General features: G+C 36.5%; 5 protein-coding genes across 5 annotated transcripts; 2 read left to right on the forward strand and 3 right to left on the reverse strand.

The window, feature by feature from the left end:
• Positions 1 to 55,665: 55,665 nt before the first annotated feature.
• LOC145668974 (uncharacterized protein KIAA1143 homolog) lies at positions 55,666 to 60,669 on the reverse strand. The gene has a single exon (XM_081737280.1). The coding sequence runs from the start codon at positions 60,199 to 60,201 to the stop codon at positions 59,734 to 59,736; it is 468 nt and encodes a 155-aa protein (XP_081593406.1). The 5' UTR covers positions 60,202 to 60,669; the 3' UTR covers positions 55,666 to 59,733.
• An 8,210-nt stretch (positions 60,670 to 68,879) lies between these two features.
• Positions 68,880 to 157,390, forward strand: LOC145667468 (sodium channel protein Nach-like). Its single transcript, XM_081734944.1, has 10 exons — positions 68,880 to 69,011; positions 71,486 to 71,692; positions 74,080 to 74,239; positions 78,558 to 78,703; positions 128,952 to 129,081; positions 131,303 to 131,582; positions 135,182 to 135,235; positions 140,121 to 140,280; positions 143,722 to 143,828; positions 155,059 to 157,390. The coding sequence occupies exons 1-10, from the start codon at positions 68,899 to 68,901 to the stop codon at positions 155,283 to 155,285; spliced, it is 1,584 nt and encodes a 527-aa protein (XP_081591070.1). The 5' UTR covers positions 68,880 to 68,898; the 3' UTR covers positions 155,286 to 157,390.
• Positions 157,391 to 162,165: 4,775 nt separating this feature from the next.
• Positions 162,166 to 180,897, reverse strand: LOC145667469 (uncharacterized). Its single transcript, XM_081734946.1, has 3 exons — positions 180,816 to 180,897; positions 177,067 to 177,254; positions 162,166 to 163,714 (listed from the first exon to the last, which is right to left on the reverse strand). Exons 1-3 carry the CDS (start codon positions 180,843 to 180,845, stop codon positions 163,522 to 163,524), a joined length of 411 nt encoding a protein of 136 aa, XP_081591072.1. The 5' UTR covers positions 180,846 to 180,897; the 3' UTR covers positions 162,166 to 163,521.
• A 2,835-nt stretch (positions 180,898 to 183,732) lies between these two features.
• On the reverse strand, positions 183,733 to 192,811 carry LOC145667951 (uncharacterized). The gene is made up of 3 exons (XM_081735376.1): positions 192,723 to 192,811; positions 187,810 to 187,999; positions 183,733 to 183,940 (listed from the first exon to the last, which is right to left on the reverse strand). Exons 1-3 carry the CDS (start codon positions 192,799 to 192,801, stop codon positions 183,733 to 183,735), a joined length of 477 nt encoding a protein of 158 aa, XP_081591502.1. The 5' UTR covers positions 192,802 to 192,811.
• Positions 192,812 to 202,343: 9,532 nt separating this feature from the next.
• Scox (Synthesis of cytochrome c oxidase) lies at positions 202,344 to 243,056 on the forward strand. The gene is made up of 5 exons (XM_081737281.1): positions 202,344 to 202,662; positions 217,955 to 218,144; positions 230,899 to 231,096; positions 236,783 to 236,991; positions 242,660 to 243,056. Exons 1-5 carry the CDS (start codon positions 202,525 to 202,527, stop codon positions 242,807 to 242,809), a joined length of 885 nt encoding a protein of 294 aa, XP_081593407.1. The 5' UTR covers positions 202,344 to 202,524; the 3' UTR covers positions 242,810 to 243,056.
• Positions 243,057 to 243,793: the final 737 nt, after the last annotated feature.

Here is a 243,793-nt window from a genome sequence, read left to right on the forward strand (position 1 = left end):
AATCATTTACGAACCCTTTATTGGACAATCATGAAACTTCTGCAGGCTTTCAATGTAATCAGCTGCAGCATGTTGCACCCGTTGCCAGATGTGGGGAAGTCGCAGGATAACAGCAGCGTACCCTCTTTGTTAATGTCTGCAAGAGAGCGCCCTATAGCTCGAAGTATGGCATCTCTGCTGCGGAAACGCATCCCTCGCAGTAGTTCTTTCATCAAAGGGAACAGATGAAAGTCACATTGACTCAAGTCCGGTGAATAGGGTGGGTGCTCTAGAACCTCTCACCCCCATCGTGCAAACAGGTCCCTCACAACACCTGCGTTGTGACAACGGTTGTCGACCGCATGGCGTCCTCCACCTGGTTCCTGTTGCACACTGCCACGTCCTGCACGAAACGCTGCTACCTAACGTGCCACAGTCCCATACGGCAATGCGTCATTCCCGCATGCTTCACGGAGTCCGGAGTGACATTCCGTGGCGTTTTTACCACGCGTCACTTAGACCTTTATCCATGAACGTTGTTCTAACTTGGAAAACATCACCTTTAGAGCGGTGTGTTTTGCCAACCTGCATTCAACACAGTTCACTACGATCACTGCCGTGCCTACACTAGCGCCACCACCCGCGTTGTATAGCTCCACCCACCCGCCACAAGTGTTGCCAACTGGAACTCGCTCAAAATTCCCTGTGCGGGGATGGGACAGTGTTGCCACTTTTTTCTTTCCAGTCCTCGTAATAGAAGGTACGATCGTGTTTTACTGTATAATTTTTTTAGTTTACATCCCGAATCCGTTTTGCTTTCGTTTAAATAAAATTAATTAGAAACTTCAGAATAATTTAAGTATGTATTTGGTCTAGGAATTAATTTGTGCGGTTGGTACGCACACATTGAAGCTGTAGTACAAACACAAAATACATAAATACCTTAAGAAAAATATTGTCCATCGCTAGCCACCACTTTCGCCCATCTGTCAGGCAATGTACGGATTCCGTGGCGAAAGAAGTCCTCATCCTTGGAAGCGATCCAGTCAGAGACCCATGTTTCGATATCTTCTGAAGAAGTAAACCGCTGTCCAATCAAATCGTTGTTCATGCAATCGAACAAGTAGTAGTCCGAAGGAGCAACGTCTGGTGAATACGGCGGGTGGGGTAAAACTTCCCATCCGACATTTTCTAAATAGGTTTTGACCGGTTTTGCGACATGTGGGCGAGCGTTATCATGTTGAACAATAAGTTTATCATGTCTGTTCTCCCATTCTGGTCGTGTTCTGGCCAGAGCTTGCATCAAACGCATTAATTGTCGTCGATAACGTTCTCCATTCATAGTTTCACCCGGTTGCAGCAGCTCATAGTACACCACACCTTTCATATCCCACCATATGCACAGCATAACCTTTGCACAGTGAATATCTCGTTTTGGTTGTGATGGACCTCGTTCACCTGGTTTCACCCAGCCTTTTTTTCTTTTAGGGTTCTCGTAATGGATCCACTTCTCATCACCCGTAATAATTCGATGCAGAAAGCCCTTTCTGCTCTGTCGTTGAAGCAGCAATTCGCAAATGGTTTTTTGTCTTTCAACGTCTCTGTCTTTCAATTCATGTGGAACCCAATGTGACATCTTTTGAATCATTCCCATGGCTTTCAAGCGTTTGGAGACTGTTGTTTGATCAACGCCTAATGCTGCTGCAAGTTGTTCCTGTGTTTGACACGAATCCTGCTCGAGCAATGCTGTCAATTCTTCGTCTTGAAATTTTTTTGGCTGTCCAGCTCGCTCTTGGTCTGCCAAGCCGAAATCACCACTTCTAAACCGTGCAAACCACTTCTGACACGTTCGCTCAGCTAGAGCATGGTCACCATACACTTCCACCAAAATACGATGACTTTCAGTCGCACTTTTCTGCATGTTAAAGTAATGCAGCAGGACACCGCGCAAAAACACTTTATCAGGCACAAATTGCGCCATGTTCACTTAACTACAAACTGGTGTTGTTGACGCTTTAATCCACTGCCCTATACTACGAACGATACGCGATGACAGGGGTTTGCAACACATGTGTGGATACACGGAACTGTGGGACGCTCCGTTCGTTGCGCCATCTCTTGTCCACCCGCACGAATTAATTCCTAGACCAAATAGGTTTTCTGGACATAATTTCTTTTGTTTTTATATTTTTCTCCGTATATTATTGTTTCGTATATGATCTCATTTCGATAATTATAAAATCTATATTATTATTTCAATGTAATTCATATGTTAGTGCTTGGATAGAATTTTCTGAATTTTCCACCAATCCGAAATCTAGCAGGACACTCAGGCCCTCCTTCGTACCGATTAGATACCCATATCCTGCCAAAATCTTGTTTTATCCAGTTTTTACAATTTTTTATTCGTTTTGTAATCCCGCTGCACGAAATTTCTGCGTTATGATTGGAAACTAGATGCAACCTTAGTGGTTTGGCGCGTTTCTTTTCCAGATCCGTAGTGGAGTAAACACCTTTTCACACTGAGACTAAAAAACTTTTAAATTGGATTCTTTTCAGTGCCAAAAACAATTTATACGCACAGGATTATTATCTGTGAAATCTACTTCGTGTAATCTTACTTTTTATACAGTATATTTCGAAAAGAACCATCTGATTTAAGTGTAAATTATATTCATAGTATAGAACATAGATACCTGAGGTTAATTTTATATTAAAAAGAAGCTAATCATGAAGTTCTTTTTACGTACAAATCATAAGTGCTTCATGAGCCCCCGTGGCGCAGTTTGACTACTACCTAGTTATAACATAAATACTGTCACAAAGTTTGGAGTGGCGCTGTATGCATCCGGAGTGACAGCGCTGCCCTCTGTGTATAAAGCGGAAGATGCATGCAGTGTGTGTTTGACTGTCCATGACATACGTTGATATTGTACTGAGTTCTGATGGAGTGGAGAGATTACGAAAATCGTGTAGCAGTAATTGCACTACACAAGGTCGGGAAGACAGCAGGTGAGAGTTGCAACCTCCTGAAACCCCTACAAATCAGTAAGAGATTCGTGTATCGCGCCATACAGCGATACATCGAGACTGGAACGGCAGCCTGACCGCACAAGGAGTGGCAGACCACGAACGGTACGAACCCCGCAGGTCCAGAAAGCAGTCGCAGCAAGAATTAGAAGAAATCCTGTTCGAACACAAAGTGTGATGGCTGCTGAGGTGAACGTCAGCAGAAATTCCATGTCTCGTGTGCTCAGGAGTGACCTACATATATGGACGTATAGGAGGCGGGCTAGTCACTTTCTGACCCAAACATTAATGCCGCAGAGGGTCCTTAAATCAAAGAGACTGTTGCGGCAGTTACGCCAACAATCTGCACAGAAAGATTGTTCACTGACGAAAAGGTGTCCACAATTGAGCAGGCCTACAACGCCCAAAATGACTATGTGTATGCCACGTCATCTACTGCAGGTGCTGAGGCAGCTCCAAGGGTTCAGAGGGCACATCATCCTGCCTCAGTGATGGTTTGATGGGGAGTGAGCTAGTCAGGCACAACCCGGCTGCATTTTTGCGAACAAGGTTTTAAACATCTGTCAAGGTGTATCAGGACACAGTGCTAACACCTATAGTGAAACCACTGTCCGCTACCATGTTCCCTGGAGAAAGGTGAACCTTCCAGCAGGATTCCGCTCCAGGCCAAAAAGCGAAAACAACCCAGGACTGGCTGGCACGGAACGTCCCCAACTTCATTTCTACCGCTGATTGGCCTTCTAGCAGCCCGGACCTTAACCCGTTGGACTACAAACTTTGGACAGTCCTTCAGGCAAAGGTCTGCCATAAACAGCATTCATCTGTCGACAGTCGGAAACAATCCTTGACCCTAGCAGTGAACAATTTTCCCATGGACGTGGTGCGTAATGCCATTGACCAGTGGCCGGACAGACTTCGTGCCTGCATCAAGGCCAAGGAAGGACATTTCGAAAAATGATTCGTGCGTCAGGTGTACAACATATCAATGTAAAACATGACCAAAATAAATTGCCTTGGTGTTAACACTCTCTGTGTTATTCACATTCAAACTTGTGACAGTATTTATGATATAACTAGGTATATTAGGAAGGAGAGGCACATAAACGGAGTCTATTATTGTCGACAAAATTCACGCTGAAAAATTGTTACAGGCTCACACTTCGCGAAGCTTAGAACGCGAAATTTTTTCTACTGTGCAGTCAACATTCTGACAAACACTCAAGTGACCGATGAAGGAAACACTACTGCAACCTACGGGTAACCGCGTGAAACTTGAGAATTCCTTCTTCCCGATGGTTCATTGTTGGTTCTAAACAGATAAAAAGCTGCATAGAGCCGATTGCTTGAAATCAGATGATACTGTTAAAACACCCCTCGCAGCTTCGTGGTTTATCCAAAGATTTCTTTCCGTTAGGTATCCTACCCGGACTTTCTTCCAGAAAACTTTGTCCCTCGGGACGGGGAGGAGAGACAAATCAGGATGAGAGATGGCTTCACTGGAACAATATTTTGGTAAGAGAATATTTAAAATTTCGCGAATGTGGACAACAATGTTGGTCGAAGGAAGGACATAGACAATTTGTACTTTTGGCATTTCATGCTAAAGGACATGTCTTGTACAAGAATTTTCTAGCGTTTCCACTCATCCTGGAAATGTCCTTGAATTGGTTTTGTCCTGGAAACATCCTTGAAAATGCATTTCTGTCCTTGAAATTTTACAGAAACACGGAATGTCAGATTTTTTATAATTATAATGAAGATTTTAATTGATTGCTATTTTTGCTTGTTATTCCTGTTTTTGTGCTGAATAATAATTTGTCATGATCCTGCATGTGTGGGTGGTTGGTGGACTTTCTTTCTCCCAATAGGGTGGTTGGCTGGAAGAACTTCTCTCTTCTTCTTTCACCCACTAGTCTGTCAACCCATTCTTGGATGTTGCCTTTACTAGCACTATCCTCCAGAAACTGTGCTTTGTACCCGTATCAATCCTCTATAATCAGTCTTATTTTCGCAACAGTACTTACTCTTCAGTAACATTTCATAAGAATGATATTTATGACAAGGTCATATCTAGGTGAAACTCAGTTCATAATTGTAAATTTGTTCGGTTGAAAATACATGTGCTGGATCTGGGTGGATTGGGAGGCTATAAGGGGAGTTGGGAGGCCACAAAAAATAAAAAGCACATTACGCTTTGCTTTGTGTATTTAATTATTGTGAATTAATACTGAATTTGCATTAATATTCACTACATAAGTTACTGTACTTTTCATTTCACTGTTGAGAGTTTTGAACCTACAGTTGCAATCTTGTTATACTTTCCTGTGTCGAAGTCCTGGAAAATTGGTGATTTGTCCTGGAAACGACCTGGAAATTTTTTGAGAATAGAGATTGGGAACCCTGATTTTCTTAGTTTTAGACTATTAATAAAATAAATTACAATTTTAATATGTCCATGAAGCTTTTCAGCGTTACAGCTGCGTAAACGTATGTGCCATGTTGAAACAGACCATTAAAAAAAATAAAATAAGTAAACCAGAGATATACGAGAAGGAAAAGTATTCATGGCCCACATCAAATCGAAGCTGTTAATCCATATTCGCTGTATCCATTGCTCCTCCCGCTTAAGATCAAGAGTTAGTCCTTTCAAAGTCAGTAACGTCACAGTTTATTTCTCCGTAAACTAATCCAACAGACATACGGAGCAGACCAAGGAACTCTTCACACAACGATACAGGATTGGTAGTCAAAAAATAACGCCGATGGCAGAGACGGAGGTTCTGCACTCACACATTTTGTAGAGCAATGATTACTTGTACACTGACAACGCCTTTCTTTATTTCGCTTCTCACACGTCACAAATCACAGGCTTTCCAATCCTCCTATTTTTCCTATATATTTGCGTCTCTTCCTATAAACTATATTTCCTACGTTTTAACGAAACCCTATATTTTTGGCATTGCTACTTCCACTTGTGAACAGAACATAAGGAAATAATATGTGGGTGGTTGGAGGGCCAAAAGAGGGAATTCAGGGAGGATGTGAAGCGATTCTACATTTGTGTGGTTTCAACTGCTTAAGAAACTACCAATATCGAAACCATTGTTGAAGTAGCTGCAGTGTCTACATCCACTATTCAGAAAGGAGATTGCTTGTTTATCCCTTGCACGGAACTTGGCAAAAGAAATGAAGTATGTATTTGCAGATTGTAAGAACATCGATGTCTTCATTGACGAGTGGAAACTCTTTTGTGGAGCCATATCCTTTTTACACTTTCCTTATGGTCGTTGCTTAGTACTGGCGAGCTACATACGAAAACATTTTGCAAAGAGATAATTACCCGTTTAGTTATATTTAGAGTAGAATGTATGTTCATATAACAATTGGTGTAATTTCTATGTGATTTTTTTTTAAATTTCTATCCATTGGATAATTGAAATGTTCCTTCCAATAGGTAGAAATATTGTTATATGAGTTTCTTTGTTCTGTGTTCTTTCAAAATTTTCCAAATGCACAAATATTCTAGGAAATCATTAAAATGTTCCTTTTTCACAGCTTCACAAAACCTATATTTTTTGGTCGTGATTTCCTATATTTTTTTCATTAGCATTGGAAAGCCTAAAATCAGCCTGCTGGAAATGGATTGTATTTTTGAGTTTAGTGTCCACTTTTAGCAACGAAGCTGTATGTGACGTGGACCTGCAGCTTAACGCGGGATCCAAATCACATGAGCGCCTTCCAGGAATCGAATCCGGGTCCCTCACGCCAGAGGCGCGTATGCTAACCTCTTAGCCATGGGGAAACTTCTGTTGGAAATGATAAAGCTAGATAATAATGTCTTATTAAGGATATTTATCCTGAAGGTCGTTCCAGATGGTAACTAATTTGACAGCCTTACTAGCTTAAGAAATAACTTCAGGCACCAGCAATTGAGGAGTTTGATGTAATAAGGGCGTAAGCGAGTTTACGCCGTTTTTGCATCAAACGCATTTGTGGCTTTTGCCATGCTTGTTTAGCCTCCTGGTAACATTTCAATTCAATATCGGAATAAACTGCTGCATATTACATTGTTTTATCTAAGAAAAAACACTACTTAAATTTTCAATATCGTTTTTCTTGAACTGCATGTTTCAGACTTACGCCCATATTGCATCAAACTGCTCAATTGTGCTAAATGCATTGGCGTCTCTGGCATGTAAAATTTGGGGGGGACATCAAAGGAAATGATCTAACTGCTAGTATCTCAGTGGAATTTTAGATTGTGTCACTTCAAAATATTGGGGGGGACGCGTTCCCCCCCCGCCAGTGACGCCCATGGCTAAATGTATCAGACTTATCTGTTAGCTGCCGCCCTGTACCTTAATTTCCGTTCAGGAAGACTGCGTTGAACTTAGTTTAATCAAATATTCCATTTCTCTTGAATAGATCCACAACGGCGGCTGTTTGAGACTTGTTTGAACAACGGAAACCCACAGAAATCCATGGGGGGAACAAAATTTTTCAGGAATATCTTTAATAGGGATTGTTATGACTCCGTTTCATGTACTATCCACTCACCATCTTTGGCTTTGCCGTATGATTGGGTACCTTCTTCTGATGAATGAAAACGTGAGATGTGTCGCTGCAATATATGGATGGAATATCGTGGCAAGTACGGTGGCTACGAAATGTTCGTCTGCTTTGCGTGTCGACATTGAATTTAGTATTTTTGTCTACTTTGCGTGTCGCAAGTGTGTCATTATTTCAGTAACTACTAACAATTACGAAGCCGCGTGGAAAACGGCACAATCAAGTACCCAGTCAAAACAACCTCTGGATTTGGTATTACAGAGACGATAGAAGATAGTTTTTTTTTTTTTTTTTTTTATCACATTCTGATGCATACACACACCTATGACTCGTCCAGAGTCATTGCAAACTTCCACTTGTCTCCTGCAAGATCGTGTTCGTACAGTTTTTGGCTGTTAGTCTTCTCTTATGATATGAGGGTCGGAGCATATGAATAGAGCCTTATGTTTCTTTACCAGATGTAAATCTTTCCCAATTATGTGATTGACCGTCGCGGCGGAATGTTGGACTGCTCTTGGTGTTGTTTGAGACGGGTTCTCGTGTCGCATCAAGGAATGTACGTTTTACATGACATCTACGATGGCCATATTGGAGGGCCTTTCTTTGATACAGAGAAGCCTTTCGTTATACACCGTGTACTTATTTTTCTATAAGCAAGGTTGGAAGTGGCATAAATGTGATCCTTCCAATTCCGTAATTTTCGAAGACTACTTATACCAAGGATCTTACAAAATAGAGGATCTGCCCTTACAACAAAATCTTGAAGCCATACGTCACAGTTTCGCCACCCCTACTCTGCCCACTCCGCCCAATAGGATCGCAATGTTTTGAGCCAACAATCATGGCGGAAACGAAAGTAGCCAATCAGACGATGGCAGAAACGAGAGTAGCCAATCAGACGTGCCGATGTACGGTTGTTTTTTGGCTTCATCGATTTAATAGGATGAAGATAAATATGGGCAGATTCTCTATTTATAACATCCTTGACTTATACACACAACACGTATCCTCCCTGCAAGTCAATACAGAACACTCTTGATATGCTACTACCTAGCAATCGAACTCGTTGTCATAAACCTGAAGCGCATTTGATTAAATTGATTGATTAATGCAAAACTTGCGTAACAGTCATTGTACACTCATGTCCAAAATTATTGTCGCATGTTTATAAATATGTTGTAGGAATATAATTTGATAACGAATTTGCCCAGTATTTCTTATAATGTTAGTATGTGTATAATCGGCAAAGACATGTATGTGACAAATTTCATGCAAAAAAAAAAAAAAAAAAAAAAAAAGCAGTAAATAAGAACAATAAAACGAAAATAAAACTTTCTTGTCCATTTAGCAACATTTTGTTTTACTCATTCTAATTTTCGTATTTATAATTCTTTTCCTATGAAATTTACCATAAATATACATTTCCCGATTATACACATAGTATCAGTATTAAAAGTGCCCTGCAAAATCATGATCAAATTATATTCTTACAAGAAGACAGTTATAGATATGCGAAAATAATTTTGGACATGCGTGTACATAATGTAGATGAAAGGAATTTATGCAGTTTTAATGGAGGAGCAAATGGGGAGAACCATCGGACTTCAATTTTGTCCTCCACGAACTCACGTGTATCGAACTAGGGTCCTGTCGTACCAGAGGTTAGTGTTCTACCACCATACTCTATTCTTCAATTGGGGGCCGCGGTGGCTCAGTGGTAGAGTGTTCACCTCTGGTGTCTGGAATCCTTGGTTCGATAGATCGCATCAAGTGACCTTTGTGGTAGACAAACGCCGTGTGCGTGGGTTTCCTCGGGGTTTTCCCGTTTCCTTCCACTTTCTTCATTCCACCATTTTTCATTCATTTCTCATTGTCACCGTCCCCTTTAGCCTAGCCGACATAATCATGGGACGTAAAACATAAAAGATTTCATTTTTTTTCATTCTTCAATTGTAGTTAATATTACAAGCAATACTCGACTCAACATATAGCTTCCTCATGGCTAAAGAGTTAGTCTTTGGTGCGAGAGATCCAGGTTCGATTACCGACGGAAGCTCATGTGGTTCGGAACTGATTACTACCTGTAGATCCATATCTCATATAGCCTCGTACTAAAAGTGACAGTAAACTCCAATCGACTCGACTTATTCAAGATTTCCATCGACACGAAAACTACGCATCAGAATGTTGTTCAGGACGATGAGATCTATCAAGTGATATATGTTTTCTATTTTGATAATATTTTAGTAAAATAGAAATTAAAGTTTGAACAGTTAATGATAATTGTAGGGTCTCATCTCATTAACCATCATGCTTATTTATTTATTGTCAACACAACAGGTTATAGCCCAATTACAGTGTCGAAATTACATAATTACATGTTCATAACTGTTGACATTAACTCTATGGCCTATGGAACCCGGAGGTTCAATGCCGCGTTCACAAAAGCTCTCCACTGACTTCTATCCTTAGCCAATTGGATCCAGTTTCTACTTTGTATTCTTATTTCTGCGAGATCCATCTAAATGTTGTCCTCCCGTCTACGCCTAGGTCTTCCTAATGGTCGTTTTCCGGTTGGTCTTCAGTTAAGATTTTGAAAACGTTCCTACTTTCTTCCATCTTGGCTACATGACCTGCCCACCTGAGCCTCTTAGATTTGATTATGTTAATAATGTCTGGTAAATCGTATAAATTATGTAGTTCCTCGTTATGAAGTTTCCGCCATTCCCCATTCGCGTTTCTCTTGGGTCCGAATGTTCGTCTCAGGATCTTGCTCTCAAATACTTTCAGTCTATGTTCTTCCCTCAGACTAAGCGATCATGTTTCGCAACCATACAGAACAACAGGCATGATTATCGTTTTGTATATTTTAAGCTTCAAATTCCTCGACAGAATTCGCGACGACAAGAGATTTTGAACCGAATAATAACACGAATTCCCTGCTTTTAGTCGACATTTAATTTCTTCGTGAATATGGTTTTCTTCTGTTAATATTGATCCCAGATATTTGAAAGTATCCACTTTATCAAAAGTATTATTTAATATTTTAACGCATGCATAATTTGCCGTGTTACGGTCCCGACGAACTTCCATGTATTTAGTTTTCTCTGCATTTACTTCTAAACCCATGTCCTTGCAAGCGTTTAATAAGATATCTGCATTTCTTTCTGTTGTTCTCCTATCATTCCCTATTAAATTTACATCATCAGCATACGCCATAACCTGGTGAATCCTATTCAACTGTAGGCCCTGGTTGCTATCTTTGATTTGCCTTAGAGCGTATTCCAGGACAAAGTTGAATAATAATGGCGACAACGCATCTCCTTATTTCAGACCATTCTCGACGTGAAAGCTCGTGGCCAAAAATTTTCCTACCCGGACTTTACTTTGGGGTTCATTTAAACATATCTTAATTAATCTAATTCTTTTTTCGATATTCCAAATTGTGTAAAAATGTTGGACAATGCTTCTCTCCTAACCGAGTCGTAAGTCTTTCTAAAATCAATAAAGAGTTGATGTACCGGGGTATTGTTTCATAACTCTTGATAACGGCATTTCTAAAGTTCTTAGGCGACATATCAAATTCACTGTTATTTACACACATCCTATTATACAAAGCTGTTCTTCTCCAGATTGGTGATTCCATCATTCTATTAGTTCTTGAGTTTTTACGGTAATGGAGGCCAGTAAGGAAGAGCTTAATATAAAAGTATATTTTGCAGCATCAGCTTCAGCTCAATAGGCGTGATTCTTGCCTACCAACGAAGTTTAGAAATTACTGAATTGCCTACTGTATGTCTCTCTGTGTGCTATTTGCGAATTTCTCAATTTTGAGCCTTCCTCTCGATAGAGCATTAAAAACTAAGTAAGTAAAGGGCATTTTTCGCGTGACTCTTACCGTTCCCCAGATATTGGCCAAAAAAAGGAGTTCCGATTTCGGGAGATTTAAGGAGCCATATCTCGGGAACCGTAAGTCACAGAGTCATTTATGATACTTTGCGAATTTGTCAATTTTGAGCTTGTCTTCGTTAAAACAACAAATCGTACAACGTTTTAACAGAACTCTTAAAAACAAAACATGTGGAAAAAAATTTAGTACTCAAGGAAATTATAAATGACTAGCTGAACCTGCGCTCTGTACACAGCGCATAATTACATATGAGCACGAATTTTCTTGCCCACAACATCTGTACATGTTCTTTTACATGGCACAAGTGAAAGACATCTTGATAAAATTCGGGAAGGGGTACCATAAAGGAGACGTTTTTTTTTTCATTCTCTTTTTAAATATCTTGCACCGTTTGCAAGATTGAGCCTGCTTCCGGTTGGAGTTCTAATTCATGTATGATCAGTGTTTTCTTTCTTCTTGCATGCAGTATATAATAAGCAAATACATTAACAAACAATTAATTATAATGTTAGTGATAAATGGTGCTTAATGGGCAAAACAGTTGAGTGTGAACCACTGTGTTAGTGACCTCCTGTTGTGATGCCTCGTCGTCAGTTGCGATGGAACGAAATTTGGAGCAGCGGTACGCCATCAAGTTTTGCGTCAAACTGGGAAAATCAGCGACCGAAACCAAGGACACGTTTACGCAGGCCTACAAGGAGGATACCATGAGCCGCACAATCGCCAAGTAAAAAGAAGGCCAGAATGTCGAATCGAAAGTGAAATCGATGTTGATTGCATTTTTTGACTGTAAGGAGTTTGTACCTCCTGGACAGAGTGTAAATACAAGATCTTACGTGGAAGTGCTCACACGGCTGCGAAATCGGATCACACGCGTGCGATCAGACCTGGTGGGGAAATGGGAGCTCCACCATGACAACGCGCCCTGCCACGGCGCGTGGATTGTGAGGAATCTCCTGACCAAATTCAGCGTTTCCACGTTGCCTCACCCTCCAACAGCCCTGATGTGGCACCGCCGGACTTCTTCCTGTTCCCCCGTATAAAGAGGCAGCTCAAGGGGCATCGTTTCGACTCGGTGGAAGCTGTCCAAGCAGATACGACGAGGGCGCTGAACGGCATCCCGGAAGACGACTTCTAGAAGGCCTTCGCGACCTGGAAGGCTCGCTACCAGAAGTGTGTGAATGCCCAAGGGGCCTATTTTGAAGAGCATTAAGTCGATGTATTATCTGTCAGGAAAGTAAATGTACATCTATTTTTCGAGTCTGGCATTTCTGCGCTCCATCCGTGGAGAGTATGAGAATTAAATCAATCAAATGTTTACTGAGGGGCAAAAAGAAAAGTTTAATCTGAATAAGACATTGCAGAGTGGCACAAGCTGTGAATACGAATAGTGCATAGTGTAAATAAAGGGCGACACCGAAAGAGAAAGCCAGATACAGATGTTAAACGAAGATAAAAGAGCAAGAATTGTCGAAGTGGGAACATAAAACACAAATACAACAAATACGCCGACAACTAATCGTTCGCCACGCCCTGACCCTGGTGTAGTGGTTAAGGTGCTGGCTTACAAATGCAAAGAACGCCAGTTCGAATCCCCGGCAAGGACGTTTTTAAAAATTTTTGTTAATTATACATACAGGTCATGAGAGATGGTAAAAGAGGTCGTATTTAGTGTTTTGTAGCAATTATTATTGGTAATGTTTAGTACTGATAATACTTTTTGTCTTTGTGTATTGCTTTTATTCTTTTCTTCATTTCGAAAGAGAAGAATATCCGAACAAATGCCACCAAAATTCCTCTTATTTTGAATGTAAACGCCATTTGCAATTAGTAAAGAATAAAAATTGAACGTTTCGACGTAGCTGCAAAAAGTAAAAAGAAAAACATGGAAGTTGAGGGGTTCGAATCCATACTCATAGTTATTAAAATACAATTTCTACATGTCTTACACTTCTCGACCACATTTCTACGTTAGCAAGTAAGAGGCTTGTGTTTAGGTTAGGCTGGTTAATACATTTCGCAAAGAGGCCCGGTTTAGTTCTGACGCAGCACAGGTGCGAGAAGGGAGCAAAACACTTTTTCTCTCTCCCTCTGTGTGTCTATTTATCTATCTATCTCTATAACGCTATTTGTGAATATCATAACCACCCTAATTTTCAGCGGATTGAGACGAAACTTGGCACAAACATTAATTGTTGAAATATCTTGATGAGTTCGTTAACCAGAATAATCAGACGAAAATGTTCAAAATGGCGGCCCTTCAAACTCTTAAATCCAAGGGAACCAATTTTCGCCCCTTAAATAGGTATTCAGAAAGTTTGAGTAACTTTTCCTCTTTTACTGAAATATTTGTGTGCAGGGACTTATCCTCTTTTATTAAAATATTGGACCCGATTAATCGCTTAAAAAAGGTTCTCGCCCTTTCGCTACGGTCAGGCTTTTTTTTTTTTTTTTTGCAGGAGGAGGGTTATTTTTGTATCGGAACAAGATGATTGTTAGGCCCGCTATACATTATAGGATAGTTCCTAGGAAATCTCTTACGATTTGTCCTAGAGCCAAAATCTCAACGTGTATGGCAACATATCGCATGTCATTTCCTGTGTTCTGAACGATCCTATGAGATTTCTCTTGTTTAGAGCACGCTCTATTTCGGAAAGAAAATTCGTAAGATTTCGATTTAAGCGACATCAGGTGAGAGAAAGTGAAAACAAAACAAGTGAAAACACAACTGATGAGGTATCTTATGATCGTGCAGGTTTACTTTAGATGTATTACTCGAAATAATTGTTGAAAAATTATAATTTGTCACTGTTTCCTAAATGATTTGCGTTGACCGACATGAAAATATCTTACATAGCATAGATAAAATCCCTCAAGGGGACCATGAAAAGCAATTGTTGATAAACTGCAATTCTTTTACGATTTGCGTACAAATACGGGGGCCGGATATATAGTATAAAAACTATAGTGCAAGAAACGCAAACCAAGTTGTTAGGTGGTTTCTGGAAAGTACGAATGCTATCTAACCGAGTCATAGCAGGGCGTAGCGGGAGCCGGAGCGTCAGCGAGGGGGTGCGAGCGAAGGAAGCAGGCGCTTCAGTGAATGTAGTGAAAACGAGTGGGTTTTGGCAATTATACGAGTTTGAATAGCACTTGTCATGGTATCGTAGTAGTAGCGCTCCACTTGTAAACATAAATTATAGCTTCTGTAAACTATGCAAAAATACCTCGGTGATGGATGGAAATTAGTATCACCGGTCATCTTTCATATGCACTCACTTAGGTAAATGTTTCGCAGAAGGGGTCCAGAAGTAGGCAAAACATACAAAAATTTACAGGAGAAGTGGAAGATGCAAATACTTAGACCTAACACAACCTAACCAAATCTAACCTAATGAAATTAACTTACTTAAACTAACCTAATATTAATAGAAGTAAGCCAAATTTTATAGCTTTTTGAAAATTGTGCTGGACCCATATACCAATATAATCTAACGCAACATAAGTGTAACTAACCTGAACCAACCTAAACTAAACTAATGTGAATAGAAACTACCGAAATTGTAACATTTCTTAGAAAAATTAGCTGGACTCTTTCTGCTAAACATTGTCTCTCACCTATTTTATCCGTCGTTAAAACATTTATAATGATTTTACACTAGTAACCCTAAGTAAACATAAAATACAGGTGTATTATTTTGTATTTAGTTATGTTGCTTGCAAAAAATTTGTTCCTTATAAATATGTCTTCATGCAAAGTATTAAATTTTACTTGTAAATCTTCTAAAATGTGGTGCGCCAAAAGTTTACCAGCACCCTTCTGTCTTTTATGCTTTTTCCTTTTTTTTTTAGAGGTATCCAATTTAACAATAGCGCCTGAAATTAATGTCAGTAGGATGTGCAGTCTGGTTAGCATAATAATTCTTCAACTTTGTAGAAAAACTCTTCACGTGTATGGCACAAAAGGGTAGGATTTCCTACAAGATATGTCATAACATTTTTCCGAAGATAAATCCTAAGATATTTCCTAGGATTGATCTCGTTGTGTATAGCCCGCCTTAGTGATGATATGAAATTACACATTGAAAGTGAAGTAACTTGTGAAACGTGTTATTTGAAAGAATAATATAATAAATGTGCTTTTCGCTAACACAGAGAACTGTAAATCATGTATTTCGAGTTCGGGAGCGTGAATGGCGAGGAGTGTTATTTGATTTGTTTCTTAGTAATACATTGCATTGCAAATAAAAGTAGGCAACATTAGTGGTAAGTAAAATAATAATAATAATAATAGGTGTTGTTTGTGGCAAGGCAATATCTTCCTCAATTCTTCTTCAGGGGGGCGCGGTGGCTCAGTGGTAGAGCGTTCACCTCTGGTGCTTGGGGTCCCGGGTTCGATCCCAGCCCCCGCCAAGTGAACTTTGTGGTGGACAAACACCGTGCTCGTGGGTTTTCTCGGGGTTCTCCCGTTTCCTCCCACTTTCTTCATTCCACCATTTCACTCATCTCTCAGCACGTCTCCTTTAGCCTAACCGGCATAACCGTGGGACGTAAAACTTAAAGATTTCATTTCATTTTCAATTCTTCTTCAAACGTAATGATTGTAACGCCATATCTCCCTTACAAACAAAATATTAGCAATTTATATCGAGAGAACGGGAAATTGTAGAGTGATGGGAGCAACGTTGGACAGTATGCACTCATAGTACTCAGAAAAATAAGCGATTTCAATGCAAAATGAACGAAGAGTCATTGTCACGGGGAGTCATGTGGCCACGGCAGAGCCCACTTTAGGCAAAATGTCGATAACTTATATCGAGAGAACAGGAGGTGATAGTGGTATGGGACCAAGGTTGGACACCGTGCACCCATAAGGCGCATCGAGAAAAATAGAGGGGGGCGCCAGCTATCCTTACTTATTTTTACATAATAATATAAAATTATATTGTCGAAATACACACGCGAGTTAGCTAGTAATATTTCATATTATTATTATTATTATTATTATTATTATTATTATTATCAAGAGCGTCTTTTCATTACGCGTTCATGTTTGATATGAAACCAAAGAGAAGATACATCATTTGTAAAAAGAATAAGAATAGCCAGTTACTTTAACTTAGAAGACTGTGAAAAATACGAAAAGAGTGAATACCTGTAGCGAAAAGAAATACTTTCTATACTTTCTCCCAATTGGATAAAAAATCAAGCCTAGATAGTTTCGAACTAGCATGGACGGCGCGAATAGCCGGTGCTTTGTCCACTTTTTTTAACTGACTCACCGAATGTGTTTCAGTAACTTACTTATTGTTAATTTTACTTGCTTTTTCTAATAACTTATAACGACAGGGACACGAACACAGAAGCATCGAGGACAGTTAAAAATCATAAATGCTCTCCCGCCGGGAATCGAACCCGAGAAACCATACACCAAAGACGCACGTGCTAGCCACTAGACCAGTGGGGAGGGCACTGCTCACTACCTGTGTCGTTGGGGATTACTACAACTGTATTGCCAGCTATCACTTCTGTGGGTTGTATTCTATGATCACATGTTCCTTCTTTGCTGGAAGAGTTAAACCTACATTCTATGTAATACATGAGGTATGTAGACCTACATGCTCTTCATATAATGTAATAAAAGGGTCATGCTGGGAATAAGAAAAAGAACATTCCTTGGACAAAACGGAAACTATTGGCATCAAAAATATTTATCTACGAGGCATGCGCGGTAGTATATTTCAGAATAGTTACTTTTAATTCAGTAAACGAAGAAAGGGGTATAAAAAGCAAATATGTCGCGTCAACGAGATCGACCAGAGTTGACAGAGGCGGGAGCAGATGTGTAGTAATACAACAACTTGGTTAAATTGATAATTGGTTCTGTATCCTGTAGTAGATCGTATCACAACTTTACGGGAGAGCAGAGAAAGACTTACTAACGCTATCATACAGTAAGCTTTAGTAACACGATCATATAGACACAAATGGATGTAACTGTGAGTACTACAACTTCAATTTAACGAAAGCCTTTAGATATTCAGTGGTTTGCAGGGTTGTATAAGACACGAAAAGATAAGACACAATACAATTCTTCATACCTTAGCTTCCAGTAGCTAGATACATGCAATTTCTGGTAAGATACTGAAACTCCTGTCGGATTTTAATACATGACGTATTGCAGGATACAAATTGCTTTGCATTACTTGTTTGTTTGTAGACAGCTACTAGCTTAGTGTTCTGAAAGCTTGTCTATATACTAGGGATAGCCAATTCCGGAAGTAAAACCGGACAAATTCCGGAATTCGTAAAATTCCGATTTTGGAATAATTCCGGAATTCGGAAAAATCCGGAATTTAGAAATTCCCGATTTCGTTAACATTTCGGAATTCGGAAAAATCCGGATTTTTCGAAATCCGAAGTTTTTCTCAATTCCGGAGTTTTCTAAATTCCGGATTGTTTCCGACTTCTGGAATTCTTCTGAATTCAGAAGTTTTACTGAATTCCGTGGCGGAAATAAGTCTTTGACCAGGTAATGGCGACTGCTTTGAAAGAAATGAAGAGTATGAGAATTCAGTCTGTCATATTTGTAGTTTCGTGTGGAGAAAAAACAAACTTGTGAACTAACGGTTTAAGAACAACTTAAGTTATTGATGTAAACTTTGCCAACATCATAAAAGAAATATGAAAGACATTTTGAATCGAAGAAATATAATATACAAGTTTGCAAGCGGAGACAAAGAAACCTAACGTAACCAGACTAAAGACGAATCGTTTGCCGCGTAGCGATCACGGTTCAGAGGTGAAGGTGCTTGTGCGAATGGACGTCGCATTTTTTTTGTTACTTTAGGATTTTTGGTGGCGATTGATCGGTGATGACATACTATATTATATTCAGATTATATTCAGATATTTGAATACTCGGATGTTTCAATACTTGAACTATCAAATCTTCAGGAATAATAATAGTAATAATAATAAACTAATAAAAATTATTATTATCTCGTAGAAGATTAAAAGCTAGGAGCTAATTATTGCTCAGGTCATACCATCACAAGCAGAGACATTTGGAAAGAATATTTCAGTTTGGTTTAATGTTGCCCACGAGAAGAGGGATTTCACATCTCGTTTCTAAAACAAACAAAATAACATGAGAATTAACATTTTACATTCGAGACGGGACAAGGCTAACTCAAAATTTTCGTCTCGCTTTGGGGATGAGAATCGAGACGATACGAAAAGTATCGTAAACATTTCCCGTCTTGTCTCGATTCTCGAAATAGTGTATGTCCATTCTTTAAGTAACAATTGCTCTGTAGACTGTTTCTCAGGCTATTTCGTTACATTGTATTTCAGAGATCATTGAATTATGCTCTGTGTAGGTATTTTTGTAGCAAAGCTTTTATATTTACCTCTGCATATCCTAAAAATTGGTTTATTATATGCCTTACTGTTGCGTGATATTCAGTTATATTTATTACAGTTATTTTCCTTAAAACATACAGTAGAATACTGTCGACATGAAACTTTAATGGAAAGCTCGAGTTTAAAATTCGGGTAGTTGCAGTGGTGTGTCTTGAAGGTACGAAACCCTTTCCACGAAATCTCTACTTTTAAGTAAGTTTTGCCAAATTTTAGGGCGTTTAAAACTTTTAATGCCATTATTATTATTATTATTATTATTATTATTATTATTATTATTATTATTATTATTATTATTATTATTATTATTATATCAACACCGTATATAATCTTTAAAAGATATGCGGTTTGTATCTGGATAGTAAAAGCTAATTGACTGCCGATCCCGGTCATCGAGAAGTCTGCAGGAGGAAAGGACATCGGTCACGTTCTGGGTTTGAGTTCCGAAAGGGCAAGTATTCGGGCTCGAGCCAAAAATTGTTCAACCGAGCCAATTTCAGCCATCGGCTTAGTTGAGCTGAGTCGAACCGTGCCGATGGACTAGTTTCAACTTAGCTGGCTCGAACCGGTTCACATGAGCCGAGTAGGTGACCCATCCCAACCGAGAAAGCTCGAGCCATCGGCTCAATTAAGCTGAGTCGATGACTCGTTCCAACATAGCCGGCTCAGGTCATCGGCTCAGTTGGGCCGAGCCGACTGGAGCTGTTCGCTCAGTTGATACGAGCCGAGCTGGTTGATATCACTACCCGGGTAGGTCTTCTGCTTGGGCTCAAGAATACGACCGTGTAGGTCTCAGCCTTGATTTTAAGAACTACAGTATATACTTATATTGGTGATTACGACATTTGAGTCTGTCTCGTAATAATAGCCAAAAAACCTCTTGTCTTCTCGTTATCTAGACGACATGAGATACACTAAAATTGCCTCACGAGATGCACTAAAATTACGAGACGAGATGCACCCCTGTCGTGAGCAACACTAAAAGCATTCCACATTACTGCTTACATTTCTTATGGCGTTTGCTTTCCATTCTAATCAGGCCATTATTTCAAAACGAGTTAAAACGAGCTGAACGAGCGAGTGAGCCATTATCAAACTCGACTCAACTCGAAACTCGACTCTGAAAACAGCGACTTGGCTCGGAACTCAAGAAAATTACCTTTGACTCGACTCGAATTGAACTCGAGTCGACTCGAATTTTGGCATGACTCGCGCTCATCCCTATTCGTATTTGTATTTTATGTTTCCACTTCAACAATTTCTACTCTTTTTTCTCCGTTTACCTGCTGTTTCTGGATTTCTCTTTCGGTCGAATTTTTCCGAATTCCGAAATGTTAACGAAATCTGAAATTTCTAATTCCGAATTCCGGATTGGACGAATTCCGGAATTATTCCAAAATCGGAATTTTCCAAATTCCGGAATTTTTCCCGTTTTACTGTCGGGAGTATGGAAAGTAATAATTCGGGAATTGGCTATCCCTAGTTTATACACAACCTTTTAGAATACTAAGCTAGTAGTTGTCTACAAACAAACAAGTAATGCAAAGCATTTTATATCCTGCAATACGTCATGTATTAAAATCCGACAGGAGTTTCAGTATAAAACCAGAAATTGCATGTATCTAGCTACTGGAAGCTAAGGTATGAAGAATTGTATTGTGTCTTATCTTTTCGTGTCTTATACAACCCTGCAAACCACAGAATATCTAAACGGCTTTCGTTAAATCCAAGTTGTAGTACTCACAGTTACATCCATTTGTGTCTATATGATCGTGTTACTAAACCTTACTGTATGATAGCATTAGTAAGTCTTTCTCTGCTCTCCCGTAAGGTTGTGATACGATCTTCTACAGAATACAGAACCAATTATCAACTGCTTCCGCCTCTGTCAACTTTGGTCGATCTCGTTGAAATGACATGTTTGCTTTTTATACCCCTTTCTTCGTTTAATGAACTAAACAGTAACTATTCTGAAGTATACTACTGCGCATGCCTCGTAGATAAATATTTTTGATGCCAATAGTTTCCGTTTTGTCCAAGGAATGTTCTTTTTCTTATTCCCAGCATGACCCTTTTATTACATTATATGAAGAGCATGTAGGTCTACATACCTCATGTATTACATAGAATGTAGGTTTAACTCTTCCAGCAAAGAAGGAACATGTGATCATAGAATACAACCCACAGAAGTGATAGCTGGCAATACAGTTGTGGTAATCCCCAACGACACAGGTAGTGAGCAGTGCCCTCCCCACTGGTCTAGTGGCTAGCACGTGCCCCTTTGGTGTATGGTGTCCCGGGTTCGATTCCCGGCGGGAGAGCATTTATGATTTTTAACTGTCCTCGATGCTTCTGTGTTCGTGTCCCTGTCGTTATAAGTTATTAGAAAAAGCAAGTTAAACGAATGAAGCAAGTAAAATTAGCAATAAGTAAGTTACTGAAACATTCGGTGAATCAGTTAAAAAAAGTGGACAAAGCACTGGCTATTCGCGCCGTCCATGCGAGTTCGAATTTATCTCGGCTTGATTTTTTATCCATTTGAAAGGAAGTATTATTTCTTTTCGCTACAGGTATTCACTCTTTTCGTATTTTTCGCCGTCCTTAACAGCTAAAGTAACTGGCTATTCTTATTCTTTTTACGAATGATGTATCTTCTCTTTGGTTTCATATCAAACATGAACGCGTAATGAAAAGACGCTCTTGATAATAATAATAATAATAATAATAATAATATGAAATATTACTAGCTAACTCGCGTGTGTATTTCGACAATATGTTATATTATTATGTAAAAATAAGTAAGGATAGCTGGCGCCCCCTCTAATTTTTTCGATGCGCCTTATGGGTGCACGGTGTCCAACGTTGGTCCCATACCACTATCACCACCTGTCCTCTCGATATAAGTTATCGATATTTTGCCTAAAGAGCGCTCTGCCGTGGCCCCATGACTTCCCATGACAATGACTCTTCGTTCATTTTGCATTCAAAGTGCGTAGTGTCCAACGTTGCTCCCATCACTCTACAATTTCCCGTTCTTTTGATATAAATTGCTAATATTTTATTTGTAAGGGAGATATGGCGTTACAATCATTACGTTTGAAGAAGAATTGAGGAAGATATTGCGTTACCACAAACAACACCTATTATTATTATTATTACTATTATTATTATTATTATTATTATTATTGTTGTTGTTGTTGTTGTTGTTGTTGTTGTTGTTTTACTTACCACTAATGTTGCCTACCTTTATTTGCAATGCAATGTGTTACTAAAAAGCAAATCAAATAACACTCTTCGCCATTCACGCTCCCTAACTCGAAATACATGATTTACAGTTCTCTGTGTTAGGGAAAAGCACATTTATTATATTATTCTTTCAAATAACACGTTTCACAAGTTACTTAACTTTCAATGTGTAATTTCGTATAATCACTAACAATCATCTTGTTCCGATACAAAAATAACCCCTTTGGCGTGGGAGGCCCGGGTTCGAGTCCCGGCGGGAGCTCATGTGGTTCCGATTCCACGTTAATCAGTAGGTCCACGTCTGATATAGCCTCGCTGCTGAATCGGACGATAAACACAAAATCAACTCAACTCAACTCAAAAATAACCCTCCTCCTGCAGAAACAAAAAAGCCTGACCGTAGCGAAAGGGCGTGAACCTTCTTTAGGCGATTAATCGGGTCCAATATTTCAATAAAAGAGGATAAGTCCCTGCACACAAATATTTCAGTAAAAGAGGAAAAGTTACTCAAACTTTCTGAATACCTATTTAAGGGGCGAAAATTGGTTCCCTTGGATTTAAGAGTTTGAAGGGCCGCCATTTTGAACATTTTCGTCTGATTATTCTGGTTAACGAACTCATCAAGATATTTCAACAATTAATGTTTGTGCCAAGTTTCGTCTCAATCCGCTGAAAATTAGGGTGGTTATGATATTCACAAATAGCGTTATAGAGATAGATAGATAAATAGACACACAGAGGGAGAGAGAAAAAGTGTTTTGCTCCCTTCTCGCACCTGTGCTGCGTCAGAACTAAACCGGGCCTCTTTGCAAAATGTATTAACCAGCCTAACCTAAACACAAGCCTCTTACTTGCTAACGTAGAAATGTGGTCGAGAAGTGTAAGACATGTAGAAATTGTATTTTAATAACTATGAGTATGGATTCGAACCCCTCAACTTCCATGTTTTTCTTTTTACTTTTTGCAGCTACGTCGAAACGTTCAATTTTTATTCTTTACTAATTGCAAATGGCGTTTACATTCAAAATAAGAGGAATTTTGGTGGCATTTGTTCGGATATTCTTCTCTTTCGAAATGAAGAAAAGAATAAAAGCAATACACAAAGACAAAACGTATTATCAGACTAAACATTACCAATAATAATTGCTACGAAACACTAAATACGACCTCTTTTACCATCTCTCATGAACTGTATGTATAATTAACAAAAATTTTTAAAAACGTCCTTGCCGGAGATTCGAACTAGCGTCCTTTGCATTTGTAAGCCAGCACCTTAACCACTACACCAAGGTCAGGGCGTGGCGAACGTTTAGTTGTCGGCGTATTTGTTGTATTTGTGTTTTATGTTCCCACTTCGACAATTCTTGCTCTTTTATCTCCGTTTAACATCTGTATCTGGCTTTCTCTTTCGGTGTCGCCCTTTATTTACACTATGCACTATTCGTATTCACAGCTTGTGCCACTCTGCAATGTCTTATTCAGATTAAACTTTTCTTTTTGCCCCTCAGTAAACATTTGATTGATTTAATTCTCATACTCTCCACGGATGGAGCGCAGAAATGCCAGAATCGAAAAATAGGTGTACATTTACTTTCCTGACAGATAATACCAAAATGTCCAATTAAAAAATAATCAGTCCTACTACCTCTGGATACGACCCTGTATACACCTACTCAGGAGAATGAGCATAGCCCCCCTCGAAACAAAATCCTAAATACGCCACTGTGCAAGATATTCGTATAATTATTATTTTCCGTGCGTTCTGTTGTGTTTGATAGTGTATCGAATCTTTACTAATCTAGTATTATTCAATTTGCGAAATTTTCATTGATGGAATAATGAGCATGTTCCTATCAAGGTTAAGAAAAATCTGAATGCAGGGTAACCAATTAAAAAAAAAAAAAAACAAAAGAAAAAAAAAACAGGAAACTTGGCAACGACATAATTTGATAGTTTATCTAAGTATAGTTGTTCGTATCAGTGAGGAAGAAGTGTCCAGCTGTTGAAAATAGCCACTTCTTATTAAGTTATTCCATTTTTTACATTATCTTTTAACATTTAACATGAACTAGCAGAATACCCGTTTCTCGCACGGGAAAATACGTTTCATTTTCGGCATAAACGGCAATGGGGGCTAAATTTGGATTTAAACGCCATCAGAAATGTTACTGTTCGGCTCAGTGACCCCGAAAACTATGGATTCGGTACTAACATCGGTCATTTTCATATATATCTCCCCCTCACTCTCTCCAAGTTGCGGGGCTGAGTTTGGACTTAAATGGGATCGGAAGTGTCACGATTCATCTTCAACGTCGAAAACTATTGATTTGACACTGATATATCGGTCATTTTCGATTATTTTTAAATATGTCCCCCTTTCCCCTTTCTTAAGTTGCACTGTCAAAGTGAAATGATAACTACCCGAGAACTGAACCTTATCTATATTGAAAATTTGATCGAGATCGGTTGGGTGGTTCAAGAGTAAGTAAATCACAAATATAGTCACTTTCAATTTTGTATAATAGACCAGAATTAGGGGCATCAATTCTTGATTGATTTTATTTTTAGTTTAGCGCCCCTTTCAGCAGCGAGGCTATAGGAGACGCCTCTTGAATTTTTTTTTTTCATGGCTGAATTCCTTGTCTTTCCATTCAAAACACACTGAAGTCCATACAAATCAGTACGAGCCATTTCTCGGGACACTGGGCGACTTTCTTAAAAAAAGAAATGAACAATCCGTTACAAGTAGGACATCTGGTTGCCCTTATTTAGTGCAGATATTACTAGGGATGGCCAGAACCGGTTCCTGGTGGAATTGGTTTTCGGTTCTGAACGGACCGGTTTTTCGGATCCAGGACTGGATCCGGTTCCGGAAACGGGTTTCCGGATTTAGGTCTGGAACCGGTTCTGAAAACCGGATCTCCAAGAACCGGTTCCGCCGGAACCGGAACTGTGTGGCCATCCCTAGATATTACAAGAAATCCGTATGGACAACTAAACAATCCCTCATGTCCATTATGATTGGTAATGTTTATTCTTTTATTACATAACATTCATAACAATGTATAAAAAAAAATAGTGCATATGGCGACAGAGACTAAGGATTACAGCAGAATTAGAGCTTTTCAGGAAAGGATTTGGGTTAGAAACTTGTGCCTAATGGATCACTTTAAAAGCATACTGCGTTTTTCTCTCTCAAAGAAATATAGTTTGGTATAAGTGATTACCTATTCTTGGATAGTCATCATGTTGTTAAGAGTATGCTATTGATCCCCCCGTTTTTGTTTTCTTAAAACAAAAAGTATTTACATGTAATTACTGGGTAAATATTGATGGACAGCTTCTAGATCGCATTAGTGATATAAACAGTTGCGTGTACCATCTATATATAATAACTATTGATTCACCCTACCATTATCTCACATATTTACTTTCCTGAAAGAATATTTTTCTTAATCTCAAAACGAATGCGGCATTTGAATGTCATAAACAAACCGTTTTACATAACTACGTTAGTTATATAACTGTTTCGTGTTGTGGATATTGCAGACATGCTAAATTTTGGTAAATATGTTTATTTTCCCACGTGAAAACGGGACGAGAATGACAGAATATTCGTTTATCCACAGCAATATTTATCTTGTGTCCGCACTAAATGAGAATGTCTTAACAATACAAATTGCGTACTGTCTGAACGTTGATTATATTAAATTGCTATATGCATTTGAAGAGACAACACTTCTGGGTACAATGGGCATATTGTGTGAGGTTAAAATGTAACATAATTATTGTGATAATTCTAGGAAGCTTGTCTTTGCGTATGTTGCAACTGATAATATCACAAACAAATTATTTCGACATCTGACAATATTTATTCGTTAGGAAGTTTCTGATTTCTCACAGACTTACCAATCCTTTTATTTTTCGGTTCTGTAGATGTTATGATCGCAGTTCTTTTTTGACGTATCTTTGGACATGGGTAATATTTTGACACCTTAGACTACATACATCCAATGAAAGAAATGGATGTGAAGGTAAGTTAGATGGTTTCTTTTTATCACTTATGTGTATTTATTTATTTATTTTTTCGAAGAGAGGTTTAACCCAATGGTAACTTCAGGAACAAAACAAAGATCAATGCACTGTCCTTGTCTTCCAACAGACGAAAACTCACGTCATTGCATGGCCTAGTATTTCATAACCCTTTTAGAATTCATGGTAACTTTTGTTACCATAGCGAAGTGTTGTCTTTGACTGCTTATTTGGGTCCTTTAACAGACATTTAAGCTGTTTTTTTTTATTATTTCTTTTTATTATTTTTGATCAAGTCAAGAACAGTCCAGTTGCGTTTTGGGACCGGATGGTCAACTTGGCGGCGCCAAGTGAGGGCGGAGGGCTTGACTTTTTCCTTCAAAGAATTTTCACGCCCTTCATTTTCAAGATATCAAATTGGAATTTTGCATACGGATTTTGTGAGTATTTCTCAATTTTTTTTGAGATCCCTACGTGAACCCATTCCCACGGGGATGAATTTTTCAGAAAAATTCCGGTTTTCCCGAATTTCCCGGTTCAGGTGTATGACAAGCACATGTGAGTGTCACTGTTGGAAAGGGCTTGTTATACTGAAGAAAATGGCGTTTGAACCATGACCCTAGGCCAAATAGTAATGATGCACTAAACTCAGGTCTGGGCCAGAGGGGCGCAAATATTTTGAATTTTTTTCCGAAAAAACTCCAGGTTTTCCCCGATTTTCCCCTTTTCGGTATATAATGCGGACAAGAGAGTGAAAGCGTTGGAAAGGATGCTCTATTCTTTAAAAAAAAAAAAAAAAAAAAAAAAAAAAATGGTATGAACCATGATCCTACAATAAATAGTAAGTAAGCAGTAGCTGTTTGACTGAAAATTTAAAATTTACTTCAAAAAGTGGAAATCCTAAAAAAAAGGATAAACAGCTTTTCTGCCAATTTTCCCATTATGAAAGTTTCCAAGGAAATATGGTAGCTCTTATATAAAACTACTAGTAAAAGTAAAATTTTAATATTAAGTATTTTGACTGTCGGCAGGTTCTGGGATTAATAGGAGCTTTTCCTCTTCGGAATAAGGCCTAAAAACATTTCTTTCGCGTTTCTTAATCTTCATCTTCCACCTTTATCTCTCAATATTTTCTTCTGTTACAAATCAACAGTTAGTCATGTTCTTCCCACTACTTGCTTTCCTTCCATCTTGCCGTCTATGCATTGTAAAAAATCGTTGTGTTATTTCAACGACATACCTATGTGTTAACACGATTGTGTTAAAATATAACACAAACAAGTGGTTAGAACAACTCACTCTCCATTTGGAGTTGTGTGTCAAATGCCGGTAGTTGAAATGACACAGCCTATCTGTTAAATTAACACAAGTGTAGAATCTTCGGTGTTGTTTTCTGCGTGATTGCCAAATATGTTGGGCATCTAATTATAAAGGCTTATGAATTGAAGTTACAGACAGACACAGTAGAAAGAAATACTTAATCAAATCCAGGTAGTCTATACGCAAAATTTCAAAATGCAAACCGCGCGATGTGTTTTCAATTGTTTTACATAATGTTTCTGAAGAAACTTTAACAGCACAAGATGTGCTAGGCATGTGCCATTTATCTAGGTGTTCTAAATTCATCTCCCACATTTGATGCATTTATTGCTTCTTTTTCTAAGCGATTTTGTACTAGAAGCAACAAACGCATCAACTTTATTAGATGGCGACTGTCGCCGATCATTTGAAAGTGAATATGGAAGAACTATAAAATAAAGTAAATAGACAGTCGTCATTTTGTTATAAAATTAGGTCTACATGGCGAGCTGATTTTATCTGATCCCAAACGGTTATCGTCGGATATACGCGGCTTAAAGGAGCACTCTGATTAGCCAAATTCAAGACCTCAACAATTTATCCCTCTACAAGCGACGTTTTCTATTGTCTCCGTGGCCAAGTCGGAAGAGCACGCGGCTAGTAATTGAGTGGTTGGTGGTTCGTGCCCCCCCCCACCACCACTGGAGTACATTTTTCTACTTGTTTAAAGTGTTTTTTTTTTTTTTTAGACTCAGCATAATGTAAACACATTACGCATATAGGCGATTTAACATATTTTGGGGGAGTAATTTTGTGGTTCATTAACGCTTACAGCATGGCTCAACACCAGTTGTGTGTTAAAGACATAACACACCCCCTGTGTTAAACGTCAACACCGCGAGGTATGTGTTGAACTAACACCGCATAGTGGTAGTCACGCTGGAACCAGTACCCTGTGTTAAAATTAAGTTGAATTAACACAACCATTTTTTACTATGTGCCGTTATTAAGAAAACAATTTCTTCGCAAGACGTGCCGATTCAATTGCCTTCCTACGAAGGCTTGTGGTTAAAACCATACTTTCCTACGTGTTTTAAAAATTATTCGTTTATTAACTCTTTCTGTTCGTTTTATCTTCTCCATATTCCCGTAACATCACCTTTCGAAGCTCCCTAATATCTAGGTATTTCTTTTTTTAACTTCCGATACGTCCAACTTTCCACACCACACAATCCCATGCTCCATATATACCACTCAACCAGCTTCATCCTTATTCTAACGTTAAGAACCTGACTTACTAAAAATAATACAAAATTTACCATTTTTCTTTTGCTTGTTTATTCATAAGTGAAAGGAGATAATGAAATGCTACTTACCACAATCATAGATAATGTTATTCTACAACAGAAAATATGAACCTGAAGAATGTTCAGTGTTGTCATCCATAGAAATGACAGTGTTGCCAGAATAACAGTGCCCTTAAAATCTTAAGTTAAGGCAGCGACTAGAGGAACGAACTCAACTGCATTTGGTTACGTATCATGTTGTTTTGGTTTCCTGTGAACTACTTTTTAAATAACGTTATTATTTAGTTTTAATAACTGTATGTTAAAACTATTTTGTTTATTACAAGCTAAATACAACTATTATTTGAAAAGTAGTTTTTAAGTATTAATTGGCCTACTTTCTCAAGTTTCCTTATTTGATATTTTTTATTTTAAAAAAGCAAATAAATAAATATATAAAAATAGCGTAGAACAGGCTGCAAAGACTTTTAATTTGCTAACTTCCAAAGTTAATTTGCCCCCGTTCAACCACTATTCACAATATATTTACAATTTTATTTATGGATGTCAGTCTTAATAATTGACATCTTAAAAGTTCGAATTTGCCATTTAATCCATTAGCATTTTGTGTCACAAAGGTTACATTACAACTTTGTGTGACATTGTGAACGTATACTTTTACAAAGAAATATTCTGTTTGACAACTGTGACAGAACTAAAGAAAGAAAACGGAAAGTTTTATAAAGTCTTCTTCATACCATGTTATCCTTGATTTGCTGTAGCATTAATGTTGTAAAAGAAAAAAATCTATATGTTTACCAAAGTGTTTCCACGTGTAAGATTACTATCTATATTGACTTCATTGGTAATTTGTTGCTTCCGTGACGAGCAAAATGGACTTCATAGTATACACTTCAAAATAGTGCTATTCTCTGAAGATTTATCAATGAAAGTTGAGAGTAATGTAACTGAAATGGTTTCGTTAATGTTTGACACCTTTTATACGACTGAACAAAAGGTAATACTCAATGCAACAGCAACTAATGAACCGAAACAAGTATCTTTCTGTCTTTTCCTAGTTAGAGTGCAATGTTAAGACTACAATTTGAGGGACGCCGTATTGAAATGGTAATTCTTCTACTCATACGTGGCTATTCAACTTAAATATGAAAATATCACATATTACATTATGTAACACACATATATAATTTAATATTATGGTCCCAGTTCGATAAAAAAATACTTTAATAATGACCAAAAGTTATCTCAATAATTATTTCAATAAATTAAACTATTTTTGTTACTTTTAAACTCTGTATTTCCTTAATACTTATCATTCATTTCTCAGAAATTAAAACTACATTTCAATCAACTATGGCTTCCCCACTTATTATATCTTTAACAGCATAAATAAAGCAAGTTTAAACGAGTCTGGCCACAAGATTTGTTATCATAAAGTACCGGACTATTGTCTTTGTTGTCCTGTAACTAAATATACATAAACGTAATCATTGCAATTAGAAGATGCCAATATTTTTTACAAACATAACGCACTTGTTACAAATGTTACAAACAACAGACAATATAATGTACAGTGTGTCAATCCGTACACCAGCGATTAGTAATTTTAAAATGTTATAATATCTTAAGGTGGATCACCACCCGGAAGTCAGTACATATTTTAGCTCATTCCCTTAACTACTGAGCAATGAAACGTTACATATTATAAATATTGTACTAGAAGATAAGAGTATTGTTTCAGCTACAGCACAAGACACTGTTTCATTTGATTGTGTCTCCTGATATCGAAAAATGTAACAAATAAAAGAAAATACCTACAATGAGCACACAAGATGGCACTTACTGTTAGATCTTACTAGAAGTGCTCCGTTTTATGAAATGTTTATTTGTATGTGTAAAGTATTTTAAAGTAACAATCTTATTACGAAATAGCTATATTGATTGACCATTTTTCGCGTTATGTTTCATATTTAATTTAAATATTAATTTACATTTAAGTAAATAGATTTTGAGACGAAACTTACGCAGAACGCCATAATGCGTTGTTGCCAAATTTGTACGTTTACTGTAGTAGTCACAATAAGAAAATTCCTTGATTCTAGCGTTGCAGTTCGAGAAGAGGAATCGCGGTAAGGGTCGAAAAATAATTTCTCCAGTAAGTATCTAAGCAGAAATACATGATTACTCCTTTTATTATCGGGCATCAGTAAACACTTGACACTATCTAGCAATGCCGCACTATTCAAGCAGCATTTAGGATAGCACCGAGAACACCTAGTGATCCGCCTTAAAATAAATAAATAATAAAACGCAATTACATTAGCTGAATTTGTACCTGTCTCCTTGTAATGTGTAAACATTATAGTGATGGTATTCAATGTACCGATAGTATAACTGACGATTTAAGTTAATTTGCTGAAAATTGAGATCAAAAAAGTTTCCATACACGGCACAAATATACAAAAGAAGGAAGCAAAACACACACCAAACAGCATTTTCAGTGGTTTCAGATGACAGTAGCATGCTCTACTAGTGATAAGGTACTACTGCAGTTAAATTTGAGCAAAGGAGATCTACAAAGGCAGTAAAACGACTCATCAAAATAGAAGTGAAATTCCAATACGTGAACTAATAGTAAAATTAAGACAAGAAGGTAAATCTCTTAGAAACATAGCAGAGACAGTAAAGAAATCACACTCTATAGTACAATACATTCTAAATAGGTATATTGCAACAAATAGTTGCAAAGATCGACGGCGCAGTGGCCCTCCAACAAAGCTAAAGGATAATCATAAACGTGTTTTCTTTTTAAAGAACTATCGGAAATGAACCCAAAACAGGTGCTCCAAAACTAGCTAATATGCTTGAAACTGACTATGGTGTACAAATAGTTCCTAAAACAGTTCGTACTGCCATAAGAAAAACGCCTACAACTGTCGTGTAGCCAGAGAGAAACCATATGTTAGTAGAGCAAACGCCAAGAAATATGTAAAGTTCCCAAAAGCTCATATGGACAAGCCAATTAGCTTCTGAAACTCTGTTTTATTTAGTGATGAGAGCGAACTCAACATTCATGGATCCGACGTAAGAGTTATTGTGTGGAGGAATCCTACTCCAACTGCACATGGAACCGAAGCATCTGTGTCCTATTATGAAGCTTAGAGGTGGTGGTGGGCTTTTCTGGGGCTATATGAGTGCGGTTGGAGTAGGAAATTTGGATTTTATCGAAGGTACAATGGACCAACGTGTTTACTTAAGCATTTTGAAACAGAATCTCCACGACAGTGCAAAGAAACTGAATATGAGAGTCTCTTTTATATCCCAGCAAGATAACGACCCTAAACACACTATACGAAAAGTGAAAGAGTGGTTGTCGTATAATGAGCTGAAACAACTTCATACTCCTCCAAAATCTCCTGACTATAATCTTATTGAGCATCTGTGCGATGAATAAGGCATATGCATTAGGAAACAAAATATTAGAAACAAGGACTAGTTGAAAAATGCATTACGTGAAGAATGGGGGGACATCTCCCCTATAACTACATCAAAATTGGTCACTGCAATGCAGAAACGAATGCGAGAAGTACCAAAGGAGGCCAAACTCATCACTAGCTGCGGCAAAACGCAAAGTGATGCCCTTATTTATGGGCATTTCTTTATGTGTACGGAAACTTTTTTGACTTGTAATATGGTTAGTATTTTGTGTGTATTTGATTTTCTTCTGAATTATATATTCCAAATGTTTTATTTTCTTATATATATGCTTATTATGGAGTTCCTTATAGAGAACTCATAGAAATTGTCATTTTCTTTCGGTACTTTTAAAGATATATTACAATACATAAGCGAAAACATCTGTACGGAAACTTTTTTGACCCACTGTAGCATAAAAGTTTCGAAACTTTGCAATGCAACCCCTGTACTGCTATACAACCAGATTCACGCCAAAGAATTAACGGTTGCCTAAGCATGCTACTTTGACGCAATCAACCCAGCATCCACAGGGGTTTCACAGTTTAACTTCAAAGATTACCATAAGATCCTACAGAAATTTATATGGGGCCAACGGGAATATATACTGTTTCAAACCAATAAAGAATAATCAAAATCGGTAGACCTATATCGAAATTATGCTTGAACATATTAAGTAGACATAAGTTACTGTATATAAACGGGTTGGACTTCTCTCTTTCTTTTCTTTTTTAAGTCTTAAAAAGTATTTCATTACTGTTTCCAAAGAGAAAGAGAAAAAAATCATGTCAAAAAAAAAAAACGGTCATTCTATAGGAAACAAAAAGGCAGTTTGGTGGACGCTGGGATTTTTCTAATCTCAACAAAATGATTGTAAGAGCTAATAGAGAAATCAGTGCCGCGTCGTGAAAAATCAGTGCCCGGGGCAAGAGTATACGACGGCGCTCTCCCCTTCCTCTCGTATATATGAGTAGGGTTGACAGACGAAGCGTCACCATGGTTGCCGCGAAGCGTAAGAAAATTTTCAAAAATAAACTCTGCTTTTACTTGATTTTGAGCACTTTGTATTACCTTTCCTTTCAGTTTTCGCCCCACTTACTACGGCGCCCGGGGGCGTCGCCCCGCTCGCCCTTCCCCCATGGCACGGCACTGAGAGTAATGTTCAACGAAAAAAAAGTTTTATTATACAGTTTAATATTGTTATCAATAACTGTTGTGAAGGTGTTAGATTTCATGGGACAAATTATCATTTGCCATTTATTTATGGATTAAACTTTGTTAATAACGTTTTAGGAGTTAAAGATAATTTTATGTAGGCGCATAGGTTAGAGGTCTGCACAGGCCGGAATTTTTAGCCTGGGCTCGGCCCCGGCCTGTGAATTTATATGAAGCCCGACCCAAGTCCGAAATATATTTTAGCCTTTAGGCCCAAGCCTGTGTGATAGTCGGAAATAAGCCCGAATTACATAAATTTAATAATTAATGCAAAATTGTATTTTTATTTACAACAATTACAGTTTTAATTTTTCAGTTTACGTTTGCAGCATACATATTCTCCTTCTTGTAATTTTGTAATATTTTCGACATCCATTGTGTTGTGATTCAGTTTCAGTAAAGTTTGATTTCTGTTTTTATAAGTGAAGATGGGATTGCTATATTTTTGTGTAGAGAATTTGTGAAAGAAATTCTTCCGATATCACCAAAAGGAAGAAATAATAATAATAATAATAATAATAATAATAATAATAATAATAATAATAATAATAATAATAATAATAATAATAATAATAATAATAACTAAAATATAAAGTAACATTCTCTTGAAGAGAAAAAAATTAAAAGAACTTGTTCTGAATGCTTTTGTTCCTTTAATTCAGTGTAAGAAACAGTATTTTCACTCATGGATAAGGAAGCATGTTTATTTATGTTACTTTTAGTTTTTTCTCTCCACTACACAGTTAGCTTTGCTCTCAAATGCACAATGATAATCAGAATTTTAGTATGGGGATCTTAAGTTACAAACTTAGATGTGGTTTAAAAATTCTCCAGAAATATGATCCGATAAATGTCGTTGTTCAGTATGTTTACAAAGTTAGGTCCAAGAAATATGGTTCTATATTTAAAAATTCACGGCCCGGCATGAAGTGATCTATGCTTTGTACGCCCGAGCCCATGCAGACCTCTAGCATACGTGGAACAAGTATGTGTGTGTATATAAGATTATCATACGTATTCTGGTCTGTCATTATTGGCAGGTTACTTGCCGCAACTAAGAAGCTTCCTTTGACCATAGTCTTCAATTAATATCATTCTCTTCACGTACGATTTTTCTGTTTCTATACTGTCCATCAGCTGCAACCTCTTTCGTCCCCTCCCTCTTTAGCACGTCTCTCGTGACAATTCCTTCTCAGCTAATGTCCGAACCAGTTTTTCTACTCAATAATATCTATTTTTTGTCCCCACTATTTATAATATGTACATACAACCTTCTAATTGGTTTTCTGTTCGACACAGACGGATCTCTCCATTCTTCGCCACACCTACCTTCGAAGGCTTCCAGTTGTTTTTGATCACCTTTGCATAATGTCTACGTTTCTGCCCCATATAGTACTGTGAATAGGACATGATAGACACGTACAGAAGACGTAAACGTGTTAATAATATATATATATATATTATCAGACTCGGTTTATCCTTTAATTTCTTTTAAAATAATTATTTCTTTTTTACTTCCAGACAGAATTTCTTTGCTATGTTATAGGTAATTCAACCTTTTTCTTCTGGTATTTTATAATAAGAATAAACCCAGGGGCGGATTAAGGCTTTTGGGGCCCTGGAGCCTTCTATTTCAAGGGGGTCCTATGTTACAGCCCCCCGGAATAAATAATTCCAGCGCAGAAATTTTCTTTGCTGCCTTCCACAGCCTCATAGGCTTATCAGAACACCGAGAACTGTGCTATAATATTTTAATGTGCTCCAAGTTTACAATAATTAGTTTAATTACATTCATTATTAAGAGTTAAATGCTCACATACTGCAATGTAACACACAAATGCCAAATAATCAACAGTCCCTTTAAAAACACTAATAGAGTAAAAGGAGAAAAATCATATACAAATAGGTGAAGCTGTACAAAGCTACATTGTTAGAAATCAATTTTATCCTAGAGGAAATTTTCACAACTATTAGTTTCAAACACCTATGTATGGAATCAATTATCAACAATTTCCGAATCACAATACATCCCATTTGCTCTGTTTGTGGTCATGGTTTTAACACAAAAGATGCGTGTTGTTGCGTAAACAGTCTGTAATGTCTGTAAATGTGGAAAGTTCATTCACAGATAATACTGTACCAGTGGCGTAGCACACTTTTGCGCCCCCCCTGCAAAGTATAGAGAAGGGGCCCTAGTTGTAAAGCCGACAGAAGTAAGGTTGAAGTTCTACTTCTTTAAATCTTTATTCATCGCAAGACTTCGGGGCCCCCCGCACTGAGGAGGTTGCGGGGGCAGCTGCTACGCCACTGTACTGTACTAGGAAATAAAGGTTGTTGTAAAATCGTTTATTACTACACGAAATAATATGATCTTAATGCCATTATTGATTGAAGATAAGAATGCTGACGTTGTTAAATTCTGCTTTGCAGATATAATTAGAGAGGATTTAGTTTCACCTAAGACTAAGAAATTGAATATCGACACATGAATAAAAAGAATTACTCAAAATTCTCTTTGGATAAACAAGATAGCAATTGTACGTTTCAAAATTAATGGGAGAACATTTTATCATGCTTTTCGCGTGTTAAGTAATTTTTCCCGAGACATGTTGTTATGGAATGACTTTTCAGTATCTCAGAGAGCCCAAATTGATTTGAATAAGAACGCGTTTTGTTAAGGAGATTTGGAAAACCTACTAGATTTACTCTAGGTAATGATAGAGATACTTCAAAGGAATTGTCACCACAAGCTAATAATTTGGTTTGTAATAGAGGCCCAAAATAGCTCACTGCGTCACAAAATAAGTATCATGAAGACGCTGGTGGAAGAAGACTTAACACTAGCGTAGCGAGTGGGTAAAAAAATAGCATGGGTCTGAAGTCTATAATATAATAAGTTGATTGCTATATTTTAGTATTAAAGAGAGATTTTGGGGGGCCCCTAAGGCTGGGCTCCATTGGCTTCGCCCTTAATCCGCTCCTGAATGAACCAACAGATTGTTTACTTCTTTTTTCCACGTTCCCAATATCACTTGCCATTACGTATCTACACACTGTCATTTCATCAGCATATGATCGAATCAATAAACTGGGAATTTATTGACCGGTGTCGATTGACAAAAGTGAGGGATACGTATAGAAGGATAGGATTATGTCCCATTTCTTCAATATACAAGGAAGTTTCCGTATTTCAGTATTATTATTACTATTATTGGATCAAAAGATCTAATATATTTCAGGCGAAAGTTTCTTGTACGCCTTATACCAGGAGAACTACATGTAGCCAAACCCAAACTATCACTTAACTCAGTATGATGTTCTTATTCTGTAAAAAATACGAAAACTCGATTTAGGGACCGTTCAAAAATTTTGTGGACCTGATCTATAAACTAATCATTGGCCAAAATTGCAATCTTTTGATCAATTTTTTGAGATCATTCCTAAAATTCTTGTTAATTATGATTTTACGGGAGAATTTTACGTAAGTTAAGAAGCATGCATCTAAAGTTCCAAGTTACATATGTTTGGAGATAACTGTTTTCGTTGTTCAAAAAATTACCTTATTTTGTGCATCGCAAAGATTTTCTGATTATTTTGGCCTCCAGCATTTAAGCCATCATTGTGACATTTCCGGCTACACATAGCCCTCATTGCGAGCTCCTTCGTGGCTAAGCAGTTAGCGTACACGCCTTTGGCGTGGCAGATCCGGGTTCGATTTCCAGTGGGAGCTCATGTGGTTCGGATTCCACGTTAAGCTGTAAGTTCACGTCTCATATAGCCTTGCTGCTGAAAGGGACGCTAAACTCAAAATCAAATCAAATAAAAAATCTTTAACGTCCCATGATTACGCCGGCTAGGCCATGGGAGACAATGATGATGAGAAATGAATGAAATGGTGGAATGAAGAAAGCGAGAGAACCCCTAGAAAACCCACGTACATGATGTTTGTCCATCACAAAGCTAATTTATCGCGAGCTGAGATCGAACGCACAACTCCATGCACCAGAGGTGAACGCTCTACCACTGAGCCACAGCGGCCCTAAAAAATCAAATTAAATCAAATCAAACAAAGGGGGTACGGTGGCTCTGGTGCGTTTGGTCCTTGGTTCAATCTGCAGCCAAGTGTTTGTGGTGGACAACATCGTGTCCGTGGGTTTCCTCTCACATTATCATTCCACCAATTCTTCCATTATCATTGACTTGCTTTACTTATCCGTCTCCCTTAGCCTTAAGAGGCTTCATCCCGGCGAAATTAAAATACCGCTAATTTTACAGTAATTAACTGATATCTTCAAATAGATAAAATATAATTGAAATGTGGAACAAGAGCGACCTAGACAATATTATTTTACATGAGAAACCGTTATCACGACTCACTTATCTGCTTTCGATTTCGAGCCATTTTGAAAATCGGCATTTATTTTCGCGTTTCTAAACAGCTGAAAACGGAAAGCCACTAGGTGACTTGTGATAACGGTACCTCACGCAAAATAATATTGTCTAGGGCGCTCTTGTTCCATATTTCAATTATCTTTTATCTATTTGAAGATGTAACCTAATTACTGTAAAATTAGCGGTATTTTAATTTCGCCGGGATGAGGCCTCTTAAGAACATATTCGTGGGTCGTTAAACCGAGTTTCATTTTTAAAAATTTCAAATCAAACAAGCAACTCAGGCGCTGATTTGAGTATCTCAGTTGTAAATGTTTGTTGTTCAAAATCCTCGGATTGGTTTGTTGATTCAAATCCACAAATTCAGTGTTTCCTACCTCAGTTACAGAGCTAACATCTCCATGCTGCACATGCTGGAGCTACTGGTTTCAATCCTCAACCCTTGGCCCTTGTATTAATGCATATCCTATAGATATTATTATTAGTTTTTTAGTATTTATTTTCAACCTTTAACCCTTGTGCTAGTCTACCTAGTGTCGATATTAGTTTTCAATTACTTTTTCCCCGAAAATTTAGTAATTTTACTTTTTCAGCTTTTTGACTCCCTCCTAAACCCATCCGTTTGTATAAGTTTGTGTGTGTGTTTTAGTCTAAATTTCGAGTCGGTATACACTTTATCACGAAGGTTCTTTGTTCCACCTCCTTTAACCCCCCCCCCCAAAAAAAAAATAGAAAATCACATCATTCTGGTTTGTTTTCTTTGAACGAAGTAGGCCTACTTATGCATAGACACTTATTTTTCTGTTCTAGTTTAGAGTTATTTTTCTATCTTCGATTTTTCTTCGTCAGCTTGGAAATTTAAAAAAAATTTTTTTCCCTCTTGTGTGGTATTTTTCATAGGTTTTAAAACATTGAGAAAAATCAGAAAATCATACATATTTTCTTCGTCTCCCCGGAGCAGACTTTTTATTGCTTATAATTTAATTTATTGCGTATTTATTTCCCATTTGGTGACTGATATCTCCTCATATTTTCATATTGTTGAGTGGTGCTTAAACAGGTTGATATAGATAAGTCAAACTCTTTGTAGTCCCGGAATATATATTTGATAAGATCCTCATGCCATTCGATTCAGTTGTTCGTCCTGTATTTTCCATGTGACAATAGGGGAAGATACATATACAGAATGTTTCAAAACAACACCGACAAAGTTTGGAAGGTGATTAATGATACCAAGATAAGACAAAAAGTATAGACGAACGTAGGAGCACAACTGCTTCCTTTCGGAGTTATAGGCTACCGAAAACATGAAAAAATGAACGTTAAAGGTCCATAGCTCCAACACTATGAGACCTACCATAGTCGGGTCAAGACTTCACTTAGGACCTAATATGTGCGCTATCCAAAAATACAAGTTTCAGAATCCTGCGATACTCATGCAACAAATTTTATGTAGGGAGTTTGGGTACGGGCATATCATTTGAAGTGCTCACCAATTACATCTATAAAAAAATGTTGCGGAAATACCGGAGGATTCCGAAACTTGAATATTTGGATAGGGCACATATTAGTTTCTAAGTGAAGTCGACCCGACTGCGGTAAGTTCCGTAGTATTAGAGCTATGGACCTTTAAAGTTCACTTTTTCATGTTTTCGGCAGCCTATAACTCCGAAAGGAAGCATTTGTACACCCAGGTTGGTCTATACTTTTTGTCTTATCTTGGTGTCAGGAATCACTTTCCAAACGTTGTCGGTATTGTTTTGAAACAACTTGTATATCAATTTTTTGACTGGTTCGATAAAATCTACTGTCACTTATGATTTTAATGACTTCATTGTCGTCATTTTCTTCCTATGTTTTGAGGGATATTGCTTTAACGTGGTTTTTATATCTCACGGGGAACAACGAATTTCAGTTTCACATACTATCAAATAAAACGACGCATGATTGAACGTTTAGTGGATTTTTAGCCAGTCAAGTTGTGGGGAGTTTAATGAAGGCACGCGACCAGCAGGGTGGTGAACCCATTTCGTCATATATATTTAAGAGCCTAGATTTGATTTAGTTATGACAAACAGATGCCCGTGAGACAACAAATTAGTCATTTGATTGAAGGACTTTGCTTGCTTTTTTTGTTTGTTTGTTTTGTTTGTCGCTGTCAACAAACAATTCATCTCCGTTGAAGAGCTTTTTTAAAGTTTTTGTTAGAGGAGCAAAAAGCTAACAATTATTTTGTACAAAAGTAATATATGTAACAAAAGATGCTCTGTGACTGTTCACGTATGTAGCTATGTATCTTTATCCTAGATTGAAACATTATTTATGCGTGATGACTCGTTTCCTACTCACACACCTTCCCAAGGGCGCCGGTCCTGGGGGAACGAGGGGGCCCGGGCCCCTCCAAAGCTCATATGGGCCCCCTATTATATATATGAGTATACAATATTTGGCATAATTTGAGTGCAATTTGTCTTAAAATCTTCATATATATATGCCTTCTACATCTGAATGGACCCCCCCCCCAATTTACAGAGAAATGGACGCCCTTGCAAGGAGAAAAATGTGACACGTTTGCTGTCAATAAAATCTGTCCCGACTAGAGTAGCAAATAGAAAAAGGGGTATGTTTTCTTTCGAAAAAAGTTTCTTTTTATAAAAACTTCACGAGTCGCCATTTTTCTAAAACATTTTTTTCTACAGAATTGTGAAAAATGCCTCTAAAACAAAGTGGGGCTTAGAATGTGCTGAGATGTAAATTGTTTTACCGTTCTGGGAGGTAGCAAGAAATAAACAACAAAGAACAATCGGATTCATGTTGCAAAGTGTTGAAAAGAATGATAACTGGATAACAGGGTACTTCTTTTTCGTTGCACTGCTTGCTGTTCAATATATGTTAACAGCTGTTTCCAAATGGACAACAGGCCACTTGTGAAGAAAGAATTGAATTTTTCCTGGAGACATGATCTTAGTAAGTGTTCTCGGGCTGTCAGCCACGTGAAGGTATTGACATCCGACGTTTCGAATGCAGATATTGCATTCATCTTCAGGGATTATAATGAAGAGACTATACATTGTTCAGCGTAAGCTCTAAACTCCGATAAACAAAATATTTTTATCTTTCCGCTTGTCACAAATACCATTGGCTAGTGATGTATCACTCCCACTCCTCACGAGGAGGAGCAAATTATACACGTGCATTTTGACAGTACTGTCTCGTGTTGTCCAGATACTTACACCAGCAGCAGAAAAGAAAGAAAAGAAACTCGAAAGATTAAAAAAAAGTATTTGAATTTCGCTGGTAAACAATTGTTGCTTAGTTGCCTTGTTGCTGTTTCACCACAACACTCGCGGAACCGGGATTCATGCCAGCCATCTTTCAGACTTTAAAAGCAGAACACCCGCCCACAGTTGGGTTGGCGCCATAATTACTGCGCATGCTTAATGTTTATTTCTATTGTTTCATTAGCCACACTCGATTGCAGTATTATTAGATAATCCGTATTATATTTTTGTCATTTATAGTAATGCAGCAGTTTTATATGGAACTTCATAGCAAAAGTAATAATCCAATCACATGAACTATTTTGCGGAGGAGTACAAGCGTCAGTAGGACAACAGCAAATCAGCAAGATTTAGTTTCACGTGGCTTTGTTTATCGCAGTTTAGAGCTTACGCCGAACAATGTTTAGACACTGATCACCCTGATGCGCCACTTCCTATGTAACTAATGGAAATTTAATTTTTCCCACAATGCAACAAAATTAATACCGGTGACACTGCCGGTAACTAATTGCATCGTCTGCTACTGGCAGTAGCTAATTGTATCATTGGCTAATTCCATCAGATTCACGTGCTCTGAATGATTTGATTCGTTCTTGCTTTTAGTAGTTCGTAGTACCCAACTCCTTTGAGTGGTGGCGCCACGGTCACCACTCGCGTAACTTAAGTTTCCGCGGGAAGAGCAGCTGAAACCTCTATTCTATAAGACTAGAAATGTTGGCATGTATGATGACTATTTAGGAGCGGAGGTATGAACGGGGGCTTGTGATTGGCTGAAGAAAATGCTGGCTCCTGGTTTATACCACCGAAATGAACGCTCTCCCAACTACGCCACCGAGTTAGTTAGTACCAACATGCACAATATTTCAAACCCGCAATCTGAAATATGATGCACTGCTTTAATCAGTTTCCTTCATTCTAGGGGCGGATTCAGGGGGAAGGCGATTGGCCTCCTGGAAAAGGAAACTTTCTTATTTTATATATAAATAAAACCCATCCAAGAGTTTGGAACTCTTAAAAGTGGCTCTAAGTAGCAGTACTACAACCCCCCCCCCAGAAGTCCGTCCTGGATCCGCCCCTGCTTCATTCAATGAAACAGATTATAATGAACCATCAGTATGAAGGAATCTGGTTGCTTCCCTAGCTCCAAGATCTAAAGATATTAGCGAGAAAGAAGATATAGAACAGCAACATATGAACAGGATGCGGCATTCTATTTACGACTTCTGTTCCTATAGTGAAGGTATGAAAATGTCAACATTAAAACAGGATCTGCACATCATGAAACTTCGTTACCTCCACGGTGTACTCGAAACAAATTATTATTATTATTTTACGATACTTTGAATTGAAAATTCTAACCGTCCCTTTTTCTTTTCTTTCATTTCACTCAGAACTGCTAAATAAAGAAATCCAGTGATGGCCATGCGGGCACAATCTCCAATCTCCAGAACAGTTTTTATGCCCTCCTCTAAAAGTTGAATTCCCGTTACAAATATCTTTTACACATCTTCACTGAAAAAATCTTGCTTTATAAAATTTTTGAACATTTCGTATTGGCACTGAAAAAAACATACAAAAATCTGGCTCAAAGAATGAGTAGAGAGAGAGAGAGAGAGAGAGAGAGAATTGAAACTTTATTTGAATTCGTGTATCATCAATTTTGTTTGCAAATTGTGGCATCATTTGTAATGTTAGAAACTTTAAAATTAGAATAAACCAGTTGAAAATGCCCCAAGAGCATTGCCAGAAAGAATTAATTTTCTTATTAACTTCTACAAGCTTTATATCAATTGCTCTATGTACTTTATTATTATACTCATTCAACAATTCTTGTAATATACTGTATCTTCCATTTATAATTTCCTTGAGTACTAAATTTTTCCCACGTTTTGTTGAAGAGTTCTGTTAAAACGATATGTTGTTTTACGAAGACACATACTCAAAATTGAAAAATTCGCAAAATATCATCTCTCTATGACTTACGGTTCCCGAGATATGGCTCCTTAAATCTCCCAAAATCGGAACATTTTTGGTCAATATCTCGGGAACAGTAAGAGTGACGCGAAAAATTCCATCACTTCTTTCAGATAGTTTTCGATACCCTATCGAATGCAGGGCTCAAAATTGAAAAATTCGCAAATAACAGACAGATAGAAACACAGACATAGAGAATTCCATAACGAACTTTTTAAGTTCGTTGAAAATAATTTTTAAACTTATGGGACGAATCACCATAATTAAGTCATTACAAATGTATAATTATTCATGAAAATTATTAAGTATGTTCCTGTACAATAATAAATATTGCATTATATGCACAAAGTAGAAAGTACACTTTGGTATCTATAGACGTATTTTATATTTAAAGACCAAGACTTCGATGAAATTAGTCCAGGTATTCACTGAATATTGAACCAATGGATACGCTGTTGTGTAACGTTATCAGCTATTTTCGCAAACTCATACGCACTTCCGAAATAAACTTTTTTGCGAATTAAAATACATTTCAATGAAAACACAGAAGTTTAAAAGTAACAATGTTCCAAAATCATTTTATCTGTGTGATTAGCTACCGTCACTTAATGCACGACAGGCAACTCCAATAAAATCGAAACTAGCGGGAATGAAAATAAATAAATAAATAAAATAAAAAATACGCGTGCGTCGAAAATGAATTCCTCATAGGATTGTTGATCCAACTGCTAGTTTTGTGGATGATTCACCAATATGATATTTCACTGCACAAACATAAACAAAATATAATGTGTACAACTACAGAACATAAGTTTGTTACACATCATTAGTGGAAAATACAGATGCGTTTCTAAGTTTAAGGTTGTCAATTAAAAAACAAGCACCTCCAACCGTCTGAGAAGGACGTAGCCAGATCCTTACCTACGTTTCCATGTGTTTCTAGAAAGGTAACGAACATTACTGATGTATAATTAAAATATAGTGACCAGAAAACAATTTATGTCAATATTGAATGCTTCTAGCAACATAGACGATTAAAGACCTGGTTCAAGGTATTATCTGTTCGGGGCCTTCACTATTAACAAAACATACCCTACGTAGTTCGGAACAGAATGTTTCAGGTTTATGACATATGCAAATAAATCTTTTAATAAGTATTGAAATATGAAGAGGAAAAACATAAATTCTCCCCATGGATTAATCCATGTACGTGCATGTATAGGGTGGCCAGAAATGCACATTTGCCCGCAGACCGTCGTTGTCCACGTACCACTCCTTCCTGACGTAATTTGATGATACTCCACACGGAATTATCTAGTGTCCTAAGGATCGGACTTTGAGGCAGCCAAGGATAAGACGTTGGTGAACTTAGGGGCCCATATCCTATCAATCAGTCAGGGAACAGTGCGTTCAGGCGTTCACGAACGACAAGTGCAAAGTGGACGAAAGATCCATCATGTTGGCAAGCGACCATGTTGATGATGTCCAGATCCTGCAGCTGTGGAAGACGTCAGACTTTCAACGTCTCCAGATAAGTAAACTGAGTCACGGAACCTTCAAAGAAGTATGGACCAACGATTGTTGTACTTCTGTTCATGGACCCACACACTTGCCATTAAGCACTCCTCCAAAGTGAAGTCACTGGTATTTGCCATTTTTGTTCACCAAACACGGAAAGGCGAGACAATGAACTGCCAGTCGCGTGCTAGTTACGCGGTAATCACATGAGGAGCACTGTCGCCATATAAATGATCAGGATAGAAGGTTCAAATCTTAAATATCTTTCATTGTTACACGCATTTAGTTCGGGTGTAAAGGGACTTTCTGGCCACCCTATACGTAAGAAACATCGAGCATCAACATTCATATAAAAGAAACCAAAACATTAGCAGTTCACGCTGTATGTGCAGGGCCCATTTAAGTGGGGGGCTGTAGCTCCCGGACTCTTGAGTTTCAGGGAGCTCCTGTGTTAATTGGAAATTTTACATTATGTTTCCTACAGACTCCGTTCTAATCGACTTTCAAAGATTTAGTACGTTATATGCATATTAATAAAAGTATTTACAGGAAATGTTAGTTCAATTCTTCCTCACTTAATTTGCTTTCTTTGAATTTTGTTTTGTTTTCAGATTAAGATTCAGTTATTATTATTATTTTGATAATCATTATCATTATTCTTCGTGTTATGCTGTGATATAGCTTTTTGGAGGTAAGGTCGATGAAACAATAGTGGAATTTAATGTGTTCGGGACTTAAACCAAATCAAATACTTCTTAAACTGAATGCAAATGTTCCTACCTAATTTAGTATATGTTGTTCCAGATATTTTTTTCTCAAAAAGACATTTATTCATGATAATGGAAGTGAAATGCGAGCAACTATGTTAGAGTTACTTTTAATGTGTATATAATTAAAATGAACAAATCAAGGAAGATGAGTTATTCTCAACAGAAACAATAATGTGACCTGTCTCCTGTTCATGGAAACTAAGATAACGTAAGTTTACTGTATATTGTTATTATAGTTACAATATACGGCTATCCTTTCTATTATTTGCATTTTTAAATGCGACCTAATATACAAACTAGGTACTAGAGATAAGTGTTATACATGTTTGTGTGCCTGTTTAAATGATCGTGTTTTCCACATGACTACTCACATAGGGCCCCCTAGCAGACTTCAGCCCCTCGGCCCTTGCTGCTCTTAAATGGACCCTGCATATGTGTAACAGTATAAACATAGGAAAAAGTAGAGGGTAATATCTCCTTGTAGAAATGGCTCCAAAGTGGATGATGATAACTCCATATACAAAATAGTGGTAGCAGCTCCTGTTATATCGACGTCAGATGCATCATGCAACGATTATGACGCAGTATAAATCATCGCACATAATATTATAGGGAGCTAGCTTTAATGCAAGGCTGAGGAATTCAGAGTTGATTGGCAGGTTCCCCACCCTGTCGCCAAGAAACGGTTACTTGATGGTCCTGGGTAGGGTTGGCAGTGCGTTGTCAAAAAATTCAGGTAATACTCACTTAATTCAAAGAGTTTATGCAATTATGCAATCCCTATCGAAGGTCCCTGTATACGTAGAAACACGCAAAATTAGGCTGTGATAACAAATGCTTCAGTTTTTTCTCCCTCGCTTCTTTGTCGCACTGCTCTATGGCCTTTCTTATTACTTCTCTAGCTTCGCTGTGTATAGTTTGCCCTCTCTTACGCTGTGAAGCCATTGTCAAATGAATAATAAGCAACAAAACCGCAACCACAACAGCACACAACAAATAACCAACTCACACTAACTCTTCAGAATGACATTCATGTGACAAATTTTTAACCCTGGCAACGTTGACATATAGAAGGAGGGTAAGGGAGTATTGCAAGAGTCAGGCAGAAAAATTGTTGAAATTTTTCCTCCTTTACCTCAGCCCCCGCTGGTAAACAAGCTAGCTCCCTATAATACTTGATGTGTAACTTTACTAAGTACGTCGCACTAAGTCAATGTCTATGAAAATGACATAGACACTCTTTAATCTATTCTAGTAGCGCTTTTCGTATAATATAAAAAAAATATTTAATGCAAACTACACTATTCCAATATAAAAGACTTTGCATATAGGAGCGCAAGTAGCGTTCAGTTAGTATTTCCAAGTACTAATCAGCACTGTCTGAAGAAATGAAAAATGTTCTCAGCGTTTGTTGTATCTGGATGGTGAAAAAAGGGTACAATACCTTACAGTACACATGCCTTGTTCAAAGAAGAAAACCCTTATGTAGACGTTGATTATTCAAAATTTTGCAGTTTTAGGTCACAAAATCTTCTTCTCAAAGACACCCCTAGTGAGCAGTACAGAGGCGTAACTATTATGGCGCGAAACCCCGTAGTGCGGGGGGGGGGGGGCAGCTTCATTATAGCCTCTAACCAGTAAGACTTCAAATGAAAGTGAAGCTAACTGTTTGATAGAATCAAAAGATGATTTTGAATTTGTATTTCTTATAGTGATATCGGCAGTATTATCGGAAATAAATATACTACTTCCGATTATCTCTAAATTACTTCAGGGAAAACTTTGTGATCTTGCAAGAGGAATGTGTAAGCAGAATGACTAGAATAATCTGAAGGAAGAAGCAAATAAACTGGGTGAAAAGTGGAATGTTCAGCCATCAATTAGATGCAAACGATTCAAAAAGGTCAAACGTTATTTTGATGAATTGAGTGAAGAGTGGTCTTAGTGACAGTGAATCAAACTTTAATATAGATATTAATTCTAAACTATTTCACATATTAAATTCACAGTTACATTGTCATTTTACATCTTTGCGTGATACAGTATCCAATTTTTTTCTTTTTCTTTCCTGCCAATATAATTCATCTCACTGATTATGAAACTCTAACAAGGACACAAATAATTCAAACAAATTACAATTGTAATACTGATTCTTAGTTTCCAATGGAAGTAATTTGCTTTAGCTAACTGCTGAAATCTGGAATAAATGTTCAGAGTTCTGTGTTTGACCTAACAAGGATTTTAATTGTCCGCCATTGACATCTAGTTTGTTCAGAACTTATTACCACGTATTTGTTGTTTTTGACGCTTCCTGGCTCTGTCAGTTTTGCAGAGAGGTTGTTCTCAAAATTGAAATTCTCGCTGCTGAAAAGGACGTTAAACTCAATCAATCAATCAAAATTGAAATTAATAGAAAACTGTGAGAAGCACAATGTGCCAACATAGATTAAGTAATCTAGCACTGCTCTCAATAAATGCGAAGCTGAAAAAATGAATGTATGGGAATTACTAAACAAGTTTGCTGACAGGAAAGCAAGACGGAAACTACTCAATGAATTCCCGCTACTCTTCATGAACACTGACGTCACTGACTGCGAAGAGTTAAGTCCATCTTCCATTCTAAAGCTTATTGAATAAATTAAATGTACGAGGGTCATTCGGAAAGTAAAGAACGTTTTTGTATAAACACTTTAATAACTGATATACAAAGGCGAAATTTGTGTTACATACTATGTGGTTCTTAAGTTACTTTTCGACATAGTCGCCGTGTAAATTTAAACACTTGTCATACCGTGATACAAGTTTTTCTATGCCTTCGGCATACACAGTTGCCGCCAAACTGTTGAACCAATCACTAACAGCTTCTTTAAGTTCATCATCACTGCCGTAGTGGCTTCCACCCAAAAAGTCTTTCAACTTTGGGAATAGGTGGAAGTCACTGGGGGCTAAGTCTGGACTATAGGGTGGATGCTCCCAAACTTCCCACTTAAACTGCTGAAGCAAGTCCCTCGTCAATGCCGCGGATTGAGGACGGGCATTGTCGTGGAGGATGATGACGCCGCTGGTCAGCAATCCGCGCCTTTTGTTTTGAATCGCGCGGCGAAGTCGACGTAACGTCTGACAGTAGGCAGCTGCATTTATGGTCTCACCTCTCTGCATGTTGTCAACGAGCAAAACACCCTTACGATCCCAAAAGACCGTAGCCATAACCTTTCTGGTGCTCAAAATTTGTTTGGCTTTCTTCGGAGAATTTGAATGGTGCCATTCCATGGATTGGCGCTTTGTTTCTGGAGTGATGAGCGAAATCCACGTCTCATCTTCAGTAACAATACGATTTAAAAGTTCATCGCCATCCTTATGGTAACGGCTGAGAAAAGTCAATGCGGCTCCCATTCGCTTGGTTTTGTGTTCCTCCGATAACAGTCGAGGCACCCACCTTGCACTAATTTTTTTGTAACCAAGTTCACCACTGACAATTTCGTACAACACAGTTCTTGAAATTTCAGGAAAGAATTCGTGCAGCCCATCAATAGTGAATCGCCCATCCTCTTGAATTTTCCGCTCAATTCTTCCTTTGAGTTCGTCAGTCACAACAGAAGGCCGGCCCGAGCGTTCCTCATCGTGCACATTCGTCCGTCCGTCATTAAACATAATGCATCACTTACGAACTGATGCTTCATTCATTATATTTCCATACACCTCAGTGATTTGTCTATAAATTTCTATCGGACGCACTTTTCTTGCATTCAAAAATCTTATCACACCACGAACCTCACACTTGGCGGGACCAGTAATTGTATCGCACATTTTACAGTCGCAAGCGAAGCAATAACGGACCGTAGCGGATCGCAGCTGGTGCCAGACTGAGGCTAAAGCATGCCCAGGTCAATAATCCAGCGGCAGCGGGGGTGGGGGAACACGCGCACGCGCTAGCGCAAAACGTTCTTTACTTTCCGAATGACCCTCGTATAACAAAGTGGTTTTTATTTATGAATGTTTAGGCCTAGTAGTTACATGGATTTAATTCATTACTCACAGATACAGGGAAGTATGGTTGTTTATTATGTTATGTATCATTTCACGAAAAGATATTCTTGTCGGGGATGGGGGGAAGGGCATAAAACGTAGTTACGCTACTGGAGAAGTACAAATTTAAAATTCATGAAAAATTTCATATTATTGTTAAAAGTATTAGGAATTTTGTATAACAGTGATTTCTGGAAGAGTGTATTGTGTAATGTTGACCATAATTCAGATTCCTGAAAAACGAAATGTTCTTAGTGCAATAATGAACAGCTATTGAAAGAATTCATAGCTGCAAAAGGGTTAAATAATGCAGTAAATGTGCAGTAGCATGAGTGGGTCACGTCAGAGAGCAAACAGCTGTACAAGGCAACTCAGAAGGGATGGATAGCAGAATTAACCGAGAAGGTTTTGTCCTACTTTAAAGGTTTCCAGCACCATGTACACCCTAAGCGAATTCAAGAGGCTGCATTCCAGTGTGACATACAACCATGAGTGGAGTTAGGAATTGTCTGCTGGGGGGCACAGCTTTTGGTCGGTGTCGGACCTGTGGAATACTTCCTAGACGTGTGTGGAGTTAATATGAATAGCTCATTTTTTGTCAAAAAGTTGGGGGCAATGCCCTCTATAGCTCCGCCCATGAGTACAATAGAGCAATATCGTTTTATTACAGGTTAATTTTACCATGAATTATTACTGTGAGCAATCCCAGGTATTTTTTTTCGAATATAATATAAATTTAGATATAGCATGTATAGATATAGCGTTATATTTAGCTATATAGAAAACAATAAAGACTGGTTTGTGCTTTGAATCGAAATTTGAAAGTGAAGGATCAATGTGAAGTTGGCCACCAACTTTACTTGTAAGTATCTAGTTTGTCTTTCGAACCGAACGATTTTTTCTTCAAAACAATCAATAACAAACGATTGAATTCAGTTTTGAATCGAAATTTGAAAGAGGGGGGGGGGGGTACTTGACAAACGCATCAAATGTCGGTGTGTGGTTGTTGATGTATGTATGTTTATAGCGTCGTCCAAGAGCTTTTATCGTTCTGTGCATACATATCGTCAACGAAAGGTCTTATCTCAAAATCTCACTTTTTCAGACATAAAGAAAGAAATATAATTCCACAGAGGAAGAAAAGGTTAAATATGCAATAAATGATCAATAATTCCACATAATTATTATCTGGAATAGGTGACGAGTTATTACATATTCAACTGATTTCCTGTCTACGTATTTATGATTTATTTCTTTATGTCTGAAAAAGTGAGCTTTTGAGATACGACCTTTGGTCAAAATGTTGATGATATATTCTCCCTGGTAGTCAAACACTAGCATGAAAAGTTATTCCATTTTACACAAGTAGGTGAATCGAATGATGAATAGCGATGCTTCACTCTTCAGTTGATTTACTTCTGTATAAGTTATTGTCTTGGTTGTTTGGAGTTTAGAAGAAGACGTGGATTTTCGGCTTAACGCGGAATCCGAACTAGATGAGCATCCACCTGGAAGAAAATCCGGGTCTTCCGCGCCGAGACGCTTCCGCTCACTATATAGCCATGAGGAAACCTATAGGTTATTTTGTGTAGACATGGCTTAGGCTATTAACACCTAAATTGTTACTTTAAAAAAAAAAAAAAAAAAAAAAAAAAAAAAACACTGCAACAGCTTTTTCACACATAAACACAACACTGAAGTCCCCGCACGGGTCATCTGTATGCTACACGCTTGGTTGAAAGTGTAGAAAGTATTACATGCTTTAACATGAAATCAAATTAGCATTGCAAAATCTTCGTATCATTCCTTTCGCACCCATAATTGATTAATCTTCTGCTTAACTATGTCTAATTATAACCAAACCTTTCTTTTTCTACATCTCATATATATATATATATATATATATATAGACTGCGTTTCAGCGAGTGAAGGAAAGAGACAAAAGCGACTGATTTTGTGTAACTTTAAAGAACTGTACATTCATTTCAAAATATATGCCCAACGATACAAATAGTCTTCTCCAAATTCTGTTGTGAGACCTAATGGTGTGTCCTTGAAGGTTCGCAAGTACCCCCATTAATTTGCTTGCATATTTACTATCAAAATGTCACGCTTATGTTAGAAGGACCACAAGCAAATGCTGACTTCAAGACTTGTTACAACTGATGACATGGGATATACGTAAATACAAGTATATGATGGGTGTGTGTTTTAACCGCTCTGCTAGAAATTATGTACGATATGCTTATTGTGGGCTTCTTATGGCGGTAGCATGCTTAATACTGAAATGGGTAAAATTTTTAATGTTAAACTGTGGGTGACTTCAGACAGGTCCACCTTAACAAGCACTGTTTTGAGTTTCAATGAATTTACTGACAGTTTTGTACAAAAATTTTTATTTCTCAAACAGCATTATTAAATATCAAATGCTCAGTATGCTTATTTAAAAGGACATAAAGCCAACCTCGGTGATACTGACTGCATAGTACATGCTGATTTTGAAGAAAATCACACGTTCGTTATTCAAGATGAAAATGAAAGGAAATTTTTGAGTTTTACGTCCCACGATTATGCCGGCTAGGCTAAAGGAGACAGTGATGATGAGAAATGAAGGAAATGGTGGAATGAAGAAAGTGGGAGGAAACGGGAGAACCCCGAGGAAACCCACGTACACGGTGTTTGTCCATCACAAAGTTCACTTGGCGGGAGCGGGGTCATCCAAGATGAGATACAAAGTTACAATTGGGTAAATACTCAAGCCACTTTACATCTTTTTGTGTATTATATGTTACACAGTACATTATTCAGTCATAGTAAATGTACTATAAGTGATCATTTACATGACACTACTGCTTTGTATACATTTCAGATGCAAATCTTAAACAGAAGAAGGTTTTACCATCGGTTAAAAAAATTGATTTATTTCAGTGACGGGGCAGCTGTCGAAAACAAAAAATAAAAAAATCTAATAAACCTCTGTCATCAGGAATCTGACTTTGATCTCTCTGCTAAATGGACCTTTTCTGCTCACGCTAATGGCCTGTCCGACGGTGCAAGCGGTACAACCTAACGAGAAGTGTCAAGAGCTAGTCTTTAAAGAGCCTACACAAATCAGATCAGGATAGCTCAACATTTGTAGAACTTAAAAAGTGTCCACCGAAGCTGTATAAGTGAATGCTTCTATCCTTGATAGAATGTTTGCCAAATGTAAACTAGTACTCACATTAGGTCAAAACACAGATCTCCACCACTTAGTACAAATACACTGCGATGTTACAGGACATCAAATCATCCAATTAAAGTGAATATGAAGATGTGCAGATAACACCAACGTCTATGGAATTCCACTGTTGTGATTTTCACATCCAGGATTTCGTTCCGTGTGTTTATGGTCATCAGTGTAACTGACTGTGGTTGAAGACGTTAATCTCGAACATAATGATTTGTACGTTCGGTTTCTTAAACCAGTGATACCAAGAGCAACATTTAGGATGTCAACTGATGCATTCTGGGTATCTCTGTCTAATGACGTGTGAATACTTACACTTTTGGAACTAACAGCAGCCACATGGAGGAACTATCGTATTACAGAAAAACAGTGCAACGGAAACTTATCCGTTACAAATGCACCGTTACTGGACTATGACACGTGCTTTTTAGGCCTGTCTTGTGTTCATATTTTGGTATTTTACTGTTCTAGCGATATTTAGTTTCATTTTCACTTATTGTACAGGTTATAGCTGAAAAAAAAATATAACATTGTCCTGTATCTTGACCACATTTTATACGTAATTTTCTGACGTTACAAATTGATACTTGCCACCTTTATAACTCCGTTTTTTTTTCTTTTTCTATTAACTATAAGTGTGTTATGAACCAAAGGTCATTTAATGTAAGTATCAGAATTCTCGCACTTTCCCCATCACAGATAATAAGTAAAAACTTTGGCAACATTCCGTTTGTGGCCATATTTGATACCTTATAAAATTATCACTATATATTTCTACAATTTTCCATTAAGTCCACTGTACATTGTGTGGAGACAAATACAAAGTCCATACAGGAGAGATTTGGCCCAACTCCTTTCGAGAATTTTCAGGCCTTCAAAATGGTAATTTGGCTGATGCTTACTTATTGCATTATTTGAGTTATTGGAAATTGGGATGGTAAAAAGTTTTTAGGACTGCATAAAGGTCACTTCCGAACCTTCCCACTGGTATTTATCTCATATCTATACTCCTTTTCATTTCTGAGATATTGTATTTCGCGTGTATTGTGATTTTTTCATGATTTGCCACACGCCAGATTAGAAATACGGTCACCTTAGGTACATGGAATGGAATCCGATATTACTAATCATACCACTGTGTTTGAAAAAACCTGTACCAATATGTGTACAAATTATCAGAATTTTCAAAAGCGGTCAAGCAAGCACAATCATATAATATTCGGTGCAACAATCCCTCCTTCGAAGAAAAAAGAAAAGAAAATTAAACTTCTAACCCAAAGATCTTGCCCCATCTTCCAACTTGGGTACAGTAACACTGACACGTGTTTTCGTAAGTTTCTTAAAACTGAAAACTATGCTCCCTGCAAGTGAAAAATTGTATTTCTTTCTGACATTTCTTCACAACTTTAGATTGACCTTAAAGTGGGATCCGAACCACATAAGCTCTCATCGGAAATTCTAATACACTTTCTTGTGTTGCAATTATTTTTGATGAAATAGTTTTTACCTTAACTATGTGAAACTATACACGTATCTGTTATATGTAAATTTTGAATATTACCTTCCTTTTCTCCATAAAATTGTAAAATCTTGCATTTTTTCTCATAAAAATTGTAAAATATTACTTTCTCTCATAGAATTGTAAAACTCTCCTTTTTCTCAAAAAATCGTAAAATCCTCCTTTTTCTCATAAAAATCACAAAATCTTACCTTTTTTCTCATTAATAAATCGTACAACCTTATTCTTCTTTTTAAAAATCGTAAAATCCTGCTTTCTTCTCATAAAAATTGTAAGACCCTTACTTTTTTTCTCATAGAAATCGTAAAATCTTACTGTTGTCTCATAAAAATCGTAAAATCTTACTTTTTCTCTTAAAAAAAAAAACTGTTAATCATACTTGCGGTTATCAGTGTAATGGATCTTTTTAAACAATTATTTACATAAAGTATTAAAAATACAAATAGACTATTATTACTTAACTTACAAACTGCAAGGATGTGTTCAACACTACAAACACTCACTATTTCTTTCGGGAAAAAAATTCTCCACCAAAAAGACAAAAATACCAGAACAACCATCGAAATAAAGTCACATTGGCTAGCAATATAAAAAATTCACTACCATAAATTCATGTCCTTATATTTGATTTATCACTTCCTACAAAATTATTGATCAAGAATGGTATGATTTACAAAACATAGTATACATACATAATGTGGTAATTTCCGAGTAATGCATTATTTCTTAGATTTTCATTAAGACATACTTTTCGGTGACGAAGACAAAATCTTACCTATAACTGAAAAAATAATAATAATAATATTAAATAAATAAACGCACTAAGTAGTTTCATATAAATTTCATAGGAAAGTAATTATAAATACGAAAATTAGAGTGAATAAAACAAAATGTAACTAAGTAGTCATTACAAGTTACCTTTATTATCCAGTTCAGATCAAAGCAGGAGGTACAGCACAGTGGCTGTAGGATGTGTCAATATACTCATAAAGGCGATTGTATGTAATTTATGGGATGCTTTACGCATAACAATAGATCCCATATTCTTGTGCGACGTGTATTATTCATCCATTGTTGTACAAAGAAAGGGTGAAAAGGATACAACTTTGGAATTACCACGTTATTACCACTCCAATATACGGTATTAACGTAATAATGCGTGCAGGCCAAGTGTAGGCACACCACTTGAAATCACTGTTAAAAAAATTTATAGCCGAATTCTTTCACTGATTCTATTTTTATTGACCCCCAAAAGATTTACACTGTGCGACATGATATTAGCCCACTTTGCATAGATGAAATCCAAGGAGGCCAACATAAGTAATTGTTGGTAAATTACAATTCTTTCACGATTTGCGTGTAAATCGTAAGCTGGTGGGCCCGCGCGTCCAAAAAGACTACATAAGTCAGCGATGCTGGGTGTATGCATAAGAGAAGGTATTGAAAACACATGGGTTCTCACAATTAAACGAATTCCGCAGCACTTGTAATGGTTTTACACTATTAACGCTACACTTATAAAATAATTATAGTTTCTGTACGTTGTGCAGAAATATTCCGCGGGTGGAAAATAGTATCTAATAGAATTTTCCTCACACCTACTCACTTATTTTAACCGCTGTAAAGCACACACGACTAATCCTCCACTAAAATACAGCTGTATTACTTAGTATTTAATTCGGGATTACTCGAGCAGACGATCTACCAATTTTGACACATTTCTTACATGTTCAGGTTAGGTTAGAGCTTTGTATTTCTTTTAGCATAGCAAAGTACTAACTGAGGAGGTACACTCATGTCCGAAATGATTGTCGCATATCTATAACTGTCTTCTTGTAAAAATATAATTTGATAATGATTTTGCAGGGTACTCTTAATACTGATACTATGTGTATAATCGGGAAATGTATATTTGTGGTAAATTTCATAGGAAAGTAATTATAAATACGAAAATTAGAGTGAATAAAACAAAATGTTGCTAAATGGACAAGAAAGTTTTATTTTCGCTTTATTGTTCTTATTTACTGCTTTTTACCACATACATGTCTTTGCCGATTACACACATACTAACATTATAAGAAATACCGGGCGAATTCGTTATCAAATTATATTCCTACAACATACTTATAGACATGCGACAATAATTTTGGACATGAGTGTACATTACTACTTGCAGCTTGATTTCAGGAGAACTCAGTACAAATAGAATGTGGACGTATGGTATAAAAACTAGTGCAAAAACACAAACCAACTTGTGCTAGGTGGCTTCTAAAGAGAACGAATGCTATCTAATAGAGTCAGAGCAGGAGCGTAGCAGAAAGGTCTGAGTGGTAGTGAGGGGGTGCGTCTGTAGGGAGCAGGCGCCTCAGCGACGGCGGGTATACACATATACGAGGGAAGTGGAAGAGCACAATACTTCCACTATCATGCCACGGTGGTTCAGTGGTAGAGCGTTCAGCCCTGGTGCATGGGATCCCGGGTTCAAAACCTGCTCCTACCAAGTGAACTTTGTGATGGACAAACATCGTGTGCATAGGTTTCCTCGGGGTATTCCCGTTTCCTCCCACTTTCTTCATTGCTCATGATCACCGTCTCCTTTAGCCTAGCCGGCATAATTGTGGGACTTAAAACTCAAAAAATTTCACTTCATCTTACTTTTACTATCACTGAAGATTAATCGTAATATGCCGTACTCTGACCGTAATGTCTTATATTCACTCTCTCTCATTCCTTCATGAAAAAATGTTTCACATCGTACCTTACCTATAAATCTTCTATTTGATACAGCTGTCTGCTCGAGTAAACCCAAAGTTATAATTTTTTCACTAATTTTCTTCTTATTGACCAGACGATTTACGCTGATCAACATGACATTCTCACAGATGAAATCCAAGGGTGAAAACGTAAGTTGTCGAAAAATTACAATTCTTTTGCGATTTGCGTATAAATACAGCGTCCAGACGGATGACATAAAACTACAGTGCAAAAAGCAAACCAACCAGTATTAGGTGACCAGCGTGAATGCTATCTAACAGAGCCAGTCCAGGGGGATGTTGGTGGGCACGCGCGTCCGAAAGAAGGAGGTACATCAGTGATGGTAGGTATATGCATAATCGAGGGTAGTGAAAACACGTAAGTGTTCGCAATGATACGAGTTGCAATAGCACCTGCAATGGTTTCACAGTAGTATCACTACACTTGTAAACAATATACATCTTTTGTGCACTGTGCAGAAATATTCCGCCGGCGTATTATATCTTCTTACTTATTTCAACCGTCGTAAAGCATTTGTAATGATTTTACGGCTTAAGTTTAGAGTTGCCCCTCCAGTTTCCAACCTACAAAAATGCAGTTAAACATTAAAAATTGTTAGATTAGGCTAGGTTATTTTAGGCTAGGTTAGTTTAAGTTAGATTTAGGTTCAGTTAGGTTACCTGTTAAGACTATAGTTAGACTAGAACAGTTCTCAATTAAGATTCAACTAACACTTAAATACAGTAAACCATGATTCTCATGAAAATTTAATAGATTTTTTTCATTATTCTTATATAAGTCTGTAAAACTCAATGCGGAAATTCATATTCAACGCACCGATTCCCCATCCTATGCGATTACCATGCTGTTCAATCATCGAAAACTTCCGCGTGTTGCAAATAGCACCCACTTCTACATATCTTTTCTCGTATTAAACATAACTTTACTGCCAAACTTTGACACTTACACATCACATAAGAACTCCAAATCATCATTTCTTACCCTATTTCTCCTGTAAATTTTCCTAATTTTTATAAAAAACAGAGGGGCAACTCTAAACTTAACCCAATTTTACACTTGTAAACCGAAAATACAGCTATACTATTTTGGTTAATAGTATACGTGAATGCTCGTCAGTTACCGAGGACGCACGAAGTGCAGTCTTGTACAGATTATTCATTGAACATCTAGGAACTTAAAAATGGGGTAACGAAGCGAGTGTCGTTCACTTTCCTGGTGATACGAATATAAAAAAAACAACATTGGTGTAGTCACCTTTGTGATCGCAATCCTTGTTTGTTTTGTTTGACGGCGAACGTTCTTCAACTGTTTGAGAGTTGTATGCAGTAGTAGCAGGTCTTACCGGTTTTTGTGAAGAAAACGGAAGGTCTGAGGGGTCATTCCGTAGAAGTTTTTGTGAGCTGAACCCAACCCGTTTTTTTTTTTTTTTTTTTTTAAATACTTTCATTTACTGGCAATTTGTATTGTCGGGAATTTTCTTGCGGGCCGTATAACGTCCTGCAGTTCTAGCCAGAGGTTCCGCCTACGGGGAGTTGCCATTTTTTTTTTTAGGGTTCTGCGTCCATTGATGTTACTTGTGCTTTGTGTTCTCCAGGTAGGTGGCAGCACGCTGGAGTAGTATGAGGAAGGATGGTGGTGGTATAAGCACCTGTAAGTAAAGTGCGTGGATCGTGAACCAGGTGTACGATTTTTATCTGTTTTTATATTGGTGCTTTGAAATCTTCTATTCTACTTAATGAGTGTTTCTTTTGTGTGGATTGAATGTTTAGTATTCTATTAAAATTTCATCACATGGGCGTAAGCACTTGTATGTTGCTCAGTAGGTCATTCTAGGCATTAACTTTTACAGTGCTTTATATTTTTTAAATAAAAATACTATGCCCCTTGTACTTATTCAGTGCGCGTTTTCGCTTGGTACTCCCTTATTTTTACTGCATTCTTGAAATGTGCCCTTGTAAGATGTTTTTCTAGGAATTTGTTTTTTTTTTTTTTTCATATGGTATGCGAAGAATAATAATGTGCCCTTGTACGTTATGTATGAGTATGTGTGGGGCATTTGAAACACATATCGCATGTCACGTGCACGTGGATGCTTCCTACTGCTGCACTACGTATGAAAATGATTTTATTTGATGTAGAAGTGGTAATGGAACACATAAGAAACGCAGATCACGGTGTTTTCACACTTCATGTTGGTGTGTGAATACGACATGATCTGGGTTCCTTGCGTGTTCTATTACCACTTGTAAATTTCATAAAATCATTTTTATACATAGTGCAACAGTAGGAAGTACCCACGCGCACGGAAGATGAGGACCCGTTGTATACTATTACCCTGTAAATTTTGCAAAATGTGGTATGCCTAAACTTGACCAGCACCCAATCATATATGTAAAACAAGATATGGGATCTCTACTTATGTCGAAAAGGCGTATGTTTAGCAGGAGTCAAGCAGTTTTTTTCTAAAACGAATGTTACAATTTCGGTAATTTCGGTTTAGATTACGTTAGTTTATGTTAGATTCCACAAAATGATATTATTTCGCTTATTTATTCTAATATTAGGTTACATAATGTTAGGACTAAGTACTGGCACCATTTATTTCTCCTGTATTTTTTTTTTCCTATTCTTTACTTGTTTCTGGATTCATTCTGCTAAACATGCCCTGCCGAAAATATCACAGTAACCTGTAAACAATTACCTTCGACATAGTACTAATCCACACAACACACTAATTCACGTCGATGAGCATACATGTTACTTCCATCAGCTATCCTCGTCGTCGTTTTCTTCTTCATCAAATGACAACAAACATGGATTTCTCACAGACTTCAATGCCTTCTGCTTCTTTCGCTTCTCCTCGTTATCCTGCTTTTGCTGTCTTTTCTTTCCACTTGTTTTATTATTTTCAGTCTCAACTGGATCATCTCTGTTTGAAGGTTTCCGAAACATAATGCGTCCATCTGCTGGCGGAGTATCTAACTCACTTTCTTCTTCCTTATTTTGGAGGCTTCTCAATCGAGCTGCTTCTTCAGCCGTAATGTCCCCTGGTTGCAACACAACAACAACAGGCTGTTCATCATCCCTATCTTCTGTGTCCTCTTGGCTGGTGGCAGGTAGAGTTTCTCTCTTTGTATCGACTGTTGGGCCTTCTTTATACCCAGCTCTTTCTTTGAATTCCCTCAAGAAGGATGGATCTTGTGGTTTAACGTAACTTACATTTCTTTTGGCCATGTCAATATCTCAAGCACTTTACCTTTCTTCCTAGCAAATGTCAAAACATCGCTGGCGATACCCACACGTAATGTATTTTATTACTTCCGTTATTAAAAGAACACAATAGTAAACAAACAAACACTATGCCACATACGCAAATAAATCTTCTGCTCTTTTCATAACCTCTAATAAGGTGAAGATAAAGTATGAAGCGCAGACTACTATTATAGTTAAAACTTCGCCTAGATCCAACAGTTGTTTTCACACTGGTAAAAATTTTGGCATAATTAAAACTTTTATGCTCACACAGTTCACTTTACTTCCGTTCAGTTCACTGCCGGGGAAAAGAGATCCCTTTCCCAGTTATGTTTTCGGTTGCACAGCCAATGAACATAGCTAATATTAAAAAAAATCTTTGAGTTTGAACTTGAAGGAAATGCTCATGCAATTCTTTTTAATTTATCAACAAGAAACAAGCGAGCAGCAATATTCATTCAGTGGTGTCAGGTCTTGTCTGGAGACAATTATCGGTCAAATAGATAGGTGTACAAGCATTAAAGTCATGTGTGCTACAACATTATCTTAAATGTACCTCACACGAAGGATTTGTGATTCAGAACAAAATTGAATAAAATACAGGACACAATCGGGAAAAAGGTCAAAATCGGGAAAGAAGTTCAGACAGTGAAAGAGGGCTGAAAGCCAAATGTTAAAGGAAAGTGGAAAGTAAAATGAAAAAAAAGAAAGAAAGAGTAGAAAAAAAGAAGGGGATGTATGTACGGGTAAATGTAAAATAAAATGTAAGTGTAGGTTTCAGGTCGTATTGTGACAGTATTCTGATCTGATATGCACATGAGATTGTTCTTCAAGGGTGCAGTTTAAGTATACGGTTCCATAGATTGTACAATGTACAGAAAAATTTGGGAAGTCTTTAATTTGCCCATTTTATGTCGAGAACAGAAACCAACTAACCCCTGCGGGGCTTCTAACCCGTTCCTCCCTCTCCTGTATAGGAAAACTGTACACAATTACTTTGTCAATGATGTTTTCTAAGAATAAATTTCTGAATTAAACAGTAATATTTGCATTATCAAAAATTAAATATAAAAACAAGAATGGTGTGTATTACAGTATTTTAAAATTTGTTTTACACATCTGCTTGGTGACTACAATCTATCATGGGGGAGCGGTGCTCAGTGGTAGAGCTTTCACCTCTGGTGAGTAGGGCTCTGGTTCGATTTCAGCTTCCGCCAAGTTGGTTGTTTGGTGGACAAATACCGTGTGCATGAACTTTCTCGGGGTTGTCCCGTTTCCTTCCACTTTATTCATTCCACTATTTTCATTAATTTCTCATCAACATCGTGTCCTTTAACCATTATTGTAGGACGTAGAACCCAAGGGGATGCAAGCTGGTGCGTGCAAGTACTGTTCTCTTGTGGTGTAATGTTAGGAAACTATGGCTACGAATATTCCAATGTTATGTGCTTATCTGTAAAGTTTTTCGGACAGAATTCCTTAATAAAGTGGGCAACACTATGTGTCTTATGCAGATTCGTTCTAACGCGTGATTAGTACCATAGTAAAGAATTTGGCTAACATATGTTTCCTGCAGTAGTCAGTCCTTTAGTATGACGCTAATCATCCGAAAAACGACTCTGCATATGGCCTTATAAATGTTGCTCCAAAATAATCACCTTGGTGATATCTAACAGATTAATGGCTCAGAATTGTAGGTTAGTTCTAGCCAAATTCAAAAATCAAAAAATGTTCATATCTCGGAAAGGATTTGAGTTACGAGGGCGAAACAAAATATGAATATAATTTGCTTGAAGGGCCTTACCGCAAACAAGAAACAACCTATTTCGCCCTTCAAATTTGTAACGAAAAGCGCGTCGAAAATATTCGAATTACAATGCTTTTACTTTATGAGTGAGTGACCACCTTCTAATTTTATATATAGAAGCAGCATCAACTCGTGTATAATATATTTTGATCATGGTTTTATAACCGTGATACAAGTTGATTGTAAAATGAGAAAATCAAAGTCGATACGCCTGGAAGATATGTAATCCGCGTTACACCATACATGTCGGCCGTCATGAAAATCATCAGAAGTCAAAGATGGTTGAGTTTGAGTTTTCGATTCGTTATGAATGGCTCTATATTACAGTATAATCCTCATAATCGTACCTTTCCGAGAAAGTGCACTAGTGTTGCTGATAATCGAACTGTGATTTAACTACTGTTACGTTTTTGTTTAAACCGCGCATTGGAAATCATGTTAATGCTGCAATTCTAGGGCTGGGAAGGGAACAGCAAGTTGCCGTTATGTGTACATCTATCATGACGTCCTCCAAAATATAATGTTACCCTATAAGTTCGGAGTTGAGGCTTATTCGCTAGAAGACCTCAGAACACGTTGGTGCTAGTGGTCTACTACTGCCACGCTTAATTGCATGCATGGAGAGCATGCCCGCGACCTTTCGGTTTATTTGGTGGACGTGTCCCCGAAAATGTGCCGCACCCCGCCCGTAGTTCCTCGGTACATTATTGTATCCACGTACAGGTGGTGCACCGTCAGAATTTGTCCCCTAATTCTGACTCGCCGAAGCGATGCAACCCTTTCTCTGAGGGAGTGGGATACGCCCACTGCACGGCCAGACCGAAGTCCTGAGTGCCTACCAGTTAACCTACGGTGGAGGCGGTCCTGCTAGCGAGTCAGGCCCTACCATACTCTGCAGGCATCGTGCTCGAGCGTTATAAGGCAAGCTCACCTCCCGCACATGTTCTTCTTTGCCCAGATTCCTGGGATTAGTTCCCATATGCTACCGAATCCCACGATATGACCACAGCTCGGCAGAGTCCAACCCAATCCGGGACTCCAGGCAATGCCCGAGGGGGCTTGCGTCCCGGTCCTGCTTACCTCTATCGTTCAACTGGCAATCGCCGGGTGTAGAGATACTACACACACGTCGAGGTGCTTCGTACCTCATCCCGGATCCAATGGTGTGTGTAAAGTTACCATTTGAGTTTGGTGCCGGCCCAATTCAAGAAAAGCTATTTTGGCAACGAAACATCACAATACTGTTGACCATTTGGTACCGACCTTTGATAGAAGATATATTCGACACACCAAGAAGTCGAATAATGAGTATGAACGAAAATCGTATCCTGGACAAAAAAAAAAAAAAAAAAAAACTCCTCTGTGTAAGCCATTTACTATTTATACTACGACTGGTTATATTGTAGGTACGCTGGGGCCATATACTGCCATCACGCAGTAATCATAAATGTGTGTTTAAAAATTCAAACAGGCTAGCGGGTCTATTGACACAAGGTGATATAAATTTTATTGTGTGAATCTCGGTTTTCGAGATACAACTGAATATTTGGAAGAAAGAGGATTTACAGTTTTAACGCTTATACTGAAAGGTAAGCACAGGCAATTGATTACGGTTGAGGCGAACTTTTCCCGCTATGTTACAAAAATTCGCTGGGTTGTTGAAGCCGTTCATGGTATTCTTGAGCAAGTATTGCCTTCCACGTCACCAACTGGACAACAAGTTGCTCCCTCAAGTTGGATTGTTATGGCAGATAGCTTCTCTTTTACACAATATTTTTGATAATCGTCTTAATTCTGACGATGGCTTCGATGAGGAACTTAAACAAATGGAACGACAGCACATCGCAAAGAACACATTAGGATTAGAAGTAGAAGAACATGATTGGGAATGATGTACACTCTCTTTCGGAAAGTTACATCTGTGCGCATCCAGGAATCCTGGGATTGACAGAAAGAGACCTAAATATTCTTTTTACAGGTTCCTATCAGCTGTCTCAGGCAGTTTCCTACTCGGCTGATATGAACAACGAGAGGCCTCTTCGTGGCTAAGCGGTTAGCGTACGTGCCTTTGGCGTGGGACACCCGGGTTCCATTTCTGACAGGTGCTCATGTAGTCCTGATTCCACGTCAATCTGTAGGTCCACATCTGATATAGCCTCCCTGCTGAAACGAACGTTGAACACAAAATCAACTCAACTCATGCAATGATGAATGAAGATAACAGTATCAATCTTCATTTCCTGAAAGAAAATACCCACACCATTATATTCGAGTGTAACTTACTCTCTTACGTTCTATAAGTTATGTTTGACTTGGATAACCTTTTAAGGCTCTTGCATTCTGGTGCAACCAAATGAAATTACTAACTTATAATAAACAATATCATAAGAAATGTAATCAATCTTACCTTACTACATAATTCCCCGATAGTCTGTTGGCAGTCTATCTATTCTATCGGTATTTTTGGAAACATATATATATATATATATATATATATATATATATATATATATATATATATATATATATATATATATATATATATATATATATATATCAATTGGAATATGTTTATTATTCACAAATCTTCGATAATACAAGGTTATGTCTTTGGAGAAACAGGAAAATAAAGCGAAGGAAAGGAATAAAGTGTCAATTTACACCATTAAAAATAAAAAAAACTCCATGAACATCAACTCAGTTTCCAGACTTCGAGTTTCCTTTAATCTTCTTCCACGTAATTGCACCTGATAAGTCTGTTATATCCAAGGTGATGAATGACTAAATTTGACACCTGGGGAATAATATGCAGCTCTAGCCAACTTCAGAAAGACGACGCACTAACCCACTCTCAGGGACACAAGACAAGGACGACGTACATAATAGCACCGGTCAAGTATACTGCTTTACATCATTCAATTATCAAATTTGGACATATTAATGATTTTCCTTACACACCTTTGTTTTCTCTGATGAGAGCGTGAAACAATACACCTACAAATTTGTTCTAATTACACAATTAGCAGTAAGAGTGATAACATTTACTTCTTTGCTTTACTATTAATGTATCAGCGCAGCCGTCGTGACTTACAATAAATAGTAATACTATCAAAAATTAGTTCCGAACCACTACGAACGGGATTACACTTTTAAAATACAAAACAAGTCAGTATTACTCTGACAGCGGGACGTGCGATTTATTCAGCAACCGTCGCCCAAATATATTCACTGGTGATACGTGCAATTTACTCAGCAACTGTCACTCACCTTTCATACATCTGAAATGTAACCTGTGTAGACGGAACTCCACTGTATTAACGTCTATTTATGCCCATAGCCTTGACGGACTCCACTGTACTATGATGGTGCACTTTAACAAACTATCAGGTGTGATAGAAATATTTCGTAACTACTTTTCAGATTGAAGTAGGTAGATTCGCCGAAACTGATGGTAAACGCTTACTTTCGTATTTTTGACTAGAGAGTATCGAGGAGATACACGTTCTTTTATCAGAAGCCAATTCTGATTAAAATGCACTGAAATACGTAGAATGAACCTGACAAATTATCTGAGAGGAACTGCTCTTTGGTATCATCTCCACTGACATAACCCAATCTGTTTATGGAATAATAACGATAAACATCAAATCAAAAGAACGTTGTTAGCATAAAAGCGTGAATATTTCAAAGCAAATTATATACTGTATTAAATACTAATAATAGCAATAAGTAGCAATAAACATATAGAAATTCTTACAATGCACAACCAAGAAACATACATAAATTTCTTCCAAATACTTTTTGTTGTTAAATATTTAATGGTTGAGGACGACGTTTAAGCTAATAGGAATGAAGATTATCGAAGTTGTGGGAGCTCACTGCGGGAAAACACGTTTATAATTAAGCACTCATTGTAATATTTTGCCATGAGACTGCTCACATGTAAATAGATCCCTTGTTAAATTACAGTAATTCATGTAATAGATTACCTCAATACACCAATAAGAAGTCGTTGGATTAATATAAAAAAAAAAAAAACAGCAGTACCCGGACCTTACAATTTTTTTTTTTTTTTTAATCACAAGCCCCCTGAGAGCTGGCTTTTGGTTCAAGAATTTCCAGGTGATGATATGCACTATAAACTATCACTTTCTGAATATTCGATGATGAATTTCCTTGTTTATACTTCTATGAAGACCACTGTATTTCAAATATAATTAGAAATGTGTTTCCATGCAGTTCGTCCCACTGGTCATGCGGATAAAACGAGTTTCTTCCAAAACATCTTGGTTATATATGAATACACTTAGTAACTAAACTTTACCTGCATATGAAGCAGAAGCAGAGAATGTAAAAGAAGCCACCAAGAACTCAAACTCCCACTTATACGTTACTTCAGCAATTATAAACACGTGTATCTGCAAGTTGATGTTACACGGCTTTCTATATTTTAAGATATTGTTGTGATTATATAAATAACGAAGTTCCTTTAACACACACTAAACACTGTATGGCTTGTAAATTTTTGTTGCATTATTGTTTCTTCACATTAATCTATTTAACACTGCTTCAGCGTAATTTTGTGCGTAATATATTGTACAAAAACTCATATTGTTACGTCCTCCTTGATCAGCTGGCCTCGCGCTGGGTGCGCTTTCGCAAGTTCTGACTAACGCAAGCTAGCCTCGCGCCGGGTGCTTTCGCACATTCTGAATAACGCAAATCGCAATATTTGCAACGGAATTTACAAACTTTGGAAATTCCGGTGCAAAAGTTACTGAAATATTTATGCATTCTTCCGTACAGAGAACAATAATATATAATTAACTGAGGCGGAAAATGAGTCCGTCTCACGAGATACGATCTATAAGTGTTCTGTTGATTTTATTCCAAATACGATAAGGTATTCGTATCTAAAGCCGTATTATTATGAATGTGCACATGGGAATCGAACAGTTTGATGTTCATATGTCGCAACACACATTTATTACCTTTCACGTGCTCGATACTTTGCTAAAACTATTCGACCTCAGACATTTTTAGCAAACTGTGTGTTGCTGATCTTGTTATTCCAGTAATAAACGCACATAGGGATGAAGATTATAGGTTCCACAAACCGTGTTCTTCATTTTCCTTGTAATGTTTTCTAATACAGTTTCTAATACAGAATATTTTTTCTTTCCTTGTAATGTGTCTACAATGGTAAAGAAATACATAACTGAGTTCGGTATTTACGAGGGAAAAAATATAGTTTATGGAATAAAAAAAACTCTGTTATTCTGCTTAAGTATTTAGTTGTTGTGTGGTGTCAAGCTTCTTAAATTGTTGGAGCTTATATACTTTCATTAGAGCGTATTTTTGAGTCCTTCTAATAATGGGGTTACAACCTTTCGGGAGCCTGGAATACCTCTGTCGAGTGAAGTTCGGGAGTCCACCGGCAGGAAATTGTTTAAAAATTGTTGATATTAAATAAAAATCGGATTTTTTCTTTAATTATTCGCAGAAAATTGGGGGCAATGCAAAGCCTCTTCATGCCCCATCCGTAACTACGAAAAGTTTTTCCGTGGCTTTGAGTCATTATGCAAATAGAAATGCAATCTTGTAGGTAAGAAACAATCACTGTATTTCATCATTTAGATAGCCGGTATATCGAGTAAAAATCGTAATGAAACATACCGCCTCTGCTTTTTTCCCACTTTGAACACTGTACAAAACGATCGGTTTCATTGGTTAAATTAGCATTTCGAATTTTTCTTGGAATATTTCTCGATTACTAAATTAGAAAAAAAAAATATTATGTTTGACTTAAAATCTAAAGTATTGTTTTTGAATATAAATTTCACCTACATTCATTTTAATTTCAGTGTTTCAAAGCGAAGATGAACAAGAATTTTAGGAAACCTAAAAATGGATCAAAAGATTGCGATCTTGACAAATAATTAGTTTTTGGATCAGGGGCTACAAAATTTTTGAACGACTCCTAAATCGATCTTTCGTATTTTATACGGAATAAGCACATCACATTGAGTTAAGTGATAGTTTGGGTTTGGTTACACTATATGTAGTTCTCCAGATATAAGGCGTACAAGAAAATTTTTTCATTGTAATATATTGGATCTTTTGATCCAAAAATAATTCATAATAGACAAATTCGTAAATCGTTATTCCGTGACAAGTTGATTCATATGAATATTGCTGCGCGTGTCGAAGACTTCGAAATGCCCAAATTTAATCATTAGTAACAAAATAAACGCTTAAAACACAAAATAAATACATTTATATTAAAGACCTTCAGAAATTGTTTGAAGGTAGACTATTTACAGGGAAACAATTTATTTATGTTATTTTTTTAAATACTAACAAATGTTAAAATTCTTTGTAAGGCTGGACAGAAACAAAATATGTTCGGCAAGAAACTGGTTTGCACCAGTAATGTGACCAGGGCCATGACGAAGTAAAATCTTTCAATTTAACGTCCCATGATTGTGCCTGTTAGGCTGAGGGAGATGGATGATTTAAGGCAAGTGAATGATGATGGAAGAAATTATGGAATGACAATGTGGGAGAAAGTGGGAGTACCCAGAGAAAACCCAAGGACACGATATTGTCTACCATACTTACTTAGCCGGGAATCGAACTAGGGACCCCGCGTACCAGAGATAAGCGAGCTACGACTGAGCTACTTCGCCCTGGGAGTGATGATGAATTGTTCAGTTCTACTTTTCTACACAAGAGTATATTCATTATTGTCTATCTTCCTTTAAACTACAGGAAATTGACCTTAAATTATAACCTAAGCATAATATTTACTACCATTTAATTTTCTTTTCTTCACATAGCAGTTTGCTGAACCAGATTAACGAAGAGTTGAAATGCTACCTGCCTTACTTCAATATCTTCGAAAGTTGGGCAAACATTATTGCGACAACACATCTCTACATGGATTTAAATATATCTCAAAAGATGGCGGGTTTATTATAGAAAGGTAAGCTAAAATATTAAATTAGGTAATAATATAGGCTTTATTTGATCGAAATTCAATTTTATTAGTAGTTTCTCTAATTCATACAACAAAATATTCATTTCTTAATGATGTTCTAAACTGATTTTTAAAATTTTACAACACTTTATTGATTTCTACATAAAGAAACGGGGTTAACTTTAAAATGTAGTAAGCTGTATCTGCTGTTATACACAATCTAATAATCATTCCATTTATTCCTGTCGACAGTGCATGTATACATGGGCGCCCGCAAGGGGGCAGTGTGGGGTCGGGCCTACCTGGCTCATAAAAATGTATTCGTAATATAGCAAACCATGTATATTAAATACTAGACGTAATATAGGAACCATGGAATGCCTCCCCTAGAAAGTTTTCTTCGGGCGTTCGTGCATGTATATCCTATTCTGATGCAGTGTTCGTAGGTTTCCTTAAAGAAATTTCAGTCGACTGACACAAAATTTTCCCTTTTCTTATCAAATCTTCCCCAGTTTGTTGATGTCCAATTCCTGTGACAGAAGTTATGTAATAACTTTTATATCACATAACTTCTATATCAAATATCACTATATCAAAGAAAGTGTTAGTCACATTTGTTTTATTCATTTACTTTTTCCTTCACTTTTTTTTTTTTTTTTTTACAAAGATATACACAAATTCACCCAGCCAACAAAAGGTACAAATTATGCTACTTTGAACACACACACACGCACAAACTCTTGCTATTGTATTGATTTATTTCTGAAGAACAAAGACAAATTTAAGCATTTATATTAGTCAATCAGTCAGAGCGAGAATTTTCATGGATTTTTACGTTTTATCGAAAAACTCCTTTTTTTCCTTTTCTTGCTAAATTTACCTAAGAAAATTCCCTAGATTAGGGAAATTTCCCTCAAACTATAATCACTGTCCTGACGCAATGGCGCTACAAACGGCAGCACATACTCGCCATCTATACGTCTATATAATAACTACTTACAAAACAACAGGAACAGGAAGGTTGTTCAGAGCAGAATTGTGCCTCGTGGTCGATTGGCAACACATGAAAGATTATTTATCAGATTCTGTAATTATTATCATTGTTCCAATTTAATATGAATACAACTTTGTAATAGTATTTAAATAACCAGGTAAGTTAAAAGAAAAATATGAACATCAACAAATTAGTCTCAAACACATTCCAGTCAGAAATTTCCTTTAATAATTAATTTAGAACTGAGAGCATATTTGAACAGCGATATTAGCAATTTTGCATTCGTTGAAGTACTGGATTCTGTAGAAAATAGGGAGCTGATAAAGTTGAATGCATATTTGAACTGCGGAATTTTGCAGCTTTGGATACAAGGATTGGATCCTTTAGGGGATGGGTAGTTATTTATAGAAGACAGTCACGTCAGGTGCCAGGTACGTAGTTAGTGACGCAAATCGCCGACACTAACATAAGGGTTGGGCGCCGTAAAGCTTCAGGAGTTTGACGCTGGTGCAAAACCAACTGAAGTGCCAGTCGCTATTCAAGGTTGATATTATATTTTTACACAAAGATAAAAAACAAAATCTTTCACATTATTTTGTTGCTAAGACTTTTTCTTCATCCCGAACCTCTAAAGTAATATTTGTGTTTTACGATTTCTTAGAGATCGAAGTGTTTGAACCAAAGTAACTGTAAGGTGGTATTTTTGGTCTGCTTGGTCTGTATCAACATGGAGGTAATGGTACAGGCACGAAAGAAAGTATTCTTCAGTTGACAAAATTTCTTTTCCTAATAATTCAATTACAAATTAACCTATTAGAGTACCGACTTTAACAAGTTGTTAAGTTATAAATATTCTAAGGATAACAACAAAAAGATCCAAATTAATTAATTTGTTCCCGAATTATTGGCAAAAGAATTTTTTTTAACTATCAAATACTGTCTTTTCCGTGTGTACCATTAGTTTTCCAGTGTGACATCTACTTACTCGCTTCCACATGTACGAGATACATCCGCTCGAACTGTTCGGAATAAAGGTTGGCATTGATGGTACAACAATTAGGAGCAAACTCGCAGTGAATTACTCCCCCCCTAGTTCCACCATGCATATACAGACATAACTTAATGTTCGAAAAGACCGGCTCTTGCTCAACCACTATTTTTGGACATTCAAATTTCGGAAATACACCCACTTTTTATTGTCAGACGTGACAATGCGTTTCTAATACTAACACACACACACACACACACACAATTGTTCAATTGTTTTCGTTATTCATGCTAAAACACCTTCTTTTTATTTGTAATTGAAGTTTTTTACACTTTTTTAATAGAAGAAGAAGAAAGGAAAGGGAGATCGCGGACGATCTGCAAAATGGATAATTCGCGCATAGATAATCGAGAGTTTACTGTATTTCGAAAAATGTAAATGATTTTGCATCTTCTTCACTATCAGCTTAATCATGTATTTATTTTTGTTTTTCTACAGGATAGTTTGGATTGTTGTAACCGTTTTTTGTGTAATATTCTGCTTTGTGTTATGTGATGTCATTTATCAACGGTACACGGATACCCCAACGATAACAACGGTGGAATCAACTCATTATCCCATATCAAATGTGGATTTTCCTGCAATCACTATTTGCAACATCAACAAGATACAACGATCCAGGGCTTATGCATTTGTCGATAAATTGTAAGTCTGTTATTTCTTTCTTCTATTTGAATTTGTTCGGAATTTCTGTAAATATAGTTTCTAGTAATACAGTATTTCATTAGCTATACTAATGCCCAGTGGCGTATTTAGGGAGGCTTCCGGGCTTAAGCACCCCCCGAAATCTTACTTACTATAGTAAAGTATATGAAATATCTTGGAGAATTTTCACATTTTTAGGCAAAGCCGCCGAAAGTTAGCACAGCCTCCCCGAAACAAAATCGTAAATATGGCACTGCCAATGCCTAACTACATCTCCATTATTTTACTACATTAAAATCATATATTTCAATAAATAATATATTATGCATTGAGAAATGATTAAAATCCATAAAATTTAGTGTTTTTTTTTTTTGTTTGAGATGTGTTACACAAGATAATCATGGATTATATAGTTGATTTGTTGTCCGTTGAGCTCTTTCGTGGCTAAGCGGTTAGCGTACGCGACTTCGGCGTGAGAGACCCGGGTTCAATTCCTGGCAGGAGTTCACGTGGTTCGGATTCCACGTTAATCAGTAGGTCCACGTCTCATATAGCCTCGCTGCTGAACGGGACGTTAAACTAAAAATCAATTCAATTGTTGTAAGTTGTTAAGCATCCAATAGCTCGTTCTATATATGAATGACCAGTGACATGCGATGGTTGTCAAACCTATTGAAGCAGTCGGATATTTAGTATAATTAATAAACATATAGTCCATATTTGTTTCAGAAATACAAATATATAATAACATTATTACTAATATAATAATAATATATAATATTACATATTTGGATGAGTAAGCTGCATATTATGTTGCGTAGTTCTTTGTTAGATTACAAAATTGCTGAAAACAGTTTATTGGAAATTTGACATCTGTATAGAACGGTGTATCTGTAGATCACACCATAAGTTCTTATTTTCCGAATCGCCATGAAAAATCTACATCTACAGATAAATTTGTAGATCTGGCTACGCTGCTCAATCAACTGCAACGTGACGAACTGGCGAAATGAAGCGCGATTCGCTTGCTTTTTGAGTGTCAAAGTGTATAGTTAAATTTAAGGTATTTGTTACTAGTTATTTCTTCGCCGCCGTCAAATTTCGAAACGGAAACTTCCGAAACTTAAAACTTCATATTTAAAATTTTCCTCCAAGTGTATTTTTTTAAACTGTATTTTACCTTTTTCATTTTACAAGGAACTTCTATTATCAAGCGTGAGGGGCTCTCTGTAGCAAGGATGTTATAAAATCCTTGCTCAACACACATACCAACAAATACGAAATTACGTTTGCCAAATACCAAATTTCATAAAATGTTTATAAACTAAGACATGAGTTCTCGTGGCTTACACCAGAGTTACCAGGCAATCTTTTCTTAAGTTTTCACAGGTGTTTTCTCTCCTACGAGAGTGAGCGCCAATCGTTAATCAGTTGAACGTCATTTCAAGACAACTTAATAATCGGGTTTAATTTACACTATAAACAGGGTAATATGTTTAACATTATGATAAGATCAAATACAACCTATTAGAAAAAAGTAGAATTTTTAAGTATTAAAATGTGCCTTCATAACCACACAGAATTTGCTTTGTGGTTAGGGAACATTTTAGAATACCGATACTAGTTAATTACCTGTATTATTATTATTATTATTATTATTATTATTATTATTATTATTATTATTATTATTATTATTATTATTATTATTATTATTATTATTAAGCTTAAAAATTCTACTCCGAAGTGTCAAGTCTTGAATTTTATTACATCATAAGTTTCATTTGATCCATTTGATATAAAATCACGTAATTTGATATATAAAAATCTACTTAACATCATAGTACAATAATGCTATTGATTTGTACGAATTTTATATGGATGTCGCAGAGGAAGCGAGAGGGCCTGGGCATTGATCAATCAGTCATTCTGGACTTCTTCTTTTATACAGTGATGTCATTTAGGGGGACAGGAGGAGGCAATTACCCTTCCCCACTAGTTTGAGGAATACATATACTTTAATAGATTGCCTGCTAATATACTAGTTTTATGTCGGTGGTGCTCTTGCCCCCTCAAACGAAGTCTGAAATGACGCCCCTGTTTTTATATATATAGATATATATATACTCTTATACATACATACATTTTCGTATACAACTATATAGATTACGAATTTATGACGTTGAACGGACTGGTGAGTTTAAGTTAAATTCATACTTTTTGTTCAAATGAATTGGAACTAGAGATCGATTTGAATTTATTTTAGAATTATTTTGAAAGTTCAAATGAAATATCCTTTTGCTTCCTAAATAATCATTTAGCTCGGTTAGCTTGAAAATGAGATTATATTTGATATTAATCGTAATTGCATGCTTTCTTGGCTTTTTTAGGCAGTACCCAGAAGGTGTTAACAGTACGTCTATCCTACAATTACTCCAAGAACTCACGGATCTAATTTATCCCGAAGATATTTCTAGTTTTGCAAGGCAGTCAGAAGCTCAGAAAGTAATCAAAATGAATAACTATGGAATTGGAGATCTTATGAGACTTGTGAGTAAACAATTTTTTTTAAAAAAATTTCATTTTCATTTCTCATTCTATTTACTTTTGAACATTATTTGTGGTTTGCTTAATATTATCACAGAGAAAATTAATCTCACCTTGTTATTAAATGGTGCTACTTACAGTTTACTTAGAGAAATAAGATATATCCCTTTTAAATTATACATACCCTATATACTGTTTTTAGTATATTGGGTAGTGTCTTCTCTGGTGGACAAACACGTGCTCGCAGGTTTTCTCGGGGTTCTCCCATTTCTTCCCACTTTCTTCATCCCACCACTTACTCATTTCTCATTATCACCGTCTCCTTTAGCCTAACCTGCATAACCGTGGGACATTAAACTTAAAGATTTCATTTCATTTTGGGTAGTGTCTTCATTGTTCGATTAAAAAAAGAACCAATAAAGCTTTTAACTTAGTTTTTTTTTTCAAGCATGGAGGCATTGTAGAAATTACGTATTGTTTCACGCCTTTCTGCGACGAGACATAGGATGCTATGACGTCATAACTTTAAAAAAGTATTTTTGTGCTTATTTTTATTTTTTGGCGGGCTTACTTTTGCACCTAGAATATTGAAATTTTGCACACACATTCAGTGAACCTCTTAGTATTTTTCAGATTTTTTTCAGATCTCTGTGTTAAAACAGGGGGGTTCAAAGGGGCCTAGATTTTTGACAAAAACTCCATTTTTTCACGATATTCCCGCCTCAGGTACATGATGGTGACATGTGAATGGTACCGCTTGAAAGGCTATTCTATTCTAAAGATAATGATGAACGAACCATGATCCTAGGATAAATAGGGATGTCTCAGGTAGGGGCGGATCCAGGACCGACTTCTGGGGAGGCGGTGTGTTATCATACTGCTACTTAGAGCTACTTTTAAGAGCTTCAAACTCTGGAAGGGGTTTTATATTATATATATATATATATATATATATATATATATATATATATATATATATATATATATATATATATATATATATATATATATATATATATATAATAAGAAAGTTTCCTCTTCTGGAGACGGGAATCGCCCCGATCGCCCCCCTTTATCCGCCACTGGTCTCAGAAAATTTTTATATTACATTCAGGGTCTTTTGGAATAATCTGGGACATTGTGGGGCTCATTGATAAATATTTTTTCCCCATCCTTATTATTCAAGATATAAACTTGAAATTTTGTACACATATTTAGTATACCCCTTAGAATGTTTCAGTTGATTTTTAGATCTGTACGTTAACCCAAGAGTTTCCAGAGAGGCTCAAAAAAAATTTTTTTTTTAAAAATCCCGATTTCTCTCAAAATTTCCCACCCCAGGAACGTGATAGGAAAATGTGAATGGTACCGCTTGAAAGATTGTTCTATTCTGAAAAGAATGAGATACAAACCATGATCCTAGGATAAATACAGATGATGCAGTAGCTGCTTGAGTTAGAGTCTCTAATTTACCTGAAAATAACCATAATTTAAAAGGGATAATCTAAATGATCAACAAACTTGTGATATAAAACATTGACTTTAATTGACTTGACATTTCTGGCGATTTTTTAAAGTTCGTAACTCCAGAGCATAATAAAGCTGTCAAAATATCAATACTTTTTTTCCTCAATAATTATGGTATCAATATGTTTATTTGAGTACAGTTTAATGTAATTAAGTAATGATTATGAATTACTGAGTATCTCGTTTCATCTTAGTGAGCAACCTTATTCTATAGCCTAAAGGGAGAAAGGATGAGACGAAAAATTCAAGAAAAATAAAGTAAAATGAATGCTGAAGTTAGAAATATTTATTTATTATAAAATACTCTAATTGTTTCAGTTTTCTCGAAGTTAGTTGCGTGAGTGACATTGACCTCTGTTGCCAACTGTACACAATAAAGATACGTGCGTAGTTTTCTCCATACTCGCTACACGTGTGTTTGCCATTTTGCGATATCATCTATGTTTACTGTCTATTTACAGTTTATATTGTATACTGCAATTGTGCTACAGAGTATAATAAAATTCCGGTTTTATTTATTTATTTATTGAAAAAATGTGTATGTATATGCAGGGTGTTACTGAATTATACCTATAAACTAAAGGTGGTTCTTTACATCACAGTAAAAAAAGAAAAGAAAAGAAAAATGTTCATATGAACCTATGGAGAAAAGTGCATATTTCCAGGGCTAGTGCCGTCCAAAAGCGTGGAAATTAAAAATGGCAACACTCTTTATTTCAAACTCCAGGAACCGTGGAATGATGATCCATACCGGGGTAAAGAAATTTACATATACGTCACCCAAATATGATATATCAGCAAGGTGCAGCAGGCTCGTAAAGAATTCCCTACAGGATATAATTTCCAATCATGCACCAAACATAACTCCCAGATATGCTCGGACTTACGATAACTCCGAAGTTGGTAAAAAGTAAGACTAGGGAACTATGAACACTGAATACGTCAACAGGAACTTTAAAAAAAAAAAAAAAAATTGTTACGCCGCGGTTTCTTGTGTTCGAAATAATGCGTGTTCCGATGAATTTTTCACACTCAGGCAGGAGTAAAAGTGAAGGGGAGCGCAGGGGGACGTCGTCCCCCACTTCCAGAAAATATCTGTGGCGTCCAGCCGCTTTCTAAAAAATTACAATGGGCAAAGATAGGCACGGGGGACGGTTTGACGTCATGCGTTCCCCTATCTTTTCAGATCCACTTTTACCCACGCATTTAGGACAGCCCTAGCTCCAAAACTATGCACTTTAATAATGACATGGAATTGAGGGCTTAGTTGGGCGAATTCTTTGATTGAATACCGGGAGATTTCTATCGCCAAGGCATCGAAAAACTTATTGAACGATGAAACTCGTAAGCAACAACGGATAGTACATTTTTCATTAATTTGTTGTAGTTCATTTGTTTAATTTTTTTAAAATCGCTCATGAATTATTCCTCAAACCCAACAAAAGGTAGATTATAAGTTGCTGTTTCTACAAGATTCCTGCTTCTACAATATAATCTACTCTGTTATAATTAAATATCTGTGCTGTTTCAATCACAGGCATATGAAAATGTTTAGTATGAAGGACTAGAATCCTGTAGCTTTTAAAACATATGTTTCTATGTTAAATTTATTAAATCTCCTAAATTAAAATTCGCTGGACGAATTACGTAATTTAATAGGTTATTTCACTTAATGGGTAATGTATGGTATGAGATACGTTAATAAATGTATTTCTTATGCACGATGCTGCTCTGGAGTAGGATATTATGGAAGGCTAGTTTTAGACGGAAGCATTTATCGTAGAAAAAAATCGTATCATCGAAATTCTCCTAGCGTGTAGAGTAGCAAATGCTATAGCATTTCCTATGCCATCCTATGCCATTTCTTGTCCGATAGAATCTGCTCTATTTCGTAAAATTTTCCCCGGCATTGCTGGTTTGATTGCAGCGCCGTGGTGTGGTAAAAGGAAGCGAAAGATTTTGTGCCAAACATCCATGCTCTTTGTTTTGTGTAAATAGTAAAGAACAGTAGTAACATTGAATTGTAGTAAAGAAAAATGAGCTGGAGTTGGGATGCTCTCTGCCCGCATACTTCTTCGTGATTTTCGTTTTATTTATTTATTTTTTAAAAATATAATCGGCGAGAACTGTTGTTACTACCACTATAGCTTTAGCTACACCACGCTTTAGTTTCGGAGCCATAATCGCGCTTTTCTCCAGTGATTTGTTTGCTACGTCACGACAAGATGCTTATCAAAATGCTACCGTGTAAGAGCACGATGTACTTTTGATGCCATAGAATATTATACGAGATTTTTGGCAACACATCTGATAAATGCTTCCATCTAAAACTAGCCTAATACAAGTGTGAACTAGGATTTACTGTAATAGAATACATAGATACGTAAACACACAGAATAAACTAGTATCACAATAACTAGCTGGTTTATATTAGCTTTGATATCTTAAATAACAAACTCGAAATGAAATAATTAAACAAACCAACGTTTATTTTAAAAATAATAATTGTATGATAAAGCCAATATGTTCAGTTAAGTGGCGAAATTGTTAGACAGTTATTATTTTAAAATAAATAAACTTTGCTTTATACAGTAATTTCATTTCGAGTTTAAGGTAGTATCACAAATTAACTGGAGGTCAGAAAATAAATTTCAAGTATTATATTTCCCAAAAGGATAGAAATCAAAATTAGGCATGTAACAACAAATTATTACACTACCTTAATTGTTAGTATTATAAAATGAACTACAAAAAGTGTCAATATCTTTCCTAATAAGTTATTTTTTTCCTGTAGTTGGTTCAGCCATGTGATCAAATGTTTGTGAAATGCAAATGGAAGTCCAAGGAGTTTAACTGCACTGAAAGGATCAAAGTTACAAAAACAAGTGAAGGTTTCTGCTGTTCGTTTAATTATTTTGCACAAATAGGAGAAGCCACCAGGTAAATGTTATGTTGAGATGCATACTTACACATCATATGCTACTGCTTATTGAGATTGTTCTCTTATTCCAATCAGTGTTTCTTCCAGACATGTTTTTTGGGGGACATTGCCCCCCCCGGAGCTCTCATAGTACCCTCCCGGAGGAGACAAAAAATAGACTAATACGTCTATAATATAATAATAAATAGAATAGTACCAGCAGTGCCTCCCTGGAATACTAAGTGTGCCGCTCGGAACATTTTTTCTGAAAGAACGACTGATTCCAATGCAGCCTTTAAAATCTACAGTTATCAACTCGTTATCAAAAGCAGGTTTATTTATTTTCCTTTAAATGGTGGGGTTTCGTAAGTGAATAAAATACATGTAGACTAATTCTTTACTCAATTCTCTTACTTTAAAATCTGTGCTTCATAGTGACGATGTAAACCCTAACTGTACTATATTATTACCTTCCTGTATTTGCTAAACTCACTGCAAGTAAGGCCTGATATACACTATGGGATAGATCCTAGGAAATTTCTTACGTTTTTTTCTAGAATCAAAATCTTAACGTATATGGTATCAAATCTCATGCCATTTCCTATGTTCTGATCGATCCTATGAGATTAAAGAAAATTCGTAAGATTTCGATTTAAGCGACATCAGGGGAGAGAAAATAAAACAAATTTGCTTTCTCCCCGCCAGCAAAGATGCTATTTCCACACATATTAGTGCATACGAGAAGCATACATTTTTTTTAAATATATAATACAAAGTCAACGCACTATCACGACAGACATGGAAGGCTGAAGGCACTGGAAAACATTGCTGGTCGAGTATGCGTTGTGAAACCTGGCACCTCTTCGGAGGATGTGAAGCAGGAGTTTAATCATCTTCGGCGATCGTATCTGGGTGAAAGAGCAAAAATAGTCGGTAAAATGAAGAGTAGTGATGCAGGGACTGATGAGATATGTTTTGCTAATTTATCTTCTGGTTCTTATGCTTATATATATAGATGTGCAATTTAACTATATAGGGCCTGGCGCAACGTCATTTGGTCAGACAAGAAAACTCTTCACGTGTATAACACAAAACGATAGATGTGTCGCAATATTTTTCCTCACAAGGGAACATTCCGATTTGGTGAATTCAATTGCTGAAAATGATTGCTAGCACTGGATTCAGCAACAAAAGAAACAGAGAAAAAGGGTGTTTAGTGGCAGACCGTACAGGGTGGGAGATAAGTGAGGGGAAAGTGTGAAGATAGAACGTAGGAAATGTCTAGAAATGCTATGTTAATTTTAAAACAAGTACAGGGATTGAGGTCAAATGTTGATATGAGGAATGCATGTAGAGCTCCAGTGAATAGACGTAATGTGAGTCATGGGGGGCATCTGAAAAACCGCCATGTTGGTATTAGCTCAAGAGAAATATACGGGAATGGGGTCATATGACATATGGCTCTTGACGCACACCGTCTATTGAAATCAATAGTGGCCAATACAGCTTGAGAGCTCTGTTCAATTGCAGCTATTATGGAACTTAAGAATGATTGTGTGGTTGATGCAGAAATGGAGAAAACAGTGGGCACACTTAAAAAACGATAAAGATGGACAATCGGGCTCGTCACAGTTGTCTCTGGCATTGAAATTAAAGCAGTAGTCAACAGGTGTCATGAATGGGCTTTTTTTTTTTTTTTTTTCAAATCTCCAGTTTTATAGAAAGCATATCTAATCGTAGTTTGGAACCTTGAGCTGTTAACTGAAATTGAGTGTGTGATTGCAAGTTAATGAAGTTGTCCCGTTGTTATATTTTGAAGTTAGATGAGAGAAAAACGGCGTCTGTTATATATTTTATGAAATTCTTATATGAACGGAAGAACGCATCCAATGGTTGTATGAGCGACATGCAACCATCAGGGATAAGTAGTCGGATAAGCTCAACATTGCCTGGTTTCTGCACGAACTCTTCGTCTTTATTGGTTCTCCATGAATCAACAAGGAGCAGCAGTTTTATCTGCTCTATAGAAGGCCAGAAAACGTTAGTCATGAACTGTTTCAGGTTGTCCTTGGTCATATTTGCACTTTTATCAGCATATGAACAAATAATGGGTGAGTCGGGACAGTAGCGTGCGCAGGAATTTCTTTCGGGAGGGGTGCAAACTCAATATGAGGGTATTTTATATTACAATTTCTAAAATTGCCCTTAAATTTAGGCAACATTTACACAAAAGTCGAAATTTCGGAGGGGGGGGTCCGGACTCCTAGGACCCACCCCCTGCGTACGTCCCTGGGTCGGGACGTTTGTTGGCTGGAAAGTGGCCTCATTCACGTTTGTGGTTGTTCCTTATTTACGTCACCTTTACAACAGTATTGCTTCATTGCCATAGGGGGCGCGGTGGCTCAGTGGTAGAGGGTTCACCTCCGATGCTTGGGCTCCCGGGTTCGATCCCGGCTCGCGCCGTGTGGACTTTGTGGTGGACAAACACCATGCTCGTGGGTTTTCTCGGGGTTCTCCCGTTTCCTCCCACTTTCTTCATTCCACCATTTCACTCATCTCTCATCATCACCGTCTCCTTTAGCCTGACCGGCATAAGCGTGAGACGTAAAACTTAAAGATTTCATTTTTTTCATTGCCATAGCGTGGGACACCTCCTGTTACAGAAGTCTAAAACTGTATTGGCCACTATTTCAATAGATTGTGTGCGTCAAGAGCTATATGTCACATGACCCCTTTCCCGTATATTCTTCTTGCACTAATTCCAACATGGCCACTTTTCAGATGCCTCATGATTCACATTACACAATCTCTGTACTCGTTTCAATGGCATTTCTAAACATTTTCTACGTTCTATCTTCACACTTTGCCCTCACTTATCTCCTACTGTGGATACGATCTGCCACTAAACACTCTTTTTTTTTCTCTATTTCTTTTGGTTCCGAATCCAGTGCTAGCAATCATTTTCAGCAATTGAATTCACCAAATTGGAATGTTCCCTTGTCAGATAAATCCTAAGATACTTCCTAGGAGTTACCTCATAGTGTATAGCAGGCCAAACAAGTCGAGACGATTTGCTGCATTTCAGTGCTGCAAACAGGATCATAACATACTTTGGTACATAATTTATATAATTGAATAGTAAACTGAATTATAGAAGAACATTACTAATATATACGAACTGTCATGCCGTGAATAATATCTTGTTACTTTTGATATCACAAATACAATGGATGATTTACAAAATAAAAACAAGTAACTTTCGTTTCACAGTGTGAAATTACGGTAAACTTCCAAACTATGGGAATTCAATACTCAAACTTGAAGTGGTGCTCTATTATTTCTGGTTGGAATAAAGAAATAAGACCAAAGATAGAACTTGATCCTCGGACGCTCAATCTGTATTAAAAAGTCATTATTCATTATCCCTTGCTGTTTATTTTTAATCTATGATGATTGGAAGCAAAAAGTCAGTAATTTAAACCACTTCCAGTATGAACTGGGGATGGGCAAAACCGTTTTTATAAAAAATAGAAACCAGTTTCTAGAAAAACCGAAATCCGAAAAAAACGACATTTCGGTTTTCTCCAAAAAAGGTTCGGCTTTTCACCGAAACTAGTTTCGGTGAAAACTTTTGGAAACACAAAACTATTTTTGTAGAAACGGAATTGGTTTCCTCAGAACAACGAAACATTATTCTGGTCAGAAATAGAGCCAATTTTGAAAAAAAAAGGAGCCGATTTTGAAGAAAACCGAAACTGGGTCTGGTGAAAAACCGAACCGGTCTAGAAGAAAACCGAAACCGGTTTCGGTGAGAAACAGGTTTTTTGAAAACCGAAAAACCAGTTTTTGTGCCCACTACTACACTGAGAAAAATCCATTATCCGGACAGCGGTATATTGTATCCTCGTCGCCAAAAGTGCCTTTACATCGCCGTGACGGGTATGTGACCGCGCAGTACTCCAAGGAAGGGATGGTTGCATAAGAAATTGTGAATAATTTTGAAGAGTTTTTATTTTGACTAGGGAAATAACGTATGTATAAGGAGTAAAGGAACAGATTTAAAGCATCAGTACACTGTCATCTCTGAAAAGATTCGTATTTTCAGTTTTTCAGTTTATTATCTTCTATGTTCAGTTAATAACTGCTAACAATTGCTACTAGCGAATGTCACTCTTCAGGAATTTACTACGACATGTTCGCAGGACACTTTTCTAAGTCCTAAATGTATGCGTTAATAATTTCGTCTCACTGTCCTTATTTCAGAATGGAAACTGGTTACGCTGAACGTGAATATGTTTCGCTGTCGTAAAGCAAGGTCCGTAATAAATGTAAATAAGGTTATTCTTATTTAAAAAAAACACAGATGTATTTATTGTTTGTATAGCACAATATAATACAGTAACTAAGCAACATGATAATCCTTAACACCAGCAAGATTTTTTCCAACAGGGGGGGGGGGCAGCAAAAGGCCGATATAGAGTTTTTCGATTTATTGCGCTATATATATTAAAAAGGTTCTTAGTCCAAAGGGCTCGAAAAAAAACGGCCCTGTGTCAAAAAAGTACGGGTCAAAAGGACCCCACCTCAAAAGGCCCAGGTCAAAACAGTCCGGCGTGAAAAAGGCCCGAGACAAAATTATCCCGCGTCAAGAGAGCTAGGAATAAAGCGACCCATCGTGAAAAAGGTCTGCGTCAAACGGGTCCAAGAAAAGACAGCCCCACGTCAAGAGAGCCCAGGTCATAATGTCTCAGTGTCAAAAGGGCCAGGGTAAATGACCACCGCGACAAAAGGCCCCAAGTTAAAATGGCCCCGAGTCATGAGATCTCAGCGACAAAAGGGAACTGAGCCAAAAGGGCTCGAGTCATTACGAGCCCTGGTCAAAATGGCCCGCAACAAATTGGCCCTGGGTCAGAAAAGGCTGGGTCATAGGAGCGGCCTCTAAAGGGCGGAAGTCAAAAGGACCCCGCAACAAAAGGGCCCGAGTCAAAAGGACCGGTTTCTAAACAGCAAGGGTCAAAAGAGCGACGCAACGAAAAGGCCTGAGTCAAAACAGCCCAGCGTCAAAATTCTACGGGTCAAAAGGGATAAAGTTAAAAGGCCCTGTGTCAAAAGAGCCTGGGTCGAAAGGAACCCTCCTCAAAAGGACCCGAATCAAAACGGCCCAGCGTGAAAAAGGTCTGGGTAGAAGGGTATCCGCGACAAAAGGAAACGACTAAAAACGACCCCGCGTCAAAAGGGCTCGAGTTAAAAGGGGCCCCGGTCAAAAGTATCCCGCCTCAAAAGGGCACGGGTCAAATCGGAACAGCGTGAAAAAGTTCAGGTCAAAATCGTCCTGCGACAAAGAGACCGGAGTAAAAAAGAACCCTGTGTTAAGAGAGCTCGAGTCAAAAGGGCTCTATGCCGAACGGACTGTGCCAAAAGAGGCCCCGCTACAAAAATACCCGAGTCGAAAAGGCCCGGATCTAAAGCTCTTTGCAACAAACGTTCCCGGGATCAAAACGGCCCAGCGTCAAAAGAGCTCGTGTCAAAAGTGTCCTGCGACAAAAATATCCGAGTCAAAATGGACCTGCGTCAAACAGGCCCAAGTAAAAAGGACTCCGCGTGAAAAGAGCCCAGGTCAATAGGGCTCGGATAAAAGAACCTCCCGACAAAAGGCTCGGGTTCAAAATATCTCTGCAACAAAAGGACCCGAGTCAAAAGGACCTGTGTGAAAGAGTTTCCGCGACAGAAGGCCCCGTGTCAAAATGGTCCCAAGTCTAAAGGGCCCAGGTTAAATGGGCTTGAGTTAAAAGGGCCCTGCGTCCAGAGCACGGCTCAAAAGGATCCCGCGAAAAAAACCCGAGTCAAAAGGTTACTACGTCATACGGACCCGAGAAGAAACGGCCCCGCGTTAAAAGAGCGCAAGTCAAAAAGTCTGCAGGTCAAAAGGGCCTAGCGACAAAAGGCCCCGAGTAGAAACGGCCCCGCGTGAAAAGGAGCCAAGTCTAAAGACCCCGCGACAAATGGTCCTGGGTCCCGGTCCGAAAGAGGCCAGGTCAAAGGGATGCAACTCAAAAGGGCACGGTTCAAACCAGCCCCGCTAGAAAAGAGCCCGCGTCAAAAAGGCCTGCGTCAAAAGGTCTCCGCGACAAAAGTGCCCGAGTCAAAACGATCCCTCGTCAAAAGGGCCCGGGTCAAAACAGCCCAGAGTGAAATGTCCAGGTCAAAAGTCTCCGCCAAAAAAGAGTCCAAGTCAAAATGGCCGGGTCGAAAAGACTTGAGTTAAAAGTTTCCGGGATAAAACGACCGAGCGTGAAAAAGACCTGGGTCAAAATGGTCCCGCGACAAAAAGAACCGAGTCAAAAGGGCCCTACGTCAAACGAGCCCGAGTATAAACAGTCCCGCGTCAAGAGAGCCTAGAAAAAATAAAGAAACATTCGCAATAATGTTACATCGCAGGTTTTAAATGCTTAAGGCACCGGCTGAGAGTTACGCGGCTGAGCGAATGTAAAAAAAGAGCACAGGTTAAAAGGTCTCCGGGTCAAAAGGCCCCGCGAGAAAAGTCTCCGAGTCAAAAGATCTCCGCAACTAAAGGGCCAGAGTCACAACGGCCCCGCTACAAATGGATACGAGTCAAAACAGCCCGCGCCAAAAGAGCTTGGTGAAAGGGCCCCGCGACAAACTGGCCCTACATTAAAAGAGCCCGGGTCAAAAGGACCCGCCTCTAAAGGTCACGGGTGAAAATAGCACCGCTACTAAAAGGCCAGAGTCAAAACGGCCCCGCGTCAAAATTGCCCGGGTCAAAAGGAATCGAGTTAAAAGAGTCCTGCGTCAAAGCAGACTGGGTCGAAAGAACCCTGCCTCAAAAGGGCCCGAGTCTTATGGCCCAGCATGAAAAAGGTCTGGGCGTAAGTGCTCCGCGACAAAAATGCACGAGTCAAAATGGCCCCGCGTCAAAAATTGCTCGGGTCAAAAGGAATCGAGTTAAAAGAGTCCTGCGTCAAAGGAGACTGGGTCGAAAGAGCCCTGCCTCAAAAGGGCCCGAGTCTTACGGTCCAGCATGGAAAAGGTCTGGACGTAAGTGCTCCGCGACAAAAATGCACGAGTCAAAATGGCACCGCGTCAAAGTTACCCGGTAAATACGGTTTCACGTGCAAAAAGCCTGAGATAAAAGCAAGAGTGAAAATGAGGTATGCACGAGGGGATAATATCCCCTTCGTAAGTTGAAGTGATTGTGCAAAGGAAGGAGAAACATCTGTAGTTATTATTAACAAATAGTAAATTTGAATGGTGATATTAATTTTGTTTTTTTGTTAATTGTTCTGCAACAATCTCTATCGCTTCTCCATCAAAGTTCGCTTGCTCTTCCGACTTTCTGAATCAAACCTGATCTATTATTGACTTTCCCCTTAAGTCTAAAATTCCATTTCAACCCCTGGATCAAAGTATAGAATGAAAAATATTCTGTGGAAAAGATTAGTTTAATGTTGCTCTGAGAAGACATATGTGGATCTCTATACAGGGCATTGGAACAGAACAATAATATAGAGTTTTTCGATTTATTGCCCTATATATATTAAAAGTCATAGTTTATCATTGATAGCGTATATCCTCTTACATTTTAAAATTGCCACAGTAGCCTATTAGTCAGAACATACATCTCCAGATATAATGTAAAGAGAAGAGAAGGAAGGAGATATGCCCACTGGCCTAACTAGTTTTACTGTGCCCTGGATCGATTCATTCCATAGGTGATCGATTTGCTCATACCCTCCTGCCCCACGCATTTCAGCTGCTGCGTTATATATATATATATATATATATATATATATATATATATATATATATATATATATATATATATATATATATAAGGTTTGTCCGGAAAGTAATAGGACTGAGTCGATTTTTAATAAAATATTGAGCCAATCGTTACAATTCTTTGAAAACTTTCAAAATAGTCTCCTTCTGCGTCGATGCTGCCAGCACGATTTCCAAGCATTGAAGGCGTCACGGAAGTCATTCTCCGGAATAGCCTTGAGAGCCGCGGTGCAAGCTGCTTGGATCCCCTCTGTCGTCTCAAAATGCTTGCCTTTCATCGGGCGTTTCAGGCGAGAAATCAAAAAGAAGTCCGGGGGGCCACATCTGGGCTGTAGGGCGGCTGCGGAAGCGTTGGGTTGCCGGCCTTGGTCAGGAAGCTATTCACAAGAAAGGCGGTGTGAGCCGGAGCGTTGTCGTGGTGCAGCTTCCAGTCAGCTCCGATGTCTTGTCGGACCCGATTGACCCTTTGTTTGAGTCTCTTGAGCATTTCCACGTAAAACTTGGCGTTGACGGTTTGTCCAGGAGGAACAAATTCATATGGGACGAAGCCTTTGATGTCAAAAAAGACAATGAGCATCGTTTTCATTTTGGATTTGCTCATTCTTCTCTTTTTGGGCGAGGAGACGCCGGCGTGTGCCACTCGGAAGATTGCCTCTTTGTCTCGGGATCATACTCAAAGATCCCTGATTCGTCACCTGTGATTACTTTTTTCAAAAATTGGGGGCCACTTTCACATATGTTCAAATTTTCTTGGCACAATTCCACTCGACGCAATTGCTGGTCGTCAGTGGGACAATCTTCGCGCACACCTTGCGCATGTTCAAAGGCTCCGTCACAATTTCATGAACCACAGTTTTTGGTAAATTTAACATCTGGGCAATTGAACGAATACTTAGTCGACGGTCTGAGTTCAAAACTTCGCGCACACGAGTCACATTGTCGGTGTTTGTCGAAGTCGATGGTTTTCCAGCACGGTCTTCATCGGCGATCTCTTCCCGGCCCTCCGAAAAGGCCTTGTGCCATCGAAACACACCACTTCTTGCGAAAGCATCATCTGGGTAAGCCTGCTTGATCATATCAAACGTCTCTGTCGCAGATTTACAGAGTTTAACACAGAATTTAATCGCGTACCTCTGCTCTAACGAACGCTGCATTTTCGGCTTGCACCACTCACAGAAACACGTCGCGCGAAAAAGCCTGTGATGACTCTCCGTGTGCTCGGAGACAACTGACCAGCTGATCGTTCGTTAGCTAGGAACGCTCTCTACTGGATTCAGTCGGTGCGCGCACGCTCCGAAGTACAATCATGGCGGAATAAAATCAGTCCTATTACTTCCCGGACAAACCCTGTATATATATATATATATATATATATATATATATATATATATATATATATATATATATATATAATAACAATATACAAAGTTATTTTTATTAAGAAATCTAAGTTTTCACATATCTTTTTCCTAAGTTATCACTACATACTTAACTCGTAACTACTATCGTGGGGGATCAAGTTTGACCTCCGCAAACACATTTCTAGCTGTGGACAATATATATATATATATATATATATATATATATATATATATATATATATATATATATTGTTTCACTGAGGCTTCAGTCGTCTATTCTCAGTTGACCTTGCTAGGGGGCCGGGGTGGCTCAGTGATAGAGTATTCACCTCTGGTGCATGGGGTCCTGGGTTTGATCCCAGCCCGCGCAAAGTGAACCTTGTGCTGGATAAACACTGTGTGCGTGGGTTTTCTCGGGGTTCTCAAGTTTCGTCCCACTTTCTTCATTCCACCATTTCATTCATTTCTCATTATCGCCGCCTCCTTTACCCTAGCCGGCATAATCGTGGGTCGTAAAACTTAACGGTTGCATTTTTTAGTTCATCTTGAGATTTCGGTGCGACTTGTTGTTCGTGTCCATGCACTTTGTTGTTTCGATAGTTTCGGACCTCTGGGGTCGAAATTTTCCCCAGGATAGTACTTGCACTATACGTTTCCTGCATTACATTTTTTCTGTGGTTTTCTTGGGGAGTGTTACGGAGATGTGTGCAGAACTCGGAACAGGCAGATTTTGCAGAAGGTGGTTTCTTGCAATTTTCTATAGAATACTGGACGTTGCATGCTCAAATAGCCTTGTTTTTTTTTTTACCATCTTTCCAACGAACCAAGAAGACTTCAGAGACGAGACTTCATGAGGAGTATTACGATGACTCTCGCTCAAGATCACCTAAAAGTAAGGGGCGAATGCGGGACAGTTTCTCGTAGGCTTCGGCAGTCATTGTTACGACTAACTGATAGGAACATCAATGAAGACTGTCCGCAAACAGATTCTCCAGCTAAAAGGAGGAGATGTGCTATTTGTCCTCGAATTGATGACATAAAATGTTCTTGGATTTGTTCTATGTGCAACCGAAATGTGCATAAGGGTCAATCAAGAAAAATCACTATATGTACTGACTGTCAGTAGAAGAACTAAAGTGTCTATATTTGTTCTGTGTCTAATGGATATGTGATTAAGACACATTTAGGGGTCGTCCACATATTACGTAACGCGGCAAGGAGGGAAGGGGGTTCGGCCTTGCGTTATGAAGAGTGATAAGGGGGAGGAGGGGCTTTAGGTCTTCGCTACGTAACAGTTTTTTCTGCTGTATTTTTTATTTTTATTCTCAGATTTATATGCAATCTTTTAAACAAATAATTTTATTGTTTTTTTTCTTTTTTATAAATTAGCTAGAATACCCGTTTTTCATACGGGGAGAATACGTTTCATTTTGGATATATAGGGCACCAAAACTGTCACCATCAACTTACGGACTCCAAAAACTATGGATTCGACACAAATATCGGTCATATTCGATCACTTTTATATATCTCCCTTTCCCCAAGTTGCATGGCCAAATTTTAATTTAAACGGCATCGAAAGTGTTACTGTTCATCTCAGCGACCCCTAACACCATGGTCTCGACTCTAATATCAGTCATTTTCGAACTTTTTATATATGTCATCCTCCACTTTACCTAAGTTGCGGGGTGAATTTGGATTTAAACTGCATCGAAAGAATCACTGTTTATCTCAGCGACCCCGAAATTTATGCATTTGACACTAACATCGTTCATTTTCAATCATTTTTTATATATTGACCCTCCCCCAAGTTGCACCTTCAAAGTAATATGATAAAAAACATCCCAGGTCAGAACTTCATCTATGTTGAAAATTTGAACGAGATCGGTCGGATGGTTAAGAGTTATTAAGTTACAAACATAGTCACTTTCATTATATATATATATATATATATATATATATATATATATATATATATATATATATATATATATATATATATATATATATATATACGAGGGTTGGAACTTAAATAGTGGCAACACTGCTGTGGAGACACTATGCAATGAAATGTACTAGTGGCGCTGATAGCGCACGTTGTTGACATATCTACCTAACCTCCGAGCAAATAGACTCGCCCGTCCCACGTCACTGGCAGGCGCACAAGCGAGGGAAGCACAAATCACTTGTGAGCAAGCGGTCTAACGTAAAGGTGTCAAATTCGCTAGTGGACAGTGGACAGTGGACAGTGATCCACGCCTGACGATTAGCGAGCTCGCCCACGAAACCGGATTAGCGCGTAAGACTGTGCTTCGCATTCTGAAGGAAGCCTGGGCATGCGCAAAACTGCATCACAATGGGTTCCGCATGAGTTGATGGAAATGCAAAAATGGATGCGTTACGACGCTGCTCAGACGCACTTGGAGCGGTATGAGCGCGAAGGCGAGACTTTTTTACGCCGTATCGTAACACTGGATGAGACATGGGCCAGATCTTACGAGCCAACACTGAAACGCCAATCCAACGAATGGCGTCATTATGGGTCGCCGCGAAAGTCGAAAGTGCGTCAGAGCCCCAGTATGGTGAAAGTTATGGTGTGTTATCCTAACGCATTACGTTCCTCCAGGGCTGACCGTCAATGCCCTAATCCGGTTTCGTGGGCGAGCTCACGAATCGTCAGGCGTCGATCACTGTCCACTAACGCGGCAACAGCTTGCACTTCTTCTTCAGAGACGCTAGGACGACCTGCCCGATGCATGTCCGCCACAGTTTGCCGACCTTCGTTAAAGGTTTTTACCCACCGTGCCACTGTTCTGTACGGCAATGCCGATTCCCCACACGCCTCTTGAAGCCCTTGATGACACTGTCGTGCTGTACGACCTCTGACACATTCAATCTTGATCCAACTCCGTTGTTCCTGTTTCGAAAACATAGTGACACCTTTACGTTAGACCGCTCGCTCACAAGTGATTTGTGCTTCCCTCGCTTGTGAGCCTGCCGGTGACGTGGGATGGGCAAGTCTACTTGCTCCGAGGTTAGGTAGGTATGTTAACAACGTGCGCTATCAGCGCCACTAGTACATTTCATTGCATAGTGTCTCCACAGCAGTGTTGCCACTATTTAAGTTCCAACCCTCGTATATATATATATATATATATATATATCGATATAGATAAATAAATATTCCTATTGTTTTGGAAAATAGCGAACTATAGCCTATATAAATTGAATCATACAGAAAAGAATCGAAGACGGACTAGACACCAGCGTAAATGGTGGCGAATCCTGCATGTATTACAATACAATAAAACTCCGTTTTGTGGCTATCGCAGCATTGGATTTAGGGAACACGCTTTTCCGGAGTTAGTTGTTAGTGATCGTAACCACCGCCTGAAAATGCCCTCATGTTCCCACTAGTATTGCTATTTCTGAGAATGTTATCTGAAACCTTTGATTTGAATCATTACTCACTCTATTCTTCTAAGGGGTTTTGCATGGGAAACAGAAGAAATTCTTTTTCGTGAAATTATATTTTCCGCGATGGAACGATCCAGGATTTGTAGATCAAAATAAGATATTAAAAAACCTAATTCGTCGGATATTATCTCGTACTAAATTTTTGATTTTTGAATTTGAATATTTCTGAAGAAATTGCATTCTCGCACTGATTTAGGACAAGAAGAATATGAAAAGAGGTAAACTGAAATCCGAAGTCCAAAAAAGATGCTCGAGAGCTTCTTCACAAACGAGATGTCCCTGCTTCTTCACATGTGCAGCTACTTTGAATCTGTGGTCGATGAGGAAGGCAACTTTGCATCGTCGAAACTGGCAAATTTCAAATGCATGAAGCATCCTGGATCCCTGAAAAAGAGATCGATGTTAGTTCTTCAGATCCTGTTCCACCTTCATCTTCCTTGTCAGGAGGGTCACTACGAAAGTTTTCAGATGTGAAATAACTTACTTAAAATCAATTTAACACTTACATTTTCTCAAAGTATTCACCATTACACTGTACACACTTTTCCATCCTCGAAAGCCACTTTTGGAAGCAGTGTTGCCAGCCTTTTTCTTCAAGTGTTGAAAGTTCGTTCTCGTAAGCCACTACAGCTTCTTCAAGGCTGCAAAATCTCTTCCCACGCATGCGATCTTTGATCCCGGGGAACAGAAAAAAATCACACGGGGCCTGGTCAGGGCTATACGGCGAATGAAACATAAGTTTGACCTCCCTAGATTCTAAAAACTGAATTGTGATATTGACCATGTGTGCGGACGCGTTGTCATGATGAAGCAGGATCCCATGCAATCCAGTTCTTGGACGCCGTTCCCGAAGGTTCTGGAACAGTTTTGTTAGGCGAACAGTAGTGTACCATTGAGCAGTAACAGTCCTTTGTTCTTCAAGTGGAACAGTAGCAACATGGCCAGATTTGGAGAAGAATTTGGACCATATTCTTCCCCACACTTCGCGGTCGCTTCACTTTCGTGGGTGGATTTTCGTCCAGAAAGATCCAAACTGTAGACTGGCGTTTATTTTCAGAGTCAGATAGATCCAAGTCTCATCACCACTAACAATGTCAGAGACGCGTCGAGAATTGCCTCCATCAAATCTTGCAAGCATTTCTTCACACCATTACACACGCATGCGCTTCTGCTGTTCAGTCCAAGTGTGAGGCACCCATCGAGATGAAACCTTCATGAACCGAAGATGAACATGAAGAATTTTTGTTACTGCTGGCGATCCAATGTTCACTGTAGATTCAATGTCCTTGAAAGTTGTTCGAGGATTTTCTCGAATCATTTGTTCCACAGCGGCAATGTTTTCATCTGACACAGCTTTTGCAGGACGTCCAGCTCTCTCTCCATCTTTAAGCGATGTCCGGCCTCTTCTGAATTTACCAAACCACCGAAAAATTGTAGCACGGGAATTAGCAAGGTCCCCAAATGCCCCCTGCAAACGGTCAAGGCTTTGTGTCTCGTTCAATTTTGAAATCGTAAAGGATCATTCCCCGAAAAGGTTCCCTTTCGAGCTCCATTCTAGACAGCCGAATACTGATCACATCAACAAACAAGTGAAGGCGATACGCCGTTGAAACCTGCTTCGCTTCTTTGCTCTGGATACCACTACCGAACGCAATTGTTGGAATTCAAATACTGTGCCACAACAATGCGTATCTCAAAACTTTCGTAGTGACCCTCGTTGTCATCATCTGACCGAAAAGGATAGGTGTGATCTCCTTGGGAAACGACAGTATGCAGTTTTGAAGAATTAGGACTGTTAATTAAGCAATCTTATGGGGTTAAAATATTATTACCATCCTACCATTTTCTAATACGTACCGGTACTTTGATTTATTAGTGAAAAATACTACAAATATATTCAGAAAAAGAGCATTTTGTAATAAAATTTCTACTATTAAAAATAGTTTTTATTATAATAACTCCCAAAATAAGGAAAATTGGTGAGAAAACAAAAATCCAAAAGTGTTACGTAACGAACGGGGGAGGGGTTCAGCCTTGCATTACGAAGTGTGACAAGGGGGAGGGAGAAGATAAAAATTGGTCAAAAGTAGCGTTACGTAATATGTGGACGGCCCCTTAAGACTAATCATTGTGTGTATTGGTAGGTAGCCAAGCAGGTAGCTGTAGCCAGCCCAAAAATATGAGGGGGCGGTAGAAGTTAGGAGGCCGATCCAACCATATTATAGTTCATCATTATAGTGTAGCAGTTCATTTGCAAGCCTACCGTGAATATTTTAGGGGGCATACGCAGGTTGGGTCCTGGGGGTCCGCCCTCCGAAATCCCGACTTTAAAAAAATGTAATCTACTTTTAGGGGCAATTTTAGAAATTTTCATATAATTTAGCCTCAAATTGTATTTGGACCCTCCAAAACGCTTTACGCCCCTCCCGAAATAAATTTCTGGGTACGTCCCTGTTAGGGGGAACAGTAAAACTTTAGGGGGGCCCGGCACCCTAGTTCCCCTGTGGATACGGGCCTGCAGCCAAGCAACTAATCAAACCAAAAGCATCAATTGTCAGCTTTTTGAATGACAAGTTACATTTTCTCAGTACTAATATAATTGAATGCTTTTTTACATAAAAATAAGTTTATTTTCATACTTTATTTTCGGATAACAAAAAACTTTATTTCATTTAAGTATGTTCTTTCGCTTCGTAATAATCTATTACCAAAAGACCATTAGTCAAAAAATATTTTGAAAATATCTTTTGTCCCCAAAACTAGTTAAGTCCATTAAAGTATAGCACTAGTAAACGGTCCACAATCAACTGCCAATGGTAACACGTATTAACATATTTTAATTTCAAAACAAATAATGGTGTTAAATCTGACCCCACGATAGTACTTATGCAGTATCAAAATAAGGATATTAGTAAAGAGTTAATATGAATTATGTTAATAGGAAATTAAATTAAAAATAGTTTACTCTACATAATCTAAGAAAAATAATGATAATAATAAAATAAAAATCCTCGAGCTGGGTTTGAACTCACGCCGAAAGGGACTTTCATTAATAGCATATAGCGCTAGCCCACTCGGCCACGAAGACCGACAACAACAATTATTTGACTTCTGCTATTTAAATGCAACGTGGCAAGAAATTGATAACACCAACCAATCAGAACTGTGTTTCTCGTTCCTACTTTCGAGAGCATTACTCTTCTAAGCTAGTCCTTTTGGCACAAGCTATGTGCGAGCAGCTCTGAAGTTGAATGTTTTCAAGGCCAAGGCCACCAACACATTTTGATAAGTACACTGTCGCGGGATTCACCCTTAGGGAGTGAGTATGCTACAGCAGTTGCATTGTGTGTTTCCGTATGATACTGAGATATTTCTTTGGCAGGAAAATAGTTTTGTATGGAACCAAAGACGACTGAATATAAAAACATTTAAAAGGTATACTCGGCCTGCAAGACTTACATGGCGGGCTTTACTTTGATTAATAAGGACAACCACTACCACAGTGCATGTTGTGGCACGAAAGTTGTAGTCTACGTGTCTGCATGAGTTGGTCAGCTGTGTTTGCACACATCAGGCTTGACTTTCGTTTGTTGAGTACAGCACCTGAAATCCATTCATAATTCGATATGAAGGTTTCAACAAGTGACAGTTCTTGTGGATTGTTAATATGTTTTAGCTACTAAATGAGTGTCCTCATTATTCGATTTAAAAAGAACAAATAAAGCTTTTTACTTTGGGTTTTCTGTTTTCCAAGCCTAGAGGCATTGTAGATCACGTTATGTATGGTTTCACGCCTTTCTGCGTCGAGACATAGGAGGTGATGACGTCAAAACTTTAAAAAATATTTTGTTATTAGGCCGATATTTATTTTTTTTATTTATTTTTTTGGCGGATTTACTTTTGCAACTAGAAGATTGAAATTTTGCACAAACATGCAGTCCACCGGACAAAATTTATCAGATTTTTCAGGTGATCTCTGCGTTAACACTGGGGGTCCATAGGGGCAAAAAGGTAAAAAAATATTTTTAACCAAAAAAATCTCTTTTTTTCGCGATTTTCACGCCTTAGATACACGATGGAGAAATGTGAATGGTATCGTTTGAAAGCCAGTTCTGAAGAGAATTATGTACGACCCACGATTCTAGGATAAATAGGGGTGTCTCAAGGAAACTTCTACACAAGATCCTGTTTTATACGGGAATCTGGGGTAAACACGTTACCACTACACCACCGATTGTTTTAGCCAAACTTTGTTTAACAAATGGTGCAGTGCTTCTTTCTGAGAACGACAACACGAAAAGTTCATACTGCAGATCAATGATGTCTTTGGAATGTCCTGGTAATTCCCTTGCCCTTTCCCAACCAACATTCGTAAATCGTCTCTATCATGATACAGGTGTTTGCTTTCATATTCTTACGTAATGCTTGTCCAGTATGATAAGTCGATTCTTCACAATCACATTGTAAAAATATTAACTTTGACGTGAATAAGATTTGAACCTATGTTAGATAGCTGTATTATGCATAAAGCCACTGCGTTACCCGAACACTTTCATGTCACCTGAAATTAGAAGCCAAATATTACTTACTTTAGGTGTGATCTTTGGAACGAATCAAAGTGCACAACGAAATTGATTTATTCGATGGCCTAGAGAGAAATTAGTGCCCACTAATAAATGAAGGAAATGCATACAATCCAGGAAAAATTACAGAAATAAAACATATTTTCAGTAATTTCGTCGTGCAAGTTCAAAAGTACGGCAATAATAATAATAATAATAATAATAATAATAATAATAATAATAATAATAATAATAATAATAAATGTGTACATTCACACTATAGTAGTCTATTATTATTATTAGCATCAATTACCCGCTTCATTGGGTTAAATTGAGAAAAAATATTAATATGATCCGTTACTCAGTCACTGTTTCGTGTTACTAAAGCCCTCTTTGATATCGGTCATTTTCGTTGTGTTTTTTATATCCTCTCCCATCCCTATGTTGTGGGGCACGGCATCTGCAGTGTCATTGTTGATCTCAGCGAGCCGGAAAACTGTGATTTCGACACTCCCACTAGAGGGACTGAATTTGGATTTGAACAGCATCAGATGTGTCACTATTAATCTCAACGAATCCAAAAATTACAGATACACCAAATATACCAGTAATTTTTCGTTCTTTGTTAAATGTCGCTCCTCCTCTTTATCTCTTTAGTTCCAACGTCCAAGTGATATGACAGAAACCATCTCAGGTTCGAACTTCATCTAGGTTGAAAATTTGATCGTGATGGATCATTTGTTTAGCGAGTTATCAACTTTTATTTACACTTTTTAACTTCTCCCTCTCCTCAACCCTAAGCTATATCGTCAAAGTAAATAGATAAATGCTATCTTAGGCCCGAACCTGATTTGTGTTGAAAATTTAATTGAGATCGGTCGGGTGGTTCAAGAGTGATGAAGTCACAAAGACAGCCACTTTCATTTTCAGTTTTTTTTTTCATGTTCCTCCCTGTTCTACGTTGCACCGTCAAACTGAAATGACAAAAGTAGTCCCAGATCCGAACCTTATCTATGTTGAAAGCTTTATAGAGATCAGTTGGGTGGTTCAAGAGATTAGGAGCCACACACATAGTTACTTTCAATTTTATAATATAGGTTGTTATTATTATTATTATTATTATTATTATTATTATTATTATTATTATTATTATTATTATTATTATTATTATTTGCTTACTTTTGAACTTGCACGGATAAATTACTGCAAAATATGTTTTAATTTCACATTCTTTCCTCGATTGTAAGTTTTTTTTTTTTTTATCAGTGGGCACTTATTTCTCTCTAGGCCGTCGAACAAATCAATTTTGTTGTGCACTTTGTTGCAAATAACGTTACAGGAAGAAGCCGATTCGTTCCAAAGATCAGGGCTAAAGAAAGTAATATTCAGCTTGAAATTTTAGATGGCATGATAGTGTAGGGGTAACGCAATGGCCTTATGAATAATATTGCTATCTACGAGAGCCATCCAGAAAGTGGCTCAGTGGTAGAGCGTTCACCTCTGGTGCTGGGGTCCCGGGTTCGATCCCAGCCTCCGCCAAGTGAACTTTGTGGTGGACAAACATCGTGTGCGTGGGTTTTCTCGGGGTTCTCCCGTTTCCTCCCACTTTCTTCATTCCGCCATTTCATTCATTACTCATCATCACCGTCTCCTTTAGCCTAACCGGCATAATCGTGGGACGTAAAACTTAAAGAATATTGCAGAAAAGTGACACGAGAGCGCGTAAGATTGCTTGTTTCCAGACATGCGCAGTACGTGCATTATTTGCTTCCCTGTTGTGCAGTGTCGGTCTATTCTTTACTACTGTTTTTGTCCCATCCATATCCATCCGACTCCATTCATATCAATCCACTCGTCTGTTGTTTTGTTCCGCCATCTGGTTCCACCAACCGAATCCACTGATTCAATCCGTTAACTTCCTAAGTGAATCCACCCCATGAGTGAATCCGCCCAAATGAATCCGATTCCTTTCAGGGATTCAATCCTTTCATTCCTCTGAAGGATTCGTTCTTTCGGAACGAATCCTTCCGGAACTACCCATCACTAGTGGCTTGTCTGCCTGCTCTCTGCGAGGTTGCGTGATGCTAGCAGTGCCTGTGTTGTGTCTGTGCTCATTTATAATGATTAAACGAATTGAGAACCCCGCCAGTTGTGAAGTGAGGGCCGTAATTAAATTTCTTAATGAACGAAACGTTCGACCTTGTGAAATTCATCCCCAATTAAAGGAGGTGCATGGAAACAATGCGATGGACGAGTCGTTTGTTCGGCGCTGGTGTCGCAACTTCAACCTGGGGAGGGGGAGTACACACGACGAGGAGCGTTCAGGGAGACCATCTGTCATTACAGACGAACTATTGAGGTCAGTAGACGAATGAGTAAGGAACGATCGGCGCGTCACAATTGATGAACTCTGTGAACATTTTCCTAATGTGTCTCGATTTTCTGGCGGGAAAAAGATTTGACAGTGATGACGAACTTAACGAGGCGTGACTACGTATCTCAATACACTGGTGGCGGAGGACTATGACCCTGGAATACAAAAACTCGTCACACGATATGACAAATGCCTAAATTTGCTTGCTGATTATGTGGAGAAGTAGTGTAAAGTATGCTCTTTCCAATAAAAATGTGTATATTTGTTAATATGTACTGCTGTGTCTTTATTGCACAAACGGGTACCAATTTCCGGATGACCCTCGTAGCATAGTGATTGTGAAGAATCGACTTATCATACTGGACAAGCAATACATAACAATGTGAAAGCAAACACCTGTATCATGATAGAGACGATTTACGAATGTTGGATGGGAAAGAGGACAGGAATTACCAGGACATTCCAAAGACATCGTTGATCTACAGTATGCAATTTTCGTGTTATCGTTCTCAGAAAGAAACACTACACCATTTGTTAAACGAAGTTTGGCTAAAGCAATCGGTGATGTAGTGGTAACGTGTCAGACTTCCAAATGAAAAATCTTGGTTCGATACTCCATCAGGTAGTATGATTTTTTCGCATAAAATAATGGCTGCAAAAAGAGACTCATCTTCTGATGGAGAACTTACAAGGCATCACTAGCGACAGTTCGAGTAAATAGTGTGTGCGTTCTATATCATACACTGCAATAGTAAGTATGCTTCATATTTATATTCGTCCCGTCCCTCTCTCTTTCTTTCTTGACGTTTCCCTATCTTTCTTTGCATCTTTCACTTCTCTAGTTCTCTCCCTCTCACACATACATGCAGTTCATATTCCAAAGTTAAAACGGAGCAGAAGCCTGGTCCGGGGAATCTAATTAACTGTTAACTTCGGCGACGTGTTTTTCGTGCTCTGGGGATAACATCAACGGCCCTAGTTATCTCTGACAGAAATACTGTTTAAACGCAAGGAAATAAGTAAAATATCTTTTTTATCCTCTGGGTTACCGAATCTCAGTCGAATTACCGGTTCACTACGGATTTAAATTCCTCGATCCAGTGGTGGTCTATAACCTAACCAACATCATACGACTGACACGATGATGCGTATGAGCTCTTAGCGTGTTCTTTCTCTCTGTGCAAATTACGTTATATTCGGTAGAGATGAAATCAATGCTGGATGTTCGGAACAGATAACTCTTCGGAAAAGACTAGAAAATGGCACCTCTCTGGTTATTTGAAAACAAAATTTCATTTTACTAGTTCGACACAATATTTGTTCCCGTCCTATAATTCAATGTGTTTTATTCACGTTGAAATTTGAAAGATGCTACATCTATGAGAAACATGAACTTTTCCTTTCCAACATTTGTAGCTTTCCATTACGATACAGTTTGGACTTTTAATATAGGTTATATCTGATAGATATTTAGCAATAAAATAGCACTCTTCAATTTTCTCTTTTTTCTTTCTTTCTCTTTTCTTTTCGTTTCGTTTTTTTCGTTCAGTTCGCATTAGTAGTTTGAAATGGAAGATATGACCAACGCTGTCTACTGGGTATATTAGAATGTATTTTGGATCATTACGTCCAACGAACACTACCGAATTTGCAATCGAACCACGCGGAAACAAAGCATGTGTGTTAAACCTTTGACATTGTCCTAGATGTGTCTCGGAGATCTACAGTTCTACTTGAAATTGAGTATGCTATCCATTATGAAAGTAACATAATAAATATTTAAAGGATCGTCTGTATATTCGAATAGTTCTGAAAAACTATGTAAAAACAAACATTATTTCTATATTACTGTTGGATTTCTGGAAACGGAACTTTATAATGTTAGGTTATTTTCTTACTACGTTTGAATTCCACAGTTTTATCTGTTCTCCCGTTACTTTTTCTTCTTCTCCTCTCCTTTCCTCTTCTCTCTCTCTCTCTCTCTGCTCATTTCTGAATCTCTGTGTAATAGACATTCATTGGTTTCAATTTTTCATTGTGGGTGTTTCAGTTTCTCCCTACATCAACCTATGAATCTTGTTTCGTCTCTTTTTTGTTATTTCTTTTTATCTATACTAATACATGTATAGTTTGAAATAAAAATTGCGCTCATGTTGTTAGCTAATTTTAGTATGGAAGAGAAGAAAGGAGGTGAGAGAGGGGTCTCTTTACCTGACACGACTATGTGATAAGAAGATGTATATTTGGTGGCCTAACTGCACGGCGTTAGCTGTCGCAATTTTTTGATGCGGAGTTTACCATTTAAAAGGCTGCTGTATTGTGATAAAACGAGACCTGAAGTATGATCATACGATAAATAGGGATGATGCTGATGTCGCTTTACTGAATGTCTGTAATTTACTTTTAAACATCGGACACCCTGTAAAACAGAGCATACTCTGTCCCAAACAGATGATGTGTCACAAACGAGTTCACATTCTCATTTGTAGGAATATTAAGGTATAAGTTAGTGTAAAAACATAACCTTTTATATTTAATAATATTGTGTGATATGCAATATGGCGGAATTCAAGATCGGTGTGATATGCAATATGGCGAATTACATGACATGAACTTACGGGGTCTTGTTGCACGGGCCAAACAGCTCATCAGGGACCATAACGCTTTCGCACGCCGCAAATGATGCCGCGACCATGCCACTTGGACCGTTAAGGACTGGAAACGTATGATATGGTCGGATGAGTCATCCTTCACCCTATTCCCAACCACGGGCCATGTTTATGTGTGGAGAACGCCCAAAGAAGCTTATAATCTGCAGTGTCTCCGCAGAACTGTGAAACATGGCGGCGACTCGGTGATGGTGTGGGCCGCCATATCATGGTTTTCATTGGGTCCTGTGGTCATACTTAGTGGATGAATCACTGCCAACGATTATGTCGCAATTTTAGGAGACCACTTGCATCCTATGGTCCGGATGTTGTTCCCGGACAATGACGCCATCTTCCAGGATGATAATGCACCCATTCACACAGCTAGCGTTGTTGCAGCGTGGTTTGAGGAACATCGGGATGAAGTTCAACACCTCCCTGGCCCGCCCAATCCCCAGATCTCAACACAATTGAACATTTGTGGTCCGTCTTGGAAACACGACTCCGGCAACGATTTCCACCTCCATCCTCTCTCACAGAACTGGCCGATGCCCTGCACGAGGAATGGTGTAAAATTCCATTTGCTACCATTCACGACCTCTGTGCCTCCATCCCACGTCGCATCAAGGCTGTTATGAAGGTGAAAGGTGGCCCGACACCATATTAATCTGGTAAGTTGCAATTTCGTTCAGGTGTTTCCATTTTTCTGATCACCATCTGTATATATATATACATCAACTCTGTGTGGGGCAGGGCAGGGGCAGGTATGATTAAATACATGATCAATGACCAGGGCGCAGTAAAATTTGTTACACCACTGATCGTATCTCTTTGTTTCTCCTGATTTCCAGTCCTGATCTCAGGCTTTTTCCCCGTGAAATTATATTTGCCGGGCCCTTTTGACGCGGAGCCTTTTGAGTCGGTCCTTTTTGACGCAGGGGTCTTTTGACTCGTCCCGTTTTAACGGAGGCCTTTTTGACTCGGGCTTCCCTTCGCGGTGCCCTTTCGCCTGTAACGCTTTTGACCCGGGACCGTTTTGACCAGTGTCCTTTTTGAGGTGAGGTCCCTTTTGACTCGGACATTTTTGATAGAGATTTTTGTCGCGACGTCCTTTTGATTCCGGCCCTTTTGACAGCGGGGCTGTTTTGATTCGGATCCTTTTGTCGCAGGGCCCTTTCGACCCTTTTTATTCGGGCATTTCTATTCTTGTCCTTTGTCCGTGCCCTTCTGACATAGAAATATATATATATATATATATATATATATATATATATATATATATATATATATATATATCTATACCAGCTGAAATGCGGGCGGCAGGGGGAAGTTATGAGTTGGATGAACGATCAAGGCACAATAAAATTAGTTACGCCACTGGTCATATGTATCTTTCTCCTGATTTTCACTCCTGATCTCAGGTTTTTTAGCCGTGGAATTGTATTTGTCGACCCCTTTGACGCGGGGCTCTTTTGACTTGGCTCCTTTTCGCGCGGGGCCTTTTTGACTCGGGGCCTTTTGCCGCGGGGTCGTTTTGAGGCGGGACCGTCTAGACCTGTGCCATTTTGAAACGGGGTCCTTTTTGACCCAGCTTTTTTGACATAAGGCCCTTTTGACTCTGCCTCTTTACTCGCAAGAATCTTTTGACCCGTGTCCTTTTGAGGCGGTGTCCACTTTGTCCTTTTTTTACGTAGGGCCCTTTTGTCTCGGACTCTCTTCTCGCGATGATCTTTGACCCGGGCCCCTTTGACGAGGGGAACATTTTCACGCTGTGCATTTTCGACTCGGGCATTTTTGTCGCGGGGCCACTTTTGAACTTGCCCTTTTGACGCGGGGCCTTTTAAAACCGAGCCCCATTTTGACTCGGGCCTTTCTATCCTAGCCCTTTTTCGGGCTCTTCTGACATGGAACCATATATATATATATATATATATATATATATATATATATATATATATATAACGCAGCAGTTGAAATGCGTGGGACAGAGGGCGGGTATGAGTAATGGATTATCCAGGGTGCAGTAAAATTAGTTACGTCACTCTTCATATCTCTTTCCTTCTTTTCTCTCTACATTATATCTGAAGATGTATGTTCTGACTAATAGGTTACACTGGCGATTTTAAAAAGTGAGAGGATATACGCTATCAATGATAAACTATGACTTTTGATATATATATAGGGCAATAAATCAAGAAACTCTATATCGGTTTTTTGCCCCTCCCCCGTTCGAAAAAATCCTGCGGGCGTTAGTGATTATCGTGTTGGTTAATTACTGTATTATATTGTGCTATACATGGAATAGATACTTCTGTGTTTTATTTAATAATAAGAACCTTATTTACATTTATTACAACCCTTGCTTGACGACAGCGAAACATACTCTCGTTCAGCATATTCAGTTTCCATTCTGAAATAAGGACAGTGAGACGAATGAAATAATTTACGCATACATTTAGGACTTAGAACATGTCGTCTTAAATTCCTGAAGATTAAAAAGCGCTAGTAGCAGTTGTCAGCAGTTATTAACTTAACATATAAGAGAATAAACTGAAAAACTGAAAATACGAATCTTTTCAGAGATGATAATGTACTGATGCTTCAAATCTTTTCCTTTGCTCCCTATATCTATGTTATTTCCCTAGTCAAAATAAAAACTGTTCAAAATTAATCACAATTTCTTATGCAACCATCCCTTCCTTGGAGTACTGCGCGGTCACATACCCGTCACGGCGATGTAAAGGCACTTTTGGCGACGAGGATACAAGTACAAGGATTCGTTATGTTTACTAAGGAAATCTGTACGGAGCGTACTTTATCCATATACTACACAGGTACTGCCTTTTACACGCTTAGATATTACATCATGTCTCTGCAGGATGTCTGACATTTACCAATCTTCTGTATTTTACATACGTATACGTATGTTAAATACTTCAGCTATATGTTATATACGTCCATCTGTGTGTGAGATCCAGACCGCCTATAGACACTCTTTCTTTCGCCATGGCTGACGTCATTGAACTACCGTCTTTTGCTTGCGAAACGAGGTTATTACAATCGTAAAAGAAGAGAGGAAGGAAACAAAAGCCTGGGTAAGTACACTAGTTAAATATTACTTTAGTTAAATATTCCATTAATTATATATTATTTTAGTGTAACTTGCTTTAATATAGTATTAACTAAGTAAGGTAGTTTATGACTACAATTCTTACTATTGTAACTCGTTAATGATTGAGGAGAATGGAATGGGTGAATCTGAATTTTGAGAAATCTTTGAATATTAATGTTTTGAAACATTTTACGTTTCAAGGTAGCAAAATGAATGTTATGTGTTTATTCATTCCGTTTTATGTGTGACGATTTATTACTTGGTGCAGAGTTACTACAGGACTGCTTAACATAATTGTTAAGAAACCGTTTTCAGCGCGAAAATTTCCTTGTGTAGTGAAGATTTAGGATTTAGATTTCTGGGCTTTCGGCATCAATGCTCTTGTTAGCCCGTCACATATGAGGGATGACTTCCCTCGGTGAGCACACTATCCGGGGAAAGGAAGGGAAGAAAGGATTGGGGAAGGAAGAAAACGGCCTGGGATCTATATATTAGGTACCGTTCCGGCATTTGCCTGCTGTGAATGAGGAAAACCCAAAGAAACCTTATTCAGGATGGCTGGACTTAAAATCTTTTGATACTTTTTCGACCGAGTTCCCCCACCGGGATCGAACCCGGGACCGTTCGCACCGAAGGCGAGAGCGTTAGCGACTACGCTACGCGGGGCCACTTGTGTAGTCTAGAAAACTCATTTTTACTAGGATATTTGCAAGATTTCTTTTTTTTTCTTTTAGTTTAACGCCCCATGATTGTACATCAATGTAAGAGAGAAGGTGACGATGAGATACATGATAAGAGTGGAATCAAGAAAATGTAAGGAAACTGGAAAGTCTTAAGAATAACCACACCTACAGTGTTCACCAAAAGCTTATTTGTCGGGAACAGGAATCGAACCAGGGACCTAACGCGTCAGAGGTAAGCGCTCTACTACAGACCTTTCTTTTGTTTAAAGAACTTGTTTACAATGAAATATATATATTTTCCGAAGATATTGACATATTTTACAGCCTCACTGAAATTTAAAAAAAAAAGTAGTCAGGGAGAGCTTACTTGTCAGGTTTTTATTTTTTAATTTATTTTTATTTTTATTTATTTATTTTTGCTTTGTTATGTTCCCTAATTAATTAATGTTTGGGTTACTGAAAATTAAAACCTTTTTAGTATTATTGTTATGTCATCACTTTGGAACCAAAAAGTTAGATTTTTTTCTTTGTGTTTTCATATAAGAAGTTGGTGAGTTTGTGCCTTAGCATTGGTTTGGTTTCTAGAACGTAATTGAAGGTCATGTTGAGTTGAGTCTTGGTGGGTTTGAGTTCGTGAAGTGTCAGGCACTGCTTGTGCCCCTGTCTTCTGTCTGTGATGTTTCTTGGCTTTGGGCTGTGACGTATTTATGTTGAGGAGTACCAACGCAGGCCGCGTGATATACAGGTAGCTACAACACAGCTTCAACAGTTACAAGTGCCAGGTGTTTGAATTGCAGCTTTCGTTACGGCGTGACTAATGCAGTATAGGTTCAAATTCTATGGGTGGTAAAAACGGTATATTACTTTCGTGGTGTGGTAAGAAATACAACGTAATTGTTATTAGTTTAATTAGTGTTTCTTCATAGTATTGTTTCACTATTTCTAGAAGGAATTAAGGGATTAAGTATTAACGAAGTAATGAATAAGCAAAAGCACACTTTGATTGACGTTAACTATTTCTCATACTCCATTGAAAATGTTTTGATCCTCAGTTGCGCAAACATCCAGTGTGCGTTTTTTTCTTTCTTTTTTTGGTTACACTGCCTCACAGATGAGCTCTCTCGTGGCTAAGTGGTTAGTGAACACGCCTTTGGCGCGGGGCACCCGGGTTCGATTCCCGGCCGTCAGTGGTAGAGCGTTCACCTCTGGTGCTTGTGGTCCCGGGTTCGATCCCAGCCCCCGCCAAGTGAACTTTGTGGTGGACAAACACCGCACTCGTGGGTTTTCTCGGGGTTCTCCCGTTTCCTCCCACTTTCTTCATTCCACCATTTCACTCATCTCTCATCATCACCGTCTCCTTTAGCCTAACCGGCATAACCGTGGGACGTAAAACTTAGAGATTTCATTTTTCGATTCCCGGCCGGGGGGCGCGGTGGCTCAGTGATAGATCGTTCACCTCTGGTGCTTGGGATCCCGGGTTCGATCCCAGCCTCGCCAAGTGAACCTTGTGGTGGACAAACACCGTGTGCGTGGGTTTTCTCGGGGTTCTCCCGTTTCCTCCCACTTTCTTCATTCCACCATTTAATTCGTTGCTTATCATCAGCGTCTCCCTTAGCCTAACCGGCATAACTGTGGGACGTAAAACTCAAAGGTTTCATTTCATTTTTTCTTAATCTCTTGCACCGACCGACCGATCTCGATCAAATTTCCAACGTAGATGCGGTTCTGGCCTGGGAGTGTTTTTAGCTATTTAATTTGACAGTAGAACTTAGGGGAGGGGGAGGACAGAAAAAATTAATAAGACTTAATTTACTTTGAAGTGTAAAAGTGCGAGCGTTTTCTTCTCTCTCTCTCTCTCTCTCTCTCTCTCTTCACTCCTCCAGTCTCCTCTCACTTTGATTTCATGATTTCGCACTCTGATGAAAAGTATTAAATACCGCCAGGAAAAGTACTAATATATAACCTCTCTTTTAGGCGCCCCTCCAACCACGCGCCCGGAACACGTGCTTTGCTTGCTCGCCCATAGCTGCGGCTCTGTGAGCTACATAAGTAACATACAATGCTTACGTAATACTTTGGGTAATAAATACTATTAAGAAAGGAAGAACTGCATTTTTTTTAACTTTCGGAAAGGAGCTACTATGGGATTAAAGATAAGGTAGAAAAGGCAACACACAGCGGAAGCGACGAAATAACTTGACTCATCCATTGTAGCTCTCCCCGCAACCAGTTTCTAAAATGTTGGCAATAAGTTTGCGAAACGAGAGGTGACGATTCCAATTTTGGGTGAAAAGTCGCTATAAGAAATAATCGAGAAATTCATTGTCTATAAGCATTGTTTTAAAGTTGTAGCTGTAAACTAAACAATATGTTCTACTCAGTGGCGCAAATCCAGGGGGAGATGACGGATACACGTCCCCTCCAATTTTGGAACTGAGGGGGACTTCTCCGCAATAATCCGATTTGAAATGTGTTTTTTGGGAGAAATTTGATGATTTTTGTCCGATTACTACAAAGGAACGTGAGATAAAATAGATGTTCCTCAGAATAAGCCTCAAATCTGCAGCCTCCCAACGCTGAAGACAACTGATCCTCCACAACATTGTTTTTCAACTTCATAAGTATTTTGGACATCGCCAAAAAAAAGTATGGTAACGGTCTTACCCCCACCCCCCCAATGTTGAAGACAGATTTGCGCCGCTGGTTAGTAGTTGCAGACAAAGTATTCTACGGGTACCGTTATGTACTATAATTAATATAGAAAGTCATGGGCTGTGTTGGCAGCCTGTTGGGTTAGGTCATTAGGGTTTGATGACATGGTTACGTGTGTTTGGAAAGTTGTTATATTTCTTTTTTTAGTTGTGCTGACATGGAAAGGTGATGTGGTCCTTTTCGAGTTTGTATGCGTGTCTGTAGAGACTTTATACTGTCTATTTTTAAAAATAATAATGGAAATTTGAATTGGTTTGATTTGAATTAAATCTGTTGATACGTCATTTTGTATCACGTACTTTCGCAGTAGTGATTAAATTAATATTGAATATATTACACGAACAATATGTGAGAGAATAAAAAAGATATTCTCCTAATAAATTTAACGGTTCGGTTTTTATTAATTTAACCTCTCGTAATAAATTTACTCGAGCAATATGTGATAGAATAAAAAAGATATTATACAAATGGATTTGACTAATAGAAACTTACATTGAGAAATATATATAACTTGGAAAAATGAAATATTTGAATCCTACCTGTTAGGCTAAAGGAGATGGTGATTATTTTATTTGTTAAAAAAAAATAAGATGTTCGAACAATATGTGAAGAGAATAAAAAAAGATATTCTCCTAATAAATTAGTCGGAGCAAATTGTATTTGCGAACATATTATAAATGGGGACCTACAAATAATTTCGAAAATATTTTAAAAATAAGAAGGTGAGAACACTTATAATGTGTGTGATACGTACTGGGATCGAACCCGGGACCCTTAACACTATTGGTGAACACTGTATGATGGGAGGGAAATATTTATTCATGCGGGACACATTGTGGATTCTCCATGTGAAAGACGTCGTGTATAAAATATGTATACTTTGGTATGATATGTAATGCCGGTACATATACAGAGCGTGGTTTTTGTACGTCTGTTGCTGATGAACTTAAGACATGAACTGAACTTTTCGCGCGCTTTTGGAAAACCGGTTGGGTAGGAGTGATGCTGTGTGCTTGCAGGGCGTTGCTAAAACTTGAATTTAAATACAAAGGAAGACCATTGACACGTTTGGTAAACATTACAGAATTCCGCCAGACTAATAGAAATAACTTTGGCGCCGCGGTAGGTGAACAAAAGGAAGATTGCGGTCGTGGGAGATAAGCATCACAAATTGGGGACAAACGAATAAAAATAACTTTAATGTTGGGAATGCCGAACACGTGATTACCTTGCGGTTATGAAAATACTTTAAATACAGGTTATAAGAGACAAAATATATAAAGATACATCATGCAGTCGTATGAGAAGAAGGATCTTTGCAATAGCAATATTGAAGCAATATCTGATGCTGAAACAGAAATATACGAATCATCGTCAGATGAAGAATTTGATTTTGATGCAATAGATTCACCAGTGCTAACAGTTTCACCAACACCGCCATCATCTCCAATTGTATTATCAAGAACATCACGATTTTGGGCTTTAGATTGTTGTTGTAATAGTGAAAAAGTGGATCGCGAATGTATAAAGAAGGCTATTGAAAAATGGAATTTTAATGAAACACTAATATGTGAGGGTTGTACGACAGGATCTAATCATGATTTTGATCATGATTGTATGACGACGCGTCCAGAATTATTGGAAACCCGCGCTTGGAGTATTATAGCAAGTCCTAGTGTTGAAGATGATGTGTTTTATTTGTACGCAAACACGCATATTATCGGACTATTAACAAGAGAAAAATTTTATGACGCCTATGTGGAATTATTAAGTGATACAGACTATTTACCGGAATTACTAGAGATCTTCATAAGAAAAGACAAACGGAAAGCGAATATTTCAGATTGAAAAAATGTATTCGAATAGTGCTAGTGTTTCATGTGTGTTATGTAATGGTGAAAACATTAATGTGAACTGTGTATTAAAAACTATAAAAGTATACTTACACAACAATAATCCAATGGAATGCGTGGAATGCAAGTTACATCTTCCTCATGAATGTAGACATTTTCATAATACTGGATCATTTGCAGTGAAGTATTTATCTCTTGACAAAACTCTTAGTGAACTCTTTGAAGTGTTTAAACAAGAACATAGTGAAATCTCATTTCGATGCTTTATGCATAAAACTTGTGATCTTTTACAAAATACAGAATTTGTTGGACAGATAATTCCGTTTTTTATTTTTCATACAAATGAAATTTCACCATGTGTAAATCAGTATATTATTGATATTCAAGGTTTTAAAATGTCTGATAACGAATTTATTATTCGTGAGTTTTGTTTAACTGCATGCGATGATACAGTAAATTTCCATTGCTTGGTAAAATCACCAGTTGAATATAATTTATTATCACTAGGATGTCAAAAACAAATTGACTGGTTAACATTAAATTTGCATGGATTGAAATGGAATAGCAAAACTGGATATACTGTATCATGCATACAAAACCTTGTATATCAATTATGCGCAAAGAATTCAACCTTTTATTGTAAAGGTTTAGAGAAATCTCTTTGGATTAAAAGAATATTTGCATTAGATAATGTCATTGATTTAGAAACAAAACATTGTCCTTCATTAAATGAATTATGTGGAAATACATTTAATGAATATTGTTCTTTTCACACAAGTATTGTAAAGAAATCAGGATGTGCATATCGTAATGCACAACAGTTGAATTATTGGTGGAAATATGAAAGATCAACAGCATTAACTAATGCATTATCAAGATTGTAATGAGGAATTGTAAATAAAATGGATGGATGTAAGTTTAAAAAAAATTATTGTAAATTAAAAATGTAAATTTAAAAAAAAATTTAAAAAAAATTAAAAAAAATATTTGTGTTTTCTTTTTAAAAATTTGTTTACATGTTTATAAAAAATGACATCATTCTTTTTCAAAATTTTCTTGTTAAACAATTTTAAACACTTTTCAAATGATTGAGTGCGAATAATATGATGCAGAAAATATAGGACAAAATAACCACATAACACAGAATTATCATGTTGATATTGTTGAATATTTGTAAAGTACATTTTGACAAAAAGTTTTTTATTTCCTTGGGAATGTCCATAGCAAGACTATCAAAGTAGTACCCATGTTTTTTCTTATTGATGTACACTGCAACCCAGTGGGAACCAGCAGAATCAGATGTATCAAGATTAATCACAAGTGCTGCAGGAGGTTTTACCGTTACAGGAAGTTTGTCAATAGGGTAAATTCCAGTAACACTTGCACCAGTCACTTTATCAGTTACTAACACTTAATAATTCATCACTATACATGATGAAGATTATTTTTTTTAATTGTAGTAGGTATGTAATTATCACAGTTATCACATGTAACACATAATCATACACTCACATATTCACTATACAGTAATGCTTCATGAACAGTACATCTATATTGTCCGAAACGATGCTTATTATGTGCACAACGATGAACGTGAAAACTTAATGCAGTATACTTTGGACAGTTTATTTCTTCCAAATTTGTAACTTCTCTTTGAAGAATTTCTTGAAGAAAACACTTTCTATTTATTCCGTATGTGTATATGGTTGTAGTATTTGAACAATATGTTTGAAGTATTTCCTTAAGATGTGAATATTCTACATCCCCTTCGTGCCAGGTAATGCCATACACATTCTCACCTAGATATTTGTTTGTGCTTATGATTGGCTCAGATAAGTTATTTAAAGGAAATGGTGGTTTAAAAACCCAATTTTGAAAAAAGGGAACGTCAGGATTTACAATGGCTAGCTCTTTTATAATAAACTCGTCTTCGTTATCATGATACGCCGAGAAGTGAACAACAACCCGCATTGTACTCAACTAAATAAATTAGAAGGTGTTATCAGTATAAATATTTCTGTCTTTGTCTATTTGTGCTAAAGAATCTAATTGTGCGTACACAATACATGTAACAGGTTCAGTTAAAGTTTCTGAAAATGATACTTTTAAATTTACAGGGGAATCGCGTACTACATCCCACGTGTTATCATCTAAAGTTCCTGTTGGAGATAGAATAAATGCATACAGAGCATATCCGTTTGGATACTCATCAAGAGTAACAGTATGTGAATAATTTTGATAATATATACCAGTACCTGAAATCAAAGTATAGTAACTTAGAAGGTATAAATTATTATTAAAATCAGGTGTGAGGGGGTTGGGAGGAAATGATTTTGAACCGACTTGTAATTGCAGTTTGTTAACCTTAAAGTTTCGAAATTCAAAGGGATTAAGATGTGATTTCCCATTGAAGGCTGTGTTGGAGATGAAACCAATAATCAGGCCTTTAGGAACATTACCCAGGAAAAGATTATCAAGGCTGTAAGACTTTACTTGTGCAGGTATATTTAATAGTATAAGATCTTGTTTCCACTCTCGTCAGAGGTAACTTGGCTGTTTCCGAACCCATTCGTGTATTTAATTGCATAGCTAAATCTGCAGCTACATCAATACGGCGTACATGAAGAATAATTTCCTCAAGTGCAACTTTATAACTTGTATTTTCAGCAGACATTAAGCAAAAATTATCTTTACTGCGATGTAGTTTTACACGCAAACTTACTTTGTTAGGAAGCATACGATCTAAACTTACAATATCTGTATGAAGACGGCCATACATTTCAAAAGATTTACTATTTTTCACCATATTAGCACGTTTTTGGAAACCAGCATTTGTATTATCTAATTTATTAAAATTTTTTGCAGTATCTTTATGCCACATGGCACATGCTAAATGTGTTTGAGAAGCATCATGAGAATAATTTAATAATGTTTCAATGTATGCACGATAAGGATAAGATCCTGATGAAGAACTAATTAATTTATCATTTAACGAAATATCAATTTGACTAAATAAAGAATGTAAGAAATTATTTACGGGTGCTACAACATCATCGTCAGCTAAAGTTGTACCATCAGCTTTAGTAATTTTACAACGTACATAAAGATATAGATATGCAGGATGAATAAATTCACCTGTTTCTCCTGGAATAACAAATTCAATAGGTCCTTCTGAGGTTAATGTGGAAATAGGACGATATTCAGCATTTGTAGTTGCTTCAATAGCTGTTTGTGTCATTGGTATAGAAAAGAAATCAAATTCATTGGTACAACATTCAAAACTTTGAATTTAGGAACGCCATTATGAAAAGATGTCCTGTATATGTTTACGTTTTGTTGGTGGTCCAAACTTTACAATTGCAGGAGCTTTCCTCTTGCGTGACCGTCTCTTGCCGTTACCAGTTAGCAACTGTCCAACTTTATTAATTGCTTTTGTCTTTATTACCAGCTTCTTTTACACGTGCACGAACCGATTCTTTAAATGGTCGATTTTCTAATACATCACCCGCAACTTGCATACCGGTTTGTAATGCTTGACGTCCTACAGTTTTTACACCTTGTTTAAGAAATGGTAAAGCAAAACGAAATAATCCTTTAAAGAAACTACCTATACCATGTCCCCTTTGATATACAGGTCCTGAAAAATATGGAATTCCGCGCCCACGATGATAAGTAACACGTCTTGCTCTCATTTTTTATTATTATTATTATTATTTAGAAGATGCCGGAGAGCGTTTAAAATGTAGTGTTACGGTCAGTGTCCCAGAACGAAATGGCAAATTTCGCCCTGCATGATCTTTTAATAGTATTTCAATTGTATTAAAACAAAATTTTGCAAGTGGCATATAATGAATATCTTCAAATGTAATTGTTTGAACTTTTCCATATTTAATATCAGAGATTGTTGCTATACGTAATAATGGTGCTTTTGTATCACCTAAAAATTGATATTGTATAATATCTGTATAAATAAAAATTTGATGTGGATATCCGATATCTATGTATGGTTGTTTGAATCCATGAGATTCTTTTACAAGATCTGATTTTTCAGAAAAACCTAATTGTAAAGCTAATATAGGCGACAATGTAACTGATTCTACATGTTCATCACATTCAACATGTACAACATTTGAAAAACTAAATCTTATAAAACTCGATATTGCGTTTAATTCTTCTAGTAAATGATGAATGGATGGATAATATCCAACAAGAATTTTACTTTTCATAGGTTCTGCATTTTTAAATTTGTACCATATAACGTTTTCACCCGCGGTAACATTATAACATGTTAATGGAATATGTACTTCACTTAATCCTACATACCAATCGGATTCTGATAAACGAATATTATTTTTTAATTGATTAATAAAATGTGTTGGACTATTTGTAGGATATACATCAGCACTAGCATTTGAAACTAATGTAATGTAAAAACTATCATCAATACTTTCAGAAATCATTTTCGTTTAAAGTGAAGTGTTAGGTTTGAAGTTCCAAAACGAAATGGTAATTTTAACCCGTGTTCATCTTTTAAGTTTACTTCTATTGTATCAAAATATTTCTTTTCAACTTTAACATAATGTGGTGTGTGAAATACAAAAGATTTTACATGACCGTGTTGTACATTATATACACAAAGTTTTCGAACTAATGGACCTATATTTTGTTGTTGTTTTACAATATCAATGCAAACATTAATTGTATTGGGAATATTATAATCTAAATCACATGGAAATTTTCCACGTGCTAATATTAAATCAACATTTTTAACTTTTGTGTATATAACATTTTTAACATCAAGCGTATTTTCATTAATAAATCCAAAAATCTGTTGTAAACCTGGTGTAACACCAATCATACATTGATCTTCTAATTTTAAAGAATGTTTAATAACAACTTGATTTTTATTTTGTAAATAGTGTAACATACGAACATTTTTAGGAATTAATTGTAGAATTGATTCAATTGATGAATAATATCCAGGTGTTATTGGAACATGGTAGCGTTCAACTTTATCATCGATAACACTAGTAATTATAATTTCTTCATTTTCACCAGCATTGTAAAAACTCCACGGAATATTAATTTGTGTTAATGCAACACCCCATTCCCCATCACTTAAATCAATAGGTTGTGCCAATTTAACTCGAAATGATGATGCGGTATTATTATCAAAAAGATTGCTACTTGCATTTGAAGGAAGAGTAACGTAAAAGTCGTGTGTAAAGTTCGAATTCATTTTGCAGACTGAATAGAATCTGATCTAATCCACGAATTCATACTTGATGGATATCCTAACCATTTTACATACATCCACCCTTTTTTACGTTTTAATACTTTTTCAATGAGATATGTTTTCTTTGAATTTATAATTACTTTTTGTAATTCTTGTGCATAAACTATTCCTTTAATTTCTTCACCGTTCCAATCTTTTAATTTGTAAGTGACAGGATCTGACTTAATACATTTGTCAACAATAAATATTTCTTGTGACCATTTAGGTAAATATCCTTTTTCTAATACATGTTTATACTTACTAACACGTACATAATCACCCTCATTAAATTTACATGTTATATTCTTTTTATTATTTTTATTTCCGTATAATGTTTCCCACACTTGATTTACATTGGAATCATTTACTTGTGCAGGTGCCATTTTAATACTTGAATGGTATGAATGATTATAATTTTTTACAATTTGATCTAATACATTAATATAACGATAAGTATTCTTTGCAGTAAAATAACGATACAATCTTTCTTTTAATGTACGTATAAAACGTTCTGCTAACGCGCATTTAATTTCAGAATGTACACTATAATGATTAATTTCATATTCTTTAAACAATTGTTTTACATGACGATTATAAAATTCACCGCCTAAATCTGTTTGTACGTTAAACACGGGTAACTTGAAATTTTTAAAAATTTTTGTTATTGCTTTTACCATTTCAGGACCTTTCTTTGTTTTTAACGGAACACAATATGCGTAACGTGAAAAAATATCAATACAACATAATATATATTTATAATTATTATTATACTTTGCAATATTTTGCATATCTGTTAAATCCATTTGTAATGTTTCATTTGGTGCACTAACATAATACTTTTTACGTTCAAAAACTTTACGAGCTGGTGCATGTAATGTATAAGCATCTTGAGAAGCTAACCAATTTTTAATTTTCTTTTTAGATAAGTTTGTTTTGCGTTGTAATGTTTGTATACTTGATAGAGAATCAGGATTTGAATAATCATAATATATTTTTGATAATTTTGTCATTTTTGTACATACTATATTCTTTCCACTGTATAAATAAATTAGCAACTACTGCGGGACTAGTAGATTTTCTTACTTTACGAATACGATGTCTACTACTACTACTACTACTACTACTACTATTCACTTTTGATGCTGGTGTGCTAATAGGTGTACCAATAAATTCTTTAGGAACATTAAGATCTTCTAATAAATTTTTAAATTCATGAATACCTAAAGGATTTCTTGAATATTTTCTTTTACGAACAACATCATTTACTAAATCTATAATATTTGAACCTGGTATTGTTTTTCCTTGAATACGTACAATGCCAGACTTATCCCACTGAATTTTATCAGAACTTGTCAACTGTTTTAATAATAGATCTGTTTTCCTACGAAGTGTTTTCGGTACTGATTGTAAAATGTCTGATACAAATGGTAAAATAGAAGTATTGCTATCTTGTTTGGAACTTGATGATAATTTTTCTTCTTTTTCTTCTTCTTGAATGATAGGTAAAGTAATAGGCTTATGTGAAGAAGAAGATGTATACTGTAAATAACGATGCAAAGCTTGTTGATATAATTTCCACTTTTGTTGTACACTAAGATCACGGCGTTTTAAGATATTATTCATTTCTTCATCTAAACGTGACTGATGTGAATCTATGGATTTAAGATTTGATTGAATTTCATGTACAGCATTTTCAGGAACTAAAATCATTTTACGTAACTCTGACATATTTAACGACTGAAAATACTACTTCCTACTGCTGCAAGAAGTGGTCCCAAGATGAACGGTAAAAGCGCACCACCTTTTTGTAGTAACAACTTCTTCTTTTTATTCAATGCAGTACGCTGCTGAGATAGATCTTTTTATGTCTACGTAAACGTTGCTTCTGACGAGAATTTAAAGGAATGTTTCCTTTTATTGTGTTTTTAGCTTCTTGAGATATTGTTCTTATTAAATCCCCTGAAGCATTTTGTAAAATTTGTTTTCGTTTTGCATTTTTGCATTTGCACAGAGCACGGAGCGTGCTGTAGTGTTGTTTCACCTTCAACATCTTGATGCTGACTAAACAAAAATTTCTGTATGCATGTCTTTTACGTTAGCGTACACATGCATGATTTCATTCGGAAAAATATTTGTACGTATTCGCAATGCATCGTTTGTTTTTTGTGTCAAGTCAAATAATAAATAAGTGTGAGGCTCCCGTGTTACTTCTTCGAACACACTCACGACTTCTTTACTATACCGAGGCATAATTTGCCTTGCTAAATATTGTATTTGTAATTTATCACGTGGATTTTTAAATACTATAATATAATGTGCATTTAAACTAATATCACGTGCATGTTTTCCTTTTGGAAATAAATTTTGAATAATAAATATTACAGTTAACTTTTTATGATGTGCATACTTTGTAAATAAATTAGCAACATCGCCATTAGTTTCCGACATTAAATCATCAAGTATTAATAATGAATTTTCTTTAATTTCAAAATTATTCATGTCAGGTATTCCCTCTACAAAACGTATTTTTGCATTTGCATCTAATTTTGGTATTACTGCACCATAACACCAAACAATATCATTAAATTTTATACTAAACATTTGATCACATTCATTAAGTAAACGATTTACAAAACAAGTTTTACCAGCCCTTGAAGGACCAGCAATTAAAATAGTAGAGGGATGTTGAAACTTTAACATCTTGTAATCAAATGAATGCATACAATAGAGACTCTGCTTTATATACACACTCACACTCATACATTCACATATTTTCGAACATGTGAGGAAATAAAAAAGATAAAATAATCACCATCTCCTTTAGCCTAACAGGTAGGATTCAAATATTTCATTTTTCCAAGTTATATATATTTCTCAATGTAAGTTTCTATTAGTCAAATCCATTTGTATAATATCTTTTTTATTCTATCACATATTGCTCGAGTAAATTTATTACGAGAGGTTAAATTAATAAAAACCGAACCGTTAAATTTATTAGGAGAATATCTTTTTTATTCTCTCACATATTGTTCGTGTAATATATTCAATATTAATTTAATCACTACTGCGAAAGTACGTGATACAAAATGACGTATCAACAGATTTAATTCAAATCAAACCAATTCAAATTTCCATTATTATTTTTAAAAATAGACAGTATAAAGTCTCTACAGACACGCATACAAACTCGAAAAAGACCACATCACCTTTCCATGTCAGCACAACTAAAAAAAGAAATATAACAACTTTCCAAACACACGTAACCATGTCATCAAACCCTAATGACCTAACCCAACAGGCTGCCAACACAGCCCATGACTTTCTATATTAATTATAGTACATAACGGTACCCGTAGAATACTTTGTCTGCAACTACTCTGGTTCTATTCACATCTTTGTAAACAGGGCGCAACCAATCATTTAATTCAGGGATCATTTCAGGTTGTTTCGGGTACTTTTGTTCATGTTGTGGTCAAAATAGTTCCGAAATAATTAACACTACAGTACTTACCTTAAGCAATTTTTTGTAAAAGAAAAAGTGCAGAATAATTAAAAGACTCCAAAGGACAAATATAACAAACACCTTCTTCGCCTTTATTCACGCATCTATAGCTAATCTTGTTGCTATCGGTAATGATGTATTACGTGTGTCTCTCAACGGAAACTCTGCGAACTAAAGGACATCAAGTTTGTAGTTGTTCTTCGTTAGAGGGCAAGGGTAACATAACAATGCAGGATTATGAGGTAGTGAGTACGCTGTATTTCCAAACTCTTCATCACTTGCGCTGATTAAAACGAACAAACAGAAAAAAAGAACGTAAAAACTGTTTTGAACTAATAATGCTTCTCTACAGATGAACATTTTGTTTGCAGCAAAAAGTCGCTAAACGTGTAAGTAGGTAAATCGTCATTTAAAAATCACCCAAAAAAGTCTCCAATCGGAAAAAAATTTTTTGTCGCTATCGTAGGGCGACCATACGTCCCGTTTTGACCGGGACAGCCCCGTTTTAGGGGCGTGTCCCGGCCGTCCCGTCAGTAGATGGAGAAAAGTAGTATTCGTCCCGTTTTATGTAAATGAAAAAGTAAATAACAAACCCAGTACCTTTACTCCTTTTAAAAGTATTAATAATTAATAATAACAAAGAGGCAAAAATTGAACTGAAATTCCCTATATTAAACATACTCTATAGTTCGCAGTACTGCTCGAAAGGCAGCAGAGGTTTTAGCAGTTGGTTGTGTGTTAAACAAACTTCAACGTGTCTTTCCTTTTTCATAAGTACCCGCTCTGTAACGAAGAGAGAGAGGGGGAACTCGGATATCAAGGCACTGATAAGAACAAAGGTAAATCTAAAAGTCTAGGGTTGCAAGAACCTGTCCCGTTTTTAACTGAAAATTTTATGGTCACCCTACGCTATCGTTGAGGTCGAATTCCCCTTATTTAGCGACTTTACCCAAAATTGGCAACATTGACCCCCACCGAACAACAGCCCGTCATCTTTAGCCTAGCCAGCACAATAGTGGGACGTAAAACTTAAAGATTTCATTTCGAACAACACTCCCAGAAACCTACTCTTATACCATTCCCAAAACACCCTTTCGTACAGTTCTCCCTATTCGAAAAAAATTGTAAATAGCAGTGTTCATACATAAATATGAAACCCAATTTCCAGGAATTTTCCAGGTTTTCCAGGTATTAATTTTGCAATTTCCAGGTCTAGTGGAAGAAACTAATAACACGAGAACACACAAATTTTAAGAATACTATATTTATATATTTGAGAATGGCCACCCTTCTCCCTAATGAACGATTGCAATTAAATATTGAGTCACAAGAAAATAAATAATTAAAATAAATAAAATTTAAGTTGAAAAATATTAAGTTGAGAAGCCTACTAAGGGAATTATACAATACTTTTGTTCTATACTTGAATACATTCAAAATATACAAAAATATTGGGTTGGGGAAGAAAAAAGGGCCCGCGAGATTTTAACTGATTCTTGAGTATTCGACGACAGAAATAGATTACTGAAAGAATTTTCAAAATCTACGCGGGTAAACATGCAGATAATCATATTTTCATGTACCGATTCAAAATGGGGAAGAAAAAACGACCGCGAGATTTTAACTAGTTCTTGTAGTACTCAACGAGAGAAATCGACTAGTGAAGGAATTTTCAAAATCGGCGCAGGCAAACATGAAGAAAATCGCATTTTCATGTACCAGTTCAAAATGGGGAAGAAAAAAGGGCCCGCGAGATTTTAACTGATTCTTGTAGTACTCGACGAGAGAAATCGATTAGTGAAGGAATTTTCAAAATCGGCGCAGGCAAACATGGAGAAAATGGCATTTTCATGTACCCGTTCAAAATGGGGAAGGAACAACGTCCCGCGAGTTTGAACCGCTACGATGTATGTTCACGAATGTGCCCGTCTTCTCAAATTTAGTTAATTACTGTGACACTGAAACATGTGACATAGTCACATTGTGGATGACTCTGCAATCGGTAACCACTGCACATATACTCCTCCCGCCCCATAGTTTGATTATTTCGATCCATTCCTCACGTGCTAACGGCATGGTTCAACATCTGCAAGAAAGAGGTAAATGTAACGTTCAATTGGCAATAGCTTTTCACCAAATTAAGCTGCATGAAATCTGATTGTATATTTGACATACTGAGAAAATTCTAGCCCGTGGCCATATGTATCACATATCCCACCAGTTCATAAAAATTTTGAACACAAAATTACGGTCGTCCGTGTGACGTACTCCCAAAAGGCCTAATGTGTATCACCCACCTCACATTCAATGAAACCACATCCGTGTAGAATTTAGAAAGGATCTTCTTATGATGTATACAGGATGTCTCAAACGTTCCCTGACATAGGGTAACTCTGTTATTATCAGAGTTACAACAAAATGTAAGAGGAAAAACATCTCGAAATATGACGTTTTCAATCTAAAGTGAACACTTTTTTAAAAAATCGGACGAGATGTTTGTGCTGTATACTCTTTATGCACCCAATTTTAAATGAAAATGCAACGTTGTCATTTACCTGGACCCACAACATAAGTGAATGAAGTTACTGTTTGAAACGGGACCTGGCCATCGACATGTTAGCGTAAAAGACAGTAACTTCACTCACTTATGTTGTGAGTCCAGGTAAATGGCAACGTTGCATTTTCATTTCACATTGGGCGCATAGAGAGTGTACAGCGCAAACGGGTCATCCGATTTTAAAAATTCCTTCACTTTAGAATGAAAACATTATTTTGGAGATACTTTCCAAAGTAGTATAATTTAGTTTGTTTAAATTTACAATTTAATACAAGTAGATTCGGATTTACATGCGTAGGATTTTGTATGCATCTAATTAATGAATTCTTTTATATTCATGCTTAACTTAGTGACTTGGCTTTGGACTGCAACTGATTATTGTAACCCATTATTGCTTGAGAAGAAACAAGATATCCGAATCTTCATTTGGAGAAATCAAAGGTCTATTGGAAAGCTGGGGATTACAATCATTAATTTCTACATTTCAAGGTGCGTAAATTATATATTCTGTGTTTATTGTTAAATTACTATTATTGGGTTTAGAATCAATCAAGCACTTCATGATATTTCATGGGGATCAAGATGGGTGCCGGATAGATAAGTATTTGAGCGTCAGGCTCTTATTTCTTTTCAATTTAATATTAAATCAATGATTATTTTTCCCCCTCATTATTCCACCAAATCGTATTCCAAGATCATATATCCATTGTTGATCGATATATCCATATTTTTTTATCTCTTTCATATTTCTATATTTTCGATTTTTGATATTGTTTATATTTCGATATTCCTGTATTTTTCGATATTTCGAACAAGTTTCGATAGTTTGTCGATATCGATTATCTATATCTGAATTCGGATATCCCAAAGCCCTATCGAACCTCCTCCGAAATGAAGTTTTTGCTATGGACCTCATTAGGGATGCGCACGAGACAAGACGAGACAACGAGATAGAGCTCTTCCAATAGAAACGGATCCAGTTTTCGAGACGAGACATAACTTTCGCGGCACCTTTTCGAGAGGAGACAATCTCAAATCTTTTCTCTTGCGCATCCCTAGACTTGATCATGAGTTATAAAAAAAAATTAATGAGAAATAACATGTAAATACAATATAAGTAGCTAAAACATTTTTGTTTTCATTCTTCATTAATGCATTGTTATTAATCTCAGAGGGGCGCGGTGGCTCAGTGGTAGAGCGTTCACCTCCGGTGCTCGGGGTCCCTGGTTCGATCCCAACTCGCGCCGTGTGGACTTTGTGGTGGACAAACACCGTGCTTGTGGGTTTTCTCGGGGTTCTCCCGTTTTCTCCCACTTTCTTCATTCCACCATTTCACTCATTTCTCATTATCACAGTCTCCTTTAGCCTAACCGGCATAACCGTGAGACGTTAAACTTAAAGATTTCATTTTTTATTAATCTCAGCATTTTATAGTGTATTCTTAAGCTTAAGGTGATGTATAATTAAATTTTGAATTCAGTTAACTTATTTTGTTTCTCAGATTGTTTTTAAAATGTATGTACAAACGTTTATTTTCATTCTTGAGAGTTTAAAGTGACGTATAGTTATTAAACATAGTATTTAATATTGTACTCTTAACGTGGAAGTGATATACAGTTAACTTTTGAATTCAGTTAACATTTTTCTTTCTGAAATATCTTTAAAAAGTATGTAAAAGCGTTTTTATTTTCTTTCTTGAGTGTTAAAAGTGATGCAAAGTTATTAAGCTTACTACTTTATATTGTATTCTTACCCTAAACTGATACAGAGTGCGTTTTTGAATAAATTATGTCAAGTTATTTGAGTGACGAACTCTGGTAGAAAATCCTGACTACTACTGGAACATTTTGATTTTAAGGTGACGACTACTGGTGCAAGGATTTTAAAATATTGTTTTTCCTTCTACTCTTTTTTGAATTCTGACTACATGGTCATTATAGGAAGGATCAGTGAGTCTTTCCAACTATGGTACAGCTCCGACAGATTCACGATGCTCAGGGAAGAGACAAAATAGTATGTTTTCAACCTTAAAGTGAGAACCACTGGCGTTTTTACCTTGCTATGCAAAAGTAAGTGAGTACTCCAATGGGGTTCCAATGCGGTACCTAATTTCTGCATTTTAGATATATGGAAATACATGTCTCTAAAATGTAAAGACCTGATTTTTTTGGGAGGGGGGAAATAAACTATAGGTATGTGGGACTTGCATACTTGACGCTACAATTCGGAAATTGAATTAAAATATGACTAATGGCTATCAAGATGTTGTCAAATAAAGGGAGGACCAACACAGTTAAGGGGTTTTCGTGTTAGATGCTAAAATTTCCGAAATCGGTCATGGAAAGTTAATAAACACCAGTAGCAATTTCATCTTAAAGTAATTAGATATCTTCATGGGGTGTTAGAACATCATGGAGTCTACCAAAATTAAATTTTAAAAACTTTTGAAAATATAATCTGACATTTGTAAACAGTATTTGAAATATGTGTTTACCCAAAACTTCCAGCTAGTACATCTAACATCTGGAGAAACACTGTGAAATAAAAGCTTATGAGATCTTGAAATTTCGGAAACAATTATTGGTCGCAACAAAATTAAATAAGATGGTACTTCTATGGGTTAAATCAGTACCTCAGTACAATTTCGATCGAAAGATTAGTTCAGTCCTAGGTTTTCTTCAGGCAATTCCAAGGGTTCATCGAGCTGTGCAAAAGAATGAAAATTCGCTGTCAATATCTAAGATAGTAACTAAGATATAAGGAATTATATATTTTATGACGTAAAAATAGAGATCTTTATGGATTTGTACTTTTGGGTCTTTCCTATAAGAAAAACATTCAGAAAACTACTGTATATACCTTAATAGACAATTCAGTGGGCGGGGACACAGTAGCTTAGTGGTAGGGTATTTAACTAATCTTTTTTTGCAGAAACTATTCGAGTATTCACTTAACCCATAGAAATACGATCATACTTAACTCCCTATTTAATTTTAAAATTAAATAAAAGGAAATATTTCAGTGTAGCGACCCACGATTATACATTTTAGTCTCAGGGAGATTATGATTAAAACAAGTGAATGTTGTTGACAGAATTGATGAAATGCAAAGGTGGGAGGAAAGAGAGTACCCCGAGAAAACCCACGAATACGATGTCCACTACAAATTGACTTGGCCGTGGATCGAACCAAGAACCCAATACACCAGAGGTAAGCACTCTACCACTAAGCCACCGTGCCCTCGCCCATTTAATTGTCTATTAAGTTATATACGGCTGTTTTCTGAAATTTCTTCTTCTTACAGCAAATACTCAAAAGTACAAATCCATGTGGGTCTCTATTTTTACGACGTCATAAAATACATAATTCCTTATATCTCGCTTGCTATATTAGATATTGACAAAAAATGTTCACTTTATTTCAGAGCCCGATGAACGCTTGGAATTGTCCAAAGAAAATTTAGAGCTGAATTAATCTTTCGATCGAAATTGTACTGACGAGTCTGAGGTACTCACTTAACCCATATAAGTACCATCTTATTTAACTTTTGTTAGGATCAATAATTGTTTTCTGAAATTTCAAGATCTAATACGCTTTTATTGTATGGTGTCTCTCTAGCTGCTAGATGTACTAGCTGGAAGTTTTAGGTAAATACGTATTTCTAATACTCTTTACAAATGTCAAAATATATTTTCCAAAGCTTTTAAAATTTAATCTTGGTAGACCCCATGATGTTCTTAAACTCCATGGAAATACCTAATTATTTTAAGATGAAATTGCTACTGATGCTTATTAACTTTCCATGACCGGTTTCGGAAATTTTACCATCTAACACGAAAACCCCATAACTGTATGGATCCTCTCTTTATTTGACAATATCTTGATAGTCATATTTTAATTAATTTTCTAAATTGTACTGTCTAATATGCAAGCTCCACGTACCTATGGTGTCGCTTTTTATTTCACCATATTTCAGTAACTGTTAGGCGTACCTACTTGCGGTTTCGGTAAACACACACCTCTAACGTTCTTTAAAACGTTATTAAGACATATTTTAGAATATTTAGAAACGAGAGTTCTGCGAATATCATGGTACCCGAAAACCCCCATCAGGGCGTGTGTGTAGTGTATTTCATTGAAACTACTTTTGAGGTTGTTGTAAGCCCTCGTAATTACGTTTCCGAAACTGCACCACCTAGTACGCAAACCCCACACTTCTATGGTGTCGCTCTTTATTTTCCCATATCTCAATATCCCTAAGGCTTACCGAGTTCAGGTTTTCGGTAAACAAATGTCAGTTCCCTACATTTTAGAGACATACATTTCCACATATCTAAAAAATACAGACATTAGGTACCCTATGGTACCCCGAACACCATTGGGGTACCCACTTACTTTTGAATAGTAATACATTTTGAGTTGTTGTTCAGCATCAATAAACACTTCATAGTTTTTCTACGTGCAACCCAAAAGTCCATACCTGACCGAACAGATTTTGTCCATTTAATCTAAAAAATGTTAAGATACTTTGTATTGTTAAGTACAACCAAGTTAAGCACACTGAATTTAATATTTTAAATATTTTCTGATTTTTGTTTCAGGTATATCGTGCATCAAAACAAAACCAGGATTCTGCTTGGAAGACAGTGAAAAGAAGCAGTGTAGGTTTTGGCTAAACGTACATCCTTTCTGAAGACAGACCCAATTGTATTTACATTCTTTTGTACGAATATATAACCCTAATAAAGATCTGTACTACAAATTATTTCTTTTTTCCATAAATTAGAATAAAATATTATCTCTGTTTAAAGAAAATGTTTGTTAGTGTTAAGTCATTTCAACTCTTTTTCTCTGTAATAAGAACATTATCCCTCGCAATATTTTTTATCTTTGTACTATTACGATTGGATGAAGTAAAATTCTATACGAAGCACTATTATTTCAGACATGCATTAAAAACTAATGTATTGTTCTGTATGTAAGGCAATGTGTATACTGAACATGTCTAGAGAAGGTGTTGTTTTAATATAGAATCTATAACTCAGCTTTTCAGCAGTCAACTTTATTGGGAATCCGAAGAAAGAAGTAAAAAAAAATGGACTTACCAACGTATGTGTTCGAATTCTGGACTAATCCAAATTATCCAGAGAAATCATTATATATTTCTTTGTTGATATTTCAGATGTATCCTTTATCCAAGTCATATGAAACGGAGACTTCATACATCGCTATATTTTGTATGAACTATGTTCCGTATTTACTTAATCACTTTGTCACTTTCTCTAGGGTTGACAAAGCCGCAGGTGTCAATCGAATAGTTTAGTGTTTTACTCATGTCACCTTGTGACTAAGGTACGTTCTGTCGTTATATATATGGTACTGGGTTCAATTAGCGATAAAATACATTTTTAGCATTAAAAAAATACAAAAATCTACACGAAATAAGATACCATGATCTCTGACTTACGGATAACACCAAGCAACTAATGGTACTGAGTGTGATTGAGTTTACTAGTTACTATCTGGCTAAAATCAGTGTTCCTTTAGCTATACTTCTTTTCGTGCTCTGAATTGCAAAGGTTGAAATAACCGTTTTAAATTATTGTATATATATATATATCTTCTGAGTAATTCTCAGAATCATTGCCCTTTCTTTAAGCAAAGTATGAAACTGTTAAACTGCTCGTTGCTTAAAATGTTGCACTAAGAAGGATGCATCCCGGAAAGTCCAAATTTGCAGAATGTCTAGAGCAGGGAAAGATAAATATGTTTAGTCGATGGCTGCACAACGCCTCCGCTGTCACCACGTTGTCACAGCGAATACAGCGGACGTTTAAAAATATTCTGCACTTACTATTAGGTATCTGCCTGGGAACTTTGGTGCAGCTACCCAGTCTCCTTCTTGGTGTTGCATTTTTAATGGCGAGTACTGAGTAGGAATCATCTTGTGAGCGAATACGTTTTCGGTTGACACCATACTTTTAATTATTGCGACATTAAAAAAAAAGACAACTTACCTGTTAATTAAAATGTACAGAGATGTTATTTCTGGAAAATTCTATTCAGGCCCCTTGTGGTAACAACTGCACTTTAGAAGAAGATACTATTAAGGAAAAGAATGAGGTAAAATAATCTTTATATCGCGCAAACAATGAATGATAACAGCTTAATAAATGATTGTACGTAAATCTTGTTTGAGTTTGAATATAGGATTGTATATGGCTGTGCATTTTGCATTATTATTGAAGTGCTGCAACTAACTGCAAACCATATGATAAATTCTTACAGTAATATATCACATATTGATTTACTCTGTATGAAAACGAAAATAGTTTAACATATGGCTAACCTCCTTTGTGCCCATTATTTTAAAATTAACGCTTGTGTCACTTTTCAACACTTGGCTTTGCAGTAGCTTTCCAACGAATTAGCAGGAAGCCCAAACTTATAGGACACCCTGCAGGTAAATACATTTCTTTGGACAGTTTCACTGCTCCAAACTAAGATTTGAAAAGTGTAGAATTGTTTTTTTATTATTATTGGTACAAAGGAGATCAACCATATTTTAAGCTATTTTTGTTTCCATACAGAGAAAAAACAATATTTGATAACATTACAGTAAGAATGTATCATGCATTTTGCAGTATTGTGCAGCACTTTAATAATGGTGCACTATACGTACAATCTAGATCCTGCATATGTCCAATCCATATATTACAAGAAAGCAATATGTATGCGATACAGGTAAAATCCGTATATTTCATATGGACAACCTATTAGCTACATACATCCACTCCATACATTACATATGACCAACCTGTACGCGACATACGTACAATCTATATGCTGCATGCAGACAGTGTGTAAACTACAAATGTGCACTCTGTATGGTGCATACGGATATTCTGTATGCTGTATCGGGACAAGCTGTGTGCGACATAAGGAAAATCTGTATAATACATACGTACAATACGTATACTGTATCTAGTCGTATGTACGGGGCACAAGTATAATATAGATGCTGTCTTGAGGTTGAACGAAAGAAACATACGTACAGAACGTATATTGCATACTTCTTGAAATTATGCTCTGTCCTGATAGTCAGTGGGTGTCGTCATTATTAACCCACATGCTACATACGATCCTGACGTCACAAAGCTGGATATTACTTCCGTATATACTTGTTACTACAGATGACGTCACACGACTGACGTCATTGCACTTATGCAGACAGTACGTATAATACATACTTTTTCAGCTATACGTTTGCAGCAGGAGGTTATATACGGTTGTACGTTAAGTCCAGAAACTACAGGAATTACGAATGTAACCTACGTTTTTAAGTATGCCACCTACATTTTTTTTCTCAGTGTAGTATGAACAGAGGATTAAGGGAGGATATAGAATTTAATCTTGGAACGCTAAATCGATTGCAAAAATCGGCTTGTCGATATCTCTTACAACTTTTTGCTGTATGAGAATTAGTATTAAAACCAGAAGTACCAGTAAATTCAACCACTTCCGGTTTTGATAGAATGTGATGATATACATAATCTTGAGACGCTGTATCGATTGCAAATCATTTGTCGCTATCTATTACCGTTTGTGTTCTATAGCGATAAATATTGAAACAGAAATGGTTAAATTGAACAACTTCTGGTTTGAAAAGAGGGTCAATGGAGGAGACGGAATTTATTCCTGGCAGGCAGAATCAATTACAATAAATTTTGTTTCAATATCTCTTAGCGTTTTTGCTTTGTGGAGATCTGTATTGAAACCGAAAGTAATAGTAAATTTGAACGATTTCAATGATGAACTATTAATTATACAACCCTTCATCAAACATACAGGAAACAACCAGAAAAACTATTATTATTATACAAATATTCGGATCAACGTCCAATCGCCGCCACTGCCCACAAGCATCCAGAAATGTTCCAAATACATGGTGCCCTCAAGTTGCACGACAACGCACGCGCAAACATCACTCAAAGGACGCTACAGGGTCTTCGTACGTTTCAATTTGAAACTTTTCCTCATCCATTGTATTCTCCTGACGTCTATCCCACCAACTTCCAGCATCTCAATAACATTTTGGAAGGGGAGACCTTGCTTGGGGATCGGATGGTGCAACGTTCCGTTCAGGATTTCTTCGCATCGCAGGGTCTGGACTTCTTTTGCCACGGAATCCATTGTTGGCCGAGCGTTGGCAAAATGTGATTTAGACGACGGCTATTTTGATTAACCAGTTATTGTAGTTTTCGTTGTATTAGCCTTTGGAAATGACTCATTTGAAGCGTACATTTCATCCGCATCAACCTAATAACATATGACCTTTCTTTTGTTATTTCAGCAATTACAATGATGGTAATCAAAAGCCTTACCGTCTCAGTGGATCAGGCATTCACATCGGATTTACAGCCCTTTTGGATCCTCAAGTAGAGGAATACTTTGCAACATTGTTTTCGTTTGACGGATTTAAGGTAAGTTTATGACCGACAATTATCAGTCTTCTTTTTTAAATTTGTTTTCATCTATAATTGAGCTATTACAAAGGTTTTCAATGATAATATGCAATTAACTCAACTGTGAAGTTCAAACTGAATATAAGATGTTTGAGACCGAGCACAAATAGGTCTGAGAATATTAATATTTATCTTATTGATTTGAATAGCTGAGAAACTCTTAATAGCTATTAGAAATAGTAATGGATCAATATTTGATCCTTGGAGTATACCAAATACAGTGGAGTATTTATGATTTTGTTTCGGGAGGTGCTATATTAACTTTATTCTTGGAAATGTGAAAATTCTGCAAGATATTTCATTTACTTTAAAATAGTTAAATTAATTAATTAAAATAGTTTAATTAAATTTCAGGGAGGCTTAAGCCCGGAAGCCCCCTAAATACGCCACTGGCCAAATACCTCTTAAACTTACCTTAGTATCATGTGACCTCTTAAACTTACCAAAATAATTACAACTTTTGAAGTGGGAAACAATTAGTAATATCAAAGGCTCCATTTTCATTTTGTCTCCTGTGCCATTCTTCACCGCAGTGTCTTATGATTTCAGTTGGGAAGAATTGAGTCACACTATTATATATCTATATATCTATATCTATATATCTATATATCTATATCTATCTATCTATCTATCTATCTATCTATATATATATATATATATATATATATATATATATATATATATATATATATATATATATATATATATATATATACAGTGAAACCTCTAAACAACGGTCATCGATGGGGAAGGAATATTTGTCCTTCAATGGAAAGAAGGGAGTTTACACAATATTAAGTTACTTATAGCTCATGTGGTAATAATATGCAATATGTAATAAATGCATTAGCTGTAAATATAGGTTAATATCGAAACACCGTACTCAGTGTTCTAAATACTGGGAAAACATCTCTCTTTGCAAAGAAACAAAAGTATCATCGAGTAACGTGTTTATACGGGTGTGTACTGCGAAATGCTTGTGTAATAATTTTTCTTCAGTCATGCTTTTATAAATGTCCGTTAATTCACTTACAGATTGCATTTAAAGCGACCCAATGAGAATAAGTAACATTGTTACTAAAAACTGAGATTGTACACACAACTAGAACTAACCAATCATAATACAGTTTCTCGAATGCCGAAACTCTTGGCAGTGATGCTAGTTTATGCTACGAACTGGGGCATTATGACGAAAGACGGTGGTAAAGTTTAAGTCCCACACACAAAGTTTTATATATATATATATTACACAAGCCTTCCGCGACCTGGTTTGATGGTATCATTGTATAAGATAACATTAAAGTAATAACAGAAGATCTAAAGCACAAACATATTGTGGAGATAAAAGCACATTATAATAATCCACAGACACGCAATAATGCTCTCTTAAACAATGATTATAGTAGTATATATATAGTAAACCAAAATTAGATAAATTTTATTTTAAAAAGGGAATTTTTGAGCATTCCTGAGGGAAATTTTAACTTGAGGTCCAGCTAGCATCACTGACTCATGGCGCTTAATGCATTTGTTAACTAAAAGTCTGCAACAGTTGTCTGTCATATGTAAGTCTGTGGAAGTTTATGATACGAATTTGCTTCTGTTGCTGGATCAATTGAAGATTTTGCATTTTCAGATTGTAGAAAGTGCTTCTATGCTAAGTACTTATGAGCTGGGAATAATTCCTGTCCGTTATGAAGAGGTTACTGAAACGTTGTGGATAAATGAAGACTGTCCATGTCCATATCTGAGAGTATCTGTACAAGGGAGGGTTCCCTCCCATAATATAACTTCTCCGGTACAGAAAAGTTTGTCCATAGGTATATTATGGAGGTGTCTGCTATTGAGAGGTCCGTTAAGGATGGTTTCGCTGTATATATTTTTTTTAAACTTATACTTCAAACTAGCGCTACAAACTTACGCTAGTTAAAAGCGATAAGGTAATCGGACTTTCATCTTCTTCGCTGTAATACATGGCCTAGTTTATTGGATGTTACCGATAACAGAGTGCGAATCTTATGCTGTGGCACAGAGGCATGAGACAGTCAATAATAAAACATATTACCCAATAGATCAAAATAAATTGTACGTATTTGCCTATAATGTTATATAAATATACAGATATGTTTAGTTCTTTTTAGTGAAAGATACGTCATTAAGAAGTTATGCTTTCTTACAGGTGATGATTCATGATCCTTTTGACTTTCCGGATACATTAGCAGTAGAGAAAATAATTCCATCTAAGAAAGAAGTGTTTTTGGCGGTTATCCCTTGTACAACCTACAGTTCTGAAAACGTTCGAGGATTAAATCTACGCCAAAGGAAATGTTGGTTTGAGGACGAAATGAAACTTAGAAACACTGCAAAATATAGCTATGCAATCTGTATTACTGAATGCAAAATCAATGAATTCAAGAAGTTATGCAATTGTACGCCATTTTATTATGCAAGTGATAATGGTGAGTTATGTCTTTCAGTGAACTTAAGGTTTGTAATGTCGTATCGTCTCTAGCCGAAATTTTTCAAAGAAAATCATCATATTCAATTATAACAGTTGATTTTTTAAGAAATTAATTGAACAGTAGCACTAGATATTTATTACATACCGTACTTTGCAAATATTTCGGGGTTTAACGTAAAGCAGAACGTGTACAAATCAATTATAACTGCTATTCGTATTGTCGCAAATTAACACGCAAATTTTGCGTTGTTTTGACGCAATCCGTTACGGAATGATCTCCCTAGTCTGTTACTACACTGAAAATGCTTTGTTTCAGTGCACTAAACTTTCACTTTTGTCTAAGATCGTACAGTTTCACCAAGAATTGCCTCAATATAAAACGAAATGGCCATATTTATCTCTGTAGTGATATCGAAGTAAAGCCCTACAATTTGATGCATAGATATTACATTTGTACGCCTTCCGCCATCTTGGTCTGCTGAAATAATTTTACTCTGTGTTAGAATCAATGGTGCTATAAAATATAGATGTTACATTTCTACAGCAAACTCATATAGCCTTATCTTCCAGTATCGCTATGCCCACTCCGCCATCTTTCTAGGCTAGTCTTATAAACAATATCTCATAATTTAAAGCATTTGCGTCTCTGGCATGTAAAAATTGGGGGAGATATCGAAGAAAATGATTTAAATAGCGCTCCTAGCCCAACCCATTTATTATCTTCGATTCCATTTGTTACCTTTGTGCTTATCTTCACGGACCTGCTGAGGTATATCAAGAACTCGGATATAATCGTTTCACAGCTTGAGTAATATATTCCAAATAAATAATAATTATTATTTATATGTTATTCTGTCGTTAGTAAATAAATTAAATATTGAATATTATGTACTTCAAAATATTGAGGGGATGCGTCCCTCTTGTCCCCGTCGTCAGAGACGCCCATGATTTAAAGTTAAAAATTGCAATATATTGCATACTGTTTCTTGGAAGTTAAGCAAATATGACGCATTAGAAGAAGGATGTTGGCGCTTACACATAATGTAACTTTGTGTGAGCAAAGCAGTTTTGTTTTTGCAAACATTTAAGCAAATTGAAATCAAGGGACACACAAAAAAGGGTAACGCTTCTTAAATATACCAATTTGAAATAGTTCTACTTTATTTTGGTTAGTATCAATTATATTCCGAATTGATTTTTGTGTGTACCATACGAAAATATTTGGGGAAAGACAACGCGATCTCTATTTCCGGAAACATACATTATTTTTTGTTTCCCTGTACGAAGGGTCACCACGTGCCTGAAGTGAACGATCTACCACATCCTCCACTAGATAAATAAATAGTTGATACTACAATTCGTATCATGCAATATAGGCTTAGACATGCATGTTAATGAATGTTTTTGAAACATATTTTATGCTATTGTTTCAACTGAGATTGGAAGATAGAGGAAATCTTGTCAATACATTGTATTATATGGTGCAAGTTAATGTCAGTGGAAGAAGAAGTAGTATAATGGTGTGCTCTTACATTCTCACCTTCACAATTTGCATACTTGAAACCAAGGATGTTCTAAAATAGAGGATCTGCCCATACAACAAAATCGTGAAGCCATACGTCACAGCTTGGCCACACTTACTCTGCCCACTCCGAGCCACTAAGATCACAATGTTTCGAGCCAACAATCATGGCGGAAACGTGAGTAGCCAATCAGACGTTCCGGCTCAGACGATGCTCGGTTGTTTTTTTGGCTTCATTGAGCTCATATGATGAAGATACGTATGGGCAGATCCTCTATTTTATAACATCCTTGCTTTGAACTCTATTTTTGTCACGATTATGTTTACAATATATATCTATATCTATATATATAAATAAATAGAAGATGAGAAGTGATTTTTAAGATGATGAACCATGAAATATTCTGCTACCATGTGTGATGAACATCCCTTGAACCAGTATTTGGAGTTGTCTTCAGTACCTCTGTAAGCACCTATGAAGAGCCACTTATAATTAAAATTATAATTCCATTTTTTAAAAAATCATTACTAACAAAACCCTTGAACAATAATACAGTATAAGAAAGGGCAGCTAATATGGAAGTAATGTTAATACTACTACAGCGTGTGTGAGAGGTTATTCCTGGTAATTTCTTCTTTCTTTTATTTATACACATGTAAACTAAACACATATCCGTTTTGAACATTAAAGCAAGATTTTAGATAACATTCAAATACAAGAAACACCACATGTTCATATACAATGAAAGTAATGTTTTATGCCAATATTAATGGCAGAAAAGAGTAGAGCCAATCAGGTATAGCGATGTTTGTTTGTTTCTCGGCTTCGGTGAAAAACTGCAGTAAATATAGCTATGGGCACAACCTCTATATTGTAAAATCCTTGGTTATAATGCTTCGATATTCTTCATACACGAGGACCAATATGGCTTCTCAAGAATCATTCACTGTAAAATGTAAAGGTGTTCCGAGAATAAACCTTCCCGGAATAAATCTTGGTATACATGTTCAGAACCTCAACACAGGAGAAATTTAACTGTGACTTTCGTCGAAAACGCCCAATGACTGAGGTGGGTCAAATTTAAGGTAATTAAAGGAATTGGTTGTGAGATGGCTATAATGAATACAAGAAACAACTTTCACATACATGCTCAGGATATCAATATAAAAGAAAAATTTAATATAAAAATATACAATGATATTTTAGTATACTACAATAAAGATAGGATCAATGGCGCTAATTAAGGGTCTTCACTACAGCAAAATTAAACTACCGGTAATTTTAGAGTTTTTCTTTAATATCTTTAAAATAAATAAAAATATTCGAAAAGTAGAAACGTAGTGAACTAGACAATACGATTTTGAATGTGATACAGTTATCACAACTCATCTGTCTGCTTTCGATTTGCAACTGTAGATAGATTTAGCATATTTTGCGGGTTCTGTAAATAACGGCACACCAAAAGCAGATAGGTGAATTGTGGTAAAAGTATTTGAAGATATTACAGAAAAACTTTAAAATTAGATGTAGTTTAATTTCGCTGTAGTGAAGCCCCTTAATGTATAACATTTTTTAGAACCTATTCATGTTTGTCAGGTATAATCTAACACAACATTAATGAGGATTTTTAATACAGATACGTAGGCCCAAGTAAGCTTGAGAAGGGACTCGGATCCCTTCGACGCCTATGGATAGGGCACACATAAAAGGGGAAGATTATCAAGACTCAAAATAGGGATAAAATGTAAACACCGAGATACCAGAACAAGTCTTCAAACCGGGAGTGTCCCGGTCAAAATGCGACGTACGGTAACTGTGCCTCAGGATCGAATTAGTAATGATTGGTGTTAACACGCTTGTACTTCACTAATCAGATATTTTCGGAAAGAAATTTTCAGTCAGTGAAACCATGTGATAGAAATAAAGAGCCGAAAGATATAATAGTAGACAATACCTAGGTAGTTTGTTACATACCACATAATTTTTAACCTTGTTAAAAGTCGATCTTTGTAATCTGTAGACCCTTATAAGATTATAATTAACATGTTTTCTATTTTATACTTTTTTTTTATAGCTAGAGATGGTGTTTGTACTTTGGATGATGTTCCCTGTCTTGTCAAACATGATTGTAAGTATTGCCAATTTTCTTTTAATATATTGCCAGTGGTGCTATTCTAATTTTTTAACAACCGGTAATTTATATATATATATATATATATACAGGGTGTCCAATATACAACGCAACCCGGAGATTGGAATAGTAGAACTTTTGAACCTGAAGTGATACACAAATAATGGTTATACCAAAATGAAGCCTTGTTCATGCATATATTTCTAAACTAGGAAGCAACGATTGAAGTACACTAGGAATCATATAGTGTTGTCAGATGTAACCAAAGGTGTAAATTTTTTTTTTTTTTTTGCAAAACATGTAAATTGACTCATAACTCATACGTATGGATGTTCTGTCTCCAGTTTGTTTAATTGGAGTAGCATGGAAACTATGGGGCAGAAAAAAGATTTTTTGATTTCCACCGATAACTAATCGGATGAGGACTCTGTAAGGAAGAACTAGGGAAATCATAGGTTTCATAAATTAACACTCTGAATTCGCAACCCTGCTGATGTTTTAGTGCATCAAAAGGTGGTTAAGGATCTGTCTACATTATGCAATTCCTGAAAACAATGAAAAACAAACTTTGAAATTATCATGATAAAATTTTTACTTACATCACCCGGCACCATGTATCCCACCAGAAAAGGGCCTTATTTTGAAGAATGATTCGTTCGAGATATCGATGAAAAGATCACTCTATTTCGTACACATTCTTTGAAGGGGTATAGTCTATCTCCGGAACTAATGATGATATCGGAGTAATTCAAAAAACAGCTAGGTAGCACACGTAGATACGTATCACATTCATTACACTTACAAATCTTAATATTCCGGGCACAATCCCGAAATTCATATTCAAATTTCAATCTGCCCATTAAATTGAAACAATTCAAAGTTGCTTGCTTTCACAATACAAGCGAGCGGGAAAAGTACAGAGGTATTTTCACAAATTTGTTAGGTTCTTTCTTTTACTCTCGGTTAGCTCTCTCTCTCTCTCTCTCTCTCTCTCTCTCTCTCTCTCTCTCTCTCACACACACACACACACACATATATATATATATATATATATATATATATATATATATATGTGTGTGTGTGTGTGTGTGTGGGTGGGTGGGTGGGTGTGGGTGTGATTGGATATAACAAATGGTTTTACGAACTCAAAATATTTTAACAACCGTTTCTACCGAACCGGCTGAATAGCACCACTGTGTATTGCTCTTTTAACCACTAAAAACATTTCTGCTAGTAGTAACTAATCTTATATATTAGTATATCTCGTGAATAATTATGAGCTGTTCCACAGGTTTAAATTTTAACCAGTATAATCTTTTTAAACAGTCAGACAGATCTTGAAGTATGAACCAAAGTGTCTAGATACCTTACTTTTAATAGCTATCCCGAGAACAAATCTACATGAGCATCTTCAAGTGATAATGAAGAAACTTCACCATCATGATCAAGACCTCAACCTGTTTCCCAGTATCAATTGTGCATAAAAGCAATTTAACACTTCCGACATTGTAGAGTCCAAACAATTTTAATAATGTGGCATTATTCATTATTCGCATTCTTTCTTGTATAAATTTTTGGTGATATTATTTCGAAATAATTTATTGTGTTTACTACTGTATTTTAGATTATTACAGGGCGGATCCAAGACGGACTTCTGGAGAGCGGTGGGTTGTAATACTGCTACTTAGAGCTACTTTTAAGAGTTCCAAACTCTGTTTTATTTATATATAAAATAAGAAAGTTTTCTCTTCTGGGGGGCGATTGTACTCTTTTATTCAAGATATTAGTCAAGAACGGTCCTCTAAAACCTTCCAAAAGTCATGTACAACCTCCACCTCATATCTTGTACGATGGAAGTGTATAAATAAGTTTTCACTAGGCTACGTAGATATGGATGCAATAGAATACTTGTACTAATACCTTAAGCCTTAAACGACCCGTTCGGGAGAGTAATGCTCCCTCAAGTAATGCTTTATTCGCGCGCTATTCTAACCAGCTGTTTTACGCGCTATCCTAGCCAGCTGTTTGAAGTTGTCACAAAATTTATATAATGGAATACAAGGAGAACAAAACGAGCCTGCGGGGTTTCTAACCAGTTCGTGCTACTACTATTACTTATCTGCACAAAAGTAAGTAAATAACTTTTTTAAGTATTATTTTCATCTTATTTTAATTTAAAAAGTGTTATAAAAATGTAAAAAAAAATCCTTGGGCCGGGTTTGAACTCACGCCAAAAGAGATTTACGTTGCTTGCACATAGCGCTAGCTCACTTGGCCACGAAGACCGACAGCATCAACTGTTTGATTTCTGCTATTTGAATCCAATGTAGCAAGAAATGGATAACGCCAACCAATCAGAACTGTGTTTTTCGTTCCTACTTTCAGGAGCATTACTCTCCTGAGCTAGTCCTAGCCTTAAAAATTACATTGGCCTAGAATTAATAAATCTGTTCCTAGATTAATTGCTTTTATTGACTTTTAATTATATTTGTTGCCACTATGCTATTGCTATACAAGAACATCATTATAAAGGTTTACTTCACCACACCAAGGCGATACAGGATCAAACATACTGTAAATTAACTACTACTCTGTCACAGTTCATCCTCTACGCTAAGACGATACAGGATAATTATATTTAAATGTCATTTCTGTGTGTATACATTCTCTAATCACATGATATACTTAAACCTATCTCCAGTCTACATCGCAACCATTTTGTATTGTAAAGGTCTGCTTAGGTAGAAGAAATTATACACTGGAATCATTTTCTCCCATTATCAAGTTTTATTACAAAATTCTCTTTTCTATAAAAAGTATGTTACAAAAATCACTATGATGTACAATCCTCTAACACTTGGGTAAAATATGGTACATCAAGGCCCGAGCAGCCTAGAGAAGGATCTTCACTGAGATCTGAATGAACTAAGTGGAGTGGATTTACGATCTTCAAAGCTCCGAGCAAACAGACACAGCTTAGAAAGCCACAAAGCTCAAGGTAAACTGGGTGGCTGACCACAGAGTTCCGAGAAAACTAAGTGGGCAGGATGGGTGGCCTATAGCTTCGAGGCTTTTGGTTAGGTTCCTCTCAGAGCTCCAGGCAAGCTAAAGGCTTTTGGTAAAGTTCCCCTCAAAGCTCCAGATAAGCTAAGGGCAAGTTAAGAGACTGGATTTAACCAGTCAGAAACTGATGCAAGTTATGGAGGTGCTCCTGGTTTTATAGCTCCTCGAGTGTGGCGGTGGCGCCTATGGTCCTTCTTCGTTACATGACTAGTGGTGTTGCTGATTCCTGTCGTCTGCCACTGTAGTAGTTTGTAGTAGGACGTGGTGTAGTTTATAAATACAAACATGTGTTGGTTGGTTGTAAACAGAGCCATGTGCGGGACATTACACTATAAGCAAACACCCTAATAACTATCCATAACCTTTGCCTCTTCGACTACACTTTCGGACCTATTAAAAACTTCTTTTATCGCCATTGACATTATACAAGTTCCATTCACAACACTGTCTTGTTTGAGTGGCCTGTCCGAAGGCATGTTCGGGTCTATTTACTCGATGTACCTAGAGAGTTCTCCTTTCTGATAAAGAATAATCTATAGTAAACTAGAACAGAAATAGATGGAGAATTAGGATTAGATTTAGGGGTACCATCTGTACAAGACATGAGTATAGTTTCATTACAAGCACATTCATTTGCGTAAGTTAAGAGTCTGACATACTAAAAAATACAAAATTTATCATTTTTCTTTTGCTTTCTTTTCATAAGTGAAAGGATATAATGAAATACAACTCACCACAATTATAGGTTATTCTGCAATAAAAATTATGAACCTGAAGAATTTTCAGTGTTGCCATCCACAGAAATTACAGTGTTGCCAAAATGACATTTCCCTAAAAATCTAAGTTAAGGCAGCGATTAAAGGAACGAACTCAACTGCATATGATTTTTTTTAGTATACTGTGAACTACTTTTTATATAATATTAGTATTTAATTTTAATAACTGTATGTTAAAACTATTTTGTTTATTACAAACTAAATACAACTATTATTTTAATAGTAGTTACAGAATTTCAAGATAATATGGTACGTAATCAAATGCAGTTGAGTTCATTTCTCTAGTCGCTTAACTTAACTTAAATTTTGGGGGCAAAGTTATTCTGGCAACACTGAAAATTCTTCAGGTTCATATTTTCTATTGTAGGATAACATTACAGTAGAGCGTCGATTATCCGAACGTCGGTCAATCGAACGACCGCTTAACCGAACTATGTACTCGCTCGCACCTGTTACTCTCCCACCCTACCGTCCATCATCCCCCTCACTCCCAAACCAAGTTTCCCACAGTAGTCGCCGCACTGAGCCACCGCTGGCGGAACATTGCTTCTAATGGGGCCTTCATAAGGTGCTGCTGACCGGCCAAGCCGCCAGTCGCTGTGTTTCAACAATCAGCACACTTCTTTTTATGAATAAATTTACTGTACAGTACTTCTTTTTGGCAAATAAACATGTACAGTTCGATTATCCCAACAAACAAGTTTTTCGAAAGAAAAATGGTAAATTTTGTATTATTTTTAGTATGTCAGGCTCTTAAGTATTATTTTTCCGCTTTAAAACACTGACTTCTTATAGAGTAAAGAATCTGATGTATAGTATTGCTACTTAAATTTTACTTTAAGTTAGCATTAGGAGCGTCAATTATAAATAATTAGTTATATTTAGTGTCATTTAAGTGCCTATCAATCAGTCTAGATCTACTAATAATATTCTGCGTGTATATACGTGGAATATCAGTGTTCTGTAATAGAAAACGAAAATTAATATATGCGTCATAGTGTTCAGAGTTTTAGCTATCCTTACATTGTTCATATACATTTTAGTTGATTTCCGCCATTTCTCGAGTTTGCAAGACGAAGGAAATCAGGATGATAACGGAGGAATGGAGTGCAATTGCTACCCCCAATGCTCAATGCAGTCCTATTCTGTGGACATCGATGTAAATGATCTTAAACTTAGTCCTTTTGATAGGGCAAAGATTCTGTAAGTAATTATCTATTTAGTTGTTAAGGGTCTTCACTACAGCGAAATTAAACTACTACCAATTTTAGAGTTTTTCTGTAATATCTTCAGAACAAATAAAAATATTCGAAAACCAGAAACGTAGTGCACTAGACAATGCGATTTTGCATGTGATACCGTTATCACAACTCATCTATCTGCTTTCGATTTGCAACTGTAGATAGATTTAGCACTTTTTTGCGAGTTCTGTAAATAGCGGCATACCAAAAGCAGATAAGTGAATTGTGGTAAAGGTATCACATGCAAAATCATATTGTCTAGTTCACTACGTTTGTGCTTCTCGAATATATTTATTTGTTTTGAAGATATTTTAGAAAAACTCTAAAATTAGCGGTAGTTTAATTTCGCTGTAGTGAAGACCCTTAAATTTTATTATTTACATTTGTTGTAGAGCTTAAATACGAGAAAGCTAACATTTGAAATAATACACAACTAATAATCCACTAAAAACGTTAATTAATTTCTCGTTAATTTAGATCAATAGTCAGCCTTTAGTCCGAAAAGGAAAGAAATGTAAAATTATCCTTTGGGTTTATACAAGAACCAGAGAACTTAAGCATTTATTTTTCAAACTTTCAAATGTAGAAACTTCCTACAACATCTTGGCTTCTTTTTTATTTGCTCATATATAAGTTGGCTACAGGCACTTAGTCCAATGTCACCTGTGCAAGATTAAGATATTTGTAAGTTAAGAATTTGTCACAAATTGTTTGTAAGCATGCAGGAAAATTTGCTCATAGGTATGTAATATCTAAAATATTATTTATGTGTTATAATATATAAGATTGGTTCAATTACAGAGTGATTCTCAAATCACCAAAGATTACTGTGAAATATTGATGGAATATTTTTGTTGTTGCAGGTAATATGACAGAATGCTACGCAAAGAAGAACGATTCTTATTTTTTGTCTGTTTGGGTGGAATGACTTTGTCCAGAAATTTCGAAAACCCAGCTCCATCAGATTAGCTATGAAGAATATTGTCAATAAATTTTAGCATATTGGTAGTATTGCAAACGAAGGCTACGCCGGCCATTTGGTGTTTTCCTTATGTCTATTCACACGCTCAGAGCTGCGAAATGTTGGCTCATCACTGAACAAGATGTGCTGCATCGAATTGTCATATTCCATAGTCTATAGAAGATCATAAGACATGGTTTATCCAACTACATAATCCTCTGCTTCAAACTTGAGCACAACTGAACATGATTTGCACGTTTGTGCAATTTGTAATGGAGGGATTCTCACACAGTGCTTTCGGAAATACTAAGCTCCCTGCTAAGTCTTCTGGTAGATGCGGTTGGTTAACGTGTGATAGCTTTCTCTAAATTTTGCAAAGTATTTGGTGTTATGAGCATTCTTCCAAGATGTTCCTTGCCTGAAACACTACCAATACGCTGAAATTTATTGACAAGGTTCTTGAGAGCCAACCTGTTGGGCCCAGATCTTCGGAATCTACGGCTGAAGTCGCGTCTTTGTATATACGTCATTCAACGCAGACGAGCAGAAACAATGGCGATTCGTTCTACTTTGGTTAGCATTCTGTTACATTATATATATATATATCAGCCATACGTTTATATCCATAAAAAGTAAATGATTGAAAGTATTTGTAAATAAATTGTTCTATTACTTTTAATGAAGTATTCCTAAATAATAAAGTTATAGTATCCCTAATTGTATTCAATAGTTCGTTAAAAGGAAATAAATAATTATTGTAACTGTTGATTAATAGTAATTGTTGATTATAAAAGTAACGAAGTAACATTGATTTAAAAAATAATTTAAAAATTCTACGTGGAGATGATACGGCAGGAGATCGAGCAGAGTCCTAAAGTGTCGACACGTCGTCTCAGTCAAGAACACGGCATTCCAGAGTCCACTGTGTGGCAACTTTACACTTCGTACTGAAATAATAATAATAATAATAATAATAATAATAATAATAATAATAATAATAATAATAATAATAATAATAATAATAATAATAATAATAATAATAATAATAATAATAAGCCTATAACATCAAGGCACCGTCATCTTTAATATGAGAACTATATGGCACGCATGGAACCTGAGAACTATGTACACCGATCTTCTTGAGGTAGTGAGCAATGAACATTTGTTGGGACACGTACTGTTTAGTGATGAGGCCACATTCCACACTGTGGTCTCGCAAATCGCCACAATAGCAGGTTGTGGGCTGATGAGCAGCCGCACACAGTCATGAAATGGGGACAATACACTCCCAAGGCAATATTTGTGGTTGGGGTTAACGCAACAGTGTATTTGCGTACCATTCATGTTTGCTGAAGAAATAGTCACCTCCACAAAGGATCTTGATATGCTTCAACAATATCTGTAGTTACAATTGTTTTCTGACAACATTCTGGATGTAATGATATTCTGACATGACGGTACCCCTCCCCACTTTTTCCGAATTGTGCGTGATTACCTGAACTAGGTCTTCCCCAGATGTTGGATAGGGAGGAGATGGTCACGATTCTGATAAGCACGCTCGCCTTATCTCACACTCTAGGACTTTCTATATGGAGTTACATCAAGAATAAGGTACAAGGTCAGGATTCGGGATTTGCAGCATCTGTGTGAACACATTATTGCACGGTGAAAATTCTAACCCGTGTAATGTTACAGAGAGTGTTCCGATCTACTGTAGAGAGATGCCAACACTGCTTCGACATGCAGGAGGTAATGACGATGACTAGCTGAATTAACATGACTTAACTTATGGTGTATTCAATTGTACTCTGTACTTTTCATATCCATTTAAGTGAGTTAACTCAAAAATGAATCGTTACATTTTTGGTCACCCTATATTGTCTTGCATCAATTACGCTTTAGCTTATGCAACTAGCTTAACAATTGTTTCGTTTCACATTTAGGGTCTCCAAACATACTAGCTTATATTTCTGTAGGGTTGGTACCTGACGGTTCCGTAACCAAGGAATCCTAGCTAAGCATGGTCGTGACTGAACATGAACTCTTAAAAAAAAATCTTAAAGATATATGTTAAGCAATACCGTAATTATTGCTAAATTATGTATTTTTTCCATATAAATTAACGAAAAGTATGTAATTTTTTTTTTTTTTTTACTTTTTCTTGGTAGATAAGATGTAACATTAAGAGGGAAATAGCGGGCATTAACTTTCCATATGCCCTACTAATCGCTGCCGCTACCTAATAAATATAAAATTAAAATTTTAAGAAGTTCAATTAAAACACTTATATTTGATCTGGTAACATTTCACATAAGCATTCGTCATAGTTGCTTTGCAAAATCTTTGTCGATTTTGCAGAAAAAAATAAATAAAAATAATGCTTATGGCTACTTCATGTACAGCTGTAACTTAAATATTTATTTTACTGTACTTTGTTTATAGAGAAGGTGTCAGCTTGACAAACCACACAATGTTACATGTGTTCTTCAGGGATATCTCTGTGATCCGATATAGAAGAGATGTTATAATGTCATGGGATAACTTAATGGGTTTGTATGATTTCTCATCTTTCTATTTATTGCAGCAATAATTACTCTTATCAAAAGTTCCTACCCGTTGACATTAGGAGGTCAAGATAATGAAGAAATATTAATTTATCTGTGCGTGCTGTTATATGTATAATGATCCAATAATTACATTAAAGTACCGATAATTTGAGTGTCAACAACCCGATTTTTTAAATAATCCGAGTCGCCCAAAAAGACCCGAGCGCTAACGAACGAGAATTTCCTTCCCAGCACACCCTTAAAGTCATTTATGTTATTGTACCTACTAACAACAAAGATGGTTACGTATGTAGTTCAGCAACTTAAACAAACTTTCTTCCTGACCGCTCCAGTTGAGCTCTGATTGTTTCTAAAACATTTACTCTATATTTAAAGAATTTGGTTTTGTCCAAAACTCCTTTATATGTTGTAATGTTCTGCTTGTGCAGGTGTAGGTATAGCATACGTAGAGCAAATTACAGTCCGGAATCGTTTTCCCACTACCGGCTTTTATTACAAAATCCACTATAAACAGTGTATTATAAAATGTTACTATAAGATAAATTCTTTATATTAGATAAAGAGAAGTGACCCAAGGCCCGAGCAGCCTAAGGAAGGGTCTCCACAGAGCTCCGAAGCAAGCTAGGTGGATTGGATTTAGGCTCCCCAATGCTCCAAGCAAGCAAAGAGGAGGTTAGGAGTCACAGAGCTTCGAAGCAAGCTAGGTAGAGTGAATTTAGGATCCCCAATGCTCCAAGCAAGTAAAGAGGAGGTTAGGAGTCACAGAGGTCCAAAGCAAGCTACCTAGACTGAATTTAGGATCCCCAATGCTCCAAGCAAGCAAAGAGGAGGTTAGGAGTCACAGAGCTTCGAAGCAAGCTAGCTAGACTGAATTTAGAATCCCCAATGCTCCATGCAAGCAAAGAGGAGGTTAGGAGTCACAGAGCTTCGAAGCAAGCTAGCTAGACTGAATTTAGAATCCCCAATGCTCCATGCAAGCAAAGAGGAGGTTAGTAGTTACATAGCTCCGATGCAAGCTAGCTAGACTGAATTTAGAATCCCCAATGCTCCAAGCAAGCAGAGAGAAGGTTAGGAGTCATAGAGCTCCGAAGCAAGCTAGAGGCTTTAGGGTAGGTATCTCCTAGAGCTCCAGAGCAAGCTAAAGAAGGGATGACCAATCGCAGATTGATGCCTCTCGGTTATATAGGTGCTCCAGATGAGGCGGTGGCACTGTTAATCTTTACTCATCACATGACCAGTATCGTTGTTGTCTCTGTCGTCTGCATTCATAGTAATCCATAGTAAGACAGACATGGTTGAAGTTTGTAAATAGAAGACACGTTGGGTGTTTGTAAACACAACATAAAGGATATTACAATATTGACTCTATCCATGTATCCAGGAAACAAAAAACAAAAAACAAAAAAAATCTCAAGAACAACTTGAATCACCATTAATTTTGACCAGGCCATAGAGGGCCAAAAGTTAGGAACTGAGTACGGTAATGGAGGTGATATTCAAACTAGAAGTGATAGAAATAAATCGATCCCGGTTTTTACCTTGATCACTGTAGAGTTAAAACGGTAATAGATGGCGAGAAGTAGTTTTCTGCAATCGATTAAGTGTTTCAAGAATACATTTAATCTCCATTCTTAACTCTGTACTAAAACAGAAAGTGACAAAAAGCCACCATAACTTCCAGTTTCAATATTGATGTATATAGATCAAAAAGATAAGAAATAGCGGTCGCGTAAATGAACACAATTATGTTTATTAGAGTGATATAAATCCACACGAAATCGTAACAGAAGAGTAATCGTCCTTGGTGTCACTATTTAGAGTGGTATTTGGAGTGCTGGTGTCATAAAACCATTCTTTTTAAAAAGAACTGTTGCCAGTGACATATATCTTTAGATGTCTCAGGAAGTTATCATTCCAGAACTTGAAAATAACTCTCATTACGAAAACATACAGTTCACGTAGCATGATGTAGCATTACCTCACTTAATGCTGTTGTGATGGATTTCTGGGATCAATATTTCGACCAATGGAGTTAACGTTGTAGTACGACAGATTGGCCAACCCGTTTATACGACCTCATTCCATGCGACTTGTCCATATGGGGTATTGTCAAAGACTAAGTGTTTTCGAGCAACCGCAGGATTTGGATTACCTGAAACTGCTAATCGAACAATCATTCCGGAGATTGGATGCCAATCGTCGGTTGTGTCATGATATTTGCAAATCAGTGCTGAAGAGAAGTATCTTGTGCATTTAACATGGTGCGAGACAGTTTAAAGTATTTATAAGTATAATAAAGATTGTCAAGTCAGCTAGCTTCTTTTATTTCTTCATATATTAGGGGAAGCGACTTTGTACCCACCCTGTATATATGAGGATCTTCTGCAGAAAAGCCTCATTAAGTAGGAAGGAGAGAAGTAGTAGAAAAAAGTTAAAGTAGAGTAGTTTACAGGTCAGAAAAGACCTATGAAGCGTGCGGAATTATTTTCTTTCTACGTTTTGCTACCCTTATCTGATGAAATATTCAACGAAAGAGCTTATACGTGTAGAGAGAGAGAGAGAGAGAGAGAGAGAGAGAATTCTTCGAACTCTTTATAGTTTCCTATCCTGTTGTAAAATATAAATTTATTTTATTTTAAAATAGAAATAAATAAATATATAGGTAAAGCAGAGCGCGGAATACATTTAAAGAAAAAGCTAAGTACTTACTCGGTATATTCCTAAGTAAAAGAAAGAATTAAAAAAGGAGCTTCAGTCCTTATTTTTCAAACAAATTTTGCGGATTCTGTTTCTCAACATATATGTTTAACAAAAGAGACACTGACCAAAGCTTAAAACTTTACTTTATTTTAAATTATAATTTGTAAACATATATGTTTAGTACTTATTTAATGTAAATATTGTTCATACTAAGTAATTTTGTTAAAAAATTGTTTTTAATGTATTAACAGCGTTTGTCATAAGGAACTTCCATAGAAACAAAATTAGCATTTGTGTTTCCAAAGCATCCTGATAGCTACTCTTACTACCAATATATTTTTACGAACTACGAAAGTAAAGTTCACATAAAGTGATTACCAATTATTGTTTTTTTCACTTTTACAATTAGTGTTGTAAATAGAAAAAAAACGTTCGTATTTTTTCAGAAATGTACGTTTTTTTTAGAAAAAAAAATTGCCTCTCGTTTTTTTTTCTAAATTTCGTTTTTTTTCAAACAGTCATTTCTAATGCATCTTACGTCTATTTAAGTATTAAAAATTTTCATATAGGTATATGCACCGTAAAATGCAACATAAATTAAACGCTAGATACTGATACGCTACAAATATTGTACAATTTACATGAATGCCATACCTATTAACAATTCGGGTTTCAGCAGTTTTCATCAATATCAACTAAGAAATAAAAGTAGAAATGAAATGTTGTTTTTTCGTGAAAGCAGGCCTTTAATAAGTACGAAAATAATGTCACGAAGAGTATAAAATTCAAATAACTTGTCTAAAGGTAAAAACTGATACTAATTTGCCTAATAGTATTTTTCTAAATGTCATATATAAATAATTTCTCGACTAGATATATATGATATGCAGAGCCGGATCTACCATATATGCAACACGTGCATTTGCGTGGAGCGGCAAGTTTGGATGGTCCGGTAAAATCTGTCATAAGTATATTATTTAAATTAAATATTTCTTGTTTGAAACAGACATCATGATTATGGTACTTACATTTATTAAGCTGACCTTCTATTTGAATACTACATTCATAAATTATGTTTAGGTTGCATTAGTTTAAGGCCACATGCACAATGCTAAAGCAAATGGTCGAATAAATCCGAGCACAAATTGCTTGATTGTTGTCAAATGCAAGAATTCAGTTCTCGAATAGTTGTGAATATCTGTTCCATTTAGTAAGTTATCACAGTTTTGATATGACAACTAGTCTTGTTTTGTCAGAAACAAGTTCCTTATCACTGAAGATAGAAACAAGTTTTTTAAAAAATGTTAACAGATGTAGAAGAAAAATCAAGAAATAAAGATAAAAGAGCTAGTTGCACTGGAATTGCAAACTGATACATTGAGATTGAAGCTCGATAGTAAATTCTATAAAAAGGATTATCATTTTTCCTTTGCAGCTGTGTTTGCTTTATCTTTCACTAATGTAATAGATTAATATATATATATATATATATATATATATATATATATATATATATATATATATATATATATATATATATTAAAAAAAGACTTTTTAGTAAGTATTTAAGCCTTTCTGAGTGCAACTGCACTCACCCTTACCTTTGTTGTTTATGCTGGAGTAGCATACTTAAAACCATGACTTTTAAGATTTGTTCTTTCTGGAGAAATGGGGAGGCGGCAAATTATGCCATTGAATGGGGCACAAATTGACTAGGACCGGCCCTGATGACATGTATATAAAAGACACGAATATAGGATGAAACAATTTGAAGTATGCAGGGTGTTTCAAAATTAATATTTGGGTTTTGAAACTTTGTAGTATCTATTACAATTAACTTACAATTATAAATATTATATCAAATGAAAGAGCAACTCAAACAGTTTTGTACGCACGCATGTAGATGCATTGTTTCTTCTGTTTGCCGTTAGAAAGAGCAAGCAGCAAAGATGTAGACTAGAGAGCCGAAAGTTTTTTGTGTTTTAATAAAGACTGAATCTGTACAGTGCAACGGTCTGTGTGAAGAATATTAAGGAGACGCTTGCAACTACGTCCTTATCGTTTGCAGTTGCTACAGGTCTAAAGCCTACAGACTACGGTTTACGTGCCAATTTCGCAAGTGAAATATTGCTGCATAACAATGAAGATTTTCTGGATCGTGTCGTCTTCAGTGATAAATCGACATTTCACCTAAGAGCTAATGTGAACACTCATAATGTTTGTATCTGGCCGTCAGCAAATTCTCAGGAGATGGTACACTTGAAACGAGACTCCCCTACATTGAATGTGCTTTGTGCCATATGGCGGAAAGTTTATGGGCCTTTCTCGCCTATCGACTAGATGTGTGCCGTGTGACAAATGAATCTCACATTGAACACTTGTAGCAAAGACTGTTTGAGGTGCTCTTTTACTTGATGCATTGCTTATAGCTGTACGTAAAATGTAATAAGTACTACGAAGACTTAAAACCCCAAAATTCATTTTGAAACACCCTGCATTTCTCACCAACAGTGTTGGAACTAAGATGTAAAAAGGAGAGAAAATTTTCCTTATAAAGTTATTGTTTACAACAACTATAATATTATTAGTCGAGACTATAACTACAACAACAACACGAGTTAGTAGTCAAAAAATGTAATCAAATGTATACTCGGTGGCCCAGGTAGCCAAAGTGGCACACACGGGTGTAATTTGTTTAATCCGCTCCTGTGTGGACACTAATTAAGATATCGGGATATTATTCTTGCAAAATATGGTTGGACTATAGTTTATCATATTATTTTTTTCTTCTGGTGTCGAATTTCCTTCTCAAATTTCACCCCAGTCAAAAATTCGAGAATTTTCTAATTTCGAATTTTCTTTACTTCTTTTTTCCCTGTAGCTTCCTTCGTTGTAGAAAGACCTCCTAATTAAGATATCGGAATATTATTCTTGCAAAATATGGTTGGACTATAGTTTATCATATTTTTTTTCTTCTGGTGTCGATTTTCCTTCTCAAATTTCACCCGTCAAAAATTCGAGAAATTTCTAATTTCGAATTTCCTTTACTTCTTTTTTCCCTGTAGCTTCCTTCGTTGTAGAAAGACATTCTTATACTTGCCAGGTAGATACCTCGGATGGATACCTAACTGTTGACATCAATTGGACGGGCCTGCGCGCAGTGTTGCCAATTAGGGAAATTAAAATTTTCCTAAATTTTGGGAAAAAATTAGAATTTTTTGTTTATAAATCCGTACCCATACGTCTGAGTGCAAGTCAACTTACGCCAATCGAACATTTGTCCTTACTTAACAAACGCAAGTACAGATCGTTACAATGGGGTAATTAGGGGGCGCACGAAAAATTCATATTTAGGTTCTAACCCTTGATTTTTCTAGTTTTTCCCTACTTTTCTGTTTAGAGTAATATATTTTTGGTAATTAAGATTCTGTTCCTTAAACATCGTCGTATACCAATGTTTAATTTAAGATAGTTTGCGTCTGTCTGGTAGCAGTGTTACCAGCTACAGAAAATTTTAATTCCAGATTTTAGGGGGAAATTTTGGAAAAATTATCTGTTTTGTCTCTATTATTTCCCTCTTGTTGGCTATATCGGACCAAACGTACCAGTATCTGGAAGTCTCGTCTTTGCTCTACACAACGCATTGTAGAAAGTTTCAATAGGATAATTAGGGGGAGTACACTAGACCTTGTTCTCTAATTGGGAAGATAACTGTGATTTTTTTAAAGGTAGAATGAGATATTTTTTATTGACATGCTTACTTTATTAGATATCGTTACAATACTTGTAGGATATATTAGAGGGATACCAAAGCTTATTTTAAGATAGTTTGTGTGTGTCTGATAGTAGTGTTGCCAGCTACAGAAAATTTTAATTCCAGATTTTAGGGCAAATTTTGGAAAAAATCCCTTTTTTATTTCTATTATTTCCTTCTTGTTGGCTACATTCGAACAAACGTACCAGTGTCTAACAGCCTCGTCCTTAGCCTACACAGCGCATCATAAACAGTTTCACTAGAATAATTAGAGAAAGTACAGTTGAGGTTTATAATAAACCATGTTCTGTAAGTGGTAAGAAAATGGTGAATTTCTGAGGTAGAATGAGATTTTTTTTTTAAAATTCATGCTTACTTTGTTATATATTGCCATGATACTTGTAGGATATATTCTTGGAGTATTAAGGGCTATTTTCAGATAGTTTTCGTCTGTCTGATGGCAGTGTGTCCAGCTAAAACAATTAACTCCCGCTTTTAGGTGAAAAATTCGGAAAATTTCCCTTTTCCCCTCTATTATTATCCTCTTACTTGCTACATTGAAACAAACGTACCACTACCTGAAAGCTTCCTCTTTGCCCTACAGAACGCACCATAAAAAGTTTCAATAGGATAATTAGAGAAGCTGTAGCCCCGGCATATTTGATTTTTGCTTGTGATGCGTAAAAAGTGTCAAAATTTCATGTGTATGACAGAATATTTTCTTTCCCTCTTTGGATGGAAGCAAGCGACTTCAGGATTTCACTGTACCTTGTCAACACACCAAAGATTTTTTTCTAGGTAGCTTGAACCCATATAACAGCAGTGGTACTAGATACAAAAAATTTTGAAATTTGGTTAGGAATTTTTTTGTAAATTTTCACCCCTATATTTCCCTCAATAATTTCCCGCCCATTGGCAACACTGCAATGCAACTTACACCCAAAGATAGCCACATCCATTTTCTAAAAAACAAGGCCTTAACCATATCAATCGAATGAATGGTTTTTGAGCAATAAGTCACTAACTGGAAATGTAGGAAAACGTCAAAAATGACCTGGGGCCGAAAGGAATAATCACACAATTTTGCTAGTATATAGGTGCAAAGAAACAAAAGATTTGTAAGTTACGAGGGCTTCGACTCAAGTTCTGTTGATTGTTTTAATAATCTGCGACGTAAATCAATAAATAATAGTTGCCAGAAAAAAAACAGACATTTGAAAAAAAACATGAAAAAGAACGATGTTTTTTATTGAAAAAAACTTCACAGAAAAAAAACCGTTTTTTTTACAACACTATTTACAATGCAGGGTGTTTCAAAAAGATTGACCTGATTTTAAAAATCCATATGTTTTAAAAAAAATATATACTACAAAAATGGGATACATTGCAAAATAGTCACAAAATCTTCACGTTCTAGCTGTGCAATTACAAACGCTCTATGTATTCACCAGCAGCAGCACGAACGACATCTAGATGATAGCTAAATTCGTTATAAACTTAGGTCAGCGAGGCCGACCTGGACTCTTACCTTTGCACAAGCATTCTGTCTCTTCAAATTGGCGACACCAACGAGGAATGTTTATGGATGCAGGCAAATCACTGCCAAAACGCCGACGCAAAGCACTCTGCACCAAAATCATTGACTTAGTCTGCAAACTACAGCACAAAACTCCTTCTGTTCAGCGGACGCAATCTTACTCCTGACTGATTGTAAACTGAGAAGACGTATTGACTGACATCTAACGGCGATTATCTCAAACTCTAGGCCACGCACATTCAAACAACACTCATTTTCTTGCCGGCATGTCCCATGTTCCGTAATTATTACCGTTCAAAATCAGGTCATTCTTTTTGAAACACGGTGTACTAGCAATATTCTAATAATGATCAAGAGCTTTGTTCTTCGAGAATGAAAGAGAAATTCAGATATAAGTCTCGTATTCTCAGTGGCACAGATGATCGAATTGAAAAGATTTCGAAATATAGGCAGTGAAGAAACATAATTTTTGCCATTTGGGAGCATACTTAGAAATTACTTAGCAGTTTTATTTAAATATGGTGTTTAAATATTGTTTGAAACACCGTGTAAATTTTGACTCATTGAAGTAATTTATGAATTTAACATAACAGTTAAACCAGTGGCGGATCCAGGGGGGGGGGGGGGCGATCTTGCAATCACTCCCTCCCCAGAATAGGAAAACTTTCTTATTTTATATATATAAATAAAACCCATCCCAGACTTTGGAGGTCTTAAAAGTAGCTCTAAGTAGCAGTATTACAGCCCACCGCCCTCTCCCAGAAGTCCGTCCTGGATCCGCCCCTGAGTTAAACTAACACAAGTAAACTAGAAAGTATTTATACTTCTCGTCAATTATGTTGATATTTTATTCCGAACACAAAGCAGGTTGATATTTCGAATTTTTTCTTTACTCTGAAGGACATTATTTTTTTTCTAGAATAAACTCTCCAATAAATTTCTTTTATTTTTTTTATTTATACATTGTGTTATCTAATTGAAGAAGATTTAAATAACAAGCTCATTACAAAAAGGACTGAATGGAATTTTTAGACATAGGACCGTCCTGCCTATTTGCAGGGCCTGGGACGAAAGTAAACTGCGGAGCCAATTATAGGATAGCATACCCAGGATGAAATGAAATCTCTCAGTTTAACGTCCAACGATTGTACCCTTTTGCGTGAAGGAGACGATGATTAAAGCAAGTGAATGATGATGGAATGAGAAAATGGGAGGAAACGGGAGTACCCCGAAAACCCAGGGTCACGATGTTGTCCACCACAAACTTACTTAGCTGGGGAGCGCACTAGGGCCCCACGCACCAGAGGTATGCGCTCTACCAGTGAGCCACCGTGCCACCCATATCAAGCATGAGAAAATTATTTTACACCAACTTCCGTCTTTTCATATCAATGAGAGTGGTATTGAAAACAAAGAAAAAGTAATAATAATAATAATAATAATAATAATAATAATAATAATAATAATAATAATAATAATAATAATAATAATAATAATAATAATAATAATAATAAAGTAAACATGATTGACTTTATAATACACAGACTGTATAACACAACACAATAATACTTACCAATTATGATCGGCGAATTCACTTGTAGAAACCCTTTGACGCCCAGCATTTTACTTTATTGAATATAAGACATGCGACTTTAGAGTTTAGTAAAGTCCTATTTGTTGCACATTAATTTTATAAGTAAATTCCGCTGTGTTAAAGTTTAAACTGTGTTTAGTTGTATATCTAACATAAAGTTGTCTTTAATATAGCCATTGTTTATATTACGAGTGCATTTACATCAGTAGTACAGAGTCGTAAAAATATCTTGCAAAATTCATCATTATTTCTGCACATTTTGAATCCCAAGGATGAATTAGAAATGGTAAATTCATTACTATCTGAGTGGCCTAACTATTTTCTCTCATGGCGCAGGACTTATTCTCAGGACTGTGCTGTCTTGACATTTTAGTAAACGGTTATGTCAATTTACGTTCAAGAGATATAAAGCAAATAAACAACAGTTGGCCAATTGCAGGTTTCATTGTTTCTATCATGTTGGATGCTGTTGTGTAGTTACAGGGGAATGGGATTTGATCTTTGTGTTTCTGAAGTACAGGAGGAAAACGTCTCTTGTATTGATGAACAGGGGGCCCTAGGCAATTTCCAGCTTCGTGCAATGGCATCGTTTGCGCCCCTTCCTTTCTCTAGAAAGAACAAATCTTTAAAAGCTACGAATTTAAGTATGCTACCCCATCATAAATAACGAAGGGGAGAATGCACTCGAACTCAGTAAAAGGCCTAAACATTACAAATACATCCTCGTTGGGTTTGTTTTTTAAAATAATAATCAATTATGTTAGTGAAAGATAAAGCAAACACACTTGCAGAAGAAAGATGCTAATCCTTTTTATAGAATTCAATATCGAACTTCAATCTCAATATATCAGTTTACAATTCCATTGCAACTATCTATTTTTAGCTTTATTTCTTGATTTTTCCTTCTACATCTGTTAAAAAATTAAAAAAGAAAATTTGTTTCCGCCTTTAATGATAAGGCACTTGTCTGTTACATAGATAACAGTAGTTTTCATATCCAAACTGTGATAGCTAACTAAATGTAACTGGTGTTCGCTATTGTTCGAGAATTGAGTTCTTGCATTTCACAACAATCAAGCAATTCGTGCTGGGATTTTTTTTCATCATTTGCCCTAGCACTGGCCATGTGACCTTAAACTAACGCTACTTAAACATGATTTGTGAATGTAGTATTCAAATAGAAGGTCAGCTTGGTAAATTTAACTACCGTGATCATGAAGTCTGTTTCCAACAAGGAATTTCTTTTAAATAAAATAATTATGACAGATTTTGTCGCCCCTCGAAATTTGCCACCCAGTGCAAATGCACGTGTTGCAGATATGGTAGAGCAGCCTTTCCCACTAGTCTAATGGCTAGCATGTGCGCCTTTGGTGCACATGGTTTCGGGTTCTATTCCCGACGGGAGAGCGTTTAAGATTTGAACTGATTACGGGGTACGAATTCCACCTTAAATGTACGTTCACGTTTCACATAGCCTCGCTGCTGAAAAGGGATGCTAAACGTGAACAAACAAAAATTTATACTTATAAGTGGCAACTCTTATTACTATCTCTTAATTTTCGAAAATTTTGTAACAAATTGTCTTTTCAAGTTACTAATGGAGTTTTGTTTCTTTTTATTACCTCAGCATCTTTCGGTGGTATTTTTGGACTGTGCCTAGGTGGAAGTATTCTCAGTCTATTTGAATTGGTCTACTTCCTACCACTGAGAATGTTCAGCTTTATTAGGAAACGAGGAAGAACAAAAATCGATTTGAAACCAATAACAAGAGATACAAATAGGGCTATGCTATTTCACCGAAACAACAAGCTTCATGTAATACCTAACACCATAATTACAACGGAACTTCATTAGTCTGAAGTGGTTTATGGACTTCTATACTTTCTCAACATATCAGAGACCGAAATGAAGCATACCTTACTACCTGAAATGTATGGAAATTTTAAAAACAAGAATCTACACATTTGGGCCTATAAGGTTGTAGAAAATAAATAATTAATACCTTTGCACTTTATCTGTGTGTACAAATGCAAGGTTGATTACAAAATAAAAATGATTTTATATGTTGAAAATTTTTGGTATCTGCGTTTATGACCATGAGTACATTTTTTCAAAGAAGGGAAATGAAGAAAACATTTAGTTTTTTTATGTAATTTAAATTTGTCAGCTACTTTCTTCAATTGCCTATTCTTCTCTAGTCTTAAACTGTCTATTCTTCTGTAGTCTTGAACTGCCTATTCTTCTCTAGCTTTAAATTGTCTATTCTTCTGTAGTCTTAAACTGTCCATTCTTCTTCAGTCTTAAGTTGTCTATTTTTCTGTAATTTTAAACTCTATTTTTCTCTAGTCTAAACTGTCTATTCTTTTCTAGTCTTAAACGGTCTACTCTTTTCTAGTCCAGGGAGGTCGCGGTGGCTCAGTGGTAGAGCATTCACCTTTGGTGCTAGGGGTCCCGGGTTCAATCCCAGTCCCCGCCAAGTGAACTTTGTGGTGGACAAACACCGTGTGCGTGGGTTTTCTCTGGGTTTCTCCTTTAGCCTAACCGGCATAAACGTGGGACGTAGAACTCAAAGATTTCATTTCATTTTTTTCATTTCTTTTCTAGTCTTAAACTGTCTATTCTTTTCTAGTCTTAAACTGTATATTCTTCCTTCAGGTGGTACTTATCTTAAGTTATTCAGTAATTAACTTTCAAATACATTCGAAATTTGTTTTACAGGAACCATTAACAAGCTAAAATGGGGGAAAATTTAGAAGTCGATCATGAGCTATAAATTTAAAGGTATCATTTCAGCATTCCCTAGTGGATAGTAATAACACCAATTTTACTTTTTCGGGGAGGAAGCGAAGGGCAGAGACATTTTTGGGGGCAACAATTTTTTTTTGTGTGTGTATATATAAAGAAGGATATTTGACTTACATTAAAATAAATATTGTCTAAGTGGGTGGGAAGGCAATTGGGGAATCAAGAATAATTTCTCGTAAGGCTCCCACTCCCTTGCTCCCTGACTGGCGTCACCACTGCTTGTAGAGCTATGGGAAAACCTTGGATAAAACCTATCGGCATGTCATATGATTGGATTCCAATCCAGGGTTACGACGCGAGAATACTGTTTTTAAACGCTTTGTCAGCTCCTTTAATTTACTATGTACACATTTTCGGAATTGAAATGACATTTCACTTGTTCCTATCATAGTGTAATGTAACAGAAGTTATTTGATAAGGGTAAAAGATATTTTATTAACAAATGTTCCTACTATTTTGTAAATTTTTCATATTGTAAATGGAAATAAAAGTCAATTTCCACTCTTGTACTGTTAGGTCGTTCATATTTTTAGAGCAATCAGAGAAGTCTCCTAACAATTCAAAACTATGTCTAGATAAAAAAAAAAAACTTTTAATAGGAAATATAACTTATGCAATGTAGCAATGTGTAACTCAATAACAAACACTTCCTACTTCGAGACATGAGGACATTCTTGCAAATGTAAAGATAAGGGGAAGAGAATGACGCCACCAAAAACGAGGAAGAGAAGCTGGGTGTACAAAAAGAGTAGTGAACTCGAGAGAGTATTCGACTGACCAACACCACAGTGGAAAGTTCGACCTCATCATCCTCTCCGATCAAATTTTCTAATAATAGATCTCCTGGTTGCGGTGGTACAACAGAAATTCGACTCATCGAGTCTACAGGATTATTTTCACTGCGGACATGAACTAGAGTAAAATCGTACTCCGACAACATTAAACTCGAACGAAGCAACTTTGGCGGCAAATTTGCTGCTATTTTGAGGTTAACCAGTGCTCTGCTGTCTATTTACAAATAAAAATTGGTTCCTATTAAATAATATTTGGATATAAGAATCACGTGGGACAATCGTTTGATACTCTTTGACAATAAATATATTCCTTACTTTTCTGAAGACAAATTCACTCATTCTCCTTACTTTTTTTAAGCGATAGATCGTATATATATTACTGGAAAATTAAAATGACTATATTCACAACATGTAGTAAAGCATTTTTTTTTTTTTTTTTTGATAAGTGCACTAATAAATTTATCTATCGCTAGGAGAATAAAGTAACAAACTAAATAATCAATATCAAAATACGAAAATTTTTAAATATTATTAGAAATAGAAGTAAGCGTTAGTTTATATTTTATTAGCCTCCGCATTTGTACCATATGTGATTACGAAATGTTACATTATTTACACTACATAATAATAAGTAGGAGATTATGGGTTGTAGCAGAATAGGAAATACTTGCTAGTAAGTCTGTTATACGTAATTTTCAAGATAATGTGCTTAACTAATAGACGACCAAACTACGTAACATTTTTGTATTGTATATATGTACTTAAAGCAGGAATTTACTTAAAATTTATTTACTTATACACTTTTGTCAGAACAGATCAAAAAATACAACCTGCTAATAAACTTTACAGTTTAATTTGATAAAAAAACACGTGTGAAATATTTGATTTAATGAGACAATGGGGTGAATGCAATGTGAAAAACAATGTATTTCATCTTTTACAGACGTTTCAGAACTGAAAATGTGATGTGTAAAGTTATGTAACAATTTTATGCTCAGTCATTACAATAATTTTATTTGCATTGTAATTGATTTTTTTGTATAACATAGATAGAAGCGTAATATAATTAATAAATATTGACTTTAATGAAAATGGTTTTATTTTCTATTCCAACTATAAATTTATCCATTTCAAAAAAAGTAGTATGTCTTATAATTTGCTAAATAAACTCCATGGCAATTTATCTCTAAAACATGAAATATTTGTCTATATTGAAGTAATGTCAAACATATTTATTGGATAAAACTACGAGAATAAGTCAGAAATTATCCTGAATGAAGCTATAACTTTTTTTATATTGGTCAGACTGACCTTTGTCCTAGTTTATTTTATTGTTATGCTGTTGTGGTCATACAATGAAAGTTTGATCCTAATTCCTCCATTTGTCTTCCTTTTGTTGCAGATAAATCATGGCGACTCTATTAGAAGTTTGCACCAAAGGGGAACAACGAGCAATGATTCGGTTTTTGTGGTCAGAAGGTGTATCAGAGGCCGCAATCCATCAAAGACCTTCGGCACAATACGGCAACAGTGTCTTGCCGTAACGCAGTGTCTCCGAATGGATTGAAACATTCAAAAATGGTCACACAAGTGTTACGCACAAGAAAGGATGATCGTCCGGCTCCACATTTGTGAGCGACCATTTTTGAATTTTTCAATCCATTCGTAGACAAGCGGCAAGACATTGTTCCCGTATTGTGCCTAAAGTCTTTGATGGATTGTGGCCCCTGATATACCTTCGGGACTGCAAAAACCGAATCACTCCTCTTTGGTGCAAACTTCTAATGGAACGGCCATGATCTATCTGCAACAAAAGGAAGACACCCTCGTACAAGTGTAGTTAAAGAAGATACAATATAAATACAATAAATATAAAAAAAAAGAAATTAAAGAATGGTTTCATTTTATTCCGTCCTCATAAAATTTAAATGAAAATAACGGTTTCATAGCATTATATATAACAAATAATTAAGTATACAGTACTTGTGGCGCTATATTGTTTTATTAAATAAAATATAGCTTTACTTTTTCTGAACTCTTTGTTCAGCAAAACCTCAGTTAAATCCATACTTATCATTTATACTTAGGCACATTATACATAAACATATTTTTACTTTACTACAAGCAAGCATGATTATAAACACAAATAATTTAAAATAATGACAAAAACTCATAATTAACGACGAAAATTTTTATAACAAACGAATTTCCTTCAATGGAATTACAGTACAATCACGTGTATCTGGCCCTCGTTGATCCAGATCTCCGGATAATCCGTATCAAATTTGTAGACATTTCAGAAAATACCTGTCGATACATGCAGACGCTGCGTACCAGCTGACAAACATCAGATCGTATTTGGAGCGTCCGCCCAATACCATTCCAGCTGAACTATTAACGATGAAGCGTTTGCATGACCGTGCTTCATTCAAGCGCCACACATGTTTGAAACAGGAGACAGTGGACCAATTCTTTGTTAAGAAATGATGTGAAAATTTATCGTAATAAACGGTGTCTGCTTATTTAAGGATTTGTTTTGCTTATTATCCATATTACCCGGATTTTCGATTTTCCGGATTGCCTTTGATCCCAGTTAGTCCGGATAAACGAGGTTGTACTGTATTTACTTTTATCACATATTCTCTCCCTAGCAGATGTATAAAGCAAAATTTGAATGTTGTTATTTCCAATAACTGTTTGTTTATTATCCATCTGGGATATTCATGATGAAGGAACGCTTAATGCAGATTAGACAGAGATCATACTTTTTCTATTAAGGGTGATTCAAAACAACGGGAAATTTTGAAAAATGAAAACAATTTTAAAAAATATTTATCTCTTTAATAGTAAAAAATACCATTTTAGGATACATACAGTACAATTTATTTTTTTTTTAAATGACATCTGGCAGGTGAGCTCTTTCTCTACGCAAACATTCTTGCAGTCTCTTCGTTACATTGCTCGGTTCGCATACGGCCTGGAGGTTTGTTTTCCATTGCCGAACCAGTTTGCTGGAAATTACGTATCCATGTTTTAATTGCATGGGCTGATGGAACACGATCGTGGCGTCCTAAATTAAAATGACGGCGGAATTCTGTATGTACTCGCTCCGCACTGTCATTATTCTTGTGAAACGCTTTGATCGCGGAAACACGTTGCGCACCACTCCAATCATTTATGATAACTAAATGGCAGGGTGACATTGACAGGCTGGTGTACGTTATTCAGTGTTACCAAAATACCATTGTTGCCAATATAACTTTCAAAATTTTCCGTCTCTTTGAATCACCCTGTATATTAAATCAAATTTTTCTTGTTTGAAAGTTTGACATGATTATATTATGTAAATTGGATGAAACCTACATAGACATTACGCAAAACTGAAATTCAACTGATATTTCAAACTAAAAGTGACACTAATGATTTTAGCACTACTACACAGTGCTTCTCACTTTTTCTCTTTGAAACAAATGTAGGATGAAAATTGTATATCTTTTTAGAACAATGACACCAAACGTTGTTGTTGAACCTAATAATCACATCCAATTCGTCATCTTATAATTGAAACTTTAGTTTAATAGCACCTTGTTACAATATTTAATGGAAAATCGATAATATCTTAAGTGGTTGAGAGTAAGTGCGGACACTGTTAATACCATTTATAGTAATACAGACACAATAGAACAACATCATACTCTTTAATTTTCTAGATATTAGAACTTACAATAATTCTAATATCAATATTCTTTATTTTCATTCTTTAAGAATGTTTGTTATCTAGGAATTTGTGACGTCATAAATGAAGCGTTTAGAAAATAGAAGAATTTCGAATATAATTGCCAGTTTGTTTCAGATTACCATACGCGCAGTTAAGTTGACACTGGGTACTATTTTGGTTTTAAGTTACTTTAAAAAATAATATGGAAAGACGAATTCGAATATTACTTAGATTCTTCTCTGGCTAGTAGTTAGAAAATAATGCAAGTAAAGTAACCTTAATTATGTACTCCTGGAAATGCAAAATCTAATAGATACTCTTAAAAGGAAACAAATGAATTCTGAAAAAGCATGAACGATTAGTTTCTGGATATTTTTACTTTCATTATTAATGTGCAGTATGATATAAAATACAAATGGCAATCTTAAAGAACATATTTATAAAAAATGAATACTAAACTTCAGTTACTTTCGATTGTTTTTAAGTTATCGTCAAGTACAGAAAGGAACGGGAAAAATTACTAAATATACAAGGTTAGCATAAATGATTCATTCATTTTGAAAAGGCTATATTTTCTAAAGTGTTACACGAACATATATGAAAGATATATGGAAAGAACCACAAACTCACCAAGTTTGTCGTGTGTATTGCAGGTAGCAGCACGAGTCCATTATCTTTCCGATCGGATGTAGCAGTGTGGTAGTATCAAGGATGTTATAAATAGAGGATCTGCCCATATCTATCTTCATCCTATTAAATCGATGAAGCCAAAAAACAACCGAGCATCGGCACTTTTGATTGTCTACTCTCGTTTCCGACATCGTCTGATTGGATACTTTCGTTTCCGCCATGATTGTTTGCTCAAAACATTGCGATCCCATTGGGCGGAGTGGGAAGAGTAGGGGTGGCGAAACTGTGACGTATGGCTTCAAGATTTTGTTGTAAGGGCAGATCCTCTATTTTATAAGATCCTAGAAAATAGAGGGAAAGGAAGAAAAAAAGACGTCATCTGGACGTGTGCCGTGTCACCAAAGGGCACATATTGAACATCTGTAGAGGGTGTATAAACTTAATGAATTACTGATTCTTTTTACATATCTTTCATGTGTGTACGTGTAATACTTTTAAAAATATAGCCTTTTCAAAATGAATGAATCAGTTATGTTAACCCTGTATATTGCCAATCAACCTTCATATTGTCTTAGTAGCCTATATTATGTAAACATAATATGACAGTTATTTTTTGACGATATCATGTACATTTTTTTTCTATTTTTTCTAAAATTATTATTTGATGATAACCTATAGATAATCGAAAAAGGTTTACTTTGCTTTTACGACTTTTCGTCCTGAAAGCTTCAAGAAAACCTTGTGTGAAATAATTATCCCTCTACTGTAAGTATGAAGTCAACGTACATAATGTTAAAAAAAAAGAAAACCGTTGAAACAATATAATAACATTTTACAGGAAACACAATTCATACTTATCAATCCCGTTATTTGAACTCATAACAGAGCTTACGTTTCGTTGCTTGCTTGTAACTTTTCTTCTGATATAAGAAGGGGGCTAAGAAAGACAAGAAATAAGATTCTTCTGACTCAGAACGACCGTAAGGATGGTAAGAAAAGGAACAGCAGGATTAAGGATTCTACTGACTGAAAAATTGTATAATGAATGGGAAAAAAGTTTTTTTGGTTTAAAAAGAAGATATGGATATTAAAAGGACTTTCTGGCTCAAAAAGAAAAGTGGACCAGGAAGAGGATTCTACTGACTCAAAAAGCTGTGCGGAATGTAAGAAAGGGATTATTTTGGCTCAAAAAGGACGTAAGTATATTAAAAAAAGGACACTCTTCCTCAAAAAGATAGGAAATATATTGAAATGATTCTACTGACTCTAAAAATGTGTTATGCAGGTAAGAGAAGGATTCCTTTCTTATCTTCGTTTTGAGCCAGAAGAAAGTTGCAGTAAGCAATTAAATGCATACTCTTGAGCACTGGCGCAAATCTCGGGGAAGATTAGGGGGACATGTCTCCCTAAATTTTGGAACTGGGTGACCTTCCCCTCCCAATAATCCGATTTGATTTTTTTTTTTTTTTTTTTGTTTTAAAGGAGGAATGTGATTGTTTGTCTCCGATTGCCACAAAGGAAAGTGAGATGAAATTGATGTCTCTTGCTGTATAATATACAACAGGTTCACCTCAGAAATCAGAGTCATTTGCTGTAATATTAGTCCCTTTCCAGAATAAGCCTCAAATCTGCTCACCTCTCAATGTTGAAGACAGATTTGCGCCGATGCTCTTGAGTTTAAACAACGGAATTAGTAAGAGAGAATTATGTTTTCTATAACATATTTTGAGCAGTTGCCATAACAAGTTGAATGATACTTTTATTAATTAAAGAAATAAAAAAAACTGCATTTACTCGTCACGGAGAAATTCAAAGCTAAAATTTGTCTCCATGCACTGCTTGAAATTCTCAATATATACACAAGAAGGATTCTCGGGCATGTGAGACTTTCATGTGACAGAAAACAGCAAAAAACCAACCTTATTATCTCAATGTAATTTGCAAGTGACACTGGATTTCAAGCCGTCAGTTAAGCAAAAATGTTATATTTTACAAGTCAATACATTTTTGATGATAGTAATATATATTGAAATACGAGTACTAAATCCCAAGTGTTTGAGACACTAAAAAGAATATATGAGTAACATACTTTTGAAACATACTTTTGCTTGTTAAAGTATAAAAGGGACATCCTGTATATCTTCTATTTCTTTTTCTGCAGAGCTGTTTCTGTGATAATAGAACAAAAGCACCTGAGATCATTCATTGGAATCTTGGTTTCTGTTTGAATTCTTTGTATGACTTCTTCGTATAAAGGTCCGTGTATCTTTGCAGCTGAGGATAGAACTGCAGCCGCAAGAAACATGTAATCACATTCCACACGGATGAAATCTTTCCTGTACGTGAAGAAGTCGAAAAAAAGACAAAACATTTAAAATACATTTCTAAAATAAATATATTAGCATAAATTAATGTTTGATTTCCATTCTTATGAGACAAAATGAAAACTACAACAGATAACGAATTATTATTATTATTATTATTATTATTATTATTATTATTATTATTATTATTATTATTATTATTATTATTATTATTATGAGAAGCAATCACTGGAACTATGGTTTGAAGATAATGTCGCTCATATGTCCTCCTCTGTTTCGGTGTGTGGAATATATTCTGAAGGTGGAAAAGTTTTCGTCACTTTTCCACACATATTGCGTGCTGAAGTCACAACGGTGCGTCAGTGTTTCCCTTCGGTTCACGAATTGTTTGTTGCTTATTTTCTTACAGCTGAAAATTGAGATAAGATTATTGAAAATAATACAGAGAGAGAGGAGAGTTCACATGATTCGTAGTTTGTTTTCCACCTACAGGTGAGTGCTGAAAAATTAGCAACTATGTGGACAATTTCACGGGGAAGCTCGCAAGAAGAAAGGAACAGAGCGGAAAATGCATCGTTCCGAAGTTATCAACTGTCAAAAACGACGGAAAATAAACTTAAATTTTACATAGCAAGAAAACCATGGGATCTATCGTACAGGGGTCGAAGTGGCTTAGTAGTAAAGCGTTCACCTCTGGTGCATGGGGTCCTTGGTTTGATTTTAGCTCGCGCCAAATGAGCTTTATAATGGACAAACACATTGTGCGTGGGTTTTCTCGGGGTTCTTCCACTTTCTTCATTCCACCATTTCATTCATTTCTCATAGTAGTAATTGCGGCACCTGAGGACACTGGACTTTGACCCCGCCCTTTATGACGTCATAGGTCAAAGGTCAATGACCTTGGCCCGGGGTCAATGACCGAGGGGTACCTAGGACCACCCCCTCTAAATTTCGGTAGGGGTACCTTGGCCCACCCCCTAAATTTTGGCAGGGGTACATAGGACCACCCCTCTTAAATTTTGGAAATTGCCAAATTTAAAAATTGGGTATGGTAGCTAGGACCACAGTATGTACCTCTATCAGTATTGGGTGTCTATGTCGTTCCCTTTTATGGATAAAAAATTGCCAAAAATTCAAATTTCGGAGGTTTTTGACCTAATTTATCCCCTTTGATGAGGTATTATTACCCTATATGGTTATATGGGCGTATACAGAGGTCCATTACCTTTCATAAGACATGGGTATATTAATGCACCCCTTGAAAAATTTGGGAAGGGTACCTTGGCCCACCCCTTAAATTTTGGAAATTGACCAATTTAAACATTGGGTATTATAGTATAGGATCCTAATATGTATTATGATAAATTTGGGTGGTCCACCTCGTTCCCTTTTAGGGGTACAAAATTGCCAAAAATATAAACGTAAGCAATACGTTGTACCACGTGTTTGGTTTTTGGTCCATTTATCCCCCTTTGATGAGGTGTTATTATCCTATATAGTTATATGGTCATGTATAGGGGTCCATTACCTATCATAAGACATGGGTACATTGGTGCACCCCCGGGAGGGGTACCTTGGCCCATCCCTTAAATTTTGGAAATTGCCCAATTTAAACAGGACCTCAATATGTACCATGATAAATTTGGATGGTCCACCTCGTTCCCTTTTTGGGGTACAAAATTGCCAAAATATAAATGTAAGAAATATGTTGTACCACGTGTTTGGTTTTTGGTCCATTTTATCCCCTTGGATGAGATCCTATTACCTTATATGATTACAGGGGTCCATTACCTATCATAAGACATGGGTATATTGTTGCACCCTTCTTAAAATTTGGCAAGGGGAACACTGAAATTGTCCAATTTAAGCATAGTACAGGACCTCAATATGTTTCGGTGGTCCTATTGTCAAATTTTTAAGTACAACCACGTGTTTGGTTATTGACTCAATGAATCCTATTTGATAAGGTATGGACGGGTATCCCCTTTCAATTTGGTAGGACCCTTCGGGTGTAGTACGGTCACGTGATCGATGATTTGGTTTTGATGCGCGACGAGGTCCCTGGTCAATGTTTTCTAGGAATTAGGTGGAAACTTTGATAGGAAAGATTCATGGCATTTAAATTTTTTTTCAACTTTCAAACTAAAAAATCAAACCAAAGTTTTTTTCAAAACAAAAATTGAAACGAAAACTTTTAAACTAAAATCTTGAAACTAAAAAATTTTCAAAACAAAAATTTGAAACGAAAAATTTTGAAAAAAAAATTTCAAACAAAAAAAATTTAAACTAAAAGTTTTCAAACAAAAATTTTGAAACGAAAAATTTTCAACCAAAAATTTTGAAACGATTTTTTTTCAAACTAAAGAATTTTGAAAACAAAAAAAAGTTTGAAGCAATATTTTTTTTGAAACGAAAAATTTTCAAACTAAAAATTTGAAACAAAAATTTTGAAACAAAAAATTTTCAAACAAAATTTTTGAAACGAAAATTTCAAAACAAATTTCAAACGAAAAATTTTCAATTAGAATTTAAATCAAACAATGATCAACTTTCACGGTTAACCGTTAAACTTTATCCGGTTTTTTAACTATTCGATTAACAAATAAACGGTTTTCAACTATTGGATTAACAAATAAACGGTTTTCAACTATTCAATAAACAGATGAACGGATTTTTCCTTTTCACACCAGTGAGTGCAAGAATTTACAAACTAAAACAAAAAAAATTTTGTACTCGCTTTAAATACGCATCATTTTTGAAACAAGGTGTTAGTGTTCATCATGGATACACAGTGGAAACATCCATTTACCTGTATTCTCGCAGGGCCTAGTGGGTGTGGAAAAACGTATTTTGTGAAGCGATTACTTTCACATCTCCCAACCATGATCAATGCAAAATTTCGTAAGATATACTGGTATTATGCAGAATGGCAAGACGTGTATGCAACAATGCCGGTTCCAGTAGAGTTTCACGAAGGACTTCCACGAATGAAAGATTTTCAGCCTCAAGATGGACCACATTTGATTATTATTGATGACCATATGCGAGAAGTGAATAGTGATATTGTTGATATGTTCACAAAAGGATCACATCATCGAAATATTAGTGTGATTTTTATAACACAAAATGTATTTCATCAAAGTAAAGCAAATAGAAATATGAGTTTAAATTGTTCGTATTTGGTGTTGTTTAAAAATCCACGTGACAAGTCACAAATCAAGCATATGAGTTATCAAATCATGCCTGAGCATCCACTGTTTCTACAAGAAAGTTATGCAGACGCAACAAGAAATCCACATGGTTATTTACTGATGGATCTTAAACAAGATACACCCGATGAAATGCGATTTCGTACAAATATTTTTCCCGACGATTTACATCATTATGTTTACGTACCAACAAAACATGTTTAAATTATTGTGCATGTGAAAAGAATGACAGTCTGTCACGATGTCTCCTACAGTGAAACACGCTGATCTGCTACGTGCTCTGCACAAAGCTAAACCAAGATTGCGTAAAGCTATTATTGCCAATGCAGACGCTTCATTAATTCATAGTATTTGTGAATGTTGTTATAATGTCTTAAAAGGCAATGTTCCACTGACAAGTGCGCAGAAGTCAAGATTAAAGCGTTACAAGAACACGCTCCGCTATCTCGTAGACAATACAAAATCATTGGATAAAAAGAAGAAACATTTAGCCGTACAACAAGGAGGATTCTTACCTGCATTACTTGCACCTATTGTAGGAAGTGTGTTATCCAGTATTTTGTTTAAACAATAAACATCATGGAACATAGCAAGAAGATGGTTTTAGTGCCACCACAAATGCTTCAACGAATGCATGCATCATCATCCCGTGTGAGTGAAAATCGAGAATCTAATCTTGATCGTGAAATGCAATCTATATTGAATACATCGTATCCAAGTGATGAAGAAAAATGGAATCAGTACAATAGAATATTACAGAAATATCTTTATGTGATACGTAAACAAGAAGAACCAATACCACTTACAATTACATCAATGAAACCTGATGGTGACGTTCCGAATGTTGACGATAGTACGAAACAAGAAATTTTAGCCGCAATACCACAAATGTATCGTAAGAAAGCCGAACTACTATTCCGTCGTTTAAAACAAGATGACGCAATTACATGGGATCATAAAGGAACAGTGTACATCAACGACAATAAACTACATGGATCCAATATTGTAGATTTAATGTGTGATGTGACTCGACCGAGGAAACATTCTAATCCTCAAGGCTGGGAATTGTTTTGCAACTACCTTGCATCGTCAAACACACCTCAAGAATTGATTGGTAATCCACGAAGATTAAACTATATTGTCAAGCATAATAGTACATCAGCATCTGAAGGATCTGCACCACCAAAACCGGCACCTGAATTATTTTCTTCCGGAGAAGAAGAAGAAGAAGATGATGATGATGATGTTTTAGAAGTCCGACCAAAAAGAAAACGTATCATTCCATAATGGTCAACGTACAAACCATGAACAAAAAGTTGAAATCCATTTATTACAATCCAGCACACCCTGCATCATTTTCTACTGCAAAGAAATTATGGCAAGCCACAGGAAAATCTATACCTCTAGCCAAAATAAAACTTTGGTTAAACAAACAACCTACCTACACGTTACATCGTCCTGTACGTCGTCGTTTCCGTAGAGATTTTTATCTTGTCAACAATATTGATGATCAATGGGAATGTGATTTAAATGATTTACAATCACTTCAAAACTATAATGACAATTACCGCTATATTCTTACAGTGATTGATGTGTTTAGTCGGTACGGGTGGGCTGTACCACTAAAATCAAAAAGTGCCGAGGATATAGTGAATGCATTTGAAATGATTTTCCAGGAGAGGAAACCAATTGTGCTACGTAGTGATCAAGGAACTGAATTTACCAACAAGACAGTACAAAAGTTTTTCAGGAAACACAACGTGCAACATGTTACAACAAAGGATCCAGATATTAAAGCCAGCATCGCAGAAAGATTTAATCAGACATTGAAACATCGTATGTGGAAATACTTTACCAAATATCAAACATACAATTACATCAAAGTATTGCCTTTACTTGTAAAAGCATACAATGAAAGTCGGCATTCCAGTATTAAAATGGCACCTGCAAACGTTTCTCAGGACAATTTACTGGAGGTGTGGCATAACTTATACGACAAAAAGCTACAACGTTCAAAACAAGATACGGATTTATCTGTTGGTGATACTGTTCGTATAAGTAAAACAAAACGTATCTTTGACAAGGGTTACCTCGAGAACTGGACTTGGGAAATATTCAGAGTAAAAGCCATTGTACCAAGAAACCCACCAGTGTATCGACTAGAGGATTTAAATCATCAACTCATCGATGGTGTTTTCTACAGAGAAGAATTACAACCAGTGCTGCTCCCTTCGACGTTCCTCATCGATAAAATATTACGTACAAGAATAAAAGGTCGCAGAAAGGAGTATCTCGTCCAGTGGAAAGGATATCCTTCCTCATTCAATTCGTGGATCCCTGCAACTTCATTGAAGAAGAATGGAACCTGATCAAGATTTTTACGTTACACTTCCCAGTAATAGTTCCATGGATTATTTTCCAGAAAATACATTGACTTCATATATTACGAAATTACAACGACGTGTAGAGTTTCGCCAGAAATGGGATGTGGCAATTGTAGAGATTCATTATCCACATTCTTTGCTGAACATTAACAGTAAAAACAATAAAATATATTACAAATCATCAAGTAGTAATGATCAGGAAGCGTGGAAGGTTGTAACGATCCCTGTACGCTATTATAACAATATACGGGATCTTATTCATGCAATTAATATACATCATAAAGAAACCAATTTATTTATATCTCATGACGCAACTAATAATATATGCCTCATAAGACATCCCAAAAAGGAAATCCATACTTCTGTACAAATCTCACCAAGTGTTAGTTTAATGCTTGGATTTGAACCGAAAAGTGACTTAAAAGATATGGAAAAGGGACAATATACACCGGATGTACGATTAGGCTTACCATCACAAATGTACGTCTATTGTGACATTATTGAATCTGTCATTGTTGGAGATACAATGGTACCCTTGCTACGAATTGTCAACATGGATCCTGTGAATCATACTTTTGGAAGTCATGCAGTACAAATCTTTAATCCTGCACATTATGTTCCGGTGGAAAAAATGAATTTTGAGCAAATACAAATCGATATAAGGGACAGCACAGGTCATCGTATGCCATTCACCTTTGGAACGGTGTGTACAAAACTACATTTCCGTCGTCGTCGTCATGACTGATCCGTATTTGCAATACTACCAAAAACAAGCGTTGTCCGGTATCGGCAACGTCTATGTGGGAAGTCCCTATCAAGCAGGACATGGCATTGGAAGTTTCCTTGGTGGCTTATTTCGTTCAGTGTTACCACTTGTGAAGCAAGGCGCTAAAACTGTGGGAAAAGAATTATTAAAATCAGGTGCCAATATGATTAATGATGTGGTGATCTCGAATCAACCGCTGGAAGAATCGTTTCATCAACGTATGCAAGAGGCAAAATCAAATTTACAAGAAAAAGCTAAAAATAAGTTGAAAACTATGCTGGGAAGTGGATATCATAAACGAAAATGGGATGACTGCTCTCAGTTTGAGGTTGACCTTCCAACGATCAACATCATCAATCCTACGAAGAGACGTAAATTATCACATAAGAAGAAGAAGAAATCATTGGCATCGTCACCAGATATTTTTGATTAATTCAACGATGGCTTTCTTACATCATCAATCCTGTGAATGTGTAAAAAGTGAATTGGACATTTTTTCAACGTTACCCACGCAAACCAGTGTTCTGGACAATCGTATTATTGGCTACAAACCAATTAGTTCAATAGCTGAAAATTCACCAATAGAATTTGTAGTGAGTGGTAGCAGTGATGAATACATTGATTTGCCACAAACCTTATTGTACATCCAAGCACAAATTGTGAAACCAGATGGATCCTCCTTCACCGAAACGGATAAAGCAATAATTGCACCTGTCAATGATTTTCTAAATGCTATGTTTAGTGAAGTACAAATCTACTTGAACAATAAACTGATTTCATTTCCGTCACATAATCATCCATATCGTTCGTACATGGAAAAACTGCTCAATTATAGTGATGGAGCTAAAAATACACATTTACAAACAGCAATGTGGTTTCAAGATACGGCTGGTCATATGAACGCAACCACAAGTGAGAACAAAGGATTTCAACAACGCTATGAACTGACAAAACAAAGTATGAAATTCGATATGATTGGACATCTTCATTGTGACATTTTTAATCAAGATAAATTTTTAATTCATGGAGTGGAATTACGTGTGAAACTTATTCCTGCAAAACCAAACTTTTGTCTCATGGCCGGTGAAAGTGGTGTCAATGCAAAAATCAATATTCTAGATGCATCGTTGCAGGTGAAAAAAGCCAGCATCAGCCCTAGTGTCAAATTGGCACACAATAAAATTTTACAATCTACACCGGCAAAGTATCCTCTGACAAGGGTTCAAATGAAATCATTTACGATCCCGAAGGATATACAATCCAAAACTATTGATAACCTGTTTATGGGAACATTGCCAAATCGTATTATTGTAGGATTTACATCGAATGAAGCATCCAGTGGAACTATTACCAGCAATCCATTTGAATTTCAACATCTAAACATTAATTTCTTTACATTGTACGTGGATGGAAAAGCTGTACCTTCAAAACCATTGCAACCCAACTTTGAAGAAAATCTCTACATTTCATCGTACCACACATTGTTCTCAGGTTCTGGCATACATTTTACCAATACTGGAAATACAATTTCAAGAGCCGACTACAAGAATGGATATACACTGTTTGTATTTGACCTAACTCCTGATTCTTCTGCTGGAGATTGTCACTATTGGAATTTACAACGACATGGAGCCATCCGATTGGAAGTTCATTTCCAAGAGAAATTAGCAGCACCTGCAAACTGTATTGTGTATGGGGAGTTTTCCTCACTCCTAGAGATCGACCACCAGCGCAACATTATCCTGGACTTTTAAATTACAAGGTACATATACGTTATGTATCATTTCCATTCACGATGTTGAACACATTACAATTAGCTAGTGCTTTAAACGGTAGTCCATTATTCAGAAATCATTTTACCGGGGTATTTGCAATCTTCCTCTGGCAATCATTGTAAATACAGATCCATCTACAAAACTAGGAAGTCATTGGATTGCAATTTATATTGATAATCGCGGTGTTGGAGAATATTTTGACAGCTATGGCCTTCCTCCTTATGTACCACAACATGTTGCATTCTTAAAACTTCATTGTATGTACTATAAATATAATAATAGCCAAATGCAAAGTCTTGGTTCATCCGTATGTGGCTATTATGCTTATTTTTATTTGTGCTGTAAAGCCCAAGGAAAATCTCTGCGTGAAATTCAATATTTGTTCACAACAGTACCCACGGTTAATGATCGTAGACTGCTGCAATATACCTTCCAGGTAATTTTATCATATTTATCATTGCAAATGTATTGTTTAATCATCATCTATTTCTATACTAATCATCTTTTTCCTCGTTCTTTTTACAGAATTCACAATACGAAGTTTTGCAAACGGGTGCTATGCTGCAAAACATGGAAACAAATCATCACAATCAAGAAGAGGAGGCGGTCTAATGAAGAAACCCAGCTCAATATACAAACATTGTCAACAAGAAAGAAAAAGAAGAAACCACAAATATGAATAAAATACAATTTATGCTGACCTATGTGTTTTTATTGTTCATTCCACATACAACGTTATCAGATTCTCCTAAAGAACTGTGCGATATAAGACGAGAACCCTGTGCAAAGTTTCCACCTAATTCCTAGAAAACATTGACCAGGGACCTCGTCGCGCATCAAAACCAAATCATCGATCACGTGACCGTACTACACCCGAGGGGTTATACCAAATTGAAAGGGGATACCCGTCCATACCTTATCAAATAGGATACATTGAGTCAATAACCAAACACGTGGTTGTACTAAAAAAAATTTGGCAATAGGACCACCGAAACATATTGAAGTCCTGTACTATGCTTAAATTGGACAATTTCAGTGTACCCCTTGCCAAATTTTAAGAAGGGTGCAACAATATACCCATGTCTTATGATAGGAAATAGATCCCTGTAATCATATAAGGTAATAGGATCTCATCCAAGGGGATAAAATGGACCAAAAAACCAAACACGTGGTACAACATATTTCTTACATTTATATTTTTGGCAATTTTGTACCCCTAAAAGGGAACGAGGTGAACCATCCAAATTTATCATGATACATATTGAGGTCCTGTACTATAATACCAAATGTTTAAATTGGGCAATTTCCAAAATTTAAGGGGTGGGCCAAGGTACTCCTCCCAAAATTTTAAAGGGGTGCACCAATGTACCCATGTCTTATGATAGGTAATGGACCCCTATACATGACCATATAACTATATAGGATAATAACACCTCATCAAAGGGGGATAAAATGGACCAAAAACCAAACACGTGGTACAACGTATTGCTTACGTTTATATTTTTGGCAATTTTGTACCCCTAAAAGGGAACGAGGTGGACCACCCAAATTTATCATAATACATATTAGGGTCCTATACTATAATACCCAATGTTTAAATTGGGCAATTTCCAAAATTTAAGGGGTGGGTCAAGGTACCCCTCCCAAATTTTTCAAGGGGTGCATTAATATACCCATGTCTTATGATAGGTAATGAACCCCTGTATACGCCCATATAACCATATAGGGTAATAACACCTCATCCAAGGGGATAAATTAGGTCAAAAACCCCCGAAATTTGATTTTTTGGCAATTTTTTACCCATGAAAGGGAACGAGGTGGACCACCCAAATTTATCATAATACATATTAGGGTCCTGTACTATAATACGCAATGTTTAAATTGGTCAATTTCCAAAATTTAAGGGGTGGGCCAAGGTACCCCTCCAAAATTTTTAAAGGGTTGCATCAATATACCCATGTCTTATGAAAGGGAATGGACCCTTGTATACGCCCATATAACCATATAGGGTAATAACACCTCATCCAAGGGGATAAATTAGGTCAAAAACCCCCGAAATTTGACTTTTTGGCAATTTTTTACCCATGAAAGGGAACGACATAGACACCCAATACTGATAGAGGTACATACTATGGTCCTAGGCTACCATACCAAATTTTTAGATTTGGCAATTTCCAAAATTTAAGGGGGGTGGTCCTACGTACCCCTGCCAAAATTTAGGGGGTGGGCCAAGGTACCCCTACCAAAATTTAGAGGGGGTGGTCCTAAGTACCCCTAGGTCATTGATCCCTGGCCTTGGGGCCCCTCATTGAGGATAATCAAAAGTTAGGTCAAGTCAGGCCCTTACTACTCTCATCATCACCATCTTCTTTAGCCTAGCCGTCATAAGCATAGGACGTAAAACTTAAAGGTTTCGTTTCCTACTTTTCTACTTAAATATCCATATTTCAGAATCCTATAATACCGTCGCAACAAATTTCATAAAAAGTTGGTGTGCGGAAACATTTGAAGTACTAATTTAGCATAAATGCCAATGTTCTAGTTGGAACCATTTAAAAGTCGCTTCACTTGTCAGTAAATAAATAAATATGTTTTTTTCTTTCGTGTAATACCGAATATCATTTTCAGGAGCCATACCACCACACACAACACATTTTATTTTCAAAGAAACGTTTTTAATCGTAAGCCAAAAACGGGAATAACAAACTACAAAATATTTAATTTCTTTACAATTCGACCATAGTTTTTTTTATTATCTAAAAATAGGAATTATTGTAGTTGTATAATAAGACTGAACAATTTCATTCCGAGTGATTGTTAGAAGGTATGTATGTAGAACAAACAAAAATCTAGTCATTGAGTTGACAAGAAAATTCAGAAGGTGATTACAACAATAAACTCAATATAATGAAAACGACATGAGAAAGTTAAATTAAGATTACATACACATAGTCAGACTCAGTCACATTACTTTGTATTTTAGTAAATCATTATTAGTTAATTTATAGGATGCCCTTTAGTTTCTCCGCTAGCCTAGTAGTTAGCTTATGCACTTTTGGTAAATGTGGACCTGGGTTCAATTCCTAGGAGCACACAAATGTAACTTCACAATTCATTAATCATCTATTTCCTTGAGCCTAATGGAAAAGAGCCTGACACACTAAAAATAATACAAGATTTACCAATTTTTAAAATTTACCATTTTTCAAAATTTACCGTTTTTCATAAGTGAAAGGGGATAATGAAATGCAACTTACCATAATCATAGATAATGTTATTGTACAGCAGAAAATATGAACCTGAAGAATTTTCAGTGTTGCCATCCATAGAAATTACAGTGTTGCCAGAATAACATTTCTCCAAAAATCTATGTTAAGGCAGCGACTAGAGCAGGGATGCAAATAACTGGGGAGAGTAGTTCATCGGTGCGGGCGAGTATTTGATATCATACCAAAGGTAAGTAAATGATTTCTATTGTGGGATGTGAGCTAGTAGCCTTTTCCTTGGGCGAGTAATATTTTGTTTCTTATCTGCATCCCTGGACTACAGGAACGAACTCAACTGCATTTGATTACGTACCATGTTGTTTTGATATCCTTTGAACTATTTTTTAAATAACATTATTGTTTAATTTTAATAGCTGTATGTTTGAACTATTTTGTTTATCACAAACTAAATACAACTATTATTTAAAAAAGTAGTTCACATGATTCCAAAACAACATGATACGTAATCAAATGCAGTTGAATCCGTTCTTCTAGTCGCTGCGTTAACTTAGATTTTAGGAGAAATGTTATTCTGGCAACACTGCAATTTCTAAAGCATTTAAAGAGAAAGCGCAGGAAAAGTGGTATGAAGAAGTTGTTAAGAAGAGCAGTTTGAAAGGAATATACACACATAAAAAGCGTTATGAGAAAATAAATTGTATGAACAATGATTTACGAAGCATTTTACTTTTCAAAGCCAGGTCAGGGAACCTTGAAACAGGGGTAAGATTGAAAAAATTTAAAGAAGTGAATGAAAAATGTCAATTATGTTTTAAAGATGAAACATTAGAACACTTATTGTTGAAATGTGAAGAAACCCAAAAAATCAGGGAAAAATGGAAATGGATCGATGAAATGAAAGAGGAAGGAAATTTTGTTAAATTAGCTTGGAGGCTAGGTTTTAATGTAAATGGAAGGGAACTAAGTAAGAAAGAAATAGAAAAAAAACCAAAGAACTTCTTGAATTTTGGTGGAAAAAGAAAATGGAAACTTTAAATGAAAAAAAAAGAGCAATACTTACTTTTATTTTTTTTTTTTCAGGATCCAAACTTCCGAAGAGAAGGAAGAAAATACCTTGAACCCTTGAGCCCTTGCAAGGGAAATGTTATTCTGGCAACACTGTAATTTCTATGGATGGCAACATTGAAAAATCTTCAGGTTCATATTTTTTGTTGTAGAATAACATTATCTATGATTGCGTTAAGTTGCATTTTATTATCTCCTTTCATTCATAAAAAAAAAACAAGCGAAAGAAAAATGGTGAATTTTGTATTATTTTTAGCATGACAGGCTCCTAAACTAAAAAGATTCATTTCATTTTTTCCTTTAGTTTCATTTTAAAAATTGCCAGATGTTTCTGCTCAATCTGGTACTTAAGTGGAATCAGACCCGTAGCCAGCCCCAAAATTTAGGGGGGCTGAAGTTAGGGGGGGCGATCCAACCATATGATAGTTCATCACCATATTATAGTTCTTTTGCAAGCCTAATGTAAAACTTTTAGGGGGCCAGCAAAAATTTAGGGGGTCCCGGCCCCCGAGACCCCCTGGATGCGGGCCTGAGTGGAATTAAGATGTTTTTTTTTACTTCTCTATTTCTTTCTCTCTCTCTCTCTCTTTTTTTTTTAAAAAAAAAAAAACTTTTCATCATGTTGACAGTGCCTCCTCAGAATGGAGAAATTTTGACGTCAAAATATACGTCTACGAGTGCAAGGGCATAGGCAATTTATAATTTAGTAACATACACTAAATTTATTCTCAATGATTTTATTTTTATATAATTTTATGTCTTGCATATTATATCAAATTCATTCAACGAATGAATGTGAATATGAAACTATTTGTGATCCTTATTTCCTTTTTTTTTTTTTTTTTTTAGACTTACTTAATGTAAAATACCAACTTTAAAACCGAAAACCTGGATTTTTTAATGCTTCTGGAACGATGTAAAAATTAATTATTACGAACCTGTTTTGTCTCCATATTCCTGTGAGCATCCAACACAACTGAGCATAGATATTTTCATGATCAAGATATACAAAATCCAGCAATTTCAAACTTATGCTATATAGTATGTTGGTCTCGCTGTTCAGAGCAGTATTTGAAAACAATGTTAGGAATACTTCAATGCATGTCAACGGAGACATAGGTGGTAACTGAAAAATAAATAGATAAATTAAAATAAATCAATAAAGAAGTACATTCTATCTTACTTAAATATGGTAAAGTTTATACAATGTATTGATGCATTTCCTTTATCCAAACGGTTACAACGTATACTTTCAGTGAAAAGGATCCCAGGTTCGATTCTGGATGATAATGCACATATTTGATGGTGATCCATCTCATGAGGTCATTGGGCAGGTTGATTAACTTGAAAAGAAGCAAATTTTGAACTACAAAAGCGAAAAATAATTGCGTTGGTGCTCGATACCTTAGCTATGTGTGAGAGTCTTGAACGATCGTCATCCGGACGACCATGATCCTTCGAGAGTTCTAGCATTAAGCAGTTTAAAGACCTTGAAATTGATGAATTAAACTCTTAAACACGTTGAATAAATGCTAAATTACAGACATGTTTGTTTATAATAGTTGTTCTCGACCAATCTACTGTTTAGGGAGAACAATGAACACAGCATACGGAAATTCTATCAATTGAGTTTTAAAGAAATTTTGAAAGACCTACATGTTTAAAGAATACACTTAAAAATTAAAACAGCCTGTGTAGTAAAAGCAATTATAACAATTTCTACGAAATAAAAAAAAAAAAAAGACAATGAAAGTAGCTATAAAGAAATGAGAATAGTTTTCAAGGAAACTTATTCTATTGTGCTCTCTCTCTCTCTCTCTCTCTCTCTCTCTCACTGGTGAAATCCTCATACCTAAACAATAAAAAAAGTCCATATGAACATAAGGCGATAAACACGTTATTTCAAAGTTACGAGATGCCGAAATCGAGAACATTGTAACTTTGATTCTGCCTCGCTCGAAAACTATGAGAGATAGGAAAGGCGGTTAAAGAAATATTAGAGAAACTAGTACACTGTCTATCTAAATAACCATGTTACAGAGTTGGGTTGTACCGGTGCACATGATTTTAGAGAGAGAGGTGGAAGAGCGAAACCTATACCGCAGCTCCCTCCATAAAATCCGTTGTGCCGATATATCCCAACTCTGGAACATGCTTATTTAGATAGACAGTGTACTATTTCCTCCAATATTTCTTTAACCGCCTTCCATATCTCCCATAGTTTTCTAGCTAGGCAGCCTCAAAGTTACAATTTTCTCGATTTCGGCATCTCGTAACTTTGAAACAACGCGGATTGATCTGCTAGATCTGATGGATTACAAGGAGGTGAGGAAGAACGACAAGAAGGCAATTAGTGTGGTAAAAGGAAAGATTTATTATGAGTTGACAACAAATTGGAAACAAAATAGGAGGAAAAGTGATATACAAGTTTCCGAAGGTAAGAGAGGCAAAAGAAAAATATTTCGCATGTGCGCTGCATGACGGACGAAAATAACGAGTTTCTGACAAGTGAGAAGATAAAAAGGAAGTGGAAGGAGTATTTCCAGAAACTTCTCAATGAGGAAAACCTGAGAGAAGCTTGCGAAAATCTAACCCCGAATGAGAACTGGTCTGGGCTGTGACCATGACAGAGGTAGAAAATATCATGAAAAAGATGAAAAGTGCTAAAGCTCCAGGACCAGATAATCTCCCTGGAAAAGTTTAGATAAAAGGTAAAAGCATGGAAGACTTTAGGTAAAGAAGGAGCACAATGGCTTACTCAACTTTTTCATAGAATATTGGAAACAGGAAATATACCAAAAGAATGAACAAGCAGCTACATTGTACGGGTTCGTAAAAGCAAAGAAGATATGCACGAAGGTGGCAACTACAGAGGAATAAAACTTATGAGCCGTGCAATAAGGATGTGGAAGAGAATCATAGAATCAAAATTGAGGTAAGGGACTGAAAAACAGAGTCAATTTGGTTTCATGCCAGGACGATCATCAACGGATGCAATATTTGCACTTAGGATGCTAATGGAAAAGTACAGAGAATATCAGGACTTTCATATGGTTTTCATCGACCTAGAGGAAGCGTATGACAGAGCGCCACGGGATCTTATTTGGTGGGCACTGGAAAAGAAGTATGTTCTGAACACATATATCTGTACAATTCAAGATATGTATAATGGATGTAGGACAGGAGTGAAAAGCATGTGCGGAGTAACAGAAGAGTTCACAGTTAAACGGGTACTTCCTCAGAGATCTAATCTTAGCCAATATCTTTTTGCAATTATAATGGCCGAAGTTACAAAGAATATCTAAGAGTTAACATCTTGCTACTTCCGGATGACATCGTGCTCATGAGTGAAACCAAGACAGCACTACAAGAAAAAATTAGTTGCCTAGAGAGGAGAATTGGAGAGCAAAGGGCTTAGAATTAGTAAAACCAAGACAGAGTATTTATATGGTCCTTTCAGGAAAAATATAATTGAGAATTCAAAAGTACGACTGGACGAAGAACAAGTGGTAATGACGAAGGAATTCAAGTACTTGGGATCAATACTGCAGGAAAATGGAGGAATAGAAAAAGATGTAAAGAACAGAATTAACAGTGGTTGAACAAAATGTAGAGAAGCGGCAAGAGTACATTGTCTAACGGTAGTGTATCAATACGCCTTAAGGAAAAGTTTACAAAACGGTAGTGAGACCTGCGATATTATACGAAGCGGAATGTTGGACGACGAAGAGAGAGGAATAGAAGTTGCATGTTGCGGAGTTGAAGATGCTGCGATGGATGTGTGGAGTAATGCGGAAGGACAGAATTAAGAATGAAGTGATCTAGGGAACAGTAAAGGTGAGACCAGTAGTAGAAATACTGCAAGAAAGTAGACTGAGATGGTTTGGGCATGTGAGAAGAAGACTTTCGGAATACCAAGCTTACCCAGAGGATTCTATACAACTGAATGGGAAACGAATCCGCCAAAGAAATGAGGAGATTATGCTAAGAACGATATGGTGCAGTATGGTGTCACAGCAGAGGACCGATACAAGAAAGAAACAGGTGGAGAAGAACGATGCGAGAAAAGGGCCCAGCTCACTGGGAAAAATGGCTTAGAAGAACGAGAGGTTACCTTAAGCTAGGTTTTTATCATATCATTTTCATTCGATGCCGCCTCCTAAGGGGAGGAATGAGGTCAAAATTGTATACAAAAAAATTGAGTATCGCATGAGCTGCGCAAGTTAAGAACATGAAACTTGGTATATAAATTCCTCATTAAAAGTAAACGTACTCATGTCCCAGGATTTTTTAAACTTCCCTCTTTAAGAGGATGGAGGAGAAGATAATGCTATATATATTGTCTCGTCACATTGAAAGTAATATTGTCTGGCGTTTGAACGGCTGAACAATTTGAAACAAAATTTTGAAGATAGCTATGACCTATGTCAAGCTTGGATTTTATCATATCTCTTTGATTAAAGGACGTATTCCATGGGCGGTAGTGGCCTGAAAAATATACCACTGGCCGATTTCTATTTTGAAATATGTAGGGGATTAAAACACTTTCGATAAACCTATCCTCCCTGTGTGGAGAGAACATTGTAGCTAGTATAATATAAACTTAATATTAGATAATATAAAAATATGAATTAAATATAAATTTAATAATATATAATATTAAAACCACAAATATTATGGACCATACCTTATACTTCAAAGTTTTATAAACTCGCATTTCAGAGTTCAAGATGCTCTTCTTTGTAAAAGTATAGCCAGCTGTTGCAAGATACGATATTATATGTTTCATAGTTAGAACCTGTAAAACGTAAGAGATGTTAGAGTTTATATTTACGTATTAACGAGCATATCATTTATGAAGTAGCCCACTTAACGTTATCAAATGCGGGAATTCTTCAGACTTCTCAAGGAATTGTTATAACTTTCTTAAGTTCTAAAAAAAAAAGTCCCGCATGTTGTTTAATCTTGCCGAAAATCAAGAGCAAAGGTGTACGAGTTAAAGTTAGAGTGGTGCAAACATTTTCTTTATTTTCCAGAAATTAATAGAAAAAGTAAGTAATAATTTCGGGAATAAAAGAGCTGTTTTCTCCATTACTAGAATTTCAATTACCATTTATTGGCAATTGAATGAAACTCTTAACTTAGGGTTTCTGTTTTTTGTTTGTCTTTGTGTGTGTGTGTGTGTGTGTGTGTAATTTTAAGTCTCTCTCTTTCAAAAATTAACTTACATCACTGCAAGTTTAAGCCACCCATATATTTATATAGGGACCGTGAAAGAGTTTATTAAAACTATCTATATTAAGTTATTATTTTAAAAAATGGATATAAATTTTATAGCTTTCAATGTAAAATGGTTCATAAAATATTTTATTAAGAAGAGAACAGGTTAAGTATTGAATTCTTTTCTCATCTTTTTAATATACAAGACAAATATTATTTTATACTATTATTTTACTAACTTATGGGACTATGTAAAATAAATAAAGAGCTAATTAATGAATTTAATAATAATAAAAATAACAGTAAGTTAAATATTCAAAATAGCTTTACTAAACAATCAGTGCTGTGCCGTGGAATATCAGCGCCCGGGGCGAGAGTATACGACGGCACCCCCATACATTTATTCCAAGCAATTTTTCCTTTCCTTTTTTGCCGAATTTTGCGCCCCCTTACTTCGGCGCCCGGGGACGTTACCCCGCTCTCCCCACGGCACGGTACTGTAAACAATACATCACATCCTATTGATAACATTCATTTTATTTCTGAATAGTTTATGGTAGCCATGTGTAACAGCCGACCTTCGGGTCGCCCCCGGCCCACTGAGCCCTTTAATCCAGCCCGCCTGATTCGTTATAGAAAATACATTTCTTACGTAATCTCTTAAACTGAGCTGAAAGCTTTTCTTAGATAATTGATGTCCACGATGAAAATATCCTCCGCATTGGAACATCCAATCAGTAGCTGATCCAGGGGGGGGGGGGAAGCGATCGCCCCCCCAGAAGAGGAAACTTTCTCATATTATATATATAAATAAAACCCATCCCACAAGTTTGGAGCTTTTAAAATAGCTCTAAGTAGCAGTATTACAACCCACCGCCCCCCAGAAGTCCGTCCTGGATCCGCCCCTGCATCCAATGTAGAGTGTACCACCGAACATTGAGAGACTGTTTAGGTATTCCATTAAAATGGCTAATAAATAAATTTTCCTGCTTTCCTTTAGTAAGTAAATGTTTTGGTTACTGTTATAACAATTTTTGTGTTCTGTGATACTAGTGTACGACGAACGATTTTATAAATTGAACATGGTGGCTATTCAATTGTTGTGAAAGTGTTGTACATTGTCTCGTATGACCGTCGACACCATAAGTCTTCTGTGAGTGACCACTTCTCTGTTACAACTTGCACATGCCTGGTTTATGGCATAGTCTTTGTAAAACTTTACATTAATCATCTTTCAAACCGAAGTCACAGAACTCTAATTTTGGGATCTTGAAGGTCAATCCAAAGTTTTCATTTTGATTATGCGAAAAATTATGTTTTTATAATAAAGAAATAAATTAATAAATTAATGAATCAATAATTATAGAGTTAGTGAAGGTGTTATGCAGTTCATTTATGAGTGCTATTTGACGCTTATAACTCTGTAATCTGAAAAATCCATGAAGTCCACATTATATATATAGTGATATCATCATCATCATAGGTATTCTGCCATTATTGGCAGGTAACTTGCTGCAACTGCGAAGCTCCCATGCTCCACACCTTCCGCTAACCTCTTCGTCTTCACGTACGATTTTTCTGTTTTGATATCATCCATTAATTGTAATCTTCGCCCTCTCCCTATTTCTCCTGCCACCATACTCTCTAGCACATCCCTCACGGTACAGTTCCTTCTTAGCCAAAGTTATGAATAAAAAAGATCAGTGATTGTGTTCTTGAGGAATAATGACCAAAATATTCCTTCATTTATTTAGCTACCGTTAAAAGCATCTAAAAGTACATCCATAAGATATAAATAAATACATTAGATAGCTAAAGCTCATGTGTACGCCGTTAAAGGTTCTTTCTTACGTTTCGTATATTGCCATCAAGAGGCAGGGACGAGTACTTTAATTAACAATTAGGCATTAAATTTTAAGTAAAAAAGTAAATGGCATAGATGTATTAGCATATAAAAGGAAATATATCTTCCTAGCACTGATTAGGCTTAATTGGGCCTGTTCTCCTTTAGAAATGTTGACATATCATCTGAATTACTTCTTCTCACAGTAATATATTCACTTATACAATTATGCTCAGCTGAATTTTATGCATTTTCAATCCAGATTTAGTAAGTTTACTAGAATGGTGCAAAATGTACTTTAAATGCTTGTAAGTAGTAAAATACCTTTCTTGTAACACAATGTGCAGATAAGCAAACTATTTCTTATATTATTGTCATCAAAATACAGTCAATAATAAATCTCTGTTTTGTTTCTTCAAGAAAAAAGTTTTCCTTTTCTTTTGTTTAATATTACTTTGTGTGATCAAACTATACATATTACCCCGATTACTTTTTTTTTTTTTTTTTTTTTTTGGGAAATACAACATCCTTTCCTATTAAATTACAAAAATAATATATTTTGACCTATTTCTATTTTCACCTGACGATGAGCATAAAGTTTCGAAGCCAGCTGCATGCTGGAGAGAATCCTCAACAGAGACTGCTTTTGAACACGTTTCTGTATTTTGTTCCAACGTGCTTCATGCTCATGTTTTGAGGAGTTTGTCAAAACGTAAGCGTATAACTCCTTGTAGTGTAGCATCATGAAACTGAAAAATATATGAAAAGAAGAAGTTTTAGTTTCAGCACATAAAATAATACATTCTATTTTACCCACAATTCATAGATGAATGTAGATCATCTGCTCTTAGCTATCTTAAGTAATACTAAAGGAAAATGAAAAATGATTGTTTACTGGAGTATGACAAAGCGGCACAAGACCTAAACGGCATAAGACCTAAAAATCATTTGGAAGCACAAGACCTAAATAGCAAAAGATCTAAACGACACAAGACCTAAAAATCATTTGGCGGCACAAGACTTAAAATTTAGGTCTAGTGCTTATATTTTAGCTTTTATGCCGTTTAGATCTTACCTAGGATAGCCTATTCTCAGGGTAACGATCTCAGGGTAACAGCACAAGACCTAAACGGCACAAGGCCTAAATAGCAAAAGATCTAAACGACACAAGACCTAAAAATCATTTGGCGACATAAGATCTAAAATTTAGGTATAGTGCGTATATTTTGGTCTTATGCCGTTTAGGTGTTATGAACTTTATTCTGAGGATAGACTATCCTAAGTAAGATAGATAGAATATCCTAGGTACAATTTAATTCTGAAAGACAAAAATAACATTTGACTAGAGAGAATACGGGCCAGTCGAATTAGGTACCGATAGACATAATTAGTAATGAATTTTCTTTCTATTTAGCACTATTGTAATTATCTCCTTCCTCATCAACACACTACAAGTGCCCACTGATTCGACTTGTGCTAAAGACATCATCCTGGAAAAGTGACGGACGAACAGGAACCTTCATTCGGAGTTTTTCTGATTTCTTAAAAATAGCAAACTTTAGAGGGAAAATAAACTGAATCAATTTGAAAATCCAGAAAATTAAACCCAAATATTGCAGGTGGTTTAGAATTTTTCTAAAGCTTAATCCATGCTCGAGAAATGTTAGCCACTTTCAGCAAAGTTATGTTAAATAAAAAAATAAAAAAAGTATACTAACCAACTTAAACAAAAGCACTAAAAAGTAGAAAATAGTAAAAATACTAAAATCAGAAAATAATAGTAATAAAGCGCTTAAAAGCAGAAAATAATAATAATGAAATGCTTAAAAGCAGAAAATAATTAATTAAAAATTCCTTTTTCTCCTACTGTCACCTTTTTCCATAGTAGGGGAAATATATGGAAATATATTTCTTTATATAGGGTAAATATGACCCTACCACTTGCTGCCGTTTGTGGTAGGGTCATATTTATTACCAGCCCGCCAGTGTGGGAGTACTATTTTCACATTATGTTCTCCCAAAATTGTTAGAACATGTGAAATTGAACATAAGAGAGAAGATGTGATATCAGCATGACAGTGCACCTGCACATTTTCACAGGAATATGCAGATCTACCCAAATCAAACATTCCCAGATCTCTGGATTGGGAGAGAAGGAACTCTTTCACCCTATCTCACGTTCCTTGATTTCTCTTTTGAGAGGGTATGAAACGCCTTTCGTGTGCAACACCAGCCACGACAGGCGAAGAACTTGTTGCTCGAGTTAATATTGCTGTGGCAGTCATCTCTTAAATTTCAGGTATGTTTGACCGCAGGTGGAAAAATTTGCTTCGTCGATGTTATCTTTTCAATGCGGTTAACCATGGACAATATCAGACTGTGAATTGTTATTCTTCACAGTTGTCTCCTGTACCCATACTGCATTGCACAAATACTGTACAACGTATCTCTGAGTATTTCATAATTATCCTACTTTGTACAAAACAGAATAAATCGGCAGTTTAAAACTGTATTTCTTTGTATCATTGTGCAACAAGCACAATAGCTTGTGTTTAGTCGAGTTTCATTGCTTTTGTGCACGGAATTACGTATTGCAAGGCAGAAATCCTTTAATGCTGTTTCCTTTCGCCCAAATTGTATTCAGATAATTTGTGGGAATTACTGTTGTCATGTGAAGAATCCCTTGTACTCTCGTTCATCATACATGCTGCCTGACTGTCTTATGCACAGTCGCTATAAACCTAACCTGGATCAAAGTTATTATTTCCATTTTAACACACTCTTAACTTGGACATCAAGCCGTTCATTTATCATCCGTTACCATTAGCCTAGAAGATATAACTGTGATACGTTAAAGATTTCATTTAAATTCTAATTCCGAACATTTATTCTGTGCTGATACAAAATACATTAATCATATGTGTGTGCCTCTCTTTTTTTCGATCTTTTTTGAACGATGTACTATTACTTTTGATCCTTAAAATCTTATACTTGATTATTTATCATTTTCCTCATTCAACGTTTGATAAAATACTCGAAGGAAAACTTCAGTTCCTTTCAGAGTCACCGTTGCACCGTTACTGCACTACATCGGATTGTATACTAATGGAATCTACGACTAAAAATAATGGATATTCCCTTTTATCCGATTTGGATCCATAATTTTGTTCTCGAGTATGGCTGTTTTTCCATTTTCCGAAAATTTTCGGGTGGTCACAGCTCCGAGGCATTTTCACAACCAGGTTGGTCTATACTTTCATTTTCTCTCAGGGATAAGAATCAGCTCCCATTACATTAAGTTGCACCACACACACACACACACACACACATATATATATATTCACGGGCGCCCTTCCACTTGTCCACCGCCCTCGGTAGTATGCCAGCACGGCCCTGGTTCGGACCCCACATGCTTGGACTCAGGTTCCTTCTATTCTATATCAAATATATTGCGCTTTCCCTTACTGGCATGCAGCATCACAATATTGTCTTGTGCTGTTCGGTTGAATAACATTCAGGCAGGATAATAAGGAAACTTACTTTTGTGAGCAAAAGGTATGGAGAACATGCCATGAGCATCCTTTGGGGGACGATTTCTTGGGTTTCGGACTCCGGGCCAGATTTACGACATCATCAGTGTCCCAGGGAAACCGACCCTTTCTAATGCAACCACCCACGTCCAAAAACTCCATGCTTCATTGGTAAATAGGAGGGACCCAAGTTCGAAACTTCGGGGACCGATTTCTGGGCCTTCGGGCCCATGTTCTGACATCACTTCTGCGCTCATTATTTATCGCCATCACTCGCTTCCAACAACTCCATGTCTAACACGATTTCCTTACCGTAGGAGAATTAGCTCCATGTTCTTTATATGCTATCGATTGCACATCATATTATTGAATACATAAATTAGGACGACATTACATTTTCGAGTTCATAACTTACATGTATTTTTGAGACTTTTTAAAAATTGTTTTACTGATTTTTCAACAAACAAGACTATGGGTTGGGCAGGGGCCCTCTTTTCCTAGTTGCCTCCCCTTCGCTAGCACTGCGGATCCGTTAGTTACGCCATGAACGAGAACGGAGTTTTGAATTAGTTATAACTAACCGAACAATATCTTAAGTAATTTCGCAGAGAGCAGGGCCCACCCGGAAATTTCCGGATTTCCGGGTGGCCCAGTCCGCCTCTGCTTAACTTGTAAATGGTACTCGTATTTCTCGATAACTGTTGGCCGGATCTCATAGAAATTTGGTGTACAAGGAAATAAAATCGCTGTATTTGGTGGCTGAGTTTGGCCACAGACAGGCACGGTTCGGCTCAACTTATATGTAGTATTTTGTTTTTCGGCCGGATCTGAATTAAATTCGGTGTGCAACTAGTGTCAGTTCGCTAAGACTACTTATGAAAAATTATTTTGGCCATAATTGCAGCAATGTTAAATATCTGTTTTAAAAACTCAATTAATAGTGAATTTGTCAATTATAGAAATTAATTCATTTCTGAGTTACAAGAATTTCTTTTAAACAATTCTCTACAGAGCTCATAAACTTTTCTGCCCAAGTATAATCATCACAGCTGTCAGAGAGATAGATTGTAAAAGTACATGAGTGTTACCTGTCGAAAATGTCCACTGTCAGATATTTTACTTCCGGTGGTTGTTCTAAAACTTTCGCAATGTTAAATATTAATTCAACTACTTTTCTAGGAACAATCAAGAATGGTTGCAGATCTCTTGATACTTTCTCTTGTATTATCTTCTTATTCAGTCTTTGAAGATCATTCAACCAAAACTCAAACATTTCTCCTAAAGAAAAGCAAATAATGATATGTTACGGGTAATGCAATAGACTCTTTACATATAGAACAGGATAGACAGAATTTCTCTAAAATTTTATTAAACTTTCTGTTTCGATAAGTTGAATTATAGGAGGCACCGCGATGGCTCAGTGGTAGAGCGTTCACCTCTGGTGCATGAGGTCCTTGGTTCCATCCCAGCTCGTGCCAAGTGAGCTTTGTGGTGGGTAAACACCGTGTGTGTGAGTTTTCTCGGAGTTCTCCCGTTTCCTTCCACTTTCTTCATTCCACCAATTCGTTCATTTGTCACCATCACCGTATCCTTTAGCCTAGTCGCATATCTGTGGGACGTAAAACTTAAAGATTTTAAACTGAATTATACTCCCGTATGTTGGATAAAGGAAATCTTTCACTTAAACTTACCACCAATCAGGGGCGGATCCACGGAGGGGCGATCGCCCCCCAGAAGAGGAAACTTTCTTATTTTTATATATAAATAAAACCCATCCCAAAGTTTGGAGCCCTTAAAAGTGGCAGTATGACAACCCACCGCCCCCCCAGAAGTCAGTCCTGGATCCGCCCCTGAGCTATCTCTTTTAGGCTAAGGGAGACAAATAATTAAGGCAAATGACTGATGATAGAAGAATTTGTGGAATGGAAATGAGGGAGGAAACGGGAGTACCTCGAGATAACCTACGCTTACTTGTACTGGGATCGAATCAGGGACCCCACGCACCAAAAGAAAGCGCTCTACCACTGAGTCACGTGCTCCCCTTCTGTAAGTTGGAAATAATTAAAATGAAAACTACTTTAACGTCCCATAAATATGTCCCTCAGGGTAAAAGAGACGTATGATTAACAAAAGTGAATGGTGGTAGAATAATTTGATGCAATGAAAATGTGGGAGAAAATGGGAGGACCCTGAGAAACCCATGGACACAATGTTTCCACCCAGTGCCGGACTGGCCACGTTAGCTAATTAGCGATCGCCAAGTGCCCGAGGGGCCCCGTAGGGATCACGAAGCGCCAGGACTTGTAGGCCGTGATCGAATTTTCGCGATGGCAAATGCTTATTTGAGTCTTCCTACCAAAAAGGTTGCAGAAGCTTAAGTTCGTCTTTCCAAAGGAAGTCTTCACGGGCCTCCTTGCTCATATCAGTACGGCCCCCTGAGCCAGAAAAATTTCTTACTTAGCAAAGGCCCCCTCCAGTCCTTAACGTTAAGTTTTTTAATATATATGGGTGGGGGGGCCTTTAAGGACCCGCGCCAAGGACCCTCAACTTGGACAGTCCGACACTGTTTCCACCATAGATTCACATGGATGGAAGGAACCAAGAAGTCCTCGCACCCTACATATACACTGAGTCAACATGCTCTCACTTCGGTAGATTAGAGAGTGATAAAGAATCTGACCTGATTAATGTAATTATTTTTATCAAACATATCCTTTCCTGGTGAAATATTGTCTATATATATATATATATTGCTGCGAAGCAAGTGTTCTAGCAAGACTTTGCTCCATCCCACAAGACATGGACGAAACAGTAGTGGCTGTGGAATAATGTTTCTGCATTTATTACTGCTGAGGATTGGTCATCTGACAACCAGGATCTTAGTCCACTGGACTAATGTTTGTCGGATGTTTTGAGAGGAAGGCATGCAGTAAACCTCACAGTAGTTAGAAGCATCTCAAGGCAGGGAGGGAGATACCCATTGAGACCATCAGTGCCGAAGAGACATGCAACATGTGTCAAGGCCAGAGGTCACTTGGAATGAATTCTTGTATATATCAGGCAACAAATGTATATATATCATTGTTTAGGGTGTTAGGGTGTTAATGCACTATACCAACAAACTGTGAGAGTTAATACCTCACATCAAAATAATAGAAAAAGTTCATATGGACGTGTGGGGAAATGTGGATAGTTTCAGAGCTAGGTCTGTCCAAAATCGTCGAAAAGCTAAATTTCAACACACACACACCCTATTTCGAATTCGAGAATCCGTGGAGAGATGAAATCTTTGAGTTTTACGTCCCACTTTTATGCCGGTTAAGCTAAAGGAGACGGTGATGATGATAAATGAATGAAATGGTGGAATGAATAAAGTGGAGGGAAACGGGAAAACCCCTAGGAAACCCACATACACGACGTTTGTCCACCACAAAGTTCACTTGCTGGGGGCTGGGATTGAATCCGGGAGAATTCATGTAGATCCGACCAATATTAGCGTAAAGTAAGTCATACATACGCAATCCAAAAATGCATATTTCATCAATGTGTAATAGGTGTGCAAGAGATTCCTTATAGTGTAGGTATTCTCTACAAGTATAATTCCCAAACATACCCTCAACAGAATTCTCAGATATGCTCTGATTTTAAGGTGGGTCCAAAGTAGACAAAAGCAAAGTTGAACGAGATAATGCATATGGAATAATGCAGAATAGACTATCACACAAACACACTAATTTACGGTGTTCCCGGGTTCGATCCCAGCCCGCGCCAAGTGAACTTTGTGGTGTACAAACACCGTGTGCGCGGGTTTTCTCGAGGTTCTCCCGTTTCCTCCCACTTTCTTAATTCCACCATTTCATTCATTACTCATCATCACCGTCTCCTTTAGCCTAACCGGCATAAGCGTGGGACGTAAAACTCAGATTTCATTTCATTCATAATTTACGGTGTTAGTGTATTGATGGAAGAAATGCAAACAAACAAACAAAAAAAAAAAAAAAACTATATGTATACGATTGAGCTAACAACACTAAATGAACTCCAGTACTATACTATATTTTATGCGTACATTTACTAAACGAAGGAAAACACATTTGGCTTAAAAATATATAAATGTACTGAGCAAAGGATGAAATTTGTAAAGTATATTGTTAGGGAGCACTAACGTAATTGACAACGAAAATGACTTATTTCTTGGACGGCTGCTTAAATAGAAGTCGGTTAAGAGGGAGTCTACTGTATAGGATTTATCAATAAAAAGTCAGAAATTTAAAATGAGATAAAATGAAAACTACAGGTGGGTAATGAAATATTTTTTTCTTATTATCAAAAGCAACCAATTCAATCATGTTTTGAAGATACTGTCGTTCAAATGTTCTTTCCTGCATCGGTGAGTGGAATGAATTCTAAAGGTCTAATTTTGCACCATTTTTACACCCATATTGCGCGATAAATTCACAATGGTGGATTCAATGTTTGCTTTCACTTCACAAATGTTATTCATCCACTGAAAATGGATCATATGATCTAGGTGGCCAATTCACATCAATTTCTCGACCGAGTGTGCCCGGGGAGCTTTTTATGTAATATAATCAGAGCAATCCGTTCCAGTCACCGAAGCAGGTGCAAACATTTGAAGGACATTATCTTCAAAACCTAATACCATTTCTTGATTATTTTTCACAATAATAACAATACTAATATTTCACTATCATTTGGTTTTCACTCTATCTCTCTTATTGTTCTGACGTTCTTATTGTCAAACCCTTTATTAGTTATCGGAAAAGATAATTATTAGAAAACTTATTTGACAAGGAACGTGAGAGTCATTGTACAAGGAACGTGAAAGAGAGGGTGACCAGAAAGTCCTTTTACAGCTGAACTAAATACGTATAACAATACAAAATGTTAAGATATTTAAAATTTGAACCTTCCATCTTGATCACTGATATTGTAACAGTGATCCTCACGTGAATTGCCACGTGATTGCCGCGTAACTGCCTGCGAAGAGAGAATAAAGTCTATGCATTGACCAGTTTATTGTCTCGTCTTTCCGTGTTTGGTGAGCAACAATGACAGGTACCAGTGACTTACTTTGGAGGAGCATTTAGTGCTGGGAAGTGTGTTCCTTTCTCTGATGAATGTGCCATTTATCGGAGTTCGCGAAACAGGAACGTCTTCATATGGCCAATGAAAAACCCATTTTTAAAAAATAAAAAAATAGAGAAAATCTTCTGTACGTCATGTTTTGGACGGAAATACAAGAACAACGCATCTTTGGTGCGTATTTTTTGAAGATTCCGTAACTCAGGAGACGTTATGTAAAGATGTTGAATGACTGACTTCTTTCACAGCTGCAGTATCTGGGCATCAACAACACGATGGAGCTCCCGCCCACTTCGCACTTGTTGTTCGTGAACGCACTTTCCCGTAACCGATGGATAGGACTTGGGTCTCCGAATTCACTAATGCGTTATCCTTGGCTGCCTCGAAGTCCGATCCTTACGACACCAGACAATGCCGTGTGGGGTATCATCAAATCACATGTCAGGAAAAAACGGTACGTGGACAATAATGCTCTGCGGGCAAATGTGATTGAAGCTTTCCACCTTGTGACTCCGCCGCTCCTAAAACAAATGAGTAGGAGGAAATCGAGTCATATCAAGCTGTGCAACGATAATGGAGGTGCACATATAGACGTATTGGACAAAACTGTAAAAAAATATTAGCTATTATTAATGTAGGAATATAATAAGTGCAGGTTTAAAGGGACTTTCTGGCCATTCTGTACTATCAGAGAGGGAAAAGCATACATAGATTTCTTTCTGGAGGTTATAATTCTATTCAAACAATCTATTCTAAGAGTAAAGACATAATATATTGGTAGCTCACAGTAAAATATTTTGAAGGATATGATCTTAGTAAAGTCCCTGAGAGGGATTACAAGGCAGATGAACATAACAATGAAACATACAAGAGCCAATTATTTTTTTTTTTTTACCTAAGTCGTCACGTTTCCAATACTCTTGAATTAAGCTAAAGCTAGTCTCGGGCACAGAGTTATCATCCATGGTACCCATAATAGCCACGTAAAACCTATAGGTAATAAAACAAAAAGCGTATAAGTGAATATGCAGAAAACATTTTCTTAAAACATTGTTTCCAATTTCTATATTTTTCGCTAGTTTCATGTCTAAATATTTTACATCCACTACTACTACTACTACTGCTGCTGCTGCTAGGAGCACATTATTATATTATTATTATTATTATTATTATTATTATTATTATTATTATTATTATTATTATTATTATTATTATTAACAGATAAAAAAAACTCTGTGCAAACATACTGAAAACTTAAGCCTCTCATATTGCCTATCAAACTCCAGCTGAGGAAAGGGTCAAGATTATTGTTATTATAGACATGACTTGATTACAGTGTAATTATATCAATTTTATAATTGAATTTGAGTATTGAATATCAATTATTTCTATTCTGTTCCATTACGAATACAAAACAAAACACCTCGTAGATTCATTTCTAATTTTGGATTTAGAATAAAGTATTTCAAAATTTTAAGAAGTAGGATGCTTTGTAGTAAGATTAATTGATGTCTTCTTTCAGATTATGCCTGGAAATTACTTGATGATGAATGAAATTCACCAAATATCTGTTTTACTTTAGATTCCAATAACATTTTTATTTAGAACTTGAAGGGTGTATAATATTTTTAAATTTATTTTTAGAATGTGTTATATTAAACAGAGAAACTCTCAGTTCATACTTTACAAAAAATGTATGTAACATACGAAATTAAAAAAAAATATATATGTATTTACTAATTTATCTCATAAAATTATATCATAATTGTCTTAATCAAATCTTTATTGTTAAATATATATAGCATTTACATTATATTGATTTAAATAACGTGAACATAAATCATTATTATTCAGTTCAGTAACGAAAATATACCTACTTCAACTTTACCTCATGCAATTGTTTTAATCAGTGGTGCCAGTTCTATAACGAAATATGTACAGTTCAATTCATTCAACTTCAATATTCTATCAATCTAGTTGTTAATATTACAATTAGCAATTTTAAGTGAGTAAATGCTGTTTAAAATAATTCTGAAAACTTACACAAAGTAGAAAAAAGAATCTAGAACAGTTTTCTAATACTCCAGAATTAATTTACAATTCTTGGCAATAAATTACTTTCCATATAGATAAATTTGGATGATACTTGATTGAATTCATGCATTGTAAAAAAAAAAAAAAAAAAAAAAAAAAAAAAAAAAAAAACGAAGAGATAGGAAAAAAGAAACCATTAATGTCTCTCCTCAGCACGAAGGCTATATTAGTTGAGACCTACTGCTTAAAACAGTTCCAAACTAATACTTGGGTTTTTATCCGGGTATTCGTATCTCAATTCCGGATCGAACCCACAATCTCTCACAAGCAAAGCATACACATTAGGGTGGAGCGAAAAAATCAAATTTTCGAGTATCGAATTCTAATAGGGCTCAAAAGTTGCGTATTCGCATGCTAATTAATGAAAAAATAACAAAAAAATCACACTTTGGATATTCAGTTCGCGCAAACGGCCTAAAATTAAAAAAAAAAAAAAAAAAAAAGTCAAAAATACCAAAATTTTCCTTTACGCAAGAAATATACAGATTACATTTTTTCATTTTTGTAGCGTCCAAATACTTTATTTTATTTTTTGAGGTCATGTTTGTTAATAATTCGTTAATGTGAGTGATTTTATACATGTTATTTTCAGAATGATTTTGCAGCTCTTCGCCTATTTCTCAACATTTTTTTTTCCTTTGAAATAACCCAGAACTCAACAGAAGGAGGTGGCTGCAATTTGAGTTCCATTCACCCTATCCAACCATTCTATCAATTAGGGTGTGCTAAATTATGTTGATTTAGTCAAGGATGTTGTCTTAATTTCAGATTTTTTAAAATCAAATTTTGACATTATGAGTATTAAGAGCAAAGTTGCTCTAATGTAGCCATCTCTGTTTTCTTGTCCGCACACTTTTCCTGCAGACTCTGTCACAAGTTTGGCACATCTTTCAGCTTCTTGAGTATGGCATTGAAAATTTATGAAGTCAAACTCATGAGCAGATTTGTCATGCATAAGTGATTAGATAGTTTCTGTTGTTAAGCTATCGAGCATTGGAGGAGGCGACTGCTTACATTTTCTCCTATCTATCAGCTTATTGTAGTCTGTGGCATCAAAATTTATTGAAGATGCCATAAAAGCTCTAACAGAGCATTTTAGACAGAATAGTGTGCTCCAGATGTGGCTCTATAAGAAATCCTGGACCTCTCAGTTACTTCCGATGGCTGACATGTGTAAACCAGATCTTACGGTTCACGTTTCTCAAACAAATCCTGCAAACGAACTCGTGGTTGTGAACTACATTATAGAAACATATGCTCTTGTCTGGTTCGACATAGAGAGATATCAGTCAGTGAAACATGGACCTAAACATATTTCGAAGGTAGTTCAAACAATTAGACATTTGCTAAACAACGTTAAAAGAATCATCGATCTTCTGATTGAGAGAAACGCCTTCTTCTGTCATCTAGAGAACATATTAATGGCTATAACAGTGGATGATTGACAACACATACGAGAGTTGGTTACAGGAGAGCGTTAGAGGCAAGAAATCAAGATTCGAAGGGGAAATTTGTTGTTATTTTTTTCAAACTTTAGGCCGTTTGCGCGAACTGAAGATCTAAAGTTGATTTTTTCCCGTTATTTTTCCATTGATTAGCATGTGAATACGCAAGTTTTGAGCCCTATTAGAATTCGATATTCGCAAATTTGATTTTTTCGCTCCACCCTAATGCACATCAGCAACTTGGCGACAAAGGGGAACTGGATGATACTTAGAGGCATATCAAAGATATAGGCAAATTATATAAAATTCGATTTTAATCTATATTTTCCATTTCAAAAACATTAGATAATACCAGTATAACCAATATTGTACTTAAGAGCAAGCAGCAGAACTAGGGCTGTCATCTTTCCAAAGTGAAACAAAGGGAAATTTCATGCAGCTAATGGGGAGGGGAAAGAGAAATATTCCCATAGTCTTCCGTAAGTCTTTCTAGTCAAATGTGAATCATATTTATCTAATTGATATAAGGAAAGTGAGAAATCATCTAGGCCTTAATATAATGTAATGTATGATTTAAAAAGACCAATTTAAGTAGTACATAACCTCGTATAGGTCTATATGTCAGGTAGTCCCCTGCCTATCGCTATTGTAAGCTCATTTCTTATTGGAAACAGGGGCAGATCCAAGGGGAGCGATCGCCCCCCCCCAGAAGAGGAATCTTTGTTATTTTAGCTATATATAAATAAACCCATCCATAAAAAGTTTGGAGCTCTTAAAAGTAGCTCTAAGTAGCAGTATTACTACCGACCGCCCCCCCAGAAGTCTGTCCTGGATCCGCCCCTGATTAGAAAATAATGTGGAAAATAATAATAGTCACCAACTTCATCAATAGTAAACATGGAAGTCGGAACATTTTCAAGTTACAACAATGTCACGTCGGAAGCGGGATGTTTTATCCGAAACCGAGACTGTCCCGACAAAATCGGGGCAGATGGAAACCCTAGGTAAAACCATATATTCTACCAATTATACAATATGCATATTTTTTTCGTGTTAATTTGTTGAGTTGATTTTGAGTTTAACGTCCCGTTCAGCAGCGAGGCTATATGAGACGTGGACCTACTGATTAACGTGGAATCCGAACCACATGAGCTCCCACCGGGAATCGAACCCGGGCCTCCCACGCCAAAGGCGCGTACGCTAACCGCTTAGCCACGGATGAGCTTGTGTTAATTTGTATGCAATATGGATATCCACTGACACTTCTAATCACAAATGGCTTGCAAAATCAGATGAAAACGGACAGCACAAGATAATATTATGGCATATTGCATGCAACCATGTTACAAAAAAAAAAAAAAAAAAAAAAAAAAAAAAAAAAAAAATCGTGGAACTCGATAACCCCCATATTCTCAGCTTTAGCTGCATTGCTCCATGCAACTTCTAGCTATGTCCGAAACTAAAATTGGTGTTAAAAGAAAGGCGTTTCGACACCATTCCAAACACCGAAAAGGTTATATCCACGGTTTTGGAGGCAATTCCGAAACAAGAGTACAAAGACTGCTTCACGAAGTTTTACAAAAGCTTTAATGCATATATTTACCCACAGGGTTTATTGTCTTGTCTTCATTTCTCATTAGTTACCTTTCCCACTGGGCAGACTGAGTACTTCTCATGTAAGTACTCCGCAGAGGCGGCTTATGAGGGAAGTCACATTGGTAAAAAAAAAAAAAAAAGTTTTGTCACATCCAATTAAGGGAAGAAAAGTAATGTAATATTTTCATTCTTATATACATTTCAAATGCTAAGAACGCTTCTGCGTTTATTTTGAAGCGATAACAGATTAACTTTCCCGGTATGACTTCCCTCATAACCCGCGCCTTGTTCTTCTGCATCATAAATTATTTTTTGTTCTACCTGCACAAAGAATGGGTGTTGTAGCATTTGAGGGCTGGATACTTTCGATTTCATAGTAAATCGAAAATTAAAGGGTCGTATTTCTGAGAATCGATTCTCGTGACTCAAGAAGTAAAACTGAAATCGAACCGTAAAGATGTTGCCTGTAGTGTTGCCAACAATACTAATATTTCAGTACATTTACATTTCCAACTTGGCTATTGATCTACTGATGGATTTTTTTTTTTAAATTTGTAAATCTCCTTATATTTATGCCAGCAGCTGTAGAAGATAGGCTTGTGGATGCAGTAATGATACATCAGAGGCTAAAAGATCCTTACAATATGCTATATTCACTAACTTAAGCAGACAATGGCAGGGTGAAGATACCCATTCATTCATTCATTCATTCATTTATTTGCCTGTTTCATTAGCTTACAAAGCATGAGAAATTCTCATGTAAGCATTACAGTTGTCAGAAAGAAGAAGAAGAAAAAAAAATACAATATTGTCAAGTACCAGAGGTATACATCATGCATATTTCTAAAATATAAAACCACATAAATAGGATACACTAAGTATAAAAACATGACAATTTACATCTAATTAGGTAACTGTTTGTACCACACCAGGCATGTACTCACGGGTAAGTATCTGTTTCCAACTCTTCAGTTAATGAGTCATATAAATATTCTTTAATTGTATAATAGCACTTTTCAGTGAGTAGATTATATAAAGTCTTACCAAGAATGGAAACATTGGTCATACAAGTACAGAGGAAGTTTATTATACAATCTGACACAATTCATGTACACGGTTTTGCCTATATTAGCATATTTTTGATGCATCACAAATATGTCACTACCTTGTCTTGTATTATAGCTATGAACATTTTTGTTAAAGATAAAAAGATGCTTGTTTTTCACAGTAAAAAGAATAGATTTATAGATGTATAAGCTGGGGAGTGTTAAAATTTTTGCTTCTCTGAAAACCTTTTTACATGTCGATTTTGTGGGTATTATACTTATTAATAGTAGCGCAGAATATTCTTAGATTTGCGTACGAAAAAGAAAATATAGGGACTCTAATCAAATATTTCCACATTATTCTAAAATTAATATGGTACAGTTTGAGCCTTTCTAATTCAAGTGCAGCGAAGGAGTGCGTTCTTTCTGCAATCAATTCGCTGAAAACGAAAAGAAGAAACAAATTAGTAATAAAAATATTATGCGAGCTCCCTCGTGGCTAAGCGGTTAGCGTACGTGCCTTTGGCGTGGGAGACCCGGGTTCGATTCCCGGCGGGAGCTCATGTGGTTCAGATTCTACGTTAATCAGTAGGTCCACGTCTCATATAGCCTCGCTGCTGAACGGGACGCTAAACTAAAATTAACTCAACTCAAAAATATTATGCGAACTACTACAGACCAGGAAACAGCTTTCAAATTCAATCTGTTACATCGTTTTCAATGACAATCTATTAGGATAAGGGTAAAAGTTGACATGCACAACAATGACGAAGAGGAGGGGAAGAAGAAGAAGAAGGATTAAACATATAGGAGCAACCATGACTAAGGATGGGAGAAAAGTGTGATGGGAATAAATAAAATAATTAACATTCCTTAAAACTTTATTCTAAAACGTTAATTATTCACTGATAAAAAGGATGTATGATTTTTAATGTATTATATTGAAATTAAACATTCCGTTCAGTAGCAAGGCTACATGAGACGTCAACCTACAGCTTAACCGATCCGAACCACATGAGCACCTACCTGGAATTGAACCTGGATCTCTCGCGCCAAAGACGCCTACGCTAGCCACATATCCACAAGAAGCAGGGGCGGCTTTAAGATTTTAATATTTTGTAGGCCCGCCAGCGGCGGATCTGTTTAAGGGGCACCCGGTCACGTGCCCTGCCATTCATGATCAAAATAGAACTGCAATTATTAAATCAGTACTAATACATTAACAGAAACTTTTTTCTTTCTTTCTTTTTCTTTTTTCATTTGTAATGTTTGTATTTGTTCCGCCACAGCCGTGTTTGCGAGTGAAGGAGGCTGTGGTTTGCGCTTTCGTAGGATAGACGAAACTTGGCAACACAGCGACGGTTGTTTTTTGGCTGCGGACTTAGAATCTCTATGCTTTGACAGTAGCCCTATCATCAGAGGTGGCAGGGGATGTTATGGCTATGTCCATTGAAAATGGGCACAGTATTGTTGAGACCTGTCGCATGAGGCGCTGTGCTCTGTCTTATGGAACATACAGCGGTAAGAAGGTCGCGACAAGGAAACTCAACTCTGTACAGAGGGGAACGAGGAGGAAGGGGGAAGGAGGGTCAAGCCATTTTCAGAATTTGGTGATGGAAAAGGTTTATGCTTGGCCTTTCCGAGTGTAGCGAATGACATATTAAGGGTTGCCACCATGGTGCAGTTAATTTACAATACATTGACCTAAAATTTACACGCATAAGTTACCAATCGACATCTGCAATCGTATTTTCAAATAGTGAGCTACACTTTACGTATATAATGTTTCCCAGAAAAGTTATTAAGAAACCACACATAATTGAAGGAAATGGACATATAGTAGTTGAAACAAATTGTTGTTGAAAACAAATAAATAATTCGTTACCCAAAATATCAATCAGGGGGGTTTTTACACATGGGCCAACATGGGTCATGGCCTGGGACGGCGAGTTTTCTGAGATTATTTTATTTAATACCAGCTTTGGAAATTTCAGGTATTTATTTATTATGCAAAGTTATGGTGATATGACACGGAATTATTGCATTTGTAAATATATTTTTAAAAAATCTGCTTGGCAAGAAGTAAGTAATTAACATTCTAGTTATTAATTTACATCAATTATTTCCCCTCTCGTATTGTTGACACCTTATTCTTTTATCGTAAGTTTAAAACATTTCCATTGTTGATAAACTTCCAGAATTACCTACAGTTTTCAAACATCAACCGAGCCGCCAACGCAAGAAATTTGAATGTTTCAATGTTGTATTATTATTCTTGAACTTGGCTGATCTCATGAACTTGGTTTCATAATCAGCAACTGTCTCAGAATTTCTATACTGCAAGGACGCCCATCAGGGGGGGGAAAGGTGGGGGCGCTTGCCCCCTAGAGGAAATTGTACTTCAGAATATCGAAAATCCAATATAATGTTTACATTAGTTACAGCAAAATTTGAAACAATTTTTGAAACGTCGCTTATACTTGCACCCCCCTTGGAAACCACAACATGGGTGCCCTTGCTATACTGGTATTTAATTTATTGTTATTGATGGGACGGCATTTTTACAATGACTCGAAGGCAGCAAAAATGTTAAACACGTCCCTGAATATCACGCTACTGATCTTCAACGATGGCAGGGTTCAAAAAAATGGTCACTCCTAATGTTATCCTAGTGTGCAGCAGTAGATTATTTCAGATTATGGAAGGGGGGCGGGAGGCAAGACTATCCACCGACATAATTAAAATTTTTAATTAGTATTTTACTATAGTAGATTATTAATATATATATATATATATATATATATATATATATATGACGCCCTAGAATGTAGGTATTTTGGATATATATATATATATATATATATATATATATATATATATATATATATATATATATATATATATATATATATATATATATATATATATATATGACGCCCTAGAATGTAGGTATTTTGGATGTGCCCCACCACTTTTAAATTCCACGAGCCGCCACTGAGGCCCGCTCCCTCGTTTATAGATACATATAGAAATTTGATTGATTAATGATAGTAGGAAATTACTCTTACTGTAGTGGTTGATGCTATTTGTTAAGTAATTATCTATCATTAATATAAATAGTGGAAAATGTATTTACTCTTTATTGGATCTTTTAGCGTTTGTATATTTTTTAAAAAATTTTTGGGTGCAGTATTTCTTCCAGACATTGGGTGACACTTCTCCCCGGAGCTCTGAGAGTGCCCCCCGGGAGCAGTCGTTCTTTCAGAAAAAAATGTTCCGGGCGGCACTGCTGGTACTAGTTTATTTATTATTATATTATAGATGTACTAGCAGCGTTCACCCCGCTTCGCTGCGGTCACCCCGGAACGCAATAAACTTTGTTACTTAGATAATTTTTACTTTTTCGCTTTCAAGTGATATGATAAAAACCATAGAAGATTGCAGTAAATCTTAACATTATATCGCCTGTCATTTATGTTAACCCGCCCCGCTTCGCTGCGGTCATCCCGGTGCTGGCATATTGTAAAAGTGTCTGTAAAAATAAGCAAATCAATTAAAAAATTTTAAACAGAAGATTCAAGCTATTTTCCGCTGTATATCGCCTGTCATTTATGTTAACCCGCCGAGTGACACGGTCATGCGGGTTGCATATAAATACGTTTATTTTTACCTATGATGAACTAATAACAAAGGATTTGTACGTTATGGACACTTGAATGGTCAATTATCTCAAGACACTGGTAATTAAAAATTAAAGTGATATGATAAAAACCATCTAGGGTCCAAATCCTAATAACCCCCCAAAAATGAAAGAAATTGGTTCAGCCGTATTAGCGTGATGAGCGGACAAAGAATTGTACGTTCTCTTTTATATATATAGATTATTTTGGTCTCGTCCGAGGGGCACTTTCAGAGCTCTGGGGAGGGGGAGTGCTCCCAAAAAAAAAAGTGTCTGGAAGAAACACTGCCCGGAAGGAGACCTAAATAATACATCTATAATATAATAATAAATAGAATAGTACCAGCAATGCCCCCCAGAACTTTTTTTTTTTTTTTTGTTTTGGTGAAAGAAACACTGTTCCCGTGCCTACCTGCTAAAACTGCCACTGACAAGAAGCATGCGTGATTTTTAATTTAGAATAAAATATAATAAAAGTTACAGTTGATTTAAACAATATCTTGCAAATTAATTTAATTAAATAACTCAGACATTGCATTAATATACCTATAGATTGTGTGTCCTTTTATTGTTTTAAAAAGTAAAATTAGCTACTGAAATTCTCGAGCGCTTGCTACTAATATTCTGAATCTCTGGGTTGGTAACGTTGGTTTCCTGTTCTGTTTACATGTGGGGTGGGCAGCAGTAGTGTGGTGTGGCAGTACTAGTGATAAAAACTTATGCCGGTTTATGTAACGAAGCGGCAAATATACATTTTAAAGTAAAATAAAATATATCAATTGATATATGATGTTATATAATTTAAAGTGTTGTTGACAGAAGAGGCACCAACTAAAAATGTGTTCTTTATCAAGGTGTATGCCTTTGAAGCGTTTAATATGCAATTCGAAAATCGTGTTGAACGAAACGCAGTTTAGTAGCTCTCGTCAATTTGGTTTATTATCAAATGAGAAGAGGACATGTCTTCTAAGAATGGTAATTATTTAATTATAGCATCCCATTTAAGGCATAGGTTAAAGAGTTTAGCATCAACTACTTTCATGAAAATTTCTTTATGGGCAAATTCTGTTAATTCACAAAGGAAGATTAATCGAAGGAGCATTTTGTAGAGTTCAACATAAATCACGTGCGAATATAGGAACAACGTTAAAGAGTGTGCGTCAATACTACACTAATGTTAAGTTAGCTTGCCGCAGATTGATGCTCATTTTTCGTACTTTTCTTCCTTGACACGGATACCTACCGTCGCTGATGCGCCTCCTGTGCATGTAGTGCCACGCAGCATCCAAGCTTATTCCTGCCCTGAACCAAGATAGAACAAATAGATTAAAAACTGCCTTGTAATAACTACCTAGCACAGGTTAGTGCTTTTTTTCCTATACGAACAGCTGCGGTTCCGTAGTTAAGAGTTCAGTTTTCGCATTTCGTTTACACTGTCGTACCGCTGTTAAACAATATTTTTATGGCATATTATAAATCTTGGAGACAGTTTGTATGTAGGTACCTGGGGGAGAAACTAAATAGGCCTAACACACTACTAAGTGATTTGGGGGAGAAACTAAGCAACACCCCTTCTTTCGATTTCCTGGAAAAGTTTACACACCCGTGCTTTGACAATCTAACCAAACGTAACTTAGTACATTTTTTACTTAATTTGGTACATTTTGATTTTTTTTCCTTTTATTTGTCGTGAGATCCAGCGATACAGTACCGCCCTTTCTTTGTAGGGGTAATAGTATACATGAGAATCCCCTTATATCTGCATGTGTAGTGCCCTTGTACTTTATCTATGACTATGTGTGTGGGAGGGGGGAATTTAATGCATATCGCATGTCTTGTGCACATGGATGCTTCCTACTATTGCACTACGTAGAAAATTTATGGTATTTCATGTAAAAGTGGTAATAGAACACAGAAGAAACGCAGATCAGGGGGGTCTCATGTAGGAAAAAAAATGTACGAAGTTACGTGTGGTTAGATTGTCAAAGCACGGGTGTGTAAACTTTTCCAGGAAATCGAAAAAAGGGGTGTTGCTTAGTTTCTCCCCCAAATCACTTAGTAATGCGTTATTTAGTTTCTCTCCCAAATCACTTAGTAGTGACTGACTCTACCGGCTCTCGAGACATCGATGAAGGTGTGGACTTGCATTCCTTTGTGCAGATTCACTTTAGGTGATTTTCAGCGTACGTAACCGGGGGATAACTATTTTGCAAAAGTCACTAGCCAACTTGTGATAAGCGGCCAACGGGTTAAGTGTAGCAGAAGCAGGGTTTGAAAAAACCCGGGTATTTTTGAAAAAACCCAACCCACCTGGGCCCATGTGGGTTTTTTCGGGTATTTTCGGGTTTAATTGGGTTTTATCGGGTTTAATTGGGTTTTTTCGAAATAATTCAATGTCTTTGGGGTAAAAATGTTAAAATATGATTTACATTTCAAGATTGTCATTGTCACAACTTGCAACATTTTTCTATTCTCTACTGTTTTGAAAAAATGGCCGCCATTTTGAAATTTTTATTGGATAGCCGAAAAAAATCTATACAGCAAATTTAGAATGTCTCGTGCTTCTACCCTCAAAATTTGAACTTAAAAAGTCCGAAAATTGTACCCTGTAGCATGGATACACGCTATTTAGAATAATGGCCGCCATTTTGAAATTTTATGCCGCCAAAATATATACAGCTAATTTAGTCTCTCGAGCTTTGACTCTGAAAATTTCAACTTGAAAGACCGAAAAATGCCCTTTGTAGCGTGGATATCCGCAATTTATTTTTAAGAGCCATTTTGTAATTTTACGTTCGTATGCCGCCAAAATCTATGCAGAAAATTTAGTGTCTCCAGTTCGTATCCTGAAAATTCAAAAGACCGAAAGTTGAACACTGTGTAGTACAGGCAGACAAACGAACAAATGTAGATCATCCCAGGAGCCTGAGTGACGTTCGGCAAATATAAATACCAAATAGCTATATTATTTTGAAACAAAGACATAATTCATCAAAATGTCTTATATGAAATAAATATTTTTCAACGTAAAATAAATGGTTTTATTGTGGAAGTTCGCTTTCGATGCTTTGTGCGTTCAATTACGGGAATTTCCCGAGCACTTGTTGCAAGACTGTTGTTATCTAGTATTTGCCAACTATGGAAAGTAGAAAGACCGCACCCCCGCAAAATTCCCTATATATAGGTTTAAGTGTAACGTATGTTCGGACCTCTCCCCAAGGGAAGGAAAATACTATCGAGAACAAAAGTGCATTAGCACCTGTATTCTGCATATCCTTAGTACATTCAATAATAAGCTTAAGGCTATAAATTAGGATTGGCCAAAATATTCCGGAAATTTCACTTTCCGGATTTCGGAAAATTCCAGAATTCAGAATTTTTTTCCGAATTCCAGAATTGGCCATCCTTACTATAAATGAGAAACTGAAATCGGCATTGATCATTTTTTTGTATTTATCACCACTTCTTTAAAATTATCGAAACAAATGAATAAATTAATCTTTACGAGACAATTTTGGATTTGGAAAATTAAATTTATTCTTTAAACTTACACATCAACTACAGGAAATTGCTTCCGTGATACAGTCCCTCTCATCTCTTCAAAATTATGTAAGTAGATGAACAAAATATATTAATCGTTGATATATGGTGAAAGGTGAGTTTTGGATTTAGAAAGAATGAAAGTTACTTTTTGTATCTAGTTCAAAGTATAGATTTGTTTTTACAAACCGGTCATAAATGGGCTGGTAAGAAGTTCGCACCGGTCACCGGCTTTAATCAAAATAACAGCAATATTTCCGGCCAGTTCGGTGAAAAACCAACCCTATTTTCTTTTTCGAAAATTAATTTAAAACAATTAACAAAGATAGGCCTATAATTCATAATTTATAAACTAAATGTTTCAAAATGTAACAAATGAAATTAAATATCTTCCAGCGTAAAATAAATAGTTTTATTGTTGAAGTATTCACTTCCGATGCTTTGCGCATTCAATTGCGGGAATTTCCCGAACACTTCTTTCACGACAGGTTTTCCCTGAAAATGCAGCTTGCTTTACTGTACATCGAAACTTCAATTAATACTGAAGTTTGAATTCAGCACTTGAAATAGTAAGAGTTACGTAGTCTTGGGAGCTCCGAGCATTAAACTTCTTAATTTTGACAGGAAATTTATGCTATAGGTGGTATTGATTCTACAGAATGCTTATTTGAAGGGTAGCAACAAATGACTGTTGTTGGAAAACCAAATTTTACTGAATACTTTTGTTATCATCAAGGGTAAGAAATAATACTAATAGTTTTACTAATGTATTTACATATTTACTGTTAGTACCGGCACCTATGACCTTAAACCCGTCAACGTATGAGGGATAACGTCTCTCTGCGGCGCCGAGTCAGCAAGCACACTATTCACGGAAAGTATTTTTCTAAAATATATAGAATTGCTTATTTTACTTCAAATAGGCTATAAGCATAATCCACACATTAATTTGTTCAATAATTATCTCAAGCTAAGGAAAGTTCTTTTTTATTCATTCATTCAGTTTATTCAGAACTTTATAAAGGTCTTATGTTGAATGTTGTTGTCTACCTTAAAATGAGAGCATCTAATTCGCCCAAAGAAAGTTCAAAATCTGATAAAAATAACTTTCAATGTGATCACCTTAGTTGTACCAATAATATACTAACAAAAAGCTCAAAAACCCAGGTGGGTTTTAAGGCGGGTTTTTTCAGGTGGGTCCAACCCGAAAAAACCCGCTGGGTTTTTTCGGGCTGGGCCCACTTGGGCAAACCCTGAGCAGAAGGGGTCCAAAAACGCAAAATTTACAGGAGAAATGGATAATTGCAACTTCTTAGACCCAACATAACGTAACCTAACCTAAGCTAACTTGAACTAACCTAATGTTAGTATAAATAAGTGAAATTCTTTCATTTTTTGGAAAATTATGCGGGTTCCCTACACTAACATAATGTAACAGACTAATCTAAACTAACCTAGCCTAACATAAACTATCCTAATGTGGACAGAAATGATTGGAATTGTAACATTTTCAGAAACAATTGCTGAACCCCTTCAGCTAAACATTAGTCAAAAGCACGAATGGCGAATCAGGGCAGGAGTACAACATGGGTGCTTGAGCAGTAACTAGGAGTGCATTCTAGGAAGCAGGCGCGTCAGCAACGGTAGGTATACACAAACGAGGATAGCGCAAAACAGTATATAGCATAAAACACCTTATGCGTAGCTTAGGGAGAGATGCTAAATGCTATTCCCCCCCCTAAAAAAAATGTTTTAAAATGTACTAAATTAGGTTAGGTTAGGTAGACTTTCAAAACAGAGGTGTGTACACTTTTCCAATTTCGAATAGAAAATTGTGTAGAGATATACGCGCAATTTCCACACTTGGTTTCCCGCTATTAGACGAGGTTTGCCCAAGCGGGCCCAGCCCAAAAAAAGCCGCCGTTTTTTTCGGGTTGGAACCACTTGAAGAAACCCACGTGTTTTTTTGAGCTTTTTGTTACTATATTGTTGGTACAACTAAGGTGATCAGATTGAAAGTGATTTCTATCAGATTTTGGACTTTCCTTGGGCAAATTAGATGCTTTGATGTTAAAGAATACAACAACAATCAACGTTAGATCTATTTAAAGTTCTGAATGAACTGAAGGGTGAAAAAGCGCACCTTAACCTGAGATAATTATAAGAACAAATTAATGTATGGTTTGTGTTTATAGCCCATTTTATATTTTAGAAAATACTTTCCGTGAATAGTGTGCTCGCGCACACGGCGACGCCGGGGACGTCATATATTTGACGAGTTTAAAACCATAGGTACTTGTACCACCAATAAATATGTAAATACATTAGTAAAACTATTAGTATTGTTCCATACATTTAATGATAACACAAGTATTCTTCAGTAAAATTTGGTTTTCAAATAACAGTAGTTAAGTTCAGTCATTCGTTGCTACTCGTCAAATAAGCATTCTGTAGAATCAACACCAGAAATGGCGGAAAAATTACTGTTAAATTTAAGAAGTTCAATGCTCGCAGTTCCGAAGACTATGTAACACTACTATTTCAAGTGCTGAATGAAAACTTAACACTACTATTTCAAGTGCTGAATTAAAACTTCCGTACTAGTGGAAGTATCGGTGTCCAGTAAAGAAAGCTGCATTTTTGGGGAAAATCCATCGTGAAAGAAATGCTCGGGAAATTCTCGCAATTGAACGCACATAGTATCGGAAGTGAATACTTCAACGGAAAACTATTTATTTTAAGCTGGAAGATATTTAATTTCATTTAAGACATTTTGAAACATTTACTTTATAAAATATGAATTATCTCTTTGTTAATTGTTTTAAATTCATTGTCGAGAAAGAACCGTCTTGCTAGTGCTAGGGAAAATCCGGTAATTGAACGCGCAAAGTATCGAAAGTGAACTTCAAAAATAAAACCATTATTTTGCGCTGGAAAATATTTTCCACATACGACATTTTTAAACATTTGTTTCATAATACATCAATTATATCTTTGTTTTAAATTAATATATTTGGTATTCATATTTGGCGAACTACTAAGGCTCCTGGGATTGTTAGATCTACATTTGTTCGTTTGTCTGTGTACCACACACTTTATAGGGTACAACTTTTGGTCTTTTAAGTTTAAAATTTCGAGGTACAAGCACGAGACGCACTAAATTTTCTGTATAAACTTTGGCGGCATACCAACGTAAAATTTCAAAATGGCGGCCTTTTTTTTTTCTTTCAAATTAGCGGGTGTCCACGCTACAAAGCATAATTTTCGGTCTTTTAAATAGAAATTTTCAGCGGAGAAGCACGAGACATTCTAAATTAGCTGTTGGCGGCGATCCAATGTAAAATTCAAAATGGCGGCCATATTTCAACTAGCAAGTATCAACGCCATAGGGTGCAATTTTCGGACCTTTAAGTTGAAATTTTGAGGGTAGAAGCAAGAGATATTCTAAATTTGCTGTATAAATTTTCTCGTCGATCCAATGTAAAATTTGAAAATGGCGGCCATTTTTTCAAAACAGTAGTGAACGCAAAATTGTTGCAAGCTGCGGCAATGACAATCTTGAAGAATATGTCACGTTTTAACACTTTTACCCCAAAGACAATGAAATATTTCGAAAAAAAAAAACAAACCCGAAAAAAAACCATATGGGCCCTGGAGGGTTGAGTTTTTTTCTAAAATACTTGGGTTTCTTCAAACTCTGCTACTAAATCATAACAAGTGTATCACTCCGCCAAATAGTCCTTTCTGCCTCCACATTACATAATCAAAATAAACCAAAAACAACAACAACTTAAGTTATTCCCCCCACCCAATTTTCATTCACTCTTACGCACAAAGCAAAATAAATTTTGCAATTTCTTAAAATTGGTCCAGCGAAACAGCACTTCACCCCCAGAAATAAAGCAAAGAAATATGATGTTCAAATGTATGAATGTGGCCTCATGTTCTCAATCTATACACAGTTTTCTTTATGGACTACCAAAAGAATACATAAAAAATTCACATTTTGCGACAAGTAACTATTCGATAAGTTAAGTTTGCTTCACTTATATTTGTGTGTTTTGCGTCACTTATCAATGGTTCTGGCATGTGTATGTTTTGGTAATGAGTGTTCAAAATATGTATGCACAGATAAAACTAGACTGCACCACTTCAAGTTAATGTCAATATAAAGTGACCACAGTATTTGTTTGATGTAGAATTTAAGTATTCATCGTATATCGCTGTTTGTATACATATTGAAACAACAAATTGGGTATTATTTAGTTCTCCCCCAAATCACTTGGTAGTGATTACGGTTCGTTATTTGTAATTGTGATGAGTGTAAATACAGTGTGGGCGTGTGGCATAAAAACTACAGTGTATAAAACACGAACCAACTTGTGCTAGGTGGCCACTGAAAAGAACGAATGCTATGTAACCGATTCAGGGTAGGAGCGCAGCAGTGGAGCCCGAGTGGTAGCTAGGGGATGCGTTCTAGGGAGCAGGTGCGTCAGCGACGGTGGGTATATGCATTAACAAGGTTATTTATAATGGCGCAGTATAGGTTACAGTATCGGCTCCGGAGCCGTTAATGGATTTGGGGCAGATACTAAATGCCGTCCATAAATCGTACCATGTAAATGTTATATGGAAGAAATAGAATTAAAAATTTTCCACCCGAGATGTCTGTGCTAACGAACGTAACCTAAACTAAATTAATCCACAAATACAATATGCTGTTCATTCTTAATTTATTCTATTCTACTGTACTCTAGCCTATCTTTTGTGTACACTTTCTCCTCATGAATACCAGTTCGTGGTGATATTTGTGTTAGCGATCCTATTACATGTTTTATATTTTAATTACAAGATAGTGATAGGCTTTTACAAGGCTGCTGTAACATAAGTTGAATTCGTACTTGGACATAAACTACAACGTTCGTGATAGGCTTAACAGATTTATGAGGTAAACCTTACACTGCTCGCTCAAGTTGGTATCCGTACGCCGACACAAGAAATTATTTGGTCTAGGAATTAATTCGTGCGGGTGGACAAGAGATGGCGCAACGAACGGAGCGTCCCACAGTTCCGTGTATCCACACATGTGTTGCAAACCCCTGTCATCGCGTATCGTTCGTAGTATAGGGCAGTGGATTAAAGCGTCAACAACACCAGTTTGTAGTTAAGTGAACATGGCGCAATTTGTGCCTGATAAAGTGTTTTTGCGGGGTGTCCTGCTGCATTACTTTAACATGCAGAAAAGTGCGACTGAAAGTCATCGTATTTTGGTGGAAGTGTATGATGACCATGCTCTAGCTGAGCGAACGTGTCAGAAGTGGTTTGCACGGTTTAGAAGTGGTGATTTCGGCTTGGCAGACCAAGAGCGAGCTGGACAGCCAAAAAAATTTCAAGACGAAGAATTGACAGCATTGCTCGAGCAGGATTCGTGTCAAACGCAGGAACAACTTGCAGCAGCATTAGGCGTTGATCAAACAACAGTCTCCAAACGCTTGAAAGCCATGGGAATGATTCAAAAGATGTCACATTGGGTTCCACATGAATTGAAAGACAGAGACGTTGAAAGACGAAAAACCATTTGCGAATTGCTGCTTCAACGACAGAGCAGAAAGGGGTTTCTGCATCGAATTATTACGGGTGATGAGAAGTGGATCCATTACGAGAACCCTAAACGAAAAAAGGCCTGGGTGAAACCAGGTGAACCAGGTCCATCACAACCAAAACGAGATATTCACTGTGCAAAGGTTATGCTGTGCATATGGTGGGATATGAAAGGTGTGGTGTACTATGAGCTGCTGCAACCGGGTGAAACTATGAATGGAGAACGTTATCGACGACAATTAATGCGTTTGAAGCAAGCTCTGGCCAGAACACGACCAGAATGGGAGAACAGACATGATAAACTTATTGTTCAACATGATAACGCTCGCCCACATGTCGCAAAACCGGTCAAAACCTATTTAGAAAATGTCGGATGGGAAATTTTACCCCACCCGCCGTATTCACCAGACGTTGCTCCTTCGGACTACTACTTGTTCGATTGCATGAACAACGATTTGATTGGACAGCGGTTTACTTCTTCAGAAGATATCGAAACATGGGTCTCTGACTGGATCGCTTCCAAGGATGAGGACTTCTTTCGCCACGGAATCCGTACATTGCCTGACAGATGGGCGAAAGTGGTGGCTAGCGATGGACAATATTTTTCTTAAGGTATTTATGTATTTTGTGTTTGTACTACAGCTTCAATGTGTGCGTACCAACCGCACGAATTAATTCCTAGACCAAATACATTCGATTAATTTTAACAAAATGGGTTCAAACTTTCCTAACTTTGCTCTTCGAAATTCCAATACTGTTCAATATATCGATGTTATTTTAAAAGAAATCAAGGAAAGGCGGTGAGAAATCTAAATAAAAAAAAAAAACTTCAGTTAGGTTTTTTTTATGCAGAATGAAGGGCCAGACTAAGGTAGTGTATTTGATGCGTCATTGGTTGAATTCCAAAATCGACTTCCTAGTGAACAAACACTATAACATGCTGTAATTTTGTGAAGATCGAAGTCTACAATAAAAGAATGACTACAGAGTCATAAATTTTGAAAATAAATAAAATATAAAATATAAGCTGTTACTAAATTTAGTATATATAAAAAATAAACACGTCTTTTTTTTCTATAAATGTTATAGTTAGAGGTAATAATTTAAAAAGATGGTCAGCCAATCAGGAGTTGCGAAAATATTAGGCGAAATGCGTGTCGAGTTTTCTGTAATAACAAACCATGACAATATGCTGATTAAACACTGGAACCACATCTTTTGTGATAAAAACTTATGCTATAAACTAAAAACTTAACTAAATGTCAGTTAAATAGATTTTAATTGCCATTTGGGCAGATAAAATTTTAAAAATCGAAGTCTCTGCTAAAATATTTCAAAATTGAGTTAAATTCATTATGTTTGTCTTAAAGCTATACGGTCAATCCATCTAAAATGATCCAGCAAAAATATAAATTAGTTGCTCGATCATATTTGAAAATTATGAAACTTACACAGTTGTTTGCTTCATGTTTTAAGACTTTAAAACTGCGTTTACAATATGTTTACAATAGCGGTTTGCCAGTGACAGCCATATTTGTTTCGTGGCGCGCGCCTACTTTCACAATTGTAAGGGTAACAAAAACATTCATTATGAAAACAGTACCGGTACTTCGTCTAGAAGGATAAAACAAAAAATTATTTGATTGGTATTGGATTGAAGTAAAAACTAGGCCTATAGGTATTTACCTATGTTTTTCCTTTCTATGAGAAACTTACTAGTAAAAGTAAACATCAATATCGGTGAAATTTCACTTTTTGTAACGTTTTGTAACAGGGTTGGCTGGTTTAAACCAGCTATTTTTTTCATAAAAGAAAAAAAGAAAAACAAAAAGCAACTGGTTTAAACCAAAAAACGAAAAATGTTAGTAAAAAAGTAAGAGTTTGTAAAATCTTGATGAACACACATTTATGGGTTATCAGTTTCACTCCCGTATATTATTCGTATTATATTTAGACCTAAATTCGATATTCATTACTCAAAGAGATTATACTACAAAAGCAACTTTTTTTTTTTTTTTTTTTTTTTTATAAGTTTATGAATGTTTCTTTTGTGATTTTTTATAGTTTATTATTGTTATGCAATTGCAATCAAAGGAAAATTCTAAATATTGTTTCCTTTTTTAATAATGTTTACTATTGATAAAATCGAATTGCCGTACTTTTTTTTGAGGGGGGGGGGGCTCATAGAAACCCCACGAGAGGCATTTATTGAAATGAGAAGTATCTTTGGTATCTATTTATATATAAATTGGTCAGAGCCAAAGTGGACTCAAATAATTCGTATCTTTATTCGCTTTTCTTACTGATAAGCAAATTAAGTCGTTGTATTTCTTTAACTTGGACTAACAAAAGTCGTAGTGAACTAACATGGACATTAGTTCTTCAGTACTCTGCAGTATTTTGAAATTGTCCATATGTAAAGATTAGTACAACGTATTTTTGTCAGGAGTCCTTCGTGAGTGAATCGGCAGACGTATCGCATTTGTAGCCAATTAGTCCTGGCTTCGAGTTCAAATGGAGGACAATTTCTCTCAGATGTAAGCCGACAAGCGGTTTGGATTCCGCTTTAAGCTTATGTGAAGCCTTCCAGCATAATCCGATTGTTGCATAATAACACCAGGGCGAAACAAACTTGTTTCTTTTCATATCTGATATAAATACTAAGAGCAAATTATTTAAACCATAAAAGCTTGGTTTAACCCCCCCCCAAAAAAAAACGGATTTAAACAAAAGAAAACGGTTTTTTTTCAATAAAATACATGGTTTTTGCCAACCCTGTTTTGTAAGTAGGAAGAAGCGGTATACACAGTTTGGTTTTGCTTGTGATATGAAGAGATATATCAATAGTTTTAGCAGAAAAAAATATTGATTGTGATATACTTACCCTTATGTTTTTATGGTTGTGTTAAAATCACGGTTTTGTCGAAAAACCCGAAGTTTCTTTTGAAATAACTCTGATGGGGCTAGTGATAAAAATCTCAAATTAGCACAGGATGTAGTGCTGTTGTATATGTTTATGGCAAATAAAAAACATTCTTGAGTTTTTTTCTGCTGCAAAAGTTATAGCCTCTCAAAAGTGAAACATACTCCGTTGTAGTGATACCGTTTTGGCACACTAAACAAGGGCTATTTAGGGGATTATTTGTCTTCAGAGCATGTTGGTATGCTGTATACTTGTCCTATATGTTGTGTATTGTTTCAATATTGGAACAGTTATGTTTTTGTGTATTTTTCTATTCCCAGCACTTAAATATACGGAGATTAGACAATACTAATGACATATTACTGTTTGAGAGAGAGTACCTTACCCAAAGCGTTTAGCACAACTGAGATTGCAATAAAAAGAAACTATTTTGAAAACAAAATCGTATTGTTGTTGTTGTAAAGACACAAAACATAACTGCATGTTAGCAAGATATCCATTCCATTATGTTTGATTTTAACAAAGTAATTTGATGCAAATGGTAGAATACGTAACACAGGATGGTCGTCGTAGTCCTCTGACTCTGAAGTGACGTAACATCTTACAATGCCTTCTGAGATAGGAACATATTTGTGGTACCTTCTAGTACCAACAAATCTAGTACAGCGGTCAAGACGTTTTTGTAGAATTTTGAAGATCTAAGCTACTTCATCTGATTTCACCAGAAAATATTTTATGTTTTGTAACTTTTTATTACAAAGTGAAAACGTCATCTACGTTGAGTATCTGATTATTTGTTGACCTTTGCAAACTTGCTATTGAGACTTCTCGTTTGTAGTTCCAACCACACCATCCCAGGCGTTTTTCGCATAGGATGATCCGAAAAAGTTCCATTCAGCGTCCAGATCGAAGTCTTGTTTGTGACACCATAGATTAGCAAAGTTCTTTTTGTTTTTATATTGACTTGAAGCTCCATCAGTAAAATAAATAAGTTCTTTAATGTTCGGATGTACTTCTTTAATATACGCTGTGAAAATCTTTTAAAAATAATAAATTCTAATGTGGTCTAATTTATCATTTTCCTTAAAACAGAACACGAAAGGGTAAACCGTGGCTTGGTCGAAGTATGTGTACGAGTTTCGATTCCAAGTTGGCACCTCTGTCACTCGTACACGACGAGGAATTCGACAACATGCAACAGGACTTTTTGTCTTCTTTTCATGTTACGAATCACTTCTCAACGTATGTTCACACCTATCTGTTCCGTTCCAATTGTCAAGATTTGATTTTCGATTCCAAGTTGGCACCACTGTCACTCGTACACGACACAGAATTCGACAAAATACAAGAGGACTTTTTGTCTTCTTTTGATGTAATTAATCACCTCCCAAAGTATATGCACATCTTTGAAGTTCACCCTGTATGTACATTGTAACGTAGCACGTGTTTGTATTTACAAACACTTATTATACGTATATATGCGTCTTTATTTATGTTGTATAAATTATATATTTTCCCAATGAAGGCTTATTTTAAAGAAAATGCATAAAATAGGCAAAATTAGGCACTACAGCTGTTATTTAGGCAGTAAAGGTCGAAATAGGCAAAATAGGCAAAATAAAATTGGCTTAAATCGAAACTATAATCCTCCACATAAACTTTGAAACATTATTTTTGATCATATCTTTAATATTAAAGAACAGGCATTTTGCCTAACATCCGGTCTCTATATATAACGCTACATCCTGTGCTAATTTGAGATTTTTATCACTAGCTCCACCAGAGTTATTTGAATCGAAACTTCGGGTTTTTCGACAAAACCGTGATTTTAACACAACCATAAAAACATAAGGGTAAGTATATCACAATCAATATTTTTTCTGGTAAAACTACTGATATATCTCTTCATATCACAAACAAAATCAAACTGTGATACCGCTCCTTCCTACTTACAAAACGTTACAAAAAGTGAAATTTCACCGATATTGATGTTTACTAGTAAGTTTCTCATAGAAAGGAGAAATATAAATAAATACCTATAGGCTTAGTTCTTACTTCAATCCATTACCAATCAAATGTTTTTTGTTTTATCCTTCTAGACCAAGTACTGTTTTCGTAATGAACGTTTTTGTTAACCCTTACAATCGTGAAAGTAGGCGCGCGCCACGAAACAAATATGGCTGGCACTGGCAAACCGCTTCAGATAGACATATTGTAAACACAGTTTTAAAGTCTTAAAACATGAAGCAAACAACTGTGTAGGTTTCATAATTTTCAAAAATGGTGGAGCAACCACCTCTGGATCATTTCAAATGGATTGACCCTATATTATTTAATGGCAATGAAGTCTACAACTATGCATGATTCCCAAATATTTTCTTTTCAGTAGTATTTTATTCTGGAGATCTCTAGATAAATTGTAAACTTTAAGTGGCATTTATTCCGAAGTTGGTCGTCTGCCTGATTTTCGACAAAAAGCGTAATAATAGCTACGAAAATGTAAAAATCATCGATTTTTAGGACCGCCTTAAAAGGATATAATAGAGGAGGGTAGGGTATATTAGAGTAAGGTAGGTATAAGTAGGGTAGGGTAGAGTAGAGTAAGGTATGAATAAGTAGGGTAGCATGGGGTTTGATTAACTTAGGGTTAGGGAAGTTTTGACCCATTTTGTTAAAATTAATAGTGTTATTTCTTGTCTCTGCGTAAGGATACCAAATGGAGCGTCTCTATGTACATGGAGACATGTTCTGAACACAATTGCTTGTTACTTTCCCACAATCCAAGCATATGGTAACCTTGCGTGTAGTAGGTCCCTCTACTTTCCTAATAGTTCCTGTTTATAACTGCTTTTATATTACCAAGTACAGAAATGATGAAATTATAAATTTCTTCGCAGTAAATTTTCAAAATTTTGGTAGAAACGGACGACGAACTTTGGAACTTGACCCATTTAAACCAATTCTGGAACTAGTCGTTGTCTGAGAGACTCAATTGAAGAATATGTCGGCTATTTGTTTTATTGTGGATTCTTTTATGTGGGTTTTATCCAAAGAAAAACCACTGGGAACTTTTCGGTTGTGGAACATTCCAGCAACTCTACTGATGAAGGCAATGATATGTAGCCGAAACTGTAACTTAGCCGTGTGCGTGGGTTTTCTCGGTGTTCTCCCGTTTCCTCTCACTTTCTTCATTCCACCATTTCATTCATTACTCATCATCACCGTCTCCTTTAGCCTAACCGGCATAACCGTGGGACGTAAAACTCAAAAGATTTCATTTCATTTTCTGTAACTTAGCGGTAGCAAGTGTTTTGGTTTGGTCGGATTTTATTTTTATCTAAGTTTTACTGACTTAAAAAGCTAGAAGGAACAGCATTCGAGTATAATAATAATAATAATAATAATAATAATAATAATAATAATTGTATATACGTATTATGTTGATGAGTCCAAATCGGATGGGTGGATACATATTATGTCCACTGATGTCGGATTACTTTTAAGCACAGCTTTCAGATGGGTGATTGAACCGCAAAAGACAGAAAATTTGCCATATCTCTAGTAACACGGTAATCGCTTTTCTTTCCTTATTTATTCATCCCTGGAGAGGTTTCCTGGAATATCTGAAGAACACGAGATCATCTGGAAAACCATTAAATTTATAATATGCCAATGGATGCTCACACGTTCCACTAGAACTGATTTATATGGTGGGGAGTGCAAGTGTCCATTATTAATATTGAAGACCAGACTTCTATACTGGAAAGTACCAGGATCCACTGGAATATTACTAATTTAAAGAGTTTCCGGATGATTCTCGGGAAAATCCTCTCCGAAGACGAGTAAGTAAGGGAAGAAGAGAAATTAGAGTGTATCTAAAGAAGGCACCAGAGAGAGAGAGAGAGAGAGCTGAAATTATGATTTGTAAGAAAAAAATTTTGGATACAATGAGTGTACCTATTATTTAATGTGTTACGTTAGGTATCCTTAGTGTTTGTGTGGGTGTGAAAGTGTTTGTACATATACAAGTTTTTCTGATTCTCGGAAATTAGTCCCTAGTATGATTCTTACGACTCATTCTATAAGAACTAATATAACCCAAACTGTTTACTGAGGAATCGATTCTTTTGTGCAAACATTCCTTATGTAATATTTTTACTTACTTTGTTTAGTTACAATTTCTGTTTCTTCTGCTTATTTTAGAATTGTCGCATTGACCTTCGTCAACGTAAGATTGTGCCGTGCACAAGACTGTTTGCTACGCCTATTCCTCCTCCAAAACCAGACACCAAGAGGAAGAGTCCAATTACATGGAAAAGTTTAAGTATTACTGCAGCCATTGGTGGAGGACTGCTGTTATTTATGTGGTATCTTAAAGAAGAAAAGGAAATGGGTATGAATATGTTTGTTTCTTTAACTTTTGATAATGTAATAAAATGTGTATAGACAATGAAAATACACTATACTCCATAGCATTATAAAGTCGCGGCCACCGTTAAGCGACCCTTACCCATACCCTTCGTAAGAAACAGCTCCTTCCACAAGCATGACCACAAGTGACCACAAAAGTGTTTTCTGCACGTGCTGAGGGACAAGGCTGTCATATTTTTTGGTGAAAATGTCTGGACACCATATGTTATTTCTTCTAGAGAGAGCCATTGAGAAAACCGTAGTAGAAACGTATTGACTCGTGAATTGTGTCATAAAAAGTGATCTAAGAAAAATGTTATGATCGAGTGCCAACAAAATTCAAATAGGGCGAAAATACCAAAACTGAATCGAATTATTTATGAGTTTTTCAAAAGATATATATACTATTATATTTAAAAAATTAAAAAAAAAAATATATCTAAAGTGACTTACTCATCAATACCTTACTCAAACTATTATAGATAGAAACATGGATTTGTACAGAATATTCCTTTGTCAAAAGGCAAGGGCTAATAAAACAATTTTAAAAATATATGTCCTATAAGAGACAAAGAGAGTTTTTTTTTTTTTTTTTTTTTTTTTTTTTTTTTTTACTAAAAATAGAATATATCATAAATTCTTGAAGTTAAGAAGATGGAACTAAGGGATAAATTCTTCATTAAAATTAACAAAAAACACGTTTCAATGATTGCAAAAACTTCGATCCTATAGGAGAAAAGAGGGGGTTTCTATTAATATTCAAATTTCCGATTATTTGTTTAGAAAGTGCCGAATGTGAGGATTCGCTTAAGAAGGCGTAAAATTCAGCACGTACACTTCTCATTTAAAAAATTACAGGCCTCGCCCTCGGATTTTCTTTCTTTCTTTTTTTTAATTCAGTTGCTGAGAAGGGGAAATGGGGTCAATTTCTATAATATTATAATTTTAGTTTTACTAAAGAAATATCCTCAGCTAATTAGAAACAACGATTAGTGAAAAATGTCAGCAAAATTGCAAATTTGATTAGCACTCTGTTGATAAATCTGTCAGTACCGAAACTTAAAATAAAATTGAGAATGATATCTGTAAATACTTTACTTTTGTATTGAAATCAATGTAATTCAATTGAGTGCAAGTATCTTACATGAAAATGTATCCTAAGATTAGTGACGTGGGCTGGGTCTATAGTTTCATCATTGAAGCCAATAAACTGGTGATATTAAATAAATGTTGTTTAGAATTATTTTATATTATTCCGATATGTTATCTTTGATTAAAGTAAGGTCACTGGTTTGGGACGCGCAAAAACTATTTAACTCAGCCTTGACTAGTGTTGTCCACGAGAGGAGACGCCTTGTTAAGGTTGAAGAAGTCTCGTCTTGTCTCGATTCTCAAATAATTCTTTATCCTCTCTTTCGAAAATGTTCTCGTTTTTTAAGTAATTTTATATCCTTGACTTTTGAGAGTAATGCAGTGTTGGGAAGTAACGTAACGCAAGTAACGCGTTACTTTTTAAGTAACGTTTCCTAGTAACGCGTTACATTTTTTCCAAAGTAACTGTAACGGTAACGCGTTACAAATTTTTAAGTAACGTACCTAGTTTGCGTTACTTTTTTCGCGTTACATTTCGGATGAGTAACTACAATATATGTATTTTCTTTTTCGGAAACAAATGTTTCTTTCCTGTAAGTGAATTTCTCAGAATGAAACAATCGAGCATGAACTACATATGTCAGTGACCGACAGTCACAAACACAAAGAGAAACAGATAAGTTCGTAGTGCCACTTGCTGTTTTCTTTGAAGATGAGGACAGCCTTAGGGAAATCACGTGTACTGATTGCAAGCATCTGGAAGATTTTGTCGTAGATTTTGACAGCTCCAAATCAATACATTCAGTGAGTGAACTAGGAGTACAATGATACCGGTAGTCTATTTTACTTTGATTGATTTTTGTTTTTATAAAGATGGAGAACGAAAATATTTTACAGTTCGAACATTTGAAACAATACTTTTTTCTTAAGAGCTGAGGATGATGGTGGACAGAATTTAAAAGTAAAGTGTCTGAAGTGCCCCGGCAGAAAATATTTATCAACAACTAGGGTGCCATAATTAACGATTTACAGTAAGGGGTTAATATGAATAAACTGTGTTCTGATGAGCAGGCCTACTTTATTACTAGAAAATAATTTGCTGATAGTATGTAACATTGGAGTTCTTTCAGATCAGTTTGCTTATCCTAGAGTCCCGTTGATTATAGAGTAGTGTAATGTTTCTTTATATTCTTTGTTTTTAATTTTACATAACAACATTGCTATTATTATATAATTAGTTTAGCAGAATAAGAATAAGCAACCGTTTTTTCTAACGCATAGGGATGAACACGAGTCAAGCTAAAACTCGACTCGACTCGAATTTAAGTCGATTTTCGAGTCAAGTCAAGGGTAATATCCTCGAGTCGAGTTCCGAGCCGATTCAGTTTTTCGCGTCGAGTTTCGAGTCCAGTCGAGTTTGATAAATTGCACGTTCGTTTTCATGGCCTGATTGCACTGGAAAACGAAAGCCATGGAATACTTTTAGTGTTGCTCACGAGAGGGGACACTGCTCGCATCTTGTCTCTCTCGATAACGAGACCACAAGAGTTTTTTTATAACAAGCTCAGCTCGGCTCGGCTCAACTGAGAAGATGGCTCGAGCCGGCTCACTTGGGGTGAACCATCGGCTGGAGCTGGCTTGGTAGGGATGAGCCATTTGCTCGGTTTGGCTCAACTGAGCCGAGGGCTCTAGCCGAGTCGGTTGGGTGAGCTGTTGGCTCGGCTCACTTCTCGGTTCGGGTCGATAGTGAATGAGCTGTGAGTCGAGCTGCTCGAGTCGTTGACAATTCTAAACCCGGGCCGAGCAGTTTTGAAGATATTTGGCCAGTACCCTATAACTTTTAACAATGTTTGGCTCGAGTCCAAATACTCAACCTAGACCCTCAATCCAAATTCAGAAGCTCGTGAACAATGTCCTTGACTCCTAGACTTCACGACTACCGAGGTTGGCAATCAACTAGTTTTTTAGTATTCAAATACAAACTGCCTATCTTTCATGTTTAAACACACTGTTGTTATAATTAATAATAATAATAATAATAAAAGTTGTAGTAGTAGTAGTGTCATTGATAATAATTATACTGTCTATGTAATATACTTGAAAAATGTACTCGAAACTACACATCGGATTTGGCTCGAGTCGAGTAGGAGGAAATTTTTCGAGTCGAGTGCTCGGGCGAGCTCAAAGATGTCTGTTTCTAGTCGAATCGAGTGTCAAAGAAAACTCGCTCGAACTTGCTCGTGTCCATCCCTACGAGTAACGCAGTATGGCATTTTATCAATGTTACATGAGAATGTTCATATATCAAGTAAAAATTTGTCCTTGCATTTACATAAAGCGATTCAGAACGTGCAATATTATTGTTATTGTTATTATTATTATTATTATTATTATTAATAATAATAATAGCGGTAGTAATAGTGGTACGGAGAATTGAAGTCATAATTTTTTTCACATTTTTAAAGTTTCGGACCTAAAAGTAACGCGTTACTTTCGAAGTAAAGTAACAGTTACTTTTTGAGGGCAAGTAACGCGTTACTAACGCGTTACATTTTAAGAGAAAGTAAAGTAACTTGTAACGCGTTACATTTTTACAAGTAACTTACTGGAGTAATGTACGCCAATTTTTGCACTTAGTAATAAGAAAATTAAATGCTTTGTAGGGTTAAGTGTTGAATAATTAGCATTAATTAAAAAAAGATACATATCGCCCGGATTTCTTAACCAATATTCATATCGAAACCAGATCCTAGCTAGGGGTAGCTAGGGTTTGAGCCCCTTTCGACCACCTTCAGCTCCCTGAAACTTTCATGTTTTGCTTCCTCTGCTTTGCTTCACTTCCAAGTACATGATTCTTTTATTTGTTACTTAGACTTTTCTGGCCAGAAGGACTAGGTTGCTTATCATTTGGTACCGCCGAAAGAAAATAGACATTTCCAATCAGCAAGAAAATACGTAGACACCACCAGCATACTACAATCTCTTCGAACAAAATCTCAAGGGAAAGTAGAGAACTAAAACTTACCAACTGACAACCGTGAAAAACATTGATGGTCATAAACAATAAATTGAAGCGTTCTATAAGGAATGAAAATTCTTGAGAAAGCATTCCAAGCTAAGATTTTTACTTCCTTCTTTTCGTTTCTTTAATTTGCAAAACAATACAAAAAACGTTTTAACTTTTAACTTCTTTTTGTGTTGTTACTCAATCGTGGATGAAGACGTAAGACATACTGTCTTTCTTTCTTCTATATATATAAACTTCAAAAAAATAATGCTTAAATTTACAAATATGATTCACTTTATTATGGCTTGCAAAAATCGGAAAACTATAAAGGGGAGAAAGGAAAATCACCCTACTACCTGCCTTTAGTTGTAAACTATAGCGCCAAAAGTTAGGCTCTTGCAGAAATTGAGAATAAATATATACCTTTTAAATGCGTACATTTTTCCCTTCCCACACTTTTTTCCCTTTAAAAAAATGTCATCCTGAAGAAAATAGAATCCGTTTTTAAAAAAATGAGATACTTCGTTAGCTCATTTTCTCTACAGATATTTTATGGGCAATAAATAAACATATCACTTTATCGAAAACTTTCGAATACTAACATAATGCAAGTTGGGTCTAGGTTGAACTAAAAAATAAGTTTTTACTTCTGCTGTTCCCATATGACAATCTGGAATGGAAACCTTCAAAACAGAGAGGAACCAGTTCATTCAGTTTAGAAATCTGGCATCATTGAGTCCTTCGCGACCTCCAGTGCAGTTTGCGGTTACTAAGCCACAGGGGGTAGAGGAAAGTCTTCCTTCTTCCAGGAAAAATAGTCGCTTATCCATGGCCCCGACTTTAGCTAATTGTAGGCCAGATGACGCAGATGAACTGGATATTGAGCGATATGCGCATCGGGTCACAACTAGGGATACCCACAAAGTTCCGGTTCCGCGAGGAACCGGTTATCGGAAACCCGGTTTTCAAAACCGGATCTTAGGAACCGGTTCCAGATCTGGATCTGAAAACCCGGTTCCAGAACCGGATCTTAGGAACCGGTTCCAGATCTGGATCTGAAAACCCGGTTCCAGAACCGGATCTTAGGAACCGGTTCCAGACCTGGATCCGAAAGCCCCCAAAGACCCGTAAAGGAGACACAAAGTTCACCTTCAAAACACTGCAAAGAGGACCATGCGCTTGTGCCCTCCCCGCCCAGACCCGCTTGTGCCAACAGAAAAAAAATTGGTCCACCAGTGGATGTTTAGCCAAATGAGTTGGCCAGTTTGCCTGTTTAGCCAATGAGTTTGCCAGTTACCCAGTTTATTTAGCCAAATGAGACAAGCGGCCGCCGCCTGGGTGCCTGCCTGTCGCTTCCACCATTTCATCTAGCACACTGTTCACATTCTGCCCTGTCAGCTCTGGTTTAGGGTAGGGATTGTCACAAAGTTTCGGTTCCAGCGGAACCGGGAACGGTTCTTGGAGATCTGGTTTTTCAGAACCGGTTCCAGACCTGGATCCGAAAACCCGGTTCCAGAACCGGATCTTGGGAACCGGTTCCAGACCTGAATCCGAAAAACCTGTTCCAGAACAGGATCTTCTAGAACCGGATCCGTTCAGACCCGAAAACCGGTTCCATCAGGAACCGGTTCTGGCCATCCCTAGTCACAACTAATTCCGTTCATCATCTGTAACTTTCTGGTCCTGAAGTCCAAACCGCATTAAATCAAAAATAAAAATTCTTCGTTTCTACGTCTTAGGATTATGCACTTGAGGCTAAAGGAGACGGATAATTAATGGATTGCTGTCACAGATATGTGGAAGTGGATAATTGAAATAGGAAAAAGAATTTATTAATTGTTTGTGCTGAAACTGTGTGAAGTGATTGTGAGCAGTGTCACTGTGTTTCATAACACATTTGATACAAATATTGTGAAAGGGGGAAAATATATCCCTCCTTTTCATAATATGTTCTGTAATAGCAATCCTGAAACAAAGGAATGAAAATAAGATGTAGCAATGTAGCCAACATAAATTTAGAAACATCCATACTGACTAACAAGAATAATGACCTGTATTAAGTACTGTTTGGAAACGTAATACCTCTCTAAATAATTCAAAAGGTGGATAATTGTGTAAATTCAAATGAATACATCAAGAAACAAATGAAATTGAATATAAATTCCTTTGATGCTGCAGGTAAATAACTCCAGGCAAATTGTTATCGATCTGAACCCAGATATTCACATGGGCAATATCGTGCAATGCTTGGTTTATGTTGAATTTTGAATCGGATCCCATTGAGTGCCCAAAATACAACTTTGTGGTGTTTTAGTACACATATGAGACTACAATCTGAACAATTTTGAACAAATTCAGAGGGACATTTCTATATTTTTGAAGTGTTATTTTTTATTTTACAGGTTTTTCAATGTAGTACAACTTGTAGAGCAATCTTAAGGTTTTCCAATGGTGTTTGTTCCACGACTCTAGTGTACATATTAACCATTTTATGACAATTTTTAATAATCACTGTAACTGAGAAAGTGCCGTTTTTTTTGTTTTTTTTTTTTTTTTTGGCATTTTTGAACACCCTGTATGGAGACACTTTCAGGAGGAGAGAAGTAATATTTGGGATTTTTTCATCTCCCACTGTAATAAAGCTGTGCACCAATTTTTACAAAAATCTAAGATCGTCAGGTCAGATTTTGCCATTTCATTGGTTGATTTCACATGGAATGTCCCCTTACGAACTTGAAAGTTAACGTAAAGTAGTAAATTAACGCAATGATCCTTACGTTCTTTAAGTGACAATTGATACAAATTGTTCTATAGTTGTTATTATTAAGTATTCTGCCTATTGGCAAGTCCTGGCACTAATGAGGGTTTTTTTCTTCTTTTAGTTTCGGGCCTGGAAATGTCTGTTCCATGTTTCTCGATCTTCCTCTTTTAACTCTCAATATTTTCTTCTCTTTTTCAAACAATCAATCAGTTGTGTTCTTCCTATTATTCCGTTTCCTTCCATTTTCCCTTGTATTGCGGTATGAAGAAGAAAATTTTCCGCTTCAATTGGTCTTCCTACAAAAAATGCTGGCTAAAAGGCCCTCTTCTTTCCTATCCGTTTTAAAACATCTTCGTTTGTTACTCTCTCTGTCCATTCTATCTTCTCCATCTTCCTCCAACACCACATATCGAAGCTTTCTAAATATTTCTTCTCTTAACTTCCGTAATGTCCAAGTCTCTGAACCATAAAGTCCAATACTCCATATATGACACTTGACCAACTTCTTCCTCAATCGAATATTAAACTTGCTAGTCAAAAGCGATCTTTTCCTGCTCAATTCATCTTTGGCTATGGCAACTATTGGTCTCATCTCTTTGGTACAGTGTCTGTCTCTCTTCAAAATACTACCCAGATACTTGGAATTATCGACCTCTTTAAGTTCTTTTTGTTCTACTCTGACCCTTAAGGGCTTGTTTCCATAAGATATTTTCATGGCTTCCGATTTTTCGATGTTGATTTCCATTCCATATAGTTTCCCAGTGTTAACAGTTTTGTCAATCATTTCCCAGTCCTTCTTCGGTTCTAGCTATAATGACTGTATCATCTGTATACTTGATCTTATTAATATGCCCTCCAATCTTGAAATCTCCTAATTCCCATTTAATGTTTCCTTCATTAACCATTCACTGTAAATGTTGGATAATTGGGAGATATGCTACATCCCAGGTTTTCCAATGCTCATATTTTTCCGATATATTTGTGTCTCTTCCTATAAACGCCTTTATTTCCTACATTTTTAACGAAACCTCCTATATTTTTGTGGCATTGCTACTTGTGAAAATAACATAAGGAAATGAAGTGTGTGTGGTTGTAAGGCCTTTTGTCTCCACAGTAGGGTGGTTGAATGGAGACTGTTCTGTGTTTCATCTTTCCAATTACACTAAACAATATACAGTTAGCGCAAAAAGTATTCATACACCTACAAAATGGAACAAAACATAAACTAGTTTCTTCATATTCATTAAAAAGGTCTATGGAGTAGTGATTTTAAAGACTTATAAATAATTTATTTAGGTTTTCAATACTTTTTGCACTAAATGTAGGCAGATAATTGTAGAATATGTTACAGATAGTCAAACGTTATCTTAAAAATTCCAGCTGCAGTGATAAAATTATTCACATCTTGGAGACGTATAATTACAAACACTGATTTCTGGTGTAGATCTTTTTTACACTTTCCTTATGGTCGTGCTTAGTACTGGTGAGCTACGTACGAAAACACTAAGAAACTCGTATAAAATTTTGCAACGAGATAATTACCCATTTAGTTATACAGGTGATTCTTTATAGGGTTTACAACTTCAATCAGTTATAATCAGTATAATCTTTTATTGGAACCACATACAGACAAATCCATTATAGCTCAATGTGTGCACCTGCGGTCATCCTGGACACATCCCAACGAAAGTTGATTTTCTATCAAATAGTAACCAGCAAATAGTAACGTCCGCGATGGCTGTTGTGATGCGATGTTTCAGCTCATTAACATTATCAGGTAGGGGAGGTGTGTACACCTTATCTTTCACAAACTCACACAGAAAGAAGTCAAGTAGCGTGTAATCTGGAGATCATAGCGACCAGGCAATTGGTCCACCACGACCTATCCACTTATCTGGGAAACGCTGATCAAGAAATTCCCTTACCTCTATCAAATAGTGCGGCGGAGTGCCATCTTGTTATCACTATAAATGGCCATCGTGGTCATCTTCATCTGACTATGGAATAAGGAGGTTCTGGAACATATCAAGCGATGCCGATGATGGTGCTCTCAGCGAAGAAAAATGGTCCATACACCTTTGCTCTGGAAACAGCGCAAAACATGTTTGGGGCTATCACGAACCGGCTCGCTTTTCCGTACCCCAAATACGACAATTGTATGTGTTGACTAGGCCGGAAAGGTGAAAAGTTGATTCGTCTCTGAATACCACATTGTTCAAGAGAGACTCATCACCACTAATGCGATCCAACATGGTAACACAGAATTCATGTCGGGTATGTTTATTCGCTTCACTCAGTGCTTGAACCAAGGACAGTCTGTATGTCTTCATGAACAAACGTCTAGACAATTCACGCCAAACAGTGGTCTGAGGGATACCAGTTTCTTGTGATGCACGTTGTGTAGATTTTCGCGGACTGCTGACAAAACTAACTGCTTCCACCACATCGTCAGTACCGGATGAACGCCCTGGAGCCTTTGTGTGTCGCACAAAACAACCTGTTTCAACAAATGTCTGGTGCCATTTGTATACTGTTGGTCTGATGGGTGGTTCTTTGCCGTATTGTATGCGAAACTTACGCTGTACACTCGTTGCTGACTTCGTTTCTTCAAACCAAAACACGCACGTAGCTCTTTCCGCACCAGTGAAAGTCTCCATTTTCAACGACTGACCGGTGGCGCCGCGTGTGGTCAACTCCGCAACTATTCACTACGTGAATCAAACTTGAAGTGTTTTGCGGTATAATGACATATAAACCAACTCTGTATGTGGTTCCAATAAAGAATTATAACTTATTGAAATTGTAAACCCTATAAAGAACCAGCCTTTATTTGAAGTAGAATGTATGTTCATATAACAAATGGTGTAATTCCCATGTGATTTTTTTTTATTTCTATCTATTGGATAATTGAAATGTTCCTTTTTTACAGCTTCACGAAAGTTCCTATATTTTTTCGTCATGATTTCCTATATTATTTTTTTATTAGCATTGGAAAGCCTGACATCCTTGTCTGACTCCTTTTCCAATCTCCACACTATTGGTGTTTTCTTCATTCAAGCACAACTCCACCCGTTCTCCTATGTATAGGTTGCGAATGAGTTGTCGGTCTCTCCAGTTAACTCTAATTTCTTTAAGTATTTTTATAATAATTTATTTTTAGACAGTTCTCAAATTGTGACAAAAGGAATTTTATTGATAAAATACAGTGGCGTCTCGTGACATAAGTTTTCAATAGTTCACAGTCGTTAGAAAATTTTATTTTATAATTCTTTCAGTATTCTAAATAAGAAAAACTATAAGTAATCAATGAAAGTAACCATATATATTTACAGATGATGAAAAGTACCAATTTATAAACAAATGCTCCATTTCATTCGTATATGAAATTACTTCTCATGTTCTTCTGAGCAATCAACTTGTTAATAACTTCTGAAGTTTAGTTTTTCATTTGTTTTCTGGTGATATTATAGCTAATGCACTGAGACTATTTTGAGCTAAGGTACTCCTTTAAATGCTTTCACATTCTTTAACATGGTAACACAACTTTCAGTTTCTGTAGTCAGCTTCGGATTATTTGCTGTGATTTTCACAAATTTTGTTGTATGCCATTCTCTTCTTATAGACTCACCATCAATTTGATAATATACTAAGTGTAATTTCCATTAGTATCAAGACTTCAAACGTTTGCTATCTTGTATATTTAAAGAGCTCCTTCATTGCTAAGCGGTTAGCATACGTGCCTTTGGCGTGGGAGACCCGAATTCGATTCGCGAAGTGAGCTAATGTGGTTCGGATTCCACGTTAATCAGTAGATCCCGTCTCTTGAGCCTCGCTGCTGAAAGGGACGTTAAACTCAAAATCAACTCAACTCCTATATTTGAGTTACCATGTATGCTCTTTAGTGAACCGTTAACACTATACACGATACATCCAATGTATCAAATTATTATGATAGTTGCAGATGCACCTTTAATTAGGAACGCTTTCTCCATGTACTTTTGCATTGTTATCTCAAGATACTCCATTACTGTTCCGTACCGCTCCAAAGAAAAAAAAATCTTTCCGGTTACAACTGAACGTACGTTACTGCAAATCTCAATACTTGTCTTTTTCTATTTTGCATGTGTTAAAGATGAATGTTGAAAAAAAAAAAAATCAATTCCAAAATTTCCTTCAGGCTCCCACAATACAGAAGGTAAGATTTTACCATTGTTGCAATATTACCAAGTACAGCATATTTTGATAAGCTATTCGATTTCCATACAAACATTTAGTTTATTTAGGTAGAAAAGACCATAGCCTAAAGAAAAATCAGACATTATACATATTAAAAAAAGTTCTGAAAATAAAATTTAATTCCATTCTACATTAACTTAAAAATTTCTGGAAAAGGGTTTTAAACCTCCCATTCCCCTTGGTATGACCTCGGAAAGCCGTAATTTTGTTTGTTGCATTAGTGTATTTTCATTACGAGAAATTGAGATAAAAAGAAATGTAGATAACTGATTGGAAGAATGAGTTATATAGTACTACTATATTCTTCTATATATTTTAAGTTGCAGTTGTTTGATTCTGTTTAAAGCTCCACGTTGCTGGAAATTAGTCAACAACAGCTGTCAACGCAGCAGTTCATTCTTTGATTCTGTTTAAAGCGCCATATTACTGGAAATAAATGAACAACAGTACTGTTAACGCTGCTCGTGCAAATCTTGATTTGAATGTAAGGAAACCGCAGTTCTTCCCCTCAGGTACCCGCCTTTCCCTTCTGTACTACACACAGAGCAGTCTGTCACGCTCGCTGCTTTGTTGTGAACGTGATGTGATGATGGAATGCATATACGCAAGGGGTAAAGCAAGCGAAGAATAGAAACGAAACGGCAGTAAAATAATATTCTAAATATTATTAAATATCTTAAGGAGCAACGAACAGCCCACGATACTTGGTGGTTCACGTGCTTTTGCGAACTGCACAAGCCGACACTACTGTTAAAATATTAATTTTGAGCGTGACTATTTCTATGTATTACAAGGTTATACTTTTGAGGAAGAAGTTGTTAATCGCAATATACTTCCTCCTGGTTGCAACCTTAACTTGCATGTAGATTGTACTATGTTATTACCCCACTTCTGTTGTTTTGTTTTGACTTTCCGGGACCTATTCTGTATGAGGTGATCTTAAATCGTTCCGTGTATACCCATAATGGTATCAGAATGGCGTCCTGGTACTTTGAATTCCATGTATATTATAGGTCACTTCATAATCTGAAGCATTTTTATAAACTCAGCTCAAAATAAATTAATTAGGTTTTGTATGCGTTAACCGTTACTATTACAAACAAACAAACAAAAAAAATCTCTTGCTACATTTCGGGACATATCTGGCTGTTTCCTTCTTCGGATCATAAAGAGAAATTTAGGAATTTTGTTAGAAATTCGGATAGAAGGATTTTTTTCACCTTATATAAAGCAACAATAAAGTATAATTGAAAATCTAGAGCGAAGAGCATTAAAAAAAAAAAAAAAAAAAGTACATCACTCATCTGTTTTGAGTGCTTACTTTTCAACATACTGATTTTGAACTGAAGTAACTGAACAATGTATTTCTTCAATAGTGAATTATGTAAATATTGATTTGTGAAAGGTAAAAATCACTTTTAGGTGCTTTTACTCACTAAAAAAAAAAAAAAAAAAAAAAAAAAAAAAAAAAAAAAAAAAAAAAAAAAAAAAAAAGGAATTTTTCCAGATGTTTGTAAGTTTACATGCGATTTCATAGTTATAGACTGTATATTTAGCCATAGTGAAATAAATGTTTCTTTTTTTTCTTTTTTTTTTTTTTAACTTAAAAGTGACATGCTTATGTGTTTTATTTCATGGCAGCAAGAGCCCGAGAGCGAAAAAGAGCCCTGGGAAAGGCCGCCATTGGTGGAGGCTTTGACCTCATAGATCACGAGAGAAAGCCTCGAAAGAGTGAAGACTTCCTAGGCCAGTGGTTGCTGATTTACTTTGGCTTCACGCATTGTCCCGACGTCTGTCCAGATGAACTAGAGAAAATGACCAAAGTAGTTGAACTGATAGGTAAGTACTCTTTAAATGTTATAGGATGTTCGTTGTCTAGAAGGTACGAAACAAAAATGAGTCGAAATATTTGAAACAAACACAGCACAATATTGATGATAGAAGAATTTTGTTTGGGGCCAAAAATGAGATAGAGAGAGACTCGTGTTCGAAAATTTATTTATTTGCTTAAGGAATCCAAAGTTGAATTTAAATGAGAATAGTTAGATAGGAAGTGGGAAGCGGTAATTGAAAAATGCAAACAAAATTTGGATATAAATAGAAACACCAATTTAAGCTGGCAACCTTCCACTATAAAACAAGTAAATATACAGATTGAATACCCCATGTTACAGTGTGTTACTCAGCTATTTGATGAGTGACCAAAGCTTCTACCTGGTACTCTTTTCGAAAATCAGTGCTCTACCCTGGCGAGTCCGTTCCTTTCACTTTTCTGATGTTTTTACTATTCTTTCTTTACTATTTTATCTTCCGTGCTCAAGGCTTCAGAGAAGAGCTGAAAGCTAGGAAGTGCAAGGCGTTTCCAGAAGTTGCAGTTATCTGTAAGTAAAATGAGTGTAAGGAAATTGATAGTGGCGTCTTCAGCGCGGGAGATCCGGGTTCGATTCCCGGTAGGAGCTCATCATGAACTCGGATTCCACGTTATACTTTAGATCTACGTCACGTATAGCCTCGATGCTAAAGTAAAATCCAACCAACCAACCAAAGACAGTTTTTGGTTAGGTACGGAAGAATACCTCTTTCCAAATTATTAACACTGGTAAAAGTCGAATCAAGGTCAGATATTTACGCCATGAGGTATGTGCATATTTTTTTCTTCAAAATATGGTGGCACTTGTTGCTGTAAAGCATTATGTAAAAAGGGACTGTTCTCTTTCTTCTTTCTCTGTTTAAACTTTAACATGAAGGAAGCAGTGGCGTAAACAGCGTTCTATATCGGATTAAAGAGATATAACAGCTATGACCTTTACACTCATACGATATATAAATATCATACTTCCTTATTGAAGTTAGCAAACAGAATCACCAGTAATTTGTATAAATAAAAATAGTAATAATAATAATAATAATAATAATAAAACGCAACTTTCTGCGTCAAAATGGACTGTGGTCGTACTGATGCACTAAACTGTTTCAGCAATCTATGTTGCCTTTCTTAGGAACTCTTGAAAATTCGCATAAAAGTTTTTTTCACTTCTCAGAATTTCATTTTATACGTTTTCCGCACGCTTAGTTGAAAAGTTAAGAGGAGTTAAACGTTTGTTAATGTAAATCCTCTATACTCGAACAACTCTTACATTCAACATTCTACTTCTTGGAAATACTTTGCAGTAGAACTTGTTTTGTTGAGTTGTGTTCACCATTGAAAAACACATGTACAGTTACTGTTGTGATTATAAATGTATAAGATTATGTGATTTCTCAGTTTTACTCGCTTGAAGGAGTTTCAGTTAAGCAATAGCTACATACCAATGTTTATTTTCTTAAGTGTTTTTAATTTCAAACCAGTAATCTTCCAATAACTCATTGTTCAGTACGAGCGTTAACCGTTACAGAAAATGTGTGAAATCAGTGACAAACGCAATTCTACAAAACTAGTTCTACGTATATATATATATAAAAGTGTGTGTGTGTGAACGTGAAATAAAAACAGATAGGAATGGCTAAAGAAGCCTTTAGGAGGAAGAAAATGCTATTTTGTGGAACATTGAATAAAGAGTTGAGAAAAAGACTCATAAAAATACTTCGTGTAGAATATTGTACTGTATAGGTTAGAAACATGAACATTACGAAAAAATTATGAAAAGCGACAGGAGGCATTAAAAATGTGGGTGTGGAGAAGAATGGAGAGAATTAGCTGGTTCGAGTGGAAAACAAATGAGAAGGTGTAAGAAATGATGGGGGGAAAAAGAACAATTTTAAATATTATTAAGAAGAGGACAATTGGATAAGAAGAAACTGTATCATGAAGGATGTGCTAGAGAATATGGTGGTAGGAAAAAGAGAGAGGAGGTGAAGGAGACTACAATTAATTTAGGATATCAAAAGAGAAAAATCGTACGTGAAGACGAAGAATTTTGGCCAACTGTTTCTTTTCTGTGGTCTGCAAAAGAGTGTAAACTTCTTCCAAGGGAGTCCGGATTCTTCAGATATTCGTAGTTCCTCTTCTTTCATGTGAGACTAATAATTATTCACATTTATGTGCATATCACCAAAGGAACTAATAACCAAGTCTTTAAACGTGCTGGTCCATTCTTGTTCAGTATAGGTACATTACGTAGTTCCATAGTTATGTGTCGTTACAAAAGTTCCAGTGCAAAGAATTTGCAATAGTAGATCGTGCATGGAAAAGTTCTTCGAGTACAAGAGATTTACAGTAACAAGAGGGATGGGCAAAACCAATTTTTACATTTCGGTTTTCTCCAAAACCTGTTGTTTTTCACCGAAACTGGTTTTGGTTTTCTCCAAAAACCGATTCAGTTTTTCACCGAAACAGGTTCTGGAAAAAACCGGAACCCGTTTTGCAGAAAACCGAAACCGGATCAGGTAAAAAACCGAACCGGTCTTGCAGAAAACCGAAACCGGTTTCGGTGAAAAATCGGACCGGATTTTGGAGAAAACCAAAACAGGTTTGAAAAGTTTCATAAACCGGTTTCGGTTTTTCTAAAAACCGAAAAAACTGTTTTTGTGCCCACCACTAGTTAAAACCTCATCAATTCCAACTAGGCACATGAAAAAAGTGCAAAAGAAAATTATGAAAAAAAAAATCCTCATATGAGTTCCCTGGAGCCACTGATGAAAGCAACAGAGATTGTTGAAACAGTTTAGTGTAATTGAACAACAAACTGCAAAGATACAGAAATTACTAATAAAATTACTTTAAGAAAATGTTGAATAGAATTAAATATTCTCGTTTGTTACTTAAAACAAGTTTTATTGCACTACCGCCCATATATATACACTATCGCTCATATAGGTTTGGACAGTAATACGAAGATATAAAACAGAGGTTTAACTTAAGTACTGTGAGACAAAATACAAACATAGCTGTTCATATACTTGTATTAATTGCTACAGAAATGGAACAAAGCTAAATCACAGGAAAAGCATATTTCTTGACAAAATTACTCACATTTTCGTTTCGTCAAATAACCGTCTTTTGCATATATAACTGCTTTTGCATATATAACTAACTTTTCCTGGTGTCCGCCTTACTAGTTTTTCCAACATCATTAGTTGAATAGCGTTCCACTTGACAAGGGGAATGTTCTTCAAGTCATGCTGCGATGTTGGGCACTGAGTTCACGCTGGCCTGTCAAGATCATCCCACAACTTCTCGACAGAGTTGAGAATCGGGAGATTGTGGGGACCATGTCGTTAGCTGTAGGACTCCTACTTCAGCTTGGGCTTGGAGGTAGTTCTGCAAAGTGCAGACGTGTATGTGGGATCGTTATCGAGAATTAAAGTGAAATTTTGTGCAATTAAATGGAGACCAGACGGAATGGCTTGTGTTTCAAGAATTTCTCGATAATATTCTTTTCGCATAATCGCATAATGCCGATTTTAGTTAACCCGCCAACCGCGGCGTATGAGAAACACCCCGAAACTAACACAGACCCTCTACCATATTTTACTGTCAGCATTTTGCGTTCCAGTAGTATTTGCTCACCTGGGGATCTGCACACAAATCGTCGTCGTCTGTCTCCAAACACTTCAAACTTAGACTCGTCGATCCACAACACGCGTTTCCACTCCCTGACCGTCCAGTTTATGTGTGCGCATGCCTACTGTAGTGTTTTCTGTTTGTTACCACGTCTAAGCAACGGTTTACGCACGACTACACGCCCATATAAATTTGATTCCTGTAGTCGCCGTTTCACAGTACTAACGGATACTTTGTTGGAACACGTTCTGTTGACCTCTGTGTTATTTTCGGTGCTGTTAATCTTCTGTTACGTACTAAGTAATCGTATTCATATTGCTTCAGCCTCTGTTGTTACTCGAAACTTCCCCGGACGATCATGATCTTCATGATTCCCGAAAGTGGCGTATTGTCTTATTACATCATTAACGGTAGATTTAGCTATCTTTAATTTTTTGGAAATTTCTCGCACTGAATGTCCTTCTTTATAAAGGGTAACCATCGCTGCCCTTTCCTCAATAAGCACAGGCTTTCCTCGCGGCATCGTCTTGAAATTATGCACTTGCTTTTGATTACTACAACGATCTTCCCTCATCCAATTCTACTAATAGTAACTAACGCTGCCCTTGACGAAAGCAACGATGCTCCACCGAGTGTATTTTATCTTATGAAAGCAATCATAATTCCTGTCTACCTGTTTCACACAATTGCTCGTCCAAGGAACTTTGCTGTATATATTTAAAACCACTTATGCTTCCTTGGCGTTTTGCCACTTTGCTTGCAAAACAGAGGCAGACTTGTCAGTTTGGCATATTATACTGTATTGGTGTGGTTAAGTTATCACATGTCTCATTTATTAATATTACTACCAAGCAACAAGGTTATGTCATAGTCAAAGTAGCTTTATGATTTGCTTATTACTTATAAAATACATGTCCAATCTTCCATGAGCGTGTAATTTATGCAAGTCTCCCAAGTCTGCATTTCATCACAAGTTTTTTCATACCGATATACTGTTTATTATTATTAAATTCATGTGACTGGTTTATTGGATGGGATTGATTTGTATTTGGATGGGACGTCTTTTGTCATCAGCGGGCCTATACATGACGAGACGCACAGTTTAAGGTGGAATCTGAACCTTTGTAGTGGATTCGATAATACCACACTGGGAAACGAATCAGGGACTTGCGTAACTAAGGCACACGCGTTAACCTTGAGACTAGGGAGAAGGGCTGGTTTATTGGAGTACAATGTTCTGTATTAGATACGGTTAGAAAATAAATTAATTTAGCAGGGAAAGTCGGAAAGTAAGTTTCCCCTGGTGGCTATGGGCAGACGTGTTTATGGAATTCCAAATAATATACTGTGAAAGTAAAGAACAAGGTTTACCTTATTTTTCCACACAGCAACCAAATACTTAGATGCATTTGTTGTATCGCTGTACAAGGTTTAAAAACTCACTTATGGAAAAGACGCATATCTGCGTACGAAGAAACTCCTTCACTGCTGTCTTCCATTCGTCATGGTTCCGAAATTCGTTCCGCGAGAATCTTCTTTAATGCCGGGAAGAGATCGAAGTCTCTGGGCTCGAGGTCGGACTGTACAGTGGATGGGCTAGTCACTCACAACCGGGGGTGGCAAGATTATTTTGCATTGCCGCCTCTGAGTGCAGTCTCGCATTGTCCTAATGGAGAACGCCAGATGTCAGAAAGCCACACTTCAGTCTTGGTAGCATCTAATAATAACGCTGAGCATTGATTCTTCCAATCTCCATTCTTGGCGGGCATACAATGAGCCTTTTATTCCAACTTATTGCTTGTCATCCGTTAAGTACCAATAGGCACAGAGTGACGATGGAATAAGAGAAGAGATTCCCTCTCGATTAACTGGGATTTAAACCACCATCTTTCGTTTCCAGGTTGTTGCTCCGCCTATTTAGATTCCTGCGACCCGGCTAGTGTTTCTGTATTTTGTCCCTTGTGTTATGTTCGAGATTGGCATTTATTCCAATGATTATTGTTTTGTTCATTTATTTTTCAGAGAAGAATCCCGATGTGCCAAATGTTCAGCCGTTGTTTATAACAGTGGATCCTGATCGAGACACAGCCGAAGTGGTGGGAAAATACGTGAAAGAATTTTCTCCGAAGCTTTTAGGTTTAACTGGAACCAAAGAACAAGTGAACCAAGTATGCAAAGCGTATCGTGTATATTTTAGTCAAGGACCTAAGGATGTTGACGAGGATTATATAGTAAGTACTTTTGTTTGTTTTAATCGTGTATATGTTTTGCTCTAATCCTTAACTATACAACTCTATAGCTTGCTTCATTATTCATGCTGTTATTCTTTTTTTTCAGCTAATTGAAGAATATGAAGTTACAACAGGACTTGTCAAACAAATTAGTAAATGTATGTCAGTCATGAATATTAGTTAAGTTAATTTTGAGTTTAACGTCCCTTTCAGCAGCGAGGTTATATGAGACGGGGCCTACTGATTAACGTGGAATCCGAACCACGTGAGCTCCCGGCTGGAATCGAACTCGGGTCTTCCACGTCAAAGGCGCGTACGCTAACCCCTTAGCCACGAAGGAGTTCGTCATGAATATTAGTGTTGTTGCTAGTTTATCCGTCGCTGTTGCGTACAGTCCTCTATAAAAAGTAAATGATATTTTACATACAAGTAAATTATGTTGTTTAATTATGTCGATGGCTGTATAGTTCAGTCTTATTTTTTTTTTTTAAAGATATGGTCTCTGTTTGTAAAATGCCTTAAAGGTCTTAGGTAGCCAAAGAAAATTCACGCGTTAATTACTACATTTCATTTGTGAATTTATTTGCTGAATTTCTAGTGATCTGTTATTGCCATCTTCCGACCCTGTAGCTAGGAATGTATTCGAGTTTGGTGATGTGAGTAAAAATGAAATATAAATTCTAAGATTAATTCCTCTTATAAATGTGGATTGAAGATTTAGCTTCTTTTATTTTGAATATATTCATTGTCTTTTCTTTACAAAACAAATTTTAACCTAAATTCGTTCATATTTTCATACATAATATTAGAAGTATATATACACACACAGTGAAACCTTTCTTGAGCGGGATCCGCAAAAATTTCCGTTAAATTCATGTTTCCGCCTAATGGAGGTAGACCTTTCCTTTAAAAAAAATGCTTATAACGGACATACTGAGAATATATATAGGTGTACGTAACTTGTTCAATTACAGTACTTTTTCCTTCTACGGATTAATACACAAAAAACGTTTTATTTGTTTGTCTCAGTAGTCAGGCAGGATTTTCTGTATACATTGCTGCTTGGCTGCGGTATAGTTCAGGATACAGAAAAGCTTTCTCTGGAATTTTGAAAGTCCTCTGAACTCTTTCCTACTTGTTTTTACGACACGTGATAGGGATATGTAATTCCTGCTTTGTTGCGTCAATTCCTATTTTCCAGAACCTTGTTTTATCAATTTTCTTCTCATTTTTGGTGGCTGTCGCTAGTCGCTACACAAGTGGAACTGAAGTACGCTGATACAAAGAAGACTGACAGCTGGCATGCTCCGAAGGACCAGCCGAAACTTGTGGGGGTGAAATCCCGGTGAATATGAGTAGTGGTTGACAAAGGTCAACATTGTCCATAAAGATTTAAGAAAAGAACGAAGAATTTATCGCAGACAGTTTAATGTATATGTTAGCCCTCTCACATGATGTCTAAAAATTTTTCTAATCCGTATAATCTGAAACTCAGAATTTTCCGTTAAAGTTTTATTTTGCTCTCCGTTGTCCGCATAATACAGTTTCCGCTTAAGGAAGGGTCTTTTACACGTATTTTACTCCAAAATTCATGAGGCCGTGAAATATTTCCGTTTAAGACAGTTTTCCGTTTAATAAAGGGTCCGTTGAAGGCAGGTTTTACTGTATATATATATATATATCGGGTGTTCTAAAAATGGCTCTCATGGATCACAGAGCACTATTCTGCAGGTTCGAATAAAGCGATAATGTTATATGATGGTATACTTTCCGGAGCCCCCTTCAGCCGCCATGATGAATCAAAATTTTACTATATGGCAACGTCGCAGATTAACTTGGAACCATTACCATTACTCTACGAATCCATTAAGTTTACTTATTTTACACAAAGTGATGCTAGTGTCAGTCTATATCGACTTTAACTGCCAACTGGAAAGAGTCGATTCAACTATTTGATAGATTGATAGATCTACTGTATGGTTCTTTATCTGGAACGTTGCCATATACTGAAATTCACGTCTCCGGACGAGGACCCGAAAGGTATACAAATATTGCTTTATTTTGCTTTATTTATTACTTTATTTTGACATGAAGAAGAGAGCTCTGTGGTCCGGGGGCACCATTTTTAGAACACCCGATATATATACACACCGGTGTATCGAAAGCACGGGGCTGTACGGAAAATGGAAAAAGAGGAAAGTTGTTGGAAACAGGTGGATTTCAGTCTAAAATGATGGAATTTTTCCAGTCACACCAGCCATTTGGACTTTATATTTATAAGGCACCCTATGTTAAATGATAAGCAACGTTTCGAGGCCAACTGGCTGCTGGAACGGAAGGCGAGGGCACGCAAAAATTAAACGAGAAGGACATACACCGTCCATAAATTAAGTAATGAGACGGATTTTATTGTGACGAAACAGTGAATGCAATCCGTAAAACAATATATATGTTAAAAAGAGTAAACCTTCCTCTACAGTCTGGCAACACCACGTTGTCGGATGCTTAGCATGATAGGAAATACGACGCCATTACCAACAGTCACTGAGAAGCCCTCGTTATGCTAGCAGCATGGAACAGAGAGCGAAGATCAAATTCTGTGTTTAACTGGGAAAAGTGCCACTTGATGCGGAGAGTGTATAGGGATAAATGTTTTTGGAGCGTTTATGAAGAGAATTCGTCATGTTTGGCCTGAATACTCAACTTCGAGTAGCTGGTTCCTTATCCATGACAGTGCACCCGCTCACTGGACAATACTTGTTCAGGAATATTTGGCCAAAAAACAAGCGTGTGTGTGTGTGTGTGCTGTAGTATCCTTCCTATTCTCCAGATATGTTCTCCTGTGACTATTTTCTGTTCTCTAAACTGAAGTTAGCATTAAAAGAATGTCACTTTGACAATGTTGAAGACATTCAGACAGCTGTGACAACTTCTTTACGGAACATACCACAGAGTTGCAGAGGTCGTTGTACTTCTTAAGTAATCGTGCCACTTGCTATATTGACGCAGGAAGGATGTACTTTTAATAATGCATAGCTATTATTACATTATCTTTGTTTTTTAGTCACAATAAAATCACTCTCATTACTTAAATTGGTGGACGGTGTATTGTTGTGTGAGGGAATGACATTGCCTCCAATCCGTTTCCCAGTAATGTTGTATTATTAGGATGATCAGGGCCCAAGGGAAGAACCGGCTGAGCTGGGAACATTTCATTTAACAGAGGGGCTTTACCAGTGTTGGGTGATTGAAAAAAAAATCACGATTTTAGATTGAAAACTATGTATTTTCAGCAACTTTCTGTTCTTTTCTTCTCCCATATCTTTACTTGTAACGAAGTTGGTCTATGGGCCTGTACTTTCAATGCATTCTGTATTTGTATAAGAAAAATTAATACTTACCAGAAAGTTGGGAAAACAACTTCACACTAAAAAGTACAGTATAGCTCTTTCGCTAAAATTATTCAGATAAGAAGAGGAGTAAGTAAAGAGAACAGAAAGAAAAATTAAAAGAACCTGTATTTATAACAACAACATAGAGTTTTGGTTGGTAAAAAGTGCCTTAGGTTTTCACCATCCCCCTCCCCAAAAAGTTATTATTAAGACATACGTTACTAAGTAAATATTGATTCTGTTGATATTATCTATTTTGGTTAGAGTGGATATAAACGAGAGTAATAAATTATTCAAAACAAAGCTTTCAGGCAATTGTTTAATTATTATAATTTTGAAATAACGATTGGGTATGGCAATCCGTTGTACAGTTAACGTGGCACCCACCTAAAATCTTGTTTTATATGGGAGAAATCAGCTGGTTTAACTTACGTTGTATCCACTGTAACTCTACCAGTTCAGTGATAATTTAGGGGTGAAAAAGTGAGCTACAGCCGGAAATTGAATGCAAGTTTCTGACTTATTATGCCATCGCTAACCACTATGCTACCAAGTCCATCCTAAGCAACCACACACCGCTCATTCTTGAGTTGTATAAAAATATGCACTTACTTTCATGTGGTTTAAAAGTATGAACGCTTACTCAATATGGTCTAAAAGTATGAGCACTGACACCATGTAATTTAAAATATGAGCACTGACACTGTGTAATTTAAAATATGAGCACCGCCTCAAGTTACCCTAAAAAATGAGCATTAACTCCCAAGTGGTCTAAAAGTGAACACCGACTTAAGTTGGTCAAAAAAAATTAGCATTGACTCCCAAGTGGTCTAAAAGTGAACATAAGCGTAAGTTGGTCTAAAAAATGAGCATTGACTCCCAAGTGGTCTAAAAGTACGAACGCTGACTCGATATGGTCTGAAAGTATGAACACTGACTCCATGTAGTCTAAAAGTATGAACACCGATTCCATGTAATACAAAACTATGAGCACCAACTCAAACAGTCTAAAAGTATGAGTAGGGGCCGCCGTTACTCAGTGGTAGAACGCTCACCTCTGATGCATAGTGTTCCTAGTTCGATCGCAGTGAACTTTGTAGTGGACAAACGTTGTGTGCGTGAGTTTTCTTGGGGTTTTCCCTTCCTCCACTGTATTCCACCGTATCATCCATCTTATTATCATTGTCTCCATTAGGCTTGGTGCATAATCGTGGGACGCTAGGGGAAAAAAGTGATAATCAAATTAAAGTATGGATGCTGACTCAGTTTGGTCTAAAAGTATGAGCACTGATTCTATGTAGTCTAAAAGAGTGAACACTCCATTCGTGTGGTCTAAAAGAAGAGCACCAACTCGATGTGGTCAAGAAGTAAGAGCATTGACCCAATATGGTCTAAAAGTAAGAACATCGACTCCATGTGGTCTAAAAGTTTGAGTACCGGCTTCAAGAGTGAAGAGTGTGGCTGCTTAGTGGGAATAAACTGCGTAGCGCAACGGTTAATAAACCGGCAAGGAATGTCAGAGACTCGGCTTCGATTCGTGGACAAGTTCCACACTCTTTTCTCTGTTGAATTTATTATTTTTTCTTTACCTTTGTCATCTTCATCTTACCTGATAAATAGTTTTACCGAAACTCCTTGTAGTGTGTGTGATTGTTTTCACTACTTTTGATAAATAATTAATTTTCTATTCCCGCTTCGGGATTCCATTTTTCCAACCATATTCACACATATACAAAGGGAGGTCCACGTTATATGGAAACTTCCTTCTATTACAACTGATAGTCATAGACCTGCTATTTCCGGTTTCACTATCAAATACGAATAGTTTGAAAGTTTACCGTAGTTTCACTTGCTTAATTGTTAGTTATATAATTTGTTTAAGAGAGTGTGTGTCAAATGAATTCAAATATGTGGTAGTAATTGTTTTGCTTTTGATTGTATTGTAATATCGTGGTTATAAACAATAGCAGAAGATCCTTCAACCATCACATGATCCCGAAGTGTGGATATGTGAACGACAGCAGCACCAGCAAGGAAGAAGGACGTAGAACTCCGAAGATCCAGAGTAAAAACAAGTGCACGAAACGCCTCGAAGTATATCTTCGGAGTTCTTTGTCCTTCTTCGTTGTTCGCGCTGCTGTCGTTGACGTAGTCATATTTCGGGATCGTGTGATGGGTTGTTAATGGTTAAGGTGTCTTCTGCTATTGTTTATAGCCAACATGTGGTCAGGGTATTAAAATATACAGTTGTTTTACTTAAATATTTTGTTTTCCAGGTGGACCATACAATCATAATGTACTTAGTAGATCCAGATGGTATGTTTGTGGACTATTACGGACAAAATAAGAATGCAGAAGAGATAGCAAGTAGTATAGGATTCAACATTATGAAGTACGAAAAGTTAAATAAGAAATCGTGGTTTTGATACAAAGGCGTACGACAATGTGAAAATTATAACCAGTCGAAGCTTAAGTCGTTATGTTGACCTTAAATAGAGCAACTTAGCTAATCGTATGAAGTGGTAAATATAGTATCACAGTAGTCCCGAATTTAATTTACTTTGCAAGCATCTCATGTTCTTTGTTTTTGATATTGTATGGCTTCGCAAAAAGACACTCAATTATTGTATAATTTTTATTGCTAAGAAATATATAATAATTAATTTTTTCATATATTTGAGTTTTTTTTCCTGTAACTGACGTTCTAGTAATTAAATATGTTGTTTCATATGATATAATTTTCATCAATCGTTGAGGTTGAGGGGTTATTATTATTATTATTATTATTATTATTACAGCGATATATCCCTATATATCCCTATTATAATTAATCTGTACCTATATTATCAACATTGATCAGAGGCGCAATAATTAAGCATATAGCTTATATATAATTAAAAGAAAGAACGCTGTTATTGACAGGACATGTTGTCATGAGTAAGATTATTAGTTTGTTATTGATAGGACATGTTGTCATGGAAAACATTATTATTGAGAGGATACGTACACAAAACGGTATGGTTGTTATTGATCCATAATATATGTATAAAGGAAAGAATAAATCGACGTTAGTTGGTATGTATAATGATATAGTTCATTGAGATAGATTAACGAATTAGGGCTAGAACTTGAATTAAAAGGAATATTTATCGTTCTATCTGGTGCCGAAGACACGGGAATATACTGAAAACCTTTAGTTCTGAAGGATAGTAAGAACTGAGTTTATGTGTATACATATATATAACTTTTATGAGTTTCACTACTTTGAGAAGTGGGAAGAGAATACAAAGAATTGCTAATATGCAGAATTCCGAGATTGAAGAAGTACCCAGCATTTCAAATGAAACCATACCTGGAAATGCCGTAACTCTGTCTGGACATTCCTATTCTAACCTTATTGATATGTTTAG

Source organism: Thermobia domestica, chromosome 13 (assembly GCF_964235325.1).
Source record: "Thermobia domestica chromosome 13, izTheDome1.hap1.1, whole genome shotgun sequence".
Classification (NCBI taxonomy): Eukaryota; Metazoa; Arthropoda; class Insecta; order Zygentoma; family Lepismatidae; genus Thermobia; species Thermobia domestica.

What these genes read in the sequence shown, in the direction of transcription:
- LOC145668974 (XM_081737280.1), bottom strand. Translation starts at nt 60,201, where the DNA reads ATGGCCAAAAGAAATGTAAGTTACGTTAAACCACAAGATCCATCCTTC.
- LOC145667468 (XM_081734944.1), top strand. Translation starts at nt 68,899, where the DNA reads ATGCTACCTGCCTTACTTCAATATCTTCGAAAGTTGGGCAAACATTAT. An exon ending in TATGCATTTGTCGATAAATT is followed by an intron (nt 71,693 to 74,079) that starts GTAAGTCTGTTA and finishes TGGCTTTTTTAG; the next exon opens with GCAGTACCCAGAAGGTGTTA. An exon ending in CAAATAGGAGAAGCCACCAG is followed by an intron (nt 78,704 to 128,951) that starts GTAAATGTTATG and finishes TTGTTATTTCAG; the next exon opens with CAATTACAATGATGGTAATC.
- LOC145667469 (XM_081734946.1), bottom strand. Translation starts at nt 180,845, where the DNA reads ATGCGAGTTTATAAAACTTTGAAGTATAAG. An exon ending in ATAAAACTTTGAAGTATAAG is followed by an intron (nt 177,255 to 180,815) that starts GTATGGTCCATA and finishes TTTATTTTTCAG; the next exon opens with TTACCACCTATGTCTCCGTT. An exon ending in GGAATATGGAGACAAAACAG is followed by an intron (nt 163,715 to 177,066) that starts GTTCGTAATAAT and finishes CTTCACGTACAG; the next exon opens with GAAAGATTTCATCCGTGTGG.
- Scox (XM_081737281.1), top strand. Translation starts at nt 202,525, where the DNA reads ATGTGTTCTTTATCAAGGTGTATGCCTTTGAAGCGTTTAATATGCAAT. An exon ending in GGACATGTCTTCTAAGAATG is followed by an intron (nt 202,663 to 217,954) that starts GTAATTATTTAA and finishes TGCTTATTTTAG; the next exon opens with AATTGTCGCATTGACCTTCG. An exon ending in CAAAGTAGTTGAACTGATAG is followed by an intron (nt 231,097 to 236,782) that starts GTAAGTACTCTT and finishes TTTATTTTTCAG; the next exon opens with AGAAGAATCCCGATGTGCCA.
- LOC145667951 (XM_081735376.1), bottom strand. Translation starts at nt 192,801, where the DNA reads ATGGGTACCATGGATGATAACTCTGTGCCCGAGACTAGCTTTAGCTTA. An exon ending in TTGGAAACGTGACGACTTAG is followed by an intron (nt 188,000 to 192,722) that starts GTAAAAAAAAAA and finishes GCTTTTCTTTAG; the next exon opens with GAGAAATGTTTGAGTTTTGG. An exon ending in ACAGTGGACATTTTCGACAG is followed by an intron (nt 183,941 to 187,809) that starts GTAACACTCATG and finishes TATATTTTTCAG; the next exon opens with TTTCATGATGCTACACTACA.